Source organism: Centruroides vittatus, unplaced genomic scaffold, assembly GCF_030686945.1.
Source record: "Centruroides vittatus isolate TY-2023 unplaced genomic scaffold, ASM3068694v2 contig_880, whole genome shotgun sequence".
NCBI lineage: Eukaryota > Metazoa > Arthropoda > Arachnida > Scorpiones > Buthidae > Centruroides > Centruroides vittatus.
The window spans coordinates 2204783-2440503 of record NW_027122572.1 but is presented as its reverse complement, the minus strand read 5'-3'; the positions used below and the strand labels follow the sequence as shown (position 1 = coordinate 2440503).

The following is a 235721-nucleotide window of genomic DNA, read 5'->3' as shown; positions in this document are numbered from 1 at the left end:
TAAAATACCATAACTACAAAAGTAAGCACGCTTTATTCGATATTTTTAAATACTACAAATACTATCATACTTGTAATCTGCCTATTGCGTTTGTTTCTATTGAAAAATTCGAAATATCCTGGATTTCCTTATTATATGGATATCCATTGTGTAAATTTTTCTCTGCCATGAATTTGAATAATTGGTAAAATATCGTATGTTGTCTTTAGAGTTCAAATAATTCAATTCAACTTGTAACATATACAGTACACACTCACTAATCCAAACAGATTGCACAGGAAGATTGCTCGGATTAGCAAGGTCATTCCGAATAATTTTTGCGCTTGAGGCATGCCTAAGAACAGCGCTAATGTATTTATAACTGTATAAACATTATGACATCGTTTTAGTATCCCTTCCAAGTCGGGTTATGAGCGTTGTAGGCTGCTACCATTTTATGCGCCCTTTACAAAAATCATTATTTCCATCCCAGCGTATTTTTTTTTTTTTTTGTATTTTTGTAATAAGAAATTACACAATTTTAGTGAAATTAATTCTGATAAAAGGTTGAAAAAATAACTTCTCACTTCTTTATCAGCATATTTTTTTGACAAAAAAAAAAAAAATTAAAGGAAAAACTGCGCCCTGGACTACAGCCTAGTCAACCTGTTCGGTATTGAAGTGTCCGATATTTGTATCGGACGCTTCAATATTAATACGTATTTTACTGGTATTCAAAACTGTCGAGATTTGTAAGGGATCCGGGAAATAGAACGAACCTTTTTCCATTTTTTACTATTATTTATTTTTTGACAAGTGAAATACTTTTAATTATTTTCATCTAATTGCCGCGATTAATTTCGTGCATTAAGCAAAACCCATTTTTATTACCCAATACATCAAGCAGAATAGTTGATAATGTCACATAAAAATAGTGAACGATAGTCTCTAAAAAATCAAAAGACGTTAAAAGTTTTAATATTAAAATGCTTTTGTTAAACATAACTTTATCTGTAAAATTTTATCTATGATACTGAGCATTTTAAATGTGTTTTAAAGATCTAAATATCTAAAGCATATTTCTTGAAAATAACACGTTAACAATATTTTATCTACCAGATTATCATATGTACGACTATTTTCATTGTATATGTTATGTTTTACAGCGTCTAGTTAGATAAATATAATAAAGTTATATTAAACAAATATGATATTGCTATCAATATATCATTAGATTAGTTAATAAACTCTTGGAAAAACAAGTTTTATATCTTTCAAAAAGTATGATGAAATAAATCCAATCTACAATATTTACACGCTTATCCTTTTCTGTATTCGCTATTGTTTAATTATCATTTATCGTTTTTTATTTACGTAATATGTTTACTTTAAGATGATTCTCACTATATATAATATTGCACAGACATGTGTAATGCGTAGTCTTACGTTATACATATTTAAATCTTGCAATGCACACTTATCTGTTAATTCTTATTTTAAAAAAAAATTATAATTCTTATAATTTTTTTTCCTCTAGACTAGGGTTCTCCAAAGATTTTTGACAGACGATCCCTACTTCAAGGATTCCTCGGCCTTCTATTGACTATCTTGTTGTTATTATTATACGCCTTTATTTAATTTACTTTGTATCACATCTTCAAATCTTGCAACTCATATTTCATCTACTTCTAATTAAGATAGAAGGCTGAAACTTTGAAGGCATACCTAAGTCAGATGACAAGGCATTTTAATATTTTAGGTGTAGCCCACCGCAAACCCGATAAACAGCCAAATGTAAGTTTAATCAGGATGTGTGTGTGTAAATGCACTGATGAATGGTATATGGTGCACGTATATAATGGAGAATCCCGAAAAAATCCAATAAAAGCATTTAAAAAAAAGTCTTTTATACTAAAATTTTGGCTAACACAATTAATAATACGTAAGTAAATGTGTTGGGAATTGATTGAAAATGGTTTATTAAAAATTATTAGACCAATAGTCATTAAAATTATTAGCCCAATTATTTCACAGTTTAAGATGAAGTATATTTGCCAATAATACCTTGAAAATTGTGTAGATTAATATTGGTTGGTGAGCACACCATTTTCATACAAAAGATATATTCACTAAGCAAATTTACATCATCCTAAACTTTCATATATATACCATTGAACCGTTTCAATAGACCTACTGACTTTCAACCTGGAAAAAAATTCTTATCCACCGCTTTGGGGATCCTACTCTAGGCAGATTTTTTCGGTAGGATGGTATGCTCTACCACAAAAAAAATCCGTAATAAATATCGAAAATGTAGTTGCAGTTAAAAATTTTACTACAAAGACTATTAATTAATAAGTAATTTTTTAATTTTTATTGATTTTGAATTATTCATATACTCATTTCTACCATTAGCAAATGTTGAAAATCTATTTCATTTACATTGATATAAATAGATTTAATTATAAAATTTCATATTAAACAATTTCAAGATCAACAACTGCCGAATTATCGGGCTAGCAAATGGCTATAGTAATATTAATAATTAAAGTTAATTTGCTACTAGAGTTAGGCGAACTCTAGGCGCAAATCTAACTTGCTAAATATTAATATTACTATAGCCATTTGCTAATTAAATAATTTAAATAAATTTAGGCCTAACTGGAAGAAAAGAATCGGCCCGAAGCGGGATTCGAACCCGCAACTTCTGCTATCTGTGCAGACACGTTACCAGTTACGCTACCCGGACCTTCGCTCCGATCTTCCCTTCCAGTTGATGTAAGATTACCGTACCACCATCGACGGTCATTACAATGCCGGCTGGGGACACATTATTCTAATTATTAAATTTAGCAAGAGATGGCGCCTAACGCCTAACTCTAGTAACAAATTAACTTTAATTATTAATATTACTATAGCCATTTGCTAGCCCGATAATTCGGCAGTTGTTGATCTTTATATGTAACGGGTTAGTTGTTGTTTATTTATATAAACAATTTCAAAACAAGAAAATTGATTATTTTTATTAGAACTAAACATTTCTGATGATAAAGCTGTCTTATACTGTATAACATAAAAATTTGAATAATAATTTAAAATTAATATAAATATGAAAATGTAATGGATTTATCACATACATTACTGTATATTTTAAAATTACATATCTCATACTTCATATAGAATACTTAAATTAATTTTCAATAAGTTATAGTTAGTTAATTTATATCTCACAGGAGATCCATCAAATCTATTATCTATATAGAATATAAAACTGTAAGAGACTCCAAAAAGTAGTCTGAAATAAATAAAAATTAATCACCTCAATCTTCTCAATGGTCCGTTTTTATTAATAGAAGAGATAAATCAATTACACCACATGAATTTTGAACTGTTCTAATTCACAGTTCTTCTTCAGTGGAAGCACAGAAAGGAAAGAGGCAGTATATAACAATGTTATATACCTCAACAAAAACTTTGAGAAAACTGCAGTGCCACCTGATTTAATATCATCATACCAACCTGTAAAAATTGCAGAGGATCATTTACATATATTCTTTTCCTTATCTGAAATTTATAGATAAGGAAAAGAATATTTTAAAATATCTATATTAGAATTACATTACATTTCATTTACATTTACGTCATGTTGAATTTACCTATTTTAATCTTATTGCTGCTAAATGTTCTTTAATTAGTTTCTCAAATAATTCATTATAAAAGTTATAGTACATTACTCTCCAAAATTATGTAAAATTAATAAAACTTGTCTAAAACAGAATCCTTTTCCTACATCAAAAGTAAATCTCAGAATAGAACAATTTGCTATGTAAAATGTTAACCCAAACAAAAATATATGAGATGTAAAAATTGTACCAACAAAAAACTTATGACAATTTAGATAACGACCAAATTTTTCTTTTAGGAGTTTTTCTTTGGTAATGATAAGTTTGACACTTTAAAGCAAGCAGTACCTACAAGACCCATAAGATTTTACCTGTATTATTATTTATTTCACTTCCAAACTCCAAGCTTACTAAAAAAAAACTAAGAAAAAATTTTACTGTTATCTATATTTCCTATGTTACTATATTATCTATGTTTTTACTTTGAACAATTTTTCTCAGCACTTGGTGATGGCTGCTGACTGAATGCATTCAAATTATGCCATTTAGAAAAATCATTATAAGTTTTTATTTGCATAAATTTGTGCTTTTGTTATTCTGGATAACATTTTGAATGAAATCATTTGTTTCTATGCAGTTTTATTCTTTTAGCATGAAATTAAGCCATAAAAATAAAATAGCTCTATGGGGTACCCATGAGCCTATCACTATCAATCTGGAAGTTTCACTGGCACCTCACTAATAACAAGAAAGGCTTAAGTTTTTAAAATTTCAATTTTCTAGATACAGCAGTTTTTCTCAGGAGCATCTGAGGTGCTGGAAGAAAATACAGCCTTTTTGGCAATTTTTGCACTTTTCGATTGCTTATAAGTTTGGCAATCTTTTTACAGAAAATCTCTTACTACCTAAGAAAACAATCATCTTTCAAATGAGATATTCAGAATAGAATTACTTTAGGAATTTTAAGATGGAGAAATCAACCCTGAAAATTGGCAACACGAATCACTTGTACTGTACATATAGTCAGTCAGTGACTTTTCACTTGATGCAGTCACTGCCATGACTCTTATTTAACATAAAATTTGAAAAGTATTTGGGTGCCAATTGCATAACATAATCTAAGCACATTGGAATTTGTTTGGCATAGCTGCAGTTAAATTCTAAATCATAATTGATGCTTACCTTGTGTTTACAGATCAGGACCATATTCTTGATGATGAGAGTTTTTAATTTATTTAATTTGTTACAATTGCATTTTCATTAACTAGAAAATAATCAGAATATTGATATATTTCTATTCCCCCTCAAGATTAATAAATATTTAAAACCAAGTACTATTTTTATTTCAAGTTTACAAAAGTCTAAAATAACTATAAGTATTATACCTATAGGAATTGCAATTTTACAAATACCGATTCTAAGAACAATCTAATGCAGTAATATTCAAACATTTGGGGAGACTATCCACTTTCTGACGTGACAACTTAACATTTTTTTGTTTTATAGAATCATTGCAGAGAAATTTGCATATACTGTATTGTCAAGGTGATCAGCTATTGGATGCTTTTCATGTGATAGCTAGGTGTACTAACTTAGAAAAAATTCGTGAAAGTATTTTTGGTATACCTATTATTCCGTTTGATAATTTTTTGGACCTTATTGTGATCCTTTGTACGGAGTGTGGTGTACATTTTGTTTCATTTTGCATATTGGAATATTCGATTTAGCCCAAAGGTAGCTTTTGCTTTCTTCCTTTAAAAGTGTGTTCGTGGCAAAGAATTTTTGGGAGGCTATCCACCTTCTGACGTGACAACTTAACATTTTTTTTGTTTTATAGGTAAGTTCTCCTCGTTTTATCGTGTCTCAAGGAGTAAAGAGGAAGCCTTTTTTACCAACTGTTCCAGAGAGAACACCAAGTAGACCTAGAAGGAATAGTTCCGGTCAGGACGAGGAGGTTTCTGAATTACTACAAAATCCGAGTTTTGATGTATCGGAAGGTGTTCGTTTATTACTGCGTATGCATGCTGTTCTTAATGGTAAGGTGGAGGATTTTATAAAGCGACTCGACCATCTTACGGAGTGGCTTAAGAATGTGGATGAGGCTCTTGTTGGTTTTGAGGTTAGATTAGTTAATATTGAGACCAAGTTTGGTTCGGGTGGGTTGGAGACGATGAGCTCCTCCCTTATTGATAATATCAGTATGAAAGTGTCGAAAATGGAACGAGAGATGGATTATATGGACAATCAGCGGAGAATTAATAACTTACTGATATACGGTTTGGAGGAAGGAGCTGGAGAATCTGCAATGGATACATTGGAGGCAGTTAAATCTTTTGCTGTGAATAAGTTGAATTTGCCTCTGTTGCGATATGTTGATGCTAGGCGAGTTAGTAAAAGATGGTGATAGGCCTAGAATAATAATTTGCCAGTTTAGTTCTCTTAGTGATAAATCATCCTTTAAAAAAGCAGTTTTTGAGTCGCGTAACTTAAATGTATTTGTTAACGATGACTTTTCTCAACGACTAAGAGACATTAGGTATAAGTTACGTATGTTTTGGAAGGCAGAAGAAATCAGAAGGTACTAATAGAATTCGTTTAACCTATGATAAAATATTTATTGATGGAGTGAAATATGGATATGATGAAAATTCGGGTAAAATTATTGTTTCCTCATAGCAACCACTAACCCAGGTTACCTCTATAGTGGCGTGGAATTGCGCCGGTATTAAAAATAAGCAGAATTCATTTTTGAAATATATACAGTATTGCAATTTGATATAATTTTTTTATCTGAAACTTGGCATTCATCTAAATGTAATACAATTATAATCCGATAAATTACTTTTATCATTGGTGATGCTTTTCGAGATGGTAGTAAGGGTAGATTCAAGACTAAATGACTGCTGTTTTATAAAAGTACGTTTTTGTTATAAAGTAATTTATAGAGATGATTTTTTTTTTGTTTTGATTTAATATTATATTCCCTGCGGGAGAATTCTTGTTATGTTTTTGCTTATATGCAAGATCATAGTTGGCAAGAAATTATTGAGATTTTAATTAATTTTCATTTCAGTGAAGACTAACCTAATTATTTTGGGTGATTTTAATGCTCGGATGGGTGCGGAAAATGTTATCCCTGATTACATCGGTGATGCTTTTGGTATTGATTTTGCTAAAAGAAGCAGAACATCTAAGGATGCTATCGAATAGCAGGGGTCAAAAGGTGCTTCTGTTCTGTATAGATAAAAATCTAATAATATTAAATGGTAGAATGTCGGGTGATGAAGCCGGTGAATATACATTTGTGTCTAGTTTGGGATCATCGGTTATTGATTTTGGTCTGACAACTTCATGTGTATGGGGTTGTGTTAAATCTTTTTTTGTTGATGATTGTTGTTTATCGGATCATTTTCCTATAGTATTATGTTTGGACAATCCTGTTCAACCTAAGGTGACTAATAAGGGCAGTTTTACGAAATAATGTTTTGGAATTGTGAGACTATGAACAGATTTGTGCCTGATTTTGAGAAATATTTGTTAGATTGTGATTCTGTTTCTTTATCAAGTGTTAGTAAATTAATTGTCGAAATAGCTAATTCCCATAATATGAACTTTAAACCAAAGGATCATATAAATATTAACAATTTGTTTGATTTGGATTGTCGCCTAATGATCCGTAACAGAAATAGAGCTTGGCGAGCCTTTAAGAAAAATTGTTTTGAAGCATATCTTAAATTATTTGTGTTTATTTCGTGGTTTGGTTAAAAAAATTTGTTTAGCTAAGAAAAAAAGTTCTTGTATACGGTTCAAAATTCGAGTATTTTCCGTAAAAATAACAAAATTGTTTTGGAATTTGTGTAAAATTAGAAATTATAACAGTAGAGTGAACATTTCTTTGGAGGAGTGCTTTACTTATTTTTATTCTTTATATGGTTCTTCACTTCCTTAGTGTGGATTTGTCTGTCTTTAATGAGTGTTTAATTTGATCTGATGAAATTTTGGATGTAGACATTATGGACTCTGAATTGAGCTATGTTTCAAGTTAGTTGGTACGGTTCTGCGCCTGGGGTTGATGGTATACCTTCTGAATTTTGGAGGATGGATTCTGTTTTTCCGATACTGCTTAGAAGTTTTGATAGAATCTTGAGAATTGGTGTAGTCCCGGAAGATTGGGGCAGTGCTATTCTATGTCCAGCATATAAAAATGGCTCTAAATCGATTCCTAGTAATTATAGAGGAATTTCACTGCTGAACTGTATGTCAAAGATTTTTTGTAATATATTGTATCACAGGTTGGTTACTTGGCTAAATTTAAACAATATTTTATTTGAGAATCAGGCTGGTTTTCGTGAAAAATATTCTACGATAGACAATGTATTTATTCTGCATACCCTTATTACTAAGACGTTAATGAGGAAAAGGCGAAAAGTTTATGCATTCTTTGTTGATTTGTCCTCAGCTTTTGATACTGTAGATAGGAATTTAATGTGGAAAAAACTCTTGAAATATGGCATTAGTTTTAAATTTGTTTCTCTACTCACAGAATTATATATAGAGAGAGTAATGTAAAGATTAAATGGGGTCGTCTTTGTTCTAGGTTTTTTTTTTCACTGCTACTGGGGTCAGACAGGGCTGTGTTTTAAGTCCTGTGTTGTATTTAGTGTATATTTAAATGATTTAATTGAACAAATTACTAATTCTGTCTATGAAGGTATAGAGATGAACGGCATTAGTATCAAAATATTGGCTTATGCAGATGACATAGTTTTGATTGCCGACTCTGTTAGAGGTTTACAAGGATTTATTAACATTTTGGATAAATATTTATTAGAAAAAATAACATGAGCTTGAATCTTATGAAATCTAAAGTTGTCTTCCATAATGGTGGTAAACTTGCTAAGTCAGACAAATGGTGGTCTAGAAACGATGTAATTCAGGTAGTTTTCCAATATAAATATCAGTGTTATATTTATATTTAAATATAATGGAAAATATAAATCCCATATTCTGACTGCTAAAAGGAACGCCTTTATTAAAACTGATAGTTATTCAGATGTGTAGATCGGCTAAATTACGTAATTTGAAAGATTGTTTAAGGATTTTTAATTCAGTTGTCACATCTTTATATGCCGCCGAGGTTTGGGGATTTCAATCTGACGAGTTAGATCCGGTCTTGGCTAATTTTATTAAAAAGTTATTTGGTTTGTCTCGTTGTACCCCAAGATACTTGATTTTTTTTTATGGAGTGCTCGCATTTACCTTTGTCTTTTATTTACAATACTAAATAAGTGTTTGAATTGGATCTTTAGGACTATTGAATTGGATGAAAAGCGATGGAGCAGAACGTGTTTATGTTATGTGTTAAATAAAAGGGACTTTCTATGGTCTAAAAGTTTAAGGAAAATTTGTGTTAATAATTGTATTAATTTTGATGAATTACTAAATAATTATCACCGTTGCTCTACTTTGAAATTAAATTATTTTGATAATTTTATTCTTGATTTGAATCGACGTATTAATGTAAGCTCATAATGTTTGGTATAAGCACTTAAACAAATCTTTTTTTGACTGTTCGATTTATAACAATTTCTTTCTTTCAATATTAGCTCTACGATAATGCAAATTAGATGTAACTCTCTTAATTTTTTACAGAATCATTGCAGAGAAATTTGCATATCAGTGGCGTGCCGTGACATTTGATGATAGGGAAGCTGTGTTTCTGTAAGAAGCCGACTTCCAGGGGCAATCAGTTAATTGCGCGTCAGTGATAGTCTCGGGTCCATTCGTACGTGCGTGGTAGCGAAAGAGACGTACCTGACAAAAATCGACAAAAAAGAAACATAAAATAAACATATACTATGTACAAAATAGTTTCCTTTAGAACAATCAGCCGTTCGAACATCCTGGGCGTCGATGTGGTTCTTCGATGGTCGATCGAAAGTGGCCCGCGGACAGTAGCGTTGTTGACAAGTCTGTAGAGAACGGGGAGACTTCCTCTGCTGGCGTCGGGGACACGGTCTAAGTCCGAAGTGGCACGGGTTACGGGTTGGCACAATAGACGAGAAATTGTTTTTTTTTTTTTTTTTTTTGCGCTTTGACACACGGCGTTTGAGTTATTCGGAACGTTAACCGAGTGCCGGGTGTCCTCGATTGTCGGGGATTATATCAATCTCCGTTTTTTCTTTCGTCCATTTGATTGGTCATTCTCCCTCAATCACGCTTCCCGAGTGGTTGGTCCCTGGTTACTAAACGTAACGAGACTCTTACCTGGAGCGCGAGAAAAGTCAAAATCGAAGATGAATTCGATCTTCCACCGATCATTGGACGACTTCCTTCCGCGATTTATGGTTTCTGCCTGGCAGTTTGATATAAACAATGGGTAATACATTTTTCTCTAAATTAACCGTTTTTTCGGGTCTTTCGTGACGGGTCAGACCTGTTCGGTACATGACATTTTCATAAAAGTTTTAAACAAATACTGGAAATGACAAAAATAAACAATTTATGTATTTTAGTTCTAAAATACAAATAATACATACGTAATACAAATTGATATTATACAAACAACGATAGAAAAACTTGTTTTTTTAATTTTTTATAAACTAACCCCATTCGGCGAATTTTTCCGCGAAGTCGTTAATTACTTCATCATAAAAGTCGCTGGTCGTCGACTCCAACGTATTTAAAAGCTCTCATTCTATCGAAAGCCACGCTAGCGACCACAATTTTTCCTCCGACCGAGTGAGTGTTCCTGGCCAATGTACGAATTCGCTTCGTGGTCGAAAAACTGCGCTCGGCAGACCCACCGGTAGATGGTACCGTAAAAATTAATGATATTAAATCATATAATTCTTTTAGTACGTCTTTGTTCGGATCGTCATTAATTACGATACTTTTTATGTTTAAGAGTTACGTGTCAATATAGTCCAGACACGAATATAAATATTGCGATTCATTACGTAATTTAGATAAATCAAGTAAATTTTATGAGAAATTTTTTAATTTAAAGAATTAAAATATGCTTGGAAAAATTGTTTTTCATAATATTAAAATTATTAACATCTAAAAGTGATAAAAATTCTAAAGATTTTGTCTGAAAATCTGTCAATATAATTAAAGTATAATTAAAAGAAAATTATAATTAAACATAACTTTGCAAAAAAACGTACATAAAAATAACATTGAATACTCTTTATTTTTTAAATCTTAAACAATCCACTTAGTCAGATAGCGCCCCACCCAGTGGCTAAGGGATAGAATCGTTGGAAGCGTTATACGATATTTTGGTGTGTAGCTTCCACCAGCTAAACCGGGTGAGGTTGGTGCTCTGTAAAGCGCATGCGCCAATGCCTTCTGGCTGCTTTACACCATTCAGTTATTCTCGCAGTGGAAGCTGTGTCTTAAGCGCTTCCATTCCGCCACTGATATTCGAATATACAATAGCAATCTTATCGTTTTTTTCACATGTAATATAGAAGTTTGTAAAAGATACATAATGCAGTTATAATAAAATATGAATTTTAATTAATTCAAAGTACGTTAAAATATAAAAATTTATATTTTAGAAACTACAAGGGAATGTCATTGGAAGATGGATGCGGCGCTTCCACCGCTTCCAATGACGGCACGCCACTGTTGCATATATTGTCAAGGTGATCAGCTATTGGATGCTTTTCATATGATAGCTACGTGTACTAACTTAGAAAAAATTCGTGAAAATATTTTCGGTATACCTATTATTCCGTTTGATAATTTTTTGGACCTTATTGGTAATTCACGCAATTTTGATTTTAATTAATTTTGTTCAGAAAATTAAATTATTTTTTAGGTAATCTTTTGTTGTCTTATTGTTTCAGTGATCCTTTGTACGGAGTGTGGTGTACAGTACATTTTGTTTCATTTTGCATATTGGAATATTCAATTTTGCCCAAAGGTGGCATTTGCTTCCTTCATTTAAAAGTGTGTTCGTGGCAAAGAATTTTTGGGAGACTATCCACTTTCTGACGTGACAACTTAACATTTTTTTGTTTTAGTTTGTAACGTATATGTAATGATTTTTGTATTCCCCGCATCATGGGTTCTTCCCTGTATGACTAAATAAATGAATATTTATTTATTTATTTATTTATTTATTTAAACATTTTCAATTTTATTTATCACCTTTTGTTATTTTTCCTGAAGGAAATTTGTTCATTCTACTAATAGAAATATATTACTGCATTAAATTATTTTTAGAGTGGGATAAATATAGTTATTTAAGTTGTATATAGTACAAATTCATTTTATTTTTATTATTTCCTTCCTTTCATAAATAAGTTTTTAAATGATTACAGTCAAACATTTTAAAATAATATACTTCTATTCTTTCCATATTAGATAAATAAACAAAGCAATCAATTGGCCAAAATTCAGAACTTCATTACAGACATAAGGAATAAAAAAATTAATTTATAAGAACAATTATTCTTATAGATAAAATAAAAGTAATTTTTAAAAATTGATCACAATGCCAGGCTGCAATTTTTCATCTTTTTATTTTAAAAATTATGACTTGCAGTCCAGACTGAAAATTTGTATACAGTTAATCAGGGCCTCTGACCCTAAGCTTTCCACATCTGGTCTCAATTTTCATCTATTTAATCATGTTCTTGTTGTGAAAAGATATCTAAACAAAAAAATACAATATTCTTGTAGAGAAAAATGAGCTTTTCATTAATTTGAAATCTCTTCTCAAACTGAGAAGGGATCTCAAGATTAATAAAAAACAGACAAATGGATGAACAACAGTGGAAATGTATAAATTTGTAATCTGAAAATTGCAGCCCAATAAAAACTGAAACGTTCTGTATTAGTCTGACTTGAATGTATTGAATTCATTGAGTGCTGAACTAAGCAATTAGATTCCATGGATTGGATTTTTACAAAGATCTTTTCTTTCCTCTGTATACACATACAACTTTAAAACAAAACACTTACAACTTTTCTTTAGTGCTTCTCCAATGTATAACATTTTTTTTTTTAAATTTTTCCTTTTTCTGCATAAAAACATAACACATTATAAAATAAAAACCTGCTAAAATAGAAAGTTCTGATTGAACTATCATGTTTTGTTTTAGTTTTTTAATAGAGTGAAATCTCTCTAAGTATACTTGAATCTCTTATAAATAATAAGGTCTATGTATGCAATCTACTGTATTTAAAACTACTGGCATAAAAATGACTAAACATTTATGGAATGAAACATAATTAAGGTTCTGACTACTATCTAATGCTTTCCTAACTAGTATCATCATTGTAAAGTATCAATGAATACTTATGGATAGATCTTCTCTAAAAATATATATTGAAAAATTTCCTATTTAATATGAATTTCTAAACATATACAGTAAAACCTGTCTGTGGCAACCACTCACAGTACCTTCAAAAAGTGATCTTGTAGACAGGTGGTGCTTTAATACTGTATTTCCGTACGTATCTTGCACACTTTTTAGCTATTTCTACTCAGCGATACTTGAGGTGAGCAAAAATAAATGAATTTTTTTCATCGATAGAGCTACATTGATATTGTATTTTATTCTTATTACATCACTCGATTTACAGGAGTCGTGGTGATTTTATGACAGATTTAATACCAATATTTTAAAGATTAATACAATACTCGCATTTTCTCGATTATAATGCACACTTTCTTTTTCCCGACTTAATTAATTCAACTTTGTTCTTTTCGTCCTTTCCTCAGTTGCGTGTATTACTTCATCGATATACAAGCGCGTCGTATCTCTCCATCGCTTTGATTTTGGTTTTCGTTAGTTTAATCTTATTTTACTTTATTTAAAAAAATAATTTTTTAAAGTTTTTTCTTAAGTACAGTAAAAAATTAAAAAATCGTTTTATTATTAATTAATAATTTTTTCTCATCATACGATTTCATTACTTTCTACGATTGTCGTCGAATGACAATGGCGAAATTGAAAAAAGGTTGCCTGTAAAACTGATTTTTCCATTAATTCGTTTATTGTTTTTTGAATATTTTGCGTGAGAAAATTACTTGGATATTATTATTATTATTTTTTTTTAAATATCGCGGAAATAAGAATAGGTTGATACAGAAACTATTTATCGCACATGTACAGTACAGTACTGTATATGAGCGTCAAAAAAATAAACAAATAAAATAAATTTTATCAAACGATGAGATCAGCCGATTAATTGTATCGTGTACAATATTTTATACCCCTAAGAAAACACTGTAGGTCTACATTAAAATAAATTTCGTTTTCCCACAGTTGAACTTCGCTGCTAATTGCCGTTGTGATAAACCATTTTCACTTTCTCTGATAACTTTAACACGATTTTCTAACGACAGCACTTCGTATTTCTTTCGTTTTCGGACAATTTCGAACAAAGAAATTCATTTGTTTGTTCGAAATAATAAATCGACTAATTCATTAACAGCTGAACCTAATTTCAAGGGTGGGAGAAGTGCCCGAGGTGGGTTCGAACAAGAATTTAGACTAACACATTATATTAGGAGGGGGAAACGTTGTTTAAATGGGTTAGAACAATAGTTTAGACCAGATATATATCGCGAAAGTGGTCGTTTATTACAGTTGTTGGATGTTCTTTCAGACCAAAAATCGATGCCCGCAGTCCCGTTACACAGGTGGTCGTTTAATACGGGTAACTTATACGAAGACTATGTATAAACTATTTCGTGCCAGACATTTTTGCCTATTTTGACAGGTGCCCATCAAATGCAGGTGGTTGCCTAAGCAGTTTTCACTGTAATTTTGTAAAATTCTCATGTTGGTAGATTAGGTAGTACGGAATGTAGCAAGAAGTAAGAACCAAGGACGACGCCAGCCAATGGGCCAGGGGATGAGCAAGATGATGTAAATTGATGAGATGATGTAAAATAAGGAAATGAATTTTACAGTATGTAGGTAAAATAAAAACGATTCATAAAGTTTTAATCATTTACTATGTACCAGAAAAAATGTCTTAATTAAAACATTTTTTTTTTTAACTTACAAGAAGCCTAAAATTATTTTAATTAAAACTTAGCATTTAAATAATTTTTTCGAATTTCTAGGGGAGGGCAGCTGCCCTCCTGCCCCCTGGCGACGCCCTTGGTAAGAACGGATGTATAAACAGAAACTTTGGAGATATACAAGCAAGGACAAAAAGGGGAGTGCATTAACATCAGAGAGACAAATTCATTATCAGCGGTCCGGAAGGTTTTTTATATGGTTAATATGTCTGCATGTCACACATTGCATTTGGACCCTCTCAAATTTTGCTCAAATTTGATACATAGCTAAAGCAAGCAAAACAAAGCAAAAGATTTTCTGCAAAATCTTAGGTCTCAATATGTAAACTTTGTCCCTTAAATGGAAGTGGTCAAAATGTCACAAAACTAATTTGAAACATATTTCCATTTTTTGGCATGCACCTTTTAGTAACTAAGGCCAATATTTTCTTGAAAATTGTTGCATCAGTTTACTGCTTCATATGGTGTAAACTGTACAGATTTGAAAGATCAATCTTGATTATTCTTTTTACCAGCTGCAGTCAAAATTGGAAAAATTTGTTATGATAAAAAAGTTTCAAATTTTTGACAGCTGTATTTCCTGAACAAATCATCTCAAAAACAGGAAAATCTTTTGAGTGTTGACTAGATGATTGTTAATAAAGCCTGCAAGTTTTATTTTTTTGTAGTCATCTAGTTTTGGAGATATTTTAAAAACATGCTTCTGAAAAATTTGATAGTAAATTTTGCTCATTTTTGAAGCCCATCATCTCAAAAGGGATATTTTCAATTTCTTTGCTTTAACCACCATTTGAAAGAGCTCAGCTTTCTCTACAAGAATATTGTATTTTTGTTTGTTTTTGGCATTTTTTCACATTTCTTCAAGAACATGATTCAAAATTTTCTTTAAAAGTATATCTATTTTGTCTCCATCATATAATCTAATTAACTAAAAGACATATATATAATTAAGATGGGTTGATGATGATGATAATAAGCACAGAGCCCAAATTGTTAGGAGTTGAAAGTTGAAATTTGGTACACAGGGTGTCATGAGAATGTACAGTATACTAAGAAGGGATTTTTGGAAATTCTCCCCATGGGGAGATGGCTAAGGATTACCCTGAAGAACTTAGCTTCTACTGTACTATTTTGGATGTGGTTTTTTGCATTTTTGTGGGAAATCAAACATATTTTCAGACCCATCTAATAAATCTCTAGTCTTGAAACAGGGGGAACCTAATTCTTGCACCAAGTGATAATAGGTAAGATCAGCTATAATAATCTTAACCTTTGCAATTGTTACTTTTTGCCAAGCAATGCCAGCTCATCTGCTAGTTATATTATAAGCCAGTTTGATAGAACAGATAAAAATGCAGTTAGGCCGTGACTCCACTAGCCGTAAAACCCCTCGCCCTAAAAGCTTTTAATCACGTGACCAAGCTATTTTACGCCTGAGCAGGTCGTAAAACCAACGTAAAAGTGAGTTGAGCAGTGTTCAACTTTCGAAGTGAATACGACCGTAAACCGATACCATCCACCAATCAGAAGTCAGTGAAATCTAGGTCATCGTGACACGGTGCGAAAATGGCAGAAAACGAGCTTTTGTGTGCGTTCTCTCGTGGCTACTCTAGAAGATCTGGAAAGATTTATCGAAAACATCCGAAAGTATTCATGCATCTACGACAAGAGGTATCCTGATTATAATAATGGATGCCTAAAACACGCGATATGAACGGCCAAAGGAAAATCCTTCAATTTAGAGGAGTATATAATAAAAAAGCTAAGCTTATAAGTGCTGTATATTATCTTAATAATATAATAATAAAAGTCCAGTGGCGTGCCGTGACATTTGATGATAGGGAAGCTGTGTTTCTGTAAGAAGCCGACTTCTAGGAGCAATCAATTAATTGCGTCAGTAATGGTCTAGGGTCCATTCGTACATAGGTGGTGGCTGTAGAGACAAAGACGACAAATATCTGACAAAAACCGTTTATTTTAACATAAAATAAACATACACTATGTACAAAATAGTTTGCTTTAGGACAATCGGCCGTTCGGACGTCCTGAGCGTCGATGTGGTTTTTTGATGGTCGATCGAAGGTGGCTCCGGGACAGTGGCGTTAACGAGTCCGTAAGGCACGGGGAGGCTTTGTCCGTTGGAGTCGGGGACACGGTCTAAGTCCGAAGTGGCACGGGTTACAGGTTGGCACCAGGGCCGGATCATCGAATAGACAAATGAGGCAAATGTCTAGAGCCCGGTGTTTTGAAGGGCCCGGTCGAACTGTCTACTGTATTTTGAAAAGATTTGTAAATAAGATAGTTTACCTTTCTGTTGGACAACTGTATATAATAAACAAATAAATAAAAACATATTGCTTTTTATATCGTTATTATGACTTCTAAAATCTAAAGAAAATATGTTCTTATGTTTCTTCTTATTGAAAGTAATTCTTCCGATAATTTCGAATTTTTTTATAGCGATAAGAATAATATTAACTATACGTATTCTAACATCCTATCTAACATCTAATATTGTTAAACTAGCCGCCCGGGACGCCCCGTAGTGGGCATTTATAAATAATAAATTCTTATTGCAAAAAAATTAATAATATACTCAATTATACTGAATAAAAGCTGAAAATTATCGCTGGGGTGACCTTGTGAACGATTTTGGCAATGTCTGTAAATCTAGTAGCAGCAGAGTCATTCTGTAACAATAATATTTATATTGTTAATTTAAATAGTAGCTAGGGGCGCCCCTAGTGTTTAACAGTGTAAATTTTATTGAATAGTGTGAAGTTCGCTGCAAGTGTGAATTTTGAATTCTTTATTTTTCTACTGTAAAGCAAGTTGAGGTTCAGAGGTAGGTCATTTACCATTATTATAATATAGTAGACAACCGTATAACACGGTAGATACGTTCCGTGTTATATGAATTCCGTGTTGTACGAGTCACTTAGATTTTACAAATACATGAGCCGGGCACTCGTGCAGTTTAGTGGGTACGGCTGTTTGAAAGGTTTTCTTCCATAAAATTAATCGATTCTAGACTAATTTGACTCGAACATTTCCAAAACACGTATAATTTTTTGGAAATAATCCATATAAACTATGCTATAAACAAAAAATTGTAGGAATACTTACCGAGTGCGCACCGTTCGAACACGCCCATGCTTAAGCTTGCTTTCGTCGCGGAGCGGCTCATCGAACGGCGGACGCGTGTTTCCCGATAAGTTATTCTGCGAAAAATTCACTGAACTTTGGAGACGTCATTAATAGAAATATAATTTGTATGGCTGTTGAATAATAAATGTTTTTTAGTAGGTCCGCTGCTTGTTTAAACTCAACGGTTTGTACAATGTCCACTATTGGTCCAGATTCGACCAATCCTGTTGAGACAGGAGTCGGCCATGACAATCTGACTCATTTTTTTACCGTGTTACCTGGTACGAGCCTCTTTTAGCGTGTTATACGAATTCGTCTTATATGAACCCGTGTTATAGGGGGTCTACTCTAATTTTATAATTTTTATTATTTGAGCTTGTTAAATGATAAATTTTAATATATTAGAGAAAATGAATTATCATCACGCTTCGGGTTCTGAGAAAAGAAAGTGTAAGAAGTTGGAGGAAAAAGCAAATAAACATAGCAACGCTCTGCTAAAATATTTTATTATACAAAAGTAGACAATATCAATGTGGAAGTTGAGCCTGAAGAAAAGGACGTTGGTGAATATTCTGGAAACAGTGAAAATCAAGAAGTACAAATAGAAAAGACAGAAAACAATGAAAATATAATTGAAGTAGTTGAAATGAAAAATATAGAAGCCAAAAACATACCAGAGGTTGAAAAGAAAAACGAAAATGCAATTAATGAAGTAGAAATACAAAATATAGAAGGTAGATCCAATATCGTTAATGATATTTTAGTTTTTGACAATTTGGACATTTCATTATGGCCTTTAAATTTAACAACAGACACGCAACATTATTTGCTTAAAAATAAACCATCGTCAAATATTTCTCTTGTACACACCGCTAAAAAAGTAGTGACAGAAGGTGGAAAAACTGTAACTCGGACATTAAAGAAAAATATTTTTACTCGTAACAAGGCAAACGGTGAAAAAATTGAGCGAGAATGGTTAGTGTGTAGCCCAAGAAGTAAAGCAATTTACTGCTATGTTTGCAAGATATTTGCGATCAGAAGAACCGCTTTTACAGAAGGCTTCTCGGACTGGAAAAATGTAAATGTAAGAGTAAAAAAACATGAACGTTCTACTGATCATAGGCATTCTATTGAAATTTTGATAGGAAGAAATTCAGTTGAGGGACGTGTAGATACTATAGTTGAAAAAAAGTATTTAGAAAAAAAATACTGGAGAAAAGTACTGCTGCGGGTAGTAGCAACAATAAAATTTTTAGCTAAAAATTCTCTGGCATTTCGTGACTCTAATGAACTCTTTTCTGAATGTCAAAACGGGAATTACATTGGAGCTCTAGAATATTTGGCAGAATTTGATGAGTTTTTAGCATCGCATATAAAACAATATGGATCAGCTGGAAAGAGGCAACGTGAGTTATCTTTCTTCGACTATTTGTGATGAATTTATTGAAATATTGAACGAGAAAATGTTAGAAACATTTGTGTCAGAAGTTAAAGCTGCCAAATATTTTTCTATAATAATTGACTCTACTCCTGATATAACACATGTAGACCAATTAACTTTTATATTGCGCTATTTATCAGAAGATAGAACCCCAATCCAGAGATTTTTTGGATTTATTCCCATTTATTCTCACTCGGGGGAATCATTAGAAAATGAACTTTTACAGAATATTGCAAAATTAGGACTTGATATTAGTAATTGTAAAGGACAAAGCTACGATAATGCAGCAAATATGTCCGGCAAATATAATGGGCTCCAAAACCGCATTAAAAGACATAGTGAAACAGCCCATTACGTTCCTTGTGCTTCGCATTCATTAAATCTAGTAATAAATAGTGCTAGTGAATCATGCTTGCAGGCAATAACATATTTTAATTTACTGGAAATCATTTATACCTTTTTTCGGCTTCTACGTATAGGTGGAACATTTTAGAAAAAGCTTTTGCCGCAAATAATAAACATTTTACAGTAAAAAAGTTATGTATTACGAGATGGTCTTGTAGAGCTGATGCAGTTAAGGCAATTCGCTTTGGGTTCGACCAAATAAAAAGTGCTCTTCTTGAAATATCTTTAGACGAATCTCAGAAATGTTCTGTTAAAGAAGAATCACGAAAAATAGCAAACAAAATGAATACTTTAGAATTCATTTTGTTAACAGTTATTTGGGATAAAATTCTTCCCAGAATAAATGCAAGCAGTCAATCCTTACAAAATCCTACTTTGCCACTATCTTTTGCAGTAAATATTTTTGACAATTTATATGATTACGTTAATAGTTTAAGAAGTTCATTTCTGGAAATAGAAGCAGAGGCATTAAGCACGTCAGAAATAAAAGTGTATTGTGATTTTGGAAAAAGGTCCCAAAAAAGAAAACGTTTCTTTGATGATGCTTATAATGATGAGGGAAATGTAAGTTTTTGTCAGAACCAAGAAATGTTTAAGCGAAATTGTTTCTACGTAATTTGTGATAAAATATCTCTTGAATTAAAAGTTAGAAGCAAAAGTTACAAAGATATTGATGAAATTTTTAAAACTCTTCATACAAACATAGCTGACGACGAGGACGTATCAATTAATACCGCATTGCTAAAAAAATGGTACAGTGGCGACATTGATACTGAAGAATTGGACGAGGAATTGTTGCAATTTAAATTAATTTGCAAAAGCCAAAATTTAACGTTGCCATCTGATATGCTGCAATTTATAAATAGCACAAAAATAGTGTCAACATTTCCAAATACAGAGATATTATTACGAATATATTTAACTTTGCCTATATCAAATGCATCTGGTGAAAGGTCATTCTCAGTATTAAAACGTGTAAAAAATTATTTACGAAACTCACTGAATGAATCAAAATTAAATTCTTTAGCTGTTTTATACATCAAACAAAATGCTTTGGATAATATTAATTATGATGAAATAATTGCTGAATTAAAGACTAGAAAACTGAATTTTTAAATAAAGTTTATTTAAACAGTAATACCTCGGTTTTTGTTGACTTCGGTTATCGTCGATTTTTTCGCGAAAAATTTGTCTGTTTTGGTCGATTGCCTCGGATTTCGTCAGCGTGCTCGAGTGACCTCGCTGCTAATTTTGCGAAAACAAAGGGCGACCCACGCGTTTTCCGGCGCAGTGTGGCGTTATTTCTCGTTGTGTGAATATTACCCCGCGACGGCCCACCATTGGCCAACGGTTCCGTCTCCTGAACACTGGGAGTTCAGTCATGGGTTCGCGCTTTGCCAGGGCGGGCTGGCCACGTAAAGTTTTCCGGGTTTTCTCCACGTCTGTAACGCATGAATAGGGGCCAGTAACCTTTAAACGGAATTCCCGGAAGGCATTATTCCCTCGATAAGATCATCATAAGCGCATACAACTACTATTACATGACAATTACGTCACACTTTACCATAGGGCGATGTGGGCTAGAAGCTCGTGTCCAACTAGCTTCTACAAGATAAGACCCCGCGTGTCTAGCCGAACAATTCCATTGCTTTTATCTTTATGCTAATTATCTTATCTCTAATCTTAATGCTTTTATACAATAACAATATTACCTTAAAATATCAATTGTTTAATTTAACCTTTTTTGTTAATATTTAAATAATATAATATTTTACCCATGAGAGGTAAATTGAATAATGAAAAAATAATTTAAATAAAAGCCAAGATAGTTTGAAAAAGTAAGTATATAAATACAGTGATACCTCGGTTTTCGTCGATAATCCGTCCGAAAACAATCGGCGAAATTCGAAACCAATGAAAACCGAGGCAATTATTTCCATATGAATCAATGTAAATCCAATTAATTCGTTCTAGACACTCCAAAATACATACCAAAAACACATTTTATAGAGAATTAATATAGCGTTAAATACTAAAAGCAATAAGAAATTAATATAAAAGACTAATTAGCATAAAGATAACTTTTGTTAGACATTTAATAAAATAAATTTCAATTTTTTTAAATTTATAAACAAACTGTTCAAACTTTTCTAGAAAAACTAAAATTTTTGTTGTATATTAAATATTTTTTATTAATAAAAATTTAAGATTTGTTTTAGTTTTTCACATTACAGTAGTACCTCAGAATACGAAATTAATCCGTTCTTAAACTATCATGAAAATGTCGTAAGGTGAATCATTTTTCCTCATATGATTACATGTAAAACCAAATAATCCGTTCCAACACGAAAAAAACACTCAAATTAATGCTAAGTAGTACATTGAAAAAAATAACTTTAGTAAGGAAAACACTGAAAAATGCGTTTTATAGTTGTAAATGTATAAATGACCATAATGGAATAACAATTGATAAAAAATGTACTTTATTTGCACTTTACTTTTGAGGATAGACGACGATGGAGGTGTAAACTGGTGGCGGAAAAGAGGGAGAAGCGAAATGATACTAAAACTTAACTTACATAACATAATGTATCAAGAACTAAAAATAACTTAACACTAATTTTTTTTAATCTTTTCTGTTTTATATATTTTTAAAATTTTTTATTCACCTCTTTTTGCTTTCTGTCCTTCACTGGATAGAGGTCGCTTGGTAAAATATCTATCCAAAGAGGTTTGGCTTTGCCTACTTTTTAAAATGTTTCTAAAATGACTTAGGCAAATGTCATTAAACTGAGCAGCAATGCGGCCAGTGTGAACCTTTTCGGGATGTTTCTTTTCAATAAAATCGGTCACAGTCACAATCAGAAAGAACACGTGATCATGACAGTGGCGCTGCGAACTAATGTAACGTCGTATGGTGAGCTTTTGTTCGTACCGTGGAGCAAAAATATGTTCGAATTTCATGTCGTATACTGAAAATTTCGTATGCTGAAGCGTTCGTATGTAGAGGTATTACTTTATTTAGTTTTGTTTTATATTTTTTGTGTGCATTATTTCTTGTGGGAGAGGGAGGGGGCCCGGTAAGAAAAAATGTCTTAGGCCCCAAAGTGGGTTAATCCGGCCCTGGTTGGCACAATACACGAGAATTTTTTTTTTTTTTTTTGCGCGTTGACACACGGCGTTTTGGTTATTCGGAACGTTAACCGAGTGCCAGGTGTCCTCGATTGACGGAGATTATATCAATCTCCGTTCTTTCTTTCATCCATTTTGATTGGTCGTTCTCCCTCAATCACGCTTCCTGAGTGGTTGGTCCCTCGTTACTAAACGTAACGAGACTCTTACCTGGAGCGCGAGAAAAGTCAAAATCGAAGACGAATTCGATCTTCCACCGATCCTAGGACCACTTCCTTCCGCGATTTATGGTTTCTGCCTGGCAATTTGATATAAACAATGGGTGTCCGACTACAAACGACTTTTACCTATGTTTTTTTAAACTAATAAATTTTTCTCTAAATTAACCGTTTTTTCGCGTCTTTCGTGACGGGTCAGACCTGTCCGGTACATGACATTTCCATAAAAGTTTTAAACAAATACTGGAAATGACAAAAATAAACGATTTATGTATTTTAGTTCTAAAATACAAATAATACATACATAATACAAATTGATATGATACAAACAATGATAAAAAACTTTTTAAAATTTTTTATAAACTAACTCTATTCGGCGATTTTTTCCGAAAAGTCGTTAATTACTTAATAGTCGCTGGTCGTCGACTCCATCGACGTATTTGAAAGCTCTCTTTCTATCGAAAGCAACGCCAGCGACGACAATTTTTCCTCCGACCGAGTGTTCCTGGCCAATGTATGAATTTGCATCGTGGTCGAAAAACTGCGCTCAGCAGACCCACCAGTAAATGGTACCGTAAATATTAATGATATTAAATCATATAATTATTTTAGTACGTCTTTGTTCGGATCGACATTAATTATAATATGTTTATTGACAAGTAACTCAAACATAATAGTCCAGACACGAATATAAATATTGCGATTCGCCACGTAATTTAGATAAATCAAAAAATTTCCCATAAAATTTACTTAATTAAAAGAATTAAAACACGCTCGAAAAAATTGTTAATAATTTCAATATTATGAAAAACATCTAAGAGTGATAAAAATTTTAAAGATTTTGTCTGAAAATCTGTCAATATAATTATAATTTTCTTTTAATTATACTGTAATTAAATATAACTTTGCAATAAAACGTACATAATGTACAAATGTACAAAAATGTACATAAAAATAACATTGAATACTCTTTATTTTTTAAATCTTAAACAATTCACTTAGTCAGTGGCTAAGGATAGAATCGTTGGAAGCGTTACACGTGTGTAGTTTTCACCAGCTAAGGTGAGGTTGGTGCTCTGTAAAGCGCATGCGCCAATGCCCTCTGGCCGCTTTACACCATTCAATTATCCTCGTCTTGAAAGCTGTCTCAGAAGCGCTTCCATTCCGCTACTGACATTCGAATATACAATAGCAATCTTATCGTTTTTTTCACATATAGTATAAAATTTTTTAATAAGATACATAATGCAGTTATAATAAAATATTAATTTTAATTAATTCAAAGTACGTTAAAATATGAAAATTTATATTTTAGAAAATACAAGGGAAGGTCATTGGAAGGTGGATGCGGCGCTTCCACCGCTTCCAATGACGGCACGCCACTGTAAAAGTCAATATATGAAAGTAAAGATATTACTTTTACTACATTTGTAATTATAGTACAGAAAAAACTCGTAGAATATAATTATTGTCTTTACATCGATATATCACGTATACACCGTAATAGTACTGTCGCCGTAAAAAGCTTCGCTAGCCGGACCTCCACCGTAATCCGAGCGCAAACGCAAATAGGTCATGTGATTAAAAGCTTTTACGTCGAGGGGTTTTACGGCTGGTGGAGTCGCGGCCTTATTTTCATGGAAGTTGTGTAATTTCTACTCATCTGCAATAGTTCATTCTTTAATCTTTTGTTGGATTTTTTTCTAATTGATCTACCCACAAAAAATTTACAAAAACTGGGACATGTTCACAAATAATTCTTAGTTGAATAATCTTAATCTTTTACATACCTAATGTTTTTTCAAGGACACTGTGCTTTACCTCATTTTATTATTATTGATAAGTCATTCAAAAAGTATATTTCAGCAAAGAAAGTATTTTCTTTGAAGATGTGTACATTTTTTAAAAATTGATTGCAAGAAATTAAAAAAAAAAGAATATATTTACATTTTTTAATAATTTCAGGCTTGCTAAGCTTGAAAGCCTGGCAAAAGTTCCCCCATCCATGGCTGGACTTACCTGGCTATTGGGTTTGACCCCTTGGCAACAAGGATACAAATAAAATGTCATCATTTTTTTTTTTGTTGAACCATATGTTAGCCCTCAATTGAACTATTTTTCATACATTACACATGTATATCTATCTATTATTCATAACAAATTTTGGTAAGAGCATATATACTTAGTGTTTCATATTATGCTTTGTTATATATGTATTTATTAAATAAATGTATGTATTATTTTTTAATTTGAATATAAATAAAGTGATCAGATATCCTGAATTAGGCAGGACAATCCCACTTTTTAAACTGTTTGAAAAATGTTCTGATTTTGGACTGTTTCACAATTACATACAAAAATAACCAATATTCATTGCTTGAATTGTAAATCAAAGAAGAATTGCATACAAGATATAGAATAAAAATTTTAATATTCAATTTATAGCAACAATAAATCGCCCATTGAGATATATGGATATTGGCTAATAGTATGTGGATAGGTAAAATGTTCATTGGTGGTTTGAAATATCTGTCTTCAATTACGTTATAATACTAAAAACTGATGATTGTCAGTCTGAATTGATCATAAGACAGCTGACATAACATGGAAGCATTTGCCTAACATCTTGCTTCTTACATTTCTTTAAATATAAATAAATTTTAATAAAGCAAAACTGAAATATACTTATTTATTAATAAATTCTTAAATACATTTTAAAGAATAATTTGAAATCTATACATTTAAAATGACATACTATATTGCATAATTATACTATTACTGTTTAGCAGAAGGTTGAGGAAGTCTCAATTTTTCCATCTCAAGCATTAAGTCTACAAATGTCCATTTGTTATGTTCATAATATTCTGGAACTTTATAATCATCTATATTACTTGATTCAGATGAGGTAACACTTATACCTAAATAAATTAATTTTAAAATTAAGATAGAAAATAGAAATAGTAATATATTGTAATATATATTAAATACATGTTATATATATTTACAAATATGTTATAAATATATATACAAATATATACGAGGGCTGTTCGGAAAGTTCGCGGCCTGAAATAGAACAACAAACAAAATAATGTTAAAACTTTTTTTATTTTTCAATATAGTTTCCTTTATTAGCAATGCACTTATTCCAGTGATGTTCTAGCTTTTTTATGCCATCACAATAGGTCGATTTGTCAAGGTGTGCAAAATACTCATTCACTTCAGAGATGACTTCGTCATTTGAGTGGAATCTCTTTCCAGCCAAAATTTTTTTACGTTTGGAAAAAGGTGGAAGTCACTGGGGGCCAAATCAGGTGAGTACGGTGGATGTGGAACTAATTGGAAGCGAAGTTCGTTTATCTTTTGTTCGGAGATTCTGGCGGAATATGCAGGTGCATTATCGTGGTGGAACAGAACCCTTTTTCTTCAAGTGTTGCCTCTTTCCTTTGATTTCTTTCTTCGGTTTTTCCAAAAGTTCACAGTAGTAGACAGCATTGATGGTCTTTCCTCTTTCTAGGTAGTCAATAAAGATGATGCCTTTAGCATCCCAAAAAACCAAGCTATCACTTTCCCCGCTGATGGAACTGTCTTTGCCTTCTTTGGTGGTGGCAAACTGTGGTGTTTCCACTGCTTCGACTGTTCTTTTGTTTCAGGAGTGTAGTAATGGATCTACATTTCATCAGTAGTCACAAACCAATGCAAGAAATCCTGTGGATTTTTCTGGTAGAAGTCCAAACACTCCTTTGACATCAAAGTGCGAACACAATTTTGCTCGGTGGTCAGCAATTGCGGCAACAACCTTGCTGAGACCTTCGTCATATCCAAATTTTCGGTTAAGATGTGGTGCACTCGGTTGACAGAGATGCCTGTTGTTTCAGCTATCTCACGCATTTTCAAACGGCGATCTGCTAACACAAAATCGTGAACTTTGTCGATATTTTCTGCAGTGACAGCAGTTGACGGCCGTCCGCTGTGAGGGTCATTTTCCACACTCTCTCTGCCAGATTTAAAAAGGGCTGTCCATTTTTTCACAGTGATGTACGAAGGAGCAGACTCTCCCAAAACTTCATCCATGTCAGCTTTGATTTGAGATGGGGTCAACCCTTTTTTTGTCAGGTATTTTATGACCGCACGAGTCTCCGTCTTCTCCATTTTTGACAAAGCACTTGCACACTAACTATCTGCTAAGCGGTCGTGGCAAAACTTTATGACAAATCGAGCGGAAATTGGTATTGTATCTTTAGCAAAGATGTCTGAATAATTCCCGCCAAAAATTAAATTGATCGCAGCGCCGCATATAGGCAAGGCCGCGAACTTTCTGAACAGCCCTCGTATATTTACAAATATGTTAAATATTGTACCTAATAATATTTAATAATATATATTAAAAATGAAGCATTTTTATTTGAATTTTATAAAATAGAAATACCACATTAAAACCTTCCTGTAATTAAAATATTTAAAGAAAATATATTTTTCTTTTAAAGAGTTAACTTTTGAAAAGAAACAGTTATAGAAACCTTACTATTTTATTAAGAAATGAATTATTTATACTATGTTTACACTAACTTAAACTTGTTCAGAAATAACCATATTTAAAGTTTAAATGAATTTTACTGCCATTTCCTGACTTTCTGTTAAAATCTTATTCCCTGATTTTCCAGGTCTGTAAGAACCCTGATCATAAAAAAAAATTTATCAATGCTTTTAAATTAAGTTTTAGATCAGGGGTGAGCAACCTTTTTAATCAACGGGCCAATTTTAATTTTAAAATTTTTTGGCGGGCCGCACATAAAGTAACTTATTAATAATTTACAAAACTTTATTTATAATAAACATTAGAATAAAAAAATATAAAATTTAAAAAAAGTAAAGATTTCATGTACAAATTTTAATGCAAAATAAAAACAAACAAGAAAAGAACAGAAAAACAAATTTACTTGAAATTTTTAATGAGAAATTTGGCACTGTTTTTTCGATACAAGCTGATCAATATCAGCCGGAATTGATAAGGTAGCTACACGTACACAGCTTTCTAATCGTGCATCACTCAGTCTTGATCGGTGGTCATTTTTGATTAATTTCATGGTTGAAAATAATTGTTTGCAAACATACGTACTTCCGAACAGAGACATCATTTGCTTTGCATTTTTCGTCAAAAGTGAAAATTTATCAGGGCTCACGTAAGATTTATAAAAATTTTCGATGTTTACTGAGAAAAATACATTTTTTAAATCGGTATTATTCTGCATGTCAATCACTTCCATTTGAAAGTCTTCGGGAACTGTATCCACATCGATATTAAAAGGCGAGGAAAACATTTTCGTGGAAACTGCTGTCTTCTCAGCTTTGAACATTTGGAATTGTAATTGAAATTCGTTGATTAAAATGTCTATATATTGTGCGTATTTTTGAGAAGTAGTAACGTTTTCTTTTTCTAAATGTGGAAAGTGAGACAAATTATTCTGCAAAAGATGCTGTTTCCACAATTTTAATTTGTGCTCAAAGCCCTGAATTTATCATACAAATTATGAATAAACTGTCCTTTGCCTTGAAGTTCCACATTAAGATCACTGAGATGCTGAGTCATGTCGATAAGAAACCCAAAATCACACATCCATTCTTTATTACCAAAATGAGGAAAGGCATATCCCTTCATATCCAAGAACAATTGTATTTCACTTTTTAAGTTGTATACTCTTTTTAGCATTGCACCTCTACTAAGCCAATGTACTTCGGTATTAAAAACCACGTCGCCATATTCAGTTTCTAAATCTTTCAGGAATTCTTTAAATTCACGGTGATTTAACGCGCGCAACTTTATAAAATTGATTAGTTTAATTATTGGTACTGTGACATTTGGCAAACTCAATCTTTTCACACACAAATTTTCCTGGTGAATTATGCAGTGGATAACGAATATTTCCCTTCCTGTGACCTTCTTAATGTCTTGAAATAGCCTTCCCGATACTCCTACCTCCATGCATGACATTGCTCGTGCTCTATCTGTCGATATACCAATAATCTTTTCTAATAAAATTGAAAAATTTTCCAACACAGACTTTAGTTCATCGTACAGGTCTTTGCTGGTTGTAGTCCCTTGCATTGGAATTGGTGAACACAATCCTTCGGTAATATTAAATTTGGTGTCAATACCACGTAAAAATATAGCCAGTTGTGCTGTATCACTAATATCGCAACTCTCATCAAGTGCCAAAGAACACTATTCAAATTTTGCAATGCGTTCACGAAGCGTTGTTGCTATGTTCTCGGACAAGTCTTCAATTCTCCTTGCAATGGTGAATCTTGATAAACTAATGTTTGAAATATTTATTTTATCAGGAAATGCTATTTCTGCAACAGCAGTCAGACATTCTTTTATCATCTCTCTATCCGCAAAGGGTTTCATTTTTTTTGCCAGTATTTGACTGACAACAAAACTAGCCTTTACTGCCATATTTGATAAAATAGCTTGATTTTTAAAAATAGCCTGTTGGTTTCCCAAGTTTTTCTCCATTTGATTAAACTTATCTATCCGGAGTTGTCCTGTTAAGTTTTTATATTGTTGTTCATGTTTTGTATCATAATGTTTTTTTATGTTATATTCTTTTAATGTCGACACAGTCTCTGAGCACATTAAGCATACAGCTTTATCTTTGACAAAAGTGAAAAAATAATCAAATTTCCACTTTTCTTGGAAATGCCTGTGCTCATCCGCAACCTTCTGTTTTATATTTGCTTTTCTGACATGCTATTATGGATTAAAAATTTGAGTTAAAAAATTTGTAGGAAAACTTAATTTTGAATGAAAAAAACTCTAATATTACCTTTTTGACAATAATGTTGTACTCATGCCTTTCAAGAAGCACAAGAATTGCTAAAATTGCTAGTTCACAGCTTACCAGTCTGACTGATTGTGTGACAGAAACAAACACAAACAAACACAGACGCGGCACGTTCGTATTGCATGTTTGAACAAGTCGTCGACAAGTGAGTAACTCGTCACAAAAAATTGTTTCGGTTTAGTATGTGCTACCATTTTATTATAATTAATTTTATAACAATATATTGATGGGAGAAAGTCGATAAAATAAATTCAATTTTAGAAATGCTTGGCAGGCTGCATAAACATGTTTAACGGGCCGCGTGTTGCTCATCCCTGTTTTAGATAATACAGAACAACAAGTAAGTATTTAATTAATATTATAAATCAAGTTTAGACATAAAACGTAAAAGTATATATACTGTATATAGCAGGGGTGGGCAAGCAAGAATTCAGTGGGAGCCGAAATATAGGTTTTGCAAAATGCATGGGAGCCGCAGTTCTGTACTGTCGTGGCGGATAGTATGGTAAGACTCGCAATTTTATTATATAATATAAATATAATATAAAACAAATATTGAATTTTTTTAATAAACATATTTTCACAAAATTATAAAAATAAAATTGTAAAAATAATTTCTGTTTTTTATTATTAACACTTTCAGCAAGAGCCACATTTGCCCATGTCTGGTATATAGGTTATCCAAAAAAAGAATTGAAGGATTACAAAAAGTATTAATTATTTAAGGAAATCAATCAACACATGATTTTCAGTAATCACCTGCAAAGCTTAAAATATTTTTCATGAATTACAAAAACAGAGGGCATAACTGTTACTGCAAGTAAAACATTTTCTTGTCTCATTTTTTAAGTGCTTACCATTTGCATATCTTGTCATGTATCTGGTAAAAATATTCTGGAAGGATCAGAATTGTTACAATCCGCATATCCCTCTGACATTTCACCTAGTTTTGGACCTCAACTGCTTCGATTTAAAATGCGTTTTTATACTCAGGTAAAAGAAATTATTTCTATATGCCAAGCTGCTGAACCACTTTTAATTCACACTGCAACCTCAAGTAGCTTCTCTGACATTATTGCAGCATGCCTCACTTTTTTTAACCCTACCAGGAACAAAAGCGACAGCAGAATGAAGTTTTTCAAAACTAAAATTAATCAAAACTTATTTGAAAAGCAGCATGTCACAACACCATTTTACTATATCAATTGAAAAACAATACTTTGTCAATTTGATCAGGAGAATGTGATTGACTGATTTGCAAACGAACAAGCGAGAAAACAATTTTGAAGTTTTTTAAAATCTATTATTATGTATTTGTCATGAAACTAAACATGCATACATTTTGTCAATACAGTTTATATAATATGTAGTAAACATTATTAGTAGTCAGGCTGGATGGCCGAGCAGCTGTTCTGGGGGATTCAGGATCGAATTCGGACAGGTCAAAAAATTCCCAGGAATTTCTTGAGGGCTGGTCCTCATATAACAAACTCTGAGTAAATTGTCTCTACTCTGCCAAATGGCACTACAGAGTACAAAAAGACTATGTCTTAATCATAGGCCTGGTCTGGCATCCAGTAATCACTGAAGAGAGTGGACTTATAAGGTTGAACCAATGCTCAGGCTCTGGTAGTATTATCCAATGGAGACCACTCATCCTTGCCTTCTTTGCTCTCGAGTCCAACCCTCTTACATGGACATATGTTTTGGTGCAGCTGTACTGCACATAGAGTTCTCTACCAAAAAGAGACCAGCTCTTATAAACGGTCTGTGGGATCCCCTCCCCTAGAAAAGTGGGCCCTGCCCAGTGTGTCCACTGAGCTTATAGGTCGAAGAGACCTATTACTATTCCCATCATTTCCTTTAGTTTCAATAGGTTTCCTTTACTTGCTGCAAGTGTTCAAAGTACTTGTTCGGAATGCTTAGACCAGTCAACCTGGTCAGTAACCTCTGCAGAAGTTTTTGGTTAGAGGAAGTCAAGTACATAGTGCCTTGTGTCTCCGCGAGGACACTAACAGGAGCAGCTACCATCCTTGTCTGAACATGGACTTGAAGTGGGGAAACCTCCCATGGCTGATTAGTATTTGCATTATATATTAATCACAACTCACTGGAGTTCAGCCAACTTCAGGCACAAAGACATAGGTTGACTTATCTACCATACTTTGAATCCAGTGGTCTTGCCAGAGGGGGGGTTGATCTGTCTGAATATGTCAGCCCTGTCCCTCTCCACCCGGCTGCCCCATTGTGGGCCTGGCCCAACTCTTAATGGGCTTGCTGAAATGATGCCTCATAGTGTCCATAGGGAGGAAAGAGTTAAAAAAAAAAGGGTACTCCATATTTAATAAATTACAATTTGTTTTATTATTAATTTTATATTTATTAAATTGAATATCTTATTGTTGAAATGCCTGAAATCTCAAATAAACTGTTATTGAGGTTTTAAATCAAAGTAATTAGATATATGTGTTTAAATTAAATGTTCAAAATAAATTTTGTGAGATCTCTTCCGAGGAACTAGGGAAGGACTAACCTCATCAATTCTACTTTCTCCAGGGCACCGAATATGTAGCTACGCCACTGTTTTGTAATCTGTATTTTCAAAGATTATTTAGTTGTTTTAGAAAATAAAAATACCATAATTGATCAAACATTGTTGTTAAAAATTCTTTGTCTTTAAAACCTATAATCAATTATGTAATAACTTACTATTTTGTATACTAAACTTATTTTTGTTTACAGTAGCTCAAACTTGTATTAATGAAAAATATCTGCTATTGATTCTTTTTGACTTTCCATTATAATTACAAGAACTTTAAACAGTACATCAGGTATGTATATAATAGAAATTTTTTTTTACCTGGTTTTGATGTTTCAGTTGTCTCAGTACATAATTTCTGAATTCTCTGAATTGCCACTGTATAATTCTGTAAATCACAAAAACACTATATAAGTTAGAATAAAACTGAAGATCAAAAGTATCATCAGTAATAAAATATAATTTAATTTTCTCTAAATATGATATTAAAAACTGGAGGTATTGTGAATAATATACCCATAAACTTATATTGAAAAACTATTTCAACTGATCTCAAATTTAAAAATAATTTTATACAACTGATTTCAAAATTTTATTTTTTCTAATAACTTTTTGCTGATATTAATACTTAAATCATTATTAGAGCAATAATCAGTAACTGATTAATAAAGTAAAAAAAAATATAAATAAAAACGAATGGTTCATCTTGTGGTCAACTTTGAAAGACATTCAGTATTCAGGATATATAGTTAAACTGCTATAAAAATATAATGCTAACTACAGTTTATTTCAAAAAGTTTGGAATAGATAACCACAAAAAAAATAGCATCACAAAGAGCTAGTGCATTGTTGTTAACCTATAAATTCTAATGCTATTGTTTTCTTAACTCAGGAGTTCTAAATTTTTATAAACAACAAATAAATGGAATATTTAAAATAAAACAAAAAACAACTTTTAGGCATGATACAGTAGAGTCCCGAAAACTCGGTCTAATGTGTACCGAAGAGTGGCCGAGTTTGTGAAAATACCGGATTATCGGGAATGGGGTTAAAAAAGAATAAGTACGAGTGTTTCCTCAGAAAATACTGTACTGTACTGTACTTGTATGTATTGTTTGCTTGAGAATACCACAGAGAATAAACTGCCCAAATACCCTTAAACAAAGGAAAAGTATGTACTTTATGAAGGCATAGAGCCTTTACTACATGAAAATGAAAATTAATGAATACACAGTGTACAGTAATTTATCTGATAAGACAGACCTCAGAAAAATACTTTGAGGCATAAAAATGAAAATTAACCAGTCAACTTTGCAAAAACTGGCTACTTTTTTTTAAAAAATGCATAATGTCCTGTTGTCTTCCGCAATGCACTCTATGTTTTGCTGCTTCATCATGAAGACGACGAAGGAACAGTAAGTCCATTACCAACACACCTTGTTGTTCAAAATACTGAAAGGTGGTTTCGACAGCCTTTAGATCCTCACTATGTGATATTTTAGGAGCTTGTATGGTGGAGTCCTCAACGTCAACGTCTTCATCATTTTCCAGCATTTTTTCATTAACTGTGACAGCAGCAATAATTTCTACATCTGACATGTGGTGGAGGAGTAGGAGTATGGCCGAGTTATTCGGACTGCCGGGTTATCGAGTGCCAAGTTTTCGGGACTCTACTGTACTAAAAATTACAATTTCAAAAGTTTATGATATTTTTTTTTTACAATTTTATGAAACCACCTTTACACTGACTAAGTCTGGATTCTAACTGGCATACTTGAAATCGGGTTCTGACATATATTTATGAAAATATTTTTCCAAACACATGAATGTAGATCAGCAAATGTTGATAGCTGCTTTTTCTTTTAAATTTCATCCTTCATTACTCTCTGAAGATTTTCAACTGGATTTAAGTCTGGTGAGTTAACTGACCAGTCATAACAGAAATTTAATGATATGTTAAGTATTTCCTTATTTTGAGAAATTGAAGTATAAGAGCACTATCTTTCTGGAGTATAAACTTGTCATTGCTATACAGCTTCTCAACACTCTGGATAAGAAAAGCTTCCATAATTTCAATGTAATCATCACTGTTCATGTTGATTTTAGGAAACACAGTTTATCAGTTCTAACATTGCATCAACAGGCAATCAAAATGGTCAGCAAAAGTAATGATTCAGAGATGCTTCAGCAATGTTGTTGAGAGTTTCATTGCTCTTCCTACAAACTGTCTTTCGTGCACAGGCTCAGACAGAATGCTGACTCATGACTGAAGATGAAGTTGAGGATGACCAATTTTGGTGTACCTTAGTCTATTCAAATCTGTTTTGTTTCTCTGTCTGTTAATTTGAACTGGCTCCTTTGTAGCACATGATTTGTATCTCATATCATTGATATGTCTCACAACTGCAGCAATTGAGACATTCTTTTCTATTGTAGTAACAACTTCTTTCATTAACTGTTGAATTGTTGCATGTCAATTTTTCATAACTGTTTTTTCAAGGTGGTTTATATCCCTTCTATTTAGATGTACTAGTTATCCACTGGCATTTTTGAACAACATTGCCAGTTTTCTCCACTGTTTAAGTATTTTATTGATGATGTTCTAGTTTCTGTTAACTTTTTTAGCTATTTTGAGTTGTGTCAAGCCTTGAAGGTGCAAAATAAAAATCTCATGTCTCACTTTTGTATTGATTTGTGATGTTTTATCTATAATTTTGACAGTTTCATTAACACAATTAGACAATAAAAATAAATTTCAAGCATGTTGTATACAAATATAGCTATATATTTACACCCTAGGCTAATAAATTATCCGGAATAGAGCTTTTCAGGTTAATCATTTCTCTTTTTCTTGGAAAGTATCCAAGTATTTGAAACATGATTTTTTTGTCAGCTAAGAAAAGATAATTATCTGAAATGAAAAGAATTTTAATTCACAATTCATTATTTTTTTTCATTGTGCATATAGATTCAGAAACTATTTTTTGTTAAAAAATAACAGGATATCAATAATGAATTTCTGCATCATTTCTTCATTCTTATGTTTCTTTGTTTGCATAAGTTTGCATTAGTAGGTATATTAATTACTTATAACACGAGATTCTTGTTCTGCTGTCATCTATCCCAAACTTTTGAAATGAACTGTATACATAGTATATTTTATGTTTGCAAGGCAAATTCTGACACTATTGTCACTATGCCTGAATTGTAGGCAATTTTTATATGAGCAAAGAATTGGTTTAAGAATAAAGATTTGCATAAAGAACAAACCAACAAGAATTCATTTATATACATACATATAATAGATGAATAGAAATTTAAGATAAAATTAAAATACCCTGTTTTAGTGTTTTCCTTTCAGGGGCATTGATGTTGTACCTGCCTGCAATCTGTAAATCAACACTCTTTTGCCTCATCTAAGCAACTTAAGCCTTTGTGTTTCTTTATGTAGCAAGCATATAGCAAAAGTGACATCACAAGCAGCTAATGTTACATGTTGCAACATAATAGTAGAATCACTTTCCATTCAAGCTAAACATGGATGCCATAATCTATCTTTAATTATAACTAAAAGTAGTGTTTTAGTTAAAGAACTACAATTTAACAAAAAACAGGAGGTATAAAGAACTGAACATTGCTCTTAACAAAAATGTGATCAAAGTAAGAAACAAAAGACAGATAATTATGTTGAAGATATAGAATTTTCCTATTCTTTAGATGACAGAGATATTTTTAAAAGTTTAATCTTTCCATAATGTTTTTATCAACAATCACTTTGACTTTTTTTATTTTTACAGCATAATATCTCAATATAAGCATCCATTTTGGTTTGCATGTATAACAGACAAAAAAGCTGCTTTATCTTTGCTTCAGCAACCCTTACAGCAAATGTTTAGAAATGATTCACTACATGATGCACTTTGCTACATAGTACTCAAGCAGCACTGCATAAAGAAAGGCAGCCTTTCCAACTTGACTTGATTATTGTATCTCTTAAAATGTCATATACAGTCAAACCTGTTTTATGCGGTGGATAGGGACTGCATAAAAAAACCGCATAAAAAAAATTGCACGAAACTTCACGAGTGGCTATAAAAAATAGTTTTCGCAACACAATTAAAAAAATATTTTTTTTTAATGCAGTCAATAGAGACCGCATAAAAAAAGTCTTACATAGAAAATAACTCAAAACTGTACGAAATAGAATTTATTGACAACAGATGTCAGCACTTGACTGCATTGTCTCGTCTATCGTCTGTTTTACATATTTTTGTCCAGGTGGTGTTTTTTTGACTTAAAAAATAAATTATTTCATTTTTCGCATATTCATGCAATAATATTACTATAATAAGTTCATTTATGCTATAATAAGTCAATGTGAGACATGACAAATCGCACGAGACTAGTCGCCAACTATACCGCACAAATAAAAAATCGCACAAAAAAAGACCGCATAAAAACAGGTTTGACTGTATATTTTAACAAAAATTTGCCAACGTTTGAACTAACATGCACAATGATAAACTGTGCTCAAAGCATAAGTGCAATCTGTTGTGTGTTGAACTCATCGCTCGCATTATGCTTTGTTTTCAATGCTTTTTTTTTCTTTATTTTTGTTGTTTGGTTATATTACTGTATTGTGTGTTATTTGTCAATTTTTAACAATTTCTTCTTTCAATTTTTCTTTGTCAACAGCTTTTGGCATCCTGTACCTTTTGTATCCTTTAGTTCAAAACTTCCCAAGTGGAACTTTTTAAAACACATGTAACATATTTGAAGATAGGAGCATCTTTCCCGTACACATTAAATTGTTTTTACGGTGTTATATCCTTTTCAAAAGTCTTTCCTAAAACATAGTTTGCTTGATATGCTTTTTACTAAAAACATTACAACTTCATTTTATTGGAACAAAATGTGAAGTAAAGAGTAAGATTCTAAACAAGGGATGAAATCTCACATTATCTATATATGTGAAATTTCACAACTGTTCTAAGTAAAGCATACATCCATGTTAAGATGCTGGAGGGTGGGTCTATCGTTTGGGGTGTTAAACCCCCTCCCCCTCTCTTAGAATCTTACCAAATAAAAGATGATTGGAGAAGACCAAACGACATTCTTTGAAAATAATAAGTTTTCAGTAATTAACTCTTTTAATAACTAGTGTCCTAGTACCAGGAGTAACGTCTTAATTGCTTCCACATGAAAATAATTTTATGCACGAGCAGATTAATAATAATAAAACGCAAAAATCAACACACCTTAAGTTTCATCGAACAGCGAAACGCCATCTTTCTTTCCTGAGAGGTCACTGTGAGCTAGTGACATCTAGCGACGAAAATTGTTACTATTAAAAATGATGTTAATTACCAATAATTAGAGTAAACAAAAGTACTGTATTTTGTAGTCTTAAGATGAATTTAAGACTACAAAAGTATAAATCATAAAATTTTGAAAACTATGATAAAATAAGTTAAATTTAAACCGTCTTGTCCTTTCTACTAGGGAAATTTTAATTTTCTTCGTCCATTCATTACGGAGAAGCTAATTCAGCGCAAGGTCCTAGAATATATTCTAGGACCTTGAATTCAGCGTACTTACTTTCGTTTGAATATAGACTAAAGGTTTACTATACATAAGGACCTTTTTTAGCAAGCCTACTATGAGTTCAGCTAGGCTTGTAATGGGGCGGCCCGGTTTTTTTTGTTTTTTTAACTCTTCGCCCTGTGGGCACTAAGAAGGCTTCTTTTAGCAAGCCCATTACGAGTTCGGCCAGGCCCATAATGGGACTACCGGGTGGTGAGAGATGGGGCCCTACACAGGACCGGATTTACATAAGAACATTTGGGGCCTGTGCCCAGGGTCCCCACAAAACTATGTTTAAACATAATTTTTTCCTATTACTGCGACAGGCTAGTGTGGCCTAATCATGAGGGCCACAGGCAAAGAAAACCAAACCCGGGAAAAAACCTATAAAACATCGGAAAATTTCGGGAAAAAATTTTACATAGGTAATTTTCAATTAAATTAAAATAATTCGTTTTACACAATAAAATATACATGTATGTTTACAATAACCTTATTTTTAAATGAAATTTACAACTTCCTAGTTGAAATCTAGTTGAAAGTACAGTACTTTGTATAAATTTTCTAAATCATCAAATTTGCCTACTCTTAAAGGGGGGCCCCACCGAATTTGTGCCCAGGGCCCCTGGATTGGTAAATAGGGTTACCAACCGTGTCATTTTCGCCTGGACACTCCAGTTTTGGTGACATTTATCCAGTCTCCAGTTTTACTAGTAATTTCGCCAAGAATATCAATGTTTTACTTATTATTCTTTAATACAGTCAAACCTGTTTTTATGCGGGGGATAGGGACCGCATTAAAAAAAACGCATTAAAAAAAATCTCACGAAACTTCACGAATGGCTGTAAATAATAGTTTTCGCAACACAATTAAAAAAAATAATTTTTTTATGCGGTCAACAGGGACCGCATAAAAAAAGTCTCACATAGAAAATAACTCAAAACCGTACGAAATAGAATTTATTGACAACAGATGTCAGCACTTGACTGCATCGTCTGGTCTATCGTCTGTTTTACATATTTTTGTCCAGGTGGTGTTTTGTTGACTTAAAAAGTAAATTATTTCATTTTTCGCATATTCGTGCAATAATATTACTATAATAAGTGCATTTATGCTATAATAAGTTTATTTAGCTATAATAAGTCAACGTGAGACATGACGAATCGCACGAGACTAGTCGCCAACTATACCGCACAAATTAAAAATTCGCATTAAAAAAATCGCACAAATAAAAATCGCACATAAAAAGAGCGCATAAAAACAGGTTTGACTGTAATTAAAATTTAAAATCGGTTTGTTAATTATTCTGTAACATTCACATTATTCCTCATATTTCCAGATCGAAAACTTTTGTTGAAAATTTGCGTCATCTACATGTCATTATTAAACACTCATGTCATCGAGATTACTGAAAGGGTCGCCATATTTCCCTACCATAGGCAGCGTTACCAGATTTGGCTACTTTGTGCAAAATTTGGCTATCCTTTTATCAGTTTCGCATTAGAATATCATTTGGCGCATTGGCTACTTCTTGGGCCACAGAAATTTGACTTGGCTGCGTTTTTGGCTACATATTATTTATAAATATATTATTTGAATAAAAATGCACTTTAAAATGGTGTTTCGTCGTTTTTTATTAATTAGAGACCCAAATAAAACAAATATTTGTGTTTTTCAAATAAATTTTTGTTTGTCTCCTTTAATAAATGAATTCATTTATTTCTAAGTAAAAAATGAAAATATCTGTAGAAGTAATTTTTTAAAATATCCTTTTTTGTGATAAAGTTTTAATACTTATTACTATAATGAAGATATTCTATATGACAAAATAATTTTAATTCAAAATAACAATTTAAAAAAACTTTGAAATGAGGAGTTATCAACAGAAAAAATATGAGTGTCTAGTTTTAAAACCCTTGACTGAAATCAAACAAATTGTTGGCAAAGTTCTAAGCGTACCTGTAAGCAATGCATTTGTGGAAAGAATTTTTTCTATAATGGAATCTGCTTGGAGAAATGATAGAAATAGAATGAGAGTGGAGCTCGTTAAAGCAGAGTTAGGCATTCGAATTAATTTCGACGTGAGTTGCGAAGCTTTTCATTCTTATTTATTTCAACATGACCAAAAAAAATTATTGCAAGTAGCAAAATCAGAAAAAAATATAATTTTAAGAAATAAGAAGCATTACAATTATACTTACTATATAAAATAATGTTGGATTGTTAACTGTGTAATACTATATATAAATATATATATACTGTACTCGTATATGATAATATAATTGTTGAATAAATAAAATATTGTGACTGTTTATTTTGGGGGGGGCAATCCTCCAGGCGAGTAGTTGGCAAATGTTGGCAACTCTATTGGTAAATCCGGCCCTGGCCCTACATATCGGGACGGACCACTTTCGAAAAATTCCTGGGGTTTTTCGACTCGTCCCAGTTTGACTGGAAGATTCCTGATTTTGACATTTTGTTTTGGCTTCAAAGCCATTTTCCTAACTTTCAGTTACTTTGCTTTCATTATTTACATTTATTTTATTTCTATTAATTTAAGTTGACGTTTCTATTCTTTATAGTTTTAATCGTAAATTTGAACATGTTTTATGTTTGAATTCTCGAGGGCAATGGGATAAATTATTTATGTGGCACGCTTTTTTAATCTAAATTGCGTTGTTGATCATTAAATTTATACTTTTCGTCACTAATAGCATATTATTATTGCATGTATATTCTTTTATAAAATTAGATTAGGAATTATGGTAAAAAATTTTGAACACATCTTTTGTTGTATTGTTTCGATTTCAAGATCCAAAACATAGGCTGCTACTTAATACTTACAGTTAGTAGTAAACTATTAAGTATGAAATAAGTAAAATTTGAAAATATGTTACTATATATTTTTAACTTATCTCGACGAGTTCTATCACCCATTTCCAGGAAAATCGCATTTTTGCAACACCCTATGTATGATTTTTCATTTATAGCCCTATCTAAAAGGTCATATTAATAATGATCAAACAGATCTTGCTTTAGAAGCCTGTTAATTAACTACAATTTTCTTCTTTACTTTCCATTGTTATTCCATTGTTTATTTCTTTAGTCTGTGTCTTGAAAACTGGAAAATGCAGAAATTTAATGAAGACTCAGCAAAAATGTAAAAATATAAAAGTACCGCATCATTGCTACTTTCCACTGTACAAGATTAGAATGCTAATAATGTATATATCAGAAATTTATAACTGATGAAACACTTTTTTTTTTTAATTTGACTGTTTAACCTACACTTTTACTTATCTAATGATTTATTTAATTTTATAAAAAAATCTATTAATATATATTACTTTTATTGTAAAAATTTTTGTTATCTTGGCTTACTTATCAAACAAAATGTCTAAAAGTGGAGAAAATAATGATAAAAATGGTAATTAATAACAATATCTTAATATGCAAGCCTACTGAACAAATTATTGGTCTTAGAATAGACTAATCTTTGACTAGAGGCTGACTTTTTCAAAACACATAGCCAATCCTTTTACAATCTTATCTATGTGCAGTCAGATGTTACGGCGACATTGCCCTTGCCAAAAAGGCTTTAAGACAGTTCTACGTTCATTGTTCTTTGCAAATTTCTAGTTAATAGCTGATTATGGTTTAATCGTTTGGGGTTCAACTCAGTGTTGCGTTATCCTATGGGCAAACAGGCAATTGCCTGAGGCCCCACCAACAAGGGTCCCAAACCAATCTTTTATAAGAACATATTTCCCAGTTCGTATAAACACTATAATAGTGTGTTTGTCATTACAGGATGATCTCAATTTATTTTTCAATCACTGACCATTGAGATCTTAGTGAACATTACTGCTTTTGGAAAGATGTTTTATTTAATAATTTTATTGAGATCATCCTGTAATCTTAATTATACTATTATAGTGTTTTCACGAATTGATATAAAAAAACCATCTCTCGTTGTTCCACAATAATAACTGTTATTGTTAACTATTACTTAATAAAATATTTCCTCCAACAAATTCCCTCGAAAAATAAAAAAATGTCTGAAGTCAACATTGTTGCCTACACGAGGCCCTAATTCAAATTTGCCTAGGCTCCATGAAGCTATAGCACACTACTGGTTCAGCTACCACCATTAACACAGAAAAAGTTAATAATGACTTGCAAAAATGTATCTTATTAAACAAGTCCGGTAATTTACCTTTTCCAATTCTTCTGAACAAGCATGTTACAGACTTCGCTTGCCTCACTTATAAAAAAGATTATGCCACTTCAAACAGCTCTTTGTTTACAAAAGCTTTAACTGCTGATCGACCCAGAATTTTTAATTTTCGTACTATTTTACTAGAAATAATAATTGTTTGTTTATTCCTTTTTCCAGACTATCAATTTATAGACGCAGTTTATTTTGTAAGTATAAAAAATCTATTACCGAAGTAGAAAATTTAGTATACCACCATAAATATAAAACATATTGTAAAAAATATTGTTTAATTATTTGGACTAACTATTTTGTTTTGTTTTATTTTGCTTATTTACGACTTGTTATTTAGGTTTTATTTATTTACATTTGTTTTATATTCGTATTTTTGGGTCTGTTAAATGCGGAATAGCCACCATTTGCCTTAGGTTTAGCTTGAATCATTTGTAAAAAATAAATAAAATAATTTTAATTTTTGCCATTTATACAGAAGTTTAAATGCTTAATAATCAAGCGGTATATTAAAAAGTAAAGTTTATAAAAACTTAATTTATTGACGAATGTATTGTAAATTATCACAAAAATAATACAAAATTATATTAGACATAAATTTTATGTTTTATTATGAATACGTTTAATCTATGTTTTATGTGATGCTATAAATTATAATTATTATAATATATATAAATAAACAAATAATTTAATATACATATACATATTTATTTATTTATATTTTATTATAATATAAATACAAATTTATAATATATTATATATAAAATATATATTAAATTATGTTATATAATAATATAATTATGATGTAATCTTAGTTTTGAATAAAATTTTAAAAATCATTTATTAAAATCACGATTTACAATTTCGCATCTATGTGAAATCCTTAAAAATTAATCGTAATTTTAATAAATGATTTTTAAAATTTTATTCAAAACTAAGATTACATCATATTTTACAACATCAATGAGTTAAACTTGTAAAATAGAACCACAAATCGTGGAAAATCATTCCTTTTTCGGAAAACTGTTTTTATCCGGAATATCCGTTTCCTTTTTTTTTCTTTTTAACATATATCCTGATGATAAACTAAAAATAATTATTTCAAAATAAATTTTTAAATTTTCATTTTTATAAAAACAATTATGTTTTGTTCTACGAATTATATAGCATACGGTATGTATTTTTTGAAATATAATATCTTACTTTATCATACTGTACGATAATGAGTATTTTGATCACAGTTTTCCTTGTCACGACAAAGTAAATGGTATTTTTAAAAGAAAAGATTAAATTTATTTTATTTACTTACAGATAACATTATTAGAATCTAAAATAAAGCATTTTAAAATGCTAATTAGACGACTTATAAATTAATATAATTGTAAATAAATAAGATAAACGAAGGATCTAAATAATTTTTATAATTTTTGCATTCACGCGAATGAAATTAAAATTGGTAAATAATTTAAATTCTACATAAAGTATTTTTCTCTTAGCAGGAAGACTGGTTTATAGTTCCTAGAAAGGTATTTGAGTGGAAAGGTGACTTAGGATGTGATAGGTCGAAGCGTTTTGCAAACAAACATTCTTCCTTTCTGTCAGATAACAGAATTATCTTGTCACTTGTAAAAATGAAACGTTGCTTACTGTTTACTTTTTTCTCGTTTATACATATTTTCGGTAAGTATTTTCTTAAATTTTTACGTTATTTAATTAAATAAGCCAATTATTTAGAAATTTAAGTGATATCTACTTCTTCGTAATGTTTATAATTACTTATTCGATTCATTAATGACGTTTATATAATTTAATTTATTTATGACTATTGTTTCTGATTCATTTTCCTCTTAAGTTATTTCAAGTTAGAACGTTTCTATTCTTATTATATAAGACGATAAAATTGGTTAAGCTTATTTTTTTATTTTTTAATGATTACGAGAAATTTTAGTTCTTGTTTCCAAGGTTTTCTAATCAACTGTAGAATCTACAATAAATTGTTACTTACGTAAATATCCTATTTAGAAATATGAATAGATTAAAGTTTTTACCTCTATATTTTTCCTATTTTTTATACATATTGCTTATTTGTACAAAACAAATTAAAAAATAAAAGTGAATTAATTATGGAATATTTATAAAGTAGCTTCTATTTCTCAGTAAGTTTTTTATCCATAATATTTTATAGATTTTTGTAACAAGAATGAATAGATTGTATGTATTCGTATCTAATTTTCGATCAAGTTTTTTAATACTAATGATTATTCAAGATAATTTAAAGGTAATATTCTTAAGAAAAGTTATTTTATAAATAGATGTAAGTATATTTTTTCAATATCCGGTAATTAAATTTGCAAAAACTCTTTCCTATTGCAATATCAAGGTCGAACACCTGTCAGATTTGATAGTCTGCTGAGAAAACTCGAATTTTTAAATTATGTTATGAGGAAGCAAGAGTTTGTAAAATATATTTGATTGTCTAAATATAAATTTAGACAATCAAATATATTTTACAAACTCTTATTATTATTTATATTTAGACAATCAAATATATTTTGTAAATGCCAAAGCTTGTAAATTGTTCTATAAATCTAATTGTTATTCGCAGATTTAAGAATGAAATTTCTAGAGATATAGCTAAATTATGTCTTATATTTGCCCATTAAAATAATTTAATTCTTAATTTAAAAAATGTTGATACAGCCTTTAGAAAGACTAGTAAAATTAACACAGAATTGAAATGTATCGCATTATTTGTTACCATTGCATCCTTGTTTGTGATAATCTGTGATTATTACAAACAAGGATGCAATCTGATACACTGTAAAATTATGTCAAGGACTGGAATTTTTGAAAATTCTAAATTCCTTTCGGTTGACCTCTAATGCTCTCTGAATGAAAAAGTTCCGAGCTACTATCGTCCTCTTAAAAAAAATCAGTTGTTTTAATTATAGTGGAATCCCGATTAGGGTAAAATGGGGAAATTTTTTATTCATTAGGGTAACTTCGATCAGTCTATATCTATTGATAAAAAGTTGGCAGTTTGTGCATCGCCTAATCTGTACTGATCTGTGGTGGGAGATACCTTTAACAATTGCAAAAAATTAAAACATAATGAAAGAATCATAAGACTGGTGGAACAAATTTTCTATGTTTAGTAAACTTTTACTATAAGAAAAGTATATTATATATTGTGAGATAAGGTACAAGCGTTTTTATAAATAGTAATAATTGTCACATTGTACGAAATCATAAATTAACAAAACAACATAACAACAACCGAAACAGTGCGAACTACTTTCCAACATAGCATTTTGGGGCAAATCCGATTACCACTGATCGGAACTGCAGAGGAAGATGTTGAGCCGAAGAACTTTGTGATGGCGACTAATATGATGATATTAAACACGACGCTCAGTACATTTGTATCCGATGAAGTGAGATGCATGACAATAATACGGGTTAGGCCCATGCATTGGCGTACCCAGAGGGGGACCGAGAGGATCCTGGCACCTTCCAAAGGAAAAAGAAAAATAACATTAGAAAATTTTCCAAAAATCTTCTCCTAATTAAAATTTATTTTACTTTCCCGGCTATTACATAACAAGGAAAAGTATTGGAATCGTGTCAAGTTTGACCCTCAGAGGTTTTTGCAAATCTCCACGTTTTCATACCTCCTGAATCCAAAAAAGTCAAAAAAAAACGTCAAAAAAAGAAATTCCGTGGATATGTATGTATGTGTGTGTTAGCGTCTATTTCGTTTAATATCTCAGGATGGGGTAAAGATTAAGAAACGAAATTTTGGCATGTTGGATTGTATATGAAGGGCATTGATACTATTAAATTTTGATGGTGAAAGGTTGAGAGAGTGGAGAGATAGAGAGGGGTCATGTATCTCGAGAGGGATAGGACTATGAAGATTTTAGTCGTTTTAACATTTACACTTTTTTTTTAATTATAAAACTTACTCCTACACTCAAAATTAAGTTTGTTCCATTTTATACTAATTAAAAATATTTTAAAAATTTTATAACAATAGAGAGGTTGAGGCTGAAGTTTTAAACGCGAAAACGTGTAGGTTGGACGTTCAGGCTGAACATCCGACGTACACGTTTTCGCGTTTAAAACTTTGGCCTCAACCTCTCTAAAATCTGATAAAATTGTATATGGCGCCATCTGTTATTATTTTTGCTTAATAATGTAAAAGTTTTTTTTAAAATAAAAACTCATAACAGCCGGGAAAGTTACGCAACTCTCGTTGCTAGATTTTTTGTATTTATATTGTGTATTGTCTTCTATTTTTATATTACTTATGAATTAGTGGCCACATAAGATGAGAATTTTATTAAATTCAGCATTAAAAATGTTTTTATCCCTTCAACTCGGCTCCTCCAAGATTAAATTTTGAGTGCGCCACTGGACCCACGCAGAATACGCAGGCTTCGAGTCAACTGAGAATAAGATCTGCGACTTCTGCAGTGATAAAATTTGTATTGACTTAATTCGCTCTGTAAGGCACTAAAGACAGGCTTTTTAATCAAACCATCGTGGGTTCTGCTACGTCCTTGCGATAGCTGGGTAGTGAAGGACGTGACCTGGTACATCCAGAACAGACTGACCATGAACAATACCTGGGAATGGATCCCGGATCTTCTAGAGCGGTCGGCTGACGTCTTAACTGACTCAGCTATTTAGCTATCAAACTCGTATTCTAATAAGTCACCAGAATAAGTTCTTTTATCAATTTCTAGTGGTATTTTACTTTTCCGGATGTTTTGTATACATAACAAAATAAAGTATCGGAATCGTGTCAAATTTGACCCTTCGAGTGTTTTTGCAAATCTCCATGTTTTGAGACCCTTGAACCTCCAAAACGTAGAAAAAAAAAGACAAAAAAATTCCATGGATGTATGTGTCTGTATGTTTGTATGTGGAGTCTATTTCGTTTAATATCTCAGGATGGGCTGAAGATTAAGAAACGAAATTTGGCATGGTAGCTTGAGTATAAGGCATCGAAACTATTAAATTTTGATTATGAAAGGTCGCGATGGATAGACAGAGAGTGATCACATGTCGTATCTCGAGCGGTGTTGGACTTAATGAAGTTTTACTCGTTAGCTTTTACAGTTGGTTTTTTTTGGGGGGGGGGTATAAAACTCATCATTACCTTCAAAATTAAGTCTGTTGCTATTTTATAAAAATTAGAAATATAGAAATTTTTATAACAAAATCTTATAACAGATGGCACCACACATAACTTTCATATTATATTAATCATAATAAATAAATAAATAAAATTATTTTTTAAAGAAAATCTCATAACAGTAGAGGAAGTTATGCAACCCATTGCTAGATTTTTTCAGCATCGCTCATCGTCGCCAGGTTCATAAAACAAACTAAATTCTACACTATTTTTATTTTACTTTCTCTTAACATTGTTGATAAAGTATCCTTTTACAATCAGTTTAAGATAATGCAAAATCTTAAACGGATCTAGATTAATTGCAACTCTACTTTATCATAGACAGCTAGTAAGCTATAAACGAATAGCATGTAAACATGAGCTATTTAAATCATCAAAATTAAAAGATATCTAACAGAAAAAGCAGTTAACAACCTATGAAATTTACTATAATTTACTATAACTCGCCTATTTGATGTGATTTTCTTAAGAAAATCACATCAAATTTCTAAGCCATGTTTTCATAGATTTATAGTACTTATACAGTAAATTACATAATTATCTTTTTTTATAATTAGTATACTAATGCATTATGCATTGAAGTTCACAATACATAATGCAGGATAATTTACTAATTCGGTAAGTAAAATATTTACTAACACAAAATTATTTAGCAAATGTTTTTATTAAGTGGTATTTATTGACTTAATTTAGATATAATCGAATTTAGATATATCAGGTAACCAAAAAAGTTCTTTCGTTTTTTGTGAAACTACAAAGTTTAAACAATGTTACACGCAATACACAATAGATGGCACTAAAATTCCAGCAATATGTTAATCAAGATTTAATGCTGACTCATCTTATATAAAGAGAAGTGGAAAGGTTATCTCTTAATATTATAAAAATTGACCTGAAGATGAATACTCAAAACTCTACAATTCATGCTTGTATGTTGTATGAGTTTAAACTTGGAACAAATGCTGTGCAAACGGCTCAAAAAATATGCCAGGCTTTCGGACAAGGTTCTGTCAGCACTCGCACCACCCAAAGGTGGTTTAGAAAATTTTCTTCCGGTGATGAGTCGCTTAAAGATGTGCCACGAGAAGGGCGGCCATATGTCATTAATGATGATGAATTACAGGCTGCAGTCGAAGAAGATTCTGCTCAAACTTGTCAGGTGTTAGCACAAAGGTTCTCCGTAGATGATGAAACTGTCCGTTTACATTTTCATAGTCTTGGGAAAGTTTACAAGCTCAGCAAATGGATAGCTCATCAATTGATACCTGCCAGTATTGTGCGTATGGTGGATTGCAAATGGAATTGTTCACTATGAACTTATACCATCTGGCCAGACTATTACTGCTAACGTCTACAGTGACCAACTCCGTCGAGTTCACCAATCACTTTTGAAAAAACAGCCAGCTTTAGTGAATCGTAAAGGCATTCTTTTCCTACACGATAATGCTATAGGCCTCAAGTCGTGTGTGACCTCTGACACAATTCAGACCCTTGGATGGGAACCTCCTTTTGCACCTTTTTTATTCCCCTGACATTAGCCTTTCTGACTATCACCTATTTTTAAGCCTAGATAATCATCTGTGAAATTGACAGTTCAGAAATAGAGAGGCTATGGAAACGGAGTTAGAGAAGTTTTTCAACTCTAAAGATCGTGACTTTTATAAAAATGGAATTTATAAGCTTGTTTCCCGGTGGAAAAGGTTATTAATTAAATGTGAGAGTGGTTATTTTAATGAATAAATTGTGTTATTTCCTATACATTTTTATGTTTGTTTTCTTTCAACAAAAAACGACAGAACTTTTTTGGTTACCTGATAATTAAATTACGTTTAAAAATAAATAAGCCAAGCCTTGAAAATATTCAATAAAACGAAAACAAGTTTCTCAAGTATATTGGTTTTCCCATTGCTATAATTTTTGGCAATCGTTCAACAAATATGATTTTGTTTTTCTGTATTTTATTGTGCAATCACCTATAAATTTTAATGTCAAAACTTTCTAAATCTGTTTAATCAGTAAAAAACAAAGAAGAAACTCCAAAATAATTCATTCACAGTTTTAGTATAGATCGAAATTACTAATGTATAAAAATATGCGTCATTTGGGCAGGGTTGACAAGTAGGAGGAGAAGTCCTGGAGACTGGATCTGTGCAGAGGTACGGGCCAAAATTTTATAATAAAATTTAAATTATAAAGTCTAAATAATTAATTTTTGTATTTTCAAGTGCATAATGAGAAAAGAAAGAAATATAATAGACCGGAAGATATAGATACCCGAGCCATCCTAATCCCATCCAGAGCTATGATCACTCCATATATCAATGCAACTTGCCACCATCATTTGGGAACTATTAAACATTTTGGCGTTTCTATTTGCTTATTTTTCTCTGATTAAATAAATTTAGAATATAAAGTCTCTCCATCAAAATGTCCAGGAAATTGGGTAATAAAATGCAGGAAAAATGAAATCATACTTGTTATCGCAAATAGTTGCGACAAGTTGTGCTGACGTTATTCGAAATTGATTTTATCCACTCTACCTACAAGTGGTCGAGTGGATAAAGTTACTGAACACTGGTCGTGTGTGATTTTCCGTGATTCCTTCAAGTTTATAACATAGGAACCACTTTCCAATAGTGTTCCGTATATTTTGGGCCTAGTTCCTACCACCTGGCCACTTTCATTGTAGCCTAGCCAAAACCACGACGAGTTTAATTAAAAAGTCCCTCGCCACAATACAACGCAGAATTCCATATGGTCGCCGCTTCAACCACATTTAAAGTTATGGTAAATCCATGACTGTGATCTTCACAACTGTTATGACCGTTACAGTCGCGATGATCCAAATAACCATAGGCCGGATTTGATCTTGGACACCCTAGAACGTCAAGCCAAGTTAAAGTTACGCTGTAGTGGCTATCCGGTCAACTACTATTAGTTTGCTGCATTGTATAATGAGTTAATGCCGAGATAATGTGTTATTTTTCAAACCATATTTTGCTATTACATCGATTTACTAGCTTCTGAAATAACAATGATGACAACCAGGACTTGCATAAACTGAGAGCAATTGTAGCCATAAAAGATAACCGAGCATTACGCTGCAGATCTACACACAAAAATTGTGAATAAAAAGCTCTAGAAAAATAAAACTCATCAAAAGCCATGATAAGTCAAAAATACTTATTCATTTTCACAATCTTTGTCATTGAAATGAAATAGCACTTAAAATTGAAAAAATTGTAGATTTCTTTGCTGATTGGGAGGCTCATAAAGTGAAGTTTTTTTTTTAAATTTGTTTTTATTTTTATCAAATAAAAATCTAATGATAGGAAGAAAACAACAGCGTTCTTATTGCTACATTTTTGTGAGACAAAGATAGTATGTGTCTCACATCCTGCTTTTACTTTTCCTGCTGTTATATACAACAGAGGGAAAGTATGACGATCTGTCAAAAAAATGACCTCTCCAAGATTCTTACATTTTTGGACTCGAGTACCTTGAAACGTCGACATATGCAAAAGTTTTACTTTTTTAAATAATATATGTATGGATGTTAGTGTGTGTGGTATATGGTTTTGTTCACCCACTTTGAAGCTTAATAACTCCTGTGCCTTTTGTTGAAAATTTCTAAAATTTTGCAAGGAAATTTATACATTAGGGGAATTGATGCTATTAAAGTTTTATAGTTAAAGGTCGATGGGGTGGGGAGATACAAGGGTCGTGTGTCATATATCGAGAGGAGTCGGACTTAATAAAGATTTTACTCGTTATTAGCATTTACACTTTTCTTTTATAAAGCTTACCCTCCAAACTTAAATCCCAACCCCAAAATTAAACTTTTTGTCATTTAATAATAATTAATAATATAAAATAGTTATAAAATAGAAATACGACTTCACAAAGTTGGGACCTTGTCTTGTCTTTTACTTCCGCCGTTCACACCATCAGCAGTCCTTTAAAGTTCACAGTCTCTCGGAGACGACCTTTCTTTTGAGGCTACTGCCTCCGTAAAAGAATGTAAAACAGGTAAAAAGCGTCCTCTGTATTTAATTTATTTTTTACTTAAAATGTGATAAATTAACTGTGGCGATAACACCAGAGGACGCTTTTTACCTGTTTTACATTCTTTTACGGAGGCAGTAGCCTCAAAAGAAAGGTCGTCTCCGAGAGACTGTGAACTTTAAAGGACTGCTGATGGTGTGAACGGCGGAAGTAAAAGACAGACAAGGTCCCAACTTTGTGAAGTCGTATTTCTATTTTATATTTATTAAATGTGAATAACGCCGGCCATGTTCCTGTATTTAATTTTTTTTTATATAAAATAGTTGTTTAATAAACTCTCATAACAGATGACACCACATAATTTTAACGCTTGCCAGAAAAGTTACATAACTCTTTGCTGGAATTTTTTAGTTGCTATCTTGTTTGAATTTAGAGAAATCCCTGACATTGGATGCATCCAATTAAGATTTTATTGCAAAAGAAAATGTAAAAAAAAAAAAAAAAATTAAAGTTAGAAAATTTAATATCGAAAAGTCATATTCTGTAATGATTTCTGATTTATGCACAAATAAGAATTTGTGTATAAATTGCATTCTTAACTTTTTATTTTTCAGGTTTACTTCTTATTGTACGCTTCGCCGTAAAGCTTTGACGCCAATCTATAGATTTTTAAATAACACCGTGTAACAAGATGAGCATGGTTATATAAATGCCTAAAATTTGGCTATGCCTGTAATAAATGTTATTTTTTATTTTATATTCGAGTAACTTTCTTTTAATAAATGATAATCATGCAGAGCGGTGACTACTTACCGTGGACCACTTACAACGGGGAGGGGTCTGGAATCTGGTCGTATAGCTTAGAACAATTTTTTAAGAGGCTAGGGCGCTGAGTTACAATATAGCCTATGATCTGTTGAAAGTGTGTTATAGATAAGACATCATTCAAATGGAGAATTACAGTATCAGGGAAACTATTAACGGAAACAACATTGAGCAGAACGGACACTAAGTCTGAGATATCAATCGAGAACTGGGGTGCGACTGCATCACGTGTCTATGTAATTGCACATTTATGAATATTTAATTTAACTCATTACTTTTATTTTTATTCTTTCCATCCTGTGGACACTGAGAGGGCCTTCAAGCCCATTATGGGTTCGACAGGTTCATAACGGGGCGTCCGGATGTAAGGAACAAAAAATCTCTCTTCCGAAAAATTCCTGTTCTACACTTGATCCTGAGCATTCAGAGTGCTAGACTGACGCTTTAACTGCCTCGACCATGTGTCAGACTTTAATTCATTATAAAAAATTAATACGAAATGCTATTTAATATAGTTACAAAACAAACATAAAATATGTATTTTTGTTATTTAGTGTCACGAATAATTACAACAGTATAATGTAAATTCTAAAAGTAAAAAACTGGCAAAATTTTCTAAATAATTTTACCTTTTTAAAAACAGTTAAAACTATTTGGAAAAAGAAAGGTGAAACCATTAGTCACTGAAGTTTGTACAAGGTTGCCAGACTAGAGAATTTCTCCAAAATGGGGAGTTTTCAAGTCAACTGGGAAAAATGAGAAAGAGGTATTACTGAAGAAATTTTGTGTGCATACTATATTCTCGAGAGGAAAATTGAGAAATATATAATTTTTATTTAACGATAACTTAACTTTAAAACAATTAATTTTTAATAATTTTTATTGCATCCCGCGTATTATTAGCGTGCCTAAATGGAAAAAACTGCAATAAAAGTTTATTAAAATATCTATAGTTCTATCAGGATGATACGATTCTATAACAACATCCTGGTATAATTTGAAATATAAAAAAAGTGAAAGATGTGAACAAACTTTGCCTTTAATTTTACATATTTCTTAATCCTGTTCATTTAATGTACAGTAAGACCCCGCTTAAGGGGGAATACGTTCCTAGACGATAAAAGCGCTAATCGAATCAGCGTTAAACAAGGTCATTTTAACATAGAGTAAATAGGGAAAGGGAAACACGCGACCAAAAATAAACATTTCCAAACATAAATTTTACTTTAATTTTAAGTTATTTTTATATTAATTTGCATAATAATATGTGTTAAATAACACGCAAACATATGCACACAGAAATGTAAAGTTCGTTTTTAGTGATGAAGGTCCTGGCTTTTCTGAAATTCTTGTTTTTTGCGATAAAGTCATGTAGTTTCAATTGTCGCATTTTTTTCTTTTCTTAAACAAATATCGGTAGCAGGTGGTCGCATCCAAAACCCCTCATCTTGCTTTTGCACTCCTTTCAAAATCTGGATTTCGCTACAATTTGATCACCGATTTCGGTTATCGTTACCAAACTTTTACTAAGGAAATCTATAGCAAGTTCTTTGGGTTCTTCATTTTCCGAATCACTATTTTCCAGTTTTGTATGAATTCCTTGTTCTACCAGTTCTTGAATGTCGTCATTGGTAAGGCCTTCACCAGAAACCTGCTGTAAACTCCTTAATATCCTGCTCGTATACATCTCCTAGTCCTGCTGTATCGATTAGGTTGACTTTGGTCAACCTAATCGATACAGCGATAGGCTCTTCTCGTTGAGAATTCTTGGATACCTTCAGCCATAACTTCTTCCACACTTCGTTCGTGCATTTATCAGTTAATTTTTGCCAAGCGAAGCCGATATTGCCTATGGCATCCATGATGTTATATTTTTTCCAGAATTGCATCATACATAGATATAAAGAAAGTACACCATTTTGTCACCTTTTTCTGATTGGTTCGTGTTAGTAAATAATCGTATTATATACGAATCAATGAAATGCCGCGATAATTTAAATCAACGTAAACTTTGAGCGTTTTTTAAGGCTTCGAGCAGACCGCGTTATATCGAATCAGCGTTAAGTGAGGTCTTACTGTATAATTAAATAATTTTTCAAAAATAAAATTAATTTTATTGTAATAAAAATATTTTGCGAATTTTTATAAATTAATAACAAATTCATGATTAACATTGATCTTATTAAAATAAATCAATCAGAATTGTTTCATTGGTTATTTAACTTAAGATCTACCGTGACACGATCACGATTAAACGGAAAGACTTTTTTTTTAACTCTTTCCGCCCTGTGGGCAGTAAGAGGGCCTCTTTTTAGCAAGCCCATTGTGGGTTCGGCCAGGCCCACAACAGGGCGGTCGGGTGGTAAGGGACGGGGCCCGACATATCCTAACGGATCATCCCCCGAAAAATTCCTGGGGATTTCTCGACCCGTCCGGATCTTAAAAATGCTTATAAATGGTATGACGATTTTTATTTTTTCAATAACAAATAACTTTTGCATAAAATTTTTTGTAATTATATACTATATTTGTTAATTAACAAATATAGTATATAATTACAAAAAATCTGTAGATGTGGATAAATCAGAGGCACGTGAGAGAGAGAAAGTTCACAAGGTATTTATAGATCGTGAGTTGATAAATACCCTGTAGAGTAGTTCTAGGAATCTGATGCTCGCCGGCTGGGTCGGTAAGAGAAAAGTATCCGGAAATGGTTCTTATTCTGGATGTTAACAGTAGGAAATATGGCCGCAGGCGAGAGGGATGACGTATCCGCAGAAGAAATTGCTGAAATATCCATTAATTAATGGAGCAAAGACGATGTATCCGAAAGTAGAGTAATGGATGGACAGGAAACAACTGGCTTGGTTGAGGAACTTGCGACGACTGACTTGGCTGGCCTTCAGCGGTAAAATCCGGACAGCATGTCAGAAGGTCGCGGGAAAGTGTCTCTTTCGATGCTAAGAACATGTAGGAAGAGATGCTCCCAGGTGTGAAAGTTGGCAGATATCGCTGCCAACAAATATTGAAAACGATAGCACTTTGTTTTATTATTTAGTTTAAATTGTTTAATTTGAAGTCCAAGTTCTCAATATTTTTTGTGAGATTTTCTGGGTTTTTTTTTTTTTGAGAAAATAAAATATTGTATTTTAAAAAATTCAAGTAGGAAGAAAGGATTTTTTCTTGCAACAAAAAGAAACACCATTTAGGATATATGCTAAATAATTTTGACATAGAATCAGTGTTAAGTAAATGTGATAGCTGTAAGGTTAGCCGATGGGAGAGAAAGAATGTTACGGCGGTCGAGCGGTCAGACTGTCTAGTGGGAAAGGACTGACATCACTGAGACGGGTTACCATCTAAAACCGTTTAATAAACACAAAAATGGAGCTTACAACAACTCTATAAATTCGGCGTAAGGCCAATCCAGAGGGTGGATCAGTCCGTGCAACAGTTCAATAGTCCAGTCGATCGTTTAAACTTCCGATGAAGGTGAGGTGGAGAGCGTCGGCCCCGGGGCGCACAGCACAACTTGAAGTGATGCTTTTCGACGGCGGGGTGTACCTGGGCGCAACTCGTCGGGAGCAGAGGTCGAAGACAAATTCGAAGCGTCGACCCAGATTTCGTTGTTAAACCTTAGCAAGAATCCAGTAGCGGAGCATTCCAAACCAAAGACCAAGAACCCCGAATGTCCTTGAAACGACGATTTTATAATCTGTCTCCCCCAAATCGCCTCTCCATTGGTCTCTCATTGTCACCTGGTGCCAATTCGAAACCCGACGGAGAGCGCGGGAGAGGTCATCGTCGCGACAGAACTTGGTTCCTCTCTCGTCGCGCGTTTCTCGAATTCTTTCTTTTCCATTGTTTAAATTCAGAAAAAAAAAACTTCCATTAAAAATGGAAATTTCCAATTTCGTCCCCTTTTTGTCGACCCCTGTTCGGGTCCTCACATAGCTGTGAAGTAGATTAGGCAACTGTATACTGACAATTGTAGGCTTTTACTATTTTTATTCTTAAGTTTTAGTTTGTTGAATAAAATAAAGTTTCTTTCTAGAAGTTAATTATATTTTTTATTGCAATTTTTCAGATAAATGTTTAACTTATCTTCCACCTCGTTTAAATGTTGCAAAACCTTATATAAATGTACCTCCAAATACACTTCTAATACTTGAATGTAGAGGAGAATATGATACGGATTGGGATATTCCAAAATATCTTGTAAGTTAAATCTGTTTTTTGCTTTTAAAAGAAAGAATAATGATTCTATTATTTAATTAAAAATGATTTTTTAATAAAGTTAATTATTTCAGTAAATATTAAAAAATGATAAACTAATTAGAAATATTAAATTTATTTGATGATTAATAAATATTTCCTTTTTGATAAAAATGTGTAAACCATAGCACTGTCTTTGAAATAAACATACCATACATTAAAGTAAGAAACAAATTTAAAAGAATCAGTTTTATCATTTTAAAATTGAATTTAAAATGTTCATGTAGATTAAACTGCTTAATTCTGATAAACAACAAATGTTCAGTGTAAATGCAATACCTGTTATGCACCAAAAAGTGAATTTTACAGGAGCAAACAAACACTGTTTTCTTATGGTAAGCTACCTGTCACATAACATGTTCCAATTTCGTGAAAACTTGGCAGAGTAAGTTTACAGAAAACAATAGATATTACAAAGATATTAGGACAATCTACATATAAACACCAACAACCAGAAATGACAAATTTTGCACATGGTAGGTATTGCATTTACACTGACAAAATGTTTATTAATTAAGGAATGTGTTTGATTTCATATTGAGCCATTCTTCTGCTTATATATCAAAAACATAATGTAAACTGGAGTTTTATGAAGAAACAAACAATTTGTCACAACAAATGAGTTAAAGTATTTATTTCATACTTGAGTTACTTTATTTTGTCATTGGAAGCAATAAAAACAAACAAATTAACCATTGTTATTAAAGGACTCATTATTAAAGAATAGCAAAAGGGGAAATCTGTGCAAAACCTTGCAGAACAGTTTTACATTCCAAATTTTACCATTATAAAATTCCTTATGACAAATAATGTAGTTAATAAGGCTCAAACTAGATATCCTGAAATATTTACCTCAAGACAGAAACATGACATTGCCAGGAAAATGAAGAACAAATCAACAAATAATTGCTCCTAAGCTTGATGTTGATTATTCTGCTGAATGTGGAGTATATACATCTGCAGAAACTGTCAGAAAAACTTTAAAAGCAAGTAGCTATAAAGATTTTATGGCTATGAAAAAACCAGCAGTAAAGGTTAAAGTTTGCAAAAGAGTTTTGTATAAAATCCATAACATTTTGGAAATCAGTTTTGAGGTCATATGATCCAAATTCAATGTGTTTGGTTCAAATGATTACCTGAAAGTACAGAGAAAAGCTGGAGAATCTTTAAAAATGAAAAGTCTGATCCTTACAGTGAAATGTGGGGATGGTTTAATGCATTGGTTCTCAAACTTTTCCGATCCACCACCCTCTTTGTTCTATAAAGTTATACCCAACGCCCCCTAATCCATCAGTGACCCCAACTTTTGCCTTTGGTTGCCGTTCAGTACCCTGCCTCCAGCGCCCCCCTAAATTTACTCACCGCCCACAGGGGGGCGGTATCGCCCACTTTGAGAACCCCTGGTTTAGTGCTATTTGTAGTTGTATGTCTGCAAATAGTACTGGAATTTTGCAATTTGTTGATGGAATAATGAATCAATATGTGTATAAATAGATTTTAAATAATAATGTTCAGAAATCAATAGGAAAATTAAAGTCACAGTAAGATTAAGATATCAAGGGCATAACAATTGTTTTCCAGCATTACAGTGATCCAAAGCATACTTCAAAAATCAGTCAATTTCTTGATGTGCACTGTATAAAAGTGCTTCCTTGGCCTCCACAATCGCTCAACCTCAACTCAATTGAGCATTTATAAGATCACATTGAATGAACAATCAGAACAAAATCAATAACAAATAAAATTGATCTTAAAAGCATCATCAGCAAAGTTTTGAATTTAATAGACAAAACTGTAATAAAAATTTAAATGAATCAATATCTAGTTGTTATCAGGGCAAAAGGAGGCCTAACTTGTTTGTAAACATATAAAATATTTTTTTCTTATTATTATTTATTTTTTCTGTCTGGATACTTTTGTGATGTGAAAATTTTCAGTTTGAAATAAAACTGTATTTCTATTTTTATCAATATTTTTTGCACATGTATATATTTTTTCTAGTGTAAAAAAGCCTGAAGATTTCATATGACATTATTTTTTTCTATATCATGTGAGAAGTGAGTTATAACTAAAAACCTCTTCCATTTTATAGGTATCAGGATATTTTTGTGACCTAGTGTAGTAAAATTTAAAAATATGAATTTTGGAAAAGAATATCATCATCTTGAACTGATGTGTACAATCCTGCCCAAGAAACAAGTGAATAATAATCTGGAACAATTATTAATTACATCTTGCAGTTACAATTCAGTCAGAAAAAACTGCAATATACAATTTTTTCTGACTCTTGTATGCAACAGCTTAACATATTACTTTTGTTTTCTGGATGCCAAACTGATAAGGCTACCAGCACCTACATTAATTAGTAAGTTCTACTGGTGGTGATAATTAATTTGAAGTGGTGAAAAAATTTTAAACTGGCAAAATGGTTGGCAATATTTTTAAATTTTCCAGAGTTACCCTTAACTACTTGTAAAAATTATTGAGACAACAAGAAACATGCCAAATGGATACCAATTCACAGAACCTGAAATTAGATGGATTTGGAGACTTCATAAAAATAGAGTAACCAAAAGAAAATTGCTGCTGCATTAGCCATTCTCGATGTTCTGTGACTAATGTTATAAAATGTGGATTGAAGGGTCTTCTAAAAAGGCATCCTGGGAGAAAAAGTTAACAGAAGACAGATTTGTTTATTTGAACTCAATTTAAGTTATAAGCAAATAAACTCAAAAGTGCTGCTCTTCTTTCCTGTTCAACTTCGACTATTTCTTGAGTTTTGTAATCCAATTACCATCATTAACAAAGAAACATAAAAATGTTTGCTTGAATATGGCAAAAGAAAGACCATGAGCTGGATCTGGATAAAAATGTTTAACCTTGATGGGCCTAATAGTTGGCAAAACTGTTGACATGACCACAGAGTTGAAGGTGATTTGCAAATGAGTCGACAAATGAGTGGTGGCTCTATGATAGTTTTAGCTGCGTTTTCAGCTCAATGAAAGACATCTTTGTTCATTTATTTCTTCAAATCAAATCATCTTTATTCCTGGATGTTTGACCTATAAATCCTTTTGCATTCTGTTGGGAGATCAACTTAGTAAGTGTGATCACATTCTTGAAGATGAAAATTTGATCTTTCAGCATGATAATGCATCCTGCTACAATTAAAAAATGACAAAACATTGGTTTTCTAGAAATAATGTTGAAGTTTTCTTATGGCTTGCATACTTCCCAGATCTGAATCCAATATATAATCTGTGGGAGCTTTTTGTTAGGTCCATTTATAAAAATGGGAGACAATTTTCAACAGTTGCAGACCTGAAACGACATTCAAAAATGCAAATTAATTAATTCAATTCCATATCGCATGTATGATACTATTTGTCACCAAGGAAATTACATAAAGTATTAAATCCTTAAATTTAAATGTTTATTCATTTTTGAACTTAAATTTTCTCTCTGTAAAATGCTGTTTTTTCTAAATATTTTGTTTTTAAATAATCTGTGAGTATAAAACTATTTAACATATTAAAATGATGGATATAATTGATTATTTTTGCATGTTACCATTTCACTTAAACAATTTATTATTAATTTACAGTCTGAAAACATTACTTGAACTTATTGTATATTTTTGTCTAGCACTATAATATCACTAAGAATCAAAGACAAATATACTATTAAAAAGTTATCTAGAATAGAAGAAACACTAAAAAATTAAGCAACTGATTTATATTTTGTCCTTTTCACACCCCCTTAGGAACAGAACAAACTCAAATAGGCAGAGTCTAGCTTTATTTTTTGGCTCTTCTCTGTCTCATTATATGAAACTTGTTGAAATCATCTCACTGGACTGAGGTAATGTAAAAATGTATTGATTGGTAAAACATCCAGGACAAATTGTATTGTAGTGTTTATACTGCTCTGGCCATCTGGTAAAACGGTCGATCGCTGTAAGGCAGTAGTGTTTCCTGTCAGCTGGTGGAAGTGGTCCTATCAGATTCATGTGAAGATGGGAAAATCTTGCTTCCGGAAGTGTAAACTTTCCTATTGGTGCCAGGCGTGGTGGTGAATTTTCGATTTCTGGCAGGGGATGCAATGTCGTGTCTACTGACAGATGTCCTTCCGCATGCCCGGCCAAACATAACGGCTTGAAATTAGCTTAGTGGTTGCTGTTGCTCCTGGATGAGAAAGTCCATGTAGGTGGTTGAAAATGGTTTGTTGGAGATTATGCGGCACGAAGGGGCAAGGTATTCTGGATGATGTGTCACAATATAGGTTGATTTCGTTAGGTAGAAAGGATTTCAGCTCTAATTTGAGCGACATAGGATCCTTTAACAATTGATAGAAGTTCCGAATCTGTAGCTTGCGTTGTGGCTAGCTCTCGGAAGTCTAGAGGAGAAGCAGAGGTGATCGAATCTATCTCGATGCGGGAGAGAGCGTCTGCTATCGTGTTAGCTGTGCCCGGAATATGACGTATATCCGTAGAGAATTGGGATATAAAATCGAGATGCTGCATTTGTCGTAGTGAACATTCATCTGGTTTTTGTTTGAAGGCATATATAAGTGGTTTTTGATCTGTGTAGATTGTGAATTCGTGGAATTCTAACATGTGGCAAAATCGTTTTATTGATGTTATATTGCCAATAGTTCTCTGTCGTAAGCTGACCAGTTGCGTTGATTTGGTGCCAGTTTCGCTGAGATAAAGCCGTTGGGTTCCCATTTCCTGTTGTATTGCATCAGTGCTCCTCCAACCGCTATGTCTGACGCATTTACCCATATGTATAGTTTAGCTCCGGGTAATGGATGGTGGAGAAGTGTGGCTTTGGCCAGTGCCTCCTTAGCTGATACGAAGGATTGTTCTGCTGCTTCTGACCATTGCAGAGATAGTGATTCTGCTTTCCGAGTGAGTGACGTACGTTTCCCATTCTTTTTTCCTTCTAGTAGCTGCACTAGCGGGGCAAGGGTGTGTGCCGCTCGAGGGATGCATCTCCTGTAGAAATTTATTATGCTTAAGAATCGTCTAAGTTCAGTGAGAGATGAAGGATTGAAAAATTCTCGGATGGCTCTTACTCTATCAGGGAGTGTTTCCAGACCCTTTCCCGAGACCTTGAATCTGAGAAATTCGATTAATGGTACGCCAAAGGTGCATTTCGATGGATTTATGGTTAACCCATATTCTTGGAGGTGTTGAAATAAGGCGCGAAGATGCGAGATGTGTTCTTCCTGGAAGCGTGACGCTATTAATATGTCATCGACGAAAGCATATGCAAAGGGGAGTCCTCTGGTTACTTCGTCGATGAACTGTTGAAATGTTGCAGATGCGTTGCACAATCCAAATTGCATCCTGGTACTTTCAAAAAGACCAAACGGTGTCGTTATAGCTGTTTTGTGCACATGCGGTGGGTAGATGGGTATTTGATGATAGGCCTTGATTAAGTCTATGTGAGAGAAGATTTGTGTTCCGTGCAGTTCCGATGTGAAATCTGCGATGTTTGGAACGCCATATCTGTTCTTTATGGTTTGTGCGTTTAGAGCATGATAATCTCCCATGGGTCGCCAATCCAAACTGTTTTTCTTGGTGACTATGTGGAGTGGTGATGCGTAATTGCTTTTTGATGTTCGCATATGGCCGAGAGCTATCATCTTATCGAATTCGGCCTTAGCGATTTTAAGCCTATCGGGTGCTAGGCAATGTGGTTTCGCAGTTACGGGCTGACCAACAGTTTCTATATGATGTACAACATTGTGTTTTACAGGTTGGTTAGGACATGGAGGTCTGGTGATCTCAGGAAATTCTTCCAATATCTTATGATATATGGAGTCGTTGGTCGTTATCTTAATAGAGTGGATAAAGGTTTCCAATAGTTTGCCTGGAGAGTTCACCTTTGTCTGAACATCTGTAAGACATTCGCGTCTAAGATTTGGTACCAAATGGAAATGATACAAGAAATCTGCACCTATTATTGCCATTGACACGTTGCCAATAAGGAATTTCCAGCGAAAAATTTTCTTTAACCCAAAATCGAGAGTGAGTGTTCATTGGTCGTAGACATGAGTTACAGTTGTGTTTGCTGTCATCAAGGTCATTTGAGATGCGCACTTCTTTTGTGACGAGGAGGCTGGAAATATTGTCGACAAGAAACTTTTTGTTCGTTCTCTTATCTAGGATGAACAGGCGACAAGATTGTTCTGGCAAAGTGCATGTCGCCTCTACGCTTTGCCATTCTCATTTGTTGAAAAACTACATGGCGGAGTACATTTTTGTGCCTCTGTGCCAAAACGATTGTGGTACCAGCAGTAGTTGTTGATACTGCGGTGAGGTGAACTGTCGCGATGTTCTGAACTGCTGTGGGAGTATTGAGAAAAATGGTCACTGTGATCCCGATGTGCCTGCGTTAGTTTATCAATTCGCTTGTTAAGTTTATCTATTTTGACTAGTATTTTGTTGGTTATGGTATTGGTTTTCTCAGGTTGCAACACTGAAGCTATCATTGCAGGGTTACTTCCGTGGTTTGCTACCTCCGCTGCTTTGTCTACGTCGAGTGGAGTAATGGTGACTAGGATAGATTGGACGGAAGTCAGAAGGTGTATGAATAACTCTAGTATAACTGCGTCCTGGATTCGAAAATTTTCCTCCCGACGCTTTAGAACACGTAGTAGTTTGGAGGATTTGCAATCTCCTAGCTGTTCTCCGACCAATAGTTTTCGTAACTCTTGTTGAGACGATTCGCCGGATCGTTTAATAAGTCCCACCTTTATGTGACTGTACGGGTCTGTACGGTCCGGAGAAATAATAATGTCTCTAACCGTTGATGCGATTTCCGGTGGTAAATGGGCCACTACGTAGTTGAACTTTGTGGCACTTTCCATGATCGGCTTTGGAGATCCTAGAGCAAATGTGTTTTCGCACATGTGGAACCATAAGGCTGGGTCGGAAAAGTTCTATGGAGGGATTTTTACTGCTCCAATCTCGGCCATGATCTGACGATTGAGGTCTTGAGGAAAAGAACGATGTACCTGATGAAGGTTCCAACGGGTGGATTCAGTAGTTTACTTAGTTGAATTACGTTATTAGTCTGGGTTCAGATCACCAATGTAGCGTTTTTACTGCTGTTACCTGCTTCTCATCACTGCGTGCGATTAAAATGAATGAAACGAATTGTAACAAAAACTAAGTTTATTTTCTGCTCGTGTAACAGTTACATGACTTGACAGTGCGGGTAACACAGACCAACTGACTGTCCAAAAGGTCTTATTGGGTGAGTTTGGTCCTGTTCCAGGAATGATAACTCTTACCATCTGGGGTTTGTTATGACTGTTAAGATGTGGAGGGTGACGTTCCCCACAGTATCATCATCTAAACTTATGTTCTTAAAGTGTATGAAGAGGACAAATTATGAAAAAATTTAAAAAATTTTTAAAGTGTTTCTTCTGTTATAGAGAATTTTTTAATAATTATAAAAAAGATTATTCTGTAAATAAAGATCATATTAATTTTAGTTCTATTATTTAGGAATCTGATATAAATAAAAATAACATTAAAATTACATATGGAAGATCTTCATATTCAGAAGCTACTAAACTTTCAATTCAACATTCCCCTGAGAGGACAGGTCTTTATATTTGTTATTATAAAAGTAATAATTCAATACATGGAAAAAATGCAACAGCTGTATACATATTCTTCAATGGTAAGTTTATATATCTAAATATACTTTTATGATTTTATTTATTAAATGATATATGGAAATCAAATAAAAAACATTTTTTAAATTAAGTTTTTGTGCAAAAATGATTAAATAATTTATATTCTTTTTATATCTTGTCAATTTAATTTTTTTTCGATGATTTAATATATAATAAAATGTCCATAAAATGTTTCATAATGTTTATATACCATAATTTGCTTTCTTAAATTGATAAGTATATCTATATCTAGAGTCATATGGTTTGTTTTTAATTACAATTAAAATATACTTGTCAAAATTTTACAGTATAGTTATTTTTTAATAGTCATATATGCATAAAATAGTTTTTATAGTAAAATTATTAAATTTTAAAATATTTCAGATCATCGTCTATTTAAATCTCAAAATCCATATAAAGAAGAAGAAATAATAACAGTAAATTCTTCTGTGCATAGCTATATTCCTTGTCTTCCAACAAGTTCTGAAGTTAGAGTGATATTACAAGAAAAAGTTACAGAAATGAGTTGGTTTTCAGTTAATGAAAGTGATATAAGGCAGTTTAATCCAATGGAAGGATTTTTATTAGACTCACCAAGTCGATTTTTTAAACCTTTAAGATGTAGAGGAAACCTAGATGGGAAGAAAGACTTCACAATAAATTTTCGAATAAAAGGTGTATTTTTTTTCCTAAACAGATAGTATTTTATAAAATTCAAATTAATAATTAATTTCATAATTTAATTTTTAATTTTAAATATGTATATATATTTTTTATTATTATATTAAACATTATACAAATATTATATGTACTGTAGGTATTAATATTATATTTTAATTAATTTAATTTTTAATTTTATAAGCAATGCTATGATTCCTAGTTTTTCAATATTTTTGATGTTATATATTTTTCATTGTTTTATTTTTTAAATACTGCTATGAAAATTAATTAAGAGTCTGAAAAGTTTTGAAATTATAGAAAAGATTAAAATTGTTTAGAAGCATAAATTTATCTTTTTATAATATAATTTACAAAAATTATTTTTTAATTTTCATCATTTAACTCAAGTAAAATCTGCTATAATTCTTCAACATTCTTCTCATTGTCAATTCAATATGTGATAGTTTCCATTTTAGAAAGAAAATCAAAAAACATTTTAAAAAATGACAATATGCTAATAGATCACAGTATCTCACAGATACAAATTAAGGTAGTCTCGAGAAAAATGTTCAGTTTTGCTTAACAAAAAAGAACTGACAAAGCAATGCTAGCTAATCAACATTGCCAGTTCTTAAGAGTAACCACTCAAAGTTTCCAGATTCTTTGTCATTTCAGAACAAAAATGTTTAAAAAATTATTCTGAATATATCTGTGAAATTAGCTGCAACCTCCAAAGGATTAAAATCCCCATAAGACTTTACTTGTAATAGAGAAATATCATGAAATGAAATCAAAGTTGGAAAATAACTTTTTATTGAAAATTTTAAATTAAAAATTAAAGTTAAAATGTAGAAGAAACAATAGTCAGGAAATTATGTAGATTAGATGATGATTTTCTCTGAATGAAAACATTTAATTGATGTTTTGAATTTTAGATTACGCTAAGTAATTTACTATAGTTTGAAACATGCTCCCCATGCCTTTGATAGGTTGTATGATTTCCTAAAGTTGACAGCAATCCAATTTTCCAAGGCTTTTTAAATTTCTAGACTCCAAATATTTTAAACATGTTGGATCTGCTGTGCACTGTACAGTAGTGTCTGCAGATTATAAAAAGGGAGGGGCACAAGCTATAAAAAAAGACATTGTACATAAATTATGCAAGAAGCTTCAAACATGTAGGATTTATTATCTTTATTTAATTACAAAATAAACACTATTTTCATTAAAAGTTGGTTCAAAGTAACACTTTTTTACATTTTAACTGTTTTATGCAAATGCTAATCTGTGTCTTCTGTGTGCATTCCAACAATTTATAATTTAATCTATATTATATCCTTCTTTTCAGCGAATGTCCTGACAGTTTGTTTTTATTCAGTTCTGCATAGCCAGTTTTTCAACTTCTGCAGGGCACTGAAGGTTCTGTAAAAATGAGTTATTTTCTTTGTTAAAAGAAATACACGTGAAACCAAAATAAAAATGAAAAAGGTAAATTTTAATTTAGGTAAAAGTTATTAGCTACAGGTTCTTTTAGGATGCCAGTGTGAGACCCATATTAGGCCGGTTCAATGTTAAATTTTAATTATTTCGAAGCCCTCTCGGGAGATAACGATCGAGATCCGCGATAACGATCAAGTTTCGAAGGATGTACAATCTTCCGCCGTCAAACTCACTTCCCTCCTTCTCAGGATCCGACCTGAGTCACGGAATTCAAGTCATCATCCTCCCTCGCGATTGGTGATTGTGGCGGAAGGGACTTAGAGTATAAATAGGGGGGGAGATCTCTAAGAACGGGGAGCTGACGTCCGAAGAAGACGAACTGCCCGGCGACACCGTATCCGACTCGAAGGCCAAGTCGAGACGCCGAAGCCTCCGCCGACAAGCCAATCCTGCCGCCCACCTGTCGCTCCGCCAGGAAAGACGTCCGAGTCGAAGTATATTCTCGATCAAAATCGATAACCGAGAGGTATGAATCCCCTAACAATTGTGAGCTCTCTCTCTCACGCGATTAGGGACGGGATGCGTAGCGTTTCTGTAGTAGTTCCTATGTTCCATTAAACCATTATCTGTGTTGTCCTGTTATACGCGATATTGCCTTTCTTTATCGACGACCCTACACACACTCCTCCACTCGACCTGACAAGTAACTGACCGATCCCGACAAGTCGGGATATCGCGCAAAATTAGCCATCCTTGACAGTGGGGCGGGTCTTGCCGACCTATTCGCCGAGAACAAGGAGGTCCGACTTCCGTCCTACCTCCCGGCGTTTCCCACAAATTGGTTTACAGGAGTGGGGTGCGATAAAGGAGAAAAAGGGCCATATTCGAATTCGGGACTTAAGGATAAATAGCGATAATGGAACCCAATCCCCAACCCGCGGCAGGGCCTGCTAACCCAGCGGATCCGCCACCGCTCCCAAATCCAGGACCGAACCCTCTGACGTTAGGCGGTCTAGGCGGGATAATCCCGTTGCTGCCTGTATTCTCAGGAGACCCGCAAGGCCCCCGTGTAACGGATTTTTTTGATTCGTTAGCGGATATCATGAAGGTTGCTGCATGGTCGAAAGCGCAAATGCTGGCAGTAGCGAAGTTAAAACTAGCGGGAATAGCCCGGGAATTCGTACGAAAGGATCGGCGAATTAAGGAAGTCGACGATTTCGACGAATTTAAGCGACTTATGCTCCAGCGTTTCGATAGAGTGCCTCTCACTTTTCGATTAAATCGGTTTTATTCCTGTGTGCAAAGACGGGATGAAGATGTCCAAGCGTATGCCGCACGGTTGCAAGCGCTAGCGACGGAGATAGAAATCACCCCGGAACCCGGTGCGGATGCGGCAGAAACCGCTATCATACAGCGTGTGCAAAGAAAAGAGTTGGACGAACGCCTAAAGGTCCAATTCTTGAACGGAATCACGCCGCGGATCCAACAAAGGGTAATGAGTCATGCCCCAAAAACCTTTGACGAGGCCTTAGATGCCGCAATTAACGAGGAAACAATTGAGGAACTCACCGCGCGTTCACGCGGAAACTTGCGGACAATTAACCTGCGATCAACCGAACATCCCCCGTTAGACGATTTAACGCAATTAACAAAGACGCTGGAAGAACTTAAAGGTAGAGTGGACGGGCTCACTCGAGGTACAACTCCACGCAATTATAGAACCCCCTCGGGAAGACGAAGCGATCGGGGCAGTTTCCGGAACTCCACCTATGCTAGGACACCTACCCGGCAAAATGACTATCGGCCGACTACTTCCCGACGCCGGTTCGATCAGTCGAATGTTCGAGCTACCCTTAACTCCGATAGGAACCGGAACTCGCCCTCCCCCTCAGCTATTAACGAAGGCGAGCGTGCGACACCGCCTCCGCCTCGAAACTATTCGCCCGCGAGACGGGAAACCGGTAACGAACAAAATAGGGTCCGATTTCGATCCCAATCACCGGAGAACTCTCAGTCCAAATGGAGGGGCAGAGTACGAAGCGTTGACGGGCGACGATATCGATCGCACCCTCGAAGGAACCCTTATCCTACGGCTAGGATTCGGCCGCGAACCCAGAGAAGGCGAAATCAGCAATCAGAAAACCCCTTGAGAGCAAGGAACCGAACCCCGTCGCCTCTGGCCTCCATAACTTCCTTTCCGGCGCAAAGCGAAGCCATCTTTGAGTGTTTTATCGGAGGAAATCCGGCCACAGTTCAAATAGATACGGGAGCGAAAGTGTCTCTCTTAGCCAAATCTTTTGCTAATACGATGATAGAGAGGGTAGACATCGATAGCGATAAGGAAACCGATTTAAGAAGCGCGACGGGCCATTCTATACAAACCTACGGTATCATGAGCCCTACCTTCGAAATCGGTCGATTACAATTTCCCTACACTTGTTGTTTGGTAGATATGGATGTTACTTGCCCATGCGATGGTATTATCGGTCGGGATATGATTACTGATAAGGGCTTTATTATTGATTTAAAGGGAGGAGAATTAACAATTCCCCCTCAGACCGTAATACCCTTTATAACCTCCCCTAGAGCTAGCGACCGAAGAGAACGGGAACAGTTTAGCGATATAGATCGGGAGAAAATCCCCGACCATAGGAGAATTCAAAAAAAGCGGAGGATAGAGAGGACGCCCAAAGGAAGTGTAGTAGAAAGAGACAATTTACATTCTCAGGTGAGCGAGAACGATGGAAGGGACATCGTGTTAGTGGAAACCTGTCGGCTTCCCCCTTTAACCGACAATATAGTCACCGCCACTATTAGAGGGACCAGAGGGATAGGAAAAGTAGGAGTAATAGAGTCGATCCCCTTCTCTCAGGAAGGAATATCGGGAGCCGATGTGTTAGTTGCCCCTAATAAGAAGGGACAGGTACCCATTCGGATTTGCAACACTACTCGTAAGACTATTAAATTAGAAAAGGGTACAAAGGTCGGAAACTTTTTCGAAGCAGAGGAAGAGACCGACCCAGTGAGAGTCAGAAAGGAAGGGAAAACGGCGACAATGTCGAAAGCTGAGTTCAGCCAGCTTTTTGATTGGAGTAATATCCCGGAAGAAGAGAAACAGGCTCTTCTAAACTTACTATACAAATACCGACATGTTTTTGCCATAGATGACTATGATTTGGGCTATTGCGATATTGTACAACATAAAATCGATACTGGAGACGCCGCGCCTATATACTCGCCGCCCTATCGAATCCCTTACGCTCAACGGCAACAATTAAATGAGATTATAGACGAACTCTTAGCTCATAATATTATCGAACATTCCACTTCTCCGTGGAGTTCGGCCGCAATTTTAGTTAAGAAGAAATTGGGCGGGGTCCGATTAGTCATAGATTATCGTAAGCTTAATAAAATTACGAAGGTAGACCCTTATCCCCTTCCTTTAGTGCATGAGTCTCTTAGTCTAATGGGACAAGCGACCTATTTTTCGACAATGGACACTATTTCGGGATTTTGGCAACTTAGCGTGTGCGATAAGGAAAAGACTGCTTTCTCCACCATTGATGGTCATTATCAATGGAACAGATGTCCCATGGGGCTTCGTAATAGCCCTGCGGCATTCGAAAGAGCTATGGACTTTGTCCTTCATGGTCTAAAGGGAAAGACCTGCCTCGTCTACATGGACGACATTTTAACTTTTAGCTCTGACTTCGCTAGTCACCTCAAACGATTGGAACAAATCTTTCAGAGGTTAGGAGAAGCGGGAATTAAATTAAAACCGAAAAAATGCCACTTCCTGCAGCGCCAGATAAAGTTTCTAGGACACGAGATCTCAGCGCAGGGTATAAAGCCCGACGCCGATAAAATACAATGCGTATTAGATTTCCCAAAACCGGAAAATGAGCGGGACGTTCGATCCTTTTTAGGTCTAACAGGGTATTATCGACGACATGTAGACGCTTATGCGAAAATCGCTAAGCCCTTAACCGATTTATTAAAGAAAGATACGCCATTCGAATGGGGACCAACCCAACAGGAGAGCTTTGAAACCTTAAAGACAATTTTAACGTCAGCCCCTGTATTAAAGTCCCCTGACTTTACTAAACCCTTTATCTTGGCTACCGATGCCTCCAACACGGCCTTAGGAGCGATTCTAGCACAAGAGGAAAATGGTAGGGAGAAACCCATAGCATACGCAAGCCGGCTGCTGAGAAAGCCCGAACTAAACTATAGCACCACGGAAAAGGAGTGCTTAGCCACTGTGTGGGCTGTGAAGTACTTTAAACCCTATCTATACGGACGCAAATTTACGATCATAACCGATCATCGCCCCCTACGATGGTTACTCGATTGCAAAGATTCCACAACCAATTCTAGGCTATCGCGATGGATCATTTTCCTCCAGGAATTCAATTTTGATGTTATTCATAAAGCAGGCAATTCTCACAAAAATGCTGACGCCCTTAGTCGTATACCCATCCGACAAATATCGGAGGTTGAACCTATTTTCTCCGTGAGCCAATTAGCCGCGGAACAGCAACGCGATAAGCGGTGGAAGTCTCTGTTACAACTTTTACAAGACGGAGTTACCACCGGAAGTTATAACAATCTCGAGGTAGAGGAATTTTATATTAACGAAGTCGGTGCTCTATGCCATAAAGGAACCGACAAACGACACACGGATTGGTGGGAACAAATCGTCGTTCCCGTACAATTAAAGGAATATATTCTCTCTACATTCCATGATAATCCGATAGCCGGACACTTGGGAGAACAGAAAATGCGAACAAAAATCGCTAAGTCCTTCTATTGGCCTGAAATGGCAAAGGAAATACGCAATTATTGTCAGAGTTGTCAAAGCTGCGCAAAACATCGTCGACGAGGACGACGCACACAAGCTGAATTACAATTGTTCTCTCCTCTTTCTTACGTGTTCGAACGAACCGCGATGGACATTATCGGACCACTTCCTCTTACCACTTGCGGGAACAAGTATATATTAGTATTTGTTGATCATTTTAGTCGATATGCGGAAGCGATACCACTACCGGATGTTAGTAGTAAAACGATAGCGAAGGCTTTCGTCACGAATGTCGTATTACGCCATTCAACGCCTACGCACCTACTCACAGACCGAGCGCCTAATTTAATTTCCAAGATGTTTACAGAAGTATGCAAACTGTTACAAATAAAACGCCTCCTTACCACAGCATACCACCCCGCCTGTAACGGCGTAGTCGAGCGATTTAATAAAACCTTAGTTGATATTTTATCGCACTATGTAGCTAGCGATCAACGCGATTGGGACGAATGGATTCCCTACGCTTTATTTGCCTATAATACCTCTATACACGCATCGACCAACGAAAGTCCTTTCTTCCTTTTATACGGACGGGACCCTACATACCCATTTGAATTGGTGACCAGTCCTATCACGAGAGTCTATGATGTTGAGGAAAATTTTGCTTCCGAATTAACCCAACGCATGAAACATGCGCACCAGACCGCACGTCAACACTCCGAACAAGCGGCAGAGCTCAGGCAAGAACGACACGAAAACAAAATAAGCCTCCCCAATATAAATTAGGCGATAGAGTACTGTTAAAGGAAGTCGTCACCCCGCAAGGACTGAAACGAAAATTAGCTGCCCGATGGTCGGGACCTTATCGTATTATAGAAGTTTTAGGACCCGTTAATTTTACCATAGAGAATATACAAAATAAACGGAAGTTAAATGTGCACGCCGATCGCATCAAACCCACAACCGCTAGGAAAGAATTTCGCCTACACGAGGACTTAGGAGCCGATCAGCCCGATGACCCACGCGATGCTAGTAGTCCGGAAGCTCCTCAACCCATGTCAATTGACCCTTGGGATGAATTTATTTTAAACTCGATACCGATTCCCCTCGCAGCAGAATCGGCCGAAATAGAAAGGGAGAGTGACGAAACAGCGTCGGAGGAGGAAGTCTCCGAATCGGAAACAGAAGAGGAAGCGGAAAGTACGATGCCTTATGCACTGAGAAGTCGCGGACCGGTAGAAGACCTACCCTGGGTCATGCCTCGGCCCAGCCGTAGCCACATTCCTCGATTTATTTCTCCCGCCACGAGCCGACCATCCTCGCCTTAGCCTTTAATCCCATAAAATTAGGTGTACTACTATCATTGCGACCCGAGAAGGGAAGCTTGAAGGAGCGGATTTCGCAGAAATTCGAACCTTTATATATGTACATATATCCATATCTTAGCTCTAATTTGGCTTAACTCTAGATAGCAAACCCCTCCCCCGAGGAGTAACAATTTTAATGTTAATAATCACCTTTCCCTGTTTCAGGGAAAGAATAAAAGCCTCGGGAGAAGTACTGGGGAGCCACGATGATTTTCCTTCGACTTACCGTCATGTTCTTAAGTATGCAATGCACCACCCTACAACCGACATCGGCACCTATGAAGTTTACGAAAGGAGTAGTTTTCATCCATCAGGGAAATTTCCTTCATGACAGCCAGCCATTGGACATTGGTCAATGACCTTACCTTCGACCATTTAAAAAGACAAGTTCAGTTTATCTCGGAATCAATAGATTACTTAGAAGAGCTGAGCAAGCGTAGCCCTTTAAGCAATAGCTCCGATCCAACCGCCTGGAAATTCCCCACCGGCGGATTTCAATTAGTAAAAGCTTCTTTCCTTAATTACCAGAGCGAATACCACGAGCTTTTATCACTAGTTACTCTAAAAGATAACTCCAAACAAAAGAGGGGACTTGTAGATATCGGAGGGAAGGCACTTAAATTCCTTTTTGGTACCGCTACGTCGGAAGAGGTTGAAGCCTTAAATGCTGAGATCGAAACCCTAAAACAGCACACTGATGGAATTATTCATTCATTAAAATCCCAAACCACTCTTCTCACTGATACCTTAAATGTCAGTAAAAATAATCGCCATCAAATTTTCCTTTTATTTAAGCGCATCGAGAGTTTCGGAGAACTCATGAATGTATACCGATATAACCTCGCCTATGAAATTATCCTACGCACCATTGAATCTGCCGTCCAAGAACTGCATTTCCAATTGGTCGAATTACAAGAAGCGATCGACATTTTAGAGCAGGGACGATTAAGCCACTATTTCATTCCGCGAGAGATCATGTTACACACCCTCCGCGATATACAAATCCAACTTCCGGACGGTTACGCAATGATCGAATCCATCCAACCGGATACGCTATTTAAATATTATCAGTGGATTACAACAATAGCGATAGCCCTTCCCGGCAAATTACGAATTTTCACAAAAATTCCGCTGATTACCCCAAGCGGATCCTTTGATATGTACGAAATCGTACAGTTCCCTACTTACATTTCTTCCTTAAACACTTTCGTACAATTTAAGACCCCGCCCATCCAGTCATCGCACTCTCGATGGACCGACAGTCTTACATGCTGTTGCAACGTCACGACCTAACCACCTGTAAAGCTGCTCACCTCCCAATGTGCTCCTTAGATAGCCCTATACAGCGAGAGCCGTCCCAAAGCTGCGAATATGCTGTTATTTAGTGGCATCGAAAATAAGATCAAAGATCTCTGCACGCGACAAATTGTCCCTCAATTCTTGCCGATTTTTAAAAGAATAGATCAACGAGGTACCTGGATTTATTCCACGCCTAAACCTCTCCTCCTCACCATTCGATTTCCAACACGACGTCGCAATTTCCCTCTTATACCATCCACAAGGAAATTAAATAATACCGGCACTATTAATCTCCCGAATGCTTGTACAGGATACCTGCCTGGGATTATCCTCACGGGGCACTTCCAAAGACAGTCAACCCTTCAATTGGACATAGCCCAACAATTGGTTGTTCCCCAAATCGAACAAATCCTAAATCAAACCGAAATACGGTTACTGCAAACCCGTCTAAAGGATCCCCAGACTCTACCCATCAAGGTGATAAACTCCGCTGATATTGGAAAAGCCGATCGTTCCTTGACAAATGTCCGGTATGACCTCGAACATTTATTACGTATGTCAACACCTCCTCCTTCAACTACCTCGACCCCCTCATTAATTACCATCCTGATGAGTTGCTTACTGATTGCTCTTCTTCCCATTGGCATTATATATGGTTGTCGCTATTATCTACCGCGCCGCCGATGTTGTCGATCCAACTCCCGCGAACGAAACCCTAATCCGGCAAAGCACCTCCTCCAAGAAGTACACCTAGACAATCTAGCTGCAAGCCCGGACCAAGAGCAAATTCCGGCCGCTGAGGGACCTAACGCCTCAAATTCCGCTCAGCGGAGACCGACACCTGTTGCCTTCTCCTACTAACTATCCGTATAGTCCAGCGAGCGTATACTTATGGGACCGGTTAGCGTACAAACTTCCCTTTATCCATTGTTTCTCCGTAATTCTACAATTTATATACTACCCCTCGCTTCACTGTCGGATATCTCACATATCCTCTTTCCCTTTCAGACCAATGGCCAGCGAACACGAAGACATCGTTACGTCCCTCTTGACCTGCCCAATTTGTTACAACCTGGCCCAACCACCAGTCTATCAGTGCACGAATGGGCACCTCATATGCTCCAGCTGTTGGCCTAGAATCGACCAATGCCACACCTGTCGAGAGTCATTGGGACATATCAGGAGCCTTGTCGTGGAACAACTAGCTTCCACGTTAATCTTTCCATGTGCCAATCAGTCTTACGGTTGTCCCTTATATAGGTTATTATCGCCATTTATATGTAACCATGTTAACCATATATGTAGCCTTTTATGTAGCCATTCAAATTCAATTGTGTTACTTTAATTAGTATGTTACCTCTAGTTTAATAAATTACATTTTGATATTTTATTCAAGCCTTCATTATTCCATATATTCGCGATACGCTCAACCCAGTCTCTATTATCCAGATATCGGTTATAACCAATTTTCCCGAGAGAGAGAGTAAAAAACCCCACTTTACCTATCTGTTATCATACCTCTACCTATAACCATGAATTAATTGCCATTACGTATATTTTAATCTTTATTTTTGGATACCAAGACAGTATCAGCTAACAGCCACGCCAACAGGATGTCGACTTATCCAACGTTACCACCATTCGCCATTCAATCCACCAAATTCCAGCCATCTACTCCTCAACCGAGGACCAATTCTTCCTTCTTCTTAGCACTTTATCAACATTCTATCAAAACTTACCTGTGATTTTCGTCAACCATCGCCATCTAATATCCAGTAATATCCCATCAACGTACGAACCAACGAACAACTGAACAAAGGAAATAACACACCCACGTGTTTCCTCAAACTACAACCTTTGTCTTCGACCTCCAGACCTCCAACCAATCACCGATGTTTACTGCTAATAAACAACAGGCATCCCTCCACAGACGTCGACAAAGTACCATTGTATCAATCCGATACTACCAGACCACAGAACGACCCGTTTTAACTCAGCCTATGTTTTGTATATCCTATTACTGTATCGTGATCAACTCTGTACCGCTTTATAATATGTATCTATATATGTATCTTTATAGATGTATCTGTAAAATATGTACGAATTATTTCTCAGCGATCTGAGAGAGAGCACCCTCCATAAAAGCGAACACCCAGACAGTCAATAAAATCAAACTGGTCCCGTTTAGGACCAAGTTCGATTTCGAAAGTCCGAGGCAGTGTGAGACCCGAATTAGGCCGGTCCAATGTTAACTTTTAATTATTTCGAAGCCCTCTCGGGAGATAACAATCGAGATCCGCGATAACGATCAAGTTTCGAAGGATGTACAATCTTTTGCCGTCAAACTCACTTCCCTCCTTCTCAGGATCCGACCCGAGTCACGGAATTCAAGTCATCATCCTCCCTCGCGATTGGTGATCGTGGCGGAAGGGACTTAGAGTATAAATAGGGGGGAGATCTCTAAGAACGGGGAGCTGACGTCCGAAGAAGACGAACTGCCCGGCGACACCGTATCCGACTCGAAGGCCAAGTCGAGACGCCGAAGCCTCCGCCGACAAGCCAATCCTGCCGCCCACCTGTCGCTCCGCCAGGAAAGACGTCCGAGTCGAAGTATATTCTCGATCAAAATCGATAACCGAGAGGTATGAATCCCCTAACAATTGTGAGCTCTCTCTCTCACGCGATTAGGGACGGGATGCGTAGCGTTTCTGTAGTAGTTCCTATGTTCCATTAAACTGTTATCTGTGTTGTCCTGTTATACGCGATATTGCCTTTCTTTATCGACGACCCCACACACACTCCTCCACTCGACCTGACAAGTAACTGACCGATCCCGACAAGTCGGGATATCGCGCAAAATTAGCCATCCTTGACAGTGGGGCAGGTCTTGCCGACCTATTCGCCGAGAAGAAGGAGGTCCGACTTCCGTCCTACCTCTCGGCGTTTCCCACACCAGTATATTTTCTATCCCGACAGATGGAAATATTCGTATGAGCAAACAATATTGTACAAAAATTCCCCGACTCATATATAGCTCGCAACAAAGGGAAAATAATTAAAACTAATCTTATGCTAATGTTATACTGTTACAAACACGAATAAAAAATGAAAATTAAAACTAATATTAAACTAAAGGAGGAGAATAAAGGACAGGTAAGAAAATGTAAGAAGTTAGGAAAGGGGGTACCCAGCGTTGGTCTTTGAGGTCTTCGAAGAATCGGTCTCTTTTATAACATCCTTGGCGAGGGTCTTACACAAAATATGTAGAGGGGGTTCTCTTCTTCCTTTCAGTTCATTCGCTTGTCGACTGTTCAGATGCCAAAATTCACAGTTAATTCTCATGAATCGATCACAAACAAAATGGATCGATCGCAATGAATTCTTTAGTCCGTCTATGAAACGCTACTCTTTCTCTTCTGCACGCTGCCAGAATGCACCAGAAGCTTGTCTCACTCCCTCCTTTCTTGAGTCTGAATCCTTTTTGTTCTCTCATTCACGACCCTCCTGCCCTATGGTTTCGTACTTGACCCCTCAGGGGTCGTGCACCCTTTCTTTGTTTTAGGGGATATACAATGACCATATAAGGAAAGGAATTTTGGAGAGAAATTCCAAAGAGGAAAAACAATAAGTAAAGAAAAGAAAGGGGATAAAAGCATGAGGAAGTGAAATTAAAAATAATAATAAAATATAAACTATATACACACATATGGCATACAGGCACAGTTCTTTATTGTGTGGCAATGGACACTGATATTGTCAGTAGAATTCTTTCTGATGTTAGGAAATTTTTGCTAATCAGTGTTCAGTATAATTTCATCTATTGTCACTGATAACATCTGTTCCTTTGTTTTGCCAAACTGTATAATGTACAGTTTTTCCAGTCCTCAATTTCATATTATAATAATGAAGGATCTGGCAAATCATTACCAGCGGTGCCCACAGACTATGAAAAAAGGGGACACAAGCTATAAAAAAAAGACATTATAGATTATGCAAGGAGTTTCAAACTCTATGATTCAACATAGGATCAGCACTCCCATAAGGTGTTACTGGTTGCATTCGGGGCTAACTTGGCCTTTAAAATAAGGAATAGGGTTTTGGTCAACATATGATGAAGTTGCATGGGTCAATGGACAAATATTGTTTATTAGTTTCTTTTATATTTGTAGAATAGGCTAGAAATCACAAATTTTCTGTTGTTTGGGGCCATTTTGGGATTGGGAAACGGGCAAGTGAAACAAAACGGGGTCATGTGCCCCAAGTACCCCAATATATGGGCACCCCTGATCACCACCATTTTCTTCTTTCAGATATACAGTATCAGCTGTTATTGACTGCACATGTCTAGGAAGAAGATGACTAGGAACTTTTTGGCTATAGTCAGGTAGTCCTTAGTCTGTGATGAAACATGGTCCTATAAGGGTTAAGGACCAAGTAATGACAAGGTAAAGAAATACCCAGAGTTTTCATGTCGATGTATCCTAGGGTAAAACACCATGTTCAAGTCTATCCTCCTTTCTCTTAGATTCTTTTAATCTTTTGGCCATAGACCTCCTTGTCTCTTACTCATTTCGATTTTCTATTGAACGTTTGCTGTTCTATCTTTGCTCTTCGATCCCTCGGCACCTCGCAATTCCTTCTCATTTTATTCCTCTTTTTTTCTTTTATGATCTTTCTTTACTCTATCTTCGCATTTGGGAGCACTGCTTTCTCCGTGTCTTTCTCTTCAGAAGAGAAAGAGCCGGAGAGAGATCAGTTTTGGGATCCATCCCAAAACTGACCTCTCTCTGGCCGTTTTGCCTCCAGGCTTAACACCCTCTTTTGTTTTCACGTGTTCCAGGAATTTCTAGTCTTACCCCCAAGGGAGAAAGGTTAAGAGAGAATGTTCTAGAAAGAGGCTTTTAAACAAAGAGAAAGGATAGAACTTAAAACTAAATCAATTAAAAATATACAAAGATATATAACACACATGGCCAATGGCCACAAATATAATGAAATTTAATTTTAAATATCATTTTCGTATTAAATATTTAAATGTGTAATGAAAAATTTTATTTCTCAAGTGTTTTTGTCATCCTCAGAAAGCATTTATTTTTCATTGCTAAAGTGAGCAATGAGAAATAAAATTTTCATTGCTCACTTTAGCATTTTTATTATAAGATTCAAAATTCATAACTGATTTACGAATAGTTAAATAAGAAAAGTATAATTTTTTTTAAAATAAATGAAATTATAATATATAATTTTGAATAGAAAGTATTAAAAATTACCATATAAAATTTAGTAGTAATTACAGTTTTATTATTATAGGGCAAGAAAATTACATTCAAAAGCCATTTATTGAAAAACATTCTAAATTTTGGAGTGCTGGAAGTAAAATGAATCTCTCGTGTTCTGCTATTATAAATGATGAAAATAGGACACTTTGTTGGATATATCCAAATGTAAATATGATATATAATATTATTTTATTAAACACTTTAAAAGTTTGAAATAATTGAAAAGATTGAAATGATATTTCATCAATCTGGAATGCAGCTATGCAATCTTACTAAGGATATCAAACTGCATCCAGGATATTGTTAAAAAATAAGTTCATCAACTGTAAAAAGTTTGGAATGTTTTATTTAAAATAATTATAGTACTTTAAACATTTACTGCAAGATTTGATAAATAATTAGCTACTACTGAATTAAAATTCACTTTAATTAATTACTATATAAAATGATGATATACGAAAATATTTGCTTATTTCAATGTATAAGACATTCAGAAAATGCTTTGTTCTAAATATTCAGTTTGAAAAAGTATACACCATAGCAGATATGTTTGTATTAATTTATTTACTGGTAAATTACATATATGTTTCAATTTTTAATATTCCATGTTTCTTTATGAACTTTGTAGATAGATATATTTATTCATTTGATTCATTCTTTCTGATATTAGAATGAATATAATAAAGAAATATCTTGATGTTTTCATTCTTGGATAAAATACAGATTGTTTTTGAAACATTCATAAGTATTAATTAGTAGAGAATTAATAAATAAAAAATTAGTTATTTGTATGCAATACAGCTTTTATTTTTAAATTCAAAAAATAAAATAAGTAAACATTTGCTTTATAAAATCAAATTCATTCATATAATTAAAATGAAAAATACAGACTTAATCAAAAAGACTGTTAGAAAAAAGAATTGTAAGAAACACATCTTTGCATTAAAAAATGTATAAATCATTTATTTATATATTTTTTCAATTTTGTATCTAATGCATGTTCCATAATATTTCAAAAGCTGGAGAATTTAATCTACTCACCAAAAAGCGTTTTATTCCAACCAGCAAGAGTTTAATTTTTTTATGTAAATTTGGACGAACATTTTCAACCTAATTATAAGTCTGCTTCAGATATCTAATTGGAGACCTGAAGCAGACTTATTATAGATTAATGCATGTTCATTATTCCTAGTTTTTAAATACTGTGCACAAATAAGAAATCACATAAATATTCATCATGGAAACAAAATTATTGAGAGAATAAAATTTTTGTTTTTAAAAATATAAGGTGTTCTGACTAGGGAAGGAGGAGTTAGACTGAAGTCAAGATGAATGAGGAGTAAAGGACAGTGGTGGTCATACTGACATGAAACATCTTTACAAGTAAAACCCATTTATTTGGAAATAAGCTGATAGTTTATAATTTCATACAGATGCTTCATTCCAACTAAGATTGGAAGAATTCAGTTTGGTTCCGGTGAATTCCCTAGATGTATTGACAGCCCTGGGGCAATGTTGTTAGCAAGTCTGAAGACAGGATAGGTGATTGTTAGTCTTAGGACAGGTGATGATGTCTGTGGTTCTTAATGGCAATGGTGATAGCAGGCACAAGCACAGGAAAGAGATGCATTAAGTTATCTTTGCTCAACTGAGAGAGTAGGAATGAAACCTGTGCTCATATTTTAGATTGTTATGGTTCTCGTTCTGACATTTTTGAATTTTAACTACAACATGTGATGTTTTTCTTTCATTAAATTGTTCAGTTTCCCCGATTCAATTAAATTCTGTCATTTTTATATGAGTGTCAGAGTCAAAGTTTGAACTCTCTGGACTGATATTGATTTATATACTAACATGTGTGAGAGTTTTGTCAGAATTTTAGTCGTGGTGGATCACTTTAGTCAGTATGCAGAAGCCATACCTTTACCCAACATTCATAGTAAAACTATTGCCAAAGCCTTTGTCATGCACATCATTCTGAGACACTCAACAGCTCCTCACGGATTGTGTTCCTAACCTAATATCTAAAATGTTTAGGGAGGTGTGTGAATTGCTTCATATTAAGAGACTCCTTACTACATACTGTATGTTCACCTAACATTCCTATATGGCAATCACCTAGACAAAGATGTGAATATTCTCTATATCTGGGCAATGAAAAATTTATTAATTGTCTATGTCCATGCCTTATCAGATCTTATTCACCTATTTTCCTACAAATTCATAATCAAGGAACTTGGACCTACTCGGTACCTACTCCTATGAGTTTGACTATCAAATGTCCTCTAATAACATAAACGGAGCTTCAGTTTCTATCAGTAGAATAACACAGGTATATTGGTCCTTTTTGAAACTTGCTTGGGATATCTCTCTGGAATTATTTTAACATCTCATTTTCAAAAAAAATCAACTATTTAATTCAAATTATTGATCATTTTGTCATTTCATTCATAAAAAAACATCATCAATGAAACTGAGTTGAAATTAATCCAAACATGATTAACTCAAGGATTAATACCTGCTTCAACTCCTGAACTACAAACAGACGTTGACATCTTATGAGCCAACAGATCCCTGAACAAAATGGACTTAGAACTTAGAACAACTCCTCTCAACCCTGAAGACATGATTCATTCTTGAACCACTCCTCAATCACCAACACTCATTACCTTAATTGCTATCATTTCCATTATAGTGAACAGGGATCCTCTCCCTAGTAATGTACCAATGTCGCCAAATTACTCATCAAACGTCACATCTTTCCTGACATCCTAACAGAATATGCTCTAGATACCTCACATCGATCCACAATTACCCCTACACCTTCAGTGGATCAAGCCCCAATTCTTATGTAAGGAAGCCAAATAGAATCAAGACTGATTTATTTACCTCTATGTATTACATAATTTTAATCATATAAATCTCTGCTCAATGATGACCCAATCAATCAAATCGATTGCAACCTCTTCTCTCTTCTTTAAAGATGCACCTGGAATCCATCAAGATGTCTGCCATCCAAAACCAATCCAATTCCACATTAATAGCTCTGCTGAGCTGTCCTATTTGTTTCAACTTAGTGCACTGGTATACTGGCAGTTGAACCAATGGTTACATCATTTGTTTGCAGTGCCGAGAGAGGATCTCCAACTGCCACATGTGCTGGGATCCTCTTAGACATATACACAGCCTAGTGGTAGAACAGATAGCACTCACATTAAGAGCACCTTGCTCTCATCAATTTTTTGGATGTCCAGAACTTCTTCAGAAAGAAAATGGAGGAACACAAGAAAACTTGTCCATTTGGACTGATCAGATGTCCCTTTGTCGATAATTAATGTTTCTGGGAAGGAGAGTCTTCTACCCTCTGCTCCCACATCTCCCAAGCTCATCCTCAGGTTCCGATCCTCAATCCAATCATCAATACTATTCCTAGGAATAGACACCCAGATTGCTACCTCGAGAACCTGGACATCGATCTTAAATTGCTGTGAGCATCAGTTCTTAATCACCATTAATAAACAGAATTTATTTAGACCATCCTTTATCATAAAAGTATAATTTTTTATCTAACCCTGTTTCAACTCAGAAGTTTACTTATTTTATCAATTTTAAAAAGAGCAGACACACTCTCTGGTGGACCTCGACAATTGAAAAATATGGTGCACAAACCCCCTCAAATAATATCCTTTATCTTGAGTTTCCTAGAGTTATAGTACAATGTTTTTGTGATGGTAACAACTTCAAATTCGTTATCTCCATTATAACTGACTAACTCAACCTTGCAGATGACTACACCTGTATCTGAATGGTGGGATTCCAACCTTCCCTCTGACTCTCCCTCCCAATGTGCTGATGTGATGGAGGTTGAATTATCTACTGTAAGAGTTGTCTTGGCCTTTGTTCAAACTCAACGACAGGCACAAAACGTGCCAGTGACCCTTGATCTGCCAATAGGCTATACCTGCCCCCTTAAGTGTGAAGCCACTTATCAAGAAGAAGTTCAACAAACCCAACAATATACTGAACAACGAAACATCGCCAATTCAACTCCCTCTAATCCTCAAACTCTGATGATCTGACACCAAGCTCCCCTAAGATCCAGTCAATGATCAGGCATCCAGCCTAACCAAATCTCTTAATCTCGAATGAATCCTACTCATTGACATTAGAATCATCTTATTATCCTATACCATATCATAGCTTATATTTTAATAATGCTAAAATGCCAAATAATATGTATATATTTAATCATATAATCTATATATTGTAACTATATAAGTTATTCCATTATTTTTTAAATTATTTGTATTTTCTTAATTTGTATTTTTCCTATTGATGACCTCCAAATAAATATTGTCATATTGAGCATTTATTGGTATTTCCTTTTTATTACACCCTATTACACATGTATACAGAAATGAAAGAGAGAGAGAGAGAGAGAGAGAGAGAGCAAAGAAATCAATTTTGTCAAACTCTTATCCACATTAATATCACCAATGATTTCCACTGAAGAAATAATCAATTTGGATACAATCAGTGGTGATATTCAAGCGGGTTCGCACAGGTTCACCCAAACCCGTTGGTAAAATTTTCAGTTTCCCGAACCTTGTTAAACACACACAACATTTCTCAGTGGTTTTGTTTCTTTTAAAAAATATATTAAAATATATGTATTATACTCTGTAACACTACTAAACTAGAGCCTTATACTCCGTTCGCACTGAGCATTTCAATCTAGATTGTGAGCAAGATCAGGGACTATGCCTTGGTGCGATCTCTCTCAACCGTTTCAATCTCGACCCAAAATGAGGTTTAATTGCGATCGATTCAAGAGAGTTCTTGAAACTAGATCCAGTCATAAGAGAGATCCCACAATCTCACATGCAAGATAATACAAGATGGCTGTGTCAGGCTATGGACAGCAAAATAAAAAAGGGTGAAAAATTTTCTCTGCATAAAAAAAGGTCGACAGCACTAATATACTATTGTTACCTGGCCTTCGTCCAGGGCCCTTACATTCCAAATACGCCACTGATTATTAGATATATCACAAGAAAAGGTATTGTATTTATTTCTAGCCAAAACTTCCATTTTGTTTGTTGGTGATTGTTAGGGAAAAATTTTCTGCTAGCAAACCCTTTGTTAAATATTTCAAATATCACCACTGGATATAATGCAATGCAATAAATAACTGATTATATAATGCTTAACTATAATTCTAGAAAGAAAGAGAGTAAACCACCCGTTGTAACAACCTCAATTCAAGATCCTAGTAAAAATCCAGCTTGCCCAAAAAGAACAAGCTTGATTTTGGAAAGGCTCGGGTGATGTGAGAGCCTGGATTAAGTGGAATTTTATTACACATTTTTTAAAAATAAAGAATAATGCTTAAAAAGTTATATCATATGAGAAGAAAATTCTACATTTTTTCCCCCGACAATTAATGAAAAGATGGAAGGATATGATTGTATCTTTCACCGGATTCACTTCCTTTCAAAAGTGACACACCTTCTGAATGTGTCACCAGGAACTTACAACCAAAATTTATCTATTGCCACGATCTATAACATTACCAAAAAAGGGCAATAGAAAAAATGAGAAAGACCCCCCCAGTAAAAAGAAGGGACTGATTACAATCTTTGTCCATCATGATCGAAAGTTCACCTTCTCCTGAGTTTGTGCCAGATCTCAGATACCTTACCTACATCAAAGATTGCCATCTACATCCCCAAGTGACTTTCCTTCCATCTGGCAATGCTCCCATTCAAACTGTTGAACAAGTCTGTTACCTGTTACCAAGGATCTTCAACTGAAATCTTTATTTATTAATTACATAGTTGCAGGTATTGGTTTAGTTGTCTGTGATTATATGACCCCAGTTTTGGAGAGTTACTAAATTATCCTCTATTTTCTTGAAGTCCATTCTCCATGCTTTAGAATTGATGGTTCAAGTGAGTCTTTGGAATTTTCTAAGCCCTTGTCCAGACGTAATAGGAAATCTTGGAGGTTGATTATATCAGTGGTTAAAATCAAATGGGTTGTTAAGTCACTTGACGCTTTTAAGTCAGCCGGACCTAATGGTATTTTTCTGTCTCATCTACAATGTAGAGCTGCTATTTTGACTCCTAATCTTTGTCACATTTACTGTGTCTGTTGAGCATTAGGCTGTTTTTCTTTGGCCTGGGGTTGGTTAATGTAATCTTTATTTCTAAGCCTGGCAAGAAATCTTATTCTGAAGCCTACACTTTTAGGCTTATTAGTCTAATGTCTGTTATGTTAAAGACAAAGCTTAGTAATAGGCATCTGAGGGACACTTGAAGGACACTAACACATACTTGTTAATTTTATATTAAATTTTTGGTTGTTACTTTTATATTTGATTATATATGTTTGTAATGGAAAGTTGTTCAAATATTTGTATTTTGGCTCTATGTTTGAAAGAAATTCCTTGTTTTAAATTTTATTCTTTTTATGTTATATTGATGTTTACCAGATGAAGGCCTTTCAACATGGTCAAAAACATTAGTTGTTTGAATTAAACACATTTTGCTAGAATATTATAGAGGTATTTTCGTATAATGAAGTTGTGTCTGTCAGTGGGCAAAGCTACTAAGGAATTTGGTGCTTGTCTCATCCCCAATGTTGGCAAATTCTGCTGAATAATCAGCAAAGTCACTACATAAAAAAACATTTCTTTTAAATTTCTTTCAGAATTAAGAAAAATACAGAAGTGTAAAGAAGGACTGTGAGAGTTGGAGAGAATAGGAAGAGGTGACCCAGCCTTCTGGATTGGACTTCATATTAATTATCAGTATTAACCATAGATATTAATCAGCAAAATCAGACTCCATGCTCCCAATGATAATTGACTAAAAACAACCCTGGTGTTTGTTGAAGAGATCATAAATAATACTTCAGAAGATATATGAAAAGTTTAAAACTGACTAGCAACTGACAAAAAAGTTCCAGTGTTTGCTGTGATGATGATATTAGAAATATGCCAAATTTTTAATGAATAAGATTCTGGAGAATTATTTGATAAAATTGAAGAAAATCAACATGAAGATAATGTACATTCTCTAACAAATGCTCAGATGCAAGAATTTCTGGTTTCTTATTTCTAAGAATTCTAAGAATTTCTAATTTTGGTAATGTTATAGGTCGTGGCAATAGATGAATTTTGGTTGTAAGTTCCTGGTAACACATTCAGGTGTGTCACTTTTGAAAGAAAATGAATCTGGTGAAAGATACAATCATATTCTTTCATCTTTTCATTAATTGTCGGGGGAAAAAATGTAGAATTTTCTTCTCATATGATATAACTTTTTAAGCATTATTCTTTATTTTTAAAAAATGTGTAATAAAATTCCACTTAATCCAGGCTCTCACATCACCCAAGCCTTTCCAAAATCAAGCTTGTTCTTTTTGGGCAAGCTGGATTTTTACTAGGATCTTGGATTGAGATTGTTACAAAGGGTGGTTTACTCTCTTTCTTTCTAGAATTATAGTTAAGCATTATATAATCAGTTATTTATTGCATTGCATTATATCCAGTGGTGATATTTGAAATATTTAACAAAGGGTTTGCTAGCAGAAAATTTTTTGACTAATCAGATGCAAGAATTTCTGCAAATACTTTATTGTGGCCTACAGTACCAGATATGTTGAGTTTCAAAAACATTATGAACACAAGTATTTTATTAATGAAATATTGCCAAAAAAAAAAAAAAACTGGCAAATAATGAAATAATGCTGGAAAAATTAGTAAAGTAATTATTGTTATTATTAATAAACTTTAAACTTATAATTTGTAAACATGTTAAAATAATTGATTTTGATAAAAATAGACTTTCTACTAATTGTGATCTAATTCCTTTCACTGAATAATGCTATCACTCAGTTATTGTTATCAGTGTAGGTTAGTCCCAAAGATTTTACAAGTAGCCCATACTATATTTTGATATTATTATTAAAGATTACTGTTGTTATCAAAATAGTTAAAGTGAATATTTTAATATTACTATAAAAAAAATTATGTTAATATAATTTTTTATAATTGATAATTTAATTTTATATTTGATTATATTTAGAGTATTAATTTGGAGGAAAATACTACAATAAAGGAACTAGAAAACGGTCTTAAACTTTTGGAATCACAACTATATTTTTCACAAGTTGATTATAGACATGAAGGACATTATATTTGTGCTTACCTGTTTAGAAATAATTGTGAAGAAGCAGTGAAAGATCAAACATATATAACAGTTTATGGTAAGTAAAAGTAGAAAGAACAATTATATGATAAAAATATTTTCTTATAATAAAAATCTTTATTTTATATTTATCTTTGTTGAATATTCTATATAAAAAGTTAACTCCTATTAGAAATAGCTTTTGTACATATGGAAATTTTTAGATATTTATAACTATTGTTTTATTTAATGAAAATACATTTTTCAATTACCCTTATTAAATTAATTATATCAAATAGCAAAAAAATAGAAATAGTATGGAAAATAATAAGAATATAAACTCATTAAATGTGAAATGTTTTTAACTTTCAGTTCAATAATAATATATCACTAATTAAGATATTTTATTTATCTAAGTAGTTAAAAACCATCAATAAAGCTGCATAAAGTACATGATTAGCTAATATTTTCAATTAATGATATTTAATCTCCTTTCATTTATTTTCTGATTTACCAACATTTTTCTTTAAAATATCTATCTCAAATAAAAAGATGGATCTAGGAGAAAATATTAGGGATAGCTGAGTTTTAATGTGTGTAATGAAATAAACAATGTATAAAAGTTTTATTGTTTTAATAATTACTTAAAATAAACTTCATAAACTTTAAAAATTAAGAAAATTGAAAAATAATGATAAATATATTAAAATATAATGTTATTTTAAAGAAATAATGAATCTCCTGTTAGCAAATAAAAATCTTACAGAAGCTTATTTACTTAACAAATATGATTTGTTCCTGAAATTCATCAATTACATGAAACTCAATAAAATGAGATCCGTATTTCTTTGAATTCAGAGATAAAATTATGATGCATTCTTAGATTTTTAAAAATCATTCAAATAGGAAAAAAGAATATATCAAAACAATTATATAAATGGCATTAAAATGAATAAATTAATAACAATAATTAAAAATTGCTTTAATAAATTAACTGTTAAACAATACACAGTATATCAATGTTTCAGTTTAAACAATGTATTTTAAAAAATTTGCCAGGATGAATTTACTTTTAGAAAAAATGCATTTCTTAAGACTATACATACTATTCCATGGCGGAGTCAACCTTTTATTGTAGGCTACTCGTCCGCAATACGATGCAAAAAAGTTAAAAATAGTAGCCTACAATAAAAGATCGACTCCGCTGTGAAATTGTTATTGCCTCAACAGCGTATGAAGGGACAGAATGAAATTGACTCATCTAGAATGTATAGTCTTAAGAAATGTATTTTTTCTAAAAATATACAATGTATTGTTTAACAGTACTGAAACCAATGTTTGTATTTATTCTTATGGAAGTATTTTAATTAATTAATAATCCACTCAGTTACTAAAATTTATCAAAGCATAAAAATAAACATGAATTTTTGAATATTCTTCTCCACTACCTGGTAAAAAAATAAACTAATAAAAACTAATATAAATTTTTGTTGCTTTGCTGTTGGTTTTAATGGAATGGACAAATGAATTTAAATCAATAAATTCTGTTTCTTTGCTGTTAATATGTAAATTTAATAACAAATTTTTATTGACTTGATCTGAATTAGAAAACAAAATCAGCTTCTTTTTGGAGAATTTAATGCAGAATTTAATGCAAATTTTAAAGGTTAGTCAAAAATTTTGTCATGTAAAACAGACAAGTCAGCCTGCTTTGTCTGACAGTAGTTCTCCTGGGCCTTCCAGAACTTTCCCTGCATTGATGCATGCATTGCTGCAACCATTGCTGCCAGTACTGTGCGACAACAATGTCTGTATGACTGAGGTGACGGCTGATTGCACCCTGCTTCTTGCATCCAGATAATAAATTATTTTTATAACTGGTTTTAAGTGTTTTTGGAGTTGTTATACTTTGTGTATCCAGTTTTTGCAATGAGTAATTTTATTTATTAGCCTGCAATTTGAGAAAAATTGTCTACAATTTTTTCAAATTATTGTGGTAATTTATAGGTCTATCTATAAATTCCCACTGTTGTCTGTCCTTCCTAAATCTCGAGAACAGAGTTAGACAGATGAAAGTCGAGATCAGATATGGAAAGCTTAGGGGCAAGATGCCCTGATTAACTATACACGAACTTCTGCTTTGGGCCAGAAGTCATGTTATTTCAGTTCAAAAATTTTCTCCTGAACAGTGTTAAAGTATGATGTATGGGAGCCATACACTATTAAACTTATGTGCATTGTGATAAAAAATTGCAGCCTGACATTGTAACGATGTTACAATAAATAAATGCTCATTAGTCAAATGTTTTGATGATAAGTTAAATTTATTTCTTCTCTATAAAAAGCTTTTTTTTTTTTTTTCTACTATTAAAAGTTAATGTCAAATATAATTTTTTCTAACAAATTATATTTTATGTATTTAACATATTTAATCATGATTGCATAATATGTGACAAGTCAAATTTTTTAGATTTATTGATGCTGGAACCTGTTAACTTTTTTACAAGTGAAGATCCTGTTAAGATTGAAAAAAATGTTGGAGACACTGTAGAATTTATTGTTAATATTAATTATAAAGTGGAAGAGATTGAATTTCATTGGGAAAAAAAAGGAATTTTTATTTTACAGAATTCCAGAATACATTTTAACAGTAATTCTCAGCAAATTAAAATGATTATTCAAAATCTGTCAATAACTGATTCTGGAAAATATACTATATTTGTGAGAAGAGTAGAATCTTTTAAAACATTTTCTTTTGAACTTTCTGTACAAGGTAATTATAATTTGTTCTTAAATATTTAATTTTAAGTCTGTAAATTAAATCTTACAGTATTTTCTGATTTTATTATTTATCATATTACATAAGATTTACTTACATGTTTTAGTTTTTTTCAATACCTCTTATAAATAATTAGCTGTAAAGTATAGAGTCAGATAAATAGCCATATTTTAGTTATGTAATTATGAAAATTAAAAATACAGAATTATATAAGATAAGAATATAAACTTCAATAATACATTTAAATATTAATCAAATATAAATTAATGAAACAAATAATTTTAATAGTATTAACAATTTTGGCTGAATTATACAAAAAACTTTTAAGTTTGAAACATGTAAACATTTTATTCTTTTTTTGTGCATAAATAGAATTTTGTATTTCAGAAAAAAATTTCACATTAACAATATAATTTGTACTTAGAATTTGAAGCTTATTATTATTAGAAACAGTAAAAATCTTCCAACTGTTTTTCTTGTCATCATCATGTATATGCTTTGATTTTGTAGTCTTTAAACATGAACACTATATAGATATGTGTATGTTATCTATGCAATGTTAGTATTTAAACTTTTAGTTTTGTTCGTTTAAACTGTTTTATGTAAGTAAGAAAGGCACATGTAAAGTATGTCAAGGCAGAATAACAGAACAGCAAAGTGAAGTGCAGGTATCCCTCATATAACATTGTAGTTACATTTTGAAAAAGTGTCATGTTGTGTGAGTCCATGCTATACAAAACAATGGACTAGTGAAAAAGGGAGTTAGGTTCCAAAAGTATACTATTCTTTTTCTTTACTAAGAGAAATATATTTATTAAAGCAATCAATAATTAACTAACAATCACAATTAAAAGTACTGTATTATGCATTAATATTAATTTTAGTTAAACAAGGGCATTTTCTTTTTACAATGTATCATCATTTTCTGAGCTTTTTTGTTGATCTTGATAAGAAATATCAGCAGCATCTTCATTTTTTTTTTATTTTTATTATACAAATGTTTTCATGAATAACAAAACAAAAATAAAAATGTGTTATTAATCAAAAATTATTCTAGCAGGTTGCATTTGTTCACTCAAGTATCGAGTAACTTGTTTCCAGAATTTGTGTTCAAATACTAAATTGTTTAAGTTGGGAACAGTTTGAGTACCAAGATACTGCTGTATTTTGTTTGTCACTTTTATGAATGCTTACTTATCTACAGTTAAAAAAAGTTTAATAACACTTACCTAAAAATGTTTAAATAAACTTTATTAAATATGAAGATTAATCTATAAAAACAAAACACAGTGACAATTTTCAAGGCTAAAGTCTAAAAACAATGACAATGACACCTGGTTGATAGGAAAGCTAAGACAAGGAATAAAAAATTGTACTATCAGTTTTCATCAAAGTAAATCTGACAAAAGACACAAAATAAATTGAAAATTTCAATATGCTAAAATCCATGAGCAAATTTGAAACAACATGCATGCCTACTTGAATAAAAATTATATAGAATAACAGAGATTGCACTTAAAAATAGTGAAATTTTGTACAGACAATTTCCCAAATTCTCAAACTGTGTTAAGGTGAACAACATGGTTTCCATGTTGTAGAAATGCTGTGTTGTATGAGGAATATTTGTGTTATGAAGAACGACATTAAGATTATAAATAAAATATCATCTAACAGTTTTATACTAAAATTATAAAATAATCATTGTTTCTAACAATGCTGGAATAATTCAGGCAAAGTATTTAAAATTTGCTTTATGTTATATAAATTTGAAAATACTGGACTATATATTAAAGCACTAAATATTGTGAGGCTGTGTGAAGAGTCAGAAATCAGAATAATTCCAGAAAAAACAAAAGGGATGAACATGTCTTGTTAAACAAAATTGAGGGGCAGTAATCCTGATGATTTGAGTGCTGTAGGTTTGAAATGAGAGATGATTTGCTTTTTGAATAAATCCTTTAATTTGAGAGATGAGACAAGTATGTGACTGTAGGGTTATCACCTTGATGCCTTGTCAGGATGACACCACTGTGTCTCTTTCAACTCAGAAGCCACAATGGTGAATTGTTTTTGTTAGAAATTAAGTCATGTGAGCAGTGTATGTGTAAGTGATGGGATTCTGGATGGAGGACTGAGACAACACAATGGAAGTAATGCACTCAGAGACAAGTTATATAAACGTATATACCTGTTTATTTATTCTTAAAAGTTTACATATAAGATTAGTAAAATAAGACTATCAAGCCAATTAGGAAATTCTAGGCATATAGACATGATAACTCAGTTGCATGTGAGAGAGAGCATTCACAATAGAGTGTGTGGGGATAAATACCTTGTAGAGCGGTAGGAAGCTGGTGTTTGCAGGTTGGGCCAATAAGATAAAAGTTCTTGAAGACAGTACGTATTCCGTAATCTGTCGTAGAAGATATAGTCATACACAAGAAGGATGACGTATCTGTAGCAGAGGTTGTGGAAATATCCGTTAATGATGCATATCCATTAAATGCTATCTGGTGATAGAATAAATTGATGTCTCTGAAAGGAGTAACTGAGGCACACACAAACGATTGACCCACTTGAAGAACTGGCAATGGCTGACTCAACTGGCCACTAGTTGTATTAAATGACGAAATTGGGACAACAGGTCATAAGGTCGTGGAAAAGTGTCTTTTTTGACACTGAGAACTTAGTGAAAGATACACTCCCAGGTGTGAAAATTGACAGATATCCTGCCTGACAAAGTTATTATTGAGAATTTATATTGTTATTTATTTGTTTAACTTGAAGTCTGAAATCTTACAAGTATAATTTACAGAGAATTATCTGAGATACAAACAATGATGAAAGTCCTAACTGTTCAGAAATTTAATTTGAGTTCCAATTCGGTGCAGCTGACATTTTGGACAGAATTTTGTTTTATGGATGTTTGGACAGTTAGAGACATTTAGACATATTGCTTGCTTTATGGTCTGATGTAAACCCTTTAAGCAGATACGTAGTAATGTGACAGTTGTGAGTGAATGCCAGATTGAGAAGAGAATTATCACATGTGGGTAAAAATTTTTTGAGCAAAATTAAAAAAGTAAAAAATAGGACAAGAGGGAGAGCATGAGACATTAGTAAGATTAAAATCATTACACTTTATTAATTTATAGTTCAATAGATTATTAAATAAGGTTGAAAACCAGTGAATGATTTGAAAAAAACACTCTTGGAATGGGGGAGCATAAACTATAATGATGATATGGAATTGTAATGACTAAGAGTGAATCAACATATTCAAATAATTTTACTATATGAATAGATGGGAAAAAAATATTTAATAATTCTGACTCTACATTGATTTTCTCAGACAATAGATGTAGGAATATCCTAATTGGCTTAAAAAATTATAAATGTCATGCAATGTGTAGTGCTACGCAACTATGTATTATTGTTATTATTATTATTATTAATTTATTTTCTCGGTTTCCTTTTTTGTATGTATCGGGTTTTCTTGGTTTGTACCGTGTTGCATGGAATTTTCTTATGATGTCACCTTAGGATACGTGAAAAGCTTTCTGATTGGTTCAGAGTGGGACAATAAGTGAAGCGGACTTCCGGAGAGCGGGAAGTATAAATTGAGGAACTCTCACGATTGAGGACACTTTTTGGCTGTTTTTGGATTCGTCGAGGAAGGTCGTTGAGGAAAGGTCAGCAAGGACATCGGAGTTAGACCGGGAGAACAGGAGTCTAGAAAGGGCGACCACTTTCAGTCGGGAAGCACAATCCGTTTCCATTGTAGTGTAATTGAGAAGTATCAACGAGGGACGTACTTCTGGTGACGTAAATTACGTTCAGGTATCGGACAGAACTATTAGTTTTGAGAATTGACGTAAAGAAAAGGAACGCTTGGAACTCGAGATCGTGTTGCATTCACTTAACATAATACCGTGATTCGTCGAAGGCTAATATATGCAATTATTGTATAGAAGGAAAATGTGTATGTATATATGTATATAGAGTATTGTAAATTTCGTTAGTTTTAAGTCGTGTATCGTGTAAACTTGAGGGTTAGGAAGCATCTCGCGGTTATTGTACTGTTAGAATAAATTACTGTTGTTTCGCCAAATTCGTGCACGTGTAATTGGTCATTACTTGAGTCCTTAATATACATCCTTATTACATCCGTGGACTTCGATCCATCGGTTATTCAACAAATGTAAGCATTTCCCAGTTTTCAGTTAAAATGAAAAGATTATAGATGTCATTTAAAATAATGGGAAGCGATAGATATTTATTGTTTTATAGAATGGATGTTTTGTAGAAATATATTAAATGTTTTTACTTGGGGTGGCATAGATAAATGAAAAATACAAGATGAAAGTAATTAAAATAATTTAAAAAAATAAAATAAAAATAAAAAGCGAGTAATTCATAAGCCTTAATCTGGAAGATGCAATAATTGGAAAACAATATAAAGATTAATAAAAATCATAATAAATAATAAGGATTAATAAAATGGAGAAAACACTGAGATCGGCATTATATGTAATTTTCTTATCGCAAGCACTTTTGACGAACCTATAGTCATCATCATCAAGCGAATATAGAAATTTACTAAAAATGAAATGGAAATAATCTGATGAATAACGGAATGCTTAAAATTTGAATTAAAACTTTTGTCAAAACTGTTAAGAACACACAACAAATATTCAAATGTGTTCAAAATTGAACGAGCAGTAAACTCTGTGATATGTGAAGCGATGCATGCGTGGATCCAGGCTCACGCTATATGTATACTGGAGGATGCTAATAGTTGCTTAATTTCTTGTACAGTGTGACCCATACACTGGGCAGGTCGAGGGTAGGAGTGTTGCATGTATCCAAGGTGGTAGTAAGAAGAGATTCCCATATAAAAATAAGTTTCTGATTTTTACAGCTCTTAAGCATAATTGATTGGGACCATAGTGGGTTGTATCCCTGCTCAAGTACCTTTTTCGTAAGTTCTGTGGTGTTCCTGCCCTTCACAACATCCTCTTGGTGTTCCGCAAGGCAGTTGGTAAGCATTCTAGTAGTGGCCCCAATATATCTTGTGTTTACTCCTGTTGCAAGATTCTCCAGTGGAATAGCATAGATCTCTAACTTCTTGAGAGTAGAAAACTTGTCCTATCATTGCAAATGAGCTTGTGTAGGTTTGGAAGTGGGGATAGTGGTAGGACAAGGTTATGCTGCTTAAAAATACAGCAAATGCATATAGAAAGGGGTCCAATGTATGGCAACAATATTTGGACTATAGAAAATTCCCTCTTACTGCATAGCATAGTGCTTGGAAATAGTGATTTTTTTGCCATATTGAGCACATGCGTAAATTTAGCACATGATAAACCAGCAGTTCATACCTCCAAACTGATGTCTAATTCAATGTTTACCAGTGCTTGCGAAGATGATAGTAAGAAAGCCCTTCTGATGAGGGCAGCAATGGTGTATTGCGAAGGCTGAAAGGCCTCTGCTGGGATAATGTGTGGTGCTATTGTGGGGAACGTCACTCTCCACATCTTAACAGTCGTAACGAACCCCAGGTGGTAAGAGTTATTACTTCCTGGAACGGGACCGGACTCACCCTGTGGGACCTTTTGGTCAGCCAGTTGCCTTTTGTTAGCCACATCGTCGAGTCATGTAACTGTTACGCGAGCAGAAAATAAACGTAGTTTTGTTACTGTTCGTCTCATTCGTTTTTAATCGCGCGGAGTGACGAGAAGCAAAATTAATAGCAGTAAAAACACTACATTGGTGACCCGAACCCGGACTAATAACGTAATTCAACTAAGAAAACTACCGAATCCACCCATTGGAACCTTCATCAGGTACGTCGTTCTTCCTTGTTCACGACTTCAATCGTCAGATCATGGCCGAGATTGGAGCAGTAAAAATCCCTCCGTACAACTTTTCCGACCCAGCCTTATGGTTCCACATGTGCGAAAGCACATTTGCTCTAGGATCTCCAAAGCCGATCACGGAAAGTGCCACAAAGTTCAACTACGTAGTGGCTCATTTACCACCGGAAGTCGCATCAACGGTTAGAGACATTATTATTTCTCCGGACCGTACAGACCCGTACGGTCACATAAAGGTGGAACTTATTAAACGATCCGGCGAATCGTCTCAACAAGAGTTACGAAAACTATTGGCCGGAGAACAGCTAGGAGACCGCAAACCTTCCGAACTACTACGTGTTCTAAAGCGTCGGGCGGAAAATTTTCAAATCCCGGACGCAGTTATACTAGAGTTATTCATACAACATCTTCCGACTTCCGTCCAATCTATCCTAGCCGCCATTACCCCACTCGACGTAGACAAAGCAGCGGAAGTAGCGGACCGCGTGGTGGAAGTAACCCCTGCAACGATAGCTTCAGTGTCGCAACCTGAGAAGCCCGATACCTTAACCAACAAAATACTAGTCGAAATAGATAAACTTAACAAGCGAATCGATAAACTAACGCAGGCACGTCGGGATCGCAGCGACCATTTTTCTCGACGCTCCCGCAGTAGTTCAGGACATCGCAACAATTCCACTCACCGCAGTATCAACAACTACTGCTGGTACCACAACCGTTTTGGCGCAAAGGCACAAAAATGTACTCCGCCGTGTAGTTTTCCAACAAACGAGAGCGGCGAAGCGTAGAGGCGACATGCACTTTGCCGGAGCAATCTCGTCGCCTGTTCATCCTAGACAAGAGAACGAACGTAAACTTTCTCGTCGACACAGGTTCCGACGTATCAATATTTCCAGCCTCCTCGTCACAAAAGAAGCGCGCATCTCAAATGACCTTGATGGCAGCAAACACAACTGCAATTCATGTCTACGACCAACGAACACTCACTCTCGATTTTGGGTTAAAGAAAATTTTTCGTTGGAAATTCCTTATTGGCAACGTGTCAACAGCAATAATAGGCGCAGATTTCTTGTATCACTTCCATTTGGTACCGAATCTTAGACGAAAATGTCTCACAGACGTTCAGACAAAGGTAAACTCTCCAGGCAAATTATTAGAAACCTCCATCCACTCTATCAAGATAACGACCAACGACTCCATATATCATAAGATATTGGAAGAATTTCCTGAGATCACCAGACCTCCACGTCCTAACCAACCCGTAAAACACAACGTTGTACATCACATAGAAACTGTTGGTCAGCCCGTAACTGCGAAACCACGTCGCCTAGCACCCGATAGGCTTAAAATCGCTAAGGCCGAATTCGATAAGATGATAGCTCTCGGCCATATGCGAACATCAAAAAGCAATTACGCATCACCACTCCACATGGTCACCAAGAAAAACAGTTCAGATTGGCGACCCGTGGGAGATTATCGTGCTCTAAACGCACAAACCATAAAGGACAGATACAGCGTTCCAAACATCGCAGATTTCACATCGGAACTGCACGGAACACAAATCTTCTCTCACATAGACTTAATCAAGGCCTATCATCAAATACCCATCTACCCACCGCACGTGCACAAAACAGCTATAACGACACCGTTTGGTCTCTTCGAGAGTACCAGGATGCAATTCGGATTGTGCAACGCATCCGCAACATTTCAACGGTTCATCGACGAAGTAACCAGAGGACTCCCCTTTGCATATGCTTTCGTCGATGACATATTAATAGCGTCACGCTCCCAGGAAGAACACATCTCGCATCTTCGCGACTTATTCCAACGCCTCCAAGAATATGGGTTAACCATAAATCCGTCGAAATGCACCTTCGGCGTACCATTAATCGAATTTCTCGGATTCAAGGTCTCGGGAAAGGGTCTGGAACCACTCCCTGATAGAGTCAGAGCCATCCGAGAATTTCCCAAACCTTCGTCTCTCACTCAACTTAGACGATTCTTAGGCGTAATAAATTTCTACAGGAGATGCATCCCTCGAGCGGCGCACACCCTCGCCCCGCTAGTGCAGCTACTAGAAGGAAAAAAGAACGGGAAACGTACGTCACTCACTCGGAAAGCAGAATCACGATCTCTGCAATGGTCAGAAGCGGCAGAACAATCCTTCGTATCAGCTAAGGAAGCACTGTCCAAAGCCACACTTCTCCACCATCCACTACCCGGAGCTAAACTATGCATATGGGTAGATGCGTCAGACGTAGCGGTTGGAGGAGCACTGATGCAATACAACAGGAAATGGGAACCCATCGCCTTTATCTCAGCGAAACTGGCACCAAATCAACGCAACTGGTCAGCTTACGACAGAGAACTATTGGCAATATACACATCAATAAAACGATTTCGCCACATGCTAGAAGGCCGTGAATTCACGATCTACACGGATCAAAAACCGCTCATATATGCCTTCAAACAAAAACCAGATAAATGTTCACCACGACAAATGCGGCATCTCGATTTTATATCCCAATTCTCTACGGATATACGTCATATTCCGGGCACAGCTAACACGATAGCAGACGCGCTCTCCCGCATCGAGATAGATTCGATCACCTCTGCTTCTCCTGTAGACTTCCGAGAGCTAGCCACAACGCAAGCTACAGATTCGGAACTTCATCAATTGTTAAAGGATCCTATGTCGCTCAAATTAGAGCCGAAATCCTTTCCACCTAACGAAATCGACCTATACTGTGACACATCATCCGGAACACCTCGCCCCTTCGTGCCGCATAATCTCCGACGAACCATTTTCGACCATCTACATGGACTTTCTCATCCAGGAGCAACAGCAACCACTAAGCTAATTTCGAGCCGTTATGTTTGGCCGGGCATGCGGAAGGACATCCGTCAGTGGGCACGACATTGCATCCCCTGCCAGAAATCGAAAATTCACCGCCACGCCTGGACACCGATAGGAAAGTTTACACTTCCGGAAGCAAGATTTTCCCATCTTCACATGGATCTGATAGGACCACTTCCGCCAGCTGACGGGAAACACTACTGCCTTACAGTGATCGACCGTTTTACCAGATGGCCAGAGGTCATCCCAATTGCCGACATATCTGCTGAGACGGTATGCCGAGCCTTTTTCTCAGGTTGGATCGCAAGATTCGGATGCCCTACTACGATCACCACCGATCAAGGACGTCAGTTCGAATCGAACCTCTTCCGAGAACTGACCAGACTTCTCGGCACCAATCGCATCCATTCGGCAGCATACCATCCCCGATCAAACGGTTTAATAGAACGATTACATAGACACCTGAAGGCATCGCTAATGGCACACGAATCCTCCAAATGGACCGACGCCCTTCCGGTAGTCCTCCTGGGAATTCGTTCAGCACTTAAAGCCGATATAGGCGCAACAGTAGCTGAACTGTTATATGGTACCCCGTTAAAATTACCAGCTGACATCATTAGCCCCGACACCCCACGAATTTCTTGCGAATCTTTTGTCAGCCAACTAAAAACCCACATGGCCAATCTGAAACCGTTAGCAACTTCCGCTCATTCCACAGAGAAAATTTTCATTCATCCAGAACTAAAAGAGTGTACACATATTTTCTTAAGATTCGACGCAAACCGACCTCCTCTTCGTCAACCTTACTCAGGCCCATACAAAGTGCTAGAAAAACACGACAAAACGCTAGTAATTGACATCCAAGGTCGCAAATCCACAGTCTCAATTGACAGAGTAAAACCAGCGTATATCTTACAGGACGAACCACTTCAGAAATCTAGTATAAAACCCGTCCAATCAAGACCATCACAGACACCATCTTCATCTGCAACAGCGAATAACAAAAAACTGGAAACGACCTCCAAAAAAGATCAAACTGTTACCACGAGATCAGGCCGTCATGTTCATTTTCCTAAAAGACTAGTCACCATAATGTAACGTTAAGCGATTCGTTCGACATCAGTTCTATCGCTCGTCCCTCACTGGGGGGATACTCTGTGGGGAACGTCACTCTCCACATCTTAACAGTCGTAACGAACCCCAGGTGGTAAGAGTTATTACTTCCTGGAACGGGACCGGACTCACCCTGTGGGACCTTTTGGTCAGCCAGTTGCCTTTTGTTAGCCACATCGTCGAGTCATGTAACTGTTACGCGAGCAGAAAATAAACGTAGTTTTGTTACTGTTCGTCTCATTCGTTTTTAATCGCGCGGAGTGACGAGAAGCAAAATTAATAGCAGTAAAAACACTACACTATATTAGATTTGTAGTGAACCGAGAATTGTGGTCCTTCAGGAGATTTACGTATGTGCAAATCTAAGAACGTTATTGCAACATTGTTTTCTTTCTCCCAAGTAAAATTGATGGAAGGATATATACTTGAGAGTTGCTGCATAAAGGTGAGAAACATCTTATCTGTGTCTTCCCATGCTATGAGAATATCATCAACGTAAAGCAAATACATCTGCGGGTAGTGGATGGCAACTGGGAGGATTGGACGTTCTGTGCTCAATCTCTCTCATAATGAATTCTGCTAGGATAGCGGATAAAGGGGAACCTATATGACCCCTTGCTTTTGTAAATAGATTTTCTGATTGAAATGGAAATAATTATGCTTGGTGACGAAGGTGAGCGCATCACATATATCAAGAACCTGTTGGATGCTAAAGCCCTTTTTTTAGGAACAGAGAATTGGCAAGCATTACAGCCTTGAAGGTAGGCACTGAAGGATATAAAGATATTACATCTAGTTTGTAGAAGGTATAGGTGTCTGGCTGTAGGGCACCAATGCTGGATGCACTGGTGGATTTAGCAATTACAGATGAGGGAGTAACATATGGAGAGTCCGGAACTATTGCGCAAAGGAATTTAGCAAGCGCGTTTTCTAAAAAGTAAGTAGGATGAGACCTTTTGTTTACAAGCAGACGTAATGGCCAGTTTGCCTTATGCGTTTTTGGTTCAAAGAACAACTTGGGACATGCAATGTTGGAGGGGGGATCAAGGGACCCAATTAGGGTTGAGGAAACACCTGGTAGGGCTATGATTTGCCTTGCCTTCATCAATAATAAGAATTAGAACACAAACTTGCCTGTAATAGAATATTATGAAAAGAGAAAATTAATTCATAGAATAAATATTTGAGACTTGCACCATCTGAACTAGGATGAATCAGATGTAAATGAATGTTCTATAAGAGGTTTAGGATGCATCCACTAAATACAGTTGGCCGACCATATTGTGATGTACTGTACATCTACATTAGATAAACTTTGTTAGATAGGACAAGGTGGTTATCTTGAAGGGAGATAAGCAATTGTCTTCAAAGGGATTTCAGAATCTTGTGAGATAAGTAAAAATGATTGTAAAATAGATGTCAAACAGCAGAATCTGGATGAAATCTTGGGAATAAAGATGATAACAAGTAGAGGATGATATACTACAATGAAATAACATGTGTCAATTAACTTCAACAATAAAAAGTGGTTGATAATTCAGAAATACATCAATCTGTAATAAAATATTAGAAAAAGAAAAACTGAATTCTTAGAATAAATATTTGAGACTTGCACCATTTGAGTTAGGCTGAAAGTATACTTTAAATATGTACTTTTTAACTATAAAATGCACTTTATTCTAATTAAAGTAAACAAAGCAAAAAACTTCTTAATTTTTTTCATTTTCTCTAAACTTTCATTCTGATGCTTTACCATCTTTTACACCTGAACCTTTCAATTTATAAATATGTGGATCATAACATGTAATTTGAAATGCAAAAATAAAACAATGTGTCTTATATTTTGATTGAATTTTGAATAAAAATTAATAGATATCATTCATCTATCATTTCTCATAGATGGAAAAAAATTTTGCATTAAGGAAATTTGGAAATCACTGCTGTAATGGGTTGTTGTTATGGCTTATAGGTGATGATGTACACTTGTTTTTTCTTTCCAAATCTGTCTTATATTGAAGACTCAAAAATCTGGTTACCTTAATTATGCCATAAATTGCAGGAAGTGAATAGATAAATAAAATATAAGAAAATGGGAATGGAAATAAACCAAATGCTAATCTTCATATCATTTTGACACACTTTATTTATGTCTACAGAATAATTTTTAAAATAATTCTTGAGTATCTACTTAATTTATTAATACAGCATTACAACAAGAAGATGACTACGTATGATAGATAAATGCCTCATTAAACTATATCAAAATAGGTTTTAAGCTATGTTAGAATCTTGAAGTGTTCATGTCTTTTTGATACAGTATGACACAAATCAAACCTATGGCTAATCCAAAACAATATGAATATTTTGTATCAGAACTGGTGGATGTTCCAATTCTCCTATTTAGGAACTTTACTTTATATTAAGAGATGTAATTTAATAATTTTACTTTGCTTTTTAAATTAAAAATATAAATTACATTCAAAATACTTTAATAAATAAGGTTCACAATTTTATATTATAGAATACTTAAGTTTTATTTAAGAAGACTAAAAATTTATGAATTTATTTCAGGGAAACCAATTATTGACATTATTAATTCAAAAACAGATTTAAATGATTTGTATATGCTAAACGAAATATATAATTTGACATGTAGAGCAGAAGTTTTACCTGAAGCAACAGTGAAATGGTTATGGAAAGAATGTGATACCTGGGAAGATTGTACAAATGATGATGGCAAAATAATAGATATAACAAAAGAAGATTCTGTTTCTAACAAAATAAATATAACTGAAATAAAATATAATGATGTTGGAGTAACTGTTGTTTCTTTAGTTCTTCTTGTTAAAGCAAGTAAATCTGGAAAATATTTTTGTAAAGCATCAAATAATTTAGGTTATGATAGTAAATCAGTTTTGTTTATTGTGACAGGTGAGTTTAACTTTTTATTTTTTAACTTAATCATTAGAAATATTTATTTTTTATATTTTTTATAATACATAATATATTACATTGATTCTTAACTAGGCTGATCATTTTTTCTGCAGTGAAATCCTGGACATTGAACCTGGTAGGAGGAAGGGTAATTTTACAAAGAAAATTAAAAAATTACACTTGATGAAACAAATACAAATACAATAAAAACTTTTTATTTAAAGCATAAATAATTTGAACAAGTGATTAGTTTTAAGTTAAAACTAATTGCAACTTAAAATTTTTAAGAGTAGTTAAGGGTATTTTACAACATTATGAACCTTTTTAAGAAGTTTATCACAGTTTTCTATTTGTTGCTTGAAATCTTTGCAACTATTGCACTCGAAATTTCACTTTATTATAACCATTGCTTTTACAGTATCAACATTCCACTGCAAATTACTTGATAGACATATTATAAAGCAATTTTTTGTTTTATAGTAACAAAAAATTGTGAAAACATGTGATTAGTGTTAACTTAAAACTAATCACTTGTTCAAATTATTTATGGTTTAAATAAAAAGTTTTTATTGTATTTGTATTTGTTTCATCAAGTGTAATTTTTTAATTTTCTTTGTAAAACTACTCCCCTCCTACCAGGTTCAATGTCCCAGATTTCACCGCAGAAAAAATGGTCAGCCTAGTTAAGAATCAATGTAATATATTATTAAGTAATTTAAAATAATTATTGTAAGAATTTATATACAATTAATAATCTACATATGATATTTACAGGGTGTTCATAAAGTTTGGAATCAATGGGAAATTTTTTCCTCATTACAGATTGAGTGATGGTATTGGGTTGTAAGATGTTCAACGCAAAAAGAAATACAATGAAGCATGATATCCAAAGATAAAACTTTAATTTTGCATCAAACAGAATATTTACAGATTTCTGCCCTTTGTACACTTCCCAAGACTCTCTCTGTGTTAACAATACAGAAGTAATCCGCGTAATTGATTACATCACAAACCACTAACCTGATACTATACATTAATACTTGATCTATGGTCGTGAGCAATTCTTAATTTAACTTAAAACTAATTAGAAGATAGATAGAAGGGGAAGTAAGAAGGATTGATAGGACGGGGTACCCAATTTCTCAGCGATTATCTCAATGTGAATTCTCGTTCTGACTTCCAAGTTACTCGTATGTTCCTTTCTCCCTTTTCTTTCCAGAATTGTAACTTCTCTGAGGGATCTACCTCCAGGTATGGTTACTTAATTTTTCCATGGATCTCTGATTCTAAGGCCCCTCTAACCAGTGCTCGTTGATCTCGAAAACTCCCAAGCCTTCTGGTACACATCTTTATCTCTCCATGTCCGGCCAAAGAATGTCCACTCCAAATCAGGTTTTTGCCCTCCAGCCTTGCTATAGTCTATTGTTCACTTCCCACACCCTGGTGGGGAAAGAGTTGAGTCAGGTTAGTAATGGAGACATGTCGGTTCTGCCCCAAAAATTTAAATTTTTAAAATTATATGTATTTAATCAAAATCAATACTAAAATTCATTGAATTTATACAAAAATTCATTAAATTTAAAATCTTAAAATTTAATGAATTTTAACAAAATCAACAAATGTAAACAAAATCAAATCTCATTAATTTATTTTTTATAAAAAGAAAATATAAAAAAAAGTCAAACAAACTCAATAATAGGAGCTTTATATTTATTCCCACAATCTCTCATACCCCTGTATACAAATTTAAAATTACTCATCTCATCTAAATCTTCAATATAAAAGAATTAAATAATTTATATTTAATCTCTATATCTTAGAAAAATAAAAAAAATATTTTCAGAAACATGGAAATTGTTTCACATATTCTATATTATTTAATTGGTATATATACATAAAAATCTATGATTCTGAAAATATTTTTTTTTATTTTTATAATATATTTAGATTTTATATATAATTATATCAATTAAAACATATAGAATGATCAAAATGATTTCACTGATTCTGAAAATATTTTTTTTTATTTTTATAATATATTTATATTTTATATATCTATATATCGATTAAATCATATAGAATGATCAAAATAATTTCACTGTTTCTGAAAATATTTTTTTTTATTTTTCTAAGATAAATTCTATTACTAACTAATAATTATGAAAACAAAAAAAAATATTTTCTAGAAATACAGAAATTGATTCTCTCATTCTATATGATTTAATCAATTAAATATATATAAAATCTAAATATATTATAAAAATAAAAATAAAAATATTTTCAGATTTATGGAAATCGATTCTCTCATCCTATATGATTTAATCGATATATAGATATATAAAATCTATATATCTTAGAAAAATAAAAAAAAATATTTTCAGAATCAGTGAAATCGATTCTCTCTTTTTATATGATTTAATCGATTAAATCATATAGAATGAGAGAAACGATTTCCATAAATCTGAAAATATTTTTTTTTTATTTTTATAATATATTTAGATTTTATATATATCATATCAACCTTTATTAACGTAGAAGGCTTTCGCCTGTTACAAGGGACGTGGTTTGGAGCTTAACAAAATAGTCCAACAAAGAGTAAATTTAAATAGCACTATTTCAGCTGCCTATGTATCAGAGATTTATAAAATTAAACAGTAACTTAATTAAAGTGTACAGTATAGCAAATATAATTTCACCCTTTAATATATATTATTGGGTTACTATCCCTAGTAGTTTATATATTTTTTCTTTAGGAATGATCGTTAGAACATTCACTTAGTACATACACTTAGTACATATCGTATTGACTTAAACATTAAAATTGTTCCAACTTTTAGAATTTTGGTTCACGTAATTATATAACTTAAATATAATATTCTTATTCGCTCTATCGAAGATCTCATATAGTTCACTTTCATTGGAAAATTAGATAATATACTTATTTCTAAATTTTGGGAAATTTCTTTTGCTTTGAAACACTCACAAAAATGTAGAATTTAGGTAGTAGTTTATTACATTTTAAACTTATTCAACGAGAAGACCGACCAAACCTACTTTTCCGCTGGGCTATACTTATGATTATTCTATTTTCGTGTTCTAAATAGTTACTTTCTGCTTCAGACAAGTGTGTCGTCCATGTTTCTGTACTTCCAATAATTGAATTCGAGTTTATAAATTCTCTAACAGCGGGATTATATAGTCTATCCCCAAGATCTTGAATGTTCCAGAAGTTAATCAATAAATTTTTGGTGTCACAGTTTGACTTTCTCAAACCTATTTCTCTCTCTAATCCATCCGACACAACCAAATCAACTCCAAAATTTTAATGTTATCCATTTCCTGTTCAAACTCACATGAAACCAGGTTTACTTTGTTTTTATCTTCTATCATTTCTAAAATTAATTTGAGGCTATTTCTAAAAAATGGTTTAGTTGTATTATTTCTTTAGAGTTAATATCATAAGTATACATTATATCGTCCTTAATAAAGTAGTCATCTCTAACTAGTATTTTGTTGTTGGCTAATTTTTCTAACTTAACCTTAGATAATATCTGTTTTCTTCTGATTCTGGATCTTAGACATAAGTCTGCTGTTACTATTATTCTTTTCTTTGTTTCATCCACGATATTCGGTCTTAGTAACCAAAATTTTTTAAGTACTAAATTTCTAGCTTTGACTGTTTCCCTCATGACTTTTATTATTTGCTTATTTTTATTATTTTTTAGATGTTCTAAGCCTACTATTTCTACGTTGTTAAGTCCTAGATCTTCTTTGATAAATGATTTAACTTCATCAAGTACATCCACAGATTGAAATGGGTAATTAAAAATAATTAAGTTATTTTTTGTGGTCTCGTTTAATGATCTATCAAATTCAAATTCGACTATACCTTTTAAGTTGTTGGTAGAGTTTGACCTTGCTTCCAGATCGTGAATTTTTTGGCCAATTATCTTCATCTCTTCTTTAGCATTGAGGTTGTCTTCTTTCATCTTGTTAATTTCAGATTTTATCGATTGGATTTCTAAGTTTAACAGAGAAAACTTATCCTGAATCAATTCGTAAATTGATTTTAATGTATATCTAGACTCATCGCCACATTGTAGGTCAGATTTTGTTGCCGGTTCAAAAAAGGTTCTTTAATAGTTGAATTTCTTGCAGTGCCAAAAGATCCTGTCTCCTTTTCCTCTAGTAGATATTCCTCTCCCGATAATTCCACCAGTAGATTATCCTCCTCAACAACGTTAGTATTTTCCTTGTGAGGTCTTCCTCACCCCCTCTTTTGCATAATTGCTTGATTAGTTTGGGGAGGGGAACGAGGAAAAGGACCGGGATTTGTTTCGATTCCCGCGATTAATAGTAATGTCTTGATTAATTTCTCAAATAATAAATTTTCTTGAGAATTTGCCATAACTTGAAACATTATAATATAACTCAATCTATCCATTCCGAAGTCAAACCAGGCACTCTGCAAAAAAGTCACCAACACACCTGCAGTCTGGAACACGCCCCCGATTTTATATATATATTTAATCGATTAAATCATATAGAATGATCGAATTGATTTCCATAAATCTGAAAATATTTTTTTTTTATTTTTATAATATATATCAATTAAATCATATAGAATGTGTGATTGAATTTAATCAAAATCAATACTAAAATTCATTGAATTTATACAAAAATATAAAGCTCATATTATTAAGTTTGTTTGACTTTTTTTATATTTTCTTTTTGAAATAAAAAAATAATGAGATTTAATTTTGTTTACATTTGTTGATTTTGTTAAAATTAATTAAATTTTAAGATTTTAAATTTAATGAATTTTTGTATAAATTCAATGAATTTTAGTATTGATTTTGATTAAATTCAATCACACATTCTATATGATTTAATTGACATAATTATATAAAAATAATAAAAAAATATTTTCAGATTTATGGAAATCAATTCGATCATTCTATATGATTTAATCGATTAAATATATATAAAATCTAAATATATTATAAAAATAAAAAAAATATATTTTCAGATTTATGGAAATCGTTTCTCTCATTCTATATGATTTAATCGATTAAATCATATAAAAAGAGAGAATCGATTTCACTGATTCTGAAAATATTTTTTTTTATTTTTCTAAGATATATAGATTTTATATATCTATATATCGATTAAATTGTATAGAATGAGAGAATCAATTTCCATAGATTTGAAAATATTTTTTTTTATTTTTATAATATATTTAGATTTTATATATATTTAATTGATTACATCATATAGAATGAGAGAATCAATTTCTGTATTTCTAGAAAATATTTTTTTTTTGTTTTCATAATTATTAGTTAGTAATAGAATTTATCTTAGAAAAATAAAAAAAAAAATATTTTCAGAATCAGTGAAATCATTTTGATCATTCTATATGTTTTGATTGATATAATTATATATAAAATCTATATATCTTAGAAAAAAAAAAAAAAATATTTTCAGAATTTGTGAAATCAATTCGATCATTCTATATGTTTTAATTGATATAATTATATCTAAAATCTATATATCTTAGAAAAATATAAAAAAAATATTTTCAGAAACAGTGAAATTATTTTGATCATTCTATATGATTTAATCGATATAATAGATATATAAAATATAAATATATTATAAAAATAAAAAAAAATATTTTCAGAATCATAGATTTTTATGTTTATATACCAATTAAATAATATAGAATATGTGAAACAATTTCCATGTTTCTGAAAATATTTTTTTTATTTTTCTAAGATATAGAGATTAAATATAATAAATTATTTAATTTTTTTATATTGAAGATTTAGATGAGATGAGTAATTTTAAATTTGTATACAGGGGTATGAGAGATTGTGGGAATAAATATAAAGCTCGTATTATTGAGTTTGTTTGACTTTTTTTTATATTTTCTTTTTATAAAAAATAAATTAATGAGATTTGATTTTGTTTACATTTGTTGATTTTGTTAAAATTCATTAAATTTTAAGATTTTAAATTTAATGAATTTTTGTATAAATTCAATGAATTTTAGTATTGATTTTGATTAAATACATATAATTTTAAAAATTTAAATTTTTGGGGCAGAACCGACATGTCTCCACTACTCAGGTTTTCTTAGAAATATGGAAATAATAGGACAAAAAAAGGTGGATAGAAAGATAGGAGTAAAGGAAATAGAATATAAATTTAAAACTACAGTTGTCCCTTGATAATCTGACAGGTATGGGACCAAAGGGGTGTCGGACTACCAAAAGTATCTGGATTACCGAAAGTGATTATATATTTGGCATTGTTTTGCTAGCAGTAACCTATAATATTCCTACATGTTGTGAGTAAAATGCTGCATAGGTGAATATGGAAATGAAATACCCATTTCAGTTAACTAAAACATGTTTATTAAAAGAAATATGGAAGCCAATAAATGTACAGTACATACAGTATGTATAGGCATAAATAATACAGTACGTACAATAATTTATAAACATTATAACTAAATGCTACAACATAGATAGATTAATTATGTACATATGTAAATATGTACATACTGTGCTCACACTTTGAAGACGGGGGACTATGGCGACCTTGACAGGAGGTGCGTAGGACTACTGAGCATGTCGGATTACAAAACGTTGGACTATCAAGGGACAACTGTATACAAAATATACAATAAAAATATGGCGTACAGCCACAGAGCAAAGAAGACTGGGTTGAGATAACTCTCTTTTGTCACCTAGAAGAATGAACGAAAAGGGACTTGTAGACCTATCCTGTTTCCCAAAATTTCTGAAGCAGTTTCCTCACTGCACTATGTGTTATTGGCAGCTTCTCTGGATGTCTCAAATTAAATTTGATTGCCACCATTCTTTTTGTCTGGATACTCTTTATATGGATATATGTAGTATGTATGTATACAAAGAGTATCCAAAAAAACTTTGGTAGTGTGGACCATATTCTTGACATTCTTTCTATCTTCACATCCCATTGATTTTAGACTTTATGCAATTTTTCAGTTTTGTAAAATAAAATATGACGATTTTAAAACTAAGAATCTTAGTTACTGTAGTACAAATTTATTTCTGTGATCAGTTCCAAAAATAATTACCTTTATTGTAATTAAATAAAAAATATGTGTTTTTTGTTTTTAGATGTTACAAATGGAATTCAAGTATCTTCTGATAATCGGGAATTAAGTAAGGATAAAAACATAGAGAATATTTATGTAAAATGTAATTTCTCAACTTTCTTATATTCAAATGTATCTTGGAGTCATATTGAAGTGCCTTCATATGATTTTCTTCCAATAGGTGAAGATTTATGTAAGTAAATACTTATTAATTGTAGATATTGAAAAAATTTAAAATTTTTTTGAATATTGTAATTAATTTTATTTTTGAACTGTACATTTAAAAATATATTATTCATTAATTTTTGTTTATTCTTGATTTCTAAGAGAATAATAATTTATCATTCTTATATGTGCTTGACGTGTTTTTTCTCATTTTCTGTGTTGAATAATTACTTTTTAACTCTTTGATACACTATGGTAATTTTGACAATGCATATCTGGGTCATTTGACCCATATATGTATTGTCAAATTCTAATTTTAGATAAAATAGATTTTTATGATAATTAAGTTAAAATTTAAAAAAGCAACGGTTTGATAAGTAAAGATTAGTTTAAATGCAATAAAAATTTTGTTTCCTAAAAATATAAGAGAGTACAGCTGACCCTTGATAATCCAACAGATATGGGACCAAAGGGGTGTCGGATTACCAAAAGTGATTGCATATTTCGCATTGTTTTGCTAGCAGTAGCCTACAATATTCCTATATTTTATGAGTAAAATACTGCCTAGATTAATATGGAAATGAAACACCCATTTCAGTTAACTAAAACATGCTTATTAAAAGAAATATGGAAGCCAATAAATGTACATACAGTATGTATAGGCATAAATAATACAGTACGTACAGAACTGTTCACGAAAAACAAGAAATGTGTGTCATCATGTAAGAATTGGGTAGGGAGATTTATGTCGCGACATCCTTCTGTGCAAGCAGACATGTAACGGGATGGGGACTACGGTGACCTTGACGGGAGGTGTGGCGGACTACTAAGCATGTCGGATTACAAAAGCATCAGGTTATCAAGGGTCAGCTGTAATTTAAAATGCTTTTGTTAATAATAATTTGTTAATAATTTTGATCATTTGTTTTTTAAAAAAATCGGCAATATTAATTTGATTTATATGAACATTGGTTTAAATTGTCAAAACTATTATTCTTCTTTTTATTGTTAATTATAAATATAGTTAATAAGTTATTGGGCTGCAATTTACAAATTGCAGACCTATAGATTCCCACTGTCACCTGACAGTCTGTCTCTCCTTCCTTAATCTTGAGAATGGAGTCAAATGAAAATCAACACCAGATATAGAGAGCTAGAGGTCCAAATCAACTGTATACGAACTTCCAGTCTGAACCAGAAGTTATATCATATTTTAAATAAAAATATGACTAAAAATTGCATCCCAGCATTATGATGATGTCACAATAAGTAATTAACAATTTTTCCAGTTACAACATAATACATTTATTTTGTCAAAATGAATAAAAACTTTATATTAGCATTTGAATAAAAAACTGTTTTAATTTAAAGTATAGTAATAAGTTAATATCTTAAGTAGTCCTTAAAATTACAAACTATAATTAAATATAATTATAAATTTTTATAAAAATTTTTTGTTTAACAGATACTGAAAGAAAAGATGAAATAGTTTCTAGTTATTCTAATTCATCTGTTATAAAACTTCCTGTCGAGAATGTTCGTAGTGGATTATATGTTTGTAGTGTAAAAAATAAACAGTTTAATAATTTCACTGAGAAATTTACAGCGGTATATTTAAAAGGTAAGATATATTAGGAACATTTTGCTATTATTAATATTTAAAGAAATAAAATAATTTTCTCTAAATATTTGTAACACTACTATTTTAATTAGGTTAGAACACTTTATTGTTATATAAAGACTATTTTAATTAGTTATGAATCACATCTAAATATCTGTAAGCATTTTTTCTTAGTCTAAGATCATACAGGGTGAGTCAGAAAGGTGACTACACATTTCATCTTATGGTGTGTTAATGTTATTTGATTTACTGGAAACAGAATAGTGACATTTGTAAGCTAAGTGTTGATAGTGATATTGAAATCACATTTTGCCAGTCTCACAGCCTTCTAGTAATTTTTGTAAGCAATTGCCCATGCTGCAACTATAATTTGTTGCTGTATGCTTGGTGCTACCATCTTAGATGCTAACGTAGGTACTGTTGACATAACTCTGACATATAACTTCTTGGAAAGATGACTATAAGGCAATTTCTTCAAATGCCACTTATCAGTTCTCATTAAGTTACATAACATCTGGATGTTATACAATGTAAGACTGTTAATACTCTACCCCTACTATGAAAAGTACACTTTCATTCTCTTATATGTGCAACATTTGCTATGCTCCCTGAAAAAACTGCATTTTCACATCACTAAAAAAATGATAATGCCTACATCAAAATTGTAGGCATATATACCAATCACATAATTCACCTTCCTACAAAACTCTACTTAGCTTTTTGTGTAAATCACTGGTTCTCAAACTTATTTTGACCACTGCCCACTTTGAGATTAAAAAAATTCCTAGTATCCCCATATTTTTTAACTTGCCTTTTTACATTACCATCTGTTGCGTATCTTAAAAATAGTTGCAAATATAATGTTTAAACATGCATTATTATATGGATAGGATAGATAGGGTGTGATCTATATCCTATTTCTGAGATCAAAGAATGTTTCAATGAGAGGAAATAAAACTCATACTTAATCATATTTAGAAGTATTTTTATTAACATTAAAAGAAGGCTTTGAATTTAAAACTCATCTAATGTGAAGGATGAATCTGATGTATTTCGACCAGTTTGTTAATATCAGGATTGAATTCACTTAAAATCAGCCGTAAGTCGCTGCGTTCAGTAACTTGCAGCCGATTTCTGTTTTTAGTTAGCAATGTTGTTACAGCACTAAATTTTGGAATCCATGTTCACACAAATACGATGATGGGAATGCTATCAGAAATCGTTGAACAACTGACCATAACTCAGGGTACAGTTGAGAGATTTGCTTCTGCAGCCAAAATTCTTGGTAGCCATTCTTGAACTTTCATTTTTAGCATATTTTTGCAATAATGTTACTATAATAAGTTCATTCATGCTGTAATATAAGTCAATGTGTTAGAAATATTCAGGTTGTGATCTTCAATAAAAATTAAAAAATATATAGATTGTCAGCATTTTATATATATTATAGTCAGATTTTTATAGATAGAATTTGTCTGCCATCATCTCTCTAGATTTCCTTAATGCCCCTAATTTCCTTTGAGCCTTCTATTGCCCCCTTGAAAGCCTCCAGTACCCACAAGGGGGCGTTATTGCCCACTTTGAGAAACGCTGGTGTAAATCCTGAAAACTAAAAAAAAAGTTAAAAAAAATGCCTTAATTAATTTGTCTTATCTATGACCCATTTTCAAGCATTTGGTAAAGTTTCAGATTCTTTGCCATTAATTACTTCACTTCTCAAGCTCCTTTCATATATTCATCTTTTCTGCACTAGAGAAACTGTTATTCAATGTATGCAAGCTCCAATAAAATAGATTTTTGTTACTATTTTAAGAAATTAGAGTTGTTTTCATTATTTATTACCAAGAAAAATGGAAGTAATTTTATTTTATATCTTACCTATTTTAATTTAATATATACTGTCATTTATATTATATGATTCTAAACAAAGATCAGCATTTTTAATCATTTGTATTAATTTGAGTACCACATTTTACAGCATATAAGACACATCCCCATTTAAGCACAGAATATTTGGAAAAAGTATTTAGCACCATCCTGAGCCTTTGGCACATGGGCCCAAAATTTTTTTTATTGCATAGTGGTTTAAGAAAAAATGTAAAATTAGAATGCATGCTTTTACTTACCAGGGAAAAAGAGGATTTAAACAAATCATGTACTATTAAAATTTACCATTAAAATATTCAGCACGAATACATGAAAAAGTTAAGATGCTTAAGCTATAGCAAACAAAATAATGAAAATAATAATGTGTTTAATTATATAACAAGATTTTCTAACATTCCCAAAGCACTTTGTCTTCTGTTTATACCAGAAGTCATTAGAATGATTTGTGCTTTTAGTATTGCATAACTATAATCATTTATAACAGAATATTAATAAATATCACACCTTCCTTACATCTTCCAGCAATACTTTATTAGAAACAAATGTTTTAAAGATTGGAACACTCCAGTTTTGAGATACTCAGTAAGCCATTCAATTTGAAGGTTTAGAACCTGAAGCAGGTATATTGTGAGAAGCTGGGGGTTAGAGAGTAAAGCTTTAAATCCTTTTCTGACGTCAGTCTGGTGAAGACTGCTTAATTGTCACTGGATGGCTGTAGTTTTGTTTGACAGGAAGATTGTCAAGATCTTCTGATCTATTGGAGGGCTTTATCTCGAGTGGAGAGAGCCACAGGAAAAGTTGATAGGGTGGCCAGTTCAAATAATTGAAATCAATGCCAGTTTAACTAATAAATTTAATAAACTAAAAGAAAAGCATATAATATAAAATAACCTGCTACACCACAGTTACATGCAGGCATAAGCACATTTAACAATCTGATACCTATTGGATTCAACTTTATGGACTATACTAACTCTAACTTAATATTTAAGTTGACTGAGAGAGAGTTTACATGAATCTACCTTAGTCGAATAATGCTGATGAGTCACTGTCTTCAGGTCTAGTCGATGTGAAGTTGGCATCAAGTAAGGAGTCTTCAATGTAGATAAGTTGGCTTGGAGAATGGCAAACAGGTCTTGATCTATGGCTGCTATGAGAATGTTTGCTTGGAGTATGGCTGGACAGGAATCAAGGGAGCCACCTGCTACTATGGTGGTACTACTATGGTTGTTGTACATCTTTGTTGAACTATGTCCTTCCCTCAAACTATGTTCACCCCAAAGACCAAGTATGCAGCCATTATAACCCCATCAGGTATGGGAATTCAGTCTCATGACCGTATGTTGACTAGTGATGACACTTCAAATGTGTCATCATTAGACAACGCTGGACTGGCTAGGGCAGTAGGAATTAGACTTGTTGTTGTCATTTTGTCATGGAATTGTTTAAGCCATCAAGTTCCCACATATCAACAACTGGACAGTGTTGACGATTTTGAACAATTGTTGATGGTTTGACTTTGTCCTTTATTTATTGGACCTATGGGAGACAGAAATACTGTAAATCGGGAAAAACTTTTCTCCCACATTAGAGTTAATTGAACAATTAATATCCAGATCTCACATCATAAACCAAAAACATTTATTACTAATAAAGTATTGCTGGAAGTTGTAAGGAATGTGTGACATTTATTAATGTTAGGATAAGTTCCAGCTTTGAACAAAACATTGCTTATAACAGAATATAACTTCAAAAATAAAATTAGCATTAATGTCTTATTTACAATCTTTTTCTAAAAAATTATTCTAGTTCCTTATCATTGAATTCAGCATTAAATTTTTTGTTTAATCCAACAATCATACAATTGTTATATGTATATATATATATATATATATATATATAACAACTGTATGATTAAGCACAAAAAATTAAAAAAAACCAGCAGAAAAATGTTAATAATTTTTAAATCTCTTTTTTTTTTTTGGTTTTTTTTGTGGTTAATTTACTTATATCCTGTTGTTTGTGGTGTTGAAATGAAGTTTGTGGAAAAATATATACATGTATATATATATTTTTTCCACAAACTATATATATATATATTTATATAATATATAGTCCGTAGCGTCTTATAGGTATTTTTTTTTTAAAAATTGATTAAAAATTAAGGCGCGTCTTATAGTCCGTAAAATACGATATATATATATATATATATATATATATATATGTGTGTATATATATTTCTCTTCTAACTGAAACAATACAAATATAGTATTTTATATAAGTGTATTTAAAAAGATAAAATTTTAATATTAATCAATATTTTCTAGCTGAAACTAATATTCCAAAAAAAGATTCAACAGCATCATCATCAAACTCTTCTACTATTATTATAATTGTTGTAGTAATCATGTTTATTGCATTTTTTATAATTTGTATCATCTTGCTACTTTGGATGAAGGTATGCATTTTTTAAAATAATTTTAATTAATTATAACAAATTTATATATGGAAACATTCCATATTTTATCAAATATAGATCATCTCTTAATCTTAATACTGTACATTTTAGATTTTTTAAATAAGATAGGGACAAATTTTATTTTTTATAGAAACATAATATTTAATAAAATAGTGCTATTAGCTGATAATTATAATAAAGTATGTCATTGATGACCGATAACAATTCAAATTTTACTTTAGTTTAGTTTGTGAATAAATTATCCTTAGCATCTACTTTATGAAGACATCTACATTGCTATTAATTTTAATTTTTGTATTTTAATTATTAATAAATCTTTTTAATTAATTATCCATATATTTTTTCATTATATTTAAAGAAGAAAAACAACTTGAAAATAAGTAATAGAATTGTAAATATAAAATTTTTTACTATTCAAATCTCCTGTAAACCTTGTAACCGGTGCAGCCAAAGTTCGTACACGAACATTTTCGGCCCCTCACTAGGTCCTTCTTCAAGCAAAATTTTCTTTTTCGACCGTTAAATCGAATAATATCCTCTTAACGAATAAAAATTCGAATCGTCAAAAATTCCGAATCTAACGAAACCACGTGCTATCCAATATTCCAAAGTTTTCGTAAGATGATCACGTGCTTATCTTCGTGATGTAATCATCTAAACGCAATCCGATTGTAACTTTTTCGATGCGACTTCCCCGTAAGGGTCTTTTTTATTCATTTGGCCCCAATTGTTTCAAATCGCTGTCTTGAATTAATGCCTGCCACGCTAAAAACAGCTTCATCTCATCCTTCAAATTGATTGGTTGGGTGTACTCGAAGTCTTTACAAATCTCCATTTGCTCCAACCATCTAAGGTGGTCCGTGTGACGAGTGGTGATGAGGAGTTTTGCATTCGTGAAGTTCGCTGTTATTTCCGGATCCGAGGCATAAATCGCAAGTGCGGTGTTGTTTCTGTTAGCCCTAATGTCTTGCTGATGTTCCTTCCATCTAATTTCCACCGATCATTTCGTGGCGCCGATGTACATTAAATTTCTATTAAATCTATGGTCCTTTAAAAGTGACCGCGTACACCCCTGGTAGTTTTTTCCTGTCCGGTCTATCCTTATCATTACGGAGTATTTGAAAAATCGACGGGCATCATCTGTATGCTATACGTATTTCTTATTTTTTCGCAATTCTTTTATATAACGATGCCAACTGGAGGTTGTACGTTACCGGTACCAGTCGTTGTGTCGGCTGTCCTATGCCGCCGTCGGGGGGTGGCGCCTGACGTGTACCGTCTTCATATTGCCTCTCTAACCTCCGTATTAATCTATCATATCCGTGCTCTTTTGCAAGTTCTCTCAGGTACTTCATTTCCTGTTCAAGTGCTTCCCGTGTCGAGCAGTGCGTGTGCGCCCTTTTGACCAAAGTCCTGAACGCCGAGACTTTGTAAAGGGTCACACTTGTGACCCTTACCAATAGCGAAAAAATCAAGGAATACGTATAGCATACAGACGATGCCCGTCGATTTTTCAAATACTCCGTAATGATAAGGATAGACCGGACAGGAAAAAACTACCAGGGGTGTACGCGGTCACTTTTAAAGGACCATAGATTTAATAGAAATTTAATGTACATCGGCGCCACGAAATGATCGGTGGAAATTAGATGGAAGGAACATCAGCAAGACATTAGGGCTAACAGAAACAACACCGCACTTGCGATTTATGCCTCGGATCCGGAAATAACAGCGAACTTCACGAATGCAAAACTCCTCATCACCACTCGTCACACGGACCACCTTAGATGGTTGGAGCAAATGGAGATTTGTAAAGACTTCGAGTACACCCAACCAATCAATTTGAAGGATGAGATGAAGCTGTTTTTAGCGTGGCAGGCATTAATTCAAGACAGCGATTTGAAACAATTGGGGCCAAATGAATAAAAAAGACCCTTACGGGGAAGTCGCATCGAAAAAGTTACAATCGGATTGCGTTTAGATGATTACATCACGAAGATAAGCACGCGATCATCTTACGAAAACTTTGGAATATTGGATAGCACGTGGTTTCGTTAGATTCGGAATTTTTGACGATTCGAATTTTTATTCGTTAAGAGGATATTATTCGATTTAACGGTCGAAAAAGAAAATTTTGCTTGAAGAAGGACCTAGTGAGGGGCCGAAAATGTTCGTGTACGAACTTTGACTGCACCGGTTACAAGGTTTACAGGAGATTTGAATAGTATTAGCCCGGTGTGTATAGGTGAATTATAAAATTTTTTATAAATGTTACATCAAATCTGGGAATGTTGCTTATTTCATGAAATAAGGTGATTTTGAATTGCTTATTTTGTGAAATTGCCATTTTATATTTTCCAAGAAAATATTGATTTTTGTTTCACTCTTTGAATTATGGGTTAGAAACATTAAACAAAGATTTATTTTAGTATTGTATTCTTACTAAAAGATAACTTAATGATATTTTTTACATACATGTTACATTAAATGCTACATTAGTGTTTAAGCATATATAATAGAAAAGTAAGTATTCATAGCAAAAACTTCAAAATTAGAAATTCGTAAACAATGGTAAACAGAGGTAAAAAAAAATGAAACAAAATGAAAGCTTTCCAAATAGGTAAGTTCATAAATTTACTACAATGATATGCTAATATCACTTGATGCAGTTGCCTATTTCATGAAATGAGTAACATTTCTGAATTTGGCATAACTTATATATATTCAATGAATTTTATATTTATTATATAAATTATATTGCTAGGAAATATACTATATTTTTGCAGAATAACCGACATGCCAATCTATCCGAGGAGACCATAAAATCGGATATCACCGTATGGCAAAAACTGGCATGCCATTTAAGTGAGGTTTTACATCCCTTTCTAGAGGGTGCATTAAAAAAAACAAACAAGTTATGTTATTTTACATAAAAAAAAACAACTAAAAAACGACTAAATAAAAACACAAGTTTTTATTTTAAAACTGTGAAACTGTCAGCATTACATCAAAAACTATGATTATATGTTTAATTTCTTCATTTTGTTGTTTTTCTAACAACGTAAAATACTCATGGAATTCCAAAAGTGCTTTTTTATGTGTATTTTATCATTATTTGATTTAAAAATGCAAAAATAAACATATTAAATTTAAGAAACTTGTGTAAATTATCTCAACTTATATGGATTAATATCAGCTATGTGTGAAATTTGAGAGGAAGATGTTATTTTTAATGTCAAGATAGATGGTCAATGTATCCCAAACTGACTTACTGTTACTACTAATACTACTAATGTTGAAAAGTCCTTAATGTCTTAAAATCAGAAAGAGTTTTCATTTACATGTCAGTCAAATTGCAATGTTATTATTTCATTGTACTTGGAAGAATGTTTTCTTTAATGTTTAATTAACAACTAGTTTTGTTAGATCTGATTAATTTTATATTTTAGTTACAGTTTAACCAGAATGCTGGTAACCCCCATTTTTATGTGGTCATTCTGTGAAAATACAGTATTTACAGTGATTCGTTCTAACGGGCCAAGGGGGATGCTAGTTAATTCTGCACCTGAAGAAGGCCTTGATGGAGGCTGAAAACGTTAGTAGGTTTTTGTGTCGAGTACAACACTGGTAAAAAGGTTTTTGTTTGTGGCTGTTTATACAGTGATACCTTGTACTTTGAACACTTCAGAGTTTGAATGCAAATTTTGACAAAACATTACCTTGGAGTTTGAACTATGCCCAATGAAAAAATGCACTAAAAGTATAAACACAATTTGCTGTGTGTCCAAGTTGTCTCTTGCTCTTGCTCTCATGTTTTCAATTCTTTTCTCATTTTATTTTTGGTATGTTTGATTATGTATATATTGTGTGTTATTTGTCACTTTTTAACAATTTCTTCCTTCAATTATTCTCTGTCAACAGCTTTTGGACACCCTGTACATTTTTTATCCTTTAATTCAAATTTGTGGAATGGAATTTTTTTAAACCACAATTGATATGTTCAAAGTCTAGGAGCATATTTCCCATATACATTATATATTTCTTTTACTGTTTGTATACAACATTACAGCCTTTCCAAAACACACAGAGCATAATATGCCTGATTTGCTTTTTATCTAAGACATTTTGATTTGATTTTATTCAAACAAAACATGAAGTAAAAAGTTTAAAATAAGTTTCTAAATCAGGAATACAATCTCACATTAGCAATAATGTGTTAAAATTTACAGCTGTTATAATTAAATTACATATCTAAGTTAAGTAATTATAACTTAAAAATATGCAAAAACTTTCTGTTCAAATATAACCTTTACTTATACTTGTACTTTGAACACTTCAGAGTTTGAATGCAAAATATACTTCTTGGATGTCATTAACTATGACATCCAAGAAGTATATGGAAGCAACAAAGGAAGATTGTAATATTGATGATTGAGGTGAAAAAGAAAGTTATCACAAAGTATGAAAGCAGTACAAATGTGGCAGATCTGGCAGCCCGAAAGCTTATTTTTATTATATAATATATATATATATATATATATATATATATATGCCTTGCTGGGGTTTGCAATGTCCGGTTGAGTGAGTGCCTTGGGAGATATGTACAGTATTTACTTATTTTGTTTATTATTTTCATATTTCAATTTATTATTAGGGCATTTAATAATGTTATTTTTACCTTAAATTATATGTATTTGCAGTTTTAAGTTTATCGAAATGGGTATTGTTAGGGTCTGGGATTAATTAATTTACTTTCCATTATTTCTAACAGTAGCAGTAGCACAAAGGGGATGAAGACTCAGGACTACTCATAGGTATTGCCTGGGTGTGAAAAGGGGATAGGAAAGATGAGAAGAGTTGAGGAAGGTGGAAGGTGAAGAAAAAGTAAGATAGGATAGATGGTGAAGTAGGAAGACTTGTGAGCACCTGCATTACATTTATTAACAAAACAAAAGATAATATACGAAATATATACAATGAATACATAAGTTACAGTAGTTGAAAAATGATGACAAGGAAAAAACTAAGGCGTAATGGGTACATTAATACAGTGATAAACATACAAACATTAATACAGTAATAAACATACAAAAGGTCCAATAATAGTAGGATGAACTAGTTAAAGGTAGGGTCCAGTGCGCCGGTGGCGTGGATGAATTTTTCTAGGGCTGCAAAAATGTCTGGATCTTCCACGAGAGCTCGTGGTGGACAGGGCCAATTGAAGCCCTTTTTTAGCGTTACTCCTGATCTGATGATTGTCGTGTTTGGTGCAGTCAAAGATCAAGTAAGTGGCATTCTGTATGGAGATGTCATCACAGTCACAATAGGGATGTTTCCTAAGTTCAAATTGATGTAGGTATTGCTGGAAATTTCCATGATCTGTCAGGAGCTGTGTGTTATGGAAGTTGGTGCAGAAGTTCTTGTTTTAAGATGTTTGGACGAGATGTTTGGAAAGTATTGGTAGGTCGCTCTTCTGGAGTCTCCATCTTCCCACTCATGTTGCCACAACTGGATGGCGGTACTGTGAATCGTGGTTTTAATTGAGATGTCTGAGGCTCCCCAGTAGGTGGGGGTGGCAGAGGAAGCAGCAGCTTGCTTTGTGAGGGAGTCCGCCAAAGAGTTCCCTTCCACCTCTGTATGGTCCCTGATCCATTAGAAGGCCATGCTGTTTTGTGAGCAGAGAGTTTTTTCCTGAATACGAAGAGAGAGAGCCAAGATTGTTGACTATTCTCCTGATAGCGACTTGGCTATCAGAACAGATCCTAATATGACGATTCCTGATCTTAGAGTTGTTAACATATTTGAGCTTGCAGAATGGCAAACTGTTCAGCTTGAGTAATTGTACAGATACTAGCAAGACAATAGCTTGCCTGGTAAGAGAAATTGCTATTGTTGCATTCCTTAACCACAAATGCTGACCCCACCTTGCTGTGGCTTTTAGATCTGTCGGTGAATATCTGTATATAATAGTTGGGATTGTCATGAAAGTCTAAGATAGAAATATCACCTGCGATACTGGGATGGAGTTCTGAGACCTCAGGCTTACCATTTAGGTTAGATGTAAGGTGGGAAAGAAGGGGATCGTTCAAGTTGGGAAAAAGCACAATCTCCATAAATTTGTAAAGTTCACTGTCTTGTTCGTCAATTGACCCTCCGTTGAGCAGGTGCCACAGCCATATCTCCTCCTTTGCCCTAATGTGGAGGGGAAGGACACCAGAAAGAACTTGGAGAGCAGCCGTCGGGACAGTCCTATAAGCTCTGCACTACCTGAGAAGGGAGAGTCTTTGAGCTCTGTTTAATTTCTTTTTGATGCGAACATTGTTGACTGCCTCTGCCCAGAAGGGGGCGCCATAGAGGACAATGGTTTCAATACATGCTTTGTAGATTATTTTGATGAATTTCTCGTTCATCTCTCAACTCTTATGGCTTATACCTTGGAGTCCGTTAGAAATTTTGATGGCACGATTAGTAACGTTGGTGATATGTGATGCCCACTTCATACTTTGATCAAAAGTTAACCCAAGGTATTTGAGACTTGTAGTATTTTTAATCTTTTGATGATTCATGAATATCCTCAAGGGCTTTTTAAGTTGTCTCCCCTTAGATAAGACCATGGCTTCACATTTGTTGAAATTCACTTGAAGATTGTTATTTACACACCATTTGTGAATTTTGTCTAAAATTTTGTTAGCATCTTGTTGTAGTATTTCATTGTTGTAGTTTGACAACATCACAAGGGTATCATCTGCATACCCTTGGATGATACCAGAGCTGGGGTGGGTGTTATCCTTGTTGAGTTGAAGCAGTCCGTCATAGGCAATGTTCTGTGGTTGTTTGTTGAGAAGGGCTTGTAAACCCGTGAATGCACGTTACAAGTATGAACACAGAAACTGATACACAATTAAAAGTCTTTTTATTTCCCTTCCGGAACACGGTTCTTTCCTTTTCTAATTTACAAATGATCCCAACTGGAATAACTTCACTGAGGAAGGGGTCGCCACGTACAAAGAATCACACCCGCGCTCGTAACACAAACTTTTTACACCCGACTTAAAACTAAACTTATATCTACCTTAAAACTAAAAAGGAAAGGGGAAACAGATAGATTTAGGAAAGAACGAAAGTAGATAGAATTAGATGAAAGGTACCTGGGTCTACGATGATCGGTGATTTCGCTGGAGTGTATTTCCGCAATGGCAGTCGTTTTTCTCTCTTTTTCCTTGTTCGGCTGTCTGCCCTCGACGTCTTTCGATTCCCTCGGTTTTGTGTCTATTTTCTCTTGGCCTCGACGGTCCTGTAGCCTCCTTTCGACTTTTCCCGTTCCTGGTCGATTGCTGGCTCACACTTCCGTCCTTCTCGAGGTCCAGTAGAAAAGTGTCCCTCGTTCACCACTTAGCCTTCAGGGCGTTCTCGCCTTCTTTTGTTCTTACTTAGGAGGGGTAATCCTGCCCTCCAGCAATAACGGTCAGGTTGTTTAGACAAAGGAGAAAGGAACGGAAATAAGAGAATAGAATGAAGGAAGAAGGAAGATAGAAAATATATATATATCTATTTACAACTTATGAATTAAACAAAAATATACAAGAAAACAATATGGCTGACGGCCACAGTTCCAAAGGCCTGTCCCGAACGGGATTCCTGAGGGCAACCCCTGGACAAGAGACGGATGATTCTTTCACCATAGTTGTATATACCTGCGGTCCTGTTTTCCAAATAGTTGAGCAGTATTTCGAAAGGTTCTGAGGGCATTTAAAGGATTTAAGTTGGCCCATTAGGGCAGGCCACCACAGAGTATTAAATGCATTTTTAAAATCTATTGAAATGAGTAGAGTGTGCTCTCCTTTTTTTCCATGAGTTATTAATATACTTGGTAACCTTATTGATGGCATGGTAAGTAGATTTGCCCTTTACAAAGCAATATTGTTGTTTATTTAGGAGGTTATTAGTATTGAGAAAATGATTAATCCTTTTGATAATGTGGCCGTCCAAAACCTTCCCTTGAACAGAAAGGAGGCTGATGGGTCTAAGTTGGTCAGCCTTCTTAATGTTATCGTTGTCCCTTTTAGGGATAAATTTGATGTCTGTGTGCTTCCAACTATTTGGGAAGACCCCTTGCTGTAGGCACTTATTATAGATGTATACTAGGGCTGTAGGAACGGCATTGAATGCATGTTTAAGCATTAGAGGCGTAATACCATCAAGTCCAGGGGACTTTTTGTTTTTTAAAGATTTGACTGCCCTGTACACCTCGTTATATGAAAATGGAATGTCGTCATCTGTTTCAGTGAGGACATTCATGTTGTTTCTGATGTCTTTTTGTCTGGGAGTGTCACTAGAGGCATCATCCAATGGAAAATAGACGTCCATAAGGTGTTCCATAGTTGGGTTCTGGTAGAAAATTCAGCATTAGCATTCAGCATTAAACTAGTAAAAAAATTCTTCAAAGTGAAACTGATCGTGGGGTATATGCTTGTTAGTTGCTGCACAAATTTGAAAAATTCCTCCTCTGTATTCTCTCATATTATTAAGATATCATCGACATAGCGCAGATATAGTGACAGATAACTGATGGCAAGAGGGGAGTGGAAAATTCTACGCTCAATTTCTCTCATAATGAGCTCAGCTAAGACTGCAGATAGCGGGGAGCCCATAGGAACCCCTCACTTTTGCAAGTAGATGTTCTTGTTGAAAAGGAAATAGTTGTGCTTAGTGATGAAAGTTAGGGCGTCACATATGTATAGCACCTGTTGTATGTTAAATTCATTTGTGATGATCAAGGCGTTGGCAAGCATTACGGCTTCAAAAACAGGCACAGATGGGTATAATGACACCACATCCAATTTGTAGAAAGTATAGGAGCATTGGTGTGTTCTACTTATGCTGGATACAATGGAGGACTTGGCAGCCACAGATGATGGGGTAATGTATGGTGAATCTGGAAGAAGTTCATGCAAGAACTTTGCGAGCGCCTTTTCTAGGAAAGATGTAGGATGCGATCTCTTATTTACCAGTGGACATAATGGCCAGTTTGTTTTGTGCGTTTTTGGTTGGAAAAATAGTCTAGGGCATGTTACGTTTGTGAGAGGATCGAAGCACCCAGTTAGGGTTGAGGCTACTCCTGGTAATGCTATTATTTTTCTTGCTCTTCGTAGTACTGTTGGTATCGGATCGTCATTTACTACTTGCAAGTGTGATTGTGATAGGAACCCATTGGCTCTAATGATAAAATCATCCTCCCTGCACAGAACGAATCGTTTGTCTTTGTCAGAAATTAATAGCCTCAAGTCATTCCTAGCTAGGAATTGCATTACTACTTTTTGGTTCACATAACGCTTAGGCACACCAGATACTTGCTTCACCGCCGCAAGCTTCGTGACGATTTCTAATTCCATTTGTGGGTGCGTGGTTACTGTCTGACAGGACTTCAATGCTGCTAAAGCAGCTGGCACAAACTGGTTAAGGTCGGTGTTGTTGGGGGGAAATGTACTTGGGTTCCTTTTGTAGGACATCGTGCACTTCGACAGGCACATCCTCATCCGCGTAATTGTAATATGGAGTGGTTGCTAGCACTCTTTCTTGTGTGCGTGATGAGCACATTAACCACTGTAGTTTTTTGTTCAACTTCTTTCTTATCGTCTGCGTAGAATTGGATGCTATACTCTGTATTTTTCCTAGTTGAACATATAGTGTTGAAGGATCACATGTTTTAGAGAATTGTAGATGCGTTTCATACTTTTGTAGTTCTGCTTCCGCGAGGCACTTACGTTTCTTCCTGATTAGCTTGGCTAAAAAGGATTTTTCTACCCTCGGAATCATCCCTCATAGGCACACCGGGAATGTCTTGCGTTTGAGTTGTATACTCTTCGGTTCTACCTGTTTTGTTCTGTACATCAAAAGAAATTGCAGTTGGGCAAGTAATTTTGCCACAGCTTCACTTGCTTCAGCAATAGGAAGTTTAACGCCAAACTCAGTGGAATTTTCTACCAGAACCCAGTTAAACTTGGCGTGAGCTCTTAATTTTATTTTGTTCCATAGTTTCTTTATAAGTAGTAGTATGATTCCCATTGTCTTTGCGAAGGTTAATTGGGATACTAGTGTTCTTTCTTGGCTTACATACTATGTAATAAGAATCCGACTAAACAGAAAGATTGCCCATTTTAGTACAGAAGGCCCTCCAGTCCTGTGTCCGAGTCTTATTAATTTGCATTTTGTAGTTGTTCAGAGATTGCCTATATTTATTCCTGGTGTCTTCTCTGTTAATGGGGTCCCAGGACCTTTGGAGGCACTTAAGGTTAGCCTTCACCTGCTGCCTTAACACCTTTAGGTTTTTGTTCCACCAAGGTGCCCCCCTTCTTTTTGCTAACAGTACTAGTGGTTGCCTTTTGGTAAGCTTGGAGAATGGAGTTAGAATAGGTGTCCACTAATTTATTGATTTCCACTTTATAAGGGTTAGTCTTTAACCAGATGTCCCTGAACACATCTTTGAACTGTACCACACATACCAATCTGTGTGGTATTTGGCCTCAGTGTTAGTGTTGCTAGTCTGGATATTCTGGAGATTCCGGATATACCGGTGATCACTGGCAGTAATGGTGTCAGAAGTTTCACAGAAGGTAATTAAATGGTGGGAAAAAGAATTGGTGAGACAAACGTCTACCCAACTTTTGCCTCTATCAGTGAAATAAGTTGGAAGGTTACTGGTGTTCCTAGAAGTAAGAGAGTTTTTGGCCATAAATTCCTCTACAAGGTGTCCTCTGGGGTCACCAAACGGACTGTGCCAAATTGTAGATTTGGCATTTAAATCACCCCCAATAAGCCATGGGTGATGACCAATAGAGTTGTTTATATTGTCAAGATCATTGATAAGGTTCTCAAGCTGATCATTAGGAGAGCAGTAGGCGGAGGAGAGGTACAAGACGCCATTATCAAAAGTTAGCAGGATGGTAGTAACCCTCTCAGTACTGCAAGTAGGGCAAAACTGAGTGTTGAGATTCTTGTTACGTACCAAAATACCAGTAGTAATACAGGTTGTATAGTCTTTTGGAGGATACGTCCTCCATTTCTCGAACCGGACAATACTGTTGTTCACCAGGTACAGTTCTTGGATTAACAGTATATCAGAATTCCAATCTTCCACAGTTTTCAGCAATAGAGAAGAAGCAACTTTGCATCTCTGCAGATTTATCTGGGTTATGTTGACATTATTCGTAAGGTGACTACAGTAGAGCATCGATTATCCGACTTAATTGGGGACTGGGGTTGGTCGGATAACTGAAAAATCGGATAACCGGAAAGTATGAAAACATACATTATTAGTATAGTGTATTAGGCCTGGTTTAATTAAATACTAGCCTCCCTTTTACAGTCAAGCCAGTGCTGCCAGCTAAAACATGCAAAAATTTAACAAAAATAATATTAAAGTAGCCAAGACATAACCAAATATTGTAGCGCCACATCACTAGTGGACATTTGAATTTGCCGACTAGAACGCGGTCGGTTAACCGATAAGTTGGTTAATTGGCGGTCGGATAATCGATGCTCTACTGTATTAACACTGTTGGAGGAGAGGATACCAGTGTGAGTGGAAGGAGTTATATTGTTATATGCCATAGTCTGTTTGTTTGATACTTTGTTGCTTTAATCTCTGAGTGATCTGACATTGTGCATTAAAGGCATTATGATCTTCAGTAATGTGTTTATTAGTAGGTTGATTCTCATTGTGTTCTTTACAATTAATGCATGATGGTGTTTTGTGTTTCCTCGTGCAATCTGTATATTTATGCTCTCTTCCACATTGGCTGCAGGTAAGCCTGTTATTGCAGTCACGGGCCATGTGATTATAACCGCAACAGTTGTAACATCTAATTAGCAGTACAAAGTCATCTACACGTACACTGGCCCAACCCAGAGAGACGTACTTACTGTTTAATATTACTTGATGGATCTTAGGAGTTACCAAGAGAACAATGTGACCACAATTTTCTTTCACTCTTCCCCTATGTATAATTGTCCGAACTTTACAGTCTTGTAGTAATTCTTCTCTCCTTATTTGACCCCAAATGTCATTTTGCTCAAATAGTGCCTCAGGTATTTCTTCTGCTGAGATAGAATCAGGGACATTAAGAAAAAGTAAGCACGGTTTCCTGCCCTCTGCCTGTTTGCATTCAATTTTATCAGCTACCTCGGGTAAGGCTCGAATTGCGTTAGTCAATAGTTGACAATCCTTAGTATTCTTCACTCAAACGCATATTCCGTCTCCTTTAATTTTAAAGACGGACTTTATCTGTACCCCAATACGAAGGGGTTCAACCCTTTGTTTGATTGTTTTAGCTACTTCATCCATATTTATCCTGGACCCATTCTCTGTTTGCCTAGGGTATACTAGCACCGCATGGTTGCCCCCAAGCCTTCTTTGTCAATTTTGTTGTTCAAAGTTTTCTGAATAACAGATGTCATCTTGCTTTGTTTTTAGTTGGTCGTAAGGACCTCTGAATAAGATAATGGGTTGGGAGCAGTAGTAGTGGGTTGAGAAGCACAATTGTTTCTAGCTTCCTTAACAATGCCAAGCAATTGGTTAACACATCCAAAGAGTTTAGTTACCTTCTCCCATACTATCATCCTTTGCGGTTTAGTAATGTAATTGCCATTATTTTCTGGCAAGAGACCTAAGATCCCACCTAGGAGCTTGCCCGTCTCATGAATGATACAGTCTTCAGGAGTCGTAAATGATCCTTCAAAATTATCATCCATAATAATACTCTGCTCGGAGGCTGTGCACTGAGAAGCCATAGCCGAATAGCACACAACACTAAAAGCTTGAGGGGGGACTAAGGCGAAAAATGAGTGAAGTGCAAACCCTACTAACAACCTGTGCAACTTGGTGGAGGGAGAGGAGGAGCAGAACTGGCTACCTCCTCAAGAGCCCAAGATATACAGAAAACCCTCCAGTTGACACGAAGATAAAATTGGAGAATGAAGACTAACACAACCATATAATGACAAAAACAAGGCATAGAAAGATCAATAATTAATTAATAAATACAATTAAAATAATCTAGAGTACTTAAGGCTACTAATCCATTAAATACAGTTGAAAATAATTCAACTACCAAAGACAGCTAGAGAATTGACTAATTAAAATAAAAGTTAACTATTTAATCCTATTAAACCTAAAACAACAAAATTTTAACCTCAAATAAAGCTTAAGTACTGAAAACCCATTTCAAAAAAAAAAAAAAAAATAGAGTGGCCATTAGAAAAGATTGTTACGACCGTTACTACGGCAGGAAAGGCCATTACAAAGCTCGTTATATTTAAAAATATACATAATGAACTAAGTATAATTTAAACTAGTGTAACACGTAGGAAACTTAACTTAACAGAACTTTACCAAAATCACTCCCGACCTAGATAAGGACCCCCCTATTTGTGCCCCCAATTCCTGCCCCCTAACCTTAGGTCCCACCCTCTTTAACCTACCAAAATTACAAAATTAAAACCCCTCTAACTCCTCCCCTAATTAACCTATCAAAACAATTAAGGTGTCCTACAAACCAGCAAACAAAGTCCTTTCTCCATTATTTCTAACAGGAAAAATTGATTTGGAGTTTGAATGACTTCCCAGAATGAATTAATTTTAAAATACAAGACATCACTGTATGTATAGTTTTCTAGCAACATACAGGGTAACCATAATTAAAATAGAGGTGTTTTTGAACTCTATTGTACAAAATCTGTTCAGCCAAACTTGACCAAAATTGGTGTGCATACTATTCAGCATATGGGATTTTGATTTTTGTAATAAAAGTTTTTATTTCAGATTTTTGTCACTAGAGGAAAAATGATGCTGTACTTGGAATAAATAAGGTATAGTAAAGAAAACAAAAGGTAAATAGTTGACATTAGTTTTTATTCTGACTGAATTACAAATATAGTTCAACATGTTGGCCTGCACAAGTTCTGAAAACTGGATTCTACGAATCATACAGTATTTTCTACTATCAAGTGCAACATATCTCTATCGATTTGTGCCACATAAAGTATTATTCAGTCCTTCAAAGTTGCAGAAGTCAAAGTCAACATGTTCTTGGTAAACCAAGTTTTTTAGGTGGTGATATGCTACATTTTGCATTAGAAAATATGGTTCTTAGAATCCAGTTTTAGGACATGTGCAAGGCCAATATATTGAATTGTATTTATAATTGAGTCGAAATAAAAACTATTGTCAACTGTTACCTTTTGTTTTTTTTACTATGTCTTATTTATTCCATTTACAGTGCCATTTTTCCTCCAGTGGAAAAAATCCGAAGTAAAAATGTTTATTACAGAAATTGAAATCCTATGCTTTATGTTTCTAAATTTGACATTTATATCACTAGTGAGTTCTCTGTTGAGTCCTGCCATTGAATGATCTGACATCATGTTTTGTAGAAAAAAGAAACATTTGCATTGAGAGGGTGCTTTTTATGATGGTCAACTTAAATAAAGAGAAGGCGACAATTATGGATGTTTTGCTGAATAACTAAAGTAACTCACTTAAACATTATCCAAATAAACCCATTTATTTGAATGAACTCTTACCTGTATCAAATTCTTCTATAATGGGTCTTTTTACAATAATTTGAATTTATTGAATATTTATATATATTGAATTTTTAGGACAAATTCATGGAGGTAGTTTGTCTGAAAAAAGCTTAATATTTCAATATTGACCAAATTATCCAACATATAATCAAGCAATCATATGTTTTATTATATATAGACAATTCATTAATCCGACCACTATTACAGTGTCCACAGCAAGAGTGAATCAATAGTTTCTATAAGCAAAATTTATTTGTTTTATGCAAGCCATGTTAGTTTGTTGAATATTCAGTGGTCTTTCAGGTTGTTGAGATTGTTGAACTTAATGGTGAACCAACGTTGATGTCACAGGTTTCAATGGACAACTCAACAGTCCATTGTTTTCTCACCATTGAGCCAATTGTTAATAGAAACATATCCATGGTCTGAATAGTTTGTACATCAATTTTGGTTGAGTTTGGCTGAACAGATTTTGTACACCTGAGCTTGAAACATCTCTACTTTAATTAAGGCCATCCTGTAATTTAGATTGAGAAGCAATTCAACATGATGGTTGAGTTAATGAGAATTGTTGAAAATTATTTTGCTAGTTTTTAAAAATTTTAATGAATTTTAAAGAGTCTGAACTATTTTGGTGCAAATTAATGAAATTTATAAAGTATTTTATTATTTATCAGCTGGAACATTATTTTACTTGATTGGTTTAAATTATTTTATTTATTCCAGACTAAATATTCATGGATTTATTTAATAATTTCATTTAAATGTAATTTTTAAAAATACATAATTTTAAAAGTAATATATGCATATAGTATATATAACATAATAAATATTTTTCATTTTAACAGAGAAAAAGAAAATTATCAAGATATAATTCGTTTTTATTTAAGAAGGGGCAAATAAATCTTTTAAGTTCTGAACTCCCTTTGGAAGACCAAGTAGATTTATTACCTTATGATCCACGATGGGAGTTTCCCAAAGATCGTTTGAAACTTGGTATAGTAATTTATTTTGTAATAATTTATAATCAAATGAATTTCATAAACACAGCTTTAACACAAAAAGCAACATTTTAATAACAACAGACAAAGTAATTAACATTAAATACAAGATATCTGAAAATTATTTGTACCATTATGAAAATTTTTAAAATACAGTAGAGCGTCGATAAGTGGAACGTCGGTAAGTGGAATGGCCGGAAAGTGGAACGATTTTCAGTCGGACTGTGTCGTGCTGAATCGAATGTTTTTGATACTAAATTTACTTCTAAAGTATAATTTTCATGTTTTTTATATTCTTTAATATATTTATTTTGTTTGTACAAAATGCAGAAATAATTTTTAACGATACGATAATGCCTCGATGATTATTATAAAAATTTTCGTTAGGCTTAAAATCGACGAAAATTCAACACGAAGCGACACGCAACGGAGAAAAATTCAACAGGAAGCGATACGCAACGGAGAAAAATTTGAACATCGGACAGGTTAATGTATTTTTTCGTACAAAGTCGGAAACTGGAACAAATCATTAACTGGAAGGACCCCAGTCCCCAATTGGTTCCACTTATCGACGCTCTACTGTATAAATCAGTAGAGATAAAAATAAACTGAATGCTTTAGCTTATAGAGCAACTTAAAAAGTTTTTCAGGATGGCATCACTGGCATTCCCAGCATTCATTGAGAGAAAATTCAAATTCAATGATCACAAAGTGAAATTTGCATTGTGGCTTTCATTATATTTGACCACTATGCATTATGGTGATTAAGAAAAGCCATAACGCATTCTGAACATTAGCTGATGCAACCATGGATATGACAGAATGGTTAAAATTGGTTTGAATGCTTTAGTTAGGGTGCCTGATGTTGATCGAGGACATGCAGCTCCCAGAAATGTTTTAGTTGTTGTTATGAGCATTTATCCATCAGGTCTCTATCAGTTGGGAAACAAGGGTCTTCTTGATTTACTTTATGTTTGTAATGAATTTACAATTTCTGACAGTTACTTTATTAACATTCAGGACATACCCTCAACTTCATTAACACTTTGCTCAGCTTTCATGTTAACATTTGGAAGTAAGCAAGGGTTATTTTGTGTCACTGTAAAAGATACCGTATTGATATAAAATGCAAATGTCACTCAAAGAACATAAAAGGCAACTTGAAATATCACAGTAATAGTTCTTGTAAAAATAAATCACTCTGCAACATTCTTGTTTCTCATAAAAAAGACTGATTTAATAAAAGTTCCTGACAAAATACAATAGACCCCCCCTATAACACGGTAGATACGTTCTGTGTTATATGGTCACTTAAATACATGAGCCAATCACAGCCCGGCACATGTGCAGTTTAGGGGCTACGGCTGTTTGAAAGGTTTTCTTCCATAAAATTGTGAGGTTGCAGACGAGGTCCGTAAATCACGAAATTCTTCCATTTAAATTACAACAATAGATTATATAGAAAAGAGAGAGAGAGAAAAAGAAAAAACTCTTGATCTAGACATCGCGATGCAAAATGTAAACAACGAGTGTCGGAACAGGTGCCGGAACATGTGCCAAAACACGTGTTCAAAACGATCCATCTATGTCAAATGGAAGAGTCGAACTCTGACACGAAAGTTTATAAATAAATGGAATTATGACAGAAATCGCAATTAACGGGCTAAATTATGAGTTCGAGACATGTAAATCTGTCAACAGTCTCCGAACACAATGGTCAAAAAGACGCCAGATGGACACTCCAAGTCAGACCTTTCCCATGACCCGGGTCGTTCCGAGTTTCGCCTAGAAACAAGGGAAAGACCAATCGGAAAACGGGAAAGGGGATGAGGAGCCAATCGGAAATCAGAATAGCGAGCGAAGAACTATAAAAACCCGGGATCCCGAAGGTCGAAAGAGTCTCCTCCGCATCCCGCAAAGAGCTGTGACCTGTGTTGTGTTGTGTTGCTGCCAACGACGTACGACGCCTCCGCACCTCTGCGAGCATCGGTCCAGCGATCTCATCTCGTCCGCCCCGGGGATTCGACGGAAGGGAAATCCTCACCACTCCGAAGGACTGTAGAGAAGTGGACTGTCTATTGTGGATGTAAGCATATATGTTCTCCAATAAACGGGTTTCCTTATGTAAAACACTTGTCATCATTTGCCTCCTCCGCCACTCCCACATGCAAACGTCCCTTAGGTTCATCCTGACACAGGGATTCACTTATCCCCACCTGTCGGCGACCTTACAAAATTAATTGATTCTAGGCTGATTTGACTCAACATTTCCAAATCACGTATAATTTTTTGGGAATAATCTATATAAACTATGCTATAAACAAAAAATTGTAGGATTACTTACCAAGTGTGCACCGTTCGATGACGTCATTGCTTAAGCTCGTTTTCATCACAGAGCTGCTCATCGAACGGTGGACACATGTTTCCTGATAAGTTATTTTTCTGCGAAAAATTCGCTGAACTTTGGAGACACCATTAATATAAATATAATTTTTATGGCTGTTGAATAATAAATGTTTTTTAGTAGGTCCAGTGCTTGTATAAACTCAATGGTTTCTGCAATGGCCGCTATTGGTCCAGATTTGACCAATCCTGTCATGGATGCAAGACTATGGTAAAACGTCATCGCCAACTCATGTCGTGACACAACATGAGTTGGCGATGACATTTTACCATGTTATACAAGTCTCTTTTAGCATGTTATACGAACACAATTGCAATTTTTTTGCCGTATTATATAAATCCGTGTTATATGAACCCATGTTATAGGGGGGTCTACTGTAATTATTTTTAGTAAATTAGTTGTTTGGAAATGTTGACATCTCGAGCACCACAACAGATTTTCATGAATGATTAAATGTTGTTGAAAAGTAATCAAGTTACATTTCTGTATGTGGCAAATAATTTTGTTACCTACTTATATAAGATAATTGAAGATACATAAATCATAATGAAAAAGAAAGTTTGTGGCTGTACACCATGTGTTTGTATATAGTTTATATTTTATTTTTATTTTTAGTTTTATTTTCACTTTCACTGCTTTCACTTTCACTTTCAATGCTTTTATCCCCTTTCTTTTCTTTGCCTATTGTCTTTCCTCTTTGGAATGTCTCTCCGAAATTCCTTTCCTTATATGGCCATCGCATATCCCCTAAAACAAAGAAAGGGTGCGCGGCCCCTGAGGGGATGAGTACGAAACCAGAGGGCAGAAGGGTCGTGAACTAGAAAAAAGAAAGGATTCGGACTCAAGAGAAGAGAGGAGTGAAACAAGCTTCTGGCGCATTCTGGCAGTGTGCAGAAAAGAAAGAGTAGCGTTTCATAGACGGACTAAAGATTTTGTTGTGATTGATCCATTTTGTTTGTGATCGATTCATGATAATTAACTGTGAATTTTTGCATCTGAACTGTCGATGAGCGATTGAACTGGAAGGAAGAAGAGAATCCCCTCCACATATTTTGTGTAAGACCCTCGCCAAGGACGTTATAAAAGAGACCAATTTTTTGAAGACCTCAAAGACCAACACTGGGTACCCTTTTCCTAATTTCTTACATTTTCTTACCTGTCCTTTATTCTCTTCCTTTAGTTTAATATTAGTTTTAATTTTCATTTTTATTCGTATTTGTGATAGCATAATATTAGCGTAAGATTAGTTTTAATTATTTTTCCTTTGTCACGAGCTATATATGAGTCGGGGAATTTTTGTACAATATTGTTCGCTCATATGATTATTTCCATCTGTCAGGATAGAAAATATACTGGCATCCTAAAAGAATCTGTAGCTAAAAATTTTTACCTTAATTAAAAGTTTCCTTTTTCATTTTTATTTTGGTTTCATGTGTATTTCTTTTAACAAAGAAAATAACATATTTTCACAAGTTTTATTTTCTTATCATCACCTCATTATTAGTTAACATCCAGAACTTGTGGTGACTTTTAACCATAATAAATCCATTGCACAGTGGTTTTTAACTAGCAGCTGATTTTTATGTCATTGTGTAGAGCAGTGGTTTCCACCTTTTCTAGGATGTGGAACACTTTTGTGAGAAATTTTCTTTAGCGGAACACTTACTTAAGTTAATATGAAATACATAAGCTTGTCATCAGTTATTTTATTAGAATTGAGCAGTTATAATTCAAAATCTCTACTCATATTATTAACGCCAATTCTAAGACAGGAAAAAATATATCTAAATAACTTTAATGGGAAACTTGTGCCTGATGTATTTTACTTATTTCATTCAGTTTTTATCATTGCCTTTATCTTATTCGAAACAGCAGTACACTCCATAAGTACGAGTCGTACATACATATTTAAGTTTATGAAAATTTTATGATTTTAATTTTTTGATATTCGGCGGCTCGAATACGATTGTACACTTTCCGATTTGTGACTAAATTTGCAGAACACTTGGGAGATGCTTACGGAACACCAGTTGGGAACCACTGGTGTAGAGTACATCAAGCACCTACTACTACTGTACATGTAGTTTGACCTTTAGCACCTTTAAGCAAAACTAAAAAAACAAATGTGTATTTTTCTCCATACATTTTATTTCTTTGAAATTTTTTAAAGTATGAAAATTAAATTGTTGTTCAGCACTAAAAATTGTAAACAAAAATGTTTTGAGGCTAGAACCCATATAAGTTACAAACCACTGTGAGTCATATCACTCTCTATTATGGTTGCATCAGCTAACTTTCAGAATGCATTATGGCTTTTCTTAATCACTACAACATGTATTGGTCAAATATAATGAAAGCCATGATGCAAATTTCACTTTGTGGTCATTTTGAATTAGCCACAGCATGTTGTGGTCATTTTTTTCATTCAATGAGCGATTTTCAGTCTTTGAGCCTAACATATATATATATATATCAATATCAATAATCAAAAAAAATTAATTAAAAAAAGGCTTTAGAATCCAGGAGGCACTTGGCAATGCATTAATGAGCAAGGTTGGGTCAGTCAATGAAACAATGAGTTGCCTCGTGGCAAAATAAGTGGTCAGAAATGTTCAAAAGGAGAAAAAAAATGATTAAAAATAATGAAGTCCTGTATACTTAGTTTAATCTTGTTTATAAATAGTTCATACAAGAGTGCCAGCACTATAATTGCTCTATGTTGGCAACTGTTCTAGAAGCAGGGGTGACAAAAATCAGTTTTGCCTCATGTACAAGTTATCATCAAGCTGGCACTGTTCAAAAGCTGACCACATACAGTGGTTGGACAAAATAATTTGAACATCAATGAAAGATCACTTTTTGTTTATTAATAAAGGATATGATTCCCTTTTGCAGTTTATTCAGCTGAAATACATAAAAGAATAGACAAAAGTAAGCCAGGAACAACATTAATGTTAATTTTGTATCATTCTTCAATCAATACTGATGCTAATTCCACGAAGGAAGTAGGTGATGAAAATTTGCTCCTAACCTTTTTCTGAAGAATGCCCCCCACAAGTTCAATAATATTTAACTCAGGAGATTGGAGTGGCCAAAGTAGATGCTTAAGTTCAGTTTCATGCTCCTTGAACCAAGATTGAATGCACCCAGCAGTGTGGATAGGAGCATTGTAATCCTGAAAGATTGCATCACCATCTGAAAACAAAGTTTGGATCATGAGATGGAGTTGGTCATTCAGAATATGCAGATACCTTTGGGCCCTAACTTTACCTTCAAGAATGACTATCAGATCCAATATGCTGTATGATATTATACCCTGAATCATGCAGGAAACTCTGCCATGCTTGTAATGAGTTTCACTTGGTGCTTTACCCAGTGATCTCCAAATCAGAAGTAAACATGACCAGAAGTGGGTAATGGTGAAATTTGACTCATTGGATTATAATCATATGTTTACATGTTTTGTACTTTTTGTATCACTGCATATGCTGTTTGATGTTTTGTGGTGTCAACAAAGGTTTGGCTATTACAGCCCTGCCAATATTATCTTTATGCAGTGCACTTTGGATTGCTTTCACTGATAGTGATACCTTTGCACTTGCAGCCAGTTCTGCAATAATTTGTGCTTCTACAGTTTTATGTTTTCTTGTTAAAATTTAATGAAGTGTTCTTCTGTCTCTTGCATCCAGTTTTGACTTTTGACCACAGCTGCTTCTGTTGGCAGATGTTTTGCCTGTCTTTGCAGATGTGATCTAGAAAACAATAATATCACTACACCCGGAAACTCAGGTCACAGAAGTCTCTACTAGGCATGTACCAACAATCATTTCTCTTTGGAAGTCTGTTAGGTCTAGCATAATCATGTCCCAAACTAGGCAAAAGTAATGAAGTTTATCATCAGTGATATGTTATGCAAATGAGAAGAAAAAAGGTGGTATCTATGATTGTATGTGTTTCAATTTGAGTCGCAAAAGGGGCTGTTTAAGTTATTTTGTCCAACCCCTGTAGTTGTAATAACAAGAGGCAAATAAAGTGCTAATCAGTTGTTAAGAGTTGTAGATTTTGTTTGAAGTTACAGATACCAACATCTGGAGTTATAAACAGGTTTATGGTGATTTTCTAACTGAATGATCTATCATATTTTTCACTTTACAAGATGCACTTTTTTGTTCCTAAAATTTATCTGAGAATTAGGATATGTTCTATAAGTTGAATGCATCTTATACTGTAAAGAATATTTTCCCCCAAAAAAGCAGCATAAAAAATGTAATGTATTTAATACAATGCTGTGTCTTATAAGGTGAAAAATATGGTATTTTGATTGTGCAAGTGATTGTAATGTGTAAACACATGAAAAGAATAACTTACATTAAGTGCAAACATATAATAAAGTTTTTATTTCTTCTTTTTTACTTCTGTATAAGAAAAGTTGAATCTCATGATCTTTGAACCTTGCATTTTTTTTAACTAAAATGATTTAAAATTTTTCTGTAAATAATGAATAAATTTTAAGCAGAATATTTTATTATTTTAATTTTATTAAGGACGCATTCTTGGCCATGGAGCCTTTGGAAGAGTTGTGAAAGCAGAAGCTATAGGTTTAAGAAAAGATGTTCCGTATACAACTGTTGCTGTGAAAATGTTGAAAGGTAATATGTTAACAATGCAGAATACATTTAGATGTTAATCTAATTATTAATATTCACATTAAAATACTATGTTTTAAAATAATTTAATAAGTTAGTGATGCAAGAGTAATTAATAACTCTATTGTTCTTTATTGTATACACAAAAACTTGCTTTCAAGAACAATAAATTTATTGTTTCAGATAGTAGTATTATGTAATCATCTATGTTTTAATGTTTGTCCATGTTACCTATTCTATTCCTAAATTTTAATAGGTAAGAAAGATATAAATATATATTTGAAATCTGTTCATAGATCATAATGAAGAATTATAATCTAAAAACATAAAATTATGTTTATAGATCATTATATCATAACATTGAACATTGTAGTTAGTTTTTGATACAGAATAATATATATATATCTTATCATGAAAAATATTCTATTTCTCTATTTGTATTATTTCTAATACATTTTTAAATTGCTCTAACACTTTGTTTCACATTGTCCATCCTTTGCTATTGATTACTATTTAGCATAAATAATCATAATGATTAACTGTATTAATTTTATTATAACTAAATACAGTAGCCTAATATATATTAGGCTACTGTATTTAGTTATAATAAAATTAATACAGTTAATCATTATGATTATTTATGTGTCATTATCAGTGGCGTGCCGTGACATTTGATGATAGGGAAGCTGTGTTTCTGTAAGAAGCCGACTTCCAGGGGCAATCAGTTAATTGCGCGTCAGTAACGGTCTAGGGTCCATTCGTACATGGGTGGTGGCTGTAGAGACAAAGACGACAAGTATCTGACAAAATCTGTTTATTTTAACATAAAATAAACATATACTATGTACAAAATAGTTTGCTTTAGGACAATCATCCGTTCGGACGTCCTGAGCGTCGATGTGGTTCTTCGATGGTCCATCGAAGGAGGCCCCAGGACAATGGCGTTGACAAGTCTGTAAGGCACGGGGAGACTTCATCAGCTGGAGTCGGGGACACGGTCTAAGTCCGAAGGGGCACGGGTTACAGGTTGGCACAATAGACGAGAAACTTTTTTTTCCTTTTTTTTTTGCGCGTTGACACGCGGCGCGCCGCGTGTCAACGTTCCGAATAACCAAAACTCCGCGGTGTTTTGATTATTCGGAACGTTAACCGAGTGCCAGGTGTCCTTGATTGTCGGAGATTATATCAATCTCCGTTCTTTCTTTCATCCATTTTGATTGGTCGTTCTCTCTCAATCACGCTTCCCGAGTGGTTGGTCCCTCGTTACTAAACGTAACGAGACTCTTACCTGGAGCGCGAGAAAAGTCAAAATCGATCTTCCACCGATCCTAGGACCACTTCCTTCTGCGATTTATGGTTTCTGCCTGGCAGTTTGATATAAACAATGGGTGTCCGACTACAAACGACTTTTACCTATGTTTTTTTAAACTAATAAATTTTTCTCTAAATTAACCGTTTTTTCGCGTCTTTCATGACGGGTCAGACCTGTCCGGTATATGACATTTCCATAAAAGTTTTAAACAAATACTGCAAATGACAAAAATAAACAATTTATGTATTTTAGTTCTAAAATACAAATAATACATACATAATACAAATTGATATGATACAAACAACGATAGAAAAACTTGTTTTTTTAATTTTTTATAAACTAACTCTATTTGGTGATCTTTTCCGCAAAGTCGTTAATTACTTTATCATAAAAGTCGCTGGTCGTCGACTCCATCAATGTATCTAAAGCTCTTTTTCTGCCGAAAGCAACGCTAGCGACCACAAGTTTTCCTCCAACTGAGTGTTCCTGGCCAATGTATGAATTTGCTCCGTGGTCGAAAAACTGCGCTCAACAGACCCATCAGTAGATGGTACCGTAAATATTAACGATTTTAAATTATATAATTCTTTTAATACGTCTTTGTTCGGATCGATATTAATTATAATACGTTTTATGTTTAAGAGTTACTTGTCAATATATAATAGTCCAGACACAAATATAAATATTGCAATTCACTACATAATTTAGATAAATTAAAAAATTTCCCATAAAATTGACTTATTTATAGAATTAAAACACTCTTGGAAAAATTGTTAATAATTTTATTATTATGAAAAACATCTAAAAGTGATAAAAATTCTAAAGGTTTTGTCTGAAAATCTGTCAATATAATTATAATTTTCTTTTAATTATACTGTAATTAAATATAACTTTGCAAAAAAACGTACATAAAAATAACATTGGATACTCTTTACTTTTTAAATCTTAAACAATTCACTTAGTCAGTGGCTAAGGGATAGAATCGTTGGAAGCGTTACACGTGTGTAGCTTCCACCAGCTAAACCGGCTGAGGTTGGTGCTCTGTAAAGCGCATGCGCCAATGCCCTCTGGTTGCTTTACACCATTCAGTTATTCTCGCCGTGGAAGCTGTCTCGGAAGCGCTTCCATTCCGCCACTGACATTCGAATATACAATAGCAATCTTATTGTTTTTTTCACATATAGAATTTTTAATAAGATACATAATGCAGTTATAATAAAATATTAATTTTAATTAATTCAAAGTACGTTAAAATATGAAAATTTATATTTTAGAAAATACAAGGGAAGGTCATTGGAAGGTGGATGCGGTGCTTCCACCGCTTCCAGTGACGGCACGCCACTGGTCATTATGATTATTTGTGCTAAATAGTAATCAATAGCAAAGGATGGACAATGTGAAACAAAGTGTCAGAGCAATTTAAAAATGTATTAGAAATAATACAAATAGAGAAATTACTCTGTGCAATTTGTTACATATGAAGAAACATTATAAAAGTTTTTTTACATAATTTAGAAAACTTCCACACTAGCACAGTTTGTTGCATAAAGCATAATATTCTTGGTCAACTAGTTCTCTGTATAAACACACACCCTATCTTTCATGAAGATAGAATGTGTTTATACAGAGGACTAATCGACTTCTCGTACTATTCATAAATCAAATGTGATACGGTTTTTTTCCCTGAATTTTTTAATTTCTGAAAGTTGAATCTGTATATCTGATTTTCTTTAAGTAAATCAGGCTACACACTTTCTATTCTTGAAAGATAATCAATTAGTAGTTTCAATAGTTAGTATTAATTATCAGTTTGAATACCACTCACTTATCTGAAACAGAAAAAAAAAAAATTAAAACGTTGATAAAAACACTTTGGGATCATAATTATTTATTTTTTTTTACATTCTTTAAGATTTATGTAATTTTGGGAGTGAGTATAGCCCGGGAGGGGTCGCATGACCCATTCTGACCCGCACCCCCTATTTCATGATCGACTGAATCGTTAATAATTAAGTTTTACCGATGTGACTCACAGTAGCTTCCTAAATTTATTGTTATTATCGGAACATATCGCCGTTACTCAGTTTTTCAGAACGCTTTAACAGATAATTGCTCTTTGGGGTCATGGTGACCCGCAGCGACCCTTGACGTCTGCGTAAATTTGTATTATTAATGTAATGTAAATAAAATAAATATAATTTTTTAAAATCATAAAGTGACATACCTTTTCTATGATAAAAATAACTTCTATAATCACTAATTGTTTCATGTTTTTTTAAATAGTTAAAATTTTTCAGATACTTATAAAAATTTTCCCCAAAATTTAATATGTAAATTCGAATGTTAATAAATAATTAACTAAGGCTTACAAAGTAAACATATATATTTATTAAATTACTAAACAGAATGAAAAATAATATTTAAAAGAAAAAAGTGAAAAAAGTTGAACTGTTAAGAAAAAAATTAATATCTAAAATGCGGGTCGAGGTGACCCGCAGCGACCTCTATCAGTTGTTGACCTTTGCGACCTCACCCGGGATAGGGAAGTGTGTTCTCTATGCCCATACTCACTCCTAAAATTACATAACACATATCCTTGATCAATTGCCTAAATTGTACTAAGGAATGATATGCAACAAGAGTATTGAATATTATTTATTTTATTAATTACTAATACATTTATAACATACAAATCAGTGACATAAACAGTATGGTTTGTTATGCAACACTTCTGAAACAAAAATGAATCCTTTGTTCCCCAAGGGTTAAGATCCTAGCATTATATGATGTTCTTGTAAACATCCCCTGTGACTGTATATCATATATCTGTTTTTATCTTTTTGTTCTTCTTTCAATTTTTTCCTGCTCTTTGTTCTTTCTCCCTTCTAGAATTTTCTAATCTTATGAATTCTTCCTTCTTGGAGGTGAGAGCCAATTCCTGGAATAACCAGTATAATGAGTGAGAGGTTACCTGAGGTATATGAGAGGAAGAAGGGTCACTTTTGAGCTGGTGCTTGAAGAGAGAAGATGAACTGAAAGCAGGTCTGTGGAATTATCTGGTACCTGAGTATACAGGTGAAGTCAGAGCTTTGAGAGGGAATCATAGGAATTCCTGTACCAAAGTTAGTATACTGGATTCGGTATTGAACTTGATTAATTGCAATCTTCTAGTAAGTAACCAACAGCTTGGTTATAATAGTCGTCAGGAATTGAGGAGAAAGAGAAAAAAGTGTGATATTGGTGTAAGAAGTTCCATATGGCCCCTCAAAACAATGAGGACTGAAAGACAATTGTAGGACCCAGATATCTTTGTTCTGTCCTATTTGCCATTTTTACTACTACTCACCCCTATTCTCATTTTTCCATATTAGTGTAAGTTTAGTATTAAGGATTAGTTATAAAAATTTTATTTTTGTAATAATTATTCTTGTTTATTGTACAGGTTAGAATTATCACAATTTGGTGTGTCATAGTCATTTTTAATTTCATAATTCATCTATCAGCAATAGGGTTTCAGGTTACTTCCATAGTAACCATCCTACAATTGACATCCTTTATTGAACCTGTATATAGTTACATCGTGCATAAATAAAATAATTTTTTTCATATCTATTGCATGTTTAGTTTGTTGGGTGTTTGCCTTAGTGAGAAAACTCTTTCACATCTCACACTTTACCTTGCAATGCATGTGATGATTATCTGCATATCCATCCATCCATATTTGTGTTACATAATTTATGGACAGTCCCTTTATTGTGCAATAAACTTCACAGATTATCTCCTCATTTGTATTTTAAAATTATTTGGAGATTTTCTGAATCTTGTATAATAATTTAAATTAAAACTAAAATATAGAATTTTTTGTTTCAGAAAGAGATGATGAAACCCAACACAAAGCTCTTATGGCAGAACTGAAGATTCTTATTCATCTTGGAAAGCATGTAAATATTCTTAATTTGCTTGGTGCAGTTACCAAAAATTTTCATAGAGGTAAATAAAAAATTCAAATTTTACAACAATAATCTTTTAAATTACTTTCTATTAATTGATTTTGCATTTAAAAATCATTAGGAGAATTAATGGTGATGGTAGAATATTGTTGCCATGGTAACTTAAGAACTTATTTATTACGACATCGAGAAAAATTTATCAATCAACTTGATCCTATAACTGAAAAATTGAATGCAGATATTTGTGTTCAAGTGTCAAATTCTCCTAAACCAAATCAATCAAAGTCAAAAGAATATACAAAACCATTAGCACTTGGTGTTAATAATCCCACTTATAATTACAGGTAAAATTTAATTTGAGATTTTTGCATTATTATATCTTAACAAAATTAATAACAAGGATGTATTATATCATTTAAATAGTAGTACTGGTGAACTGATTAGGTGTAGTGGTGTGAATAGTCAAGGAGAAATTGGTACTGACATGACTATAGTCAGCAGTATTTCAGGCGGTGAAAACAGTAGTAACACTGCAATAAGTGAATCTGGATATAGTAGCACTGGTGGAAGTTCTCAGATGTATATAGGGCGGGAGGAGAATCGATATTCTGGAATCATTACTACTTCAGATCTGTTGTGTTACAGTTTTCAATGTGCACGAGGAATGAGCTATCTTTCTTCTAAGAAGGTAATGAAAAGTTTTGAAATTGCACTACAAAATAAATAATATCTTGTAATGATCAAATTAATTAAGTTTTATAATAATTGAAAGTTTTTTTGTTAATTAATTATATTAAATATAAAAGTAATTTGATATGCTATACTAATGAAAATAATTTGAATTTGCATCTTTCATACATTGGCCAGTGTATTATTTATGAAAACAACACAAATAGCAAAGATTAAAAAATTTGTAGTCCTTAAAGTTGATCAATTTATTATGCTAAAAAACACATCAAGGATTTATTATTCTGTAAGATTTATTTCCTTTTCTTTCAACAGAAAAAGTTTACATCTGGATTGAACCGGACTACAAATAAAATACAAGCTTTTGCGACAAAAAATCTTTCCCGACACGCATATAATTACATAGAGACTATTATAAATACCGTATACAATCCTGTAGTTTTCGCGACAAAAATTATTTCTTTCCCGACATGAATATAATTACATAAAATTACATAAAGACTATATTAAAAATACCGTATACAATCCTGTACATGGGCGAGACTGTCGATGTGCTACCTTCGCTTCTCCGATGCTCCGAAAAAGAAAGATCCTGTTCCGTCGGCCTTGCCGCTATTTATACGTCCTGTCCCCCTTGCGGAGTTAATCGTCCCTTCCGGGTCTAACGGACGATGGACCGTTAGGGAAAGCAACAAACAAAGGGCATTGTCTGTTAAGGGACAAACATGGTGAACAATCGCCACAATTCAACATGCATTAATTTTAAAACACATTTGCAATTTACAAAAAAACTTTTCTGTTTTGTTATTCACCAGAAAAGATATCACTGTCAAAGTAACATTTGCTCTATTAACTTTTCATCAATGATTTGCTCTTTGTATGAACTAAGCTTAAAGTGTATGGCCAGACAGAGTCTGAACCTCCATGTTAAATGCGCTAAAATATATACAGTACAGGTATACCTCGAGTAGTGTTGCCACCTTTACAAAATCGCTGACCCGGATGCAGGTCAAGTTTGTTCGAACAGTCAGTCAAGAAAGTTTAGGAGGCCGTACCATTAGCTTAGCCTTGGAAATGAGGAAAGAAGAAGAGTTGAAGGGGAGAAGAGGGAATATGGGATAAGAATGACAGGATAGCAGGAAAGTAGATTTATGAGCAGCCAACACCGAGTCCCGTTTATAAATCCAAAATCAAAGAATACAGTGGGTAGGCGAGTGCCTAACATAAACAGTGAAAACGCTCCATCCTGGAGTTAAAGAACAATTGACAATAAATGAAATGTAAATGAAAATACAGTGCAGTAAATTATAACAACAATAGTGGTCTCCAACTCGGAGAGTACAAAATTGCCCAACAATAGACACATAACAAAACGCGACAACAATACAAGAAACATGGCTCTCCGGTTTGGAGAGAACGAAGACCCAACATGCCAATGACCACTGGCACAAGGGCACGATATCAATAGTAGAATACAGAAACCTCCGATCCAGAGAGGAGCGGTAGCCCAACAAAACAAGCACCCCGTCTACCAAGAGCAACAAAACAGTGAGAGTCATGACAATCTTTTTTTTTTTTTTTTTTTTTTTTTTTATTTGTGGTTTAAGGCCCTTTACCACTCAAAAAGAGTATAAAAAGGCCCAAGTCATGACAATCAGAAACGGCCAAAGTTAACACTACAAGCAAAGAGTATTTCCCTATCCTTAGGAAGCCGTGGGAGCCGGTGGCCTACCGGCTTAGGGAGACAAAAGGACGTGTGAAGATTGAGAGCCGGACCCTGAAGAAGACTCTGCCAGCCCAGACCCTGGTCCATATTGGCAGTAAAGGCTAGAGGTCAAGTAGTGCTTGCATGCGTAAGTTGTGCTAAGGTGAGCTCCTGCCTTTGGGATTATTTTTGGCGGTTTTTCTGGTGTCAATTTGGATTATTATACATCAAACTGTTCAGCAAGACATCCCGGATAATTTGGTATGATTGTTGCCAAATACTTCTAATTTAGGGGGTAGTAACAAAGGTTTCAAGTTTCAATCATTTGGCGGTGCCTAGCGGGTGGGCTAATCATCCCCGAGGGGTGTAAGTTTGGGGGGACGAAGGGTTACTCTCTCTGTAAGCCTTGTGTAAATTTTGTGTGGGTAGGACTAGTCCTTAAGGAGTTACAGGTGTTATAGTTTTTTTATTAATAGCTATGGGAAAAATTTGTTTTTTTTTACCGTTATTTCCGTTATAACGGTTCTCCTAACAGTCGCGACATTATCATTGTTGTAACTGACTGTTTAGCTTCTTTGTATTTATTTTGAATTTCTTAGTCTTAATAGTAACTTATTTTAATTTAGATTTAGTTTTAAGTGCAATAGTAAGTTATTGTATTTAGTGTATCTTAGTCTATTGTTTTAAGGTATTTCTGGGGTCTAGTATAGGTCTGTCTAGTGTTGGCTCTTATAATTATTCCTACGCATTGCACTTGTTTTACCATGCCTTCGGAGAGCAGTATTGAACATGATCTAATTATATTATCAGACCTACCAGATGACAATATTTATTCTGAATTTAGACAAAGGGCCTATGAGGCACTGGGAGATTTAAAGAGCTATCTCCGGGTAAATGCCAACTCACATATGGGCGCAAGGGAACATTTTGAATACATAGTGGGGCAAGGACAAAAGATTATTGACATATTCGACAGTGGCCTGGCTAGGCAGCAGCTTACCGAACTGCAGCACCAGATATCTAAGTTGGCAACTCAGGAGACCATATGTGAGTTGGTTGAGGCCTCACACAAGCTAAAAGTTGAAGTTACTGAAATTAAGGATTCGCTCAAAACAATCCCTGTAAATAATTGTTGTTACGACGAATGTGCAAGTCAAAGAATGGCCTCCTTGGAGGCCTACTTGCCTAATACGGTCACACAGGACGACGTTGATAAAACACTGAATGCTACTAAAAGACTCGAAGAGGAGATGGGTGCCATCAAACAGACATGTAAGGAAATTAGTAATATTGTTTGTGGGACAGAACAGAAGACACTGTATAGTGATATTGTCAAAGGGGGGTAAGCATTCCTAAACCAAAATCAAATAATCTGCGTAGCACACTACTAGTTTATCCAAAGGACAGTAACACTGGGTCGGAGGACATAAAAAGTATAATAAAAGAAAAAATCGATCCTATACAGTTAAGGGTGGGAATCAGTGGCTTCAGGAGAATTGATAGAGGTGGGATAGCCATTGATGTTAGTAAAGGGAGTGAATTACAGGTTCTTGAAATTGCGCTTAAGGAAAAGGCCCCCACCCTCAAAACAATCATACCAAACAAAAGGAGTCCGAAAGTGGTGATTAGACAGGTGCCGAAACACTTGGACAAAGCTGAAATAGCAAACTGTGTCTTTGATCAGAATGAAATGATTCAGTCAAATATCAATAGAGAACGATTTATCGAGGAGCTTGGGCTGCGCTTCGCGTTTGGTGGTGGTAAGAATGACACAGTCAACTGGGTAGCTGATGTCTCACCTGAAATACTAAAAATATTTACCACACTAAAGAAGATTAATATAGAATGGGCAAGATGCCCAACAGAAGAACACTATTCAATCATACAGTGTTATAGATGCTGCCGGTTCGGCCATACCAGCAAAACCTGCAAGGAGTTAGAGGAAACCTGCAGCCATTGCGCGGGCAAACACAGATATAGAGATTGCTCTGAAAGAAACCATAGCCCGAAATGTCATAACTGCATTATACAAAAGGAGAGAAACAACGCACATAATGCATTAGATAGGTGTTGTCCATCATATCGACGCATCAGGAACCTAATAATGTCTAGAACTGACTATGGGGAGTAGTTACAATGGATTTAAATTTCTGCAGCTTAATTTACAAAGATCTATAAGTGCTATTTCTTCACTCAGCGTCGATATTACCAACTACGATATTGTTCTTCTATAGGAACCTTATTGTATTAATAACAAGGTTGCCTGCATTCCACACAGACATCTTGTCCTTCAGGACTGTGTGAATTCCCCGTGGGCTGCTATCGTTATTCCAAATAACAGTGTCGCCGTGTTTCATCATCGGCAGTTTACCACTGAAAACATAGTATGTATAGAAACACAATTGGATGATCACAGTCTGATCGTCGTTAGCGTGTATGCACCAAAAAAGAAAGATATCAACAATGAATTGAAAATTTTACAGAATATTAAGGAATACTTTAAAGACAGCTACCTAGTTATCGCTGGGGACTTTAACGCCCACTCACCCACATGGGTAGGCGAGAACTTAGATCAAAGGGGTGAGGCTGTGGAGGATTTCTTGGCCGGTAACAACCTCATTAGTGTCAATGATCCGGAATCTATACCTACTTTTGAGGGACCAAATGGGAAGTCATGGATCGATATCACCTGTTCTTCGCCCGATATTCTGAACAGAATCCATGATTGGCAAGTCATAGCAGATACTCTCTCTGATCATAATTCCATTACATTCCAAATCTACAGTACAACTGGGAAAATACCTTTTAATAGCAACAAGGTTTACAATACTAAGAATGCAGACTGGGACCATTTCTTTCGATATTTGGATGACGGTATTGACCTTTTGCCCGGGATAATGGACCGGGACTCGGCAGTGAAATATATTGACACTCAAATTAATTTAATCGCTGAAGCCTCTGATGAGTGCTTCACGCTTAGGAGACCTTCTAAAAATGGTGTCCCCTGGTGGAACGAAGAACTGGCTGAAATGAGGAAAATTAACAGACAACATAGAAAAAATTACCAAAACTGTAGGAGTGAGAAAAGAGACAGCTTAAAATCACGATATTTGGAATACCAAGCCATCTACAAACAGGCTATCAAGAAAGCTAAAATTCTATCATGGAGAGAATTTTGCTCGTCGGCGTCTACAGATCCATGGGGATTCATTTACAAGAGTTGTGCTTTCAAACTGAAGACTGCTACTTGTCTCGCAGGACTTTGTGGAATAGATGGCAAAGAGGCAAACATGGAAGATACCATTGATCTTTTACTACATACCCTGTGCCCTGAGGACATTGTTTCAGAGGACAGCACAACACAGCAAATCATAAGGAATCAAACTGCAACTTTTCTTCAGGGCCCTTGTCCACCACCCTTTACGGCACTGGAAGTTAACGAGGCAATTAAAAGACTAGCACCACGTAAGGCCCCAGGCCTCGATGGAATTTCGGCAGATATTGTAAAGCAAATATGGGAACATCGACCAAAAATTTTTCTGGTTATCTATAATTATTGCCTTCAGTACAATATCTTTCCAATGGCCTGGAAGAAGGCAAAACTTGTACTCATTCCTAAAGTCAGAGACACGCCTGTTGCTTCACCACATGATTACAGGAACATTTCTCTGTTGCCCATTATGGGAAAAGTCTTGGAGAGGTTGATTTTGAACAGGACGGTTTGGTTTATTGATAAAAATAAATATCTTCATGAGCAACAATAGGAATTCCGCAAAGGTTATGATACTACAGACCAGTGGCGTGCCGTCATTGGAAGCGGTGGAAGCGGCGCTTCCACCTTCCAATAACCTTCCCTTGTAGTTTCTAAAATATAAATTTTCATATTTTAACGTACTTTGAATTAATTAAAATTAATATTTTATATATTTAACTGCATTATGTATCTTATTACAAATTTCTATACTACATGTGAAAAAAACGATAAGATTGCTATTGTATATTCGAATATCAGTGGCGGAATGGAAGCGCTTACCAGACAGCGTCCACGGCGAGAATAACTGAATGGTGTAAAGCAGCCAGAGGGCATTTGCGCATGCGCTTTACAGAGCACCAACCTCAGCCGGTTTAGCTGGTGGAAGCTACACACGTGTCACGCTTCCAACGATTCTATCCCTTAGCCACTGGGTAGGGAGCTATCTGACTAAATGAATTGTTTAAGATTTAAAAAGTAAAGAGTATCCAATGTTATTTTTATGCACGGTTTTTTGGAAAGTTATATTTGATTATAATTTTCTTTTAATTATACTGTAATTATATTGACAGATTTTCAGACATAAAATCTTTAGAATTTTTATCACTTTTAGACGTTAATAATTTTGATATTATGAAAAACAATTTTTCCAAGCGTGTTTTCATTCTATAAATTAAGTAAATTTTATGGGAAATTTTTTGATTTATCTAAATTACGTAGCGAATCGCAATATTTATATTCGTGTTCGGACTATATTGACAAGTAACTCTTAAACATAAAACATATTATAATTAATGTCGATCCGAACAAAGACGTACTAAAAGAATTATATGATTTAATATCGTTAATATTTACGGTACCATCTACCAGTGGGTCTGCCGAGCGCAGTTTTTCGACCACGAAGCAAATTCAAACAATGGCCAGAAACACTCGGTCGCAGGAAAAATTGTCGTCGCTAGCGTTGCTTTCGATAGAAAAAGAGCTTTCAAATAAATACGCTGATGGAGTCGACGACCAGCGACTTTTATGATAAAGTAATTAACGACTTTGCGGAAAAAATCGCCGAACAGAGCCGAGCTTAGTTCACACTGAGCGAATAGCGAAAGCGAAAAGCGATTTTTATTCGCTTAGCGAAATTGACCCTACAACCAAAAGCGAAAAGCGATTGCGAATTTTAAGGAGCCAATCATTTGCAAACAAGAGAAAACATCATCTCGAAAAACAAAATGGCCGCTTCCGATATTCCGTCGTTAACCACGTTTGTTTATTTATTGAGAATGAATGATACGTCAAAAAGAAAACGATGCTGGGTAAGAGGAATATTAAAAATCCGTAATTACAACTTTTACTCTATTGCGTAGGAAGTTTCTATAGCCATCATGAAAACAAGAACCACGTGACAACTAGCGGGAATACGATTGGTAGCGAAATTTTTCCGCTAGCGAAAAAGCTCGACGGTTCCGAACTTCGAAGCGATTCGCTAAATGGTAAAATTCGCCGGAAATGACGTCATGTCTGACGTGTTATTGGCTCTGTTTTTTGCTCTCGTCAGCAAATCGCGTTCAGTGTGAACTAAGCTTTAGTTTATAAAAAAATTAAAAAAACAAGTTTTTCTATCATTGTTTGTATCATATCAATTTGTATGTATTATTTGTATTTTAGAACTAAAACACATAAATTGTTTATTTTTGTCATTTGCATTACCGTATTTGTTTAAAACTTTTATGGAAATGTCATGTACCGAACAGGTCTGACCCGTCACGAAAGACGCAAAAAAACGGTTAATTTAGAGAAAAATTTATTAGTTTAAAAAAAAACATAGATAAAAGTCATTTTTAGTCGGACACTCATTATTTATATCAAACTGCCAGGCAGAAACCATAAATCGCGGAAGGAAGTCGTCCTATGATCGGTGGAAGATCGAATTCGTCTTCGATTTTGACTTTTCTCGCGCTCCAGGTAAGAGTCTCGTTACGTTTAGTAACCAGGGACCGACCACTCGGGAAGCGTGATTGAGGGAGAACGACCAATCAAAATGGATGAAAGAAAGAACGGAGATTGATATAATCTCCGTCAATCGAGGACACCTGGCACTCGGTTAACGTTCCGAATAACCAAAACGCCATGTGTCAACGCGCAAAAAAAAAAAAAAGTTTTTTGTCTATTGTGTCAATCCGTAACCCATGCCACTTCGAACTTAGAGCGTGGCCCCTGGAAGTCGGCTTCTTACAGAAACACGGCTTTCCTATCATCAAATGTCACGGCACGCCACTGCTACGAATGGACTCTAGGCCATCACTGACGCGCAATTAACTGATTGCCCCTGGAAGTCGGCTTCTTACAGAAACACGGCTTCCCTATCATCAAATGTCACGGCACGCCACTGCTACAGATGCTATTCTATCAGTAACTACTAAAGTTAAAGAACTGCTAACTACCTACCCCTATGTGTTAGGACTAAGTTTGGATATTGCGGGAGCGTTTAACTCTGCCTGGTGGCCTATGGTACTCCTCAGACTTCAACAAAGTAAGTGCCCAGCTTATATATATAATAAATTACAGAGTTACCTGCAGGACCACACATCTACTCTCTGCGTTGGCTCAAGGACATACACAAGACACATTTCTCGAGGCTGCCCACAGGGCTCAGTATTGGGCCCATTTTTGTGGAACCTGCTATTCAACGGATTCTTAAATGAAAAATTTGGAAATGACTGGACAGTCGCGTACGCAGATGACGTAATGGTACTGGTGGCTGCTTTCTCTTGGGCAGAAATGGAAGTAAAGGCTAATTCCATTCTGGCAAAAATAAAGGACTGGGGCGAAACGAACAAACTAGAATTTAACGCAAACAAGACAAAGGGAATTATTTTTACAAAGCCAAGAGCCCCACATTTATATCGAAGAGTACCTACTATACATATGGGGCATAGTAGTGTAAAAGTTGTAAAATCACTAAAGTACTTGGGCATTGTCATTAGCCACAAGCTTTGCTGGATCCCCCATACCAAATATATATGTAATAGGACAAACAAGATATTCAATGCACTGTCAAAGGTAGCAAAGTCAAAATGGGGATTGTGTCCTGAAATAATGAGTATTATTTATGACTCAGTGTTCCTGCCCATTATTGGCTATGCTGCACCTGCTTGGGCAGATGGGTTAGGGAAAGTCCATATTGACAGAAAACTACAGAGTGCCCAGAGGAGGGCCCTGTTGCGTATTTGCAGAGCCTATTCGACGGCTCCAACTGCTGCCCTGCAAGTTATTGCTAGCAAACTCCCAGTGACATTACACTTGGAAATTGCGGTACAAAGATGGAGAATGAGGAAGGGCCAAAACATCCTTTTAAACGGTGTAATATTTGACAATATCGAGAGTACAAATAGTTGTACCCCTTCTGTCCCTCCCTATGATTGGCCATACATTGGAGGTCAACCCTGGCCAGATCAGTCCTTCAGTGTCTTTACTGATGGATCGAAGAACAATGATGGGGTTGGATGTGCGTTTGTAGTGTATCATGGCAACCTGGAAGTGTATAATTTCTCTGATAGACTGGGCAATACTTGCTCTGCATTTCAGGTGGAACTTTGGGCAATCCTGAAAGCAGTCAAATGGAGTAACGAGGAGCTAAGTAATACCAACATCAATCTGTTCACAGATTCCAGTTCATCACTTCAGGCTATCCACAACTTTAACTGGGGCCATCCCATAGTCAACGAAATTCTCTGGGAAATGACCAAAAACATCAATAGGTTTTCGGTGGTGTGGGTCAGAGGGCACGCTGGTGTCCTTGGAAATGAGAGAGTGGACGAGCTTGCCCGCACCGCGTCTGTCTCCAGCGGCACACCTACCTATACAGCAACTCCCCAAAACTACATAATATCCAGCCTAAAGGAGTATGCGACTGAGCTATGGCAGGGTACATGGAACCTGCGGACCAACAGCATTACAAGGGATTTTTTCCCCACAGTCTCAGCTAGTGATCATCATTATATTGAACATAGAACAACACAGTTTTATACCGGGCACGGTAAATTTAATAGCTATCTCTTCAGGTTCAACAAAACAACTGAACAGAATTGTGAACTATGCAATATTCCAGATGGTGCCAGGCACTATCTGCTGCAGTGCACGATGCTGGACGACAAACGAAGCGCCATTCTCTCCCTGCTGCTGTTCAGTGGGAACGGGCCTCAGGACTTACATGTGTTGTTACAAGACAACAACCTTTTTCAGGCTTTCAGGGACCTTGTCACCTCTTACTTCAGAAGGACTACAGTTAATTAAGTAGGGTGCTGCGAAGACAGCTTCCACTGCCAAGTGACAGTGGTGTTGTGTCTTGAAGATATTCTTAATCTAGATTAATAATTGTATGCATTGAATTGTTGTCATTACCCCTGTGTGTTATTGTGCGGTGAGTAATCATACCTGTAAAGACATCACCATCAGCTTTGATTATGTTGTCAATGTTAATGTTGTTTTATTGTGCTGTATATTTGTACATTTATATTCTGGTTATATTCTGTGATAAGACAGCACTGTAGGACATGTTGGTGCTGTGATTGTTGCTGTAAATGTTATATGCTGTATAAACTATACATTATAATACTTTGCTCATCGATAAGACATCAATGTATAAGTTGTTTATGCAGTGCACTCAACTGTGGCTTCCCCACGGATGTATATCTGTACATAATTACTTCTTTATCATCGTTGATAAGACATCAATGTAACTAGTGTAATATTTTCTGTTTTCCACCCCAGTGATGCCTAGCGGTACTGGGGCCTTTTAAATAAAGAGTTTTACAAAGTGGAAAAAAGTAGTGGCAGTGAAGGCTGAAACCATGATCCCAGTGCTGCGGATGAAGTCTCTGAAGGCAGAAAATGTCCAGCTGTTGAAGAGAAGTCCTTGCACTTGCAGGGCCACTAAAAGCCCTGCGAATACATAGCAACCTTAAGCTGGGTCCAGTGAGTAGAATGAGCCGTGCAGTGAAAAAGGACATGCTCTGGAGTCTCTTCGCCTTGCTTGCAAACACATCTGTCGTTGCCTTTGCTTAAGAAGCGCTTCAGATACTGCCTGAAGCCCCTGTGCCCTGTGATGAACTGTGTACTGTGGAAATCGAGAGTGTAGTGACTCAGCTTGTTCCTTTCGGCTATAGACGGGAAAAAGTCAAATGTGTTCCTCCCTGTTGAATCGGTGGCCCACCTGGCCTGCCAACTGTCCAATGTGTACTCGTAGAGATGGGCCTTTATCCAACTGTGTGGAACGAGCAAGAAGGAGAATTTGGTTAAGTTGCCAATGGCCTTTTTGGCCAAAAAGTCGACCCTATTGTTTCCTGACTCGCCTACATGGCCCTTAGTCCACTGATATGTGATTTTAATGTTTCTGGTAGCCAGTGAAGAAGTTGTGTGAATAATGTCTTTGATCAGTTTGAGATTGCAGTTCAGGGATTGAATCTGGTGTAGAACCACCCTACTGTTGCTAACGATTTTAATGACTTTCTTGGCCCCCAACTTCTCCATCTTTTGGACATGCTTCAAAGCTTTGAATATTGCTAGGCTCTCCGCTTGATTTACAGTACAGTAAGGGCCCTGCCTTTTGTTGTTTTAGGGATAGTATTAGTTCACTTGATTTTTTTACATGAAACAGGCTCTAGTAATCCTTTGGGGGTAGGAAGAGACTTTGATAAAATTTTGTTCCATCCTTATTTCTCTTTGAGAGAGGGTTGAAATAGGCCGATGCATCACTCTATGATTGCTGTCAAAATACACAAAAGCAGCCCCGACTCCATGGGGTTTTTTGATCCGTCTGTGTAGATATTAAATCCAGTCCTGTCATGGGTCTCAGGATTGATGTGCACCTCTGGGGGTCCATGGCAGGGTACAGTGAACTATATTCACTATGCTTGTCGAGGTCGTGGCTGAGGATTTTGTTGGCTATATCCTGGACCAGAGGCGGGGTGTTGCTGGAAGTGGACAGCTGGTTGGAGAAGTGCCTAACCTGGAAGTACCAGTATCTTTCGGATGCTTTGAGGTCTAGAGGGATCGAGTTGGCCATCACTTGCAGCCCATTGGTCGGGGCCGTTCTGTAGGCCCTACACACAGTGATGAGGCAGCTCCATTGGATAGATTGGAGTTTCTTGCTGATGAGTTGGGTATGTGCTGCATGACCCCAAACCTCTGCCCCATATACGACAGCAGGCTCAATGGCACAGGTGGTAAATGAGGGAAGAGTTGATGTAACTAAGTCCCCAATAGTTCCTGCAAATCATCCATAGGGCATTGGCCAGAGTTATCGCTTTCTGTTTTAAGTAGTCCATATGTGATGTCCAATGCAGAAGACAGTCCACTTGGACCCCTAGGTATTTAATTTGGTTTGTGCACTTTATCCGAACAGAAGTTCCTGACACATGTGCAATGTTATTTTACAATGCAAAGAATAATGTGCATGGTGGTTCTAAATCAGTTACAGTTAGGGACTAGGGACTTGTGTAGGAGTAACATACAAGCAAATAAAAAAAAAAGGTTGCAAGGCAGGTTGCGCATCACACGTCAGCATAAATAGAGTAACATGGCGGAATGGCAGATGAGTTTCAGTGAGTGTGAGGTCTTTCTTTGTTCAAATGGTGTAAATTTATAACAATATTTGCAAGGACTTTGTTTCATCGTAATTTTACAATTTCAACGAAATTTTCGGACAAAATTAATAGTTCACCTGGACAGTGAGTCAATTTTCGGACTGTCTGGGTGAAAACCGGACAGGTGGTAACACTAACCTCGAGTTACGTCGTTTCGAGTTACGTCGTTCTCGATTATACATTGTTTGTCAAAAAAGTATATGGAAAAATAAAAATCAAGTTTAAGTCATTTTATTCGACTTTACATCCATTCACCACAAATATTGAAGTCATAATATCACTGGAAAAGCATTAAAAGCACATAAAATCATATTAAAATATGTACATTTACAGTAAATGTTAATATAATCATCATAAATCTTAGAGAACGAAACATGAAAACATCTGTGTTGCTGTGTTATTTTCTCATTTTAGCGGTCTTTAAGTGCTCATTATTGGTGTTTTCCACCATAGTTTCGACATATATTGTAACTACACAAGTAAATTCGACTTATGTTGTTTTTCGACTTAAGTCGCCTCTCCTGGAACCAATTACCGACGTAAGGTGAGGTATATCTGTATATATATACATTTTAATATGGAAATGTGACACAAAGCAATGCAAATGTAAACAATGTCCTGAGTGCAACTTGAACAGGTGTTTGTATCTAAATCAATGTCAGACTAGAGAAGTTGAACATTGATGCTGATTTGTATAAAAATGACAGAATTTACTTGAATTGGGAAAACTGAACAATTTAACAAAAGAAAAATGTCCCATGTTGTAGTTAAAATTCTTAGATGTCAGAATGAGAATTATAACAATCTGAAATATAAGAACAGGTTTTAAAGTTCCATCATCTCTCAGTTGAGATATGGTGTCAAGTTGAATACCAAAGACAGACCCTTCTTGTGACCTGATCTGATCTTATTTCCACAGAGAAACAAAGGAAATGAACCAATTGGGAATCAATGAGAGGGAATCAGAACCAATTAGAGCCTGGAATTCTGAGATAAAATCCTTTAAAAACCCCGAATTTCAAGAAAATCCCTCCCAAGTTTGTTAGGTGACAATATGCATCCTTTTTTTCTGTGCTTGTATCCCACTATTGTCATTGCTGTCATTGAAGCACTGTGGTAACTGCCTTCACTGAATCACAGGCATTGTCACCCATTCTCAGACTAAAATTAGATGCTTACTGTGCAAAAACAAGAAGTGAACATAGCCGTAGAAATTCTATGGACGCTTCAAATCACTGGCAAAAGAATTGAATAATTAAATAAATTTTGACTTAAAAATCATTTATTTTTTACAATGTTATTCATAAATGTTTAAACAATCATAATTGTAATAAAATATGTCATAATTTCAACGCAAAACACAGAAAATGCATAAGGTAAGTTGAACTTCTACTCATCATACTTAATGTTCCAAATGTCATTGTCAAACTTCTACGTTTCCAAGAAGACAGCACTAGACATTCAAAGTTCATGTTTTAGGCATGAAAACCATGGCTACAACCTTTCTGTTATAATATTGGGATATCATGGAGACATTATTCTTCACTTAAAAGTGCAAAGCTGAATGCAACAAATCACTGATATTTTTTCCAATTATTTTATTGGTCTCATTGATAGATAGATTAAGGAATTACATAGCACATAGAATTAATTTTTAGAAACAAAGAATAAATATAGATAATGTTCTTAAATATGTGTTTGGTAAATGTAAAGCATGAAACTACAAAAGTTCAAATTAACTTGATTTATTTTCAGTGATCTTACACATCAAAAGATAGCTACCATGTTAACAAAACTTTTATTTATATTAATCATTATTAAAAATTTTAACTCTACTTTGGAATCTTGGTAAATATTTAAAGATATTCAGAAATAAAAATAGATAACACAATCTCTCAATATCAACTTTAAATATCAGATTGTGAAAGCTATTGATATTTTGATTTATAGTGTCTTGATAATATTTGTATGCTCACAGAAGAATGATACTGAGTTGCTGCTTCATTTGTTGTAGAAGAAATGAAAAAACTTGTTATTTTTGTTTTAAAATATTAAGACAATAGAATGTTAAGGCAATAAAAATAGATAAAATTAATTATATTCTGGATTGATTTAGTTTTTAATAAAATATGAATATATTAATTAGTAAACGTATATTAATGTAATATGGTTATTTTATATTAATAGCTTATCCATCGTGATCTTGCTGCACGTAACATCCTGTTGGCTGAAGGAAACATAATTAAAATAGCTGATTTTGGATTGGCAAAAGATCTTTATAAATATTCTAAATATGTTAAAAAGTCTGATGTAAGTTGACAAATTTATTTTCATTTCTTATTTAATAAAACAAAAATTGTGCTTTTAGTTCATACTAAACTACTAACTCTATATAACAAAATACAGAAACTGGAGGGAATATCAGAAAATAAATTCACATCTTAGAAATCAACTCCAGCAAAAATTTTAATGAAACAAAAACGTTTTCAACGTAATTTGATAGGTCTTCATTTTTTTCTTATTACTAACTGTAAGAAATGGATAACAATTATTTATGAGGAATTAAATGTTTTTTTTATCTCATTCTTTTTTGTTTATTACACTTAGAGATATTATTTAGTTATTAGCAATAAACTTTTCATATTCTGTACATCAAATTTCAAAATTTTTAGTTGAACAATTTTCTTCTAGACTAATGCCATCATTCTTGAAACTTAGTCATCTCAAATAAATGTATCTTTAATTAAATTTAAGTAAGTTTAAAATATAACAAAAGCAATATAATGTGCTTTTTTAGAACATGCAAGAACTATTATTATTTTTAATTTTTCATCTATAAATTTATTCTTGATACCTTAAAAAATATTATATAAAATATCAAATTAAAAACGTTATTTAGAATAAATATTCTTCCTTATAATCCTAGGACTAAAGACTTTTTTTATCATGTTTTTTTTCTGATTATTCATATTGATAAGAGAGCAAGACCTCTAATTAACTCTTCTATTACTTTTATTTAGCATTGCATTTCAGATTGAGAAAATATGCTTTATCAAGTTCTCAGGCTACAAATTTTAAAAAGAGGAATACATTAATATTTCTTTAAAAGAATTAAACCATGATTTAACAAAGATAACGACAAAACTCAAGATACATGAATCCAACAGTTTTGATATCTTGCTATCCCACTTTGTATTTACAATATTTTTTATAGTTTACTATTTTTACAATGAATTATCACATGTTCTTTAAATCTTCTCAAATATAAATATTTTTCTGTATACAAGATTTTTATATTATTTTTGTCAATAATACAGTTGTTTTTTTCACAATGTATTGTTTATGGAGACTGGCAATATTTTAATCTTATGGCTTCATTGTGTTCTTTTAATCATGCTTTCAATGGTCTTTTAGTCTTTCCTATATAATATACTTGTGAAAAAAAAAGTACAGTTTAACCTGTAAACCACTCCTGGAATAAAGTTATGCTGAAAAAAAGAATTTAAGGTGTTGTTTAAGTTAAGGAATAGATAAATTATTTATTAAGAGACATGATAAAAAAAAAAGCCATTAGTCCTGGGATTATAAGAAAAAATTATTTTTGATAAATGACCTTTTTCTGTTTTATATATTTAGGGTCCTTTACCAATAAAATGGATGGCTATAGAATCAATAAAGGATAGAATATTCACAACAAAGAGTGATGTGTAAGAATTTTATTCTTTAAAACATAGTCTCAAAATGATATTAATTGGTTAACCTTTACTTTGGATCTCATTTTCATTTCTGCAGCTGGTCATTTGGTGTTCTTCTGTGGGAAATTTTTACACTTGGTGGCAATCCATATCCAGGATTTGAGATGAATGAACAGTTTTTTAAGAGACTAAAAGAAGGTTACAGAATGGAAAGACCTGAATATGCTCCAAAAAATGTGTAAGTGATAATTGCTTGATAATTCTGTTATAGATAATATAATGAAATAATATTGATCTTATGCATAGTTATGAAATAATGATGGAATGCTGGCATGAAGATCCTAAAGAACGTCCAGAATTTGACACTTTAGGAGAAAAACTTGGACTTATGTTAGAAGAAACCGTGAAACAAGTAAGTATTTTTACTAAATATTTGTGAGGTTTGTCGACTGACTGCATTAGTCAGGATCGTCGCGCAGTCATGACTATCATGTGAGAGTGGAAAAAACTCTCCAAGACAGGTTCTTCCCATTTATTATATTATAAAGGTTTCCTTACAAAAGAGCTAATTCTCCATTGTTACAATTCTTGTGGGAAGAAACCAAATAGTCCAAAAGTTCCTTAGGCTGTTTTCTCTCAGTTCCTCGATGTTTTCAAGATCGTCTGCCCGAGGCACACTGTTCAGCTTCAAACAGATGATTCTTGAAGCAGGAGAACAATTATAGGGAAGCAAGTGTCACTCCAAAGAAGATGAAATCCAACAGCAGATGTTTACGAAAACACCGAGCTGTAGAAACAATAAACAAAGATCCGAGAACATCACATCCTTGATTTGCACGGTTTTTATAAGTTTTTGGGGTCCCAGACTGAATATTCCGATAGGTTGATGTCGACTTGCCTCCATTCTCCAATTGGTCCCCTCTCGTTATGAAATGTAACGAGATTGGAATCCAGGTCACAGGAAGAGTCAATGTTGACTATCAACTCAATCCTTATTAAAGATGTTCGATCTTAGGACTTACATTCATCTATTGTTTTAACTTGATATTATCTCTCTTTTCTAACAATTCCATCAAACATGTCCTTATATGAATATGAAGTTTATACCCTTTTTGTAAATGGCTTTATAAAAAAACTTTTTTACAAAAAAATAATGTTTTTGTTTTCTTTATTATTTTTTTAAATTTTTAGTGTGGTTCCAGCCCACTTCTGGAGCCCCTCATATTGATATATTGTTAAATATGTGATTTAAGAAGAAATTTTAGTAGTTTACTTATTAAAACCTTCATAATTTTGCAAATTATGAAGTCAAGATTAAAAATTGAAAACGTTTTTATATAAAATTATTGATTATCGTTGTTAATTTCTATTTCATAATACTAAATAACTAAAACCTTTATAATATAAATTCCTAACATTTAATATCTCACTATAATTGGATATAGTAAAAATATATTACATATCCAAACTCTAGCAAATATCTTTTTTTTTAGTTTGTATCGAAAACAATTGGGTTGGTGATCTAAGCCACCATTGTCAGGTTTCAGACTTCAAACAATTTCTCAGATTGAATGTTTTCTTTCAAAATTTGGAACATCACAAGTGTTAAAAACATTAACATAGATGATGTTCTTTGATTGGTCAGTTGTAGTCATAGTATCCCCATATGCTGGATTTCCATCAAGACTCTCCATGGGTGTGCCAGGGTGTTACTATCTTTGTAGTTAATGATGGAGCCCCTCTTTGATGCTTTAGAAAGTTCAGTTTTTGCTAGATGCCAAATATGTGATTTTTCTGCCATTAGTTGTAATAGCCTTACTTGATCAAGATGGATGTTTCTAATGCTACGGTGGAGAGAGTAGATGGTACAATACATTGGGGCTACAGCAAGACTTGTTCCAGCACAAAAAAAGGACTTTAAGTGCTCTTGAAGGTTTGAAATAATGGTGTTGTTGTAGCCCCAAAGTATTGTAGTGTCTTGTCTATTCTTTGATCCATTAAAGCAGGGATGGGCAACCCTTTTCTATGTAAGGGCCGCATTTTAACTGATGCAGGCCGCATACAAGAGAAAGAGAAAAAAAAAATGTTGCTAAATCAGAATTATTTATTCATATATAATTATAAATTAGCATAGGTATACTTAATTTAGCTTCTGGAACTGATGTAAATGTAATATATTGGAAATATTTGGTTAAATATTCGTCCTGCTAGTTTTAAATTAGTTTCGATGTGTCTGTTAAACGGTTTCTTGTTTTAATTTTTACTAAATTCATTGCGGGAAAAACTATTCACATACATAAGTTGTAAAAATAACGTTTGAATTTTTGCTGCATACTTCCTTAAGCTGGGAAATTGATATATTTATTCACAATTTATGCGTCGCAGGCCGCAAAATATGTGAATGCAGGCTGCAGGTTGCCCATCCCTGCATTAAAAGAATGGTATAGATGCCTGGAAGATTGGTTCTTCCTTTGTGTTGTTGCAATTTCTCTTTTGAGAAGTGTAAAATATAACAATATATTCATGAATATTTTTGCTTTTACTTTTGAATATTGCTGGAAACAAATTTAATGTAATTGCTAAAGTTTGAAAATAAATTTAAGTGATTGTGCTTGTTAAGGACGTTCCTTAAACATAAAATCCAATTCCAATTTATTTTTTTGAAGTTTCAAAATTTTCAAATAATTTTAAAGAACACTTAAAAGCTATATTGCATTCTTAAGTTTTATTTTTGAAGTCAGGATAGTTTTAAAAGTATAATGTGTCAATGAATTATCCTAAATTTTTTATATAGATTTAGAATTGTTTATCGAATGATTACGCTGAACTGTCATAATTTGGCCAATTTATAGTTATTTTTGCATTACAGTGCATATGTAATGCAAAATGTAATGCCTTAAAATAACAGGATTGAAAATTATCATCAAAGTAGTTTAACAATCAATGAGCAGAAATTTATTATGACGATGTCACAATGCCAGGTCACAAGTTTTAATTATATTCTTAATTTATTTAATTTAAAATATTTTCTGATCTCAAATTAGTAGTGTCTTGTCCCTGTACATCATACTTTTCATGACAACAACAAAGTCATGCTGGTCATCTATGTAACTCTGTTCAGGGGAAATTTTTGAATTGAAATCATGTGACTTCCAGTCTAGACTGGAAGTTCATATATAGTTAATTGGCACCTCCTGTCTCTATGATTTCCATATCTGATTTAACTTTCATATATCTAATATCATTCTTGAGATTAGGAAAGACATCTGACAGACGAATGACTGAGAATTTCTAGGACTAGAATTTGAAAATTTAATTAATTAAGATTGATAGTATTAAGTTAAAATCAAATGATAAGGAATATTTATAAATTGTGTTTTGTATAATCTTTAAAATATGTTTTTACAAAGACAAATAAACTTTTTTTTTTTATAGCATTATCTTAATCTGAACAATCCTTACATGGAGGAAAATAAAGATGTACAAACTTTAGAAAGTTTAATTGCAGCCAGTCTTCAAACAGATTATATGAAGATGGATAAAAATTCTGAAAACTTAAACAAATCAGAATATTTAAATTTTTCTGGTGCCTTTAATGAAAATGAACATTCCGTAACCAAAGCACAGGGAAATGATTATGCTAATGCATCAGTTATTGAAAAATATTCTAATACAACTAATAGCAAAATAGATGATGTCTCTATCAAGAAAGAAATGACTGAAAATGAAGAACCTACCACTTATGCAAAAATTATAACTCAGAATAAGAGTACAGATGAACCCTCAAATGTTGAAATTATTGGCAGAAAAGAACCTGAATATTTAGTTTTGGTATAATAATTGTACAAAACTTCCTTCTCATCTGTGCTTCATTTTATTAAGAAGCAATAATAGTAAACTGTTATTTTTTACTTCAATAAGTAATTTAATTTTTTTATAAATCAATCAGTATCAACAAATTATATTTTGAATTGTATATTAGTTCAAAATAAAAAGGCTGATCAAAATTGATCGGGAATTTTGTTTCTAAAATAAGAACAAATTTATTCACAAGGATGAAACTATGTACACTTATCAAAGTACTTTCTAGTTATACATACACATTTCTTCCATCTTCCTAGTAGCATTGTAATCTCTTGGAAAAAAATTTGGAAACATTTCTGCAGCCACTGTTACACAACTTTTTTATTAGTGTGGAATTTCTGGCCACCCAAATGCTCTTTTATGAATTCAAACATGATAATCACATGTTGAAATATCAAGACTACATGGTGAGTGGACCAGAATTTCCAGAAAGTGATAACCATACAATCTGCCAGGAAAGTCTTGTAATAATCTGGGATTGCAATGACATCAATATCACTGACATCTCTTCATTGGGAAATTCAGGATCACTCACCATACAGTCCTGATCTTTCATCACGTGATTATAACATGCTTGAATCCATGAAAGAGCATTTGGATGGCCAGAAATTCCACATTAACTATGAAATTTAAGTACTTGTGCAACAATGGCTGCAGTAATATTCATAGATTTTTAGCCGAAGGAATACAATACCAGGAAGGGAGAACAAATATGTAGATGTGTAACTGGAGAGTACTTTGAAAAATGTACACAGTAAATTTGTTATTTTATAAGTAATATAAGTAAATTTGTTATTTTATAAACAAAGTTCCAAATTAATTATCTGCCTTTGTAAAAAAGCTTGATCTTATAATGGAAGTATAGTTTGCCAAGTGTAAAATTTAAACTAATACTTTCAATTCCTTGAAGGATCATCTTCAGGAAGAATCTTTTATAAAAGATTCTGTTTAAATTTTAAAATGTGTAAAGTTAATATGCTCAAAAGAAGATTATAATTATAATTTTAACATATATAAGTGTATAAATTATACTATATGTTGAACCTGACAATGGTCCTTCAAAAGGACTGAAAACACTAGTTCAAAATATGAAATGAATGCTGGAAGATTTAGTGTATTATTTGTTATAAATTGTAAATGCATGTTTTATTATTATAAAATTTTTGTTATTGTTGAGATTTTTAATTGATATTTTAATTGAGGACTGAAAGCAATCATTTGCTTTTAGTCCTCAAAGACTATAAAGAAATGGCATAAGTATTTTGCTCCTTACTAATTAGTCATTAACAACTCTCCATCATTCCTGTTCTTTATGTTACATACAAATATAAAGTATATGTAAACACTTTTTTATCCACCTCTTATCTGAATATCTGATGAATAGTCTATCTTCCTTTTTTTTGATAAATTTTTTTTCAATATTAAGATCTGTATTCTATAGTAATTTTACCTTTTTAAGTTATATATATATATATATATATAGATTAGATTAGACATATACAGAAATTGCACATTCATTAACTATGATGATTAATAATAAATATAAATATCCGAATAGACATTGTGGTGTATGTAATAAAATCTGAAAGCTAAAACTAAAACATTAAACTTATTATTTAATGTCAGTTGAAAAAAAGACAAAAAAATAAATTTATAAAACACTATTGCTGATATGTTAACAGTATTTTAGTATATGCAAGACTATTACTTTTGAATAGTGGATAGATATCATTCGTTACTCATTAACCACGTACAATGAGTAATGAATATTAAGTGGGTGAATTGAACCAGGTATTATATTTGATATTCATTACTCAACTGCTGTTTATAATATATAAATCATTTTATTTATGTCTCTTATTAGACATTAATTAACTTAATTATATATTTACCCTTTTAGGAGTAGAGAAAGAAAAAAGTGAACTGTAAGACAAAATTTAAAAAATGTAAAAGCTGTTGAAATTTTTCTCTATAATGAATGATAATTTTTTAATTGAATTATTTAGTATGGTATTCTCCATCAGTCATAACATTATTTAGTATTTGATAATACAGCAAAAATTAAAACAAAAGAGGGAGCAAAATTGTTTACAGACTACATACAGTGGTAAAAAAGCACAATATTTATTTATTTATTATTTTTATCTAGTAGTGTCAAAGTTTCAAAAGTATCGAATAACATTTCTTTTAGAAATGAATATTTATGAATAGTGAGCACAAAATTAATAGATAATTATTATTTGCTTATTTCTAGCATGTCATTTATAGATACAAAATGCAATCAGCAAATAATATACTGTATTTGCTGGCATGTAAGATATGTCCTATTTTCAGACAGTGTTTTTTGAGGAAAAAAGGGTGTCTTATATGCCAACAAATATGATAATTACCAAGTTCAGAAAATTTGAATTTGGATTAAAAATTATCATTGTTTTTTGAGGGATAGCAATTTAAAAGTTATGCTTGTAATAATGTCATTTGATAAATAAGTCAGATTTATCAGCAACTATTGAATCAAATTGATTTGGTGATTTAGAAGTGGGCTGGTTTCTCAAAAGTTGGTAACTATAATTTAAATCCTTCATCTAACAATTTCCATGTTTTGATTTTTGATATGGCTGTGCAAATTGAGAAAGTAGTATGATGCACATTTAGGATTATTTTCATTTAAAAAGAGACGTGAAGAATGAAGTTGAGGATTTTTTATAATAGCAAGGATGATAACTGTTGCTCAATGTAATATAATGTAATAAATTTTATGCAGATTAAACTACATCAATTCTTTGTTATTGCAATAATGAATTAAACAATATACAAAATTTCTGAATCTGTAAATTCAAATATATGTAATAGTAATGTTTTGTTTTTTTTAATTCTTTTCTATTTTGTCCACACTTAGAGGGCCTTTTTAGCAAACCCATTATAGGTTTGGTTAGGCTTGCAGTGGAGTGGCCAGATGTTGAGGGAAGGGGTCAACATTTTTGGACAGATCACTCCTCAAAAAATTCTTGGGGTTTTTCAACTGTCTGGATTAGATCCAGTTCTCCAGTGCTGTAGACTGCCACCTTAATATTAGATGGCAGATGGCCAAGTAGTTAAAGTATCATATATTTTTAATAATATATAAATTACCAACTGTAATAGTAATTTGTAAAATATTTTAAGAATAATAATACTTTTGATAGAGTTCTAATAATAAATAGTGATTTATTATGAAATCTAGTCATCGTAAGTTTGATTTATTATCCATGTGTTAAATTGTTGTTTTATATATACAATATATATTTACTGTTATTTATCAAATTTTATATAAAAATGACACATTTCTTAAATTTTATTACATATGTGTGTATGTGGCTCAATACTTATAATTTTGGAGTACTTAATAATAAAAAAATGTTTGTGTAAGTATAATAAAGAAAAGAAAATTGCAGTATGTATGAATTTATATTGTATATTGGGTATTTCAAAATAATCTCATTGTCTCAATTTAAGCTGAAGAAAGTTTTGTTGAGTGGATTATTTATCTTAACACACACAAACATCTAAACATCAAGTCAAATGATTACCAGATTAAACTGGGCTACATTACAAATTACTCATATCTTAAAACCTTCATAAATGTAGAACATTATGCTAAATATAAAGATCATATCGTTATTGTTAATTATAATATACAAATAACTTTACATACCTGAATGTCTGTCTTCTGTGTTAATAAGTTCCATTGCTTTAATGGAATTTATTAATTAATTCATCAGAAATCCAAATATTGAATGATTTTCAAGCAATAGTTTGTAAATATTCAAAAATTAGCCTTACACTACTAATAAGTATCATCAGCCAAATGACTAGAATCATTCATGATACTTTGCTGTCAAAATAGATATGAAATTATATTGTAATTGGTGCAGTGTGTGGTAGTGAGGTAAGAAAAAGGAACTGCTTGGTTGGAATAGAGTTTAATATACACTATACACAGTAGATGTATAAAAGAACAAGAAAGAGTCTACATAGAACAGGGTCTTCTTATTTATGGAAAGATCTAAGCACCACCTAGGAGAGTGCCACAATACTCTTGCCAACAAATTCTTACTCATTTTGAATATCCACAGTAATGTTTTGACCATCTATATAATGAAAAAAATTGAGTTTGGCCATATGATCCAGTGACCACAGTGTTGCCAAATGCTGTTTGTCAATAAATCACAATAGCTGCATTCAACAGATTGAGACAATTTAGTGTTTTGACATCACAATTAGTACCAGAATTCATTTACAGAATCTTCAGATACCTATAACTTGCTCTTTGATTAAGTTATAGGTAACTGAACAAACAAATTAATGCTATAATGGAATAATAAACAAAATTTAACTTCAAAAACTTCACTGACTGAAGTAAGTCACTTCAATAGTTATTTTCTACCATCACTTAGAATGAAAACAAAATTTGTTCAAAAGTCACAAAAAGCTTATAGTAAAATTTTGAATTTACAGTCAGTCATGAGTTTTTTCTTGAAATAGATTAAATTTGAAAGAAATGTTTTAAAGGCACAAATATATTTTTATATTTTATTTGTAAATTTCTTTACAAAATACAAGTATTAGATCAAATTGAAAACATACTACTAAAAACTTTAATGACTTCTACATACTCATGTCTCCATCAGTGTATCTGCAAATTTCTAATCGATCAAATAAGAGCATTTCATAGATTAAGTTTCACAAAAACCTTTTACCCTCTAGCAGTTTCTCAAGTCATTGGTGAAAGGTGAGAAAGAGTGAAAGGTTTTTGTGAAACTTATTTAAACAAGCTCTAGCTTTCCATGCGTGGATTTATTTCATAGATTGTTTTCTAAACTGCTTTCATTGTGATTTTGCGTATATTATTGTGACTTCATTCTTTTTGGACCATATGTTATTGAACATTCACCATAAATAACAAGCCTGAAAACAAAATTAATTAAAAACTTTATTAATTAAATTTTTTTGTAGTTTTTTCATCCTATGGCTTTTATTGTAGTTAAATATTTGAAGACAAAGTCTGCCCAAATAGGGACCACCATTTATTAATTTCATGTTCCAGACTATACAATTTTAGCAATCAACCTTCCCTTTTAGGCAACTAGCTGCCAAAACACTAAAAAGTCCTTTAAAAACACACAAAAATATATCCAATTAAAATTACAAAGATTTTCTAAAAAGGAACTGGTTGCCAAGATTGTACAGTCTGGAACATGAAATTAATAAATGGTGGTCCCTATTTGGGCAGACTTTGTCTTTAAACAGAAATTTAATTAGTTAAATATTTGAATTATTTTTTATTTTTTAAAGAAATATACTATTTAATTATGACATTGTTGAAAACAGATGATTACTACAGGACATACTGTACTTACTTGGAACAGTTTGGAATTTTCTTTATAGATATATTTCAAATAAAGATATGGAAATGAAAATGCAGCTAAAAAAAGTTAGCCTTTGAAAACAAAATGATATACTGTTTTGAGAAAAAAAGCAATTAATACATTCCAAAACTCCATCATCATTCATACAAATATCTTTTTAACCATGTGAAATTTGTCATCCATATCAAATATATTATTGAAATGTATAGTTTAATAGTCATCTAAGAAATTTAAAAAAAAAAGAATAAATATCTTTAGTGAAAATGCAAAACAATATTTTACTTAAATATAACATAGCCTGTTATGTGTGAATTTTTCACAAGATGTCATACTTAAGCAAATTAAAATGTGATAAATGTATTTGGATGGAAAGATTGCGATACAAAATAAATGCAGAATGATATTAAACAGTTAATTTTTTCCGAAATAATTATCAGTTGTGTTTATAAAATAGATGAATCTTTTAAAGTTGAAATGTCATATCTCATAGTTTAAGCTATCATAAAGACAATAGCATTCTATAGAAGCCAACTTTATCCTAGATTTATTATATTATATTTGTTCTTGTGAGATTGTTTGAAGACAGAATTCAAAAACTATTGATACAATATCTTATTGATTTCTATAAATAATAGTGTTTAGAGAGATTTCATAGATTTTAAGTAAGAAGAATAAACTTTTTAAATAAATGTTCAAAATGCATTATTTGGAACAAGATTTGCAAAAATAAAATAAGTCAAATGTTTTTGAGTTGTAAAGACTCATCCTTAAAAAGTTAATTTTTTGAATTATATTATACAAAGGCTCTCAAATATCACAAGATTGCATTTTAAGTAAGTCATGAACATCTTAAATTTTGTGTAATTAGAACAAAGTTCTGCTGTTTAAACTAACGAGGAAATGCCATAGTTGCATTCTGCTTGTGTGAATTTAACCCTACTAACACACTGTAGATATGGAATGATGGAATACTCTACTAATAAGTAGTTTAAAATACATATCTTATCCATGTTAAATGTTAACATTAAGAACAAACAAGAAAGGTTTTTCTAAAAAGGGATTAATTCGTGGAAGGTTCTCGAAGAAACAAGCAAGGTATAAACTGGGAAGAAGGAAAAAACTAGTAGTTGGAAATGAAAAGCTGATTTGAACAGGAAAAAAAGAGAATTGTTAGATTTAAACTGTTCTGAAGCTAAATTAAGATTTGTGTGATTTCTTTTTACAAACTAAACTTTTAATATAAATATCAACTTTCTGAAACCCGACGTATTAACACAAAGCATAATTACTGTAAGTAATTGGGTTACGGATATGCTATAATTAATAATTAGAAACTAAGTAATTTGCTACTAGAGGTAGATGTTAGGTGCCATCTCTTATATAATTTAATGGTTATATCTAAATTTAAATACATCTGGAAGAGAAGGCTTGCTCGGGGTCTGGATGGCATAACTGGCAAGCAGACCACACGGTAAGCAGAAGTTGTGGGTTTGAGCCACACACTGGGCTAGTTCTTTTCTTCCAGACAGTTTTAAATTATTTAATAAATTATAAATAAAAATTGGTATAGGAAAATAATAAATGCAGCATGGGTCTTCTCTGAAGCTGGCACATCAAGAGAATAGTTAAAGAATTTAACAGTGTTCATTGCAAAAACTTTTCAAACAGTTATTTTGTAAATGTGTTGTGTGTAAACATTAATGTTAACAGCTAATGAATTAACTGTGCTGTACACATAATTTTGAATCATGAATATTTCAAACAACATATTCTGTTTTTTTATTAAGTTATTTTAAAATTATATATTTCAAATACGTAATTTGAGAGCCTTTACTTGAAATGCAGACTTTGAATGCATATCTGAAATGCTATCACTTCTCTGAGAATTTTCATAATATACCAATTTTTTACAAAGAATATAAAATAATATGACTACAAATGAATCCAAAAATAATAAATTTAAGAATTTTAAAATATAAAAATAATATAATAATTGTGTGTAATCTGAGTTAAGAAATAAAACTCTATAATGTGTAATTTTTTTTTCTGAATATCAAATAGCATAACTAAGGTTAGAGATTAAAAGATAAATCTGAAATAAATTATACTATGTTAAGATAATGTCCTTTCTAAAATACATCTAAATAAATGAATTAATGTTTCAGCATATTCTAAGATCAAATGATTAAAGTATCAAATTTTTTTAGAGACTTGAACGCAATTTGGAAGATTATTCCATACAATATTTGGAAGGAGTTTTGTGAAAAAAATTTACTACAAAAACAAAATTTTTGGAACTAATGTCCATTAAGAAGTCTCTCTCCAAATAATAGTATGAAAGGTTAGAAAGAACACTAATAATAAGAAAATTGTTATTTTCTGATTTTTACTCATTAATTATTAGTAAGGTTATAATAAAATGGAGAAATGATAGATTTGAGACAATAAATCTTGAAATAAGTTATCCAATTGATTCTCCAATGAAGCAGCAGCAATTACTGTGGCAAAATTATTTGATGCAAAATGTGAAGTTGTCTCATCTTACAAATACAGATGGCATTAAATATTCCCAAATAGCTCCAGAATCAATTTCTACATGGAATTAAATCGAATGAAATCATAACAACAAAGATTTAATAAATTTTTAAGTAATAAAATGATGTAACAAGTTTGATATAATGCTTTATATGAATGAACCAACAACATGGTTTTAAATCTATTGCTTCTAATCTGTTTATATAATACAGGATCAATACATCCTACTTGTATAGATTTATCACACTAAGACTCTTGTGGATTGACAAATTATCCAAAAATGCTTAACCAGAATGCATTTCTGTTGTTAAAGGCCATTAAAAGGCCAAAATACAGCCTGGTTAATAATTTGTCAATAAATTTTCAGAAGAGGCTGTGTGATAAACCTATTCAGTAGGATGTATTGATCCTATATTATATAATAATAATGTTTTTTTACACACCAAAAAGAGCCATTATATTTCATAACCCCATCCTTTGAATATAGTACATACAATGAATACTAAGATCAACTTCATATGTTCACTAGATCATTTACAAAAAGTATTGGCTTATTATGAAATAGAGATCCTTCAAATATTTCATTACAATCTCTGAATTCTCTCTCTCTTCAGATACATTGAATAGAACAACTTTGTATAGAATTCTTATGCATGTATCTGCTTATTTGTACTGTACATAATATATACACAAGAGTTTGAATGCATAACGTTCAGAAAATATGCATAGTGCTAATAAGAGATTTTAAGAAACAATTGTTCGAAAAATTTTGAAGTTTCTACTTCAAACCTAAAAATTGCTCTCTACAAATTAAAAACAATTTCATTTTTTATTGACATGTTTGTATTTTATTAAAAAGCATACAAAATGAACAATTAAAATGTAAATTAATGCAGATAAATTTGAAGGTTTTGATATATTTAAATTGCTTGAATTTCATTAATATAATAGAAAATGCCAATTTCTCTCTTTTTCAAAACAATTACAAAAACTTTTACATCTAAAGTGGAGAGTATGAGAATTCAAGATATTCATGCTATCAACTTTTTTCAACAAAGTGTTTGTGTGTGAATTTTATCATAATAATAAAATAAACAATGGTAAATGCTGCTTTTAAACTTTTTATTACATGCTCACTTATAACAGCGATCTTTTCAAAATTCACAGTAGCAATTATATTTTTAAACGTATAGACAAATCTATAATTGCAGTTTATGAAAATACTTTGTTCTAACAAATGACATCTTGCTTCAAAATAAAAAAAAGTCACAAAAATCAGTATTTTCTAAATATTAGGCTTCAAAAACATTTATATAATTGTCACTCCATATTATTACTATTTGTTGTAATTTTTAAACAACAAAAACTTTGGTTTTAATTTTAACAATCTTTTATTTGATATAAAACTAGAATATCTGCATTTCAATTCTGTGGTGATCATTCCATGTAGAAATACAATTTATTAAATTTTTTAAAGAAACTCAAATCACAGGCTTCAAATAAACAGAAGCACAATACATATATATATATATATATTTTTTTATCTGCCACAGGCAAAAATTTATTATTCTTTTATACAAATCCAGATATATTCTGGTCATTACAAGCACTTTCTACACATTTATATTATTTGGCATTATTTTTGTATTTTTATAAATCATATTTTCAATAAGTGGAATGAATACAACAATAAAATTTGGTGTTCCTGATAATAAATTAAGAGAGGAAATAAACAGTCCTTCTCTTTATAAATATTAAACAATCAAAAGTTTACAATAAAACTGATCAAACGAAACCATCAAGCTTAATCAGAACGTGGGATCAAATTATTCTTTTCTGGCTGCATCCATTCTTCTACCATGAGAGTGACTAATTTTCCTAAGTCTTCTTTAAGCTCCTCCCAATCACTGTTATAAAAATAATATGAAACTATATATATCTATAATCAGTGGAAAACACATTAAATTGTATGGCATTCCCTATACATATCTATGAAACCATTTACAAAAATTTTACCTGCGAGATGGTTCTGCACATAATTCTGTATAATATTTAATCTTTGGTTCAGTTCCACTGGTGCGCAAGGTGGCAACACATCCATTTGTGAAGTAAAATGTAATCATGTGACTAGATTTACTAGTTGGTAGAATCTGTAATTGAATTTTCATTTACTTATATTAATTAACGTCAGAATTTTAAGATTATTACTTATTAATCTTAAAATTCTGATGTTAATTAATATAAATTAAACATGGTTAATACTTATAAAATTAGATTCTCAAATTAATAAAAAAAATAGCAACATACATAAAGATCATAATTCTTGTTTTATGATGGAAAAAAATTTATGTAAACGTAGATTAATAATCAATATTTGATGTTAATAATTATTAATATTTCACAAAATCATATATATATACACACACAAATTCCAAATACTGAATTTCAAAAAACACTGTTTCCTATGTTAAATTCAAAATTAACTCACAAGGCAATGTCAAATTTTTTTGTAAATAATTTCACATATCTTTTTTCTTTGTTTGCAAAATCAAAGGCAGCCTAATTTTTTAAAATAATTTTGTCATTGTTTTATTGAAGACAATAAACTATACACATTCACAAAATCTTCAGTATTTGCAAACTTTGTTTTATCACTGGAGAAAATTTCAGAATGTTAATTTCATGAAAACTTGTTTGAATATTGTCTTGTTAATGCTTCTACGATCCTCCTGATGAGTAGAAATGTTTAAAAGTACTCAAGATTTTATGAATATTTTATTTTTTAATATCCTTCAATAAAGCAATGAAATATTTTGAAGATTTAAAGATTTTGATTTTTTTATATTCTTATGCAATGAAATTTGTACAAAATCTAAAGTCAAAAATATGTTGTGATTCTGCATGAAATATTTTCATTAAGTAAAATGAATATTAAAAATTTTGTTACGAATCTTTATTACAGTCAAAACTGAGCTGAGTACTCAATTAAGCAAGTAGTAATGACAAAAACTTAAATCAAACTGAAACTATTACTAAATAGTAACTGAAATAACAATATCCAAAACTAAATAATAAACACAATACTTAATCTCACAAATTTATCACTTCATTGGAAACATTACACTTGTTTTAACATTGCTACATGTGCCAGCTTTACAAACATTTACAAATGAAGCTAATCTCACTGCTACTGAATGCTACACACTATCAGTTTTTCCTATTAGGCATGTACAGCAGAACCTCGCTTAATGAGCATAATTTGTTCCAGAATCTTACTCATAATGCGAAACACTCGTTAAGCAAAACAATTTTTTCCATATAAATTCATGTAAAATACAGGGTTCCTACTCAAATTTTTGTTTTGAATTCCCTGACTTTCCCTGATTTTCCCTGACCAACTTTGTCCAAATTCCCTGACCCTCACATTTCTTACAGTGTGGAATATCGACATAATAAAACAGCATTTTATTTACTGCGAACATCAAGTATATCTATCCCTCTTTTTGCCTAGTTGTATGTTTCAAAGACCGCCACATTAAAAAAATACAGTATGCATACATCCTGTAGAAAAATGTATGATAGAATCCACAACTTCAATGTAATGAAAAAATAAGCAATTTACAAATGAAACATGAGCTTTTTATTTTATCATCATTTATCAATATTACTTGTATGTAAATCTAGTAAATACAAGATAGCATAAAATCAACAAACAGTATTCTTTGATATACAAATAGTACTGTACTGTACTTAAAATGAACTCTTGACTTAGAAACACAAAATCTTAAACATCTTTCAACAAAAAGAGTAACTTTTTTAAACAGCAACACAATTTTACCAAAAAGTTAAATTTAAAAATTTTCAAATAAAGCATTTGTTCCCTCAAAAAAAATCGATCATGTAAAAAAAGAAATAGTTTTCTTTTGTCAACCACATTATTTCAAAATGGTGTAAAAATAGATTGTATATAAAGAGGGATAGATGTAAGTTTTTACTATAGCTTCTCTAACAAATCCACTAAATCTAGCAAAAAATTAGCTGAATTGGCAACTCATTAAAAGAAAAAAAAATGTTTCGTTGCTGCCATTTTGATTTTGGTTTCAGTGTAAAGGCCAGAGTTTTAATAATTATTTTTAATAATTTTTACTTATTATTTAATTTTGTGTTAAATTTTGTCTTTGCATAAAATTTTCTTAAGAATGCAGACAAAATTTATCTGTTTTAACCCTTAATTACAAATCTTATAATTATTGCAAATCATATCACAAACCATCTTTCTCACTTTTATAGCAAATTTTAATAAATGAACTAATGTTTTCAGCAATCTTAAATAGCCTTTCTCAGGTTTAACATAATTTCAAACGTCAATTAGAACATAAGATTTGAAACTTTACGTTTCACTTGTGAGATATGATGATTCTTTCCCTTTGGGAAAATAAAGGGGATAAAGTTAATTCTCCCAACGTCAGAAAAGTCGAGGGACTAATAAGTTGTGGGAAACATGGTACAGATGGACGAAGACACCTCTTTACCATTTAACCCGTTTATTGTAAAACTATGCTTACAATATAGCTAAAGTTGTCTTCGTTTCTGGTCTTAAGTTCATAGTGGCAGTAGTGGAATCTGGAATTCAGAGCAATGTTCAGTGAATGATCCAGAAAGGAAAGTTCATTTGATTTCTGTTTGATGTCTAGCACTAACATATATCACTCATGCTTTTCCTGAGTTAGAAAAGTCCTCCTTTTGAAAGGCAACTGTTAATTTGTGGAAGGAGAAGGTAGCCCTCGATCGTTCCCTGGATTGGTTTTGGACCATCACTCACACTTTATGATGAGGATCTAACGAATTCTCTGATTTACTTACGTCAATTGAAGAATCCGAGTTCACAGAAGTATTCATTGTCTTTTCAAACAATGGAAAATTCAACTCCAATCCAAATGATCAATCTTGAGAGCTGCACTGTCTTGACTATTTCTAAAGTTTCTATAAAAAAATTTTTATTCGTTCCTTTTTTTTCATCTAATAATTTAATTTTTTTACGTTTTTCTATTTTGGGTGAGACTTGTATTCCTATGACGTCATAGTATTACGAAAATTAGGATTCTTAAAATGTATAGAATTTAAATAAATAAAATAAATACACTCAAACCTGTTTTTGTGTGGTGGATAGGAACCACATAAAAAAAAACAACACACACAAAAAAAAAAAAAAAAAAAAAAAAATCGCAGGAAACTTCACGAGTAGCTATAAAAAATAGTTTTCACAACACAAAAAGTATTTTTTTTATGCAGTGAATAGGGACCGCATAAAAAAAGTCCCACGTGGAAAATAACTCAAAATTGTACGAAATAACTAGGAATTGCTTTTTTAACTCCTTGGGCCTTTTTCTGCAATCCTTAATGGGGGAAAAATCCTCTAAGAAGTTTATTTTTTATATTAATTATTTTCACTTAAATACGAATCTAACATTAAAAAAATTTGCCGGGAAATAATTCCCGCAAAATAAACACCCTCCCAAAAAGTGGCTTTACAGAAAAACTATATAAAAAGTTAAAAGTAATCGTTAAAAAATACTTTTATTTGATAAATATAGCTGCAGGAAGTGTTATTATTTCATTCAAGGCATAAAATTTCACACCTGCAGTCTACATTTAACACAATATTTCTGATTTTTATGCTATTAAAATATGAGGGGACCGAAAAAAGGTAAGAGAAAAAAATTTTAGTTAATAAAAAATGAAAAAAACTTGATGTCATAGAAAACATCCAATAGAGTTTTAAAAAATTTTACAGAAGTCAATTATGTTCCAATTTGATTGAAATTTTGATATACCGCACAAAAACAGGTTTGAGTGTACAGAAATAAACATCAAACGAAATTACAATTATATGTTAATAAAATATAGAAGTTCAGCACATAAAATCGTAACTACAAATCTTTTTCTTTTGCAACATAACTATAAAAATTGTTTTGTTGTTGTTTCGCACAAAAGATAATCAAATTTATTTTAATTTTTTAGTAATTTAATTAATTTTTTAAAAATTTACCAGCTTTTTAAATTTATAATTAATTATAAGCAAGTTAACATTGGTTAAACTATCAGATTACCTAGTTGATTTTCAAAATGATAACTACAGTATATCTATTACAAGTATGATGCCTAAATTTGCCAAAATCAGTGGATATTTGTTACCCAACATCATTTCTGTTAAACTAATTATTAAACTATGTATCGAAGTTGTGGAAATTAACGGGAGAGGGGGAAAAATACACTTGCAGTACAGTTCTTTTCAAAGAAAGTTGTAACAACAAATGTAAAAAACTACTAGTCGGCGCCAGCATTTTACTGTAAATGTCGGGTAGCTATTTATAATTTTTTTATGTTGTATAGTAATGTTTTAAACATGAAAAACAATTAAATCACAGATTTTTACTGATCTATTTAGCTATTTTGAAGTGAACAATCTAATAAATTACGATTTCAAGTTTTAAAAGTTTGTAAACTAATTTTTAATTAGTTATTTTTTATTCTAATTAACAAATTCATCTTTTTATAATCGCTGAATTATTAAAATTAAAAATTAAACACTATTACATAATAGTAGTTTATCCTGTTATTAATCCACAACTGTAAAATTATATGGCTTCAGAACGGTGAAAAGAGCCATTTCAGATTCAAAACAGATTCTGGTATATTTTCTTATTAAAGATTGCAGCATTACTTCTTGCCGCCTGCAGATGGCTACGCTTAGTCAGCCATATTCAGCAAACGAAATCAACAAGGCAGTTAAGGAGACAAATTCCCTGACTTTTTGACAGTTTTCGACAAATTCCCTGACTTTCCATGACTTTTTCCGAAACTAATGAAAATCCCTGACTTTCCAGGTGCGTAGGAACCCTGAAAATATGATAATGCGTTCCATGCCGAAAAAAGTTGAATAAATGTTATACATAAAATATTTGACTAAGAAAATTATACACTACACATTGTTAGAGAAAATGAATCATCTTCATCTTTTCTTCTAGTGCGGAATGAAATCAACCTGGAATGCGAATTCGATTTGCAGAAAACAAAAAATCTAAATTTAACTTGGAATTGGTCATTAAATTTAATACGAGATGACAGCATAACTGCCTACCTCTAGTCAAATTATTTAATTTATAATATTTAATTATAGCCTTTACATAGCCCAAAAATTTGACATATTTTTTGGCATGTTTATTATATAACAGGCTATGGTTGTTGATGTTTATATGTAATAAGTCTGAACACAAGTTTGGAAAAATGTGTGATTGCAATCAACACTAAGATGCTAGTGGAACGAGTACTAAACACAGATTGAGGAAGCATGTGTACAATCTGGGACTTCCCCTCTTCTCGTCACTTGTTATGCAAAACATCGCTCGTTAAGCTAGTCATTTTTTTTACAATTTGTTTTGCTCATTATGCAAATTATTTCTTATGAGAGGTGCTTGTTAAGCAAGGTTCCAATGTATGTGAAAGCTGCATGCAAGATTTGAGACTATTGAAGATGAGCATCACATTTCTCACACACACATACACCATTTATTGGTTGGAAAAGAATTAAAACCATGGTTTGAGAGTTTTTTTGATATGCTCACAATTGAAATTTTCAAATTTATATTTTTGATGTGTTAATTTCTGATAATTTGTGAAGCCTCAAAAGCTTCTTAGGCACTTTTCCATAATCATTATGTAAACAGTATTGAATTTTAATTAAAGTAAAACTTACTGCCTTGTTATCTGGTTGGGTATTATCATAACCTGTAGTTAAATCTCTTATCCCTTGAATTTTATACTGTTGTAGATTTGTTGGATACTAAAAACAAATAAACTTTCATTATTGATTCTGAAACTCTTTTGCTTTCTTAAAGTATAATCTTAAAGAAATAAATTGAATTAAATAATTTTAAAATATTAGATTTAAAGAAAACACTATTTTATTTACAGTTATTCAAGTCAACATATAAGAACTATAATCTAATAAAAAGTGTTTAAATTTCTTGTGGGAAAAAATATTTAATTTACCGAGTCAGGGCCATTGAAGTTTCTCAATCGATCAAACATTGCATTTATCACAAGTTGATCATGGCAAATATAATAGGAATTGTTGCTAACATGGTAACCATATCTATAAAAAATAAACCAAAATACAACCTTTATCATATTTTATCATTTAAATTAATATTTAATTTAGTTAAAAACTTCCAGTTACAATAAGCTTGCTTCTATTTACCAGCTGTTCTAGTTCTAAAATGTTTACAAAATTCTGTTTGAAAATTCCAAATTTAATATTTAGAGTAGAATAAATGACCATTAAATAAATTTTTGTTTTTTAATACCATCATAACAGATTTTTATTAAAAAAAAAATCAAAACCTGCTTAAAGAAGATCACGGAAATATTGGGCATGTTTTTCTAGAAAACCTCTTTACTTAAGCTTTTGTAGGAAATACTTCTTCACCTCAGCTACTCAGCATTATTTTTTGTATACATGGTTTAGCATGAATAAAAATGTTTAGTCAGAAACAATGCAAAATTGTCACTGAGACAATAAAGTATCAGAGGCAGCCAATCAAGAAAATTCAATATTGCATAAAAATACAATTACCTATATGGTAAACAACAATAGAATGCCTGCCTTTGCCATTACTAATAAATCTGAAAATGTTTATGTCAGAATAAAAAATTGTGTGTAAAATTGTATTTCTAATTTTTCTGATAACAAATTTAAAACAGATTTTCATATGTCACAATTTTCATTTGAGGTACAGTAACATAATATGCATATAATTTATGGTGGCAGTCATCTATACTTCTGTAGTCAATGCTTGTAAACCTTGCTGCACTAGCACTACAGCAGCTGACAAAGCAGAAAGGGCTTAACTGTCTTTTTATACTGTGGCTTTAAGCAGCTTTATGAGGAAACATGCCTTTTATATTTATTATAAATTTCAATATCTCTAGAAGATAGTAAGTATATTCCACATCTTCATGTTTGTTTCTTGCAAAGTAGAAACAAGATTTTATAAAATTTTATTCAAGGTAAATGTAAGCATCTAACAAGGAAGTTAACAAAAAATGTTGAATTACTATTATTAATCCAGAAAATTAATTTTTGCATCATAGTATTTTTCAACTTTCAATATAAAAATTTATTAACTTTTTATCTGTCAATTTGTAAATAAACAATTGAGAAACAGCTTAATTTTAATGGAAATGTTAAAGAAATTATTAAAGATTCAAGAAGAGAAATCTTTCAAAAAAATTTATTTTTGATTAAGATGTTTAAAAGTCTATAAAGTGATGAAAGATAGTTGTTAATAAGCTATTATTTAAAAATACAAAAGAGATGAGTTAGAAAGATTTTAAGATTAGTTTTTAATAAAATTTAAACCACTTACTGTTTATAAATATTTTCAAGTTCATTACTTAATGTTAGACCTCTGGCATTCAAATGTGCACAAAGTTGGGCAATAGCCATTGCTGCTCCTACACCATCTTTGTCTAGGACTGTGGTACCACACATAAATCCTAAATATAAGCAATTTTTAAATAATTATCATAAAAATAGCTTAATTTATGTAACAAGGTAATCAAAAACAAACATTCAACCATACCAATAGCTTCTTCAAACGCAAACAGCACTGTTTTTCCATTTGCCATTAATTCACAAGCTTTGTTTGCCATCCATTTAAATCCAGTTAGTGTTTCCTAAAATTAATTTATAACATTTATTGTACAAACTTATATATAGAATGAATATAATGTAATATAATAATTTTACATATTTTTACATTATTACAAATTTTTAAATAAAATATAAATAAATTGGAAAATTTAAGAATCTTAAATTTCAACTTTTTCAAAGCTAAAATATTAGAATTACAAAGTTATATTTCAAAACACAACATGTATAGAAATACAAGTATCCCTCATACAACACAGTATCACTCTAACATACTTTTGGAAATCCTCTGTACAAAATTTCACAATTTTTAAGTGTAAGTTCACTATGTTATTCACTATTTTTTTGATTCAAGTAAGCAAGTGTGTTGTCTCAAATAGAATATTGAAATTTTAAATTCGTTTTGTACCTTTCTTCAGGTTCACCTTAATGAAAACTGATAGTAGAAGTTTTTCTTCCTTGTCCTAGCTTTCCTATGAACCAGGTGTTGTCATCATTGCTTTCAAACTTTAGCCCTTAAAATCGTCACTGTATTTTGTTTTTATAGATTAATTTTCATATTTAGTAAAGTTTATTTAAACCTTACTAAAAATGTCTAAACATTTTTAGGTAAGTTAAATAAACTTTTTTAATGATAAGTAATCGTTCGTAAAAATGATGAATAAAATACAGTGGTATCTCGGTATTCGAACTGAACAAATGAGACTTGCTAGAACAAATTATCGATCAATAACATTTTTATTTTGTCATCTGTAGAAAATTATGATAAAAATAAAAAAATGATGATGATGTTGATATTTCTCATCAAGATCAACCAAAAACCTCAAATGACGATAATACTTTGAAAAAAAAAACACCCTCATTTGACTAAAATTAATATTAACAGTACTTTTTATTGTGCTTGTTAGTTAGTTAATTATTGACTGAAAATAAAGTATTGATTGGTTTAATAAACATATTTCTCTTAGTAATGAAAAAGAATAGTATACTTTTGTTAACTTCTGGAACATAACCCTCCATTTTGCATTAGTCCTTTCTTTTGTATAGCACGAATTCATATAACATGGCACTTTTTCAGAATGTATCTACTGCGTTATACGAGGAATACCTGTAACTGCTTTTAATTAAAGTACAGGGAAAAAAACAAATAAAGTTAAGGTGGAACCTATTAAAATCAACATCACAAGAAATTAATACAACTGAAAATTTATGGATTTTTTAAGAGGAATGTAAAAATACTCTGATAAAAGATGCTATGTCATTCCCAAATGCATTAAAATGACTCACTTTCAAAATGCATTAAATTTTCCACATAATTTTGTATTTATTTAATTGGTGTCTGTTTCATTTTAATTTCTCTAATAGATTCCTATAACACAATATTCATTTAATGATAATTTATAAACTTCAATATATTTAAATGTTATCCCTCTGTATTCATTGCAATGTCTCTGGTCAAACTATTCTTTTTCAACAAGCCTGAAGATAATGAATTAAGCAAAAGCTTTTGAATTATTGAAAATGCTAGTAACAAATGTAGTTTTTGACAAATGAATTAACTGGTTTTGAAGAAATAATGAAATCAGTATCATTATTATGGTATTGTGTTCACTTGCCATTTTTGACTTTTAGTTGGCAATATGCTTAGATCTAAGATGATTACACAACTGCTGATATACTACCAGGAAATTTCAGTTCAACATTAAAATTTGTACACAACACAAATTTATGATATTTAACTTTTTCAATTAACTCCAGTAAATTTAAACATTACTCATGTTTAAATTTTAAAATTAAAATCATAAAAACTAGCATGAATTTAAAATGATAAAGTCTTCAAATGCTATTTGTTAAATACAAAGACTCCAGTGTTTACAAACTTTGAAGAAACACTGACCTTCTTTTGGCAAAAATAATATGTAATACAGGATTATTTGTGAATGTCGGCTAATATTTACTGCAGTACTTTAGTGATATTAATAAAATATAATTATAAAACATTAATTCTACTGAATACAAAGTGGTTTGAAACTGGTTTGGAATCTGACATTTAAAAACCAGTTTTTGCTATCTCCCTCAACCTCTTAAATTAATGCCATTACATTCAATTTCCTGAAGATAAAATGATAAATTCCAAAATGTTTAAGAATAAAAAATTGCATAAACTTCTCAAAAAGTTAAGTAATAAAAAACTTTTTTTTAACGGTCAATTTCTTGAATAGTTTCTTGATCTGGTCAACCTTCTATAAAAATTCAACTTCACAAAGCAATTTTGTCAGATTAGATACACAAATATGTACTAGTAGGTATATATTTATGTGTTATTACTTATTAGCACATACATAAATATGTATTTAAAAAAAAATTATTACAAACAAATATGTTTCTAATACATTATATGATAATAAACTTTATTTAAAATGAAATACATAAGTTAAAATACGAAAATGTATCGTTGAAAATAACTATTAAACAAATTAGTCAATTCATTAATTAACAAAAATATTCACTAAAAATTTTGCATTGACTTTGCAGATGATTTCAGATTTTTATTTATTACTATATTTAAGTTAAATTTGTTTAAGTATTTCACTATTGAGTGCATAAGATAAATAACTTTTGAAAAAAATCTATATAAAATTACAATTTAAAAACAGCTATTTATCTTTATTTTTACATTGTTACAGAATGTGAAACAATTTGTTTTTAAAATAAAAAATAGAGTAATTGTCCAGACAATTCTTAATCTTAGAAAAATTTTTAAAAAAAGTATATTTTGAAATTTTATAAATTTATTTAAATTCAATACAATAAAATATCAAACTTAACATTAAATAATCTATAATAATAAAAAAATAATACATATTCAATATATCATACAATATAAATTATTTTGTACAAGATGATGTAGCTTATTAAGTTGGAACATCAACATCACCATGCTAGAATAGCCATAAACATTATTCAAGGAATATGAGATTGGTTGATATGTTTTTAATTAAGTGGAAAGTTAAATATAACAGATATTTAATCAGTCCCAATTAGACATGTCTAAATTTTTGCAAAATACTTGTAACTATTTGCATAAGTCTCTTTAATTCCCAATTTCGCAAGAAGTAATTATTAACAACCAGTTCACATTATTGCTGATCACAAATTTACATGGCCAGATGGCTGAGGTGCTCTGGGAGATCTGGATCAAATATGAAGGTCAAAATAATCCCAGAAATTTTTCATGGGTGGTCTGTCTTGGATATGTTGGGCACCCATCGATCATCACTCAACTAGGCCCACAATGGATATAGTGGGTATGATTAAAAAGGCTCTCTTGGTACCCACAGGATGGAGAAAGATTTCAAATTTATTTACGGAATCAAATATAGAATAGCAACAGTTAGCATGAATGCAAGTTGAGATGAACTAACCGAGAAGAAACAACTCTACATTAGACTAAATCCAATCTCATAGATGAAAGAGAAACCATACATTGTATGATCATCCTGGCAATAATAGAAAATCTTTAATTATAAATAATACTTACTACAAAATTAAATCCTTTCTTAGAAGCTATAGCTTTTAAAATTTTTGATGATACAGTACTTGATATCATGTACACATCAGATGCTGAAAATAAAATATACACTCTTAAAATTCTTTTATTGTCATTATTTTATTGCTATTAATGCTTAACACACCTGGTATGTTAGTTTTCTTTTCTTCAAAGGCATACCATAACCATGCACCCAATAAAGCACCAATCTCATTTCCAGTAAAGACTTTCCATTCACCACTTTAAAAGTTAATTTAGTTTGCAGTCTATATGCAATTTAAATTGTTAGTTCCTAAAACAGTGAAAATGCTTACTTGTTTTTCTCTGCAACAGCTAGTCTATCTGCATCAGGATCATTTGCTAAAATAACAGTACTGTTACTGGAATTTGCTGTTTGTATTGATAAATCCTAGAGAGAGAGCAAATAAAAAAATATAAATATTTTAAACAAAAAAAATTAAAACCAACCACTAAAACAAACTCACCAAGGCACTTTTACCTTCTTCAGGATTAGGAAATTTAACAGTTGGAAAGTCTGGATCTGGATCCATTTGTTCTTTAACAGGAACATAATGTTTAAAACCACATTCTTCAAATGCTCTGGTCATAAATTTATGAGATACTCCATGCATTGCAGTGTATGTAAATGTAAGAGGGCAGTTTGAATTTATGTTGCTAAGAGAATAAAAATTTTGTAATATTGAATATGTAAATAATAAAATATTAGTAGTAACAAAAGATAGTTTACAAATGAAAGATTTATCTTCATTAATATTCTGTTATTTTTTTGCATTAAAAATTCTTATAGTATTCAAAGTAATAAGAATTTAACATATATTACTTTACTCACATATCAACAATCTTCTGTTTCAAAAATGTGTAGTACTTTTCTTCAATTTCATATAATGGATCCTTACATAAAGTACTTTTTTCAACCAATAAAATATCCCATGCAGATGGCCAAGGACATAGATTTTCTTCAATACTTGTTTGTATACCTTTGTCATGAGGAGATATAATCTACAATCAAATAAATTTAAACAAACATTATATTTTAATTCTTAATAATTTATACATCTTTTATTTATAAGACACTTATAGAAGTATGTTAAAGCTAGAATATATGACAATAATATATTTTAGACACTATAAAAAAAAATACTTTTAAAAATCTCTAAGTTAAACATCAATAGTATACTTATATATTATAAAAATTTAATACACAGGGTGATTACAAAAGAATACCCCAACTTTGAAAAACTATATTTCCACAACCAAAGAAGTTATAGCACCATTCCACAAATCATTGTGTAGGAAACATTCTAAAGTTTCAGTTGTTTGTGGAGAGATGTCACTATGAGCACCCTTAATCATGCTACAAGTGTCTGTTGTGAGTTTGTGCCAAAATGGTAACTGTGCAACAGAAGACATTCTGTGTTATTGAGTTTGCTAAAACTGAATCAGTTATGATTGTTCAATATGTATTTTGTCATAAATAAGGAATTAAACCTCCCAATAGGTAGAGTATCTTACTTTGGTTTCATCAGTTTATTGAAAAAGGATGCATTTGCAAAGGCAAAAGCTCTGTGTCCAAAGAGAATGTGCAACAGATTCAGCAAGCATTTGCTAACAATCTGAGAAAATCAATTTGACAAGCTAGCCAGAAACTGCAAATTCCTCAAACAACAGTGTGGAAGTGTTGAAAAAGAAATTGCATTTCAAACTGTACAGATTACAGCTGTTACAGAATCTTACCGAATGTGATAAAGAAAAGAGAATTGATTCTTGTGAGTGATGAAACAACTTTTCATACCAATAGTTGAGTTAACCATCACAATGTGCAGATTTGGAGTCTAGAGAATCCTCATGAAATCATTTAACCTTGGGAAAAATTTTGCTTGTGTTCATGTGTTTTGTGCTGTATTCAAAGACAAAGTTTTCAGCCCATTCTTTTTTCATGAGGCCACTGTTACTGGAATTTCTTACTTGGATATGATTATCACATGTTTATTTCCACAGCTATAAGAAGTTGAGGACTTCATTTTTCAACATGACAGAGCACCGCCCCATTGGCACTCATCTGCACTCACAGATACTTGAATGAAACATTACCACAACAATGGACTGGTTGCAGAACAGTTCACAACCAGGCTCTTCATCACTGGCCCCCAAGAAGCCCTGATCTTACCTCTTGCAATTTTATTTTAATGAGATTACATAAAGGATTAAATGTTTGTTCCTCCATTGCCGATTAACATTGGTGAACTCAAAGTGGGAATAACTGCAGCCATCCAAAACCGTAACATTTGACATACTGTAAACAGTATAGAATGAGTTTGATTACCAATTATATATTGGTTGGTATACTGACACAATGAAGTGGCGTTTTCTTAATCAACACTGGGCGAGTTTTCCATCTTTATTTAGTTATTTTACACTATTTTACATGTGCGTTTCAGGCCTTCGCCCCTCTTCAGCTAACTAAACATAAAAAAGGAAGATATAAAGCAACATAAGAAATTACAATTTTAACTATAAACCGAACATAAAATTATTTTGAGACTGGTAAAACATACCTCAGTTTAAAACACACACCTGCGAACAACATTTAACGAATTGGCATGAGACAAAAAAAAGTGCATGACAATTATTACGATATCTATAAATACAGTCCTCAATATATAATTGGTACAGTCTTTTGATTGTACCAATTATATATTGTTCATGTTTCTAATGGCAGTTACATTGAACATTTATAAAGTTATAGTAACTAAATGAAACTTTACAATGTGATGTTTGAAGTGCCTGGTCAACCAAATGTGTAAGTTTTTGTCATTTTGTAAATATAGCCTTTCAAAGTTGGTGTATTCTTTTGTAATCACCTTGTAGTTTATTATTTTATTTTATTTTTATTTATATTATTGTTTTAAAAGAATTATGATTTCACAAATCTTCAATTATTAAATTTTTATTTTGTCCAATTAATTTAAGTTTTTTTTCTTTATTGCCAATATGACAATACAGTAGAGCATCAATTATCCGATCCCGATTAACTGACTTATCGGTTAACCGACCGCGTTCTAGTCGGCAAATTCAAATGTTCGCTAGTGATGTGGCGCTACAATATTTGGTTATGTCTTGGCTACTTTAATATTATTTTTGTTAAATTTTTGCATGTTGTAGCTGGCAGCACTGGTTCGACCATGAAAGGGAGGCTAGTATTTAAACTAGGCCTAATACACTATACTAATAATGTATTTTTTCATACTTTTCGGTTATCCGACTTTTCAGTTATCCAACAAACCCCAGTCCCCAATTAAGTCGGATAATCGATGCTCTACTGTATTTGTTTATTATTCTTATAATATCAAACAAATTTTGAAACTTTCAGGTATACATTTGTAATTATTATTGTATGTTAAACTATTACTAGAACAGGTGGAAAGCACTTCATTATATACCAAAATTAATAGCTACTTTCAAAGAATCAGTATCATACACTGTTGTCTAGTAGATCACTAATAAATGCCAAAAAACTCAATATCAGATTTAATCATTACTATGTACAAATTTCTAATGTAGTCAAATGTCATAATAAAATTTAAATAGAAAACCTAATTTTGAAAAGTTTAGATAAAAGAAATTTTTGTATAAATTTAATAAATCTTTTTGAATTTTCATCTATAAAGCAAAATAATGATTGAATCCTAAAATTATATAAGTTTTATAGAAACCATAGACTAATAATGGTAATAATAAAGAATTTCAATTAAAATTTCATATAAATGAATAACTCACCTGTACTCCATTGTTCCAATATATCTAAACATGAAAAAATTTTCAGATTAAAATTCATTTGCTATAACTAACTGTACAGAACATGTAAATTCAAATAATACTGCAAAATACTTGTACAGCATGTATTCATATTATTTTAAATAATTTATTTTAACTCATAACAAATCTTTTATTATTGAATTAAATGACAACTTTTGAAGAGTTTGCCTTTATAAAAATGGTTAATGTAACCCTTGGTGCCAAGATGGTGGCACTTTCAGTAATCTCCAATCCGGGTGTCGTGAGGTATTTTTGTATAAATTTAATAAATCTTTTTGAATTTTCATCTATAAAGCAAAATAGCAATAGAGGGAGCTATCATGTAATTTACTGACATAATACGTAATGACGTTTAACGTGATGTAAAAAATGAATGTGAAAGATTATGCAAATTTGTAAAATATGATATGGTAGACAGTAGTTTTTCATGGAAATATGCAAATTAACCAGTAGGTAGACAATACTGACAGTGTTGCATTGTATCTATAGTGGAATTTTTTATTTTTATTTTTTCAATAGTTTTTCCAAAAAAAGTTAAAAAGGTAAATATATTGTTCTTAAACAATAATATTTGTGAATTTGATATAAATAGCAACTAAAAATGTTGTTAATTTTTCAATTTTTTATTTATTTTTGATAATTTTGTGTCTAGTAGTTATGCAGAAATTAGGTCTGGTGAATTTTTATTAGGTCAAACTCCTCATAAATTCTAATAGATAGATGAAAATAAATATTTGAAATTAGCATGGGACAAGGATATTAATAATGGCTTTAAATTTACTTTAAAATTAGGACAATGAACTCATGGTGCAACTCGTGTGCTAAAACATGTAAATTATACTATAGAAGCAACTTAAAATTGTGTTTTCTAAGATTTGTAAAAGTGGTAATAAGTATTCAGCATACGAAGGAAACATTCAAAAGCATATTTGGCAATGTTCATTTTGGTCGTATTTTGTCTTTCAGTTCGTCCTCAAATTGTTTAAAATGTACAGCAAAATGGAATTACAACATTCGGCACTGTCCGGAGCATATATCTGATTGAATAAGTATAAAGAAAACCTGGAGACAGTTTCCAATTTTTTGCAAAACAATTGGTTGCAATATGTCCAGGGACTGGGAAAACTCCAAAATGGTTTGATCTACAATATGTTCCGTCTGCACTACTTCCAAACTTTAATAAGAAGCAAATACAGTCAAACCTGTTTTTATGCGCTCTTTTTATGTGCGATTTTTATTTGTGCGATTTTTTTAATGCGAATTTTTAATTTGTGCGGTTTTTTTGTGCGATTTTTTATTTGCGCGGTATAGTTGGCGACTAGTCTCGTGCGATTCGTCATGTCTGACGTTGACTTATTATAGCTAAATAAACTTATTATAGCATAAATGCACTTATTATAGTAATATTATTGCATGAATATGCGAAAAATGAAATTATTTACTTTTTGTCAACAAAACACCACCTGGACAAAAATATGTAAAACAGACGATAGACCAGACGATACATTCAAGTGCTGACATCTTTTGTCAATAAATTCTATTTCGTACGGTTTTGAGTTATTTTCTATGTGAGACTTTTTTTATGCGGTCCCTATTCACCGCATAAAAAAATATTTTTAAAATTGTGTTGCGAAAACTATTTTTTATAGCCCCTCGTGAAGTTTCGTGCGAATTTTTTTATGCGTTTTTTTTAATGCGGTCCCTATCCCCCGCATAAAAACAGGTTTGACTGTACTGAAAATAGAGAAGGAATATGAATAGGAAAAGGCAACAGCAAATGTGAATAAAAAGGCAGCCAAACACTCCTCTAAGGTTATAGCAGAAACAATAACATTAGAGAAGAAAGGACCTGCAGAAAAATGAAATTGGAATCTACCAAGCTAGGGAAAAAAGTAGGATCGAATATAAAAAAGGAATCATTAACATGAGTATGTTTTTTTTATTATCAATATTTTATCTTAGATTATTATATTTTCAAAGACACGTGATCTCCGATCAAAATAGCACTAAACGCGAATTCTCCAGACCAATCCAAGAGGGCGACCGGAAGCGCCACCATCTTCGCACCAAGGGTTACATTACATGAACCTAAAAAATATTTGCATAAACCCACATCATATACTGAATTAAATCTTAATTTATGATAAAAAAATTTATGAATGATTGCAAATAATTGTACCTTGACAATTCTTGTAACATGAAGAGCAATAAAAATTTTTTAACAGTAACTCTTAGAAATTTATATATGCATATATACATTGTATAGTTAAAATAATTTTATAAAACTACTATTAATCCTAATTCTAAGCCAGTTAGGCTTCTTCAGAGAACTTATTGACTATTATTTTACATTAATCAAAGACAAATGACTGAAAAAGCTTTAGGAGTTAGAAATTTTAATTTGATAAATGTTTTTGGAATAAAAACACTTCTGTCTTCACATTGATACAAAACAAATTGAACAGCTTCATAAAAAGCATAAATAAAACAAATTGCATGCTTTGAACACACTGATTTAAATTCAAAACAAATTACAGTTATTTATAAAAAATAAGTTTAAATTTATTTATAAGATATAATTTTGCTTTGCGGAAGTAAAAAAAATCTGCCATTTTATAATTAAAAGGAAGTTTGATATCTTATGGATGTATGCTGGAATGATTTCTTTTCTGTATGCTTTTGTCTCAATTTTTATTTTATCTCTTCATGTAACTGATCTAGTTGTATCTTTATTTCAATTTTAATTTGTAATATCTTGTCTATAAACTATTTATAACTTTATGGAATACAGAAGAGAAATATATCAATCACATACTTCCAAATTGCCACTATATATCCTTTGAATTTTTCTTGTTATTTTGTTAAAAGTTGAAAACATTTATCAATGTTTAAAAGCAAAATTTAATAAAATATAAAAATTAAATTCCTTACTTTATAACCATTATCATCCTTTGGATTGTGTGAAGCAGTCACCATAATTCCACAGCTACATTTCAGTTGTAATACTGTGAATGGAATAAAGGGGGTTGGTGTAATACTGGAAAACAGATAAACTGGAATATCTAACTGTAGAAAGGCCAGCGATGATAATTGTGCAAACCTGAAATAAATTTTAAACATTTGTTTAAAAATATATATTTTTTTAATTTAAACTAACACTTTTATATACAGTGATTGGAAAATAATGAGCTTATATTTATAAGGCATAATTGAAGACTATGACATTTAAGTAAATATCAAACCCAAATTCCTTTTAAAACACTAAATAAAACATTTAACACCTTATAACACTAAGAATACTTTATTAAATCACAAACGTTTTCAGCCTAATGGAATAGGCCATCATCAGGTGAACTGGCTATCGAATGAATTTAAAAATTGTATTAAATGGAACGTTCGATCATGATAAATTCAAAATTAAAATGAAAAATAAATTAGCAAATCAATAACCAAAATAAATATACTAAATACATTGAAGCCATACTAATATAAATAATATTAATAAAATAACACAAAATAAAATAAAAATACATAAAAGATTAAATGCATAAAAAATACACCAAAAAGCATCACATTATAAAGGGCAGATAGGGACTAAGAATTTGTGTTTTAACTTTTCAAAACTATATATATATATTTACTTTACAGAACATAGTTTTTAAAAAAATTGACTTTACAACATTTTCTTACCTGTGACTATTGTGTCTTCCATCATATCCAATGACAACACCTTGCTCTTTTGCCTTAGGATCAACAGATTCCAAATATTTTGCTAAACCTTGGGAAGTTTGTATAATAACAAGATCATTCATTGCAGCATATCCAGGACCCATAACACCTCTTAGACCTGTTTATAAACCCCAAAAATTTATATCTTCAAAAATGTATTCTTAAAAATTAATTTTGATAATATAGTAAAACCTTTTAACTGTTTAGAGTACATCTTTAGAGATAAATTTTGTCTTTACTAGTTTGTCATTAGTAAAAATAAATTTTATTTGTTTATGCTAATGAGAAAGAAACAGTATGTTAATATATTCATCTTTTTCTTTACAGTATTTTGTTTGACAATATATTTCAAGCATCACATTCAAGCAATATTCATCACAATTTTATTCCTCTCAATTTAATGAGTGAAGACTGCAAATCTACACAGATCAAAAACTTCCTAACCATTTTAATATCATCAATTATAATTATACAGTAGAACTCTGTTAAAAAGTATTTCAAAGGACAAATTCAAAATCATCTTAAGCAGTAATGAAAATAATATAGCTATTCTTTCAATAATTCACTTACATTTAACAATATTTCATTACATTACAGTGAATTTACTGAATTAAGTTTATACAGTATATATTTAGATATTTGTCTAATGTAGCATGTTCATTTATATTATTATATAAAAAAATATATTTATGATTCCCACAAACAAAACCACAGATCTACAAATACCATACTAAAATTTTTGAAGATTTACACGATCACCATGTAGTGATAAAACCACTGAACACAGGTAGTTAATTGTAGATTTGGGTCTTGCCAACAAACTGGCTGCATGAGTACAATGATTTTTCTATCATCTAAATAGAAAGTTTTCCAGAAGCATTTCCCTGTGGTATATTGCCACGAATTGTATTGCCATATTCCATCAAACCAAATCAAGCCAAACCTACATATTGATAAGGCTTGTCAGAACTTACTATTTGTTGTAAGCCTTGTTGCCTGATAGCCATATAAGAAATATGCAAAATTCCATGTTTAAAGTCATGCATGAAATGACAAAATTTTGTGCATTTCCTAATATACTGGTAAATTTATTTTTCATATGCAATTTAATGTATAAAATTTTTAATAAATAGAATGCAGTTGAAAAACTTCTTAAGAGAGTCCACTTTTTATTTTTTTTATCCTGGACAAGGATTTCCATCTACATAAGCAGAAAATTTCTTAAACAGGAACATTTTTAAAAGAAAAAATTTACACATCCCTTATGGGAAAAACTTTGAACTTCTGGAATTAAACTTCTTACATTGGAAAACATTTTAACCAAGTTCTATTATATTTAATAAATTGTGTAAATGACATTAAGAATTAAGGCTGGTTCGTACTTCATCAGCATGGAAAAAGAAAAGAATGTGACCACTCACTTTTCTGTTATTGTCTTCTTACACAAGTATTCACATTTTGAAATAATGAAAGAGAAACAAAACTCATGATACACTCAATATAAAATATGGTTGCTCCAATGTTCACAAAAGCATAATATGCTTTATACATCTATAAACATCTCAAAACCCAATGTTTTAATAATAAGCCAAACAATGATTCAAGCTACTTTACTACTATTAAGAATTAAATTATAAGTAATTTGCTACTAGAGGTAGGCATTATGCACCATCTTCTATTAAATTTAATAATTATAATTAAATTAATATTTATAAATAATTTAGAATATTCTGGAAAAAAAGAATCAGCCTGAAGTGGGTCTCAAACCTGCAACTCCCACTTACTGTGCAAATACATTGTCCAGATCTCTGTCCAAAACCTTGCTTCCAGACATTTAATCTGAGGTATAACTATCTGCAGTTACTTAAGGTGCCAACTGGGGACAACTACATCCACAGCCTATAATCATCCACTACAGCATTAAGCCAGCTATTGTTTTACCCCAGCATGTGTATATACACATCTATAAATATCAGGCTTTAAGATTTATTAAAATATCAGACTTTGAAATGTTTGTAGATGTATATATACACCATGCTGAGGTAAAGCAACAGCCAGTTGAGTGCCACAGTGAGTGATTATAGACCATGGACATATGGTGCTGACTGGGGATGACTCCTAAGTAATTATGCAACTTATAGCTAAGATTAAATATGTCCAGAAGCAAAGGATTGGGAGGAGATCTGGTTAGCTTAACTGGCAATGTATTTGCACAATAATTAGGAGTTGTGGGTAATCCTGCTCCAGGTCGATTCTTTTCTTCCAGAATATTGTAAATCATTTAGTAAATATTAATTTTATTATTATTATTAAATTTAATAGTAGATGGTGCCTAATGCCTACCTCTAGCAGCTAATTACTTATAAAATTTATTTAATAATAATAGCAGTAAAGTAGCCTAATTCGTTACAATGATCATTTGGCTTATTAATGTTTTATGTATGAGTTCAAGAAGAAAGTGGAATGATACAAATCAATTAAAAATATACACAGGAAAGAGTCCAAAGTATATTTTTAGTATTTTCATATACATTTTAAAATTAATATTTATTCAAAATTTGAATCTTTTAGATAATAAAATGTTTATTGACATTTTTATATAATTATTTCATTGATTAACAACAAAGAATTGAAACAAAGAAAAACAGAATTCTCTTCTCATCTGATTTTATGGTAAAAGTAGAACAGAAGTATGTCATGATCAATGTAGCAAGTATTATACACTAAACAAAGTTAGTATCAATTTCTCCTCTAATGAAAATTCTACTTTGTTGAAAAAACTATTACAGTAGAGACTCGTTAATCGGAACCCCAGTAATCGGAATCGCCAGTAATCGGAACAATTTTCAGTCGGACTGTGTCGTGCCGAATCGAACATTTTTGATACTAAATTTACTTCTAAAGTATAATTTTCATGTTTTTATATTCTTCAATATATTTATTTTGTTTGTACAAAATGCAGAAATAATTTTTAATGATATGATAGCCTCAATTATTATTATAAAAATTTTTGTTAGGCTTAAAATCGACGAAAATTTAACACGAAGCGACACACAACGGAGAAAAATTCAACACGAAGCGACACACAACGGAGAAAAATTTGAACATCGGACAGGTTAATATATTTATTCGTACATAATCGGTAATCGGAACAAATCACTAATCTGAACAACCCCAGTCCCCAATTGATTCCAATTTTCGGTTCTCTACTGTAATATATCTCATATTTTTGAGTACTTTCAGACTGGCTATCTTCAGAAAGTATATACAAGTATAAATAGTTCCTAAAAAAAAATTTAAAGTTTTCAAATACATTCAAAGGACAAACAAATTCAAATTTTCCAAATACAGTAGAGCATCGACTATCCAAAACAATTCAGGACTGAAGTTGTTCAGATAACTGATTTTTTGGATAACTGATCATTTATGAAAAAATATATTAAACACACAACTGTACTGTATATATTTTGTATCACACGTCTTACAAATACACACCTTATGTACCTTACATAAAGTAGTACATTAAAGTAGGCCTACAGTTTAGTTTGGTGGGGAGGGGGAGAGTGCTACAGTGTCAGAGCACTAGCGGAAATTTGAATTTGCCAACTGGAACGCTTTCAGTTAACTGATGTTTCAGTTGATCAGTATTCAGATAAATTGATGCTCTACTATAGTTCAGATTCCAAAGAAAATGTTCAATATTCAAAGCAGATGATCTTGTGACATTTGTCAATATCAGAAAGACCAGAAAGATAGACTTTGTCAGCCTTTTTAGGCTCAGTTAATAATTATGCAAATAAGTTTTTCATGAATTTGTAGGAACTTGAGATACTTCTTGATTTTCTATTCTATTTTCCATTCTCATAAAGTATGAACTGGCCTTTATTTCTAAAGAAAACAAAATTTTAAAGATAGGAATAATCTAAATAAAAATGAATATATCTTTCAATTTTATTCAAACCAAACTTTGCAGAAACTGCTTTATCTAGAAAATTATGATTAATAGTATTATTAAAATATATAATAAATTATGATCAAAAATAACAAATTAACTAGCACATTATTATAAAATACACTTAAAAAAAATTATTATAAATATCATTTTACCAGCAGTTCCAAATGTTAATCTTGTAGAGAATAACTTTTCTAATGATAATACATTTTTATCCTTTAACAGCTGTTTGACTTTATCACAGGTCTTTTCGTTCTAGAGTTAAGAAAACCATAAAATTTTTATATCTAGTTAATATAAATTATTATAATAAAACATTTATTATTTATATAGCATACTAACAATCACAGTGCCGTAACTAGGCAGGTGCAACAGGTGCACTCGCACAGGCCCCACTTGGAAGGGGGCCCAAAATGCATGTATTTATTTTATTATTTTCCCAAACCTAATTAATTACGGGGCCTAGATGCAAATTCTTGCACAGGGCATAGGAATGGATAGTTATGGCACTGCTAATAATAAATATAATTTCAAATTTATAACTTTTACAAAGAGTGATGATCAAAGTACTTCCTTAATTAATTACTTTAAGACAAATACAGTACTACAATTATTATGGCCTTTTGCAAACTTTTACTGTGTCTATCATATACTAAATGGTGCAATCATTACTCCTCTCCTTTAGGGTGTGCAGACAAGCTATCTCTATCCTTAATCAATTATAAAGTTGTAGGGAATAACAAAATTTGTAATTTCAGCATTTCTTCCATTCTGAAATCCCAAACAAGACCTTGAAATAAGTTGAAAAAAAATCAAGCACCATTGCATAACAAAGATGAAACATGAAAGAGACTAAAGGTGATATTTGCAAAGCTATGGATAGGATTGACGGTCAAAATAAATAGAAAATATCAAAACACCACTTTTTGAGTACTTTTTTTTTTGAGTTTACAAACACTAAAATTTCAACTTTCATAAAAGGTCACAACCTTTTACGAAAAGCCATTTGGTAAATGGGAGATTACATACTACTACTACTGTAAACTGAAGTTGGCACCTGTGCAAACTGAATGTTCAAGCAAGCACAATGCTAAAAGATAACTGAACTCATTCATTCCTGTGGTGTCTGTCATATGTTATGTTACCCTTTTTGGTTAATGTTACCTTAGGTAGCCAAGATGGCGGCTCGTCTCTAATTCCAGCAAGGAAACAGTGGGACGCACGTTCTAACTTAACCTATTCTAATAATTACCATAATTATTAGCAACCAAATTGTTAGAATAGATTAGGTTAGAACGTGCGTCCCACTGTTTCCTTGCTGGAATTAGAGATGAGCCACCATCTTGGCTACCTAAGGTAACATTAACCATAATTTATATAAATAACTTTATAATATGAGGGAGAAAACTGTTTTAAAGGAGTAATCTAAAATATTAAAAAATTAATTAGTATCTTCTAAGTTGTCAAATCCTGTTTACATATTCAATTAAAACTGATAAATTGATATCACGACATTGACAACAAATATATCTTATCAGAAAAATATAATAATGCACACCTATTCTTGAACAATTTGTACTGTACATATTTCAAGGTTGCAACACCCACTCATACAAATCTATAATATAAATTTATATTTCAACATAATTACTTTGACATTGTTCCAAATTAGAAAATACAAACGTTAGGACATTTACATTAAACAATAATCATTTAATCCATTAAACCATAGAGATTCATTCTTAATTATCAAATTACTCTTCAATACCTACATTATTCATAAACAGGCACTGTAAAGGTTAATAAACATTGATACTTTAGTTGATTACATAAGATTATGTAATTGTCACAAGAGCTGAGAGTAAGATAACTGGTTTAATTAATTACTTACTTTATCCCAATTCAACCATTCTTGGATTTTCGAATCCAATTGTTTGTTTCCAGTTTTAACTTCCATGTTTTCATCAAACTTATAAACAGACGTACTCGACACGACTAAACTCAATCATACGAAGTTAACAAATTAGATTGCAGCGACATCTCACAACATACACACTTGCCAATTTTTTATCAATTAAATTGATTAAATACTTATAAAATATTTAAATTTTTCAACATAGAATTTTAATGGCAATGTGTTATACTGTTATACTTTCTTTCTAATGATATATCATTTATTTTCTTATTTCTAAACGCTTTTCACCAATAGTGTCTTTTTTTCATGCTCACCATGGATTGTTTTTTTTTTTTTTTTTTTTTTTTTAACTCTTTCCGCCCTGTGGGCACTAAGAGGGCCTCTTTTAGTAGGCCCATTATGGGTTCGGCCAGGCCCACAATGGGGCGACCGGGTGGTGAGGGAACCATGGATTGTTAGGCTCGTAAAATTTTAGGGGTGCGGCTCAACATGTCAGGGTTAAATCATCCATAAACATATTTGAGATTTCCATCTCAAATATGTTCATGGATGCCTGACCGGGTGATCGCGGGCACCTTAGTGCCCGCGATCACCCGGTCAGGGATCAAAAAATTCTTTAACCATAAATTCTTCGTTAAAAAAATACCTAAACATGATTTTTTTAAAACTCTTTCCGCCTTGTGGGCACTAAAAAGGCCTCTTTTAGAAAGCCCATTATGGGTTTGGCCAAGCCCGCAATGGGGCGAGCGGGTGGTGAGGGACGGGGCTCGGCATATCCGAACAGACCACCCTCCGGAGACCGGATCCCTCGAATAATCCCCAGGAATTTTTCGGGGGTGGTCCGTTCGGATATGTCGGGCCCCGTCCCTCACCACCCGGTCGCCCCATTGTGGGCCTGGCCGAACCCATAATGGGCCTTCTAAAAGAGGCCCTCTTAGTGCCCACAGGGCGGAAAGAGTTAAAAAAAAAACCACCCTCCGAAAAATTACTGGAATTATTCGACCCGTTCGGATTTGATCCCGGGTCCACCAGAGCGGTAGGTTGCCACCTTGACCGCTCGGCCATCCGGCAGTCACCTAAACATGGCTATTTCAGTGCACCTCTGACCCCTTGGCATTTTGAAAAGACATGCAAAATACTGATCGAAATCTTAGCTTTTTAGCACATTACAATCATTATGCACACCCGCAACTTCAGTGCCGCCAGAAATGTTGCTTTCTAAGGCTGGGTTTATTAATAAAAACGAGCAAGTCTGAGCCCAAAGCATATACAAAAGCTATTAATATTAAGTTCTATGAATTTTGGAGAGCTTTATAAATTAGCAGTTTAATTTGCTTCCTTTTGTAAGAGCTGTTTATACTAACGTACAGTACCTATTGCAATAACAAATGTCAATAAAATTTTTCAGTTAAGAGTTAATTTCGTTTTCTTTTTATTTCTGATGTAATCGGGGGAAAAAACTGAAAATTTAAATAAACATCGATGGGGGGATCGATGTCTGAAAACCATCATCAATGTTTTTTTACCATCGATTGCAGACATCGATCATCGATGCTTCACCCATCGCACACCACTATTGTTATGGTGTATTTTTTATTTAATCAACAACAATTGCTATCAACCTCTCGCTGGCGCTGGCGGATTTCTGAGAGTAAAGACGTCAAACTGCCGCTTTGAAGACCCGAGTTCGAGTCCTTTTTTTTAGTTCGAGTCCTGGTCGGAAGTCTCGAGAATTTTTCATCGGTGAGTGGTCTGTTCCTCCTCGAGCCTTTATCACCTGACCGCCTCCACTGTGAATTTGCCGAACTATTGATGGCCATACAAAAACCTTTTTAATGCTCAGAGCGGAAAGAATAAAATATTAAAAAAACATATTAACGTAATCTGGAGTCTCCTATAAAGCTGGCATAATTAATTATTTTACAAACTTTTCGTCTGTACTCGTTAAATTTTTAATATATATAATATAAAATTTAATTTGTAAATGAACTAAATGATAGCTGTCAATTATCCTTTTGATAGTTTAAAATTATTTGGTTTGTGCTTTTTTGAACTGTATCGCATTTGTAAACTTTCGTATTACATTTCAGAATTTTAAATAAAGTTTTCTAAATAAATATTTAGTTGTGCATTTAGAAACATAACGCCCCTAGGACCACATATTGATACAAAAGGTAAACTCCCCCGAAAGCTAATAGTTTTACTTCGGTTCCGAATGATTCTATTTTATAACTTTAATTCTTCAATTATTGTATTTTCACAAATTTTTAAGGGCAAAAGGCACTGCTATTGAAAACCCCATCATTAGTATATACTACCACTCTGTTCATACAATATATATATATATTGTAAATATATATATATATTGTAACTCTTTCCGCCCTGTGGGCACTAAGAGGGCCTCTTATAGCAAGCCCACAATGGGGCGGCCGGATGGTGAGGGACGGAAACCGACATATCCGGACGGACCACCCCCCGAAAAATTCCTGGGGATTTTTCGACCCGTTCAGATTCGATCCCGGGTCCCCCAGGGCGGCAGGCTGCTAACGTTGACGGCTCAGCCATCCGGCAGCTCAATACAAAATATATTCGTATACTAATACCAGAGTCGATAAATATACTGGTCTCTCAGCTATTAATAGTTCTAATGCTACGAAAGTGGTGTAATAAATATTTCTGCTACTTCGAGCACCTTTCAGCAAATTTGCAGTAGCCAGACTTACACCCAGTCACAAAGCACATTCGGATGCTGTTATTTCTTTTTCTTACAAAGTTACAAAAATGCTTGAAAACGGCATAATTGCCTACTAACCAATTAAATAAATTAAACTAACTTTTTATCGCCGCAAAGCGACTCGAGCTGCTGTTATCGGCAACCTGACATATTAACTCTAGAATATAGCTGAAACTATGATCTATAGATAATAGTGTGGTCATATCACTTTCTTTGTCCTCCTAGCTAATATCGGCAATACGCCACTTTTTGCCACTAGTAGCTTTTCGATCGCATGTCGCCCAATTTTTGTAATATATAAATGGGGAAATGAGTGTTTATCTTTTATCTAGTGTGGTTTTCTACCGTTTTTCACAGTAATTTAACTAAGGTGGGGTGAATACAGATCACTACGATAAGTACAATATTTCTATCTAAAACTATAAATAATGTAAATGTAAATGTACAGACCTAATTTATTTTAGCACCTGCTCGTAAGTCAGGCCACACTGTAAAAAAAAGTGATGGAAAATCTGAATAAAAGACTTTTCTTTTAAAGCCAAAGATTGGTCAAGTAAATCTATGGAATCATCACATACCGAGATTTGATCGAAATTAACGGCAAAGTGTATGCGACCTTTATTTTGATAAAAGGTTTTTGAAAACATTATGCACACAATAGGTGGTAATGTTGTGAGATTGATTCCTCATGGGAAGTTGGATTTAATATTGTGATGTTGAAAAGAAATTTAAAAACATAACGATTATATGAGATATATTGTTATCGTATGGACTGCCGAGCGGTAACAGTCAACGACATGTGGGAACGGTTGAGTCAGAGATCGATGCCTCGTTTACAAACAACGCAACCCGTTTATTACACAACTAACTTATAATAAAAGTACAGTATTATTGCCACAAAGGGTTAAAGTCCTTGTATATTTCGGCGCGCAGTCTTCGAAAGAAGAGGAAAGTCCGGAGACAAAGGTGATGTCCTATCGCTGACCGGATGTTGCATTCTAAGACCAGTTTTAAAATTGGAAAGGATATCCGGTGAATACAGATCAGAATTTCCGGTTTCTCTCAATGAAGGTCTATAACTTTCGGAGGATAGATCTGCAAAGGACAAAGATGGAACCTTGCGGGAAACACCCCAGCAAGAGACAAAGTCTCGTGGGACACCACGGCAAAGAACCGAGTGTCCGTGTGGCCTGGGCTTAAATATCTTGTGGTTTCGCAAATCGTTACTTTATTAGTTATTAATTCCCTTTCTCGGTCCTCGATTGGACTTTGTTACCAGGTGAAATTGGACCAGATCCGTTCGTAAGAAAGACGATTGTTTATTAATACAAGTCGACACCGTCTTTCGTTCGGTGTTGAACAAACCTTGTATCTTAACTAACGTTTTCTTTTTTTGTTCGACTTGTCTTATAAAGAATTTAATTTACCAATTTTTCTCCTGTTTTACCGCGTAGTTTTAATATCAAAATAATTTTATTTCTCCCCTTTTCCTTTATAATTTTAATTAATCGCGAAGCTCAAAATTCGTTTTTGTTTGGATATATGGTTTAAAAAATTATTTTCATAAATATGCCTCACAATATGAAGTATTATTCGTTCATTCCTGATCATTTTTTCAAATACAAAATGCCGAATACAGTAGAATTATTTGAAAACAGAAACTCAGAGACAGAACTGAAACATACAGCGTTTTCATTTCAGTTCTGTTTTCGTTTTACCTTGACGCTTACGTGGAAATGCGCCATCTATTGATCAGTTCTGTAATTGTCGTAAAGAGTCAAACATGGACGACGCTATGGTAAATAATGTTTGAATTATTTACATTTTTTGTTGTACAGACGTCTGTATTTTCTAACTTCTTCGATGAATAGCTCCAAATTATTTGTTTCCTCGTTCTTTTCGCTACACTTTCCGCCATTAGGACAATCAAACTACACGTGACTACGCTTTACAAATCCTTGCGTTTTTATTGGCTGCAGCACGACAGAAGTGCGGAACGAAAACGTAAAAGTTAAATAATTTTTAACTCTGCTTTCAGTCTTGTTTCTGTCCAACTGAACGTTCCAAAACTGAAAGTTTCGTCAGTTTGTCTTTCAGTTTTACGATTAAGTCGCGGATTCCGGTAATGTGGAGTCAAGGCTTTACCGCTCGGCAGTCCATACGATAACAATATATCTCATATAATCGTTATGTTTTTAAATTTCTTCTCCCCGGCAACATCACAATATTAAGAAGCGACGAAGAGTGGGAAACATAGAACTTTGAATATCAGTAACGAGTAAGTAGTCCACACTACTGGGCATTAACAAATGGAAAGTATTCGGAAAATACCGGCCTCGGAAGTATTTATAATTTTGGATTTGTAAGGACGGGGTAGCGCGTCATATGTACAAACCCCATGTACCAAAAATAAGGCACTCCATAAGCCCCAGTTTGGGGCAAGGTTCGATCATTGCTGTTGGATCCTAATGCAATGATCGAACTCTGCACTGAGACGTGCTGGCCTGGACTCACAACGTCCTCAGACGTGCTTCCCGGAACCGCATCTCCTTGACTTTGAGACAGACTCGTGACCAGCACGTGGCATGGAGCAAAACAGAAATTTCTGCTTTGCTGGTCATCTTTCAGCACCTGTATTTCCCACTTCAATGAGTAGCACTGGTGTTTTAAAACCAGAAACCATTTATTTATAAACACACTTCTCAAATCTTCAAGCTTTCTACAATATCCCACCATAAATATCTTTCTCGTATGAATTGTTTAAAAATATATCGCTTCTTCCATAAATATTTCAAATTTCCTCCTGAAATTACATAGATTGGTTGGTTTTCCGCTGGTGAAGCTTGAGGTTCTAAGCGATGCAACCTTGGCGTTAACGGTTGGTGGCGCCGTCTAGTAGCGGAAAGACAGTATATTCTTGGAAGTACAGTAGAGCAGTGATTCTCAAAGTGGGGGTCGCGCCCCCCCACTACGCTACGCCACTGTATCTACAAAACTGTTCCGTTCTTCAATGTTGAAATTTCAAAACTTTTCGTAGAGCATTTTTTCTTATGAAGAACTCCAGTTAATTCAATTAGAGTAGAGAAAACAGATAAAATTTACTGATAAACTGAAAATACTGTCAAAAGTAATGAATATAACAACAATAAAAGCTAAACTGCAGGAAAAAATAAGGCATATTAAACTGAAATGTTTAAAATGGCATTATACGCTTATATGTAAATAATTTTGTATTACCTTGTACGTCATATTGTGTATAAACACTTAATACGATATTATTAATTTTTAAGCATGTCAAAACAGACGCTATCATATTTACCCTTATCAAGAAATTTTTCTTAATGTAGAAAAATCCCCACAAAGATATTCCGAAAAATCTTCCTCCGAATCTCTTTATGAAACAAATGATCTGGAATGAGTCAAATGTTAATATAATTACATTAAATATAACAAGTAAATTTAGCAAACAACCTACTTTAAACCATATTCAGGTGTGAAGGACGAATAAGGATAAATTATATTTCCTGATGCTGACAAAATTATCGTAGATCTGTAATAAATAAATAAATAAATTTATTTCACAATAAATGTTTTATTAATTCAACAATTTCAATTTTTAAATTGTAAATTTAAGAGAATACTCACAAGTGACGTAAAATATGATAATACCCACGACACTATTAATGATCCAGCCAACATGAATATTCCGAATGTTGCGATTACCGTACAAAAAATTACATCATTCTGTACGAAAAGAACAACATACATACAGAAGCAAGTTTCGTAGATATACAAGATGTAAATAAGCGGTAAAAACGCCTTCCATTTTTCGTTCATCTCTTCTAAAATTTCCCAAATATTCCAAAGGTTTACCATTACTTCATCAATAAAAGATCTTGTAGCAGTAACTGCAAGTTGCAACTGAACAGAAATGTTTATCAACCTTCTCCTTAAAAGTATGAAAATAAGAAAGAAAACACGTGACACACAACATAAATAAATCAAAGTTGGATACCGAAAAGGCATAACAAAGTTATTTTATAATCGTAGTGCGTAGATCTAAGAACAGAATAACGGGTGAACCAACTTTTTGTAAAACAACACAGAAGAGTAAAAACATAGAAACAGAAATAGTGAAAAAGGTATCGTTCATATTTCTGGATAAATTCTTCTTCTTTCTTGAAATCCTTCATCAAGTGATGAATATTGAGTTTTCTTCTTTACAAAATGCTAAATTTTACAGCTGCATACAAAGGCACAACACCAAGCAATAAACTTAATGTGGAAATTGTTATTTCCAAATAAAAGATATAGATGATTGCAATAACCATTCGATGTTACTATCATTGTCCTATACAATAATACCATTGCCCAAAAAACATTTCGAGTACGTTTTTGTAAATTTTGTAATAAAAGTTCTGATTTCGTTTTGACGTTTTCTTTCGACAATTAAATGTTTCAAACACATCCAAACCGAAAACTTCCATAACAGAAATTAACGGTTGAAATTTTCTAGCAATACAATAAGTGTGATGAATGCATTTCTCCTACCGAAGTGCAAGATTTGCTTCGACGTACGGTCTCGAAGTTTATCAAACAGCTATTAAATCGAAGTTGTCGGTTTTAATATACGCTGTATATTAAGGAAAATACACCTTATGAGATCATTTAGAACATCATAACATCGACTGAAGTTATTTTCGGTCTGGTAGAATGCTCTACATGGAATGTATAAAGGGTAGAAGCTATCTGTGATTGGTAGATGTACAGATTTGAATAAAATCGATCGAGTGACGCAATGTTGTGTTTAAACCAATCACGTTACACATTGTACAAGAAAAACTGTAACCTAGTCGTAATCAATAAAATATAATTCTTTTGTCATTTTTAACACGTGATTGATAGATTTTATATATTATTTTCAAATACTTCCCAGAATGTTAATTAATTAAAATTACACAAATTTCTATAAACAGATTGAGGCTGGAAGTATTTTAAATTCACGTGTAATTGTGATATCATTCAATGTGATCAGAGTGAATAGCAATAACAACAAAATGGAATTAATTTCTGGAAACAGAAAATTTAAGAGAATGCAATTTTCAATCCTAACACAATTACCCATTTTCTTTGTCTTCAAATTACAGAGAATTACTATAATAAAACCATTAAGCATACAAACATCATTAATTACCGGTACTTTAAATTAGTAATAATAAAAGAATTCATAATACAAATTGTTTAGTAGATTTAATAATTAAATTGTTGTCTGCGTTTTCTTGTCGGTTTGAATATCGTGTCACACGTTTTGTATAAATTATTCTACATATATTTATTGTATTCTTGGGAAGTACAGAGCAACTTTTTATTTATTGCACTCTTCTGTACGTACATTATATATGCATAATAACATATTTTACGTATAACTATTCTGTATTGCAGTTACATAAACCATTCACTTAAAATTGAGTACTTTCGAAAGAAATTACCTGTGTTTTTACGAGAAAATTAAATTATTTAATAAGAATATATTGGTGGATCTAATAATGCAAAGTGTAATATTTGTATGTATAATTAGAATATTTCCGGTTTTATTTTCTCTGTACACTTCTAAACCTTTCCAGCGATCCGCAACAAATTGTTCATATTAACAAAATATAGGCTATCATAAATCTCGTCACCTAAGTACTCTTTCTGATTTTACCTACGTCACACTGCGATAAAAATAATGTCAGCTAAAAACAAAGAATTATTTATTCTGAAATCGTCACAATGACCGGATATAAGTTTTCATCTCATTTTTAAACTTCATTCAACTTACAATGTATGCTTTCCATCTCTAATAGTTGCGGCTTGCCCCTGAACATCATACATTTCTTTTAATAATACAATATTGAGCCTGTCATCTATCTAACACCTTTCAGACGAATATATTTGCATTGGAATAACATGTATTATAGCTTATATTGGAAGCATTTATGCGGTTAATTCAAACCTCATGTTTCAATGCTTTCTATAGCTGGCCTTTGCTTTAATCTATTTAACTTTGCTCTCAAGATTATAAAAAGATAGACAGACAACTGAGAGAATTTATAGGTCTATAATGTTATTCAAACTTCAGCCTAATTACAACATGATTTAATTTGATTGCGTACTTTAAAAAGTTCGACAATTGTTACGAGAAGGTTCGAGTACAGGATTCAATTTGATCTGCTCAATACATTTTGACTGTATAAATATGCATAATGTTGTGCTCACAATTACAATAGCAATTAATCAGTAACAAGATATATTTTGGAAAATCATTCAGTTGTGAATTTGTTGTCATTTATTCGGCATGGTGCTTTTTGATTTATTGTAAATTTATATTTTATGTGAACTAATCGAAATTATTAATTTTCATGTCTCGAATCTAATAAAAACTGTAATAAAGAGAAGAAAAAACAGTCAATTCTAATTAAATGCATAATAATCTATTTATATTTGTACTCTTATGGAATTTCAATTTGTTACAAAACTACTGGAAGAAAATAAAATTCAAATATTATTAAAGTAAATACTGTGTTTTTACGAGAAAATTAAATTATTTAATAAGAATATATTGGTGGATCTAATAATGCAAAGTGTAATATTTGTATGTATAATTAGAATATTTCCAGTTTTATTTTCTCTGTACACTTCTAAACCTTTCCAGCGATCCGCAGCAAATTTTTCATATTAACACTGCAAAATATAGGCTATCATAAATCTCGTCACCTAAGTACTCTTTCTGATTTTACCTACGTCACACCGCGATAAAAATAATGTCAGCTAAAAACAAAGAATTATTTATTCCGACATTGTCACAATGATATTTGCTAAAAAATTCACAAAATTTGTATTTCCAAATAATTTATCTCCGATGTTTAAATTGTTATTTCAAATACTAAAATATATTTGAAAAATTCTGAATAATTTCAAATAAAAAAAAAAAAAACTATTATGTGTATTTCGATCACACGAAAGTATTTTTCATATCGTAAAATTTCCAAAATTCTAATATATAAAAATTTTCAGTTAAACAGACATGTATGAAAGAACTAAAATTTATCGTTTGCAATTTGAAATTTCAATATCAATTTTACTGTTTCAAATGTTATCAAGATTACTAATTCACACTATCACTTAACTTGCATTTCCTATTTATAAGATGAACAATAAGTAAAAAACAAATAAGCGTTTAAACTTTGAAACAAATTCCAAACAAATCTACAAAAGTATTTTCCAAAAATTACAAATACATTACTTGTCAGTAAACTATATTTGTAGTTAAGAAACGCTTTGTTTTTATTGTTTAGTGAATCAATGTTGTCAGATCTTTAATAATTAAAAAAACAGAAAACCATTTTATATTCTTACTTCGCTGATTTCTGTCTTTCAGTACTTACGTAAATACAGTCAAGTCTGCATAACTCCTCACCCAGATAACTCGACACCATCTGTTAAGTAGTAACTTTTCTGTGATCCCCACCGACTTACATTAAAATTAATGTCATAGATGTTTAAAAACACGATGTAATAGTAATCGCAATGTATACTCTTCGTCTTCTGTTCACAATAATGCCAAAAAACAAGCAGTTGCCTACAAAAATATGAAAATAGTTAGAAATGTCCAACTAAAACTGTGTCAAATATACAAAAAACAACATACCTTTGTGCGCCTCGTCTTTCGCCTTGTATAATCTTTTATCTTCTCTTCGCGAGAACGCCAAAGTGCCAACTTTTGCCTGCAGAAACATGATAATATTTACAAATGTCCAACCGAAACTGTGTCAAATATATAAAAAACAACATACCTTTGTGCGCCTCGTCTTTCGCCTTGTATAATCTTCTATCTTCTCTTCGCGAGAACGCCAAAGTGCCAACTTTTGCCTGCAGAAACATGATAATATTTACAAATGTCCAACCGAAACTGTGTCAAATATATAAAAAACAACATACCTTTGTGCGCCTCGTCTTTCGCCTTGTATAATCTTCTATCTTCTCTTCGCGAGAACGCCAAAGTGCCAACTTTTGCCTGCAGAAACATGATAATATTTACAAATGTCCAACCGAAACTGTGTCAAATATATAAAAAACAACATACCTTTGTGCGCCTCGTCTTTCGCCTTGTATAATCTTCTATCTTCTCTTCGCGAGAACGCCAAAGTGCCAACTTTTGCCTGCAGAAACATGATAATATTTACAAATGTCCAACCGAAACTGTGTCAAATATATAAAAAACAACATACCTTTGTGCGCCTCGTCTTTCGCCTTGTATAATCTTCTATCTTCTCTTCGCGAGAACGCCAAAGTGCCAACTTTTGCCTGCAGAAACATGATAATATTTACAAATGTCCAACCGAAACTGTGTCAAATATATAAAAAACAACATACCTTTGTGCGCCTCGTCTTTCGCCTTGTATAATCTTCTATCTTCTCTTCGCGAGAACGCCAAAGTGCCAACTTTTGCCTGCAGAAACATGATAATATTTACAAATGTCCAACCGAAACTGTGTCAAATATATAAAAAACAACATACCTTTGTGCGCCTCGTCTTTCGCCTTGTATAATCTTCTATCTTCTCTTCGCGAGAACGCCAAAGTGCCAACTTTTGCCTGCAGAAACATGATAATATTTACAAATGTCCAACCGAAACTGTGTCAAATATATAAAAAACAACATACCTTTGTGCGCCTCGTCTTTCGCCTTGTATAATCTTCTATCTTCTCTTCGCGAGAACGCCAAAGTGCCAACTTTTGCCTGCAGAAACATGATAATATTTACAAATGTCCAACCGAAACTGTGTCAAATATATAAAAAACAACATACCTTTGTGCGCCTCGTCTTTCGCCTTGTATAATCTTCTATCTTCTCTTCGCGAGAACGCCAAAGTGCCAACTTTTGCCTGCAGAAACATGATAATATTTACAAATGTCCAACCGAAACTGTGTCAAATATATAAAAAACAACATACCTTTGTGCGCCTCGTCTTTCGCCTTGTATAATCTTCTATCTTCTCTTCGCGAGAACGCCAAAGTGCCAACTTTTGCCTGCAGAAACATGATAATATTTACAAATGTCCAACCGAAACTGTGTCAAATATATAAAAAACAACATACCTTTGTGCGCCTCGTCTTTCGCCTTGTATAATCTTCTATCTTCTCTTCGCGAGAACGCCAAAGTGCCAACTTTTGCCTGCAGAAACATGATAATATTTACAAATGTCCAACCGAAACTGTGTCAAATATATAAAAAACAACATACCTTTGTGCGCCTCGTCTTTCGCCTTGTATAATCTTTTATCTTCTCTTCGCGAGAACGCCAAAGTGCCAACTTTTGCCTGCAGAAACATGATAATATTTACAAATGTCCAACCGAAACTGTGTCAAATATATAAAAAACAACATACCTTTGTGCGCCTCGTCTTTCGCCTTGTATAATCTTTTATCTTCTCTTCGCGAGAACGCCAAAGTGCCAACTTTTGCCTGCAGAAACATGATAATATTTACAAATGTCCAACCGAAACTGTGTCAAATATATAAAAAACAACATACCTTTGTGCGCCTCGTCTTTCGCCTTGTATAATCTTCTATCTTCTCTTCGCGAGAACGCCAAAGTGCCAACTTTTGCCTGCAGAAACATGATAATATTTACAAATGTCCAACGGAAACTGTGTCAAATATATAAAAAACAACATACATTTTTGCGCCTTAATACTTTCATGCCCAAGAATTAACAGGAATAATCAGATGATAAAGTCACAATTACTGATGATGCTTTACAAAAATATATTAAATCATATTTTTAAGGAAATTGAGTTAGAAATCTTGAAAAAGATATAAAAATGATTTTGAGAGCTTGTGCATTTAATATTGTTTATAAAAACTCATTGAAAATTGAAGTTATTGTTGATACTTTGCAAAAGTTTGTTGGAAGACCACTCATGATCGTTTATATGAAAATACTCCATCAGGTGTAGTTATTGGTTTAATTTGGATTTCTATTGATGGTTTTACATTATACAGTCAAACCTGTTTTTATGCGCTCTTTTTAAGTGCGATTTTTCATTTGTGCGATTTTTTTAATGCGAATTTTTAATTTGTGGGGTTTTTTTGTGCGAGTTTTTATTTGTGCGGTATAGTTGGCGACTAGTCTCGTGCGATTCGTCATGTCTCACGTTGACTTATTATAGCTAAATAAACTTATTATAGCATAAATGCCCTTATTATAGTAATATTATTGCATGAATATGCGAAAAATGAAATAATTTACTTTTTAAGTCAACAAAACACAACCTGGACAAAAATATGTAAAACAGACGATGCAGTCAAGTGCTGACATCTGTTGTCAATAAATTCTATTTCGTACGGTTTTGAGTTAATTTCTATGTGAGACTTTTTTATGCGGTCCCTATTGACCGCATAAAAAAAAATATTTTTTTGATTGTGTTGCGAAAACTATTTTTTATAGCCCTTCGTGAAGTTTCGTGCGATTTTTTTATGCGTTTTTTTTAATGCGGTCCCTATCCCCTGCATAAAAACAGATTTGACTGTACAGTACATTGAAACTGCACTCTTTCGTTTATTTGATGAAGAAAAATCAGAAGGTTCACTTTAATTCACAGGACATTTGGGTGATATTTAGAAAGAAAGTTTTAATATTGCATATTCTTCTGCAATGTCATTTTTATTAAAAGAAAAGCCTGCTAGTAATTTTTTACAGAACGCAAACATCCATTTGCATGTTCCTGAAGTAGCTGTACCTAATGATGGGCCAAGTGCAGGGTGCACAATGATCACTGCTCTTATTTCTCTTGCTTTGAATCAGTCAATTAATAAAAATGTAGCAATGACTGGAGAAGTCTCTCTGACAGGAAAACTTTTACCTGTTGGTGGTATAAAGAAGAAAATAATTGCTGCTAGAACAGTAGGAGTGTCATGCTTAATATCGCCAGAAGAGAATAGAAAAGACTTTTTCGTCTTTAGCCTTGTAGGCCTAATCTTTGTATTTTCTTCACGAGGACGCCAAAGAGCGAGCGTGCGCGTAGATGGTTTTCTAAATTTATTTATTATTATTATTTAAAATAGAAATAATTTTTTACCTTTGAACAGAACGATTTTTATTCATCTAATCATTTTGTTTTGTTCGCGTTTCTGTCGAGAGGCAAGCGGTTTTACGTTTAAAAAAAAAGAAATGTTATCCTAAAATTTAATAAATATACTTATGATTTACAAATATACACTTATTTTCAAGTGAAGGTCGTACATTCTTGAAGGATAGCAATGCTTAATGTTTATTGCAATCGGATTGTCGGTCGTAGTTGAAAGATTTAGAATGAAGTTTATAAAAACTCAACTTAGAGAATTCAACAATGGAATTTTTTAACAATTGAGAGCAAAATGTATTGTCGACCAGTCTAACAATGGATTTATTATTTTTTTTTTGTATTAATTTTGTAGATCAGTTTTTTTAAGTTATTTGAATGGGTTTAAAGAATTTTTTGAACTCATAAACCTAAAAAATATTTTTATACCGGTTTACGGTAGAGGAAATGTAAGTTATATATGAACAGAACAATTTATTTTTGTTTTCTCTTGGATGTTGATTTGTTTATTAAGTCATAAAAGTTTTTAACGCCGTTTTGTGTCGATTTCTTTTTTTTTTAAATATAAAAGTAATATTCTAACATGCAATTATTTATTGTGGCATTGTCACAATGTTGAGTTGCAATTTTTAACTTTATTTTTTAAATTTATATAATTTCATATATATACTCTTTGCTCGAAATTAGTACAATGCCCCTGTGCCTCGTACTTTTCCTGTGAGCGATAGAGTCTGGCGGACCATCTATCTAAGAACCTTTCGGGGGAAACATCCGAATTATAACAACATTACTTTTAATTTGCATCTGAAGTTCATATATAGTTACAATGACCATACGTCCTTTATTTCACTGCTCTGTCCTCTAACTATTTATTTTCTAAAATAGGCATTTTGTCCTTTATTTTGTAAAGTCGACGCAAAGTTTAAAAAAAATTTTTTTTAATAATATATTGAACAAGTTAGTTTTGTATGCCATCACAACCAGTGTTGTCATGGTGTCATGCATTGCTACATAGAGCGTGGTAGTGCAGTGTGTCGCCAATCGAACGGCCTTTGAAAGTACCAGGGGGTGGACACTCTTATGGGGATTTTTGTGATAGTTTTTTAACACTCTAGTTGGTGGATAATACACTTGGATTGTTGGTGAGCATTTGTCGCCACTTGTCGGCAATCTTCGGGGGCTCGAGCATGTGACATTTTTACTGTCGAGTTTCCCTTCTCTTTATAGTACACTCCTTTTCTCTGGACAGTACACACGTGGACCTCGCATCAGTTACTACACTTTTACGCAATGTTAATTAGTTACACAGGGACTGCATGTGAGTTTTTAGTCTATTATTTCTAATTTTTCGTATTTAGGTATTATTTAATTTATATTTTGTAGACCATTTATCATGGCACCCAAAAGAAAATGCATTTTTAATCAAACATTACAAGAAGAATTTCCATTTATTAAGAAAGGAATAACGAATAGTGACGATAGCAAATGCAACAAATGTTTAGCCAGCTTTAATATTGCGAATAGTGGCAGATCAGCAATTACACAACATATTCAGACAGCAAAACACAAAGAAGCGGACATACAGGCTTCAACAAACAAATCGTTAAACTCATTTTTCGTTAATAAAAATTCCAATGACAACCTAAAGGATTTAGCACTAAAAGAGGCATCTTGGTGTATCACTCAATACAACATAACTATTCATTTCGATCAAACGACTGCTCTTCTAAATTAATTAAGAAATGTTTTGAGGAAAAATATTCTTGTGCAAGAATGAAAACGGAAGCAATCATTTGTAATGTTTTCGCACCATATTCTTTTGAATCAATTAAAACTGACTTAAGCAAAACAAATTATATAACTATTTATTCAGATTGTTCGAATCATGGTAATACTAAATTGTGCACAATTCTGGCCAGATATTTTTTACCCAATTGCGGTGTCAGAGTAAAGTTTTGAATATAAATAATCTTTCTGGAGAAACTTCAGATATATTAACAAATTGCATCAAGGATTCACTGTCAAAATTTGAAATTACTAATAAATTACTCGCTTTGTGTGCTGACAATACCAACAGCAATTTTGGTGGTTCCCAGAGAAAAGGAAAGAATAATGTTTTACTTAAAATGCAACAATCAAGTAAACATAAATTGATAGGAGTTAATTGTGCTGCCCACATATTGAACAATTGCATAAGCACTGCTGTAGATTGTCTTCCGATAGATATTAAAGTGATATTAGTAAAAATTTATTCACATTTCTATATTTATACAATACGAGTAGAAGATTTGAAAGAATTTTGTGATGACGCAGAGGTTCAATATAAAAAGCTTCTTGGTTACAGCAAAACACGCTGGCTAACTCTTTTACCAGCTTTAGATAGAATTTTACAACTATTTAATCCATTAAAATCATACTTTTTGAATCTGGAAAAATGTCCCACAATTCTGAAAAACTTTTTCAATGAAACATTAGCAGAGGAATGGTTATTATTTATTCATAACCAAGCCTCAATATTTCACCAATATATATTGAAAGTTGAATCACAAGAAATCTCAATGTGCGAAACATCCATACTTCTAAAGGAATTAAAGTTAAAGTTAGTTGAAAGAAAAAATGAGGTGTTTCTTCCTATTGTTATTAGAAAAGTGATTTTAGCATTAGAAAAATCAGAAAATATACAAGCCAAGAAATTCAATGATGCTGTGCACACATTTTATCAAACGTGCATAGATTATCTAAATACTTGGGACATGTGTTTTATTGAAATAGAGGTGTTTGAATGGGTCACATTACGCGAAATCCCTTTGTGGGCAAAGGTAGAGAAAAGCTATATTTTTATTTCAAATCATTGGTCCATAAATATACTTGACGGCGAATTATTTGATGAAGTTTCGTGTGTAAAAAAAATGTCACAAACGAAAAGATCGACGAATGGCGACAGAATAACAAGCCCTGCCATCAAAGGTGAGTTGAGATTTTTGAACACTTTACAGCAAAAGAAATTGCTTTCAAAAACATTTGTAAAATCGTAGAATTTTCTTTATGTCTCCCTGGATCTAATGCCCCTGTCGAACGAATATTTTCACTAGTGAATAATATGTGGACAAATGAAAAAACCCAGTTAAAAGTAAGCATATTAGAAGCATGTATTTCTGTCAAATACAACTTTCAAATGAACTGTATAGAATTTTATGATTTTTTAAAACATAAACCGGTGCCTTGTAAACAGGTTATCTTCACCACTCTATAGGTACTGGTATATTATATACTAGACTCTTAACAACCTTTATGTCACCAGTAAAATATTTAATTATAAACAAACGTTTTCGACCGTAAAACTTCCGGTCTTCATTAGGTTAAAAGTTCTGAGATTCAAATAAACATTGTGTTCCTGGTTACACAACACAACAGTTATTCAAATCTCAGAACTTTTAACCTGATGAAGACCGGAAGTTGTACGGTCGAAAACGTTTGTTTATAATTAAATATTTTACTGGTGACATAAAGGTTGTCAATAGTCTAGTATGAACCGATGCTATTGAAAAAAATTAATTCTACTGAAAAGTATCAAAATTAATGTTATTTTAAAAACTTTTTTTAGTCTATTATTTCTAATTTTTATTACATTTTTACATTAACTTTTTACAATGTGTGTGTATGTGTAATAATTAAGATTGTTTACAATTTTAATGTACGCAATGTTGTATGCTACTATTTTCGTAATAAATGTTATAAACTTATAAATTTTATAAGGTATTTTTTTTATTTTCTTCGATATGTCCTTTATTTTTCCCCAAAAAATATGGTCACTGTATATATAGTTAATGTTAGGCGAGAATAGTCCTGGCCTGTGTCGTTGCCAGGACTATTCTCGCCGTTCATCTTCCTAATTACCTTCTTGGGAATAACGAAAGACAGACAGATAGAGATAGACTCAAACGACAGTGGTAATTTATGTCTACAATTTCTTTCAAATTGCAGTCCAATACATAGGCGTAGCTACGGCGGGCCGGGTGTCACCCGTGTAAGGGTGACACCCGGTAGGCCTGTACCTAAAAAAGGGAGTGTCAATGGCTCACCTCCCATGACAGTTTCTTCGCTATGAGGAAACGCCACGAGGGCTCGCACCAGCTAAAATTCTTACTATGATTTATTCTATAAATCTAAACTCATACATCGCGACATCGCATATTCAATATAGCGTTCAAGTTGCTCGAGTGCAAAGATATTACAATTCAACAGTTTTATAAAAGAGTTAAAAAAGATGACACCACGATATCCGCACCGGGTGTCACCCATGCTAGCTACGCCAGTGGTCCAGTAACAAACTTTTAGAACATTCTAGATCATGACATAGGATTCAAATACAGACAACGGGTTAAAAAATGTCCACACAAATAAATAATCATAATTTAGCTTTCAATTAATATTGAATTTTATCTGACTTCTGTATAAAAATTTTCGTGTTATAATTGAGTAAATGTTATGTATTTCAGCAATCAAATTGGTGAGTCATGTTTAATTGTAAATTAGTGTGAAGACCACCATTTCCTTCATCTAGAAATCCTTGTTGTTATTGTATCTATATATCTATATATATAATATATACAGGTACTCCTCACTTTACGACCTATCTGCTTAACGACCACTCGCACATACGACCAATCGAGTTTCGACCTGCAATTCGGGGAATCCCCTTTCTCAGCTTGAGTGTCGTTCAGTGGCGGATGGTGACATGCGCACTAAGCGTACTATAATAGGCTTGCGCGTACTATAATTGTCTTATAGTACTATAATAGTCTTTTTATGAATAAATTTGAAGTTTGTTGCATAATTTGTATAATTTTACAACGATCCTATATTCCCGGCGCAAGCTCCTCGCTTATCGACCAATTAGCTGCTTACCGCTAATTTTTAAAAAACGAAAATTATTTTTTAAATTTCCTACCGGAAAACAGTTTACTTTTTTCCCGAAATCCCGTGACAAGCAAAAGACCGGGAAATGAGAAACCCTAGATTGTATTAATTATGTGGAAAGTGTGTTTACGTAAAAATATTGCGTTTATAAAATTTATTGGACTGCAATTTGAAAAAATTGTAGACCTATAAATTTCGACTGTTGTCTGTCTGGTCTTTTCAAATCTCGAAAAACATGTCAGACACATAAAAGTCGAGAAGAAATGTGAAAAGTTTACGGGTAGGAGGCTTGATTAAATATATAGGAGCTTCCTGTTTAAAACTAAAATCATGTCATTTTGATTCAAAAATTTTTCCTGAACGAAGTTATATAACTGGCACGACTGTATTGCTGACAGAAAAAGTATGATATGCAGGAGCGAGACCACCAAAGAAAGAATTGAGAACGTTGTGACAAAAAGCTGCAGCCCGGCACTGTGACGATGTCGCAATAAACAGTCGCTAGTTAGAATTGGTTTGGTTATTTGACTACAGCAATGCGACAAGTGAGCGATCTGCCGGGGATGCATCCAAGAAGACTATTATGGGAAGCTGGACCCGACTTAACCCGACTTAAGTCGAGAAAACCCGGAAAACTGCACGTGGCCAACCCGTTTTTCATGCCCGAACCCACGAGTAACTAAATATGAGTAAGTTTGATGATTTTATACACTGGACTATCAGGGAGCGCTTATTAGAATTAAGAAAGTACTGTTCCAAAATGAAGCAAGACTGGTCAAGCCTATCTGATAGCACGCTGTATAAAAACGAATAAAATACTTTTAAAATAAATTATAATTATTATATTAAATTTATTTTAAAACTAGCTGTTACCCGCGGCTTCGCTCGCGCGAATTTTGCAAGCAAACCCTATTTACATTCAATATTTTAACAACCATAGTAATTGTTATTTAACACCTACCGCTGAGAATGATGAGAATTGCTGAGACTCAAACGAACTGTTTTCAATTTGATCAATTTTCTGGAACGTTTACAATCGTTCTATAATCGAATCAATATGCAATAACAAATTCGAATTTAAAACGGTTCGAATATTTGGTTAAAAAATCAAAATATATAAAAAATATTTATAACAATGTCTGAAATGTTATCAATTTAATACCCCTAAGTACTCAATGAAGACTAAACGTAATTAAAAACAAAAAAATCGCATCTAAAATAGTACAGTAGAAGCCGTTCTTCAGGTTAAGACTTAATGCTCTCCCTCTCCCCCCGCGCGAAAAATCCTTCTTAGTGTGCGTTTTCATGACGTACCCTAACTGTGTACCAAATTTCACCTCTAGGTTCAGCGCGCACTATGATGGTTGCGTCAGTTAATCTGTTATCGGAAACGTCCATAAGCTTCTGAAATAATATAGAATGTTATGGAACATTCTTGAAGAATTAAAAATTATTAAAGTAATCCAAAACTTTCCAGAATATTCGTTGTTTGTTTTTATCATTTAATTTTTTAAATTATTGTTATTAAAAAATGTACTATAATGTAATATTAATTTAAAAAGAAATGAGAGGGGGTAGGTTGTAGGGGTGAAGAATGAGAGTGAAGACAAAGAATATGTGTAAGGAATGTGTGAGAAAAATTCTGGAACTTTCTAGAAAAATCTGGAACAGTCTCATCGAAACGTCACATATTTTCGAAGTCAACCACTTTCAACCCCCATATCTTCCACAACGTTATAGCTATCGAGACGCAACCACCATAGTGCACGATGGGAGACTTTGTGCTACTACCACACACAAACACCGTTCCTGTGCAATGTGTAGTTTTGGCTGCAGAGTGAAATATCTGAATATTAACTAAACAAACATTTTTTTTCAAAATAAATGTTTGTTTAGTTAATACAAAATAAATGAGTTTTTAAAATTTTTGTTGTCTGTTGTATTCAGAATCGCAAAAACTTTATTGCAAAAGATGTCCCCTCGAGAATAAAATCGACCTGTCCGAGCGATTAAGCTTGGACGAACACGGACACTCTGCCGTTTCGTTTTCGTTAGCCCACCCTGTATATATATACACATATATACAGTCGAGTCCGTATAAATCGACACCTCAAAGGGAAGTGAAAATGTGTCGAGTTATCCGATGTGACGACTAAAACGAAGTTGAAAAAACCCACAAAATTACAATTACGAAAATACGGTAGTGCAATGTACAGTACTGTACCTCTCTGACCATCCATCACTGGCTCTAAAGTTGGTTTCTACTCCAAATACCCCAGCAATTTCCATCGCCTTTTGTTTCAGCATCGGTCCCGAAACAGGAAGATTCGATGAACGAATTTGCTTAACCAACGTACGAGAGAATCTTCGACATTTTTGTACGGCGACTTTCTCCGGCGTTTTCGAGACAACCGCGAGGAAAATCCAAGAAAAGTTTCTTAATTTCCTCTTTTTTTCTTGAGAATTCTCACCAATGTTGTTCTCGGAAGGTTTTCTTGTTTTGGAAATTCGATTTGCAAAGTTTTATTACATTCAAATTCAGAAACAAGTTCGTATTTTTCCTTTAGCGGAAGCGTTATTAGCTTTTGGACACTCATTGATAACAGAAATGTGAAACACGTGCTACAAATAATGACTACGTGAAAAAATGCAAAATCGGATTCTGCTGTGACGTTGATATAAATTATATATTTTCTTTTTGTTTATCTGTTATTATTTTATATATAAAAATACATAAAATTTTAAAGGAATTTTAATTAATATGTATATATTAATAAATAAGTCGACTCCCCTCCTGAAAAAAGTGAGTTTACACCGTACAGCACGGTGAACTCATTTTTTTCAAGAGGGGAGTCGACTTATCGGACGTCTAAACGAGTGTGGGACAGCAAACGTATGTCGTCTTATCCAGTGGTGATGAGTTAAACGGTGTCGGGTAAACCTGAGTTTTTTAACATTAATGTCCATGTAAGTCGGCCGGGACCACAGAAAATTGACTACTTAACCGATGGTGTCGAGTTATACCTATTTCGACTTATGCGGACTGGACTGTATACAGTTGCTAAATAATTGAAATTAAAAATAAAATGTTTTATTAAATTAATCCACAACCGTAAATCTACGTGGCTTTGAAAAAAATAAAAAATAAAAAGCCATTATTTATTGAACCACGTACAAAAGTATATATTTACTGAATTTATCTCTTAATAAATTTCCTGGACTTTATAAAATATTAAAAAGATCAGAAATTATTTTTATAACAAAATCACATAACAGATAGTGCCACACACGATCCTATTTAAGGTGGAGCCGCGTTTCTTTATGCAGCGCTCGAGAGGCGCTTTACAGCGAACACACTGAACCAGGTTTCTAATTGGCCAACACTGCTCGTGACGTCATTTCGCTACACTCTCGCTGCATAAAGAAACGCGGCCTATATCATAGTTAAAAACACAAAAGTTATCTAAATATATATAACTCAAAGGTGACTGACTGACTGACATAGTGATCTATCAACGCACAGCCCAAACCACTAGACGGATCGGGCTGAAATTTGGCATGCAGGTAGATGTTATGACGTAGGCATCCGCTAAGAAAGGATTTTGATCAATTCTACCCCCAAGGGGATAAAATAGGGAATGAAAGTTTGTATGAAACTTTGTATGAAAGTTTGTATGAAACCGATCCGGCTGAGACTTTGCATGCATAAAGCTACTATAACGTAGGGATCCCCTAAGAAAGGATTTTGCTAAATTCCACCCCTGAGGGGATAAAATAGGGGATGAAAGTTTGTATAAATCTTCTTAGATTTTCGACTGATTGAACTGAAATTAAAGATTGCAGCTACTATGACGAAGACGTCCGCTTAAATAGGATTTTGATAAATTCAACCCCCATGGAGATAAAATAAGGGATGATGGAGGATGTAAATGTATTAGTTTGAACCTATCAGTACCTAATGGAACGAATAAATTAAGACGAACAAAATAATTTTAGTTCTAAATGTTGACAATAGATGGCGTTAGTAGGTTTTGTCGGTTAGCTTTTTTTAAAATGGCTAAAGAAAATCTGAACGTTAATGGAGAAGTTGAAGAATGTACTGTCGTCCCTATTGTTGGTGACGGTGCATGTTTGTTTTGTGCTCTCTCTTATTTAATGTACGGAACACAAGATAGAGCGATGGAGGTGCGTTCAGAAATTGTCAGATATGTGGTTAATGACTGGAGAAAGTTTTCAATTATGACCCACGACAGGAATGGTGATAACTACGTAACACCTGACGAATATTTTGCTGATATGATGAAAAATGCTACTTATGGCGGATTTTGTGAGTTAATAGCAGCAGGATTAATATTCCCATTTAAGTTTGAAGTTTATAGAAACGGTCTCATATATATACGGAATCTGGATCTAACGACTATCCGGTAAGGCGATTACGATTCAGCCAAGATTTGTCCAGTGGGCATTTTGATGCCTATCTTCCCATAGCAGCACAGAAAATTACTCGGCGTCGTATGGAGGTAGCTGTAGAAGAACATGATTTTGGAATTGATACACCTTCGCAACTTAAAGTTGATAAGGGTTGTCAGGAGGTACCTGTTTTAGAGCGTGAACATTCACCTATTGTATCTTCAATAAATTATGATGAAAAATTAATAAGAAGTTTATTGTCCCAATCTGAGTCTGTGACATTAATAGAAAAAAAGAAAAACAAACGTAGGGCAAGGTTTACTAATTACACACGAAAAAATCAAATAAAAAAGGCACAAAAAAAATATGGACAGACTCTACCTGAATCCCACCGTAAAGCTGTGTCTGAATATAAGAAAAAAAACCCTGATGTACAGAGGCAAGCTGTCGCCACCTACCAGGCTGCACACCCTGAAAAACACAGGCAAGCTGTCGCCACCTACCAGGCTGCAAACCCTGAAAAACATAGGCAATCTGCTGCACTATATCAGGCCAGGAATACCGATGTGCATAGAGTGATTCAGTCACGGTATAGAGAAAATGCAATTCAGCGTGTATGGAGAAGCAAGTTGCTTTCGGGTTTGGCGTATGACCCAGATATTGCTTATGGAACTGACAGCAGTGTAGTCTTAGGTTCTATGACGTACAAGTGTCAGTGGTGTAATGCCTTGAAGTAGAAAGATGAGACACCTGGCATGTGTTGTAGCGCCGGTAAAGTACAACTTGAGCCGTTTAAACAACTGCCTGAACCACTTTACAGTCTGGTTAATGATTTACACCCAAATCATGTACACTTCATGGATAATATCCGAAAATATAATGCCTGTTTTCAAATGACTTCCTTTGGTGGAAAACAAATAAAAGAAGGCGGTTTTTCACCAACTTTTAAAGTTCAAGGACAAGTCTATCATTTAATTGGAAGTATATTACCGGAACCTGGGCAGGATGCACAGTTTCTGCAAATTTATTTCGTCGGTGAAGATGATAGAGAAGCTAATATTCGATGTTCTAAATTTCCTGATTTGAGACCAAATTTAATCAAACAATTGCAGCTTATGTTACATGAGGTGAACCCATACATAAAAGATCTAAAAACAGCCATTGATAAAATATCGCCTTCAGAGTCATTCAAGGTCGTAATACATGCAGATAAAAAACCACAAAGAGAACACAGAGGCAGATTTAATGCACCAACGGCAAATGAAGTGGCTGTTGTATTGGTAGATCAGCATTTTGACCGAAGAGACATTATTCTCGAAAGCCGAAGTAACTCACTTCAGCGTATCAGTGAGATACATCCAGCTTATGACGCGCTGCAGTACCCGTTGATGTTTTGCTGGGGGGATGATGGCTATTCAATCAACATACCACAATGCGATCCCACAACTAAGTTGCCCTTGAAAAAAACAGTCTCTGCTGTAAGTTTTTATTCATACAGAATAATGATCAGAAAAGGAGAAGATAACTTTTTGGTTAAATATCGCGCTCTTTTTAGTCAATATTTGGTAGATGAATACGCAAAAATAGAAACTGAAAGACTAAACTACATAAAAAACAATCAAGCCAAATTGCGCGCAGATAATTATATTCATTTAAAAGATGCAATTGGACGGCAAGATACTGAAGCAAATCAGCTGGGACAAATGGTAGTACTTCCATCATCTTTTACTGGTGGACCAAGATACATGCACGAAAAAACGCAAGACGCCATGACCTATGTTAGACATTACGGTCGTCCCGACCTTTTTATTACTTTTACATGTAACCCACGCTGGAGTGACATAAATGAGCACTTACTTTCAGGACAAAAATCTCATGATCGATACGATATTATTTCGCGTGTCTTTCGATTAAAGGTAAAAAAGGTCATGGATTTGTTGATAAAAGGAAAAATATTCGGTGAAGTGAGATGCTATATGTATTCGACGGAATGGCAAAAGCGAGGTCTTCCGCATATTCATATACTTTTATGGCTTCAACATCGCATCACTCCGGATCAAATTGACAATATTATTTGTGCTGAAATACCTAACCCCGATCGTGATCCTGAGCTTTACGAAATTGTTAAAAGTAATATGATACATGGCCCCTGTGGAAGTTTAAACCGAAATTCTCCATGCATGAAAGATAATTCGTGCAGCAAACGTTATCCTAAGGCTCTTATTAAGGAAACTCAAACCGGTGATGATGGTTATCCGCAGTACAGGAGACGTTCTCTGGATGACGGTGGATTCTCTGTCAATATCAAGGGTGTTACAATAGATAATCGTTGGGTGATTCCTTATAATCCAGTGCTATTAAGAACATGTAACGCTCACGTGAACGTAGAGTATTGCCATTCAGTGAAGTCAATCAAATACGTTTGCAAATATGTTAATAAAGGGTCAGATCAGGCTACGTTTACTTTAGAGAACGGGAAGGATGGGAAGGATGAAGTTACAACCTACGCAAGTGGTCGATATATAAGTTCAGCTGAAGCAGTTTGGCGAATCCTTGAATTCCCAATACATGAGCGTTTTCCACCTGTAGTGCACCTTGCTGTCCATTTTCTAAATGGACAGAGAATTTATTTTAATGAGCAGAACTTGTGCGACAAATTGAGTAGTCCTCCTACAACTACACTCCTCTCCTTTTTCGATCTGTGTAACGTGGATGACTTTGCAAAAACATTGCTATACTCGGAAGTCCCTGTGTATTACGTTTGGAACAAGCGATCGTTTCAGAGAAGGAAGAGAGGAGTGAATGTTGAAGGATGGTCAGGGGTCAAAAAAGAATACGTTCTAGGTAGGGTTTATACTGTTCATCCAAACAATACAGAATGCTACCACCTTCGAATGCTTCTACATGAGATCAGAGGCCCAATTTCATTTGAAGCGTTGAAAACTGTAGATGGTCACTTACATCCCACTTTCCAATCCGCGTGCAAGGCTCTAGGTCTACTCGAAGATGATCGGCATTTGGATTCAGCTCTTGAAGAGGCAGCACTTTGTCAAACACCGCATATGATTCGAGAGCTTTTTGCTATCATTTTATTGTTCTGCCAGGTTTCCGACCCCTTATGTCTTTGGGAAAAATACAAAGAATACCTTTCTGAAGACTTTAAAAAACAACTGGAAAGGCAAGGTGACGTGGATGTAGAGCACTCATCGGACCTGATATTTAACAAATGCCTGTCGGTATTAGAGGATGCCGTATTATCATTAGGCGGCCGTCCTCTTAAAGAGTATGGATTACCTCAGCCAATAACATCAATACATTTTGAAAATAGAGAGTACGTGAAGGAGACCAGTTACGATACAGTGGCCTTAGAAGACGCAGTAAGAAAAAATGAAGCATCCTTGAATGACGAGCAACAGGAAGTTTACAATAAAATTATCACAAGTGTAGATGCAAATGACGGTCGAATATTCTTCTTAGACGCTCCAGGTGGAACTGGTAAAACCTTCCTTATTAATTTACTTTTGGCGAAAGTAAGAAGTACTCACGGCATTGCCCTGGCTGTGGCGTCGTCCGGCATAGCTGCTACATTACTCGAAGGTGGTCGAACTGCTCATGCTACTTTTAAGTTACCACTCAATTTAATCACTGCCGAGACTCCCATTTGCAACATCTCCAAACAAAGTAATTTTGCTGAAGTTTTAAAGAGTACAAAAATAATCGTGTGGGACGAAATAACGATGGCTCATAAAGGTGGTATTGAAGCCTTAAACAGATCACTAAGGGATATAAGGGGTAATACAAAATTAATGGGTGGCGTAACAGTTTTGCTGGCCGGAGACTTTCGGCAGACTCTACCAGTCGTGCCAAAAGGAACCAGAGCTGACGAAGTAAAGTCATGCATTAAGAAATCTAATTTGTGGCCCCAGGTTAATATTCTTAAGCTCTCTAAAAATATGAGAGCACATTTGGGCGGGGATGAGTCTGCTGGTAGATTTTCAGATCTCCTTTTTAAAATCGGTAATGGTGATTTTCCATCGTTTGATGGAATGATAACCATCCCGGAAGAATTGTGCACAGTTGTTACTACGGTTCAAGAATTGCTGTCTAAAGTTTATCCAGACATTATTCATATACATGACAAGCCTATTGAATGGTTATGTGAGCGTGCCATACTTACTCCAAAGAACGATCAAGCAGCAGCTATCAACGATATCCTGCTCATGTCGTTTGAGGGCGAAGAAAAGGTCTATACTTCGATTGATACTGTGGTCAATACAGATGACGCTACTAATTACCCTGTAGAATTTTTAAATTCATTGAAACCGCCAGGTTTGCCTTATCATAAGCTTATTCTGCGTGTGGGCACTCCAATTATGTTGTTGCGAAATTTAAAACCACCAAAACTTTGTAACGGTACGAGACTGCAAGTGAAAGCGTTACATCGCAATATAGTGGAAGCCACTATATTAACTGGGTGTGCGAAAGGGGAAACTGTATTTATACCACGAATCCCATTAATACCTAATGATATCCCGTTCGAATTTAAACGATTACAGTTTCCCCTAAAAGTCTGCTTTGCCATGACAATAAACAAGTCTCAGGGGCAAACTCTCAAATTTGCGGGTATTGACTTGAGAGAACATTGCTTCTCTCATGGACAGTTTTATGTTGCTTGCTCACGAGTGAGTTCACCCAATAGCTTGATAGTTTTAGCGCCTAATGACAGATTAGTTAAGAATATTGTGTACAAAGAAGTTTTGTAGGCCCTAATTTTTTACACATGCTAAACAAAAGTAAAGCCGCAAAAACTATACCTAATTAATAATAATACTTCTTAACGCGAGCGAAGCCGCGGGCAAAAGCTAGTTTAATATATAAGTCACTTTGATTAACGTTTACGAAACTAAATTATAACGCGCATATTTCATATAACCAACGTCCAATGACGTCAGATAACAGCTTTTAAAATGGCGTCGGATAAACGAAATATTGCGAAATTTAGAAAAAATTGCGCTGTCGGTCAATCGGAGAATACTGGACGAACGAGAGGAATGATTTGTTCTAGTTTTGGAGGTGGCGACGTTCGATTATAGAAAATCTTGCTTCTAACCCCTTGTGGAGAATGGAAACGGAAGGCGGAGGGTGGTAGGGAGTAGGGTTTCTGAAACGGGATCCCGGCTGTTTTTTTTACCCCGGGAAATTTTTCTCATCCCGGGAAATCCCGCAATTTTTTAAAAGTTCACTTTTTTCTTATTTTGTGTTAAGATTGAAGAAATTTTACAAATAGAAAGTATAATTAACTCATAAACTGTCAGAATGCCGGAATGCATTTATATTTAATTTAAGCCTGTGTTACTGATGGTGCAGCTGTAATGGTGAAATTTGGAAGGTTAATTGAATGTGAGCATCAGTTATGTTATGCACACGGAATTCATTTAGCGGTATGTGATGTTTTGTACCAAAAGTCAACCACTTCAGTAGCAGTCCCTCTTTCTGAAGAAATTCAAACTGAAGATGAAGAGCGCAATGATGATATTGAGAAAGATGAAGAAGACTTTAGTTATAGTATTGATTTTGAAAGTGTTTTGTGTGAGCGTTTGGCTGAAGATCCTTTCGATATAGATATTTCATTTGAATTACATGACACACTAGGTAATGAAATAGTCTGTTCTCAAATCATTAATAAGGTTAGAAAAATAGCAAAATTTTTTCGCAAATCACCTTTAAAGAATAACATCTTACAAAAATACGTTGAACAGGAACATGGGAAAAATTTGCACTTATTTCTGGATTCCAAAACCCGATGGAATAGCCTTTTAGCCATGTTAGAGCGATTTATTAAAATAAGATCATCCATATCGAAAGCAATCATTGACTGTAATAAAGATACGGACAATTTTGATCTTGACAAACAAGAAGTTACTGTAATTCGTGACATCGTGGCATCACTGCAGCCATTAAAAGCTGGAGCAGAAAAGCTTGGCAACAGAGGATCGACTTTACTTTCATCGGAAGGTATTTTTTCTTTTATTATAAATGAGTTAAATCAACTAAACACACCTTTTTCAAGAAGACTAAAAGAGTCGTTTATTCGACGCATAGCAGAGAGAAGAAATGTAAAACTGACTGGCCTCATACAATATCTCAATAGTGGAAAGAATTATGGAAAAGTTTCAACTTTCCCAAGTGAAAAAAGTTTGCCAGCCTTACCAACCAAGACTATGTTAATTTTATCAGCAAAACAGATGTTAGATCGTCTTTTTGAAGTATCTACTGATTCTACTTCCGGTGATACAGATCAACTACCAGATGTCGCAAGCTCATCTGCAATGACTTTAGCTGAAAAGCTTGATGCTGCTATCAAAGAAGCTGAGATAGACAGATCAAGAAAAGTGGACAACAAAAGCAGTACTGAAACGCGTCTCGAGAACGAAATAGAAATCTTTGAGGCTACAGGTGAAAAAACACACATCATCTGTCTTCTGTTAAATGCGTTAAAAACGATTCCACCCACATCGATTGAATCAGAAAGGGCATTCTCGGCAGCAGGACTTTTTATTACCAAATTAAGAACCAGATTGAGTGATCGGAGTATCGACCATCTTTGTTTCTTAAAATCTCATTATAAAAATTTACAGTAATATTTGTATTATGTTTTATTTAAATAAAAAATATCATTTTCTAAGTTAGAAGTTTGATCAAAGTTCAGTTTTTTTTCTTTAAATTTTTAACTCAATTCGTAGGCAATTTTTGTTATAAGCAGTTTCGAACAAACTTTAACAAATTTTTTTTTATTTGTGAATTTTCTACGTAATTCAAAGGTATTTTTAATACATATTTTACACATCATTATTAATACGATTTTGGAGGTTGTAGAACACTTAAATTACTTTAAAAAATGAAAAATAATGATATCATTCGATTTCAAGATATTTTTTATATTTTAAAAATAATTTATTATATCCCGGGATTTCCCGGGATCCCGGGAAACAGTTCACTTTTATCCCGGAATCTCGGGACAAGCAAAAGACCGGGAAATAAGAAACCCTAGTAGGGAGTTTCTCGATCCCAATCCGTCATCATTCGGGGGATAGAAATGTAGAAAATGCAGAAATTTAGCCTTAAAGTTCAAAAAGAATCCATTACGTCAATCGCATTCGAATTCGTTACGCGCTTTCTAATCTCCATAGAAACGGCAATTGTTGCCGTTTCTATGAAAACGCACATTAGCGAGGTTGAGGCCGAAGTTTTAAGCGCGAAAACGTGTACGTCAGACGTTCAGCGCCGCTTTCCTGTAAGCCTAGAAGGTTGACAATGGCGTTTAGAATGTCGAGCATGATTCCACTGACTTTTCAAACGCCATTGTCAAACTTCTAGGCTTACAGGAAAGAGGCGCTGAACGTCGGGCTTACACGTTTTAGCGTTTAAAACTTCCGCCTCAACCTCGCTATTGTTGCAACACGATTTTGCGTCACTTTGAACGTTTTTCGCTTGCCGAACGGGCGTGTGCGCTCTTTGCTCTGGTTTTCGCTTTGTTTTTTGCCTTTTTTCAGGGTTCTTTGCTACCCGAACGTGGTTTTAAGAAGACTATTGAACGCCGACATTACACCAAGTAAGATTTTAATTAGAATTTTGCTAGCTGTAAGATTTTATTTTCGTTTCGTTTAGTCGAACTTCCGGAGACGACATCGGCCGGCATATTTGCGTTTAAATCTTGTGAATTACCATCCGAAACGACCTTCAAACGAGCCGCCACATTGGAAAGTGACCGAAGCGCCGAAAACGGATTAAGTATTTGCTCATTTTCGTAATTAATTCATTTATATTTTATAAACATTGTCAAAGAATAAGGTTTATTTACAGAAATTCAATTAAAAATTATTTAATACTAACTTTAAATACGAATTTCATCGTAATTTTAACTAAAATATACTCTGGTAACATTGATGGACGGAGACCGTATTCTGAAACATGGGATGTTTCTTCGACAGGTCAAAAATTTCGTCCTTTGACCTCCGACTTCTCTATGCAATTTATGCATTAGTTACAACGCTTCTCAATGGCTTATTTTGCCAGAATTAAATTGCCTGCAAACATAGCTAATGCTAATACACTTAACAGTTATCTAGACAGGCTGGACACAAAGAATTCTTTTCCTTAGGCTTTTTGTCTCTTTTCACAAAGTGGTCTTTTCTGAGTGCAGTCGATCTTCCACACTTACGTAACCCTCTGCCAATGCTTTGTGCCACTTAAACTGTGGTGGGTGAAGCCCCCCATGTAATTATGTATGTATTATCGTATTTTATAAGTTAACATTAACATTGTTCCACTAACCCCATCGTCTATGACTTTTCACTAATTTTCTAAAATATTTTTCTCATGGCGAGTTTTGGGCGAGTGCGAGGTCACTCATCCCTTGTCAAAGGAGAGGGGGACGATTTGCGGCATTGGCGAGGGAACGGCGGGAAGAAGAACACGTGTAGAGAGGGAGCGGATTGCCGATGAAGAAAAGAACAAGAGAGGGAAATCCAGAGTTGTGTGAAAGGACTGTGTTATCAAGAAGTGAAGTAGTTCTTTTTATTTAGATGTTTCGTCCCACCGGAGGAGTCCCAAGTAGTCAGGTTTCGTCTTTCATTAATCGTAATAGGCCTCTTAAACTCGCCAAACAAAGAAAGGGGTGGGCTTCTTAAAATATAACCATCTTATATTTCCTTTCTTAATCTAACTAACATTAGTTATAACCTAGTTTAAGTAGATTTAATTAGTATAGTAGCGCGATTAAAACCGATTGTAAACCAACCGCCTTCGCGTTTGAATGTTCAATCCGGACTACCCGCATTGTACACAAAGGAAAAATTAATCAGCTTAGATTTTTGTAATCCGCGTCAATAAACGAATAAAATTGTCTTTACTGTTACTTATTTGTAATACGTGTGCAATCCGTGAGATTATTCACATAACGTGGTTTTCTTTAACCCGTCACACCACAAAACATTCGTTTCCCGAATGGCGAGTTGGGCTGTGGGCACGTTTCGCTTCTTCTTACGTTTGTCTTGTGTTTCGGTCGACTCGTTGGCAATTTCTTTGCACGAAACCCTTTTTAATGCCGTCGTTGCGTTTATGTGACGTACACGTTAGGGTAAATTGCTCTAGAACGAAATACTTGTTACGACTTGGGCTCGAGTGCCTTTTTCGCATGGCTACGTGCGGCGTGTCATTAATTTTCTCTCGTACAAATACAAATTACACGTAAGAGAGTTACTTCGTTCCGGGTCGGTAGTCTCTACTGCAAATACAGTTGCAATTTCCGGTAGGATCTAATGCGAGCTATCCGAATTCCGATTCGTCGTGAGTATAATCTTGAACTTCTGCGTTAAGTATATCCGAATCCCATTAATATATGTATATTTTGTTTCTTTACAGAATGAAGGACTGGCAGTTTTGGCGGTGGCTGCGGCCCAAGAAGATGAAGAAGTGTGAAGGGCGTTCTCCTTCCGCAATGGATGAAGAGAGGGCCATTTCCCTCTTTGAGCGGGGAGAGGAACTCTTCACGGGAACGACTTCAGGAATAGAAGGTGTCGACAGCATTCTCTGTTCCGCGTTGAACAGAGAGGAGGCATTTCGCTGTTTGGACTTGTTCCGAAAAATGAAATGTCTCCATGTTGATGACATCATCTTTGCCGCACTGGGAGGGGAGGAATGTTTCGATCATTCCTCCTTTTCCAACGAGTGGGATCCTCTCGTTCGGTGTGGGCAAGGATGCAAAGGAAAAAACGTCACTTCGCAAGAGATGTGAACGACTTTTTCCTTTGCTATTTCTGAAGTAACATTTAAATTTAAGGTTTTAGTTTCAATTTACTAACGTAGGATAAAAAGGCAAGAGGTTTTTTAGTTTTTTTCCCTCTTGTCGTACTAACATTTAAACTAAAGCCTTAAATTTAATTTACTAACCTCTGATGTAAGAAGGCAAGAGGTTTTTTATTTTTTATTTTTTCCTATTTAATCCTTACCGGATTAGACACTTTTCACCCGGACTCGACATCCGGCCGACCTTTCTTCCCAAACAGCTGTTATGAGGATTGTGCTTCCGGTTAGAGTTAGGTTAGGCTAGGCTAGGTCAGGTCCTTCGCCCTTCTCATAACACTGTTCGGGAAGAAAGACTGTTTGATAAAGGTAATAATGTTGAGCTTAGGTAATAAATGAACTTTTCGCTTTCTCGCTGTCTTTGTGTTTTCTAGAAACATTTGGGAGAGGGATAAGAATTTCCCTCCCCAACTTTACCACGAAGAGGACGAAGCGGCCGTTTATCGTACAAGCGAATATTTGCCGAAATCTCCGATGGTAAGAACTCTTTCAGTTTCTTTCTTTACATATCTTATTCTCGTATCATAATTTGCCGTTTTTCTGTTTTTAGACACGCCGAAAGATGTTCTTCGATCACACACATGCACACACGGATACAACATCACTGTACGCGAAGATATACACCGTCTAACCTTTACTCGAATTCTCGCACTCACGCACTTACACTTCAAGCACAGCCTCGTTTTCTGAAATTCGACACAATGAAACAACCCGAACACTCGCTTCTCACAAATCCAACTCCTGGGTCCTCGTCCCGGGAAGTGGAAACGCCAATTTTAAAGATTAAAACGCTTTAAATTGGCGGCCGAAGGGGCTCTGGTAATCACACATCTTGCATGGATTAAATGGAATTTTACACATTCGCATCAATAAACGCTTTGTGATGAATTTTTCTGTTATTAAATCTCTGTAAATTTATCATGGTAACAAATTATTCGCACACAAATCTCGCTCGTATTTCAGTACTGCTAACTCTTACCTAAGATCATCAATTGAAGATCTTCGTGCTCATCGTATATTTCATCACACTTGCAATATGGCAGCTGGTGATTTTTTGTTTTGGTGTGTTTATGGAGGGCGGTTTTAATCTTCAACAGCCCGAAATCGATCTCAGAGCGGTAGATTGAAGTCTTAACAGCTCAAACATCCAGCCGTCACTTTGTTATACTAGGTGTTGAAAGTATAACATGTAGCGATACATCCACATAAACGGTTTCAGACCAACTAAAAACAATTTATGTGCAGGACACCTGCACATAAATTGTTTTTAGTTGGTCTGCAATGTACCATATCTCTGACTTTTTTCGGTGAGAAATTGATATCTGATGTACACCATTTCGTTCACGACTCATTTTAGGAACTTAAGTATAACATGCATTGAGGGCGTTTTGTATTTAATAATAACTGATGAAATTTGATCTAATAATCTAGTGTTTTATATTAGGAGTCACGGCAGTGACTCCCTGGCAAGTAAAAAAGTGATTATGTGAGGCTCTGGATGGGTCCGAACCTCACTGAAATTCGCGTTAAAATCATTTATTTTTAGGAAAAATATATTTTTTTAGAGGAAAAAAAAAATAGAAGTTAGAAATAGTTTTTCTTAAAGAAAACGACGCGAACTTTTAAACAATAGAACAATGGGGAAACGTAGATCGTCTATCTCCGAGTGGGAATCGAATTAAACTTCGATTTTGACCTCTCCCGCGCCCCGAAAGGTTTCGAATTGTCACCGGGTGACGAGGAGAGACCAATCGGAAAGCGGAATCGGAGGAAAACAGATAAAACTTTAGAATTCAAGGATGCGAGGGCTTCTTCTCCCGAAAGTTGCAAGTGACGGATCTATTGTGTGTGTGTCTGGTGCCCATCTTCGTCTCCGTCTCCCGATCTCGGATCGACATCTTTCCCTCAACGGAAGTTGACCGCATCGTCCTGGAGTAGTCGAGACGTCGAGGGAACTGACCATTCGCGACCTAGGGACACCCCTTCAAAATGAGACTATATTCGAAAGGAGAAGAAGACCCAGAGGCTGCTGCCGACCTAGAACTTCCAAGATCGCGGAAATCTTGTAAGCTTCTTTCGTGTCAAATAAACGGTTTCTTGTAATCCAGGGGCGGAGTAAGGCCTAGGCACGTGCCTAGGGCCCGTAATTTTTGGGGCCCGAAAATTAGGTTTTTTAATTTTTATAATTAAGTTTTATTTTTATTTAACAGAAAAACATGATATTCATAATTATTGTTGAAACGTATCCAAATTATGCCGAATCGTTGATTGATAAAGTCGACAAGTGTGGACGAGCGTTCCCGTGCTTATGCATCCACGCCCGCGAGTGTCGATGTGTGTAAATACGATCGAGCCTTTACTATGCACGTGTTTAAAAAGTCAAACGTAGCTATTTAAAATCAGTGTCTCCTGAACGTATTGCATCTTATGTGAGTTGTGATCGAAAATTGTGCAATTAAGACTTAAGTACCTAGACTTGATTGCAAATAGATTGTTTTAGATTTATAGTTAATACTTTCTGGAATTCCTAAAATAAAAATGTAAGTTTTTATAAAAGTATTACATTATTTAATTAAAATAATATATAATATAAAATACCACAAATTGTGATTTTGTTTGTGATTGTGATATTGAGTAAAAATAAATTTAATTGAAGATCATTTTCTTCTTTCTTTTTAGTACGTGGTCTTTAAAATGAGTTCCTATAAACATTTAAGTGGAAGTGAAAAAAGAAAACGAAAAGCAGATCGAGATAAAGTGGCAAAACAAATGAAAAGATCGTTGGACAAATTTTTAACTGTAGATGGAGAACAATTACAACAATCGTCATCATTTTCACAAATTTCACCTGCTCAAACTCCAGAAACATCATTTGTGTCCGAAACTATTCTGCAAAAAGACCAGCAGGAGAAACCAAGCAATTCCGTTTGTGAAGATGAAACAAAAGGAGAAAATATAAATTTAAAATCATCTCAAAGTAATGATGAAACTAAGAGTTTTGTAAACGATATTGCATTATGGCCAGAATACTTAACAGACGCCATGCGAGAGTATTATATAAAAAATCCACCAAAATCAATAAATGGATCTTTGGAATCATCTTCTATTCGATGCAACGAAGGGTCAAAACAAATCACAAGAAAATTAACTATTGCCTCCTTCTTCAGAACTATTAATAGCGAGGAAAAAGTTAAAAGAGATTGGTTGGCTTTTACTGAAACCAACAACTTATTGTACTGTTACGTCTGTAAATTATTTTCCAAGCAAACAACGCTAATGACAAAAGGGACGAATGATTGGAAAAATGTACATAAAAAATTGTCAGAGTATGAAAACTCCAGTGACCACATTAACTCCATTTTAATTTTTATAACAAGATCTAAAATTACCGGACGCATTGACACTGAACTGGAAAAACAAATTATAAATGAAAAAAAATATTGGAGGGAAGTACTTAAACGTGTGGTAACGACAATCAAATTTATTTCTTCATACTCTTTAGCGTTTCGTGGTAAAAATGAAGTGTTTTTTAGTGAAAATAATGGTAATTATATAGGTGCTTTGGAATATTTATTCGAGTTCGATCCATTTTTGCGGGAACACATGAAAAAATATGCAAACTGCGGCACCGGTACTATAAACTATTTTTCGTCTACAATATGTGATGAATTTATTTCTATTATATCGAAAGATTTACAACTCACAATAGTGAA

General features: G+C 33.3%; 6 protein-coding genes and 1 long non-coding RNA gene across 8 annotated transcripts; 4 read left to right on the top strand and 3 right to left on the bottom strand.

The window, feature by feature from the left end:
* Positions 1-24983: 24983 nt before the first annotated feature.
* LOC136983362 (vascular endothelial growth factor receptor 1-like) lies at positions 24984-165039 on the top strand. 2 transcript variants are annotated; one of them, XM_067280079.1, is made up of 22 exons: positions 24984-25161; positions 43688-43868; positions 56306-56436; positions 64013-64190; positions 64570-64860; positions 79063-79196; positions 87122-87302; positions 89694-89996; positions 102420-102779; positions 109949-110119; positions 111557-111712; positions 115927-116057; positions 131510-131657; positions 138611-138715; positions 143895-144014; positions 144096-144318; positions 144401-144662; positions 158946-159068; positions 160395-160465; positions 160551-160691; positions 160760-160865; positions 163889-165039. In XM_067280079.1, the coding sequence occupies exons 2-22, from the start codon at positions 43820-43822 to the stop codon at positions 164288-164290; spliced, it is 3786 nt and encodes a 1261-aa protein (XP_067136180.1). In that variant the 5' UTR covers positions 24984-25161; positions 43688-43819; the 3' UTR covers positions 164291-165039. The 2 variants fall into 2 exon arrangements, with proteins under 2 accessions (XP_067136180.1, XP_067136179.1); XM_067280078.1 differs by having other exon boundaries at positions 24985-25161; positions 144398-144662.
* NdufV3 (NADH:ubiquinone oxidoreductase subunit V3) lies at positions 25671-37764 on the bottom strand. The gene is made up of 3 exons (XM_067280082.1): positions 37635-37764; positions 32698-32764; positions 25671-25913 (listed from the first exon to the last, which is right to left on the bottom strand). The coding sequence occupies exons 1-3, from the start codon at positions 37662-37664 to the stop codon at positions 25771-25773; spliced, it is 240 nt and encodes a 79-aa protein (XP_067136183.1). The 5' UTR covers positions 37665-37764; the 3' UTR covers positions 25671-25770.
* LOC136983360 (uncharacterized) lies at positions 95838-97015 on the top strand. Its single transcript, XM_067280074.1, has one exon. The coding sequence runs from the start codon at positions 95890-95892 to the stop codon at positions 96664-96666; it is 777 nt and encodes a 258-aa protein (XP_067136175.1). The 5' UTR covers positions 95838-95889; the 3' UTR covers positions 96667-97015.
* Positions 165040-173365: 8326 nt separating the features above from the next.
* Pgm2a (phosphoglucomutase 2) lies at positions 173366-199074 on the bottom strand. The gene is made up of 16 exons (XM_067280040.1): positions 198932-199074; positions 197196-197295; positions 193050-193206; positions 192291-192459; positions 189321-189344; positions 186373-186542; positions 186008-186197; positions 185837-185931; positions 185668-185762; positions 185514-185596; positions 181905-181998; positions 181689-181818; positions 180313-180415; positions 180017-180103; positions 174277-174410; positions 173366-174167 (listed from the first exon to the last, which is right to left on the bottom strand). The coding sequence occupies exons 1-16, from the start codon at positions 198995-198997 to the stop codon at positions 174065-174067; spliced, it is 1800 nt and encodes a 599-aa protein (XP_067136141.1). The 5' UTR covers positions 198998-199074; the 3' UTR covers positions 173366-174064.
* A 10156-nt stretch (positions 199075-209230) lies between these two features.
* On the bottom strand, positions 209231-212837 carry LOC136983298 (trichohyalin-like). Its single transcript, XM_067279996.1, has 16 exons — positions 212812-212837; positions 211265-211340; positions 211113-211195; positions 210975-211050; positions 210823-210905; positions 210685-210760; positions 210533-210615; positions 210395-210470; positions 210243-210325; positions 210105-210180; positions 209953-210035; positions 209815-209890; positions 209663-209745; positions 209525-209600; positions 209380-209455; positions 209231-209310 (listed from the first exon to the last, which is right to left on the bottom strand). The coding sequence occupies exons 1-16, from the start codon at positions 212835-212837 to the stop codon at positions 209231-209233; spliced, it is 1212 nt and encodes a 403-aa protein (XP_067136097.1).
* A 10200-nt stretch (positions 212838-223037) lies between these two features.
* LOC136983296 (uncharacterized) lies at positions 223038-226907 on the top strand. Its single transcript, XM_067279995.1, has one exon. It carries the CDS (start codon positions 223038-223040, stop codon positions 226905-226907), a length of 3870 nt encoding a protein of 1289 aa, XP_067136096.1.
* Positions 226908-232323: 5416 nt separating this feature from the next.
* On the top strand, positions 232324-232896 carry LOC136983284 (uncharacterized). The gene is made up of 2 exons (XR_010882012.1): positions 232324-232485; positions 232559-232896. It is a non-coding gene; the product is annotated as an uncharacterized lncRNA (long non-coding RNA).
* The last annotated feature ends 2825 nt before the right edge of the window (positions 232897-235721 follow it).

What these genes read in the sequence shown, in the direction of transcription:
- NdufV3 (XM_067280082.1), bottom strand. Translation starts at nt 37,664, where the DNA reads ATGGCGTTTCGCTGTTCGATGAAACTTAAG. An exon ending in GCTGTTCGATGAAACTTAAG is followed by an intron (nt 32,765 to 37,634) that starts GTGTGTTGATTT and finishes TGTGATTTACAG; the next exon opens with AATTATACAGTGGCAATTCA. An exon ending in AACTGAAACATCAAAACCAG is followed by an intron (nt 25,914 to 32,697) that starts GTAAAAAAAAAT and finishes TAATTTATTTAG; the next exon opens with GTATAAGTGTTACCTCATCT.
- LOC136983298 (XM_067279996.1), bottom strand. Translation starts at nt 212,837, where the DNA reads ATGAATAAAAATCGTTCTGTTCAAAG. An exon ending in GAAAGACGAGGCGCACAAAG is followed by an intron (nt 210,326 to 210,394) that starts GTATGTTGTTTT and finishes ATGTTTCTGCAG; the next exon opens with GCAAAAGTTGGCACTTTGGC. An exon ending in GAAAGACGAGGCGCACAAAG is followed by an intron (nt 210,036 to 210,104) that starts GTATGTTGTTTT and finishes ATGTTTCTGCAG; the next exon opens with GCAAAAGTTGGCACTTTGGC.
- LOC136983360 (XM_067280074.1), top strand. Translation starts at nt 95,890, where the DNA reads ATGGCCGAGATTGGAGCAGTAAAAATCCCTCCGTACAACTTTTCCGAC.
- Pgm2a (XM_067280040.1), bottom strand. Translation starts at nt 198,997, where the DNA reads ATGGAAGTTAAAACTGGAAACAAACAATTGGATTCGAAAATCCAAGAA. An exon ending in AGGATGATAATGGTTATAAA is followed by an intron (nt 189,345 to 192,290) that starts GTAAGGAATTTA and finishes TTTCATGTTTAG; the next exon opens with ATATATTGGAACAATGGAGT. An exon ending in AAACAGAAGATTGTTGATAT is followed by an intron (nt 186,198 to 186,372) that starts GTGAGTAAAGTA and finishes TTATTCTCTTAG; the next exon opens with CAACATAAATTCAAACTGCC.
- LOC136983362 (XM_067280078.1), top strand. Translation starts at nt 43,820, where the DNA reads ATGAAACGTTGCTTACTGTTTACTTTTTTCTCGTTTATACATATTTTC. An exon ending in TGTATACATATTCTTCAATG is followed by an intron (nt 64,191 to 64,569) that starts GTAAGTTTATAT and finishes AAAATATTTCAG; the next exon opens with ATCATCGTCTATTTAAATCT. An exon ending in TTTTGAACTTTCTGTACAAG is followed by an intron (nt 89,997 to 102,419) that starts GTAATTATAATT and finishes AATTTATTTCAG; the next exon opens with GGAAACCAATTATTGACATT.
- LOC136983296 (XM_067279995.1), top strand. Translation starts at nt 223,038, where the DNA reads ATGACTTCCTTTGGTGGAAAACAAATAAAAGAAGGCGGTTTTTCACCA.